The 288358-nt window shown below is 44.5% G+C and overlaps 1 pseudogene; it reads right to left on the reverse strand.

The window, feature by feature from the left end:
* Positions 1-91560: 91560 nt before the first annotated feature.
* On the reverse strand, positions 91561-91669 carry LOC138266808 (5S ribosomal RNA; annotated as a pseudogene).
* Between the last annotated feature and the right edge of the window lie 196689 nt (positions 91670-288358).

Here is a 288358-nt window from a genome sequence, read left to right on the forward strand (position 1 = left end):
AGCACCACACATCCCACAGGCACTCACACAAGCATCACACACATGCAGACACATCAACATCTACTGCCTCCACTCTGTGTCCCTCCTCCTCGTCTCCCTCCTCCCTCCCAGTCTCGTCTCCACTCACACCTGCATGCACTACCACTACAGCCACTACGTCCCGCACCAGCACACCCACCACCACACCCCGCTCACGTGCAGTCACCACCCCCACTACCATTCACACGTCCCCTGTGTCCTCTCCCAGTGTGTCTGTGACGCCCCCTCCCAAGATACACAAACGCAGGCACACACCCACCCAGCATACATCCACCTCACAACAGCCTCCAGCGCATGCACCTGCACCCAAAGCCACAAAAGTTACACCTCCTACAACCACCACCTCTTCCTCCACTCCCAATCCCCCTCCAGCTACCCACCCCAGTGTCTCCAAAGAACTTTTACTGTCCACCCTTAACCTATTTCCCACCACCCCCCGTCCAACTCATAGGTCCCGTACTAGCACCTCAGCCACAAAATCTCTGGGACCAGTGGTGCCTGTTGTCACAGGTATGTGGAGGGCACCAGCCACCAGGCCAGCCAGTGTATCACGGAGCCAGTGCACAGCCAGTCCCCCCCCTGTGAAGCACCAGAAGTTGGCCAGTGCCCGGCGGGAGAGGGGGAAGACTCCAGCCACCCAAGCCGCTCCCAGGGGTCCCGGGGAGAGTGTGGACTCAGCTGTGACTCCTCCCAAGGTGGGGAAGGGGCAGAAGAAACCCGCAAAGTCTGGGAGGAGCAGCACGGCGTAGAAGACCACCATCATCCCCGCTGGCCAGGAGGCCACCGTCAGCCCCATCGTTGCTGCCCAGGATGCCACCGCCAGCCCCATCGTCGCTGTCCAGGAGGACCCCGCCAGCCACAGCCCAGCTGCCCAGGAGGGCCCCGCCAGCCACAGCCCAGCTGCCCAGGAGGACCCCGCCAGCCACAGCCCAGCTGCCCAGGAGGGCCCCACTAGCCACAGCCCATCTGACCAATGAAGGACCGCCAGCTCCAGCCCAGCTGGGCAATGAAGGACCGCCAAGTCAAGCACCGCTGAACAGGTCAAGCACCGCTGAACAGGGCAAGGAACGCCAAGTCAAGCACCGCTGAACAGGGCAAGGACCGCCAAGTCAAGCACCGCTGAACAGGGCAAGGACTGCCAAGTCAAGCACCGCTGAACAGGGCAAGGACCGCCAAGTCAAGCACCACCGAACAGGGCAAGGACCGCTAACTCAAGCACCGCTAGCCCATGAGCGGCAGGGGCAGTGACGCAACTGGGACCGTCACGGGGTGAGTGATGCACTCTGGGCACCAGTCCCCCTCCAGAACCAGTGGAGACATGCATCCACTCTGTCTGTCCTGCACAGGATGAAGCACTCCGTCTGTCCTGCACAGGATGAAGCACTCTGGGCACAAGTCCCCCTCCAGAACCAGTGGAGACATGCATCCACTACCTCTGTCCTGCACAGGATGAAGCACTCTGGGCACCAGTCCCCCTCCAGAACCAGTAGAGACTGTTATCCACTTGAGAGACTGTGGCTTTTCACTCCCCAGGATGGTACAGTGGGCAAACCACCCACTGGAAAGACTTGAGAGACTGTGGCTTTGCACTCTCCAGGATAAAGCAGTGGGCAAACCACCCACTGGAGAGACTTGAGAGACTGTGGCTTTGCACTCCCCAGGATAAAGCAGTGGGCAAACCACCCACTGGAGAGACTTGAGAGACTGTGGCTTTGCACTCCCCAGGATAAAGCAGTGTGCAAACCACCCACTGGAGAGACTTGAGAGACTATGGCTTTGCATTCCCCAGGATGGTACAGTGGGCAAACCACCCACTGGAGAGACTTGAGAGACAGTGGCTTTGCACTCCCCAGGATACATCAATGGGCATGGAGCCCCCTCGTGGATCTGGTGTCGTGCACTCATCCCCCTGAGGTGCCTGTTGTATTTCTATCTGATGCCCCAGCAGGGTTCTCTCCGTCATGTTCGGGTATCTTGTGTGGGCCTCGCCCATGCATTTTGGGCCCAGTGGTCCATGGACTATGAATGGTGCAATACCTGGACTACTAATCGTGGTGTATATTTTGTTAATAGTGTATATATGTATATATTTGCTTACTGAATTTTTATATATTACAATGGTTACCCTCATTTCCTTTTGTCTTTGCATTCTTCCGGGGGGTTGGGAGGAGCTTACTGTTATGTTTGGATATGCATTGGTGTGTGTGTTGTAGTGGGTGAGGGTGGGGGTTGGGGTGTTGCGTGTGTGTGTCCCTGTTTTTTGCTTCCCCCCTCCCCTATGTCGTAGGTGCAGTACTCACCGTGGTCTTCGCCGCCGGCGTTGGTGCTCCTGGTACAGGAGCAGGAAGACTAGCGTAGGTAGAATATTGAGTTCCGGCTCCATGGTGTCGTTGTTCCTCGTGGAGTGTGTAGAGGTGAGCATTTTTCCTTCGAAATGCCTGTTTCCGCCGTGTTTTTATTCGTGGTGAATCCGCCCCAGAAAAGGTGGTGGATTGGCCTTTCATAATAGTGTGGGCGGTATGTTGGCTCCCGCCTGTCTGTTAAAGTGGATGTCTTTGTTGGCGGTTTCCGCCACGGTCGTAATTCCCAAAAAAATTCCGCCGGCCTGTTGCCGGTCTTACCGCCGCTTTAACACTGTCCGCCAGGGTTGTAATGACCACCTAAGTGTGAAGGTAAACTTTTAACCGAGGCCTCCCGCGGCCTGTAGCCGAGCAGGGCTACATCGCGGTCAGCCTTAAACTTTGACTTTTCCCCGGTCGAGGTGCAACCAGATTCCCCGATTGGCGCTTTTTGTTTCTAGGCGCCAAAAAACAATAATTCTTAAAAAATTCATATCTCCGGTTCCCCTTATCCGATTTTATTAGTTTTTGTGTCATTTTAAAGATAAAAATATAATCTATTTTTATAAATTGGTGCTGGATTTTTAAACTGTTTCCTGTGTTTTATTTAATTACTGTTTTGTGATATTTGAATGCTTTACACTCTGTCTCCTAAGTTAAGCCTTAACGCTCGTTGCCAAGCTACCAAGGGTTGAGCTGGGTTTAATTTACTGAGACCTAACTGGACCTTAGTGGAGGTTAGTGGCCTATTGCTAAGTGTAGGTACCTACCTGCCCTTACCAATAACCCATTTTCCAACAAAGCATACTTGAATTAAAAGTATATTCTTGTTCATTTTAGTTGGTGGGAGTGAAGGCCACAATTTTTTTTATCTGTTCTAATCTTTAACATGGAAGTTTGTTTTTCCAAAGCTTCACAAGGAGCTTGCTGTGCATGAGAGATAAGAGGGTCAGAGAGAAACACTACCAGGCGAAAGGAGTATCTTTGCACTGGCAGCTACAGCTTTTGAGATCCCTGAATGTGAGGGTGTATCAAGGTCAAGGGTTGAAGGCTTCGGAAGACTAAAGTGTTAATAATAATTGATTTGCAGCTTTGTTTTTCAAATTAGGGTTTTTGTCATGACGTCATCACACTTTGAAAAGATTTAAGTGGGATTTGTAGGAGAGAGATTCAGACTCTTTCTGCCCCTTATTCAGAGCGGACCTTTTGAGGTACAAACCTTATATTTTCTTTGTGCTTTTATGCCACTGCAACTCTCTTAGACAGAATGTTCAACTGAAGTTCTGTTTGCTAACTTTTCCCAGATATTCCTTTAGGATTAGAATAGTTTAGAAGCTCGATTCAGTGGTTAGTCAAGATCATTTATTTATAGAATCCAGATACCACATACTTTTCCTGATTTTCTGCATTGTTGCTATTGAAATCTTGGTATTTTATATATTGCTTCCATTTAATGTTGTGCAATGTCTTAATTCTCCGTTGGTGATTTTGAATATCTATGGGTTTGAGACTCACCTATTTAACTTTGTCTTCAAGTCTGTAATAAAGCCCTTTGACCCTTTAATTTGGGCTCTGAGGTTTAATGTATGACTATTGAGTTGCACTGTACAATAATAACCACATACTTGTGAATTGAGCACAACCAGAGTTCCATGCGAACCAAGTTTGGGGTTCTAAATCTCAACATGACATAGCACATATCTACCCATGGTGAGACGTACAATGCTGTGTGAATGAGACAGTTAGATCTGCTTAGTCAGCCAGGAATCGAGACTAAAATGTGGACACAGTTCTACCGGGTTAAATCCCCTTTCTATTCAGAATAATGACTCCTTTTCTGTTCTCATTTACCACCTGCTTCTTGCAGGTGGTAAGTGTGAGCAGAAGGATCAATATGGACAGGCAGGGAGAGTGACCGGGCCAGAGAAGAAACCTTCTATGTGTTTCCCATGTTGTAGTATGGAATCAGCTGGAGCTCAGGTTCCATTTGTGCCCTAAGCCCCTGTTCAACCAGCACTAAGTTTTACTGGCTGGCATTTCTGACTAGTAAAATTAGACCAGGTGTTTCTGCACCCTGTAAATCCGGGTGCTGGAATACCAGACATCATCTAATCGGGTGGGTTTTTGTCCCACCTTGGGACAACGCTCCACTAACTCATAAATGGACCATTAGTGTTTACCAAACAAAAACTTTTACAAGTTAGAAAAGTCAAATGAATTAGAATCTCTAATATTTGGTTAGATAATCAATAGATTTTCGCCTGCTTCTCAGCTTCATGCCCTATTTGTAAATCTGCTCCTGAGACAGTGAATCACATCATCAATGTTTGTTTAGGCTCTCGGGAAATAAGGCGTTGTTGGCTTCAGCTTATTTGCCTATCTTTAGGGGGTAGGGATTACCAAGTGGCAATACGCTTATTCAGAACAAATACAGCTGAGCACATTGTGTGTTCAGTGATCCGCTTTCTTCTTAGTGCCTGGTACAAGCCAGGCAAGTTTTTAGCCTTTGAATCCTTGTAAATAATTATATTCCAGGTATGTACCAGACCTTAAAGGGAGGAATATGTGTTGGGAATCTGTCTGGTGAGTAGAGTCCCTATGGAGTGGGGACACTCTCAGCTCCAATTGACTCACCAGGAATTTCTGGTTTTTATTTGATTTTACTGTTAATTTATTGGTTATACTGACTAGTTAATCCAGCTGGGCCAGAATATGGGCACATGGGTGCCTTAGGAGGTAGCAGGGTTCACTTAATTAGGTATCAAAAGCCCTGCTAATGTTGTTCTAGCCAAACAGGTGAGATTAAACCGAAGACTAAAGCAAGAAATTTATATTTTTCTAGGGAAGCAAGTGGGTGTCTATTTATTTTAGTGTAATATGTTTATCCCATGTTTAACTTATATCAATATTAGCTTTGGGTGATAAAAATGTTATCTGCACATTTGTTTTTATTGAATTTTAATGTTTTGAAATACTATATGTACAGGTTTTTAGGGTTTTTTCTTAGAAGTCCAGATTGATTGTACTTTTGCATGCTTTCATGTAATTGCTTTTTATGTGCTTTAATGGTCATATGTGCTGAAATAAAGATCAAATTCAAATAGATTTTGTCTTTCCTCTTTTTGAAGATTCTTGTGGTCTCGGTGTCATCAAAATTAAGTGACTCATTTGTCACAAAAGTAATTGAGACAGAGTAGATGGTTTGGAGTCTACTCCCAATATTCTCATTCTGATTGGTGGACTGGCTGACTACAATTACATACCAAAATACGAATAACACCTTTTTACAATGTTTAGACACCTTTAGTTAAGACATAGAAGACATCCAGAAAACAGTGCTTAGGAAGCTGAGTTTTAGGTACCAAAAATATAAAACACATTAGACTAAACTAATCTAACATGGGTTAGGAAACTGGAGGCACCCTCTTCAAAACTTACTAATTAAGATGATGCCTGGGCAAACAACATATATTATGTTGCCACAATCGGCATTACCATAATTACACAAATAGGAGCACAGGGGTATACACCTAACACAACATGGCATATAACAATTAGCCTAAATGTATTTCTGCAAACTGAGTTTGTGCGAGCTCTGATGGTTGGTAGTGAACAGGCTTGGTTCACACAGTCTCCCATAGTATGTAGCTGCCACTTGTTTGGAAAGTCACTGAGGTATTTTGAGACAGCAAATATGGCCAGGGGCAGCCTGGAGGGAGCTTTGCTTGATAAATCTTTCCTCTTATGTATCTGCCTGGCAAAGGCTTCATCAACGCTCTGTTCAAAGGGTATTTGCCTCTCTGCCAGCAATGGCACATCGTTAAGGACAGAAGGGCCACGCTCCATATCTTTTGGACATAAAGAGTGTATGTCAAGCTGAGCAAAGATCACCCTGACAGACGATCTTTTGTTTCAGGTTAGGCAGCAAGAAGCTAGACATGTGCTAAATGTGCAGGCTCCTGGCTGCCTGAGCTAAACTTTGCTGGGCTGAGGATGTCACAGCTCCTTTGGGCATGACCTTTGTAGCTTGGCAAAGGTCCTCAAGGCCCTCCTCCTCATGACAAGGAGGAGCATCAGTTGTAGTCTTGTAACTGGGGACTTTTGTTTCAAGCCCTGAAGTGCCCATGGCCGAGTGTCTATCACTGACACCTCACCATAGAGTGGGTTGGGTCAGCAGTCTTTAAGACCCCATCCTAATCTGTGACAAGGTAGGGACTGCTGCCACCTCTCATTGGTTGACGTAAGGTCAGATAATGAGGGGAGGCAGCAGTCCCAATGCTCCTGACACCTCCGAGGCTTCCTTCCATAGGGTTGCACCAGATGAGTGTTGTGTTCTTATTGCCTGTGTGCCTGTGTGTATGTATGAAGATATGTGTGTTTGCAAGTGGGTATGTGTGTGTGTCTGAATGTGAATGCATAAGTGAGTGTGCACATGTGTGAGTGTGAGTCCCCGCCCTCCCCCCCAGAGTTGTATTTACCTGTCACTGCTACTCTCTGCCACTGACGTACAGGTTGCAAAAGCCCGAGGCCGAGGCCCGTTGTTAGTGACTCTGGGCATTATTAAGAGCAGATCTTTTAGTCACCATGTTGTATTTAAAAAGGATGATGGTCTACTTATTAATGGGATAAATGTTTGTAGTGAGTCTGTATTATAAAAATGTGAACTCTCAGCAGCTACATGTTTCCCAAGACTAGAGCTTTGAGCTTTGAGTAAGTGTGCAATGAACAAGAAAATAACATAGGCCCAGCTTTACCAAACTTTCACACAATGCAAGACACCTTGCTGCACTGCACTGTGTGAATGGGAGAAGGCAGGAATGAATCATTTTTAACATTATGTGACGCATTCCTTTTCTCTGCTTAGACTGGTGCACAGTGGGCAGCCTTGCTCCAACACAGGCACCCTTGTGCCATGGTACAAGGGTGCCTAAGTTGTAGGTAGGATTGTTTTTCTGCACAAAAACAATCCTCTAGGGTTTTTCCGCTTTCTACGTGTGCTGCATTTGCAGCACCTATGGAAAAAGGAAAACATTAGGCCACCCCTGGTAAGGAGTAGCATTTTGATGCCTTCCCAGGTCTACCACTCATGGTAAATCTGGGAATATGCCAAAATCCATTGGTGAGTGCATGGGAACATCCATACTTCACCCATGGAGCCACTCTCTGGCACAGAGTAACACAAGGAAGTGACTTACGCTGCCTTGCGTCACTCCAGATTCCTAGAACCGCAGGGTCATGCAAGGGGCCCTTGCCTTGTATGGTAAATCTGACTTTAGTATTGTGTTGCCCTTGTGTTACCTTGTGTGACAGAAGCACAACATAACCTTATGATAAATATGCCCCTTATTGACTTGGGCCCATATTTATACTTTTTGGTGCAAAACTGCAAATTTATGAAATGCCGCAAGCTTGAGCTAGTGTAAAAAAAAAAATGACACTAACTGGGTGAGGGTGGCGGTAGGGGCGAAGGGGGTTTTTCTTAAAAAAATGTTCAGAGGCACAATAAATGCCACGAACTAGCCTTGCGTCATTTCCAGACACACAACCATCCAAAATCATGACTTCTGTTTTAGCAAAGACAGGAGTCATGCCCACCACCCCAATGGCCAGCACAGGGGACCATTGCCCCCTGGGCATGGCCATTGCACCCAATGCCTTGCAGGGGGGCCCCAAGTTAGGGCCCCCAATTGCACTTTTAAAAACATTTCTATAATACTTACCCTACTTACCTAGGATGGGGGCCCAATCCTCTGGTGTCCCTCTGGTATGAGTGGGGGGTGTTCATGGGGCTTGGGGTGGGCACCTGTGGGCCCATTCCATGGTGTTTGGCCATGGAAATAGGACCATAGGTCCCCTAATGCCTGGTCTGACCCAGGTGTTAAATAATGGGGAAAGCCTCATTTTTTGGATGGGAACGCCTACCTTGCATCTCATTGACGCAAGGTGGGTTCACGCATTAAAAAAATTATGCAAACTCCAATATTTTGACGCTAGACTGGTCTAGCGTCAAAATATAAATATGGAGTTAAGCTTGGGGCGTTTTTGCGTAAAAAAAATGACACACAAATGGTGCAAACAGGGTATAAATATGCACCTTGGTTTTATCTAGACCAGTGTTCTGGATAGTGTTATTATGAGTAATAATAACAAGTAACCTGTGAATTGTTCTTGATGTTATCAATCGTCTACCTTGTGGAAGCTCTAGGTGTTATCAAGAGCAGCACTTTTAATTCATCAGCGTATTTTAAAGAATAATGCTGTGAGGAAATGAGTCCCACAGGTATCAGCTCTACGTGAATATTGGTTATAATAAAGGCTTTCTTTTGCCATTTTTACTGATATTTTGCAAATTAACACAGTTAGAAAAACATGCATTATCCCGTCTATATTAATTCTTAAATAAGGATAAAAATAGAAACTATGAGCCTGATTTAGATTTTGGCAGACGGGTTACGCTGTCACAACTGTGACCGATATCCTGTCTGCTGAAATATAAATACCATTATTTCCTACTGGATTTATATTTTGACAAACGGGATATCCATCACCGTTGTGACGAAGTAACCCATCCACCGAAATCTAAACCAGGCCCTGAGTGATTCTTGAATGATGTCAATCATGACTGCCACGCTAAAAGCTGTGCCCATTGACAGATATGGAGATTAAAAAAGAAACATTTCAGAAATGAGGTTTTAAACAGTACATATGAACAAGGTCGGTATTAAAATGTGCCTGCTATGGTCTGTGGGTGTTCAGATTATTGAAACTTTTCAGGCATTCTAGTAACAGTGTGGGTTAAATAAATTTGGAAATGCACTGGCTTTAGAGTCATTTTTTCGCCAAAAAAAAAAGAATATGTCGATAAATACAGATAAGATTATCAAAAAGTAAATGTGGCTGAATCCACCTGTAAATGTCAAAAAAATAAACACCATAAAACCGAGAGCCCTAGTTAGAATTGTGAATAAACTCTACGTCTGGATTTTGTAAAGCTAGTCTGTGTTGTATCACAAGCAGAGGTCTGAGTGACTCTGAGTATTATCCAAAAGAGAGTTCTGAGAGACTGGTGGTATTATTTTGTATATAGCTTGGAGGGATTTAGGGCTTTTAGAGCAAGTATGGACAATATCAAGAACAGAGCAATCAGTAACTCTGTTATGTATCCTAGGCTTACAATGCACAGACTAACCATTTTCATCTGAGCTTACATAGCTAATGGAAATACTGAATCTATATAAAAGCCGCCTTTAACATCTTTTCAGAATATTACAGCCTTAATAATTACTTTGATCGTTTTCAGATAGTAAGAATACTCTGTTATACACTGCAAACAATATCATAAATAAATGTGTCTTTATTTCTGTAGATAATTATGATAAGGAAGTAATTATACCACACTATTTTATGAAACCAAACTCGGTGCCTTTGTAATCAAGGGCAAGATCGCTTTCAATATTCTGAGGAGCATTGTTCCCTGCCACGGTACTTTGAGGGACATATCAAAATGCAATCTACGACTTTAGAGCAATATACGTACTTGGAGGGCATTATTGGCAAAGGAATTATTTCATACATGGTTAAAAGGCACAGCATTCATCTCCCAAATTTGTAGGAGGGATTGGTGCTGTTTATTTACCTGCTAAAAAATATCCCGGGGTATGTTGTTTATCGTTAAATATCACCTATTGCGAGATTTTGAGGAATAGCATGCACATTTTGGTGCTTATCGCACTAAATATACACTGTATGGTAAATACTGTACACTTTTTCATTGCTAAATTTCTAGTTTGGCCTGCTGAAATATAACGAAGGGTGAGGTAGTTAACTTACCCTGTAATTACTGGGTGCATTAAGGAGTATATTTAAGAAAAGTGGAGCTGCACATAGTGCAGCGCCACTTTGCTTGCACCCCTTAACACCCCCTCTACCGCCACCATGTATGCGTCGTCTCTAAGATACAGCGCACCATGGGGCAGGGTAAGGGGTAATATTGTCATTTTTATTGACGCTATTAAGGTACTCCGCACGAGTAGTGCCAAAATATTGTCAGTACTCCTGCAGAGTACATAGGAGCCCATTATAAATAATGGAAACCCCCTTTTAAGGCCTGCTCTGAGCAGGCGTTACAAGTGCTGTTAACACTGACATAAGGAAATCTGTTAGATTTCCTTGCACCAGTTTTTCAGCACCACCTATGGTGGCAAAGGGTTAAAAAGTGGTGCAATGCATGCATTGTAAATATGGAGTGAGGATTTTGGCCTCGTTGAGCCACATTAGTGGGAAAAAATGACACTAAGGTGTCACTAGGGGTGTATAAATATGCCCCTAAATATCACCCTACTCGGAATTCTGACCCCTATGCAAACATGTTTGGACAGGGGTTGGAGAATTTTGAACAGCTCGGGATCAGAGCCATTGTATTTTTAAACTTTTACATCTTAAAGCTCATGATCATTATTTCTAATAGTGTAATTTCAGCTGTGGCGTGATATTTCAGATGGACAGTTTGACTGCCATAAGAACACATTTTTGTAGTGCATTCATAGTTCTAACTGGGCAAAAAAATGCAATTGATTGTCAAAAAATGTTTCTTAGGTGAAAACCTCTGCTACATCTGAAACTATTCAAAATTGTATTGAGTGGTAAAGTATGAATTCTATGTCAGGACCGGAGGCTCCGATTATGCTTTCTCTTTCTTTACTGACTTAAACAGCAGCCAATGAAATACAAGTAACAGAAAAAACTACAGTACCCAGGACACCCAATATCCTATCACATGGTCCAATCACCATCGATGTCCTTAGCTATAAGTCCTTTGACCTATGAAGTCACTTCCTCATTCTTTGCTGCTTCGCAGCAGATAAGTACATGTTTATTTTTTCTCCGACATATCGATGTGATTTGAATGTTATTTTATGTGTATTGCGTGAGTTAAGCGTCACGATTCAGCGCGCTTTTATTGTTATTTTTGTTAGCGCCCTCGCGTTTTGCCAATCTTTATAGCCCGTTTTTGCTTGTGGAGCGGGAGCTGGACTGCCCTCGGGCAGTCTTTTCTCTATTTTTAGCGCGCACACGCGCGCGCACGCATTCGAGACGATTCCTTTCATTTTAGAATTCGATCGGCTCGAGTGTGCTGTGTGCTCGTCTGGGCCTCCCTTCTTACAGTGACAAATTGCTCCCTGACGCCCAGCAGACTGAAAACTGACTGGGTGGTAAAATATATAACAGGTTATTGCCTAGAGTGCCCTTCAGGTTGCTCCCTTCACACTTTAATTCAAGGGCTCCTTTGATTGTTTCCTGACCTGAACTTGGGGTTTTTGCACTCCCCCACTTGGTATCTTCAGATAAACAGATTAAACATACTTTTCCTCATAAGATATTACTGCTATCTTGCATCATGTCTCAATGGGAAGAACAAGAGACTGAATACTACCCAGAAGAGCTGGGCAATCAACTTGAAGTTGATCTGGTGGAAGCCCTTGATACCAGGGTCCAACAGTCAGTCAATGATGCTCTAGTGAGAGCTCTAGGCCCATTCTCTGGGCAAATTTTTGATATCGCTCGATCACAAGTTTGGTCTCAGGGACAGCAGGAGCCCAAAAAGGTAAAAGACAAAGCAAAAAACCTGGAACCCGGTGCAGAGGTCAGCGCTATCCACGCAGATGCCTTTGAGAAACTGCGGAAAAAACGCAGTGGTGAACATAATTATAGTTCGAAAAAAGGAACTCCCATTTCTACCTCCTCCTCTGATAAAACCTCTTCCTCAGATGACTCAGATGACTCTGATGTTCCGGTTCCGAGTAAGAAAAGTAAGAAAATGCCCCCTCCGTCCCAAGTCCTGGACTTTGATCCTACGGAAATTATTCACCCCAGATCTTCTAATTGGCTCCCTCCTCCCGAAGTAGCACAGTATGTCCAATCCAACTTGCGTAAGAGTTTTGATAAAGAGGTTAGATCACGGCTAAAAGCGGAATGCCCCAGACGTGACCTGGAGGGTAAAGTTTCTGAGACCCCAGAGATAGACCCCACCATGGTCACTTTTATGAAGAAGTCCGCTAAAGATCCTAAAAAAGGTTTGGACCGTTCATGGTGTAGCTGCCAAGACAAACTACTAGACCTTTCCGGTCCCTTGACTAAGATCCTCGAACTGGCATATGTAGCCAAAGAATCTGATACCCCAGTGGACACTGATGTCCTTATCGGGTGGGCACAAAGGGCTGTGTGTCTATTAGGAAATTCTAACTGTGCCATTTCAGCAGAAAGAAGGAAATCAGTGCTTATGCGCATTGACCCCAAATTATCAGATCTTGCGTCCTCAGAGGCGGGACCTTCGGCTGAAGGACTACTCTTTGGCTCCTCATTCATCAAGGACTTAGCCAAGTTCTGCTCCACCTTCTCTTCCCTTGACAAAGCGCAAATGTCACTCAAGAAGGTTTTCAAACGAGGCCTTTTAGGCAGGGCCGGTCGTTTCGGAGGACGTGTGCCCGGCCGTAGCTCCTTTAACAGTCCCCAAAACTACTACCCTAGAGGCAGAGGTGGTTGGTACGGAGATCAGGACTCCACCTTCTACCCCACAAGACACAGAGGGGGTCGTCCCGCTTCCGCAGAGGTCACCGCAGGGGACAACAAGGAGCCATCCAAGACTCAAGTTTCTCAGGTGAGCATTATTCATTTTTCTTAGGTCAAACTTGGGGGCAGAATTGCATCTTGTTTAATCAATTGGAAACGGATATCCAGAGATCCGTGGATTCTTCAAACAGTAGAAGGATTTCGTCTAGAGTTTGTCAGTACCCCCAAACAACTCTCTCCCCCCTTACAAATGTGTTTTTCCCAAACAAATCAAGATTTTATAGACAAAGAAGTACAAGCTCTCTTAGACAAAGTAGCCGTACAATTTGCTTCCCCTCATCCTTTCGGTTTCCTCAGCCCTATTATTGTAGTAGACAAAAAGGGAGGAGGTCACCGTCTAGTCTTGAACCTAAAGGATTTCAACCAGTGGATCCTGTACAGGCATTTCAAGATGGAGGGTATTCACATGTTAAGAGACATCCTATTAGAAGGGGATTGGATGGTGCGTCTGGATCTAAAAGATGCCCATCTATCAATTCCAATATTTCCTCCACACCGGAGGTTTCCACAATTTCTATGGAAAGATCAATGTCTAGAATTCCTAGCACTCCCATTCGGCCTATCGTCAGCCCCTTAGTGCTTCACGAAGTTGCTGAGACCTGTGATGGAATGTCTCAGAACCAAATGAGTCAGATTGATTATATATCTGGACGATGTTCTGCTGATGGCTCAGTCACCTCAAGTCCTAATCTCACACTTGGATTGGACCATCAGTCTCCTACAAGATTTAGGTTTCCTGATCAATGTACAGAAGTCATTGTTGAAACCTTCTCAGATAGTAGAGTTTCTGGGCTTCCAGATAAATTCCACTTTATGCCAACTTCTTCTTCCCTCTCAGAAGATACGCAACATCAAGAGGGAATTGAGGTCAGTACTGACATACCAGACCGTATCACTGAGGACCATAGCCAGGATAGTGGGCTTATTAGCTTCATCTATTCAGGCGATTTTTCCTGCACCCCTACATTATCGCGCACTTCAAAGGCTCAAGATCAGACACTTACAACAGGGTCTGAGTTACTCAGAACTAATCCCACTGACTTCCGAAGTAAGATCGGAAATTCAATGGTGGCTTCACCACATGGAGGCATGGAATGGCAGAGTGATTTTCGGCTCTCGCCCGGAAGTAGTGATAGAATCCGATGCCAGCAGATGGGGTTGGGGAGCTCGCTGCAACTCCCTAGTGACGGGGGGCAGATGGTCAGAATGGGAACAATCCCTTCACATCAATTGTTTGGAGCTTCTAGCGGGCTCATTTGCTATAAAGAGCCTTTCCCCGCAGAAAACAGATTGTTGCATACTATTACGGATGGACAATATATCGGCAGTAAGGTATGTCAACAAGTTAGGGGGCACGAAGTCCAGGATTCTGGCGGGGATTGCCAAGGATTTCTGGCATTTTTGCCTAACGCAGCGTTTAGTGGTCATAGCGGAATATCTGCCTGGAGACCAGAATGTCATAGCAGACTGGAACTCCAGATACCTATCAGACTCCAGCGACTGGAAGTTGGATCCTCTGATTTTTGCCCAGATAGTGCAGGAATGGGGCAATTGCGAAGTGGACCTTTTTGCCTCTCGTCTCAATTGCCAGATTCAAAAATTTTACAGTTGGCGTCCAGACCCTTATGCTCTAAAGACAGATGCCTTTCTTCAGGACTGGTCCCAGTTTCGGGGTTATGCCTTCCCTCCTTCTCTGATGATTGCCAGAGTCCTGGCTCATGTGCGGAGACAGAAAACAGAGATTGTTTTGGTGACTCCGTTCTGGAGAGCACATCCTTGGTTCCCCAGTGCTCTACATTTAGCTTGTGCCTCTCCTCTTCTGATTCCGCCACGTCCGAATCTTCTCTTGAGTCCAGAGGGCCTTCAACATCCTCTAATCTTGTCAGGGAAGCTAACACTTCTAGCCTGGTTAATTTCAGGTTGAGATGGAATGCCCCAGATGTTTCGCAACAAGCTGCGGAATTCATTAATTAGGCCTGGGCCAGTAGTACCCATAGTAGATATGATTCAGCCTGGCACAGATGGTCTAGTTGGTGTGATGGAAGGGGTGCCAATCCAGTGGAAGCACATATTGGTTTGATTGTTAATTTTTTAGCAGAATTAGCCAGCTCCAGTTTAGCTTACCGGACAGTCAATAATTTTAGGTCTGCCATTTCAGCAGGACATTCGCAGGTAGAAGACAAGCCCATTGGTGAACATCCATTAATTTGCAAGCTTTTGAGGGGTATACGTCTTTATAAACCACCTCAGGCAAAATATACTGTTTTATGGGATGTTAATATCATATTAAAATTCCTTGATTCATGGCCTGCCAATAGATATTTGTCTCGCAAACAGCTTTCAGCTAAGCTAACCATGCTTTTATGCCTTGTCTCTTGTAAAAGAGTATCGGACGTCAGGGCTTTAGATTTAGCAGGCAGAACTTTTTCACCAGAAGGAGTCTCCTTTTCGGTGACAAGAAGAACCAAAACGAATTGCAGGTCAGTATCTTATCCGGTTTATAAGGAAAATTCAAAATTATGTGTGGTTCAATGTTTGAAGGATTATGAAATTGTCACAGAGGAATTTCGACAGAATTCTAAGGGTCAATTGTTAATTGCTTTGCAAAAACCTTTTAAACCAGTATCATCAGCTACTTTAGGTAGATGGATGAGATGGTTGATGAATGAAGCAGTTATTGATACCTCTGTATTTGGTGCCCATTCTGCTAGAGGGGTTACGGTTTCAAAATCATTTGCCTTAGGTTCTAAGTTAGAAGACATAATGAAAGCTGCAGATTGGTCTTCAGAAAATACTTTACGTAAGTTTTATCATAAATCTGTATTGGATGTAGCCAGTGTTGTGATGGAACAGATTTAAACTAGCATAATCGGAGCCTCCGGTCCTGACATAGAATAAAAGATTTTCTAGCTCTTGTGTCAAGAATTTTCAATTCTATTAAGGACACGGAGGCGAGGAATATCCCTCCCTGGTTATATTTATACAATATTTATACAATATTATCATTTAGTATTTATATCTGATGTGATATTGTCATTTAACCCTCCCATTATTTGTAATCATAAAGTTTGAGACACATATATTTTATGAATATTACCTACCTGTTTATTGTTACAGCTTCTGATCAGAAGAACGCCTGAAGAACGTAAATTCAAGGGAAGTTTGAGATATATGTTTTACCGGTTGTTTCTCCGGCATGGAGTCTCCAAGTTTCAGTTCTTCAGTATGGAGAAGAGGTTATGACTCCGGATTCAGGATGGCGTAAGAAGTTTGCGTTTTCAAGTTGACATTATCTGTTTGAACAAAGAAAGAGGAAGTGACTTCATAGGTCAAAGGACTTATAGCTAAGGACATGGATGGTGATTGGACCATGTGACAGGATATTGGGTGTCCTGGGTATTGTAGTTTTTTCTGTTACTTGTATTTCATTGGCTGCTGTTTAAGTCAGTAAAGAAAGAGAAAGCATAATCCTCGCCTCCGTGTCCTTAATAGAATTGAAAATTCTTGACGCGATAGCTAGAAAAAAGGTTATTTACAGGGTCACAATCAGAACAACATCTTAAGCTGTGGAGAACAATTAAGATATGGCTCTTTCTCAGTGACTTCTTGTGATGTCTTAGCATCTAAATATCATTCAAATGGGAAATGTGCTCTCACCTGAGTGGGTATATGGCCAATGAGGGGAATTGTGTAATTGCGTTTGGAAGGAGCTTCTCCGAACCCACCAAAATACAGTTATTTATCTGCACCTTCAGTGCCCCGAGGTGGAAGCAGGTTACCCCTAACTAGTCGTATACTCGAATGCGCAATTAATGAGTCTCACATTCCCACTGTGAAGATCGTGCTGCAGGTCATTAAGCCAGGAGCGCGATTAACTAAAGTGCTCTATGTAGAGCAAGGCACAAGGGCTAGCAAGCATCTAAGGGCATTCCAGAGGTTGGGGTAGAGAGGGATGTTTAGCATGGCACAGAATGGATAGGCCCCTTTAGCAATTCATTTACAGAGGCAATGTTTTAACCATTCCTTCCCCAAAAGATAAAGTGGTTGATGTCTTCATGCACTATTGCTGAGAACAACTATGAGCTACAAATCATAGTGAGCGTGCCCACAAGCTTTGATCACATCAGTTAGGGAGGAACACTAGGGGCCAGATGTAGCAAACTTTTGCGAGTCGCAAATGGCCCGAATCGCTATTTGCGACTCTGCAAAATCGGAAATGGGATGTAAAAATTCCATTTCCGACTCGCAAAAAGCGATGCGAGCAGTTACCGACTCGCAAAATTTGCGACCCCATTTTGCGACCCTCAAAATAGGAAGTCGCAATTTGCGAGTCGCAAACCATATGCAATAGCAACTCGCAAATTGCAACTAGTCGCAAAAAGCCCAGTTTGCATGTCCAATTTACCACTAACTCAGAGCAGGTGGTAACCATTACCAAAGTATAAAAGGAGACCCAGAAGGCTTCTGGGTTACTCAAGATGGCGGAGATATACCTGATAGGAGTGAGGAGGAGAGCCCACGCAGCCCAGCAGAGGAGGAGGAGGAGCCAGAGACAGGAGAAGATTTACAGAACAAGGCAGACACTCTTCCAGCAAACTGAGGAGGAAATCTATGATAAATACAGACTTAGCAGCGCAGCTATACTAGATTTAATAGATTTACTCAAACCACAGCTAGAACGCCAGACTGTGCGCGGCTGCGCCATCCCTACGCATGTGCCAGTGATATGCTCACTGCACCTCTTGGCCTCAGGGAGCTATCAGGGGGTCATTGCTGTGGCATGTGGGGTATCCCAAAGTGCACTATCAAGGTTCCTCAGGGCATTCCTAGATGCCTTACTCACACACATGTCCCGATACATATACCTACCCAGGAATGAGGCAGAAATCAACAGCACAAAGTTGGACTTTTACCGGATTGCCAACTTTCCCCATGTCATAGGGTGTGTAGATGGGACACATATTCATATATGCCCCCCTGCAAACCTGGAATATCTGTTCCGCAATAGAAAGTGTACCCACTCACTCAATATTCAGGTTGTTTGTGACGCCCATTATGTCATCACTGACATTGTAGCTAAATTTCCAGGAGGTACTCATGACTCCTACATTTGTAGGTACAGTGGGATACACCAACGCCTGGAACGTGGGGAGTTTGGAGACGGATACCTCCTAGGTAGAGCTGCATACACCTTGTAGACATGCACACACATCAATGTGCACACCAACCAGGACTTTCTAACAGTGTACTTTTTGTGCCCAACAGGTGACAGTGCATATGCACTTCGGCCATGGATACTGACTCCGTACTTAACACCCAGCAATGAATGTGAGAGGCGATACAACAGTGCACATAAGAGGACCAGGAACCTGATTGAAAGAACCTTTGGATTGCTGAAAGCACGGTTCAGATGCTTCACCGAAGTGGAGGTGCCCTCCAGTATACCCCCATAACGGCATTCAAAATAGTTGTTGCATGCGCTATCCTGCACAACATTGCCACCCAACGTGGGCTACCTCTCACCCCTGCAGACCCAGATTCTGAAGATGAAGAGCAAGAGCAACCACATCGCCATCATGGGGATAGGAGCATCGCAAATCAAGGCAGACTGAGACGGGAACACATTGCAACCCAATACTTTGGAAGGTACGTGCCAACTTCTACCATACTCACCAATTGAACAAACACTCCATTTGTCAAGTGGAACAAAAAAATTATTTAATATGTGCAAAAACCAAACTATATACAATGAAAAACTGTTCAGGGACTTCAAAAAGTCCACCTGGCATGGGACACATTGCCATCATGTGCCCCAACATCAGGGACAGTGGTTAGTTCACAGCCTACGGCGGCCTCTGCCAGCCTGGCTGGTACCAGGTTGCTCAGCAGTGCTCTGCCTCCTACTCCCACTCCGTAGCACCCTGGTGTCACCAGCAGAGACACTGCTGACAGTGGAGCCCTCCTCACTGTCTTGTGAGGTGTCCCCTGTACCCCTGGACACCTGCCGTGCCTCCATGAGGTCTATCGCATGGGTGATCCGGCCCAGGCCCCTTGCCACATCACCCGCAAAGTGGCCCATTTCAACCTGGAGGCCGACTGTTCTCCTTGACAGCCCAGTTGTGTTCACTGCCAGTCTGCAAATAGAGGAGGCCATCCTGTCCAGCCTTTGGAGCAGCTGGCGGTCCCTGCGCCGCGCACCCTCACTCTGCGTAAGCAGTCCAGCCACCAGTTCACGCATTGACAGGGCTAGGTCACCAGTGTTGTTGGCAATTACCTCCAGTTGTGCATGAACCTGCTGCATGCTGTTTGCATGGTTCCTTTCGAAGCACTGCAGAACCCCACTAATCCGCCCTAACTGTTGATTCTGCAGGCGCTGACCCCGTAGCAGTTGTGCCTCCGTCGGTGTGGTGGATGGAAGCCCTGACTCTGCCTGCAGCCCTGCTCTCCTCATCCTGCGTCGCCTGCGCAGCGGTGGAGGCCCTATGATGTGTGATGTGGCACTCCAGGTTGTTGCTGGTGCAGGCTCCGAGACCACTGTTGCAGCGGGTGTCGCCATAGAAGGGATGGTGTTGGTGGTGCAGGTGGGAGTGGTGGCTGCTCCTGTTGTCTCCTCATGGGGCTGGCTGACCATTGGCACCTGGCTGCTGTGGCTGGTGGTGGTGTCTTGTGGGAGACCTGTGGGACATGGGGAAAACACTGTCAGTGTCTACTATCTGTTGCACACTTCCTAATAAACATTTGCCTATTAACTGCCTACTTGACTACATTGCCCATAATGCATCATGCTGGTATATGCTACTCTGAAATGGCGCTATCTTGGTTGTGCATGCCCCTGTGTACATGGTGGGTGGGGGTATGGCATTGATGGGGGTACAGGCATATCACATGGTACTCACCGGTTGATGTTCTGGGCTCAGAGGTGTCCAGTTCTCCAAATCCAGTTACTGACTCCGGCTCCAGGGTCTCCTCCACCCTTTCCTCCAGGGGTGTGGGTGGTGGTATGGAAGATGGTCCCCCTCCTGTGCCCCTCATCTCCCGGAGCCTTTCTGCCACCCTCTCCTTGGTCCGGAGCGGAGGTCGTACCACCTCTTCTTTAGTTCATCCACACTCCTGTGGCTGACCCCCAGGGAGTTTACCTTCTCCTGAATTTCCTGCCAAATTCGAGTCTGGCACATTGAGGGCTGCCTTCCCAAAAAGCTCATCATGGTGCTGACAGCACTCCTCTGTGAGCACCTCCAGCTCCTTCTCTGCAAACGTCAGCTTTCTCTTCCTGGGAGTGTCAGGCATGGTTGCTGTTGCTCTGTTAGCTGTGCTGCAGTTAAAAAGAGTGTGGTCCTCCCTCCTCCCAGGCGTATTTGTAAACTTCCTGGCTGTGATGTCATCATCATGTGCCAGGAAGTGTTTTCCAGAGTGTTCTGGAGTGGTTTCTGGAGTGTTCTGCAGCACCTGCATTCAATTTTCAGCACAGTCGCATTTGCGACACCCACTCGCAAATTGCGAGTCCGTTTTTTGTGCGGTCGCAAAAAGCGACCTAGCAAACGGCGGACTCGCTATCTGCGGTGCGACTCCAGGTGCGAGTCGCAATTTGTCCCCACAAGTTATACCTGCATTCCAGTTAGTGACACGCAAATTGCGAGTCGCACATGCTCGCAAATTGCGAGTCGCTAATTTTTTTGTACCTACATCTGGCCCTAATAGCGGTACAAGGTCCTTTGCTCCTAACCCAGACCTGGAAAACTGTATAGTCTGAAAAGATCTTCATCCAGTAAAGATCCCCACCACGACTGACCACTAAAGTGATTTATGGTGAGATGTCAGAGAGCCAAAGTAGATGAGAGAAATAGCTCAAGTAGCAGAAGCAGGCAAAGAGTGTTAAATATATCGAGAAAATGGCATTGCAGTACTTCTTACCACATGAAACACATTTAGATTTGGACAACATGGATGTCACCCACTATTTTCCGCAAACCGTTTTTAAGGCAATGAAATCCAAGGTCAGCATGATCAGAGTTATTTTCAAATCAAACTTCAGAAATCTGAAGGGGGACATTTTCCCCCTGGCATCACATGGGATTGATCTTCAGAACACAGTGGATGAATGGTCCAAATAGCAGCACAAAGCACAGTTGATAATCTGAACATTACAGAAATAAAATGAGAAACTGCAACTCAAACTAGTAGACATGGAGAACAGATCAAGTACAAATAACATTTGCAGAAGGTGCCTGCCATGTGAAGCTGAGGATCAGGACAAACAAACAATAACCAGGGAACTTTTCCACTCTGTTAGTAACTGACGAAAGAATCCTCCTTTGAAACTACGGTATAAACATTTGGTTGGGTCTGGCAAACCTGGTAACAATGCCGCTCCAGAAAACCTTATACGAGCTGACTTCTTCAAGAAAGAAGAAATAATGCCACTAGATCAAGTCGAACTTAAATCATCATCCCAAGGCCACAAATTTCAACTTTTTCAAGGCGTGTTGGCCTCGAAGTCACACAGAAGGTAGGAATTCTTGTCCATTGCGGAGCTCTTCCACACTCTAAAGTTCCAGAGAGGACAGTTTCTCAGTCCCAGTTTTAAACTTGCAAGATGGTAAATATGATTGTTGACCCTCTTTGCAATACTGCTGAAGATTTCATCACTCTTGGGGTTATGGGGTGAGGGGGAGACAAGGGGCCATAACGTTGGTAGGAATGACTTTCAAAATGTAAGAAACCCTGTGAAGATGCTTCTAGTAGGACACTTGCAGATTTATTTATTTTTCTTGTTATATTTTAACTGTGATTATTGTTCAGGAACTAATCCATCAGCTTGGGATCCTTGTTTAGCTAATTTGAATGGCAACGTTGAGGTTACTCCGCAGGTTATTACTTTTTAGAAAAAAAGAGTATGGAGCCTTCTCACAAGCATGTTAAAATTGATTTGTTTCAATGCCAAGGGCCTCAGTGCACTAGCAAAATGCATATCAGCATTAATTATGTTCTGTGCATCCATATGTGTAATCACATTTACCTAATATAAACAACTCACTTAGTAAAGACAGATTCTGACTATGTCATAATCTTAGCCAGCTTTCTTCCTGTGGCCACAACAAACAGAGGGGCGGAGGTAGTATTATTTTGCTGTGAAGGACTTCCTATGAAATCCTGTTCACACCTAGAGAAGAAGAAGGATTGTCACTACCGTTGAAGGCTGGGTGGGGTACCACTACATGCAGAGTGACAAACATGTATACACCCAGTACTAGTTTACTTTACAGAAAACTGCTGCAGTGACCATGAACAAAGCCGAAGGAAAATAATAATTGGTGATAGATAGGTACAACCCAAAGCAGCTCTGCAATCATCACAATCAATCTCAACTTTAAAGGAAGTGACTGCATTCAAAGAAAGAGATTGATTGATGTTTGGCACACACACCAGCCACAATCCATAGACTTTTCTTTTCAGCCGGTCATAAGATGTACGCCTGGTTCAACTATTTCCCGGTAGTTTCTAAATTACTGCCAAAAAATAAATTATACTGACATATGACCCAGAGCACGCTCAACTGAATGATTATCTGTGCACCTGTTAGCACCCCTGCTGAAAGAAAATGCAGATTAAAACAGTGGATGATTGAGGAACAGCATATCAGGAAGAAGAATGAAAATTGCATGCAAAGATACATGATGGACAACTAAGAGAAATCAGCACAGTATCTGATCTGTTGAACTCAGTTACCTGAGGTGGGCTGATGGTGGCTTTCCCCAATCTCACTAAGTGTACAGCTAAAACTCACAATGACCTAGATTCTCAACATAGAGAACTAGAGAGAATTCCCAAAAAGGTGAACTCTGCAAAAATATGGAGGAAGGTTGCCACACTAAGAGCACAAAGTGAGAGCACTGGACATTGACAACGAGGAATACAGTTTCAATTAAACAGAACCATTATAGTGTGGGAAAAAAGAAGGATATCTATTGGCATTCAAATCACAGGTGAAGGGGTGAGAGTTAGCATTTGCAAGGTGTAGGACACCGGCAAAACCTTTTGCTCATTGTACTGTGATTAATAGGTAGCACAACATATCTCCCCAACTCATGTTTCAATATTTATAACTGCGAACTCTCACAGCAGCCTAAGGAATGCATCATGGTCAACTGTTCCTAATAGAAGAATGACTATATAGCTCTATGCCTGGCAGATTTGCAATCTAAAGCTAGAAAATTTACTGCATGGCCTTTGTACCCATTCTGGCAAGACAGCTTACAATTTATCTGGTTTGCTGATACAGGAGTGATCATTCATTCCTTCCATGAAGTAAGCCATGGTCTTAGTTATACCCAAGCCGGGTAAAGACCACATAATATGTGGTTCTTACAGCTCAAATATCTTTATTAACTATCAATCCAACAGTGAATCTCTGTTGTTTTAGCAACAAGAGTGAGCCACTTTTTTACCAGAATTTAAAGACATTGATCAATGTAGACATAACCCAGGAAGAAACTGCAGGAATAACACTAAAAGTATTTTACACATTACTGATTATATGCGAAGATCCCAGAAACAAACATTTCTACTGTCACTTGATGCAACAAAGGCATTTGATTAGGTAAACCTACAGTTTCTTACTCAGACCTTTGTGAGACTTTATTTTAGCTCCATGATTAGACAATGGGCATTCTTCCACTTTGTTTGATGTACAGAAGGGAACCAGGAAAGTCTATCTAGTGTGTCCCTATTATTTCCTCTCACAGGAATCCTTAACTAAATAATTTAGCCAGAACAGTAAAATTGCTCTGTGTGCACTAGCAACAACATGTTCAAAAAGACAGTCTATTATTGAGACTCAGGGTTCGATTAGGAGTTTGGCGAATGGTATACTCCATCACAAACCTGATAGATAGTGTGTGTCCCTTATTACAAGTGTATAGATCCTGTGGCACTTGTAATAAGGCAGACGGAATATTAGCCACATTTGTGATTGACTATCCCATTTGCCAAAGTCTAAATCAGGCCCTTAGGTCCTGATTTATGTCTTGGCAGTGTGGAATCTCCAATGCAATGGCAACTGAGTCTCTATATGACCAACGCTGTGGTCTGCCAACCCGATTCAAGTGCGGTGGACCTTTCAATTAATCACGGTGGAGAGTACTCTGTCTCCACCATGATTAAGCGCTTCCGAGGGCCTGTAGGTGTAAGGCCTGATTTATATCTTGGCGATATGGATACTCCATCACGGATGAGTATCCATGCAGCCATGACTTTGTCCTGCTGCCAGATTTAAATGAGGTGAATCTTAGGTTTAATCACTGACAAATCTACTCTGTCTCCGCTGTGATTAAACCTAACCGATGGTCCGATGAAGTAACCTCTAATTCCTCCCACCTAATTTCAATGGTGAAATTAAAGGCTAGTTTCCACTCCCCGTCACTGCCAGGGAGATCCTGGAGGTAAGGGACAGTGAAAACTACAAAATACCCCCCTCGCGGGAAAGTAGCCCCATAGCGAGGGGAGCATTGTATTTTTTATTTTCAGACAAAAGATCTCACTGCAAAAAGCATTGACAGGAACTGTTGTGATGAATCATAAGGATTTGCAAACCTCGCACATGGTGAGGCTCTCATTGAGTGGGTGATTAGCCACAGTGAAAATAACAGTTGTGCTGACTATACTCATTCTGGTTTAAGTGCTGCGATTACCAATTCCCCCTATTGCTGCTTTTGAGACTTTGGAGACAAGTCAATAGCTTTGTCTGGATGGAGATGTCAGAGGATACTCATATGTCTCTTCATTTAGGCACCAAGAGACTGAAGATTGGGACTATCCAACATATTAAATACCAAGCAGCCAATTTGAGGTACATTTTATCACAGAAAAGATCTCAGTCTGAAAAGCCATGCTGATTTACTGATCAGTTCATCACTGGGACTCACACATAAAAGGTGCTGTGGATGGACTAGCAGTATACACTATGTGGAGTTTATATTCTTTCTTTATGAGGAGGGCCATTCTGGCAATATGGGACAAATGGATCTAGGCCTTACCACGTTCCATTCTCCATTTATACCTATCATTATTAAACCAAATATATCTCCAGCAACAGATGAAGAATCTATTAATGAACCACGAATCTGGAGGTGGGCTAAAATATACAAATAACGAAACATGTATTAAGCCATTTTACGAACTGGAAGAAAAATATGATCACACAGAGACGAAAGCTCTAGGTACTTCCAAATCACACAATGGGTTCCTTATCTATTAAATCCCAGTGCAGGAGATGTGAGACAAAGTTTGAGAAATGGTGACTCACAAAGGTGTGGAAAAACGTGTTTCAGATATATACTAAAAGCTGGTAAGTGCACACAAAGTCAGGAAATTCCTAGGACAAGCTAGATGGGAAGTGCAAACTTCTTGTCTACTAGACTGCAATTTAAAGATACATTGATGAGATGTTTAATATAAGCACCCTTTGATACTCTGCCTACACTTTAGGTCTTTCAAACATACAGGCGTTGGCATTACACTTGCTCAGGGTTAAACAAGAGTCCCCTGCCTTGTATGCCTTTAAACACGTCATAACTACCCTTCAGTGTACTGTAAAGTTAAGACCCCCGACTCAAGAGACTGGTATTACTGGTAGTGAGAGATTCATGAGATGGAAAAACTGGGAAATGCCCTGGCCCAAAAAATGGAGAATTATAAAACTAATTGACACCCTTTTGTGTTCTAAATTTAGACAACTTGACAAAAATATGTGAGTCCCACAAATTATACCTCCTGAACTGTCTCAAATGCCCTGTGTTACATGACTCCTCGACGAAGGAGAAACACCCCGGATGCAGATTCTTTAGAGTTATTTTTTGATAATATGCTAAATTTTCTTGTTCAATGCACATGAGAAATAGCCATTCTGGGGTTTGGGGTGTGATGGTTTAAGTAAACCATAATATTAAGACACCTCTTTTCGATGTCAGTTTATTGTAATATAGTTTTCCTAGCCAGCCATGTGAATAAGGTTCTGACAAATGTAATTGTCAATGAAAACTGATTGATAAATTGCCAGAAACATTTAGTTAAATATGAATCAATTTACAGTGTTTGTACAAAAATGTTATTAGAATGTCAACACACTGTTGGGTGGGAGGGGTTTCGTTCATACACTGTGTCAGCTTTTTTAAAGGCTTAGGGATATTTCAAAAATCAGATTTTATTGAGATGATGTCAAGGTCAGCACCTTCACTCTAAATGTTGTTCCAGGACCACTGCAAGTAACTCTTATATTATGCATACGCCTCCTCATATATTTAATTGCGTCCTTCCTATAGTGGACTTAGCAAAGCAAGACACTTGGGGCCAGATGTAGGAAAAAAGCAATTTGCGACTTGCAAATTGCGAGTCCCTGCGACTCGCAATTTGCAAGTCGCAAATTGCTATGCAGTACAGTGTCTCAGGCACCGACTGCAACTCGCAATGGGGTCGCAATGACCCACCTCATGAATATTCATGAGGTGGGTCGCAAATTGCGGCCCCATTGCGAGTATAGGCACTCGCTAACATGGAGGCCTGCTGACATCAGCAGACCTCCATGTTAGCGACCTGCTTTTAAATAAAGCAGTTTTTTTTTTTTTAAGTGTAGCCCGTTTTCCCTAAGGGAAAACGAGCTGCACTTAAAAAAAAAACGAAACCTTTAGTTTCGTTTTTTTTTCAGGGCAAAAATATTTTGGGCTCCAGTCACAAACTGGAAGGGGTCCCATGGGGACCCCTTCCAATTTGCGATTGGGTTACCATCCACTTGAAGTGGATGGTAACTGCGATGCCATTTGCGACCGCATATGCGGTCGCAAATGGTATTGCATCCCAATGCGACTCGCAAATAGGAAGGGAACACCCCTTCCTATTTGCGAGTGTGAAATGCATTTTGCGAGTCGGTAACAACTCGCAAAATGCATTTCTGCATTGGGATACGCGTTTTGCGACTCGCAAACGGCAAATTTTGCCGTTTGCGAGTCGCAAAACGTTTGCTACATCTGGCCCTTGGGCTTTATTTAGAGGGCATGGCTGTAGACTCGTATGAGAAACATACTTACTCAGCTTTAACACTAAAAAAGTCTTGGATATCAGTCTACAATTGGGTGATTTACTAGGACATAATTTGGAGTTTGTTGAACAGACATAACCTGGGATTGTTTAAAATGGTCTGGATCATTGTTTTGTTTACACAGTAATAAAAGGGAATCGCAGATTAAAGGCAGGGCGACAGGCATCCAAATTAGACATCTGCATTGCGTCTCAAATTCCATCTAAGTATTCCCATGTGTACTTAGGGCCAGATGTAGGAAGATTCCAAATTGTGACTTGCAATTTGCGAGTCCCTGCGACTCGCAAATTGAAAGTCGCAATTTGGAATGCAGAAAGGTGTCTCAGACACCTTCTGCAACTCGCAATGGGGTCGCAAAGACACACCTCATTAATATTAATGAGGTGGGTCGCAATTTGCGACCCCCTTGCGAGTAGGGGGCACTCACGGCAATGGTGGCCTGCTGGAGACAGTAGACCACCATGTCCGTGACTGCTTTTTAATAAAGCAGTTTTTTTTTCAAAGTGCAACCCGTTTTCCTTAAAGGAAAACGAGATGCACTTTAAAAAAAAAAACGAAACCTTTAGTTTCGGTATTTTTCAGGGCAGGTAGTGGTCCACTGCCTGCTCTGAAAAATTATTTTTTTGTCCAGTCACAAAGGGGAAGGGGTCCCATGGGGACCCCTTCCCATTTGCGACTGGGTTACCATCCACTTCAAGTGGATGGTAACTGCGATTTCATTTGCGACCGCTTTCGCGGTCTCAAATGGAATTGCATCGCATTGCGAGTCGCAAATAGGAAGGGAACACCCCTTCCTATTTGCGAGTCGGAAATGCATTTTGCGAGTCGGATCCGACTCGCAAAATGCATTTCTACATAGCAAAGAGGCATTTGCAACTCACAAACGGCGATTTTCGCTGTTTGCGAGTCGCAAACTCTTTGCTACATCTGGCCCTAAATCCCTTATTTCAGAAAAAAAACAGAGCTTCATGTAGCAGTCGCAAACACAATGATTCACAAAATCATAGGGTTTGCAATTGCAAAAAGGACATTTACTAATTACTAAACCACATCAGCATTTATAAAAGCCTTTCTGAAATGCAAAATATCTTGGAGTCTCATTCTGGATCATCAATAGAAAGGTGTGTTTGAGGCTTTGCCTATTGTTGGCAATTTGCAATGAAATGTAGCAATGATTGGTTAACACACTGGTAGTTGCAAACCATTAAAAGTTACCTATGCTGCAAAAGAGATGGCAAGTCATTTACAAAGCGAAAGCAGCCCAAAATGAACTGATTACCCCTGGGAGGAGTATCCAGTGGGCCACAGGGACCACACCCTGCTTTCACAATGTCTTCCCAAATAGGAAACATTTTTTAAAGCAGTGCCTGAACCTTTCATAAATATGAGCAGATTAAAAAAATGCTTCCTCCTTGCTAATGCAGGCCCCCATTCCTCTGTTCGATACCAATCACAGGATTGAGAGGCATTCATTAGTACATTGTTACCTCACAAAATAAAAGGCAAATTGCAAGAAGGAAAGAAGACAGTGTGCAATTTAGTGACCTGCCTTTTCTTAAATAAGTCTGTAAGTACATTTGTGATGTACCCACCTTTGTAGCAAAGGCCTTAACATCATAAAGGTGCTTATCAGTTCTGAAATATTACAACTCAATAAACATCCTTCTTGGCATGGTGCATGGTTAATTTTCTTATTAATACAATGTTGTTAATTGCCTTAGTTACCTAAAGGGTTGACGTTTATGACACTGTCCAGCTGTACCATATATTAACTTTTCCACTTTGGCCTCAATGTACCCAAGCTGATGTCAATTCTGCCAACAGTTTGAGAGGTCCCTAAAGGTTATGGACCACCTAAACCTCTCAGACCCATCAATGCTTGTTAGGAGTTTCTTTAGTGTGAGCCCCAAAAAGGGAGACAGCATTGCTCTCTCATACTGATTGATGAGCTGAAGCTCCTATTAACATTTTCAGGTTAAACATAAACTGCTGGCAAGTGCCGTATCATTTTGTGGGTGTTTAGGTGCATGGGCACTTGAGTGTAGGACTACCTGTAACAGTTTGATAGCATTTATCATAATGTAAGAATAGCTATCATGAGATGATGCATCATTCACTTCCTCCTGCTCTTTCATTGTTTTTCCTTTCTGGAGGGAACACACAAGTTGGACACCTAAGGAGCCTTCTGTAGTTCACCTGAGCCCCTGTGCTTTAGCAGCAACCCCACCTATCCAAGATTCATATCTAAGAAGGCAAACATTGACTCATTTTGATCTTTCAATCCCTCAAACCATAAGGATACACTGGATAGTACGAGGTAGAGGACATCAGTTCAATTACCAGGCTTTGGAAATAAAAACTGGAGCTGCCCTCCTGCTCACTAAACATCATAGACACATTTGACCTGTGTGGGCCTGTTTGCAGCAAATGCAGTGCAGAGAGAGTGAAGCCAGCATGCTGCCATTCTCTCGTAGCTATGGCTAAGCCTGTGGACCTGTTGTTGCTTTGCCCGCCTGTCCTTCTGCTGCCACTGATCGTGCAAATCTTGTAAGCCTCCAGTTAAGGATTCCTGTAATGCCTAAAAGAGCTTGTGCTCACTCTACCACTCACCATGAAACAGAGGGGAGGTGTGGAAGATTAGACCTCAGTGATGCCGTATATTCATGAGCATCTGATGAGCCTTTCAAACCCTCCAAAAGATACGGATGCAGGTGAAACTGTGGTGAGACACACACATACACACACACTCACACACTTGCTTCGTGTACAGTCATGCCTCCTTCGCAGTTTGCCTGACTGCTTGTAGCTAGTATCGCTGTGTATGATTTTGGTCTTAGCCTCAAAATAATTAAGTGTGTGTGCTAATGCCTAAGCCTGACCCTTGACAAGAATGAGGTACTTGATCTGTCTTGTGACGTAGAGTGGCACACCCAGATTGCCTTCATTTTACAGACTGCTGTCCCTGTCATGTTTTACTAGCTAGAGTGGTGGTGGCAGCGCACTACGAATCCATAGTTATGTCCAGACCTGTTTATTTGTGTCACTGAAGTGGATGCCTACTGACACAATTGTGTAAAGTCCTGCTTCTATGCACTAACCCAGATCCTGGCACTAACAACCCATGTGCATGTCGTGAGTGTTTGTGAATTTGACATGCCTGGCCTGTATGAGTAACCCAGACAGATATAGGTTTTGTGTTAAATGGGCACCCATTAAATAGTTAGATGCCCATGGAGGGTTGGGCCCCCCACGCTTTAGGGGTCTGCGAAACCCCTCTACACTTAATGGTTTAATAGTCTGGGTACAGAGATTTAGGTAGCATTTCAACTTCATAGTTGGGTCTCAGTGGCTCAGATCACACTGCAACTTCACATGGCTGGCTCAGCAGCTACTGTCATTCCACAGCTTCATAATTCTCACAAGAAATCACACTAAAGAGTGTAGGACCGCCTAAAATTAGAGCACAAACCCCTCTCTACAGTCTCCACTTCTACGGACCTACAGAATCGGGGATCCCACTACACCTTCCCCCTTTTGGAAAGTCACTCCTCCAGCAGAGTTGGCAGGCTCTTTCCATCTCTACGGAGGCAGCTTAGCTTTTATGCACTTCAGGGAAGGTAATCAGCAGTTGCAGAAAGTGGTGGCCTCATGTAATGACACCTTACGTCTTGGAAACTGCCTATCAAGCAAACAACATCTCTGCTTCCACAACAGACCTCTGAGAACTTGGTAGAGTACTACTTTTCTTAGTCATGCACCCACACCAACTGTGGTACACAATGTGTCTGCTTTCTAAACCTGACTGTCAGCAGTAAAACTGAGGAGTCATCAGGGGAAAGAGAAAATGCCGGCATTCCTGGGAGATGGTGTAGTGCCATGCTACTGTCCAGAACAATGCTTAGTTTTCTCAAGGCTTTCAGGCATTACCCCTTGGTGGAAAGATATAGGAATTATGTTGGGCACCTGCAGTGGTGTACAATACTTAATGCCCTCCTCCAGATAAAAAGTTACATAGCCACCCTCTAGTTCATCTATACCTCTAAACCTCTGCTCCTGTTTACCAGAAAGGAGGTTCCCATAAGCCCCAGGTTTATGAATGACTCCAGAGGCGAGTGGGGAAATGTGGTAAAAGAGGGCAGGAAGTTGACCACCACAGGTTTGGATGACGGAAACCTGAAAGGCAGGTCAGTTAAAGATAGTTGCAGAACCATTGGGACAAGCCCAACTGCAGAACTTCAGGAGGACATCAAGTACACCCGCCACATTATGTCTTCAGAATAGAGAAGAGAAGTGGTGTGCTTCCTATAGTAATCGATGGAGCTGGGAAAATGACAAAAGTCACAGACACCAATCGAAAATGATACCCGCAATCTAAGGGAGATGACCATTGAGACAGAATCCAATCTGGAATATGAGCAGTTGTAGGAGAGATCTCAAGAGTTAACTCCTGTAAAGCTTTCAATAATTGGGGCTCTCTACAAGAAGCTGTTTGGTGGGAAGATGAAGCCCTGTTTCTCTCCTTTTGTTCTATTCAGGAAAGTATTTCCAATATGTATGGGTGTTTCTGGGGTTGGTGTGTGACCTTGTAGAGTGGGAATAGAGACAGGCTGGTTTGTGGGATGCAGGATAACTGGTTCCCTCCTATTTTACTCCCAAGACGTTTATTCCATATTTGGTTTCTAAGGAGAGACTGCACAGATCTGCCCCGCCCCCAGATAGAGGAAAGACCTTATCATCTTTACTGATAGATGCAATGGGATAACAGTATCCATGTGGGTGTAAAGTAATGGCTAGCCTGTATCTGTTACATTTTAGCAGATAGGTATGATTTAATACATGGCCTGGTTTTAGGACATTTGAAAATATTGGTATGACATATTATCTACACCTGATTTGGGACATTGAAGTGGTATATGTAAAACAAGTAAACCAATATCCTGATGTTGTAACACACCCCAAAATGAATCGGAAAAATGTGAAGAGCACAGCACTAATTTAAATGTCATGCCCCACCATAGTGGTGGAGGTGTTAATGGTGAAGGAGTCAGTGTTCCCTGATGGGTTGGCAAACGTTTTCGTTCCCTACATGTAATTTGTGTGCTTGTCTTAAATCTTCTGCTTGTTTGCGTATATTCCTGCTGGTTGCCTTCTTGATGCATCACAATTTTGATTTCCCATATACATGTATGGTTTACTTTCATGTAAGTGCCAAACAAGGGGGCCGATTCACAAAGGTAAACTTTGACCAAAAGTCTAAGGGCCCGATTCACAAAGTTAACTTAGACCAAAAGTCTATGTTTAGAACAAAAGTGTAAGTTTAGACCTAAAGTCTAACTTTACTCATAGTAAAGTTAGACTTTTGGGTTAAGTTCACACTTTTGGTCTAAACTTAGACTTTTAGTCTCAGTTTACCTTTGTGAATCGGGCCCCATGTTTAGACCTAAAGTCTAACTTTGCTCATAGTAAAGTTAGACTTTTGGTCTAAGTTTACAACTTTGGTCAAAGTTTAGACTACAAGTCTAAACTTAGACCAAAAGTCTAACTTTACAGTGAGTAAAGTTAGACCTTTAGCCCAAGTTTAAACTTGTGGTCTAAACTTAGACCAAAAGTTGTCACGTAGGCTCTCATTATTCTAATGAGACTACTGGATTTGACTAATGCATTATTCTAATGGGACTGCGTGCAGTATTGAAGTCACATGAGCCGCAAACAGTCCTGTACTGTTCTTGTACCCCTGGAGTAAACTACAGATTTTTTTCTGCGAGCCTAGTGCGCTGAAACTTGTTAAGTCTCTACTCTCAGGCGCTATATTTTGGTAGAAGAAACCATTGGAAATGTCCAGTGTTGTTTTGTATTTTTTGGGCACTATGCTGTTCATGAGTGCTGTGCTATGTGAGATTTGAATAGCATATGTACGTGTATGACTGTTCAAATGTCTGTAGTCTAAGACTATTCTTTATGAATGATCCGGTTTAGCTATTGGGAATAATGGATTATTCATTGGTGAGACACAGGGTTCCATTACGCCCTGGTACTCCAATTGTGTGAGGATTTCCCTCATTAGTGCCTTTGCATCATGTTTTATTGGATACTGGAGTTGTGGCTGGAGTTGATTTTTAATAGGATTTACGCGGTAGGGGAATCTTTATCCCACTCTACATCATTCCAATATAACGCAGGTGCCTGCGCCAATGCCCAATCAATGGAGTAGGATTCTGCGAGCTCCTCAGGAACAAGGGGCGAGAAAGAAGGTTTTATAACATCCTCCCCATATGGGCAAGTACGAACAAATTCAGGTGGCCAATCCTGTTCAGCCAGGAAAATATCATATATGTTGATGACGCGGTCCCAAACGGTTGCAACTATTGTGCGTTCAATGTCTCCTTCTAACTGTAATGTTACTTTGTACACCCTGTCAGGCGTGAAGACACGCATGTCCGCAGTTTCTACTTGTAGGAAGTCATCAGTTGCTTTCAACTCCAGATGCTCTAGAAGATTCCGGCAAACTATTGTGACCTCTGCCGTGCTGTCTAATAACATTAGTGCCCACTTCTTGTTCTTCAAGAAAGCCCTCTTCTTAGTGGCATGTCAAACTGCAGCCGCTGTTGGGGATTTTGTTGGGGAAGATTCTATTCTTTTTTAACAGAAACTTCGGTTGAGCGTTGTGATTCCTGTCTCGGTTTCACGTACTCAGGTCTTCGCTCTGACCACCCACCTCTCTCACTGAGCATTTCCGATGAGTCCTGAAAGGAATGAGATTGGAGTGTATCAGTATATTGATATCTGTCAGGCATTTTTATATTAGCTCTATTTCTGAAATTATATCTATTCTGTGGGGTCTCCGTGTGCGGAGATTCTTCCCTTTCTTTTTTAGGAGCCTGCTGTTTTTTATCCCAGCATTTCTTATTACTCTCAGGAACTTGCTTGGTAGAATATTTGTTAGATTTACATTGAAACTGTGGTTTTGTTGGTCTGGCCCCTAGACCATCTCGACCAATACTAGAGTAGGCCTCTGTGATAATCTTTGGCAGCTCACGTTCTTGATCCTGTGGAGGAGCGTCCCGGAGCCGCATGCGCACCTCTAGTGCGACTGCTTCCCCTTTAAGGTTACTTAATATAATTGATTATACCATGGCAAAATTGCCCATTAGTTGCATCCCCAAGTCCAGGGCCGGGGCAGCCGCATACTCATCTTGAAGTTGTTTCAACATTTCAGGTAAATTGGCAAGTATCAGTGTACCGTGTGCAGTAGTATAGAGCGTGGCAAATACTGTGCCCCATGTATTACAGTTATCTACTGTGGGGATCATCCCAAATGGCAAGCACATAGTTAGTATTCTCTGTTTATCCTGAGGTCTCGTATGGGGACATACTGCTTCCAGCGCATTTATTTTTTGAGCTAACCAGAACAGAATTTCTTCTCGTTTGGCGGGTACTTTACCTATGATCGTATGTACATTTGCAGGGTTAATGCCTGGCGTTACTGCATGTGGTTGCGCCGGAGCAGAACATGCTGGGTTTGTGTTCAATGTTTGCATTACAAACAGTAGTAACCATCTGTATATTGCCGTCGGCTCAGCATATAAGCAACGGACTTCAGCTGCTGTTAGGTTTGCTGCAGTAGGGTGAAGTGTATATGTGGCCAATAAAGGCCAGGTAGGACCATCATTACTTAGAGGACCTAACCTAATGTGAAAAATTGTGTGGGGTAGGGCACCATCAAGCCAATTATTATGTTCTTGATAAGAGAGAGGTATTTCTAAATATGCATATGGTCCGTATTGTGCAGGTACGTTTGCAGGTGTATAGTGATGAAATGTATTTGTGTTCCCATCAACTGCTGGAAATGTGACCCAAGAATAAAAAAGTTCTGTTCTATAAGTTGTGTGTGCGTCAACAACAAATGTGACTGGACCCCCTGGGCCGTTAGGCCATGTGCCAATAAATGTGCGGTAAGGGGTGGTCTCATATTGCCTGTAATTTCTACCTGTTGTGGATTCGCCATAATAAATGGTCAATTTGTTCAGAGATAAGCACACCAAATGGGGATTATCCTTTTAGAGTTCAAGCTTGAACAATCTCCAACGTCAGATAGGTGTTCCCTACTTAGCTGAGGAGAAAATCCTCAATACCACGGACGTCTCCGTATAGAGTACTGAGGTGTCTTTACATGTAGTGAGGCAGAGATACTCAGGACGACCTGAAAATTAGAGCCTGACCAAACGTTGGGGGATGCCATGTCGCGTAGGCTCTCATTATTCTAATGAGACTATTGAATTTGAGCGGCAGAATCCCCTGGGGTGTGGGAGACTGAGTCTTAACCCACTACAGGTGACACCTGTCGCCCCAATTCGGGTTTTGCTCCGGCTAACTAGCAGTGCCTCATCTCTGCCCAAGATCAGGGCTGATTGGGCAGCCGAGCGCATGACCCAATAGATTCCTCAGGGAAATTGTGGTCACTCAGATCTCATCCGTTTCTCTCAGTTAAATTAGTCTCACACATACAATGACAAGCAGAGGCAGTAAATGTTTCAATAAGGTTTTAATGAAGCAACTGCATCTTAGATAATAAAGCATGTACTTACGATAAAGCATGACAGGATTAAAATTGTGACAAGGAGAGTGAAGCATAAAAATAACGCTACCATATTGTCACTAGAGTCAAAAGACTAATCCGTACATAGACTATATTAGAGCACAGCGTGTTAAGCTCTATTTCTGCCCTTCAGGTTCCCCTGGGAAGACATCATCCCCCATACCTGAGCAAAGGCCTGAACTCTGCATAAGCAGCAGTAGCAAAGCATTCAGCAACCAGCATACAGTTGTGGTCATATGGATGGAATCTCCCTCTCACATGTATGGGACAGGGAAGTGTTTTTATAATAAAACAGTTGATGTTCTGAGAAAATTTCCCTACGTAAGGATATGTATATTTCTGTGAATGCCAGAGACAAAGCGTTACCACGTTTTACCTGCAACCTATTTTACTGTAGCCTTAAAAGAAGCACAGAGTGAAAGAATGTTTTGTTTAAGAACATAGGTGGTCAATATGAAAACGGCGGTAAACACCGTTGACCGCCATTGGCGGTAAACAGAAACCCACCATATAAAGATGCAAAAATCAGAATCCACCCAAAAAAAAACAGCCACCTTGTCAACGGAAATGCAGGACCTCCTACCCCAGCACCGCCAAGCACACAAACTCCCCGCCCTCCAAATAATGATGCACAAATCACTGTGGAGGTCAGTGGAAGCCGAACGACCTTTGGCGGTATACACCGCCACGGCCAGCAATGGGACCCAACAGTAAGAACTGCACACATTGGCAAGTCTGAAACCCACACACCTGACACACATCCACAACACTATAAAACACTCACAGACACACCACACAATCCTTTGCAATGACATTCGGACAACTGATACAGAAGCAGACACGGAATGCCACAATACATGATATATACACCCAACCACGCAAGAGCACCCCCACCTAGATCCACACAACACACCACTCACATCACACACCGTGGCACCCACCAAACACCCATGTTTGACAGAAAGGGAGCTAAGGACCATGGTAGATGAGATACTGAAGGTCGAGCCACAAATATTCGGGCACAGGTCCAGCATACACCCATCGCCAGGAAGATGGAGCTATGGCAGACAATAGTAAACAAAGTTAATGCAGTGGGACACCATCCATGCACAATGGAGGACATCTGCAAGAGATGGAACCACCTGCTTAGGAAGGTAAGGTCCATGGCATCCCAGCACAACATTGCAGTCCAGAAGACTAGGGGAGGACCTCCACCAACAGCACCCGACTACACTGACTGGGAGGAAAAGGTACTGGCCATCCTGCACCCTGAGGGCCTCACTGGACTCACGGGAGGAATGGACTCAGGTAAGTCGTCTACAATTACCCCATATCCAACACACCTGTAATGTATGCACCACCCCAGCCTTCCAACATCCACCAGGACCACTATCCCCCCAGCCCAAATTCACAACATCCAGTCACCCTGCATGCCCACAAACTCACTAACAGGCCCACATCCCTCCCCCTGTGCACAGCCACCTACCCCTGCAAGGACTCACAAAGGCACTACATCACCCACAATGCAGCTCCACATCCTAAGCAAAATGCAATGCAAACCTCACAAAGGCACCCTGCATGGACCCAAAGTGTAAAACCTGCACAAAACAGCCCAGCCCTGTGCACCCCATCTGAGCATGCAATTGTAACAGACATGTCCATTTCCCCCAACAGGCACCACCAACCATGCCACCCTGACGGACAGAACAAGGAGTGGCAGTGCCCCACATGAAGACAGAGGCACCACCCAGGACACTGGAGAGGGAACCCTGGACAGTGACGAATACCTTGGCCCCTCACACAGTCCTGGATTGTCACCATCCAGCAGCCCCACCCAGGACACCACTGACACCCCTACCACCCAGGCAACAACATCAGCCTTTTATAATTTTTGCTCTAATAGAGGACTTGAAATTAACCCAACAAAATCGAAGTTCATGGCTTTTAACCCACATAAACTATTTAGGGGGAAAATGACGATAGCAGGCCAGTGGAGAGAGTCAGTCAATTTGATTATTTGGGGATTAGGTTAAGCGACGACCAACGTTGGTCGGCACAGATCGGGAAGAGTCTGACAGCACTTAGGCAGAGGTCAACAGTGATAGGGAGGAAAATAGCCAATACTTTGGAAGGGGAGATAACACCTGCCATCACTGTTTACAAAGCAGTGGCAGTAGCAGCCTCAATGTATGGTGCTGAGCTTTGGGGAAATACTAATTCTAGGTGTCTGACCACGGTAGAAAACCGCTTTATACGAAACTTCCTGAAGCTGCCGATGAGCACCCCTCTCACCCCCCTCAGATTTGACTTAGCTCTAAATGAGATACATAACGAAATTGCACTAAGATCACTAATGTATTGGATTCGTCTTTGGACTTCAGAGTATCGGTCCACCCTCCATATAGCATTAGATGAATTTCTCGTAAGTGATAGCGTACTAAAGATCCCTTGGTTCAGACACATTAGAGATACATGCAAATTCCTCAAGATGGAGGAGGTGTGGAGTGCTCCTCATAATTTGACCAGGGAAACAAAGGAGTGTGTAAAAAGGTGCTATTGGGAGAACATTTTGGCCCAAATTTGGTTAAAAAATCATGGCAGTCTGACTCTACAGTTTCTAGACCATGAATGCAGCCCCAAATTTGAGGCCTACATGGATAATGTAAATCCTCCCTATACTAAAACACTATTCATCAAGTTCAGACTAGGGATCCTCCCGCTCAAGACATTTACAGCGCAATGGAGGTCGGAGGACTGTAATTTAATATACTGCCATCATTGCCAAAAGACAAAAGAGTCACTCACGCACTTTATGTTTTTCTGCCCTAGATATCTGGCACCTAGGAAAAAGTGGATTGCTCCGTTATGTAGGTCAGTTGGGATAAGGGAATGGAATACAGCATTACGACTTTTAACAACTGACACAAATGATAAAATAGTTTTCTCAGTTGCGAGATATTTGCGAAGTGCATGGGCCATAAGAACAAGAGAATTATTATAATTGTGCGTTTTTAACACATTGGTTTTATATTATACCTATTTAATATAACAGGTCTTAACTGGCTGAAGTTAAAGATACAATGGTCTAATTCTTTTTAGTATTTTCTTTTTTCTCTGGATCTTTAGATTTTTAGAAAAATGATGGTTTGCTTTGTTTCCCACAACTTTGTGACCCTATTATTTTTCTAGGGCTCTTAAAGTAAACAATGGAATTCCTTCCTTTTATACTCAACAACTGAGATAAATGACAAAACTGTTTCCTCAGCGGTGAGGTACTTGTAGAATATATGGCAGACAAGAACTAGAGAATTGTTATAATCATGTGTTTTTAATATATCAGTCTTAGATTATATTTATTCAGTTTAATAAGTTTTAATTGATTGGAGTCAAAATACAATGACCTAATACTTTTATACTTTCTGGGACGTTAAGATTTTAAAAATAATGCTAGCCTTGCTCCATTTTTCACAACCGTGTATCATTCAGTACTCCCAAAGTAAACTGTGTCATCTATTTGTCATTTTTCTCTTTCTTTTAACTGACATGTTGCACAATCTTGTTATGTTTTTGTATTGTCTACTTTTATGGCTTCCAGCCGAAATAAAGTTATTATTGATTGATTGGAACAACATCAGCCCAGGGAAACCGTCCCCACACCTGTGTGTCCAGGCCACAGACTGGTGGGACACATGGACAGAGGCCACAGTCCCCCACTACCAACAGGCAGGAAGACGATGGCCCCAGTACAAGTGGTACTGCCAGACCTGTGCAGGGGACACAGGCACAGGGGGCTAGGTCTAGTGGGAGGGCATCAGTGGCCCAGGGTGGAGGCCACAGGATGGATGCTGCAGCCCAGGATGTGATATCCGAGGTCTGGGGAGCATACCACCATACCCACGACAGATTGGCCCAGATAGGTTCCACCCTGGAGCAGAGTCAAAGGATGCAGGCAGCACACCACCAAGAGGCCATAGAGCAGTGGAAACTGCACAATGCCACCATGACCACCACAGCAGATGCACTGCTGCGCCTTGTCCCAACCCAGCCTGAGGCCCCCACAGACCACAGGTCAAGATATAGACCAGCCAACAACATCAGCAGCAGCAACTGGACTTGTGCCACCATCTCAAGATACACAGGAGACCTGCATCTCAACCCGTACAGGCCAACGCCATGCACCCAAAAGGTCCCTCAAACCCAGATGTGGCACAGGAACACCTGCCAAGAACAAGGCCCCCTCAAAGAAGCGACTCTGGCAAGAACTGTCCTCGAAAGTGTGCCACTGAACCAACGTCCACACCGTGTAAAAACAACCCCAAAAACTGAAAATGATAGATGGACCTACCACCACTGCCAACAAACGCTGCGACCATGTAGCCATATTGGACATCCACCAGTAGCCCACTCCCATCACTGTAAACTGCACGATGTAATCCCTGCACCAAATAAAACACCTGTTCACAAATGTCAATGTCCCCTGTCGTTATGTTGAAACAAATGGAAGTGTGGATGCAATAGTCTTAGAAATCATAAATTTGTATCTGAGTAGCAGGAATTGCATCCCCTGCATAACATGTAGTTGGGCCAACAGAATTGTCAAACAATTTGACCATAATGTTACATGTCCATGCGAACCTGGTCACAGTGACAATGTCTATAGACCCAACACCCCATAGAGAAAAAGGCACACTGACAGTATGCTGCACAGACAGCAACATCATTGAATAGTCCCACATAGTTACTGGAAGTAAAGTTGTACCAGTTGGTTCCTGGAATGTACATCTTCCCCCTCCTCATTATCACCATCACTCTCATCCCCTCCCTGAGGAAGCTGGTCTGGATATACAGCACCCACCTCCTCCAAGAGGGGGATAGAATTCCTCACAGCCATGCTGTGCAGCATGCAGCAGGCCACCACTATTCTACATACCTTTTCAGGCTCGTAGGCCAGGGATCCGCCAGAGATATGGAGGCAACGGAATCTAGCCTTCAGGAGACCTACTGTGTGCTCTATCACCCTCCTAGCCCGTCCAAAGGCCTCATTGTAATTCCTCACTGCATCTGTCCAAGATTCCTCACTGGTGTCAGGAGCCAATGCATGTTGGGGTAGCCAGAATCACCTAAAAAAGGGTGCAAAACAGGACTGCCACTGACACGACTCAGTGGCAGACAGCCTGGCTATTTGCTATGTGCCAAAAAGTGTCAGATACACTTACCTATGATCCATCCTCTGTCCCCTTGTAGTTGTTCCATCTTGTGTGGCACACTACTGTTCCTCAGCACAAAGGAATCATGGACTGATCAAGGGAACATGGCATTCACATGTGAGATGTTCTGGTATGCAGTACACACAATTGAATGTTCATGGAGTGAAAGTTATTCCTGTTTCTGTAAACCTGTTCACTGACTCTTGGGGGGATGAGAGCAATGTGGGTTCCATCAATGGCACCTAACACATGGGGAATGTTGCCAATGGCATAGAAGTCTGACTTGATAGCAGGGAGGTCAGCACTTTGTGGAAACCTCACATAGGACTGCAGGTGTCGTACAAATGCATTCAGGAATCTGGACAGTATGATGCTAAACATGGGCTGTGAAAATCCTGCACCCATGCCCACTGTCACTTGAAATGAGCCCGTGGCCAGGAAATGAAGTGCAAAGGCACCTGCACTTCAGTAGGGATGGCATGCTGATTCCGATTAGCCAGTCTCAGTGCTGGATCCAGTAATGCACAAAGTTCATGAATAGTAACACGAGTGAGTCTGTAATTGATAATGATGTGACGCACCACCATGGTCCTCAACTCAACAAGTAGTCTGTACACCGATGGGGCCCTCCCTCGCCACAAGGATCTGTACATAGGAGGAGTATAGAACACATGTGAGGAACTCACATACATCTGCCCACAATGTTTCCTATTCAGCACAGCTGGCATACAAGTCGACGAAACACATGGATAGTAGGTGTGAAACTGGAGTAACATGTCCTCAATGATACATCAGGACTGCTGTGGTGAGTAAATGAATATCTGTTCATGCCTATGGGGGCTTGGGGACAATAGGACCTGCATGGGGCAGATGAGGATTTAACAATTGCGTAGTAAAGGCCAAAATGTCTGCACCCTGTAATCCAGAAATTCTGCAGTAGAAGTGACCTCATACCGCTAGCAGTTGATGTAATAGCGTAAGGCGGTGTTCACTGCCGTGAAACCATTCATTGGTTAACATGGTTGTCAATGGGGATTCTTAGCATATCATAATCGCCACCAGAGGTGACGGTGCAAACCGCCTCGGTGCGTACGCTAACTCGTCACCCCAACTTCACTTGACTCCCGGATCTCGTGCATGCAGGTACTCCACTGAGTGTGCTGCTGTGTCCTGCCTCTAGTCATGGAAATGTGCACATGTGGCTGGAGATAGGGCCTTGGCCTTCACCAGTGAGGAACTGGAGGACCTCGTGGAGAGGGTCCTGCCCCTGTACAACAAGCTCTACGGTTGACCAGAGGTACAGGTGAGTAGGAGGTTTGGGGGGCATGGATGTGTGTAATGGTGGTAGATGGCTGTAAACGTGTGCATGTTTGACACTGTATAGTCCTGGGTTCCTCACATGCTGTGTGTTTGTGTGCTGTTATGCTATTGTAAATATCCATCCCATAGTGGACATATAGGCCCTCATTCTGACCTTGGCGGTCTTTTCGCGAGACCGCCGAGTTACCGCCGCGGTGAAGACGGCCGACCGCGGCGGTATGCCGCTGTGCGCATTCCGACCGCTGGGAGCGTTCCGCCGGGAAACCGCCAGCAGCCACACTGGCGGTCGGCGGAAAAGTGGAGACTGGTCAACCTCCAGCGCCACGCCAGCAGAACACCGCCCACAGAATTACGACCCACATATCTGTGTGGCGGTCTTCTGTTGGCGGTGTTCTGTTGGCGGTCACCTCCCCATGGCTCCCGTCGCCTCCCGGAGGACCAACGCACAAGGTAAGTGAGGGGAGGGGGAGGGGGGGTGTTGTGTGATGTGGGCGTGCATGGGGGTGTGCGTGTGAGTGTGTAGAGGGGGTGTGTGAGTGCGTGTATGCGGGCGGGGGGTGCTGCTGTGTCTATGGGTAATGTGTGCTGTTTGGCAGGTGCGCATGTCTGCATGTATGTGTGCGGGTATGTGTCCCCGTTGTGTATGTGTGTGTAGGGGGTGTGTATATGTGCATGTTGGGGGTGTGTGCATGTCGGGGTGCATGTATGTGCATGTCGGGGTGGGGGTGGGGAGGGGGTTCGTACCACCTCTGGGGGGTGGCAGGGGGGTGGAGGGTGTGGGGGGAGGACTCGGGTGGGTAGTGGGGGGTGGGGGAGACCCCTATCAGTGCCAGGGAAGGAATTCCCTGGCCCGATAGTGCTTACCGCCATGGTTCGCATGGCGGTTCCCGACTGCCAGAAACCGCGGCGGTAGGCAGGGTCATGATACCGTTGGCGGTCTTGGGACGACCGCCGGGCCGGAGTGCGCAAACTCCAGCCCGGCGGTCATGACCGCCGTGGCGGTCGGAGTGGGGAAGTGGCGGTCGATCGCGGCGGTGACCGCCGCGGTCAGAATGCCATTTTTCCGACCGCCGGTCTGTTCGCGGTCCGACCGCCGCCTCTCCGCTGACCACCAAGGTCAGAATGAGGGCCATAGCCAGCTGTATGTAATGGCCATTGTCTGACCTCTGTGTTCCTTTTTATGTGTGCCCCGTATAGGTCAGCGCCCATCAGAACAAGGGACTATGGCAGGCCATCGCCAGGGAGGTGCGGACCCTGGGTGTCTACAACCGGCAGAGCACCCATTGCAGGAAGCGGTGGGAGGACCTGCGGGGCTGGGCGAGGAAGATCTGTGAGGCCCAGCTGGGAAAGTCCTCCCAACGAGGAAGGGGTGCCCGTCGGGCACTGACCTCTCTTATGAAAAGCATTCTGGCGGTGGCGTACCTGGACCTGGATGGGCGCCTGAAGGCTGCACAGCAGTCACAAGGGGATGAGAATAGAAACCACAGTATGGCTCCTTGATGGATGTGTGAGTGCAGAGTAGTATGTATGCTGTCTAGTGGCAGGGACTCTGACTTATGTCCTTCTACATAATGGCCCCCGTGGGGAGTAGGGTTGTAAGGGTAAGGTCTGCAGTACTTCAGGTTCTTCAGTGCTGTGGGGAATGACTGTAGGGCAGGGTTGTGGCCACTAGTCAGGGGCATAGCCATGTGTATAGCAGTAGGTGCTGCGTGGTATACAATTTGCAGCATGGGTGTATGTGTGAACCACTTATGTACCTCCATTCAGCTATTTACAATTGTCTCCCCTGTCTTGTCTCCCCATCCCTGTTCTCTTGAGTTGTTTGTGTCCTACTGCATCATCTGGCGAGGGAGTTGAGGCACCGGCGAGTGGGGATGCAGCAGCCCACGGTTCCGTGGAGGCAGAGTTGTCCGATGCCAAGGGGACCAGTGGGTTGGAGGGCGAAGGGCGTACCACGAGGGAGGCAGCTACCACTGGAGATAGTGACTCTGAAACCTCCTTCAATGGGAGCTCTGTGGAGGTGGCGGACTCTAGTGGGCCCACCCATTCTGTGTCATCTTCCGCCACCCCCATACCATCACCGCCCTCCCATTTGCTCCCCACCGAGTTGCCCGTGCTTGCTCATCCACAAAGGTGGGCGTCACCTTCGCCCCAGCACCTCCTCCCCTGCCCCAGTCAGCCCTACTACCCTCACGGAGGAGGCTATTGACCTCCTGAGAACCATCTCTGTAGGGCAGACATCTAGGGGCTAGTATCAGAGGTGCAGCAGACCAATGCCTACCTGGATGGCATTCACGGTGCTGTGTTTGGCCTACAGTGATCTTTTCAGGCTCTGGCCTCCTCTTTGATGGCAGCCAGTGTCCCTGGCCATTCCTTCCCTCCTCCAACCACCTCTACCCTTCCAGCACCCCACTCCCCTCAACCCTCCAAAGCATACATTCTGACACACAGGCACACACCGCAACACACAAGAAGCACACTTCAAAACACAAGCACCACACTTCCCACCACAGGCATACACACAGCCAACATACACAGACACACACACACCAACATCCACTTCCCCCAGTGTGTCCGCATCTTCAGCCTCCCTGTGTGTCCCCTCTTCATGCACACCCACAGGCACTGCACCCTCATTCAATGTTGCTGACCCTATTCTTGCAGTCACCACAAAATCAGACATCCATTCATGCACCCCAGACACCACACCTGCACTCACCACAGCGACTTTAGTTGACACGTGCAGCACACTCTCCAAACTTGCAGACACACAGACAACATACATTTACACTGCCAGCCTGTCTTGTCCTATTGTGTCCACCCCCTTCCCCAAGACACTCAAACGCACCAAAACAACCACCTCTCACACATCCACAGCACCTCAGCATACTGTCCAGTCACCTGCAGCCATGTCACGCACACCTACACCTTTCACAACCACTCCCTCTACCTCCACTCCCATGCCTTCCTCCAGGTCCGCCCCAATTGCCCCTAAAAAACATTTCATATCCTGTGTTGACCTATTTGAACCTACTGGCCCACCCTGTCTCATCCCTAAACGTGCCCACCTCCTTGCCCTGTCCACTCCTCCCACATCACACCACCCCCCTGCCCGCCCTGCCCATTCATGTGTTACCTACCTTGTGAGCAAGAGACCCCGTGCTAGTCCTGGAACATCTGCCGCATCCCAGGCCAAGTCCACTCCACCCGCTTCAAGGTCCATATCCAAGCCCCCTCCACCGCTGAAAAGTGAGGACAAGCCCACCCCTCCCAGTCGTAAGTCCCCACACCCACCACCCCCTGCCCCTGAGGTGCCTGGATGCTCCATTGTTGCCCCTATGAGGTGGAGTACCTTTGCACTTGTGGGAGTCAAGTTGAAGCCAATATGGCCCATCGGACTATGAACTATGGACTGGTCATTGATCTTATGTTGCACTTATGTTGCTCATTGAGCTGAATTAAAAACCGTGTGGCCCGTGTTGTTTATGGCACACTCTGGATCCGTGGTTCATCGTTTCTTTGGTTGGGGGTGTTGGGCACATGTGTGTACTTTGGGGAGGTTGGATTTGCCTTGTGTCGGGTAAGTACCTCTTGCTGTGGGGTGCATGGCTTGTGCTGTTGTGAAGGGTTGTGGGTGCACTGCGGGGTGGGTGGAGTGGGTGGGTATGTAACTGTGCCCTTTCTTCCCTTGTTTAGTAGGTTGCAGTACTTACCGTCGTCGTCTTTGTCAGCGGTCTCGGTCGTGGAGGTATATGGCAAGGGGCAGGGCTGGCATGATCTGCAACTCTATCCATTTCTGCTTTGGCGTGTTGTGTGTGCCTCCGGTGAGCGTTTCCTTTTATTTGATTCATTTCCGCCTGGCTGTGTGTGGCGGTGGGTCCCACCCCAGAACTGATGGTCATCTAGTGCTTGATTATTTGATGGACGGGTAGGGCCTTTCCGTCGGCGTGTGGGCAGGCTCTGTTGTCGTTGTCAGCACTCCTCTGCTGGCAGTGAGTGTTTTTCAGGCTGCTTGTTTTTAAGGTGGTTCATAATTTTGCGGTCCAGACCGCCCGACTGTTAGTGGTTGTTACCGCCACCGCTGCCGGAGCGGTGTTTAACGCTGTGTTCATAATGAGGGCCATAGTGTTGGCCTAAGGAAAGAACAGCTAGATAGAGAGAAATTGAACAAGACCACAAAAGGTGGCTATTGTTAAAATAATAAGCAAAGCTGAATAAAATATATCTAGGTTAAAGTGCACAGCGGCAGGCCTAGTGTGTTAAAGTAACTTGCATGGAGCTATAACTCAAATGGCTACACAACAAAGTGTAAAGTCTAACTTTACCTTTGTGAATCGGGCCCATTATGTTTTTTCGGTTTGACAGCTGCTATTCTTTAATTTTTTGTAGTGCTTGTAGTTGTTATTCGGCAGAATGTAGCCATGATTAGGCAAAATGCCTATAATGATAGTCAGTCATTGGGCATCTCCGATCTTAATATGTTCTAAGAGGTGAATGTGAAGGATTGTGCTTCTTCTGTCATTTCTAATCCTTTGGTGCGCTCCTTCTCTTTTTGTGTTAGTACTCTGTATGACCTCCTTGCCTATTTTGTTTGACTGATTGGCCTAAAACATCTTTAAAATGTTCTGCTTTTTGACACTGGCTATTGGCTTGATTCCATGCTCAGTTGAATTGTGATCACTTTCTTTGTCGACCAGAGCCGAAAAACTCTACAAATTTGACTTTAACAAAAAAAATGTCGGTGGTCTTTAAAACTCCATCAATCTAATGAAAGTTGTGTTAGGAAGACAAATCCTACTTCTTAGGGAATCAAAGGAATTAAATAGACCAGTTTTCCGCATTCTCTTCTGTTTCACCGATATTAGATAGAATAATCATGTAGATGATTTAGATTGATATCTGGATCAGAATACGCTCATAGTCATAACTATAGTCGTTACGATCAGGATACTTTTATCTTTATTTCTAAAACATTACAAACGTCTGTTGTGCTGTCCTGTGTTGAACTTCTATTTAACAAATTGGCTTGTAGATTTGTTTTGTTTTTAGATAATGCTCACTTTTCCTCTTCGGTATTGTGCCAGTCTTTAAAATGATATGCGTAGGACCATAGCAAGGATAAGGGTTCATTCAATCCAGTCCTTAGTGTGCAAAACAGAATGGCACTGACCAAAATCGTAGGCGATCAAGTCCACTATCCACAACGCATGCGTATTAGACACCATCCAAAGGCTTGGTGCTCTTGCTACACTTCGGAGAGTTACAGATAAATTGCATGATTGTTGCCTTGCGTCACTTCAGGGCACTAACCCTAAGCGAAGATGCTGAGCAGATGGAAGTTAGGACTGAGTAGCAGAATGGTCCCTGATACTCAGTACTCAGACCTTGAGCTGATGGGATGTTGCTCCAGACATGTCAGCTAGAGGACTGAGACGGTCTCTTCAACTTTCTGCAAATGGCAGTTGTGCCTACAAAAGGCTAAACTTGTAGCACTGGATGCTTTGTAGAAAGTGTGCTAATTCATATTTTCAACAAGCAGAAAAGAGCTAGGTCTCACCTCTTCTAACCAACAACAACTCCCTTATTTCTCTGAACTTCACCCCATGCAGTGGAGCTTAGTTGACAAAGGCCATCCTTTCCAGAAGAGTAAAAGGTCGCAGAGAAGGCACTATGTCTGTGCTCAGTATTTGTTATTGGAAACCTGCCAAACACAAGGTACCCACAAGGTACCATTATTCCGAATACTGTTTAGCTCTACATGTCTTGAGGCAAAAGAGGGTAGGCTGTCTCTCTGTGTCCTCTGAATGCAAATCCATGAGGTTAGATTTACCGACAGTCCTAATTGAGACCTTGTGGTAATTGCTGAAGCCCTATGGAAGTTGCACCCATCTAGCATGTGCTATGGTCTTTATGTGACTGTTAGGCTCTCCACACATTATGCAAGAGTGGTCACCTTGCAGGGAAGCCCCAACACATTAGATACAGCACAATGAACAGGAAGGTTGAGTCCTCTTTAAAGAAACAGTGGTCTGAACGAAAAGGGGTGGATGAGTGAATATATAATTGGGACAGTTCTAGACAGCACGCTCGTGTACTTATTTGTCTTGCATATTTACATGAAGAATTTGTACATTAAACAGTTTCAGTTTGAAGCATAGAAGTTAAACTAATTTATTGGTGCAGTTCGCTGCCAAGCATCACTTATAAATCAGAAATGATACAGTGCAACGAATATTGAAATTGTTTGCAATAAAATAGCAATTATACTTAGATTTAGTCAATCAAACCTAATTGGTCCTTGCTGCCTCAGCTGCCAAAAATGGAAATTGTTTAGAAGCGTGTTTACTCCCTCGATTAAGTTCAATATAAAATCTGCCCATTTAGTAGAAGTTGTTTCTCTTGGTGTTTCATTTATCTTTCAATGGACTCTGGAACTTGTCCGTGAATGATGGTCCTAAGCATGATTGATGTTTGACAGACAATAAATGTCGGGGTCTGACTGAAAAGAAGGAAAAAGAAACAGTTGTGCGAGGAGCCTGCGCCCCACACACGAACATGAATATGGGGGCAAAGCAAGCCTGCAGGTCTCCTGAAATTATCCCTGTGCGAAGGAGCGGAAAGGTGGACAAGCCCGAGGTAGATTCTTTGCTCTCGCTCAGCTCGAGGTCGTTTTGGCCTCTTGGGCCAAAAAAGCCGAACATTCATCAGGCATCTGCCCTCCCTCCTTCACACAAAATTCCCCAAGACACCTCCAGCGTGCAGCACAGGAGGGATTCAATTAGCAAAGAGCCTTAGTGGTTGCCAGTCCCTCCTCTGATGAACCCAGGAAGCCACCGAGCGTCACTGGTATTTTCATTGCTGAGTATTAGCATGTGAAAAAACACTGGCAAAGCTAATAGCTCTTACCTATGCGAGAGCTAGTTGCTTTGCTATTGTCTTTTTGCCATGTTGTTCTGCTGTGCTGCATGGCTAAATGTTTGCTAAAAAAGTGCTTGGCTGCTTCATAGCACTTTTTTTTCTTATTTTGGGAGGGCAACACAGGCAACAGGTGGAAGGAAAGAAGTAACAAAGACAAGAGAAGGGTGGGAGGAAAGAAGCAACACTGACAAGGAGGGTTGGAAGGAAGAAGCAACACTGACAAGAATGGGGAGGGAAGTAGCAATACCAACAAGGGGGTGGTGGGGTGGGAGGTAAGAAGCAACAAGTACATTTAGAGGCAACATGAAAAGCAGCAATGGAAACTGGAGAATGGAAGCATTAAGCATGCAAATGAAACTGTTGTAGTAGGTGAATGCCCAACAAGGCAGAGTCGGTTAACTAGACTGCGCTCAATGGGGAAGACGGTCACTGATTGGGGCGTCCTTCAGGATGTGAACAGGAGATTCTTCACCACCAACAGAGATTACGATCACCAGTTCACCGAGGATATGAAATGACCTGAACTTTTCAAAGCTGTCAACAACAACATTACTGTTTCAACCGGATTTGTTTGTTTATATCAATGTGCTAGCGAAAAATGCTGCATTTCTGGTGCAACTACCAAGCCCCCGGGGCAATTATTCCAGATTCTGCTTAGATTAATAACTTTTCCCATTCAGTCGTTTCTTTGTTTTTCTTTTTCGTTGAAGCGCCCTTCATAGCTGTAAGAGTGTACTTCTCCCAATTTAAACATTAAGATGAATGTATTAATAAACACGGTGAGTCAAAATGGAAGACTTACTGAATAACACTGAAAAACGTAGGCCACACCTGAGAACAGAGATCTCAAGTGGTCTCATGTCAGCAGTGGCAGTTTCTTTCTCGAGGGCGGGGGAGAGTTACCCCCTACCCGCTTTAGGATGCGCAGGAAAAAATAAAATGGCAATGAAAAGATTTCTTTGCCATTGTATTTTTTACCGATGTGCGCACAACAGCAGCTAGTCTACCCTGAACCCAGAGACATGTGGCTGATTGGCAGCGTGGAGGACTGAAGCAGAAGCTGGAAAGACACTTCAAAGTGCGCGTGTCGCTTTGGCCGGCTATCTTGTGCCGGCCAAAGTGACATGGACACTTTGATGCTTCCCTTTCCAAGCTGTCTTAGACATCTGAGTGGAGAAAAGCACAGGCCTTTAGGGCTTGTAGGAGCTATCATAGCTGGACTTTTGCTCTAGACAAGACTGCTGGTTTAGCGATGGCACCACTTTTGTTTGTAGGTGACTACTCCAATCCTACAAGTCGCAACTGTCGACCCAACCCTCCTGGCTCAGAAGCAGTACCTCACCAAAACTGCAAACATTAAAAGGTGATTTCTGGCAGCCTTTACCTATGGGCCCAAGAGTGTGACATCTCAGAGGATTCATGGTTAAACGAAGATGACTCTTTTCTCACACGAACAATACGTTTTCTTCACTCACAGGCAATGAAGGAGATGCAGTTAATTTTTCAATAGGTTTTATTAACAAGATTGCAATCTACTGTAAAATGCGTGAGCTGCAGTGATTAGGATAATTAAAAATGCAAGAAAAAAGAATTGTAAAAAAGAGATTCATGAATAAAAGACCCCCACCATCTTGCAATAAACATGAGATGTAAAATAGGCCCTAATACACTAGCATGGAGAACCTAATTTGTAACCTAACAAGAGCTAGGTGTGTTAAACCTAATCTGTCAGTACTGTGTCCATGAGAAGAGCCCCCCAACCCTTGTTACCTTGGAATGAGGTCTCTAGATCAGACTCTGTGGGGACACGAAGGCTGGTCTGTTTCAAGGCAACGTGTAGCATAGATAGTGATAACGCGTCCGTCTATGTCAATTTATACACATCAGGACTCGTTTTAGGTCGATGAACCTTTTGACCCTGTGGTGAGTCTCCGTAGGACGAGATTACTAAACATCAATTATGTTTCACAATAACCATTAATGAACCTTTGGCGCATTAATTAATTCTCAGACTCAAATAACCACACCTTGAAGGAAGATTTTGTGAATTTATTCCCTATTGATTACAATCTAATATTAAACGTTTTAGTCTCAAACCCAAAAGGCATTAAAGCATAATCACGGAGTGGCAATTATAATAAACTTTCAAGAATGCGATAATCAAGATCATAGGATAGATATAACAGTAGAGATTAAACCATGGTGCATGATAAACATCAGAATATTAGTTCAGCATAGCTTCATGTCAGTCACGTCAGTTTCGTCAGTCAATTGAATACCTCTCCTAACCTCAAATTAGCATTAGCATGTTGGGCTTCATGCAAGACAATTTAGAACATCAATTTGGAAAACATCTAACTAAAATAATTAATTAAATATACAGCAGTTGGTACCTAGAAAGAAAAGGCATAGCAATTCTGTTAGCAATAATATTTACCCTCCTCAAGTTTTGTCAGCATACAGGATCAGTCTTCGTCTTCAGGACATCAGTTGGTTCACCGTCAATCTAACTAAAGAGAATCATGGATCACTTTCCTCATATGGAGGACAGTGTAATAGGGCAGTCTATGGATTGTAATATTTTGTCTAAGTCTCAGATCACCAAATAGAGTGACAGAGTTTCTGGATGCAATCAATGTCATCCCTTCCTAACTGAACTTCGTCCTCCGTGTCATGAGTTTTTATCCCCTTTTCTTAACCCATTCCCCCAAAATTCTATTGGTTAATAACTACACCCCATCATTGGTAACCAATCAAATTATTCATTAAGTAATGCATTTGTCATTTTAAGATATTTTCTCATCTTCCAATTGGTCTTTATAATCAGCATTTTCGTAGGTGGTACGTCCGGGGTTACTTCACCATCTTGGCACACGTCTCGGGTCAGGAGTTCTTCTCTCCTCGTCTCATTGTCCTTGAAAGTGTCCATTACTGTTTCGAAGCACATATCTCTATACTAAAAAGCTAGTAGAATGCGGATGGGAAGTTTTGTTAATGTTGCATTTCAATACAGAAGAGAACAATAGCTGGGTCATAGTTCTTTTGCGAGTCCGCATGGAGAAAAGCAGGAAAAATAGATTTTAAATGAGAGTTACACAGCTAGTTCGCGACTCATGCTAACTTAAGGCACACGATTCTAATGAATGCAGTTCAGCTTATAATACCACATATAACTGAAGATAATTATTATTTTAGCATTTAACATTCATACATGAGCAAAAACTATACCTTTATTTAATATATTCTAAGAATGTTTTAGTCAAAATGTAAGCATTTCACGTCTATAATATATAATATTAAAACTACGCTCTCTCAATAGCGTTGATGGCATCTAGTAGGAATCCCTCTGATAACCTTGTCTGTGTGAGAAGTATTTATACAGATCTTGTAGGACCCCTTACGTAGGTATGTTCCCAAACAATAGATATAAAGGCATGCTTCCTGTCACACGTAAGTGGGAAAGGGACATGATGTGAATACCTACGTATATCACTTGTCTTTGATGCTGATAGTGACGCCTTCACAGAGTGGCACTGATAACGTGAAATCAAAACATCTTCCTAACTATAAACTTTGCAGCTATCCTGGAAGAAATTATTAAATAAATATGCTAAAACAGAGCAGGCTAAGTAGGTTAAAAGTCACTAGGTGACGGGGGCACAGGCCTCCAAGCCAGAAGGCTAAGCAAACTCCTGATTTCCAATAAAACTAAATAGGATCCACTACAGGGCATCCAGCCAACCTGCTCCATCCAATCCAGCCGCTTCTCTTATGCTGGTTCATAGCATGAGAGCAGCATTTGGATTGGTTAGGGGAGTTCGACTTCCACATTAGACTGCAGATTCAGAAGCTGAACAACAAGGAAGACATGCAGCTGTGAGTAAGTACAATTTATTTGATTTATTTAGAATGTTAGTGTAGTATTTTTGGGGCGGTTTGGGAGAGAGGGTCGTTTTATTTTGGGATTTTGGAGGGAGTGGGTATTTTATTTGGGCTTTTGGAGGGAGGGGTGTGTTACTTTGGGCTTTTAGCAGGAGAGGATATTTTCTGGTTTTTTTTGGGGAAGTGGTGGGGCACTTCACTCACCCCATCACTTTCAAAGGGTACCAGCTGCCCTTGCCTGTCCGGTGTGGATTAGCTTCCCCGAGGGCTGTTTCCTTGTGCATTCTGGTTCATATAGTTTTGTACTTACCATCTGGAAATGCACATATTCAACTGTACGTTCTGTCATTTCCCGGCAAATATGTAGTTAACCTTCCAGGAGAAAGTATAACTAAGAAAAAAACGACTGCATGTGCTACTCACACTTGCAACTTGCATCTTTGAGTGCTGACTCACAACTGGTACACACTTACTAATTAAAGTAGCGGTGCATGTGTGCGAGAGTCACTCGCTACAGAGAACATTTCCTTGCACAGGTAGAAACAGCAGCTTCAATTTTCATCAATAAAAAAAAAAAAACATTTATTTCAGAGGGACAAGTGGTGTAACATCACGCAAAAGGATGGCTTATCTTAACCAAAAGATCTAGGTTTGTTACTTGAGCCACAATCATAACAACAACAGGAGTGTTCAAATCAAAAGCAACCCACACCCCTCAACCTTAACAGACAAGAACCTGATTGTAATGAAACATACCTACAATGCCAGTTGCACTAACAAAAACTCACTTTGTAACAACTGTTGACAAGAAGAAAACAGAGTGCACCTCAGGGAAATGAGCTAGAACAGTGTTACTGTTGCCTGTGCCTGATGATTCAAGCATGTGGTTGATTACAGCATGTGATCTAAACTTGAAAGCCTTATCCTTCACAGAAAAGTTACCGGTTTCCAAGGCAGAATAAAAACAGCAATAAGCAGGCATATAAAGCAGGCAAAAGTATTCTCATTTATGCCCATTTTTCCTAGGTATGGTTCAGAGGCCTGGCTATACACACATGGGGACACTTGGATGGTTTCAGGTATTTGAATGCGAGATCCACCAACACACACCAGCCAGCAGCTGTAAGGGCATCAGCAACTTTTTTGAAGGAATGGGGCAACAAGAGAGTGTCTTGGAAAGCTCATTCATGCCCAATAAAGACAACATATTTTTAATGTATTCATAACATCCTACAGAGCAATGGCACAGTGGGTAAGTTCAGGAGTAGACCATATCCTTCTCCAGTACAATAAACAATGCAATCTTGGCTGGTTAACTACTGCCTTCCTACCCATATCAAACAACAAGGGATATAACAGGGTAGTAGGTGGAAGGTAAGTCAGGCTCATTAGGAACTTGTTCTCCAATCTTGATAAGCTGATACAATTGGAAAACCCCCATCGTTCTGAACTATATAGGACAGAGCGATCAGCTTTCGCTTCTTATATCTGAGCAGCGGGAGCTATCAGTTCACTAAAAGACACACAATGCTCTTTACAAATAACACCTGTAATCTGCCTATGCCTTTGTTAATATTGGAAAAGGCAATATTGATGTACACAATGATACGCTCATATATAAAAATAAAATCGCATCACTATTATCAAATTCACCCATCATGAACTCTCCATCAATCCAGACTCAGAAATATGTGGTGAGGCAGGCTCCGAGACCTAGACCTGCAGTTACTGACTGACAGGTTACACGTGGGGTGGCACATAACCGGCAGACAAACGTGCAGAAATGGAACTCATATCAATCTCACATAATGGAACAGCGACACCACAATGGTCCCAGGAGATTGGCCCCAAAAAAGCACACATGGCTGGAGGTGTGCGTGCATTGCCAAAACACCATAAGGCCAGATGCCATATGAAGTTAGGAACTTACGCAGCAATAACGTGCCTCTCATGCAGGTCATCTGGATATGTTACCCACTGGCACTCATTGTGTTCAACCAAAGTCAAGGCCCACCTGCATTTGTTATCAGGAACCTTATTTACGATTCCAAGAGAATGGACCTAAAAAGGAATGCTGTCATTGTTTCATGGCGCCCAGAGAGATGTATACCCCTCAGCTCGATTGTACTTTTAGACAGTCCTCAGACCCCGTTTCTGTAATTGTTACTCTGGGCGTAGTGTTTAATTTCACCAACTGTTCCTGTTTTGCAAAATGTCTCTTGTCTTTTTGTTTTTTCAAGGTAAATTCAAATTTGACAACACTTTAGAGACATTTTTTCGACATGAAATGTCCAAGACATGGTCGAGGATAAATTAATGTGCAAATAATTTAATGAGTCCACCCTCTCAAGTGTCGTGCCCCTTAATGAAAATCTCCCTTTGAATGTTTTCTGTTGATTGAAGGACATAAACTTGTTCTTTGTTGCATTAATCTCCAAACCGCGAGCAATGCAAAAGTCTCAAAACAGAGCAGCAGATGTTGTAGCTGGCTTGGAGTTTTGGAGAATAACATGGTGTCGTCAGCAAATAGCAATGTTGGTGTTTTCAGTATGGTTAAACTTAGGGCAGCAGTAGAATATTTGGAGAGGAAGTGGACTATATCATTAAGGTATAGAGAAAATATTGTGGGAGCCAGGTCACAGTCCTGACAGGCTCCTTGGTTAATAGGAAACTGATCAGTAAGCTGGCCCTGCCTGCCCAATCAAATTCTGGCAAACTACCCTCATGCAGGCAAACAACCAGAAGTAGAAGATCAAGGGGCATGCCCATATCATGAGGAACCTGCCATAGCTTTGGGCAAGGGCTAGTTGAATGATAATTTGAGATCGACAAAGGCAACATACAAGCTGCCACTGCCAAACACCGGTCTTTTAATATAGGAGCAGATGTTGAAAAACCAGATCAATGATGTTGGTTTTCTTATGAAAACCAGCTTGAAAAGGTGACTGCATATCATTATCGATGATTCAGTCTTAGATTTTATTCAGAAATTGACAGCATAAAATCTTTTGAATGCAGTCTATCTGGCTGATTGGGCTGTAGTTAACAGGTAAACATCTGTCACTCTTTTTAAAGATGGGTATAACTTCAGCTCCCTTCCATGAGTCTGGGATAAGGGGTCCCTTTGCAATGGCATTACCTAGGGCAAGAATGTATTTAGATCAGTTGCTTCTGTCATGAATAGATATACGCACTAATATACCATTTGGTCCAGGGGCTCTGCCATTAGACCTGACATCATTTTCCTGGTCTCCCCAACATTTTTGCCTCCACTTCCCAGGTCGCTTCTGTGTGCTGGACTCTGTTTTTGCTGTTTTGTTTGGTCTGGACACTTCACCACTGCGGACCAGTGCTAAAGTGTAAGTGTTCCCCGTATAAATCATATGTGTACATTGGCTTATCCATGATTGGCATATTTGATTTACTAGTAAGTCCCTAGTAAAGTACACTAGAGGTGCCTAGGGCCTGTAAATCAAATGCCACTAGTGGGCCTGTAGCACTCGTTGTGTACCCACATTAGTAGCCCTGAAACCATACTCAGACCTGCAACTGCAGTGTCTGTGAGTGCAGTTTTAAACTGTCAATTTGACTTGGCAAGTGTACCCACTTGCCAGGCCTAAACCTTCACGTTTTATACATGTAAGGCATCCCTATGGTAGGCCTGAGGTAGCCCCATGGGCAGGGTACAGGGTATGTTAAAGGTGGGCCATATACTTATGTGTTTCACATGTCCTGACAGTGAAATACTGCCAAATTCAGTTGTCACTGTTGCAAGTCCTATCTCTCTCATGGGTTGACATGGGGGCTGCTTTTAATTATTATTTAAGCGCAGATTCCCTTTGGGAGCAGATGGACATGTGGAGTTTGAGGTCTATGAACTCACAATTTCAAAATACATCTTTTAGTGAAGTTGGTTTTTAGATTGTGTGTTTGAAAATGCCACTTTTAGAAAGTAGGCATTTTCTTGGTTAAACCATTCTGTGAAACTGCTTGTTTCAGTACTCCCTGTCTGAGCCAGTTTGACAGTTTTTCTTTTGCACCTCTCCTCTAGACAGTGACACAAAGAGAGCTGGGGTGTAGCCTGCATATCCTGATGGGACATCTGGGCTGAGGGGAGGGGAAGAATGGTCACTTACTCCTGAAAGGGCTGTGCCTACCCTTACACAATGCAGTCTCCAACCCCCTGGTGTGTGTCTAGGGACTGGCCTGGGCAAGGCAGGATCCTGAAAACAACATAGACTTCTCTTTGAAGTGGGCCTACTTCAAAGGCATAAGGGGTATAAGAAGAGCACCCCAACCCCCTGAAAATCAGATTACTTTCTGGAACTAAAAGGAACCTCTGCCAAGGGGAAGAGCTGGAAGCTGGAGGAGGAGTACTCCCCCTTTGCCTGTGACTGTGTTTTGCTGGGTTGGCCTGCAGTAGCTGCTTCGACCTGAGAGAGGACAAAGACTGACTTTTGTGTGACTTTCCACCGGTGAAGAATCTCCAGGGGCTTGAACTGAGCTTGCCTCCTGTTGTTGAAGTCTCAGGAAAAACAAAGACTTCTCTCCGCCAGCTCTTGGGCTTTCTGCTGAGAGTACTGCCTGCCAAGGGGTGCCTTAACTTGTCTCTGGGCCCTTGAGAGGTGCAGCTAGTGGAAAAGTACAAAAATCCATGCAAAGGCTGCTGTGCTGGGAAACTTTTGACACACCACCCGCCTCACGCCTGATAAACTACGCTCACCCTGCATCGCGTCTGGGAGATCAACGCACTGCAGCTGGAGAAACGACGCGCAGCACCTGCAGTGGCTGCTGTTAATGACGCAAGCCCCCATGCAGCGTGGTTTCTTGACACCATGCGGCCGGATTTCAACGCAACATCGCTGGTTGTGGAAAATCAACGCAAAGCCTGCCCGGACCCGAGGTGCCCATCTCGGATCGACGCATTGCTCTCTTGCGGGAGAGAAGAAACGACACACGCCGACCTAACCTAAGGAGGAACTACGCAAATTCTTGCTTGCAGGTGAGAAATCTACCCATCGCTGGCCTTTTCTGACGCACACTCGCCGTGCGGCTTTGTTTTAACACTATCCAGGTACTTTTGTGCTCTAATCGTGTAGCGTTCTCACTGTTTTCTAAGGTTTAACTTTCTCATTCTTTTTAAAATTCATAACTTGACTGGTGTATGTTGGATTTTTGTCGGTTTGGTCTTGTTTTGTTTAGATAAATATTGCCTATTTTTCTAAAACTGTGTTGTGCCATTTTGTAGTGGTTTCACTGAGTTACTGTGTGTGTTGGTACAAATACTTTACACTTTGCTTCTGAAGTTAAGCCTGCCTGCTCTTGCCAAGCTACCAAGGGGGTGAGCGGGGGTTAACTGAGGGTGATTCTTCTTTACCATGACTAGAGTGAGGGTCCTTGCTTGGACAGGGGGTAACCTGACTGCCAACCAAAGACCCTATTTGTAACAGAGTGAAATAGAGATATCACCTGGCTCGAACAATGGGACTACTAAGCTGAGACCTACTAAGACAAAAGGCTCTCCCTCTGTAAAGTCAGGAATTCCCTGACTACAATAAAAAAAAAATATTCAGACCAATCTGATGGGGATATGTAATTTATAGGTTGGGAAGCAGATCCATTTCAACGCCAGGTGATCAAACACCAGAATGTAATAGAATCATGTGCAAGACAAGCTGCTTTTAAATCTTGACCCCTCAAGTCACCCATTCCCTTTTTGCTCTGGCCTGGGTTAGCTTGTAAACCTTTCTCAAAAGAAGAGATTTGGCCAGTGTCCTTCACTTTTATGTCCACAGTCAATAAGCTTCGCAATTGTCTGCATTACTTATTAAGCCAGGTATTTGAACTATTGGCACGCTTTTGAGTAAAGGCCACCGGAGCAAAAAAAATGACAAAATATGCCTAAAAACTATTATGTAGATCAGTGAAAGTTCTAAAGTCATCATCCAAATTAAGACTATTGCTTAACGTAGGTAGAAATATTTGTAAATCCTGACTAATGGCAGATAGAGTGTCAGGCCGATCAGCTAAGTGGTACCATTTAAGGTGGCGCACATCATTGGTAGGCAGTATCATCCTACTAATGGAAGGTGGATTGGGATCATTTGAGAGCCTGGTGCAAAAAGTTGTCATAGCAAGGCACAGATGATTATGGTCGCTTTCTGTTCTTGCTTTTATGGCCTTATCATTAACATATGTTCAAAGTCTCAGATCGACTAGTATATTGCCAATAGAGCTTGTATGAATTGGTTTGTTAAATGTATAAGCCCCCTTTGTGTCAGATTTAGTCCATCCATTGGTGGCCCTAACCCCTCATTCTAAAAATAGAGCCTTTAACAGCAAGGTGGCTTCAGTCCACCTTTTATATGGGAGGTAAATTGAGATGTGGAAGAGCCCATTTCTCCTCCTCCTCGAGGTGTAGTCTGACATTATCTATATCCAGGGCCTCAAACTTGGTGTCAAAGTCCCCTGCAAGAATGAGATGGGATTGACAGTGGTTCCTTTCCATATAATCTTCTAGACATTGAACAGCAAGGTGGCTTCAGTCCACCTTTTATATGGGTGGTAAATTGAAATGTGGAAGAGCCCATTTCTCCTCTTCCTCGAGGGGTAGTCTGACATCATCTATATCCAGGGGCTCAAAGTTGGTGTTAAAGTCCCCCGCAAGAATGAGATGGGATTGACAGTGGTTCCTTTCCATATAATCTTCTAGACATTGAACCGTCTTTGACACCAGGCCGCCCTTAGCCCCTCTAGCACCGATGTTATAAATGTCAATACTAGGAGACTCATCAATCACTAACTGAATGATTAGAATATCTATCTGGACATTCAATGTCAAGTTTATGAATTTTGAATTCTAAAGTTGGTCTAAAACAAATTGCTAGCCCTCCAGATGGTCTCCCAGTCGAGCTGGATTTTGCTGGGATAGGGAAATTTAAGTAACCTGGTTAGAAAATTGGCTCAATACAGCAGGTTCTTTGGAACAGGCATATACCTTATAGTTCAATAAAAGTATTTTGATCTAGTAGGACAAGCATTGGCCTAAGGCAAGCCATGTTCCATCACATAAGTGCTACCAAATATTTATTAGATATTGGGGTAATAGTAGTGGAGGGACTTATATGAGCCAAGGAGTTGTGATTAGGTGTACATAAAGTAGAGCCTAGTAAATGTAGAAGCACATTGTAAGATTAATCACTTATTGAGGTAACAAGCTCACAGGGAGGAGACTCATTAGGACAGACTCATGGAAACTGAAGGCTTAGAAGGGCCATTGATGGGCTGCTCTCATGTATGGTCAGAGGTGATTAAAAATAGATGGATTAATGCAAACAAAAGGTAGTCTGTAAACTTCCTGTAAGGGGACCGTCCACTTGCTAAACATGAAGGATTAAGCAAATCACTCAGGTGGCTCTCTTCAGCCTGCTGGTATTTAAACCCTATATTTGTGCTGTAGAAGAGAGCTGTACTGCTGTCAAAGGCTACAGAATTATCATCCAAATGCCCCTCTCAGAGGACTAATTCAATGCTATCTAAATTTGAATTTTTTGACAAATGCCTAATTGTGGTCATAATGGTACAGAGAATATCCTTGCAAATGACTGAGCAATAACCTCTCGTCTGGTGAATCCAATGAATAGCTTTGTTTTTAACATGTCCTCCCCTTCATATTTTATGTGCAATGGGAGTATGGGGACTTTAACCATAAAAATAGAGCTAGCACATCAAGAGGACCTTTTGCAAAGAGAAGGTGGAGGCAGGCGGCTAGCACTCTGTGCCTGCCAATTGATACACAGATTACCTCGAGGTTCATAGCCAATACAGTTAATTAATTGTTTAGAGTGCAGAGAGGGGTCTATAGGTCTAAGACCTTAGGTTTCTATGGAGTTCTGGCCCCCCGAGTCGCCCAGGAAGATTTTTGTCATAACTCGAACAAACAGCTCCTGGTGGTTTTAGGGAAAAACATTTTAAAGTGGGCCTCGGTACTCTGACAGAGCTCTGGGGATCCTGTGTACATATGACTTGCTATTTCTTAGTGTTGGGGAGAGGCTATTTCCACTACTATTTGGTTCAGCATGCTAGAAAGATGTACAATCAATAGTATAAGACCCCCCACCTCATCCCTTAAGTCTTTTATTAGCAATGTGAGGTGAGCCAAATTGTCAGAAGAGGGTGATGCAAGATTGAGTCACTTTTGGGCCCACTAAGAATCTCCAGGATTATTTGACCTCCAGCCAATTCTGCCAAAGGGAAAAAGTGATTGCTGCAGGGTATGGAGTATACAGGGAAAGATTGGCCTGACGGCTCACTAGTCCAGATTGGGTCTGGGACAGCCGGAACAGAAGGTGCTTTGGGAGAGAATTTCCTAGTTGAATGCCCTTCAAATTAACTAGAAAGGGTTTGGGCTCCTTTCTTTTTTTTCAAATGGCCCCAGGATCACCTTGAGGCATGGAGTCTGCACCTATAATGAACTCATCCTCTTCTATTAAGAGGTAGATTTCTTTGAGGGTGCAGTTATCTGCATTTGTAGAGCTCTTAGGATATCTAGCAGTTCCATGAACTAGGGCAGGGGCGTTATATTTCCCCATTTTAAATGTAAAGCTCAAAAGAGGGTAGTACCAGAAAGCCACATGACTGCTTAGAGAAGGCAATCACAAATAAAGGTTAAGTGAACACAGTCAATAGTAAAATACCAATGATTGAAGTTCGATCAAATTAACCCATGAAGAAATTTATAAATAAAACTACTGCACTTAAGGTCACCAGAAATAGAGGGCAAGACAAAAAAGGCAACAGTCACAGATAATAATATGTAGGGAGACACAGTGCCTTCAATATCCATTAAAGAATAAAAACAAGGTAGTGGCCCAGCCCAGTCCCTTCTGGGCTCTGACAGGTGAGGACGGGTCTGCCCCTGGCACGGTTTTTGCCTTGGGGCAGCCGGCATGCGTCCCACACAACAAGGCAGTGGCGCGCTTTTGAAGCACAGGTCATCAATTGCTGAGGCGAAGGATTATGGGGTTATTGGTTCCCCAGTGGCAGCAGCGATGCACGCAGGTCCCCCAGCAGCTCGTCACACAGAATGCCTCCAGGGTAGGGGGGGGGGCTGCGGCATGCTTTTGAAGCGCAGGTCTTCAGTTATGGCGGCAATGGATGATAGGATTAGTAGTTCCCCAGAGGCAGCAGCAATGCATGTGGTTCTTCCAGCACCTTGTGAGGTTGATTTTACACACGGAATGCAGAATCTAAGTTAGTCTAAATACCCTAAACTAAGCTATAGGGAATCCTAATTAAGTCTCTAGAAATATAGGAAAGTATCAACATAGCAGAAACCTCAGTAGAAGTTCTAATAGGGAGGTGATGCATAACATAAAGCCACATAAAAAAATAAAGAGTAGAGAGGTCTGTACCCCTGTAAGGGGCATATTTACAAACCTCCTGTGCTGCCTTAACACTGCCACATCATCAGTTTTTTTACACCATGCTGACGCTAAGGTGGCCTCTCCCCCGTGCCAGAATGCATGCATAGTGCCACTTTGCAACCCTTTGCTCCACATAATGTATGCAAGGGGGGAGTTCCAACACAGGGACACCCAAATAAATGGCACAGTGAAATTTACTAGATTTCACTGCACCATTTTTTCCATCATTTTTAACGCCTGCTCAAGGCAGGTGTTAAAATGACGCACTCATTAAAATCAATGGGCCTCCCTGTGCTTTGCTGCAGTTGTGCCAACATTTTTGATTCTAGTGCAACAAAGTGCCACAACAGCATAACAAATTCTGACACTGTTGTGGTATTGACTGCCATGGTGTGCCGTATTGTAAATACTGTGCAAACATGGTGTCAATAGGTGGGGCAAGCGCTACGCAAGAGAAGTGGCACATTGGGACTGATGAACCACTTTTACATATTATGCCCTTAAGTTTCAAGGATCTCTCGACTAATAAGATGAATACCAATTAAACCTACAGAACCTTTGAGAAGCCTACATCATCAGCACCAGTAGTTTTCCATCTTCAGTGCACATGTGGAAATTGACAACTCCTATCGCACCCCACATCCCATGAATTGGCCAACAGGACGGCCTTGAATGTCTCTTCGTGTCTGGTACACAAACAGGAGTCTTTTATTCTCAGTTTGTCAGCGCTCCTCTGTCCTTGCCAAAGTATACTCCCATATGTTACTATCTTCAATAACACACATGCCTTTGAAAAAATGTAGACTCACACAACGCACCTGCAAAGGAAGTATATTGCAACACCAGCAAAACTCCACGTTGAAGGTTAAACACAAGAAGTCAGATTTTTCAGGCGTTTGGTCATTCTAACTTACTAAGACTCTTGATGCACATTCAAAATACATGGTTATAAGTGCAGTTATAAATGGAAACAAGAATTACAAATGAAATGTAACTACACCATTTTCACCATAATACCATAAACAGATTACATGAACATAAATGTGCATGTGTAGTACATTTCAACATGTTGAAATTAAACATTAGAACACACACATATAGATTAACTTCTACTCTGAATCCAATTTCAGTAACATGATTTAGATGCTCCACTTTAAATTATTAATGTTAAGACACATGATATATGTATTTTCGATTATATTTTTATATCACTTCTGTAGCACATGATGGTGCAATCAAAATTAGTCATTTCCAGTTTGCACAATGAGATGATCAGTCCTACATCTTGATCAAGGTCCGCCTGTAGCTAGCCTACCATATGACAGACTAGCGAATTGTAGGAGAGAAAGTAATACTCCTGGGTTCAAGTGCGATCAAGAACAGAATTTTTACTTTGACCCTTTAAAGTGGAATTCTCCTTGTATATGATTGACGCCCTTCGGCCTCACAATTTATGGACTCCTCAGAACACAACAAAGGAGTGTGTAACTACTTAATAAAAGAATAATAAGTATACGTTGGTCAACTCTGTGGTGAATCTAAAGGACACGTGGTGCAGTAGTGTCTAAAATTAATAATATTGTGGCGTCAGTCCATGTGATAGGCAAATGTTGTACACACAGTGGGCCTATTATGCTGTGCTTGGACTCAAAGTGACCAGCCGGCCAAGCAAGAATATGCTGGTGAAAATCATGTGATATACATCTATGTATCAAACAAACAAAAGTCTCTGTGACATGCTAGAGTGAACAAATGTCTAGTGAGATCAAAATATCTCACCCTTGTAGCCAACATATTTAAGAAAGTACTCTCCATGCCATGCTAGAGTAATAAATAGTCTGGCAAGATCAAAACACCCATTCCTTGCAGCCAACATGGTAACCATGAGAGGTGTCTAATAACAAAAAAGAAAATGCTCCTCATCCACTGTGACTTTGCCATAAACAACTGTTCAATCCTTGTGTACAGACGTTTTACATGGAAATTGGAACTCAAGTAGCCTTGCCCAGGTGAGGCATAAGCATGGGCTTATCACCACGGCATTATCTAGGGTTCCAGAAGAAGTGCCTAAAACGACATTTGGGGTTCACCCGATCCTGGCTAGCTATGCACAGTACAGAGCCTAGTTGGCCTCAGCACTAGCCGTGTCCTACCAACTTAGTCTTGCTGCCTGAGGTTCCTGTGTGAGACCTCTGTCCTCCTTTGATCCAACCATAATTGATCACGATAATAGTTCAAGCGATACAACTGTTGAAAGTTTTTGATACCTGCACCTGCTCTTTGTACTAGGACGGCTTGTGCTTGGACCACCAAACTTGGAATTTTTTAACTGGTAGGACCCAAAGTATTGGTCAGGGGTGAAACAGAAATACAGTAAACTTTATCAGGTTTTATTAGATTTAACCCAGCTATTCCACCTTTGTGCTTCTTTCACAAGAGTTTATAAGTAGATGGTGAGCATTTAAAGTTTTGGAAGGAGGTTTGGCAGTGATCCTTCAGGGGCACTTCATATAGCAGTGGTTTGTTCACTTCCAAGTACCCAAGAGCAGCTCTGTAGAATCTTTCTTTAACTTCTCTCAGCACTCTGTGCAACATTGGAGCTATCAGTGGTGCTGAAACCTCATATTATCACACAGTCATTTTTTCATATGAGTGGGAGCATGCAGTGTGTTTACTGGTACACCACAGTGACTTTCAACATTACATTGAATGCAAATCTCCATTGGTCTGAGACCTGAGGATTTGTATTCTGATTAAACTACCTGACTTCATAACATGTACCAATTTATGCTTCAAAAATAAAAATTATTTAGTTTTTTTTATATTGTTTAACAATTTTCGGTTATTAAAGTGTTATTCATTTTCAAAATAATAAGGGGCATATTTATACTCTGTTTGTGCCGAATGTGCATCAAAAATGTTGACGCACATTCGGCGCAAACCGTGCACCATATTTAAACTTTGACGCCCGAGCCTGCAAGCGCCAAAATTCAGCCGTGTGCATCAATTTCTGGATGCGGGAAACCACCTTGCGTTAATGGCATGCAAGGTAGGCGTTCCCATCCAAAAAATTACTTAAACACCCGTGTGCCTCATTTATCCAATCGCACAAAAATCCTGCACGGCCGGGAGGCGGAGGCAGAAAATTACACACAGCCCGATTTGCATCAAACATTAACGCCTGGGTCAGGGCAGCAGTTAAAATGGGGCAAACACACCTGTACTTAATGAAAACACACAGAAGCAACAGCTGAACTCCAAAAGGAAGACATGGAGGTGTTTTTCATCCAGCATGCACGCAGACGCAGAGCACAGGACCAACAACAGAAGCTTCTACAACACCAGTAGAGACCCCAAAGGCAACGTAGAAGGCAGGAGAGGATATTCCGCACCAGGACAACCCTTCTGGGACTCGGCCAACAAGACATCATCCAGAGGTACATGCTCAACTGACAAGAAATTCAGCAGCTGCTGCGCAACATTGAGCCACAGTTGGCAGCCAGCTTTCAGACACCCCGCACCAATCCACCAGAAACCAAGCTGCTAGCTGTACTCCACATGTTGGTAAGTGGCTCCTTTCAAACCACTGGTGCCCTGGTTGACGGGATCTCAAAGTCCTCATTCTCTGCCTTCCTACTTAAGGTACTCTATGCCATCATCTCCCTCACACCCTGCCACATCAGCTTCCCAAACACACAGCAGAAGCAGCAGGAGACCAAACAGGGCTTCTACCACATCAACGGCTTCCCACACGTGCTTGGTGCCATTGACTGCACAAATGTATGCCTTGTGCCACCTGCTACAACCGAACATCAATACCGCAACAGGAAGCACACACACTCCATCAATGTGCAGGCCATTGTCGATCACAGGGGACTGATCACCAACATCGTGGCAAAGTATCCTGGGAGGGTACATGATTCATTCATCTTCAGCCACTGCACTATCAATCAACACTTCCAGGATGGACGATATGGAAATGGCCTACTTGTTGGTAAGTACAGAAACCTACTTATATATACACTGCACAACAACCCTGAAGGACAAACAACACATTTACCACTACATTGACACGTGGCAGGGAGGCAATGAGGTTGTGACCCTGCTAGGCATGTGTGATATCCTGACCCATTTGGATATACACCTCTGGACAAATGACAGAACCAAATAACAACAGATGCCACTCTACAGACAAAAGGGAACAATTTAAACCAACACAATGACAATGACATGGCCTCAACTGGCAGTACAACGTGGAAGATTAATCTTTCAATATCACATAAATAACACTCAATCAAACACCCTTCCAACCGTACTGTGTAAGAGGTGTGTAATGTGTTTTGCTGCAGGTCAAACATCATGGCACACATAGCATGATGATGACTACAATGAAGGTCACATGGAATCATTGAGGCTCTACCAATATTTCACATCACTCCTGCTCTCACATTGCCCACTACCAATAAGCAAGTGGACTGTGTGAAGAATACATATTGATGGGACAATATTGAAAGTGCACATTCTTACACATATGGATTGAGACAATTTCACACAAACACAACAGATGTACAGTCATGCGGACCTTCTGACACTCCAAATGACAACCTCACAACCTAGTTAGCCATCTGAACTAGAACATGTTCAGTAGTATAGGTACACGTTAGAACCGGAGTCGACTTGGCAAGCGCAGTGAAATAGGTCTGCAGAGAATTTGTCACACATGTCAAATTTGTACATAGTCAATTGTCAACACGTCAGTGTTGAAAACGTACGGAGATGTGTTGTGCATTGTCACCTAGCCAAATCTAAGGGTCTCACTGATGTTTAACTAATTCTATTGCATATGTGAAATTGGATGGGATGTCCAGGGTATATAGATGCAACCGTGTTACCACCACTGTGGAATTGATTCTGTGTATGGACGTATCATGTCACCCCCAGTTAAGACAAAGGGACACCTCTTTCACATGACATAATGGCAGGGAGTACACAATGTAGTGCAACTCAACAAAAATACTGCTGACATCCGGTCAATCGGCCAAACACCCGTTCAGATAAGGAAACAACCCAATGCTGATGGTACATCCTAGAAGCCTAGGATTCCACACAATAACACAAACACCGATGAGTCACAGACAACACAAGAGAACAACTGCTATGCAAAGTGATAATCATGGTGCAAGCTACATCAAAATGTTTTCACTCATTTTCTCTTTCAGCTGATCAGGGTGTGGGATCCAACCATGGATCATGACCCCATTTGCAAATCCAAGCACTGCAGCAGAGCATGCCTATAATGAGGCACATTGGAGGGGACACACCATAGTTGAGAGGACCTCTGGCATCCTGAAGTCAAGATTCAGGTGCCTCAACATCACCGGAAGCAGCCTCCTGTACTCACCGGAAATGGTGTGCGAAATCATTTTGACCTGTGCCATCCTGCACAACATTTGTGTAAGAAGGAACATTCCCCTATATGAACCTGACCCACAAATGCCTGAAGAGGAGGAAGAGGAGGATGCTGTCCATCAACATGAGGGGGACCATCCAAACACAGTTGCAGGATTGCATCGGAGACAACATAGAGTCCAAAATTTCTTTTAACTCTACTCATCCATCACCACTGTCTTACCATATGTCAATAAACACCTATATTATTCACTATATCATGGTCTGGGTAATCATTTTTGCATAACATTATCCCTAACAATCAGAATCAGAGTGTATCCTCGTGGAGCATTGCAGAAATACAGATTAGGATACAAAAAATTCCACATAATATTTGATGGGTATGATTGTACAGCCAACTTCACACACACTGTAAATGACATATATCCTGTCCATTTCACATTTGAAGGGCACTATCAGAGGACCACAGCTATTTCACACATACATGTTGGCAACATGGTTCATTTCAGCATATGGCACACCCTCAGTCAATAAGGTAACAAAATGCCTCATACATGAGGCAGTGGATGTGCTATTGCATTGGTGACAGGAAGGTATGACCAGACCCTTGACAGCAGTAAGTGTGACATCAGCTATCTTTGCAAGGAGTCTGTGTGACAAGAACCATATAAGCAGCAAATGGATAGCACGAGTGCCCCAGGAATGACTGGCATTGCTCACAAGACATCCCCTGCACATGCCAGCCCCGGTCTTAAGTCCTGCCACTGCCATGTTCCCTGTCTCACCCCACCCTTCTTCAGAGGGCCCTGGAAAGGGAATATATTACCCAGATAATCCCTCATCTACACACACCCAGACTCACATTCTGAATCCAGTGTGCTTCCCTTTTTAGTATGGTATGCCATAGTCATTGTTCTTCTGTCTGCATGGACTTCTGGTTGAATAATGCACTGCCTTCTAGTCTGTAGGACCTGTAATCACCTGTCTATTGCTTCCCATGTGAAAGGTACTGTTGGCCCTTTGAACTTGATTCTCTCCTACAGGACTTGTGAGAGACTGAAGCTGCACACACCTGTGAGCACATCCATGCAGACCAGCCATTTGAACATGCACTCCCCTTGCAGATGCCTGGAACAGCATAGAAGCTGCCATTTTATGTATTACACTGTTATGCATTGCCGTATAACTCACTTGTGTAACACAGGCCTTGGGTTATTGGGTTATGTTCCAACGCACAGGACAAACACAGTTTTCATTTTCCACAGTGTTTTTCCAGCTTTGACCAGTCTCAGTCTGCTCACTGTGTATTTGCCTAAATGTTCCCTGTGGCTACATTTGTCTCATGGTTGCTTTCCATGCCCTCACTTTCCTCCTGGGGTAGTGTGTCAGGTGGGTCTATAATGAATACTCAAATACATTGTATAGCATAATCAGTTTACTTATCGTACCATGGAGTGGAACTTGTCTCCAAATAGCCTAATCATGGCCCATCCCTTGTCTGGGTTTCATGTATGCATGAGTGACAAATAGTGACAGTGTACCCTGGCTGTATGCATTGATTGGGTATGGTGCCTCCTGCACAACAAACAACGTCAGATAATGTGCATAAAATGTCAGCACGTGTTAGGACCCTGACAGTCCACACGCTGATTCACATTGCTCCCAACATAGTGATGGGGCTTGCATGGTGAATAGCTGTGAGATTAATCAGCACAGAGGCACTGATGTTCCCGGATGCAGTGGGAAACCTGTGTACAAATGTTGTGAGTAAACCTGGTGGTTTAAAATTCCTGATCCATTAACTTTGTCAGCACACCAAGGTTGCCCTGTTGTCAGTCTCATAATACGTCTGCAGTGGCATAGCTGGACTATCCCTATGTGTGTTCTCAATTCCTCTTCGGCTTTCCTTCAATTCAGCTGTGAAGGATACTTTGTAAATGCAGGAAATGGCTCCACAGACTCATGACTAGACCTGCATGTAACTGTGATAACACAGACCCCAATAATGACTCAGGCTACACATCGCCCCACACACTTGAACTGGACACCTTTGTGCAATTTACCACAGGAAGTATGTGAACACGTGCTGCTTGGTCTGCTGTTCCTCCACTGCCACAGAAGAAACATGGCTCATTTACATGACTCTAACTGTGGCGTGACATGACATTTGTGTATTGTATTTGGGACTCAGTGTCACAAACACCATACCCACATAGCAGTATCCAATGCCTGACTCATGGGTAGTATACAAACAAGTGCCTAGGAAGTAGTATCCAACATTCAATGACATGTGATGGCTTAGTCTTGGAACATTGCCATGATCAACTGTCTTCCATCTATCCTGTGCATGGTTTGTCATTGGTGGTGCTTATGTCCCAAAAAACCTAGGAAGTTCACACAGCATTTGTTGCTATGTGTATGACAAACACATTTCCTTTCTCATTTCCACACTGAATAGCATCTGAGGGTTGGACACATTGACTCCACATGCAGACAAGCAGATTTGAGAAAACGTGTCTATTGATGTTCACACATAGGGACAACTACAATAGTAAGAGGCAATTCACACACATTGACACATAGGCATTGAGTTGCGTAACCTTGCTATCCTCTCTTGACGCAAAACATGCCCAAACTGGGTAATACCTATACACGTTTGGCCATCTATAGTGTCAGTGATGAGTGCAAATTCGGTACAACAACTAGAGGATCATGGTCTGCAGTAGTATGATCTGTCACATGTGCCCATACACCGGAATGCACAATGTTGGTGCAATCAGCCTATCTCTGTATTGTCACACCTGTCATGTACTATTAAAAATTAGAAATGACCCAAACCCAGTCAAAGACAGAAATTTTGACACATACACGTCAAAAAAGATGCACATGCATCAATAAATAATGCATATGCGTCGAAAAATGGCGCTAATTGCCATGATACATCCATTGGCCCTGAGCGGTAATTTCCACACTGTACCCCATGAAGTTGGTAAAGTATGAAACATAATTGAAAAAATGGATGTAGAGTTATTTCTAATCATGTGAGTAAAAAGAAAATGACGCACAGACTGTAATCGTCATAATATTTTGATGCATAAGAATAAAAATGCCCCGCATTTGAGGCAGGAAGTGATGTAATAGGATATCCTGTTTACAGAATTGGTACAGTGGGTGTACTTTCACTTTGCAGTCCGTGATATTTCCTGACTGTGTGGTTGTGTTTTGACTTGTCCCTCTGTGCATTTTGTGATTTTGTCTCCTGTGTGGTCTTTAAATTGTCTTTTTGTGTATCCTAAGTGTCTGTGGTATCCTGTGTAAGTGTATTTTTTGTCATTTCTGCTGTATACATTTGTCTTTGTACTGTTGGGAGTCTGTTGTGGGTAGCGTTAGTTTGGGGATAGTTGGGCTGCTTTCTGGTAAACTTTTTTCATTTCCCTCTCCTACTTTCCCTTCATTCTCCTCTGTACCACTTTATTGCCTTTTTTTATGCAAGACCTCGTCTTGGCAGGATGGGAGAGGAGGAGCTGTGTGGATTTATTTGGCTGGTGTGCCACTTCCTACCCTTAATGATCGAGGCAGGTGGGCGTGTGATACAGGGGTATCACACAGAGGCAAGGAGGCTCTGGTGGGCAAATGTCCTGTACCATCTCAAGCGAATCTACAACACACCACGCAACTACCACCAGCTGAAACACCGTTAGGGCTGACCTGGTTGCCCGGGAGCAAGACCTGCTGGACCACCTGGGGACTGTGATTGGTGGCCCCATTGGTGAGTACAAATCAGAGTAATGTGCACATTTAAATGCTCTGTAGTGACAGTAGCATATTTGTTCATATGTTGCAGGCAATGTTTTTGGACATGTGGAATGCAAGTTAAACATACAGTTGCCTGTGAGTTATACAATAATTCCTACACATTACCATCATTTGTTGACGCAACAGCTGCACTAACTTACAAAACACAATAGGAGCCTGTAAATTAGTGCTGCCTTCATGTCAATAGATGATGCAAATGTGGCTCTAACATATGTTTTATGCATGGTCTGTGAGTGTACCAGGAAAGACCTATTTTCAAGAAATAATGTGTCCCTCAATTTTTTTGGATACATGTCTGAACAGGATTCTGACACATACGTAACAAGTCATAGCTGACCTCAGGTAACATCTTAGACTGATATTTGGACTTTGTTGTTTCACAATTAAATTAGGGATGGATGCCAAAAGTAATGCACACAGGTTCATATCTCAATGTTTGGTGCAACTTACCATAGTTGTGGCACATAAAATGAAGCAAATGATACAAATTGAGGGGTAACAACTGTCCCTGGCCCTCTGTACATTGTAACAGTGTGTTTTACATTGGTCTTAGTCACAATAGCTGGGTGACTGGTATTGCAGTCCTCCAGGAAAGTGGCTTTGCATGTCTCTCATGGATACACATGATGAGAGGAATACACTCCATAAATGAGTCTACAAACAAATGATGGAGCATGTTTGCCACCACATGATGGTTAGGGCCACTGCATGTGTGCAGATATGTGTGTATCACTCACTGGAGTGCCCGGGTCAGTACATGTTTGCAGTGGTATGTTGGATGCAGTATCATCATGTCTGAGAGGCTTGTCTTTCTGATTTAATATTACACATGGGGGTGAATCTCACCCTGGAGGGCGGCGGAGGCCGCCCGCCAGAGTTCCCCCCACCAAAATACCGCTCCGCGGTCGAAAGACCGCTGAGGGTATTTTGGGTTTTGCACTGGGCTGGCGGGCGACCGCCAAAAGGCCGCCCGCCAGCCCAGTGTAAAACGGCCTTCCCACGAGGACGCCGGCTCAGAATTGAGCCGGTGGAGTGGGAAGGTGCGACGGGTGCAGTGGCACCCGTCGCGTATTTCAGTGTCTGCAAAGCAGACACTGAAATACAAAGTGGGGTCCTCTTACGGGGGCCCCTGCAGTGCCCATGCCATTGGCATGGGCACTGCAGGGGCCCCCAGGGGCCCCACGACACCCAGAGCCGCCAGGAACAGGATGGCGGTATGGGGTGTCAGAATCCCCATGGCGGCGCAGCGAGCTGCGCCGCCATGGAGGATTCTACATGGCAGCGGAAAACCGGCGGGAGACCGCCGGTTTTCCCTTTCTGGCCGCGGCTGAACCGCCGCGGTCAGAATACCCTGTGGAGCACCGCCAGCCTGTTGGCGGTGCTCCCTCCAACCCTGGCCCCGGCGGTCCATGACCGCCGGGGTCAGAATGACCCCCATAGTATTTATATTTGGAAGTGTTGTACAGTGCACAGACATTGAGCACATTTCTCCCTTCCATGCTTTACAGGTGGACCTGCCCCCTACACTATCGGAGAGGTGGCTCGATTTGCGGACCCAGACATCTCCAGCAAGTGTTGATATTTCTGTTCTGTGTTGTGTTTGCTGCTGTTGTGTGATTGACTCCTGTGTGTTGGACACAAAGCAAGGTGTGATTCGCTGGTCAATGATCGGATATGTTCCTTGAGTGGAGTATCATTTTTTGGCCATCTTTGATTTGGGCAATCATTAGTGTATAGCCATAATTTGGGATTATATGGCAGTCCTGTAGGCACGGCCGTAGAAATAGGGATGACTTTTGTGGATAATACTTAAATTCAGAAAATGTAGCAGAGGACCATAATTGTGATTTAGTTAGCAAGTCAGACCCTGATTCTCACAGAATAGGGATGCCAAAGTCTTACCCACAGACTTCAGCTTCCCTATTCACTACTGAACATGTTTGACTGTATGTTTGACTTCCTAGCAGCATGTAGCTCCACATGTTGTGCTACTAGTATGAGGCACTTGAGTACAATGGCCTAGGTGTGCATGCAGCTCATGGCCAGATGTGTGCTTGCATCTATCTGCTTGTTGTAAGTCATGAGTTACTGGTAGGTAATGATGTTGTCAATTGTCTGCATTTCCAAACATAAGTGTGGATGCGATTGCCCAAGGTTTGGGTGTATCCTAGTTGGACATCCTCCTTACCTGTGGTGGGGTCCCCAAACCCATGTTCAGCTGTCCAAAGCTTCCTGGGTGTCCTTGATGTTTGAAAGTATTTGTTGCTTGTCCACCCCCCCTCAGGCACAGGAGTAGGGTTGTGAAAAGTGTACCTAGGACTGATGATCCAAATTTAGTACACACACATGTAAATCTGTAAGTCACTTGTCCAAACCTAGGATCCCCACTCATGATTAGCAACTGCATTCTAACCTGGCAATTCAATTTACAACTAGCAGATCTTGTGGCCCTTGATTGTCATCAAGAAGATAGTCATTAGTTGGCCTGTCACTGGTGGAGGACTTACAGCATTTTTTTTATGTGACAAATGGCTGAACAATGATGCATAGGTCATTCAAGTTGTTACCCATCTTTTAGAGTATTGCTGTGCAGTTTGATAGTACATGTATAGGCTGCATTGGCATGTACTTCCTCAGGGACAATCAGTGATCTGTATGATGATGTGGGCTATTTCTGGTACATTAGATGTAGAGTCTGATTAACTTCTGGAGCCATATCACACAATGAAGTACCTAATGTTTGGTTTTCTCTTTGTTTTAACAGCTGCCAATTTGATTGATTGATTTGCCAATCCAGAATCAGGAGTTTCAGAGCAGGGGGATGCGTTACCGCCACATTCTGGATGTCGTCGGGGTTCCGCCCATGGCAAGGCGTTATCGCCATGAAAGAGCCCCCTGAGTGTGGAGGGCATTTTCACAAGGAGGCGAACTTGTAGACAATATACCCTCAGCCATGATTCCCTCCTACCCTCCTCTTTCCTTGTTCTTTTAGTTAGTGGGTTTAGGGGGCTTAGTGTTAGGTTAGTATAGGCTGTTAGTTTAGTTAGTAGTAGTGGGTGGGGGTATGATACTTTTAATATCTGTTTTTTATTATGTGTGTAGGAGGGGGATGATGTTGGGGTTTTGGTGTTTAAAATAAATAAATATATATATATATATATATATATATATATATATATATATATATATATATATATATATATAAAATATAAAAATACAAAAACATATATATTTGTTTAGTATAAGATAGTATGGGGGTCATTCTGACCCCGGCGGTCTAAGACCGCCGGGGCCAGGGTCGGCGGGAGCACCGCCGACAGGCCGGCGGTGCCCCGCAGGGCATTCTGACCGCGGCGGTTCGGCGGCGGTCAGAAGAGGCAAACCGGCGGTCTCCCGCCGGTTTACCGCTGCCCTTAGAATCCCCCATGGCGGCGCAGCTTGCTGCGCCGCCATGGGGGATTCTGACACCCCCTACCGCCATCCTGTTCCTGGCGGTTCGCCCGCCAGGAACAGGATGGCGGTAGGGGGTGCCGCAGGGCCCCTGGGGGCCCCTGCCGTGCCCATGCCAATGGCATGGGCACGGCAGGGGCCCCCGTAAGAGGGCCCCGAAAAGTATTTCAATGTCTGCTAAGCAGACACTGAAATACGCGACGGGTGCAACTGCACCCGTCGCACCCCTGCAACTACGCCGGCTCAATTCTGAGCCGGCGTCCTCGTTGCAGGGGCATTTCCTCTGGGCCGGCGGGCGCTCTTTTGGAGAGCGCCTGCCGGCCCAGAGGAAATGTCTGAATGGCGCCGCGGTCTTTTGACCGCGGTGCGGTCATTCAGCGGCGGTACCCTGGCGGACGGCCTCCGCCGTCCGCCAGGGTCAGAATGAGGCCCTATGTGTTTACGTTAGTATATGTTGTCCTCCATGTGTCCCGTCTTATAAGGGGGGTGGGGGGTTGATGTTTAGATTGTTTCGTTAAATGTGATAAGTAAATTTAGCTTAGGTTAGTTAGGGACAGTTGTGGGTAATGTGTAGTTAGGATAGGTTAGGTTAGGTAAGGTGTTTCCTCTGCTTTTAGCTTCTGTTTTTACTGTTTAATAAATATTTAGGTAACCCTTTAAGTATCTGTCACATGCTTGGGGATCAGGGCCTTGGCATGAGTGAATAGTGTCTATTTTGTATTAGCTTTTGTGTCCCATGCTGCAACCAAATCCCAACTGAGCTGTTACATTGGCAGCTACACCAAAGCTACTTTGCTAAGATTCTGCCATCCATTGCACCCACCACTCACTGTTACTATGGATCCCAAAGTGTTGTTAATTTTTGATGTATGTTTTCAATGTCACATACTTTGCTACCAGAATTGGTATTGAGGACACTGTGTTAAGTCTGCCTGCAGCCTAATGTCCATACGAATTCTTATAACGTGAGTGGTAGTATGCTCTCATGTAGCATGGTATACATCACTCACACCTATCATTTGTTACAATGTTCAGCCCGCTTACATATTTGTATGTAAACTCATACACATCCATTCATGCAGTATGGTGTGTGTTAGGTAAAATTTGGGTCAAATGTCACATACGTAAGTTTTGGCTTGAAGAAAAAATTAAAGGCAATAATTTTTGTCTTAGACATCCCTTGAGGAAGCGTTATTCTGTCCAACACAGCATTATGGTTAACAGTTTCTATTTTCCTCAGAAATAACCCTCAAGAAGGGCAGATGATGGTACAATCCAGACCACTGTGCACAGTTAGCCAACATTCTTTCAGGTCAGGTATATTGACAATCTATAATCATTGACCTGAGGTAAACATCACTGATCTACTTCACGGTTGATGTGTCACAGTACACAGAGACAAAGTTGTTGTGTAAGTGTTATTCATTTGAAAGTGCTGTAGTGCTATATGTACATTGTCCATTATTGTGAGCCCATTAGTGTGACATCTTCCATTGTTGTGATCCTACACAAGTGCAAAAGGACATGTCATTGGACATGCTGGGGTGAGGTGTCAGACAGTGCAGAGGCACAGGATTTGCCAATGAGTTAGTGACAAGATAAACAGTGGGCTGAAGAACATTGCTTAAGTACAGTTGTTGTAAGACTGGCATGTTACAAAGCACAAGACCTTGGCAATAGGTGGCCATGTGGCAGGGACTGGTGCTACCGGGTACTCTTTGGGTGAAGGTGATCTTTTCCACGTCTTCATCTTCTGATGTGGTGGTTGTGAAGGGGCAACACACACCTCAGTGTTTGAAGACGTGGAGTCAAACATCCTGGTAGCTGCCAACTGTGGGGCTATTAAGGGCAGTACTGCAGCAAGGAGGAGCTGCTAGTTCTTAAGAATAACAGCCACATCACTGTGGTTGGCATCAAGGTCGACCCAGAGGGGTTCAATATTGCATTTGTGCACGCGTTGACAGGATTGTTGTTGTAGGTGTTGTGTCAACTCTATTACAGCTGTGCTGATTTCCTTCAACCTTTTTTCAAGCTCCTGCAAGATTTCTGTTCGCCCTTGCATGGCTGCTGCCTGTTCTGCAGTTGACATCATGCACAAACGCAACCCCTCTAGGCTGGCTGCCATATTTTCCATCCCCACCCGCACATCCTTGGCCAGCTCCTGCTGTACTACAACTACAGTTCTCTCATAGCTGGTGCCAGTGTCGTCAGAGTCCTCAGTAAGGTTGGAGCTAGCAGGTCGTACAGTTGGGTTGGTGGGTGGGTCCTCTGTGATGGCTGCTAGTTCTGTGCTCTTCCTTGTGACTAAAGGTGGGCTCTAGAGGGTTCCAAGGACATCTTGGAGGGTCTGCTGGCTGATGTTTGTCTGCTAGTCATCCATGTCATCAGGGTAGTCCTGGACAGGCATATCTGCAGGAGAGCCATCGTACACTGCAATGAGATATGGTACAATTAGTGTGTCTGTGCCGTGGGATTTGTAATGTGACGTGCCTGCCTTCCTATAATTTTCACATTGTCATCTTGGTTCCTGTTCATTGTTCCTGTCTTTCATATTAGCATTCTCCCTGGCCTATGCCCCCCCTGCATGTCACATGTATTGTGGTCAGTTTGTGTACTTGTCAGCATCACATCCTCTAGGTGTTGGTTCTGGCCAAATTGTGATTTGCCACCTTCTTGTCCTACTCAACCCTCTGTCTACTTCCATTCTCATGGTGAGGCCTTTCACTGGCTGCGGGTGTTCTGATGGCACCGGGACCACAATTAACATTCTGGAACTGCCCCAGTCTCTGATATTTCACATCCACCTATATACTGCTCAGATCTAGCACATACTATGTATTGCATTGGTATGGCACGATACGGATGTCAGCATTGGTAGTGTGTACTGCTGATGTTGGGAAATGTGTGCTACATCGGATTGCACTGATGGTCCTAGCAGTGTTCCATTTCCTCCTCTGACTGTGCAGGTGTATTTCTGTAACCAGTTACATATGTCCTCCCCCTCAATGCTGTTGTCTGAGCAGTATGACATTTGGGATGTTGCATGGTGTCATTGGAGCTATTGTGAGCCAGGCATAGGGTGGACCCTGACATATGCAGCATGGGTATGAAATTAGTGCTGTGTACCTCATAATGTTTATGACAATGGCTGATGTTTGTTGTATCTATGGACAATCACATTTGACAGGATTGGAACATTTGCATTGATTTCAGGGGACTGATAACGTTGTCATCCTGAACCCTCTACTTTCGGTGTGTTAGAGCCATGGGAACGTTACTGCTATTAGCTACTTGACCTACACACACAGCAGAGGTGGTAATGGCAACTGTTGTCAATGTTAAATTCCTCTTGCGGATGTGGCCTGAGGTTATTAAATGGGCCCTAGTTCATGTAGGGGGAATACTGGCTGACGTGTGACAGCATGCCAGATTTACATTGTACCCTACCCTCCTGGCCTGGCTTTACCTTTCCAACATCCTTGGCATGGCAGCATAATCCCATGCAAAGGTTGTTGGTGTAGTGTAGTACTGTGCCCCAGGTTTCCTCTGAATGGGCCATGCCCCTGTACCCTGCCCCTTTAACCATGCCACTCCCTGAATATCATGACTTACATGCATTGTGTAGTAGGTATGCCCACCCCCCCCCCGGTTGCAGTTAACAATTAGGCATTTTAGTTCCCCATGCGACTTACCCTGCATGTGTGTTGTCTCCTGGTAGTCTGCGCTGTCCTGTCCTTGAATCCCTGTGACAATCTACTCTGGGATGACGGCTGCCACCATCTCCTCCATTTGGTCCAGGGCCTCCTGCAGTGCTGGACTCCCACCTCCAGTCTGCAATGCTGCTGTCCGAATCCTGGCCATCTTTTCTTTGGTCCTGCGCTTGCAGTCATGCCAGCATTTCTTGCACTCGATGACTGTTCTCCATACTTCTGCTACACTGTTAATCTTGTCAACAATTTGTTGCCATATTGCCTCTCTCCTACAAATTGGCAACTTTGAGGTGTCAAACAGTTGGTGCTGGTGTTCTGTCACCTCTTTCACCAGAATTTCCTGCTCCTCTGCATTGAAGCAACACTTTCTTTTCTTCTTTTCCCTGTCCTGTATCTTGTGTGGGTCCTCCTGGCTGGTTCCTGGTCTGTTGTCGTCTTCCTGGGGTCTGTGCAAGCATCTGGGATCCATTTTGACTCTTCTTAGCACATTTTGCTGTGTTTGCGCTGCTTTTTGATGCAGTTGCATAAAAAAACGGCCCGTTTCCGGTTTGCGACATCGTAAACAGGCTCACAGTCATTTTCGCCGCGTTAACGTTGTTTTTCTTTATGACGTGACACATTGGTTGGAGTAAAAAAAAATGACTCACACCAGTGGTTTGCGCCGCCGTGCATCAAAGTATACATTTGACGCCTGCACAGCGCAAAGAAATGGTGTTAGCCGGTAGTAACATTTGTGACGCAAACCAGCATCAGCGCAGTTTTGAGTCAAAATGTATAAATATGACCCTAAATCTTGAAGGACTTTCCATCATGATTATGACTGTAAACAGCGAGCCAGGTTTCGACTCCTCTACCAAGCTACAGCCACAATGTCAAAAGAACTTTGGAGACCCATCTTACCTTGGCAGGCAAAGTACACTGCACAAGAAGCACATTGAGTCTCACCTTTGGTATTGCTAGGCGGTCTTTTCAATGTAAAGGACCTCATAAAAATAGTCTACTAACATCTTGCAGAGGCGAATATTGTTCTGTTGCAAATTGATCCTATCACCAAGAGACCTCAAGTTAGTAAACATAGTGCTAAAATAAAATTTAATATAACATTTGCCTCAGTTTTTGCACTCAAAGCTACATCAGAAAGCAAACATATTTATCACCAATTACATATTATACAATGCAGATAGATTTTTCTTTTTTCTTAAGAGAAGAAAAACATCATGGTTGCCCTTGAATAAGCTTTAACCCCTTCGCTGCCAGGCCTTTTCCCCCTCCTGTGCCAGGCCTTTTTTTGCCTATTTGGGGCAGTTCACGCTTAGGCCCTCATAACTTTTTGTCCGCATAAGCTAACCAAGCCAAATTTGCGTCCTTTTCTTCCAACATCCTAGGGATTCTAGAGGTACCCAGTTTTTGTGGGTTCCCCTGAAGGAGGCCAAGAAATTGGCCAAAATACAGGGAAAATTTCGTTTTTTTCAAAACAATTGGAAAAAGTGGCTGCAGAAGAAGGCTTGTGGTTTTTCCCCTGAAAATGGCATCAACAAAGGGTTTGTGGTGCTAAACTCAGCAGCTTCCCAGCTTTCAGGAACAGGCAGACTTGAATCAGAAAACCCAATTTTTCAACACAATTTTGGCATTTTACTGGGACATACCCCATTTTTGCAATTTTTTGTGCTTTCAGCCTCCTTCCAGTCAGTGACAGAAATGGACATGAAACCAATGCTGAATCCCAGAAACCTAAACATTTCTGAAAAGTAGACAAAATTCTGAATTCAGCAAGGGGTCATTTGTGTAGATCCTACAAGGGTTTCGTACAGAAAATAACAACTGAAAAATAAAAATATTGAAATTGAGGGGAAAAAAACATAAATGTTTCTCTACGTTTTACTCTGTAACTTTTCCCTGCAATGTCAGATTATCGAAAGCAATATACCGTTACATCTGCTGGACTACTCTGGTTGCGCGGATATATAGGGCTTGTAGGTTCATCAAGAACCCTAGGTACCCAGAGCCAATAAATGAGCTGCACCCTGCAGTGCGTTTTCATTCTATACCGGGTATACAGCAATTCATTTGCTGAAATATAAAGAGTAAAAAATTGCTATCAAGAAAACCTTTGTATTTCCAAAAAGGGCACAAGATAAGGTGTTGAGGAGCAGTGGTTATTTGCACATCTCTGAATTCCGGGGTGACCATACTAGCATGTGAATTACAGGGCATTTCTCAAATAGATGTCTTTTTTACACACTCTCCTATATTTGGAAGGAACAAATGTAGAGAAAGACAAGGGGCAATAACACTTGTTTTGCTAATCTATGTTCCCCCAAGTCTCCCGATAAAAATGATACCTCACTTGTGTGGGTAGGCCTAGCGCCCGCGACAGGAAACGCCCCAAAGCGCAACGTGGACACATCCAAATATTTGAAAGAAAACAGAGGTGTTTTTTGCGAAGTGCCTACCTGTAGATTTTGGCCTCTAGCTCAGCCGGCACCTAGGGAAACCTACCAAAGCTGTGCATTTCTAAAAACTAGAGACCTAGGGGAGTCAAAGGAGGGGTGACTTGCGGGGCTCGGACCAGGTTCTGTTACCCAGAATCCTTTGCAAACCTCAAAATTTGGCTAAAAAAACACATGTTCCTCACATTTCTGTGGCAGAAAGTTTTGGAATCTGAGAGGAGCCACAAATTTCCTTCCTCCCAGCGTTCCCCCAAGTCTCCCGATAAAAATGATACCTCACTTGTGTGGGTAGGCCTAGCGCCCGCAACAGGAAACGCCCCAAAGCGCAACGTGGACACATCCAATTTTTTTTAACAAAACAGAGGTGTTTTTTGCGAAGTGCCTACCTGTAGATTTTGGCCTCTAGCTCAGCCGCCACCTAGGGAAACCTACCAAACCTGTGCATTTCTGAAAACTAGAGACCTAGGGGAATCTAAGGAGGGGTAACTTGCGGGGCTCGGACCAGGTTCTGTTACCCAGAATCCTTTGCAAACCTCAAAATTTGGCTAAAATAACACATGTTCCTCACATTTCTGTGGCAGAAAGTTCTGGAATCTGAAAGGAGCCACAAATTTCCTTCCACCCAGCGTTCCCCCAAGTCTCCCGATAAAAATGATACCTCACTTGTGTGGGTAGGCCTAGCGCCCGCAACAGGAAACGCCCCAAAGCGCAACGTGGACACATCCAAATTTTTGGAAGAAAACAGAGGTGTTTTTTGCGAAGTGCCTACCTGTAGGTTTTGGCCTCTAGCTCAGCCGGCACCTGGGGAAACTTACCAAACCTGTGCATTTCTGAAAACTAGAGACCTAGGGGAATCTAAGGAGGGGTGACTTGCGGGGCTCGGACCAGGTTCTGTTACCCAGAATCCTTTGCAAACCTCAAAATTTGGCTAAAACAACACATGTTCCTCACATTTCTGTGGCAGAAAGTTCTGGAATCTGAGAGGAGCCACAAATTTCCTTCCACCCAGCGTTCCCCCAAGTCTCCCGATAAAAATGATACCTCACTTGTGTGGGTAGGCCTAGCGCCCGCGACAGGAAACGCCCCAAAGCGCAACGTGGACACATCCAAATTTTGGGAAGAAAACAGAGGTGTTTTTTGCGAAGTGCCTACCTGTAGATTTTGGCCTCTAGCTCAGCCTGCACCTAGGGAAACCTACCAAACATGTGCATTTCTGAAAACTAGAGACCTAGGGGAATCTAAGGAGGGGTGACTTGCGGGGCTCGAACCAGGTTCTGTTACCCAGAACCCTTTGCAAACCTCAAAATTTGGCTAAAAAAACACATGTTCCTCACATTTCTGTGGCAGAAAGTTCTGGAATCTGAGAGGAGCCACAAATTTACTTCCACCCAGCGTTCCCCCAAGTCTCCCGATAAAAATGATACCTCACTTGTGTGGGTAGGCCTAGCGCCCGCGACAGGAAACGGCCCCAAAACACAACGTGGACACATCACATTTTTTCATAGAAAACAGTGCCTACCTGTGGATTTTGGCCTCTAGCTCAGCTGGCACCTAGGGAAACCTACCAAACCTGTGCATTTCTGAAAACTAGAGACCTAGGGGAATCCAAGATGGGGTGACTTGTGGGGCTCTGACCAGGTTCTGTTACCCAGAATCCTTTGCAAACCTCAAAATGTGGCTAAAGAAACACGTTTTCCTCACATTTCGGTGACAGAAAGTTCTGGAATCTGAGAGGAGCCACAAATTTCCTTCCACCCAGCATTCCCCTAAGTCTCCCGGTAAAAATGATACCTTACTTGTGTGGGTGGGCCAGGTGCCTGCAACAGAATAAGGCCCAGAACTTGTAGAGATAGAGGGGATAGCACAGGGAGTTTATAAGGACATATTCTTTTATACATCTTTAGACTGACTCTGCTTTGGGGACCCACATAAGTGAGGTGTCATTTTACTTGGGAGACTGAGGGGAACACTGGGGAGTAGGAATTTTGTGCTGGAGCGGTGATCGTACAAACAAAACTCAGGAAAATATGCTTTTTTATGCAAATTTTGCAGGTTGCAGAGGCGTCTGGGTAAGAAAATGTTGGGGGATCCACGCAAGCCACATCTCCCTGCAATGGAGATGTCTGGGTTTGGTAGGTTTCCCTAGATGAAGGCCGCACCCAGGACCAAAAACACAGGTGGCCCCTCCCCCCCCAAACACAGGTAGTTTTGTAATATATCATTTTGATGTGTCCACATACGTCTGTGATGTGCCAAGCACTAAAATTGTGAAAAGAAACGCACTTAGGTTATGTGAAAAAGACCCCTCTCCCACCAACCAAGTTGGTGGCATGGTTCATCATCGGGGTCCCACCTGAGACACCTAGCGTGTCTCAAGTGTGCTGCGACGCCTGATTACAGCGGAGCAGGTTTTGTCATTTGTACCACACATACTGGTTGGATTTGGCACGAGGGTGAGTGATGGTTCAGTAGATCAAATTTTATTAACAAGAGATTTCACAAAAGTGAAATGCACTGGTAATAACTGAAAGGTAAAAAAACTGAACCAATGACTCACAGCTCGTGAACTGTAAAGCCACGACAAGGCACCAACCGCTTTACAGTCCATTCACACACCTTTCATACATGACATGCACTAAACCATTCACGCCGCCAGCCACGGGCCCAGCACATTACAAGACTCGCATCCACAGACAGCGCCAGTCAAGAGCCCATCACTTTCATACGCCCACATGCCTGATACAGCAATCACACCAGCTGATGAGTGTGTGGACTGGCGTTTAGCTGGCACTGCCAGCCAAGCGCCACCCCACCCACACCACCAGCCAAGCGCCACCCCACCCACACCGCCAGCCCAGCGCCACCCCACCCACACCGCCAGCCAAGCGCCACCCCACCCACACCGCCAGCCAAGCGCCACCCCACGCACACCGCCAGCCAAGCGCCACCCTACACATGCCGTCCCCTTTTTTTTTTTTTTAAACAACAAAGAAACCACTAATCATAAATTAGTACAAAACTACAAACACAAAAGCTCTAACTGAATACATGACTAATGCCAACCGTGAAACCGAACATATAAAAATATAAAACACCAGTTTACGCTCACAGAATTTCCCAATAATTCTTCTGTGTGTGGTAGCTCCTGAAACAGCCACCCACACACAGCCCAGGCTTTGAAGGACAATCAGGGCAGTACATCCTTGTCTCCTTCCTGATACCTCTTCGAGCACAGACTCTACATCTCTTAGCAGGAAAGTTTTTTTTGGCCGTGGGAGGAATGTGCTCAGCAAAGTGACGATCTTTCAATCTAACCACATCCTCCACCACTGCTTCTCTAGGAACTCTTGCCTGTTCCAGCACAACAAGGCTAGCTATGATAGATTATACCCCCCTATCTTTATCCCCTTCATGTACCTCTTAACTTTGGCACTACTCTTGATTTATTTTGAAATAAAGTATTTCTCCGTTCATTTGTAACTTTCTGAATGTGCTACCTTCATTGCTCACTCCACCTTGCACATGACATTGAGGATGTCCATGAGTATTTCTGCATAAATTGATGACTTACACATCTTTTTACTTCTTTGATGTATTTGTTCAGATTTGGAGTGAGATATATATATGTATATTATTTTTTGTATTTCACTTTCACTGTCAGTCCCGCATTTCCAAACTATGGTCATTTTACCTTGGTCTTTTATGATAATTATGTAACTACAATATGGTGCCCCCTTCTTTGGCATGTGTTCTCTTACCATCAGATTTTCTGTATACCGGGCGATGGGCCAGCGATATCCCATGGAGCCTATTGTCTAATGGATATGGTAAGCCACCCTATATTTTACCAGCATGGCGTGCCTACAACCACCTGATCACTGAGTGTTGCACAAGTTTGTCACCCCCTTTTTTTCTACATTTAATCATACTCATCATTCCTGAATACTGGTGAAGTGATGATATACTGAGCTAATTTTAGCCCCCCTCTTTTTCCCATATTTAGGGTGACTGATAGGAAAGGAAAACCAGTCCGGTTTAGTCCTAGCAAGCGACTGATGACACCCAGACTGTGAGTGTTAGTCAACAGGAGTGTAGGTATTTTGTTTTTCTTTTTGAGAAAACTCATGATTTAGTAGGTCCTGAAGAAGCGTCACGGGATCCTGTTGGACCAACAACGACGCGAAACATGTCGACCGCATACTAAGGAGCGTTGGATCACTTCCATCCTCCCTAATTATTCTGATTGTTCTTGTGTGAGTGTCTGGGCATTGTCTCCAGTTTCACTCCCTTGATTTCTTTTTAATCTTGACCATTTCCCAACAGCGAATAATAAACTATTAAGTGAGGGATCTGAGCCAATTTTACTATTCTTTCTCTGTACATTTTTTCCTCTCTCGGACCCATATTTGGCTCCGCGGCATCATCGAGTATATTCAAAAAGATCTCCGGCAAAGAGCCCCCCCTCGGGGGGTGCCCGTCAGACATTGCAGCGCCAGTCTGACGAGGAGCTGTCCGATGATGAAGCATGACACCAAATATGGTGTGTGAGGACTATTGCTCCTGATTATCAGGACCCTTTCTCTTTCCTTCTCTTTCGATTTCGGAACAGTGTACCACATCATATTAGTACGTTGTTGGGAGGGTGTACACTGGACCGCCCAATCCTCCTCTCTTACCCCCCTCTTTTTTCGAAGTAGCTATGATAGACTCCTGAAATTTCACAAATGTCATCCTTGACTCTGGAGAACTATCCTTAAACACAACAAAAGCATTAAAAGTTGCCAAGTGGAACAAGTGAACCGCTAATTTCTTATACCACACATAAGACTTACGAGTAGCAGTGTAAGGTTCTAACCTCTGATCTACTCTATCAACACCACCCATGTGCTTATTATAGTCTAAGATGCACACAGGTTTCCACACTTCGGCAACCTGACCCCAAACAGCCACAGGTGAAGTACTCTCATCATGGATGGTGCTTAGCATGTATACATCCCTCTTGTCTACAAATTTCAGAGCTAGCAGCTCATCATTCCGCAAGGCACTGCACTGTCCCTTCTCAAGTTTTTTACAGACAAGCTCTTTTGGATAGCCTTTCCGATTAGAGCGGATTGTGCCACAAGCAAGTGTCCACTCTGAACAACTCCTTGAACAACCGAACTCCAGTGTAGAAGTTATCTGCATATAAATGGTGACCTTTGTTAAACAGTCGTCTACCAAGTTCCCACACAATTTTCTCACTAACTCCAAAAGTGGGAGGACAACCAGGGGGGTCAATATTGGAATCCCTACCAGTGTAGACCCGGAAATTATAAACATATCCTGTACTACTTTCTGACAGCATATACAATTTAATTCCATACCGTGCCCTCTTGCTAGGAATGTACTGCCTAAAAACCAAACGACCCTTAAACAGGACCAAAGACTCATCTACAGATATTTCTTTCCCTGGAACATAGATCTCTGAAAACCGATCTACCAAATGATCAAGGACAGGTCTAATCTTAAAAAGACGGTCAGAATCAGGATGATCTTGTGGCAAGGCTAAAGCATTATCTACAAAATGCAACATCCGAAGAAGAAGCTCATACCGGTTACGACTCATAATTGCAGGAAATATAGCAGTTGCCATCAAGGGACTAGTAGACCAATATGAAGACAGCGATGGCTTCCTCATCAGCCCCATCAAAAAAGTTAAACCCAAGAACTTTTTCAACTCTTCCAGATTTGTGGGAATCCACCGGCTAGCTCTAGAGTGTGGCCTAAGTCTGGCAGCGTTGTCCCTCAAAAACTGCTCTGCATACAAATTAGTCTGCTCAACAGTCTCTTCCAAAAATATATCGTCCATAAACAACTCAAAAAAGTTGACGGGCAAAAAGTTTTCCGTATTAACTCGACACCCTGGGAAACCAGTAAACGCAGGCAACTGTGGCTGCTCCATGTTTGGTGCAACCCATGTGTCAGGTCTTCCAATAGGAAGCCTTTCAACCGCTGGCTCCTGCACCATTGGCACATCACTGTCCTCCTCTAAAACAGGCCCTTTATCAGCACTGAGAGTGGCTTCATCATCAGATGATTCATCTCTGACAGAAAATTCACTTCCAGAATCCTGCACTTCCTCCTCTGCCTCAGATGCAGAGTCAGTCTCATATTCATGGTCAGAAGATGACTCAAAAAGCACACTAACAACCTGCTGAGCGGTCATCCTACGGCTAGCCATGATCCTTCCTACAAAAATTAACTGGACAAATACACCACCAACAACCAGCACTGTGTAAGATAAGTAACAAAGTATAGGTTTATCACTAAGAGTTATAAACTCAAAAACTATACTGCTCACTTGCCTGAAAAAGCTTGACTCAACAGCAACTACTCTGCACAGCCACAGCAATCACCAACGATATCCCACTAAAAAGAGGAAAAAAAAAGCAAATTAGACATAAGACAACACAATAATCATTGTGCATAAATCTAAGGACAATTTCACACACAATCCTGCATTCAGTAAACCACCTACAAACATGTCATTCATGCATTGCAACAATACTCACTTGGAGTAAATCTATTTACTTACCTAAAACATGCAACTACGCAAACCGCAGGACAACTACTGCCAAAACTGCAACAAGCCACAGCAAAGTCAGCAAAAGCTTTGAACTAGAACAAAAAGGAGAAAAACTGTTATTATCATAAAAGCAAATACTTCGCCAGTTGACAAACACTCCGCCACTAACCATTTTTTAATTTTCCCTTGTGTCTAGTGTTCTCTGCTTGGGGGAAGATGGGCCTAAAAAAAAATAGGCCAATCTACCCCCAAGGGGAGGGGGCAGAAATCGCCCAGATTACATTGCACCCTTTGGAGGGGGGGGGCGACCCTTGCCCAAGGGGCCACACCTCCACACAAAGCACACACACATATAGTATCCCTGGCGCTATGGGGATTCTGCCCCCCTTGGGGACAGAAAGGCCTAAAAAATAGGCATATCTGCCCCCAAGGGGGGCAGAACTGCCCAATAATACATATGGGCCCCTGGGGCCGACCCTTGCCCAAGGGGCCGCCCCCCAACACAAATAAAAAAAACAACAACAATAAAATCCCTGGTGTCTACTGGCTTTCTGCCCCCCTTGGGGACAGATTGGCCTAAAAATAAGGCCAATCTGCCCCCAAGGGGGGCAGAAAAGACGATAAATACATTGCCCCCCCAGGGGGAGCGACCCTTGCCCAAGGGGCCAACCCCCAACACAAAGCACACATACAAAACATAATATTTCTGGCACTATTGGGATTCTGCCCCCCTTGGGAGCAGAAAGGCCTAAAAAAATTAGGCCTATCTGTCCCCAAGGGGGGCAGAACTGCCCAAAAATACATGTGGGCCCCTGGGGGCGACCCTTGCCCAAGGGGCCGCCCCCCAACACAAAAAATAAAAACCAACAATACAATCCCTGGTGTCTAGTGGCTTTCTGCCCCCCTTGGGGGCAGATCGGCCTAAAAATAGGGCCAATCTGCCCCCAGGGGGGGCAGAAACCAAGGGGAGCGACCCTTGCCCAAGGGGTCGCTCCCCCACACTAATATAACACACACACACATACTGAAATCCCTGGTGTCTAGTGGGCATTCCTGCTGCCCGATCGCATTGCGATCGGGCAGCAGGAATGCTCAAAGAGACATCGAGGGAAAGGAAAACCCTTTCCTTTCCCTCGATGCCTCTTTCAGAGCACCCCCCCCGCACGAAGGTGAAAAACTCACCTTCTCCCTTAGACGCGCTGGAAGCAAATGGCTTCCAGCGCGTCTTTCCCCCTTTCCATAAAATCAGCGCGCGATCGCGCGCTGACGTCATGGGGGGGGTGAAAGGGGAAGGGATTCCCCTTTGAGCCCTGGCCTGGGGGGGATGGGGGGTGGCCCTCGGGGGAAGCGCTTGCGCTTCCCCCGACTGCCAGTCCCAGGATGTAATGGTTACGTCCATGGCGCCACAAGGGCGCTGCCATGGACGTAACCATTACGTCCGTGGCGGGGAAGGGGTTAATGCTATCTTGGATGAGATGTAACATGGATGCAAAAACTGAAACCTATTGTCTATAAAATGTCTTAAAACTGGCTTTTATTCTGCCTTCACTTCTTATTTGTTAATGTGCTTGTCACTTTACGTTTCCTTCATTTTTAGGTTTAGCGTTAGCGTTCGGCCTGCTGTATACTAAAGTATACAATAGAGTGAGTTCCAGCATTTTGATTTGTTAGTTGCAGTGCCCTTCAAAAGTCTTTGCTTGCTAGTGGTCAGTTCTGCCTCTTTGTCCTGCCTTTTTTTTCACTTTGGGAGCAGCACAAAGTACTGTGTAATTACACTATGTCCTGTTTATCTCTTCTGTAAGGGACTTTTTTTGTCATTTGGCTGTTTCACCTCAACAGTGTGGGTGCTTGTTCAGTCACTCCTCCCCACCAGCTCCGTCTGTAAACATAAACCAACATCAGAGGGGGGCTTTTCCAGGGCCAGCTGGCCCTCGCTCTCTTTATTTTCAGTCTGTGTGGCAAGAAAAGTCTACTCAGTAATTTACAACGCTAGGAGCTCTAACTCGAGCAAACACAAGAGCATTGCATTCCCCCACCCCACCCCCAGCTGTGTAAACTCCTAACCGGACTTTGCTTGCCACACAAATGAAAAAAAAACACAGCGCAATCGTGCTAATTTTTTTTTCTTTTCATTTGTGTGGCAAGAAAAGTCAGGTTAGGAGTTTACAATTGTAATAGCTCTTACTCGAGCAAATGCAAGACCCGTTGTATTGAAAACGGTCATTATATGCTCTGGGTTACGTCCGATTCTCTCATCTTCACAGGCTGCAGCAGCCCCTCCCCTACCTAGCACGACTATTAGTCGGCCCCTCTCACACACTCAATTACAATGGACAAGCCTGACCTGACACAGCATGTGATGCGCCTCCTTGGACCCCTCCTTAGGGCATGACAAGCAGGAGTCACCAGGAGAGACGCTGCTTCTGAACAGCAGCGTTCATTCTCCCCTCCCAAGGACGATTAGTTGCTGCTATGCAGGAGTTCTCTCTTCGTTATCCCACTGAGTGGCGACACCTCCATTCACTCTGGCCGGGAGAAATATCTCTTCTACACTACCTTAACAAATCCAGAAATAAATGGGACGGCAAGCCCTCTTCTTGCACTTTTTTCACTTAATGGAGAGGCTCTGTCACTCTGTAAGTGCCATCTGCAACATATTCGCCATGCCTTACAGGCAGAGGGTGGCCAGTCTTTTCTTTACTTTTGTCAAACCAGGGTCCCACAGAAAGTATTTAGGAGTTGTTGAAAAAAATCAGATCTTTCATCATGGAATCCTTTGTCAAACAACATGCAAAATAATGCCCCTTCTTACAATACAAGTGAAACTGAAAGAGACAGAGGTCTGTAGTTTAATGCCTAGGACGCAACAGTGAATAATGTGCCCTCTGCTGGGATGTTTTCCTATGTTGAACAGGTTTTATTCTGCACATGCCCTGCTTACCCATTCTTTCTGTGGTCGATAAATGAATCGTTGTTAATGACACCTCTTACAGTGCCATGAAATGCCGGAAAATGCTTTGGAATGCTTTTACAGCAACTCAAATTGTATGCACCTTTCCTCTTTTTATTCCCTGTTTCTGGAATGCTCTACTTTTGGACTCTGTTACACTAGTGTCTGCAACTCATTTCATTCTTCCACACCAAATACATCATCGTCTTTTTATCACATTTCCAACACGATGTGCTGATTTATTCCATTTGGTTGCCAATAGTGGGTTCAAGCACTATTTCTTGGGGGCTAAGGCTTATTTATGGCACAAGTCTTAAAGAAAATAAGTGGGGGGACTGACCAAGTTAAGCACTATGCAAGTGACATCACAGCACATGACACCACGGCGTGTGAAATCGCACCTGGAATTACAGGTAGTGGCATCACATCCCATGACCTGACTGGAAATGACATCACAAGAAGTGAGATCTGGTCTTAAGACCTCACGCATATGCTTACCGCAAGAAAGCAAAGCCTTAGCTAGGGATCCCTTTGCCCATCGTGGAGCAAATGTTTTCTTCAGCTTGGGCCGAGTGTAAAGTGCAGAATAATTGCAAGTTTTCCTTTGGAAAGTGTATATTTTAGTGTTATTGCTGTTCTTTTTTATTTCTTTCATTAAGATAGGAAAAAAAAGAGTGCAGGAAATAAAAAGTTGAAAATGAAATTAGCAAGGAAGCTGCGTAATTGAGCTAAGACGTGCAGCACCTAGTGTCTGTGAGAGGCAAAATGCCTACAGCACCTGGTATTCCCAGGCGGTCTCCCATCCAAGTACTAACAAGGCCCGACACTGCTTGGTTTCCGAGATCAGGCGCATTCAGGGTGGTATGACCGTAGGCAGGAAAAGCTTCAGTTTCAGCTCTCTTCTGCTCACCAAGCCCACCACCCGGAGCCTGATGCTCTTAATCACACCTGCACAGGCTCCCCTTGGGAAGTCGGACGTGCGTTCACTGCCAGAGGCCCAATGCCCCAACCCACATGGAACACCATTTTTAGGGTCAAGCCTGCTTCGCATGCGCTTGCGCATGCGTTTTGCTTGAGGGACACATTAGTAGTTAGAAAAGGGCTCGGAGCCCCGCCCATGTCACGTCAGTGTCTTTCATTGGTTTGTGGGCTTGCCTTTCAAAATCTGCTTGCTTTCATTAGTGGAAGGCATGCATATGTCATGCCTTTTCCGGTGTTTAGCCCTCCTCGAGCGCAGCGACCAAGTACTGAAAACATGCGAGGCTCGCTCTTTTCCGTCCGGTTTCTGGACTACTTTTTATCTTTTTTCACAGCGCGATCTCGCTTGGCAGAAGTTGAGCACTTTCCATGACATTGACCCTGTTACAAAGTTAATTGCACCTTTGCCGATAGGTTTAATGTGGCAAAAAAAGTCTGGTTGGGAGTTTACAACTGCTAATAACTCTAACTTGGAGAAATGCGAGACCTGTTGCATTGCACATGCTTGTTATTGGTTGTAGCATTGCATTTCCGGTGTGATTCTCCTATCAGTATCCTGTGGCCCAATTACTCTTCCTCCTCTGCCGCGTGCTTGGATCTGACTCCTTTTGTCTTATATTTGTGTACTTTTGCCAATACATTTGAAGAATTATTTTTGAGCTAGCACGCACAGCTACATTTCTCTCTTTCTCCAACACTTTAATTTTTTCATTTTGCCATTATGGCTGCACGCATTTGCTCACGTGCTGGTTTGCCTGGGTTGCTTCGTCGCCCACCCACCCACTACCTCTCAGTGTTAGTGCCAAACCCCCAACGTCCTGCTACTCCTTCTGACATCCTTTCTTTTTTTTAATGCACTTCGACCGTTGGTTGTAGTGATCTGGATTGACAGACATCCTTTTGTGAAGATTGCGGGAGGAAAGCAGTCTCTGTACCTATTTTGCTTGTCTGTGGCAAGTTTGTTTCAGGGTGTTATTCGCTACTCAAATTTGTTATCGTCTGCTCTTTTATTGACATCAGCATTCTTAGTGACATCAATATAAAATGGGCTGCTTTCCCTCTATGAAGTCCTACCGCATATCTGTGAATATCCTGGTTTAGCTATGTGGGATATAGTTGTAGCTTTTTGGGAGCACCGTTCAATTGTCAACCAACTTTAAAGTTGTTTCCACCCAATGTGAAGTTGTTTCCACCCAATGTGAATAAAACGTTCACAGGAGTGGCCATGTTCAAAACATGCTCGAAAAACAGAGCACTTTTTGATAGAATTAACTTCGCAAATCTATTTCTCCTATAAATGCGCTGGTCTCATGAGAGACAAACATAATCATGAATAGTTGAAACTGTTGATTCAGATAGCCATTTCTGTCTAAGTAGATTTCCTCAAATTTACATTGTGGCATTCAGCTGTGTAGTGTGGTTAGTTTTACGTATATTTTGCGCATTAGCTTCAGGCTTTAGGCCTCTGTGCACTTTGCCCTAAATATATTTTATTCATTTGCTAACAGCTTAGAGCCTCTGTGCCCTTTATTCTAAATGCTTTCTATTAGGCTTCGTACTGTTATTTTACAGAATAGCCAGTTCTACGGTGTTGTTTTTTATTCATATCACACTGTTTTGCCTACTTCAGCACTGGAGCTCTTCATAACATATTCACTCTGTGCTTCAGTCAAGGATACAGTCTGGTACATTGCCGATAGACGTGGTAGGAGTTTAGACTTGGCATTCCTGCGTAGGGACATTTTGTGATCACGAGGACATGTTAGTTATAAAATCACTTCCTTGTCCCAATACATGCAAGAGGGAGATTCCGACCAGGGAACCACAACTAGACGCTGACTGCCTCGTTGCAGATGCTGAACCAGATCACAGGCCTTTGCTCAGTTATGAGGGTGTCTGTCTCCCTAGTGACTCAGAAAGGCAAGCTGTAAGCTTAACATGCTGTGCTCTAAATAGAACAAGCAGAGGGAGCGTAGAAACGGTTAGGAATTATGATAGCTTTATTCTTATGTTTTACTCTCCCGGTGACTATATCAATCCTACTATGTTGTATTGTTCTGGTTATTGCGGCTCACGCCTTAATATCTAAAATACAGTCGTTTTATTAAAACATTATCTAAAACTTATACTGTCTTTGTCATTTGTATATGAGACCATATTGTGAATGAGAGAGTTGGTTTGGATCTGAGTGACCACGACTTCCCTGAGGAGTTCCAAAGATGTCATGCGTTCAGCTGCCCAATCATCTCTTCCCTGTGGGAGAATTGAGGCCCTGCTAGTTAGCCGGAGCAACAACCGGATTTAGGGTGACAGAGTTCCTTACACGTGGGTCAGACTCAGTCCCCCACATCGTTATCGATCCTGCTACCTAGAAATCCAGTAGTCTCATTTAGGATAATGAGAGCCCACGCGACATGGCGCCGCCAACGATTGGTCTGGCTCTAATGTTTAGGTCCGACTGACTCTCTCGGTCTCGTATATATTTTGACTCCTCGGTTCCGTATGCGGAGACGTCCGTGGGGCTGAGGGTTTCCGCCACCACGGGTTAGGTACATCCTATTGCTTAGTGGTTGGTTGTTCAAGCTTGAACTTTGAAAGGAAAAACCCCGATATTAGTGTGCCTTCTCTGTCCTAGAGATATTTTTCATTATACAAATGGCGAATCCCGTTGTAGTAAATATACCGCTTAATATGCGATTTCGCGCTCACGGGTCATCTGATAGCACATGGACTGACAGTCCAGGGGGGTCCGGTCACTTTTGTGGTGGACGCCCATGCAGCCTATAGAACAGAACTTTTTTATTCATGGGTTGTATTTCCAGCAGCTGATGGGGGTACAAATACTTTTCACGAATATACTGTTGCGAATGTCCCTGGACAATACAGGGCTTATGCATACTTAGAAATACCTTTATCTTATCAAGAACACCATAATTGGCTTGATGGCGCCCTCCCACACTCAGTAACACCAGTAAGGTTAGGTCTGTTGAGTAATGATGGTCCGACCTGGCCTTTATTGGCTACATATACACCATATCCTGCAGTGGCAAATGTGGCAGTGGCTGAAGTGCGTCGTTTATATATGGAATTAACTGCAACGTACAGACGACTAGTTCAGTTTGTGATGCAGACATTAAATACTAATGCAGCGCGTGCTGCTCCAGCGCACCCACAAGCGGTGGTACCGGGAATCAATCCGGCCACTGTACACTCAGTTATGGGTAAGGTACCGGCTAAACGTGAGGAGACTCCATTTTGGCTGGCGCAAAAAATTAATACGCTGGAAGCAGTATTTCCCCATACGGGACCTCAGGATAAGCATAGAATTTTGACGATGTGTTTGCCGTATGGGATGGCTCCTACGGTGGACCTTTGTAATACTTGGGGCACGGTGTTTGCCGCACTCTACACTACAGCACACGGTACACCGACTTTGGCTAATTTGCCGGAGGTGCTTAAACAAATTCAGGATGAATATGGGGCTGCCCCTGCCTTGGATTTAGGCATGCAATTGATGGGTAATTTTGATGCGGTTTCTTCTATTATTTTGAGTAATCTCAAGGGGGAGGCTGTAGCACTAGCAGTGCAAATGCGTCTTCGGGAGGTTCCACAGAATAATCAGGAGCGGGAACTTCCAAGAATAATAGCTGAAACTTATTCTAGTATTGGTCGTGATAGCTTAGGGGCTCAACCACAGAAACCACAATTGCAGGGTAAAAATAATAAGGATAATGCTAAGCAACAGCAACCTGAGGGTGCAAAAAAGCGTTGGGAAAAGAAACAGCAAACAGATAAAAAAGATGGGGGACAGTCTACGCAGCCGGAGACCCCGCAGAATAGGTATAATCTCAGAAATAGAGATAATTTGAAAACGTCTGATCGATATCAATATACTGATACACGCCAATCTCGTTCCTTTCAGGACTCCTCTGAGAAGAGAAGTGAGAGAGGTGGGCGGCCAGAGCGGAGGACGGAGTACGTGAAACCAAGACAGGTTTCGCAACGCTTAGCAGAGGTTTCTATTAAACAAGAAGAGAAACCGCTGCAACAAAAACAACAATTTAAAAAGAAGAAAGTGGCAGCGGTCTCTGTTAGACATGCCGCTCAAGAAGAGAGTTCTCTTAATGAACAAGACATGGGCGTTAGCACTGTTAGACAGCGCGGCAGAGGTCACAATAGTTCGCCGGAGTCTTCTAGAGCTTCTGGAGGTGAAAGTAACTGATGACTTCATACAAGTCGAGACGGCGGATATGCGGGTCTCTGATCCTGATCGAGTATATCTAGTAACTCTACGATTAGAAGGAGACATTGACAGCATTGTACACGCCATCTTTTGGGACCATGTGGTAAAATCATATGATGTCCTGTTGGCCGAACAAGATTGGCCACCTGACTTTGTTCGCGACTGTCCGGTTGGGGAGGAAGTTATTGCGCCTTCCTTTTCACCACTTGTTCCAAGAGAACTAGCGGAGTCCTATAGTAAATCATGGGCTCTAGCACAGGCCCCCGCCCTATATAGAAATAATGTGGGGTGGGATAGACAATCACCTTATCATGTAATTCCAATAAAAGGCGAACCTCAGCCACAGCCACAATATCCTATTAAATTTGAGGCTAGGGCATCGGTTAGGAAAATTCTTACACAATTGGAGTACCAAGGTGTGATTGAGCCTTGTGTCTCGCCGATGAATAATCCCTTATTTCCGGTTGCTAAACCGGACCATTCCATAGGATAGTGGTGGATTACAGACATTTGAATAGTCATACACGCACATATGCAATACAGAATTCACATAGCGCTGCGCTTATGAATAATATAGTGCGTAAAAAATACAAAACAACATTGGATATCTCGAATTGATTTTTCTGCCAGAATATAGCGCCCGAAAGTCTGGACTATACCAGTTTCAGCGCGTTTGGCTCTCAGAAATTTTTTTGTCGTTTACCTCAGGGGTATAAGAATAGCCCAGGACTGTTTTCGGCTCGTGTGACTGAACTTCTACACGAGTTGGACCCTGAGGCGTTATCATATGTTGATGACATATATTTGACGGACGATGAGATTCTACAACATCTCAGACGCGTATCGCGCATTGTTGTGGGATTTGCTGATATTGGCTATAAGTTTAATTTTAAGAAATCAAAGATTGCCTTCCTCAGTGTTATTTCCTGGGATATGAGTTATCGAGTGAGGGCAAGAGCCTGGCACCAAATTTTTTGGAGAAATGTGCTTTATTGCAGCCTCCTAATACGGTTCGGAAGCTTCAGTCATTATTGGGGTTTCTGAATTTTGGCAGAACTTACATTCCTGATTATGCTACACGTATAAAACCTTTATATGAACTGATACGCCCGAATTTTTCAAGTAGATTTTGGACGATTGAGCATACACACATACTGCGAGAGTTGCAGAATGATCTCTTGGCGGTTAAACACTTACACACACGGGACAATAAAACACATTTGGTCATCAGGGTGATTCCTGGGGCTCTTGGATTTACGTATGTCACCTTTAATGAAGGGGAGACAGTCCCGATAGCATACAAGTCCCACTTGTATTCTGCTGCAGAACAACGTTTTGCACAGACTGAGAAAATTCTCACTGCAGTCCAGATGGCTGTGATCAAAGAAAGACCGCTTGCCCAGGGCCAACGCATCATTGTCGTTTCCCCGATTTCGGCCTTAGAGGCTGTTACAAAAGCGAGTGTTCCTAATTCGAAAGCTTTACACCTGCAGTGGATACAATGGGCTACGTCTTTGACAGCCACTGATGTAGATTACGTATTTGACCCTAAGCTGCAGACTCAAGAATTTCTTCAATATGAAATAGAATACCCAGTTCCTGCTGGCACATTGCCTATTGACCAATATCAAGTGGTCATGTATACCGATGGCTCTGCGCAACCAGCGGTTGGGACTAAACAACAGTATTCTGCTGCATGTGCGGTGGTGAGCGGCACTATGGAGGGGGAAGTCTTCTGCCCCCGACATACTTATACTAAAACCTTGGGAGATTGCACGGCACAGCTGGCTGAGCTCAAAGCTCTTTTGTTAGTGTTGGAGCATGCAGAGACGTCGATATTGACCTTGCTGGTCTGTGACTCCTACTACTGTGTGCAATCTTTCAATGAATATCTGCACTATTGGAAAATGAATGGGTTCAGAGATTCTGAAGGCAACATAATTAAACATAAATTGTTGTGGGGTAAGGTTGCGGGTCTGAAAGAAACGTTTCCTAAGGTCCATGTTGTACATACACTTGGACACCAGCGCGTTGGAATACACGTTGCTGGGAATACTTTGGCTGATGAGGCTGCAAAGTCGGCAGTGGCTATCGCCACTGTAGCCGCAGTGACTCGTTCGAGTTCAAAACCAGACATAGAGATTTCGGCTGCCATAAAAGCTACGGCTGATGGCACGCCATTTCCTAAAGGCTTCCCTTCTAAATATAGTTACTGCTTGAGTGGTGCACTAAATGCTGTTGTTAATATTCCAGGCATTGGTGTACGTGAATTACCAAATAAGATTGAGAGACCTCGATTAATTTCTGCAGCACATGAAGGGGTGGCATCTGCGCATGCTGGTGTGGCTGCCACGATTTCACTTTTACAGGCCAGTTACTGGTGGCCTGGTCTCTATAAGGAGACAAAGCAGTATGTCCTTTGTTGTGACGTCTGTCAACAAATTAAAGCATCGTCGGCTAGACGCCCGCAGCAGACGCCCCTTCTGATTTCAAACAGACCATTACAGTGTGTGTACTTGGACCATTGTGGTCCGCTGACACCAGATAGTGCATACAAATACATATTGGTTGCTGTAGATTCGTGCTCCGGATTTGTGTGGGTCTGGCCACAGCGCTCGGCTGACGCTCGGACTGTTATTAAAGATTTGCGTGTCTTTGTCGATACATTTGCAGTTGCGGCTTTTCATTCGGACCAGGGCCCTGCTTTTGCCTCTTAGGCATTCAGGGACACCATGGCTTCATTGGGGGTCCAGCTCCAATTCTCGTCTCCATTTCATCCCGAGGGAAATTCTGTCGTGGAGCGTTTAAATCGTGATTTAAAGCAATCCTTAACGGCCAGGGTTATAGGTACGGGTCGTAGTTGGCTAGCCCACCTGTATGGAGTACAGAGAGCACTTAATAACTTGCCTAGAAGGTCACTGGGGGGTCGTACTTCATATGAGTGCCTGTTTGGAACACGAATGTATGTTCCTGATCTAGATGGTCCTGGTGTGGAGGCGGCAGATACGCCCTTTGACATAAATGATTGTGTCACTGTTTTGCAGGATTTACAACAATTCCGTGAAGATAACTCTTCTGCAAGTGCTGCCACCTCCGGAATTAAGGATGAGCCAGTAACACCTACTGGTTGGATACCCAGGATTGGGGATCTAGTGCGTGAAAAGGTCGCAGTAAAGAAAGAATTTGGTCCTTCTTATCGAGCACCTGTCCCGGTGTTAGGGGTGAGCGGCACGAGAACTGTGATTTTACCGCCGCTGCAAGGGGCCAAAGGAAATCGTTTTGTTTCCATTGATAATGTCAAGTTACAACATGTGGCCGATTCTGCACAGCAGACCAAGAGGGACACCCAGTAGTTCCGGCATCCCTCTCACTACTGGGGTAGAAGTCCCGCTGCAGGTGATTTGCACCGACACTGTTTCCCCTCCGAGCTTGGGGAGGGTGGAAGATGATCTTGCTATTGTTCCACAGTCAACGATTAATATTGATTCTTTTGATCAAGTTGCTGTACGTTCTACTGATGTTTCTGAACATGTGATTTATAGTGTACCTAGGAGAGAGCCTCCATCTGCTTCTTTGTTCACTGTTGCACCTTTTGCGAGAACTGCCTCTGGCTGCTTCAACAACGCGGATGCAGCTGTATCCATCTCTTCGTCTTCGCTGTCTTCAGTCCGAGGTCCACGTAAGCTACTAAGTTGGCTTAAAAGTACATATTTTGTTATTCCTTCGAACTATTTGTGGCTTTTTATGGCTATAATGACTCTTTTTTTATGGTTCGGATTTGTGGTTACTTTTTTTCTGGTAATACATGGTCATTTTCTTCCTGATCGATCTGACATTGAGCACGTGGAGACTGTGTTGAGACCACATTTTTCGTCTCATATGGTTCGAAGAGACTTATCCAATGTGAACATTTCTGCAATACCAATTCCGGATGGGATTGTGTGGGATAAAGTAATGTTTGATATATATGGTCCCACTGAATTGATTCAAATACCGTATGTCCTCAAGTTATCAATGGATGATATTGTTATACCAGGCATTGTTTCTAATGATTGGGATGTGAAGACGGTAGATTATATGCTAAAAGATTTGCAATATTATACTGTCTATGACGATGAGGATGCTTACCAATTTAGAGATAATCATGGTGACATGTTTTGCTACAACTATTATGGACACCACTTTATTCACAAAGCGAGTAGCCCTAAGTCCATATTTAATTATGTACAATGGGAACATTGCTCGACTCCTCCACAAGGTAGTTCGAAAACGTATAATGATAAATTTGCATATTCTTCTGGGCATGATCAGCGAAATGCTAAGTCTTACTATTTTAAAGTGGCACCGTATTCCCATAAGCAAATTTTGTTGACCGATACTAAATTACTATATTCAAATTCGTTTGTATCTAAACTTTCGGTCGAAGGATATGAATACTGGTTGAAGACTGTTGACTTGAAAAGTGTTTGGGGTACAAAAAATTGGCAGATGCAAGGCAGGGATACGTTATTTAGAGCATGCATTATCCCTGTGCAAATGATTTTCCTCAATGACACAGTACAACAGACTAGTTGTTTGGGCTTGGTGTCGATTAGGGAGTTGACTTTGCCTAGTATACCTGTCCCTTCTAAACTGAATAACTGGCAGCACTATGTGAATGCTACTTTTAGTGAATTTACACATTGGGTCCAGAATGGTACGCTTAACGCTTCATCGCTACATCCGGGCGGGTGGTTATTGTGGCCTGTAGACACTAATCAGTGTCATCAACGTTTTGTTACCTCTTCAGGGGGGTTCAGGACTAGTAGGGCAGACCCTCGTTACATTTCACCAGAACATGCTGATATAATAACTACATACAGCGTGGGGAAACTTTGTCAACAATGGTTGAGGTACTCCACGCTGGATGCAGTTAAGTCACACCTCAAGTTACTGTCTAATGGTACTGATTTACAAGATTTCTTATCAGGTCCCAAGGTGCCCCGGAGAAAAAGGTTCTTATACGAAGTGTATAATGAGTTTTGGAAACTTTCCCAGCAGGAGGCTGCAGCCCGGTTATGACAGATTGATCAAGAAAATCTGCTGCAGACTTTGTCTGTTGTTGATAATGGCATGCATACCCTTTCTGACCGTGTTTACACGATTGACAACATTGTCTCTTCTGCTATTGACATTATAAAATCAGATATGTCTTCTTTATATCATGGGCAGAGTCAGACACGATCTATCATGCAGCTGGGTTGGACTCTTCAGACCTTGAAGGCGGGTCGCGTTTCATGGCAGCACATTCGTGCCAAAGAGATCTTTATCTCCTTTAATTTAACTCGTCAACAACAATTGATGGCTAAGAAGGAAGCGACGTATGTTATGTTAAATATTGAAAAATTGGAGAAACTGCCTTTCACAGTGGCTGAGATTCCGTCAGCTGAGTGGTTGATTCATGGGGTTATTAATTTGCCTATCTCCACTCTGCAATTTACTTCTTGTTTGAAGCACATTCCGGTGGGTAGATATGAACTATTGGGTGACAGTTACATACACGAGGTGTGGGAGCTTCCTTTTCAGTACAGATGTGTTAATGGTTTGAGGGAGGTTATTCTTAGCGGTAGCGAATGCAAAGCTTCCGTTAGCCATTCCATGGTTTGTAAACAGCTGTCCTTGCACGGAGCGTGTAACGCTTCGATTGCTAACTTAGCTTGTTATCTGAAGGGAGTTCCAGTCCCGGTTATTAAAAACACTTTCCAGGTGCTTTCTAACGGCAGTTACATTGTTCTTAACAGCGAACGCTGCTGTGGCATGCGTGCCGGAATAGTTTACGTCGTTGTCGTCAACAAGGCCGTTACGTGCTGCGGGAATGTGTTGTTTCCCCCTACTGAATTTAGGGAGGTAGCGGACATCTGGCCTCATATTGCTACTTCCAAGGTTGATTTCGACAAGTTGAGTCGGCTGAAAGCTTTATTGTTTCAAAAGCATGTGGCCCTTACATCTGCTAGCGAGACCTACGCACTTCAAGTGGCAAGGTCATCGGCGGAGATACAGTCCCTTTTGAATACTAACTTTCCGAGTCACTTCGGTGAACTTGTGGGACGTATATTTAATGCATCCAGCACTGCTGGTATTGCTCATTTTTTCAAAGCCGTTGGTGTTGGTTTCGTTCACACCTTCTCTTCCATATTCGGTTTGATACCTTCGGCTATACACTCTATTTTCGGAAGCATTTTTGGGGGTTTCCCAATTACTTTGGCTTTATTGGCTGGAGTTTTGCTATTGTTACTATTTTTTCGCAATGGCTGTCCCGCCGCGACGAGATCCTATATTGCTGCTCCCGTCAGCGCAGCTGTGTCGTGAACGCATGATGCAGCATTTTGGAGCTACACTCCTGGCTCATTTGGAGTGTGACTGGTCTTTGTCATTCAGACCGGTTTTGGATTGTGTGCAACCCGTGTTTCAATGCCTTTGGTGCTCGTTTGAACATGCACTGGCTTTCTGTCTCTCACTGCAGCGCTCTCCAGTGGTCGATCCTGATCTGTTGATGTTCCCGATTAGGGCTCATTCCCAGACTTGTGCACTACGGTTGCGTTTGCTTCGTGAAGCGGATTATGAGATTCCCTTCCTGGAGGAAGATGGTTTTGTCTCTTTCCTTGGCACTACACGGGGTGCCGCCCTGAATGATTTTGGGGCTTTGGAACACACCTGCTCCATGGTACTTTGTGGCGTGGATCTTCCGATATTGACATATCTCGAAGTGGAGGAGCTTCTACGTTCTATTGCTTCTGTCTGACAATTGGATTTTTTTTTTTCCCAACTAAATTGACACTATATTGCAATTCGCTCTATCGTCACATGTTTCCTAAATTTATGACTTTGTTGTCTTCCCATCCTGTCGAAATGTTGTGTTTAAATTTAGGTCATGTTTTTTATGTTATTCGAACCACTTGCTACCGACAAGGGGAGGGTGTAGTGTGGTTAGTTTTACGTATATTTTGCGCATTAGCTTCAGGCTTTAGGCCTCTGTGCACTTTGCCCTAAATATATTTTATTCATTTGCTAACAGCTTAGAGCCTCTGTGCCCTTTATTCTAAATGCTTTCTATTAGGCTTCGTACTGTTATTTTACAGAATAGCCAGTTCTACGGTGTTGTTTTTTATTCATATCACACTGTTTTGCCTACTTCAGCACTGGAGCTCTTCATAACATATTCACTCTGTGCTTCAGTCAAGGATACAGTCTGGTACATTGCCGATAGACGTGGTAGGAGTTTAGACTTGGCATTCCTGCGTAGGGACATTTTGTGATCACGATGACATGTTAGTTATAAAATCACTTCCTTGTCCCAATACATGCAAGAGGGAGATTCCGACCAGGGAACCACAACTAGACGCTGACTGCCTCGTTGCAGATGCTGAACCAGATCACAGGCCTTTGCTCAGGTATGAGGGTGTCTGTCTCCCTTGTGACACAGAAAGGCAAGCTGTAAGCTTAACATGCTGTGCTCTAAATAGAACAAGCAGAGGGAGAGTAGAAACGGTTAGGAATTATGATAGCTTTATTCTTATGTTTTACTCTCCTGGTGACTATATCAATCCTACTATGTTGTATTGTTCTGGTTATTGCGGCTCACGCCTTAATATCTAAAATACAGTCGTTTTATTAAAACATTATATAAAACTTACACTGTCTTTGTCATTTGTATATGAGACCATATTGTGAATGAGAGGGTTGGTTTGGATCTGAGTGACCACGACTTCCCTGAGGATTTCCAAAGATGTCATGCGCTCGGCTGCCCAATCATCTCTTCCCTGTGGGAGAAATGAGGCACTGCTAGTTAGCCGGAGCAACAACCGGATTTAGGGTGACAGAGTTCCTTACACGTCGGTCAGACTCAGTCCCCCACATCGTTATCGATCCTGCTACCTAGAAATCCAGTAGTCTCATTTAGGATAATGAGAGCCCACGCGACAGCTGGAGATTACTATCATAAAGGTAGTGAACTGCATGAAATGCGAAACAGCATTCCCCTACATACAAAGTTGTGTAGGCCCAGTTTAAAGTGTATGCTTCTTTGGTGTTTAAATTCACTTCGGAGGATGTTCTTGTCAAATGTTGAGCTCTACCTATGTTCCACAGTTTTCTATGCTCGTTACAGAGTGTTTGTTCATGTTTGTTGCTGAACTTGCCCTGGGGAGCAGCTTTTGCTTAGGGGCGCTCTTAAGCTGGAAAAAAGCAATGGGTGAAGGTGAATGATAAATATTCGAATATATCATGTCACAAACTAATTTGTCTACCAGAGCTTTATTCTCCCACAACCCACAGGTGTGTGATGTGTACACAATGTGCCTATCCAAACCTTGGCATCCTATAACACCATTAGAAGTATGTAAATACTGTGCCGCTACTGTTGGGGAATCTGCGAGTGCATGTGCGTATGTGTAATGTGGCTGCGTCTTTGTGTAGTGTATAGCTGTCTGGCTGTTTATACATGTATGCATAGTTTGTGCTGTCTTCCTAGTTTTTCTTGAATGTGAGGAATCTTTTTGCAAAATGTGTCCGAATGTGTGCATTTGTAAAGTGTCAGATAAGCAAGACATTAGAAAAATGATAAAATTGTGGAATTTAATTTCCATTGATGGGTTACAAAATGTCATTTTATTTTCCGTACAATTAAAAAGATGCATGTGATGGATGCATGTTTTTTTGGCTTCTTGTACATAGGGTTTTGTCAATGTTTTTTTTAACAAGTTGCGCAGTTGCTTTAGCTTCTGTACAACACAGTGTAAAGTTTAAACAAAAAGAGCACTATGACCTGGTCAATGCTGGTCATGTCATAGTGTCCTGCATATCCTGATGGGTTTTCCTGGGCTAGAGTGGTGGGAGGAGCTGACACCTGCACCTGAATAGGGATGTGTCTGCCCTCAAACAAATACAGTCTTCAACCCCTAGAGTGTGTCTGGGACCAGGACAGGGAGAGGCAGGGTCTGGTGCACTACAAAGACTTTCCTTTGAAGTTTGCCTACTTCAAAAGCAGACATGAGTATAAGTATTGGATTTCTGACCCTGCAACTTTAGAACACTTCTGGATCAAGAGGAACCTCTACCAAGGAGAAGAGCTGAAGAGCTGTGAGGAGGAGTACTGCCCCTTTGCTGTTTGTGCTTTGCTGGGTTGGACTGCAGTTGCTGCTTCTGCTTTGGAGAGGGCAAAGACTGGACTTTGCTATGTATCCTGCTTGTGAAGTTTCTCCAATGGCTTGAATTGAGCTTGCTTCCTGTTAAGAAGACTCAGAGACAGCAAAGACTTCACCTGCCAGGCTCTGGGTTCTTCTGCTGAGGACCCTAACTTGCAAAGTGGTGCCCACTCCAGTTCCTGAGCCCTTGGGAGTGAAAGCTGGCCCAAAAATAAGAAGAACCAGGCACACCGACTCCAGTCAACTCCAGAACCGGTGCCACCATCCAATTCCACATCGCTGCCTGCACCCGAAGTTGTGGTCCCCACTTCAGTGCAATGAGGGCGACTGATGCCGCTGCAGCACCACTAAAGCCCCACAACATTGTGAGTCCTGAGTGCTGTGTCACCGATGTCCCTGACTGACGACTCCGCCGCGACACCTGCGGCTCTGTGATGTGACAGCAACTCCGAGATCACCCCATAGCGTCTTGGCCCACCGGATTCATCGACCTCGCCGGATCATAAGGAACTGACGCCTCTCCTCCCAGTGACCGTAAGGAACTGACACTGCGGGGAATCAAGCGACGCCTCACCTCCTGACTCAGCGCAGTAGCTTGTTCCCTCATTTACCATAGGTATTGTACCTGGGGGGCTGTGAGACTCCGGGGCCGGCGCTGCACTCCCTCGCGAGTGGCATCAGACTGTTGGGTACAACTCCATCAACAAAGTTGTGATAACCCCAGTTGGAGCTATTGGGTTTCTCAACACTATACTGAAGTTTACTCTTTAAAAATGTGTATTTTGTTTTTTGTCGTTTTGGTCTTGTTTTACTCAGATCAATTTTGTCTATTTCTTTAAACTGGTGTCAATCAATCAATCAATCATAACATTTGTAAAGCGCACTATGTACCCGTCAGGGTTTCGAGGCGCTGGTGGGTGGGGGGTGGGGGGGGGGGGGTGGGTGAGCTGTTAGCGGTCGAAGAGCCAGGTCTTGAGGAGTCTCCTGAAGGCGAGGAGGTCCTGGGTCTGGCGCAGTGAGGTGGGGAGAGAGTTCCAGGTCTTGGCGGCGAGGAAGGAGAAGGATCTGCCGCCGGCGGTCTTGCGCTGGATCCTGGGGACGATGGCGAGGGCGAGATTGGCAGAGTGGAGTTGACGAGTGGGGGCGTAAAAGTTGAGTCTGGAGTTGAGGTAGGTAGGTCCGGTGTTGTGTAGAGCCTTGTGAGCGTGGGTGAGGAGTTTAAAGGTGATCCTCTTGTCCAAGGGGAGCCAGTGGAGGTCCTTCAGGTGAGGGGAGATGTGACATCGGCGGGGTATGTCAAGGATCAGGCGGGCGGATGCATTTTGGATACGCTGGAGTCGTTTGATGTCTTTTGTTGGGATGCCTGTGTAGAGTGCGTTGCCGTAGTCAAGTCTGCTACTGACGAGGGCTTGGGTCACCGTCTTTCTGGTTCCTGTTGGGATCCACTTGAAAATTCTGCGGAGCATTCGGAGGGTGTTGAAGCAGGAAGAGGAGACGGCGCTGACCTGTTTGGACATGGTGAGGGCTGAGTCCAGGATGAAGCCGAGGTTTCTTGCGTGGCTGGCTGGGGTGGGTGGGGGTCCGAAATCGGTGGGCCACCAGGAGTCGTTCCAGGCCGAAGGGGTGCGCCCGAGGATGAGGACTTCCGTCTTGTCGGAGTTGAGCTTCAGGCGGCTGTCGTTCATCCACTCGGCGATGGCTTTTAGTACTTCGTGGAGGTTGGTTTTGGCGGTGAGTGGGTCTTTGGTCAGGGAGAGGACGAGCTGGGTGTCGTCGGCGTAGGAGATGATGCTGAGGTGATGTTGGCAGGCCAGTTTGGCGAGGGGGGCCATGTAGACGTTGAACAACGTAGGGCTGAGGGAGGATCCTTGGGGGACGCCGCAGATGAGGTTGGTGGCTTTGGAGCGGAAAGGGAAGAGTCGGACTCTCTGGGTTCTGTCGGAGAGGAAGGATGAGATCCAGTTGAGGGCTTTATCCTGGATACCGGCTCCATGGAGGCGGGTCAGTAGGGTGCGGTGGCAGACTGTGTCAAAAGCGGCTGATAGGTCGAGGAGGACGAGGGCCGAGGTTTCGCCGTTGTCCATTTGGGTTCTGATGTCATCTGTGGCGGCGAGGAGAGCAGTCTCGGTGCTGTGGTTTCGTCTGAAACCGGATTGAGAGGGGTCTAGGATGGAGTTGTCTTCGAGGAAGTGGGCGAGCTGTGTGTTGACGATCTTCTCGATGACTTTTGCTCGAAAAGGGAGGAGAGAGATCGGTCGGAAGTTTTTGAGGTCGTTGGGGTCAGCCTTGGGTTTCTTGAGGAGGGGTTGGATTTCTGCGTGTTTCCAGCTGTCTGGGAAGGTGGCGGAGTCGAAGGAGAGGTTGATGATCTCGCGGAGTTTGGGGGCGATGATGGCGTTGGCTTTGTTGAACACGTGATGAGGGCATGGGTCCGTGGGGGAGCCTGAGTGGATGGTGTTCATGGTTGTTATTGTTTCGGTGTCGTCCACGTGGGTCCAGGCGGTGAGGCGGCAGGCGTCTGTGGAGATGTCAGGGGTGGGTCTGGCGGCGGAGTGGCGTTGAAGCTGTCGTGGATGGTTGTGATTTTCTGGTGGAAGAAGGTGGAGAGGTCGTCGCAGAGTTTCTGGGAGGGCGGGATGTCGTTGGAGTTGGCGTTGGGGTTTGAGAGTTCCTTCACGATGCCGAAGAGTTCTTTGCAGTCGTGGGCGTTGTTGTTGATGCGTTCAGTGAAGTGGGCGCGCTTGGTGACTCGGATCCGTTGGTGGTGTTCACGGTTGGCGTTTTTGAGGGAGGCGAGGTTGTCGGGTGTGCGCTCTAAGATCCACTTCTTCTTGAGCTTCTGGCAGAGGCTTTTGGAGGCGGTCAGTTCGTCTGTGAACCAGGCTGTTTTTTTCTTTCCTTGGTTGGCGGTGGGTTTCTTGAGTGGGGCTAAGGTGTTGGCACAGTCGAGGATCCATTGATGGAGGTTGATGGCGGCAGTGCTTGGGTCGGTTGAGCCGGGTGGAGGGTCTTTGACGAGGGTGCTGGTTAGTTGGTCTTGGGTGATTTTTCCCCAGCGGCGGTGGGGAGGTCGAGGGATGCGGTGGTGTTCGGTGATTTTTGTATAATAGAAGTGGACGCAGTGATGGTCGGTCCAGTGGAGTTCGGAGGTGTGGCTGAAAGAGATGTGGTTGCTTGAGGTGAAGAGGGGGTCAAGAGTGTGTCCGGCGATGTGGGTGGGAGTGTTGACCAGTTGACGGAGTCCGAGGTTGAGGAGGTTGGAGGTCAGAGATGCGGTGTTGACGTCGTTGTTATTTTCCAGGTGGTAGTTTAGATCTCCCAGGAGGATGTAGTCTGGGGACGCGAGGGCGTGGGTGCTCGCGAGGTCGGCGACGGTGTCGCTGAAGGGGGCTCTTGGTCCTGGAGGGCGGTATATGAGGGTTCCTCTGAGGGTCATGTTGGGGTCCGTGTGGATCTGGAAGTGGAGGTGTTCGGCTGTCTTGAGGGTGTCGTCCGTGTGGGTGTGGATTTTGAGGGTAGATTTGTGGGCGATGGCTATTCCGCCGCCGATTCTGTTGGTTCCATCTCTTCTGGTGATTTTGTATCCCTCCGGTATGGCGATTGCGATGTCCGGGGCCGAGGAGTCGTTCCACCAGGTTTCGGTCAGGAAGGCCACGTCAGGGGCGGTGGTGTCGAGTAAGTCCCAGAGTTCGATGGCGTGTTTTCGTGCGGAGCGTGTGTTGATGAGGATGCAGTTCAGGTGGTTGGTGTTGGAAGTTCTTGTTGTTGGCTTCGCCGTTCTGTCGCAGGAGAAGTTGCAGGTGCGGCAGGAGAAAGGTCCTTTTGTGTGCTTCGGGGTTGCAAGGAAGCACTCTGCGGAGGGGCCGGGGTTGAGTGCGCGGAGTTCGTTGGTTGAGTAGCGGACGCGGGTGTTGCGGGGGGCGTGAGGAGCAGGGGGGGTGGTGTTGTGTTCTTTTGTGGTGTTTTCACTGTGAGTGAACAAATACTTTACACAGTGCCTCTGAGATAAGCCTGTCTGCTTGTGCCATGCTACCCAGGGGGTGGGCAGGGGTTATTTTAGCTGTGTTACTCCCTAACACTGACTAGAGTAGGGTCCCTACTTGGACAGGGTGCAAATCCCTGCCAACTAGAGACCCCATTTCTAACTGTACTGCATTGACTAGAGTATCTTTTGAAGCTGTTTGACCTCCCACAAACAGGAATGAATGAAAACCTAAAATGGAGCTGAGAAGCTTATGTAACCCCTATTCTTTCAGAATGGACACTTTTGCAGGGGGCAGGTGGCCCATGGTGAGGGAGATTACTGGGACAGCACTGTCCCAAGAAAATTACAACTCCTGAAAGTGCCACCTAAAATGTATGTGAAGATAAGAGATCTAAAGCTTACTTTAGGGTTCACAACTCTCAAACCGGGCAGGCTGACTTTAGAATCAACTGAAACACTCTCAGCAATGCAATCAGTTTCATACCACCCACAAACCCAGTCACACAAACAGCCTCTAAACACACAGGAAAATACAAACGTATCCTGCACTATCAACCAGGATCCAAACAGGCAGATTGGCACAGCTGGCACAGGTTAGGTGAATGTTAAATGGCCCACAACACCACTAAGACACACTTCACAGAGACAGTCTTAAAACACGTTACCGCCAAATGGGTTTGTAGGGCAGGTCGTACAGATCCACCCTCATTCGAAACACAAACACAGTTACAATTGAACATCCAACTTAATATCACTCACAGAGAATGTTGGATGACCCTTTGTAGGCAAACCATAAATGGAGACATGTAGGCATGCCAATACAGACAACAAAGACCAATTCATTGGCAAACACGCTACATAAAATGCACTTTATATTACGTTCAGGGTTGGGCTGGCCTATAGGGCAATCAGACAGTGCCTGATGAGTTGGTCTGACAAGTCAGTGTGTGGACAGTTCACTCTGGCTGTTTGTGGGCGTGTTTTATTGTGTGCTGGGTCGGTTTTTACTGTTGATTTCCCTGACATTAAAACAAACCTTGCCTGCAGCAGGCTTAAATCCATGCACTCCTTCTTACCTTGCAAAACACTAGTACAGCGTGTCTTTCTACATTAAAAAATGGCCCAGTTTGCAAACATTGAACACTTTTTTAGCTTACAAATTCACTATTAGAGGCCTCTTTTATTTTGAGGCCCAGGCCTATTTTCTGTCCTAGTCCGACCTAGATTGCATTACATATCTGGCAAATCTATTGTTATAATACGTAAACGTTCTGCTACTGTACTTCTCTATTTGACTTACAAACTGCTATAAATTGAGATAACTTTTACTGTTGAATAGCCCCACCATTTAAACAATCCCAAAAAGAAAGCAACAGCTCAAGTTCCCCTGAGCCAGCGCTTTCCTACTGCGTCATGGTGGGCTTATTTCCGGGACCCTTCAGGCCAGTGTGCAGTGAGTTTTTAAGCACCTTCGACGGGAAGCCTGCAGCCTCTCTCGGTTACCGTAATGCTTGATAGCTCACATTATGTGCCATAAAAGACAAGCGACTCAGTAGGACAGTTTCAAAGGTGAGATACAATTGCTCACTTACTGAGTATTATTAATGAGACGGAGATTTACTGCCCAGAACATTTCATGACAGCAATTGTCACGGGGAAAGGAGGTGTCGCATTCGCATTTTTTATCGGAGTCCAAGTCCAGAATCCAACTGAGCTCTCACACTTGGTTCAATATGTACAGACTAGCATGCTGCCCGTAAATCGGGATTGCTTTAGCACCTCAGTGCTGTAAATGGTCCGGTACTGTCCGGTTCTGAGTACTGGCACTTTTTTATTTGGAGAGGGAGAGTACCTGCACTGTTCAAGAAAAACTAATACTTTTAATTGGAGAGTACCGGCACTTCTCAGAAACAAGCAGATACTCTAGGTACAGAGTACCTACAATTTTATGTTTCCATTGCAAGCACTGGTGTTATGAAACGCGATATATAAATGCCGTTGCACTATTATGATTATTTTGGCATCAAACAGGAGTAGATGGATTTTGAGTTTTACTTCTTCAGTTCAGACTTTGACTCTGATTACAATACTGTTAGGTTGAGATGCCTTTCCAACCCCCTTTGTGCGCAGGAATCGGTATGCAGTTACTGCCGTAGAACTGCAGCTCCCGGAGCCCTGCAGTTCCTCTCTGGTGGATGCCATCGAGTCAAAACTGAGGGGTGAAAATAGAGTAAATTCTAGAAAGAACTAAACCCACATATAATTCCTAATTTTCCAGTGGAAAACGTGGAATTTGAGGTATTTACCGAACACAGTAAATATTTCACTCGTATAGGTATGTACCAGATGCAGTATATATCTCACTTCATACCTTACTGTAGTCTCCATTTACAAACATAGGTTTCATATATTACTCCCTTTAGGTCCATCAGTATTCAAATAACTTCCCTTCCCAACCAGGCATAACCTGTGGCTGTCAATAGCGAGTGTTAAGTGCAGAAGCATGCAAGATTAAAAATAATTTTTGCAACATTTGTGAAATTCTATGGGAAGCTTTCCATCTTTTCAAAGGTTGCTCAATGTTTTGCTTTCCCAGTTGCATATTAAAATGATGACATTTCAGACAAATTGTATTGTGCATCAAAGGAATGAATAGCCGATGTCTGTTCTCCAAGTGAGAAGTTTATCAACACCATTTTGCATTACATCCTTTAATGCTTTTGGAGTGTGTCTTTTAAAAGCAATATTAACATGAAAAGCTTGCAATATATTGTGTGATGAAGCTGCATAGAAAATGTGTTAACATAGATAATAATGCACACGTTTGAAATGTGCCCACGGGGAGTGGCTACCAATGTATACGAAGACTAAAGAAAAGCTTGTTAATTCTGAATTATTATGCAATAATGTTTTGAGTTTGTATTAGTATATCATAATAATTAGAGTTATGTGTTAAGGGTTTGCTTTATTAAATTAGAGGGCCTTAGCTTAGCGAGGGTCTGGGCCTAGCTGCCTGGCCTCATATTAAACTGTATTTTCTAACGTGTAATGTGCTGTTCTTCTGAAGGACACAAAGCTGTACTTTTCCAGAAGTTATGTGTGTGTAGCCTTAGTAAATTCTTTCTCATGAGAACCAACTTGCTCAAGGCAACGTTCTTGCTGAATGCAACAGTGTAATTCATAACAGATGCAAGGTTAACTGTATTAGGAGAAGACAATGAAGACACTGACTGGAGCGCAAAGTGTAACTTTTCCTACCTGACATTCCAACCGATGAAGACGTCAATAACATGGACCAATCCGTGACATGAGAACTGTGGTTTGTGGAAAATTCTGTCAAGATGCTTGGAAAATTATTGGACAGAGATAGCGATGCACCAATTATTATCCATTGGGGGGTTAAGGGCTAATTAGACAGTTTTGAATTAACGGCGTGACCCAAGAAGAAATAGGACACACTTTTTCACTCACTCTCGCTCACTTTCCAGTGGGCTTGCCACTATTCCTCTAGCGTTTTGTCCTGATACTCTAAACCATCCTCTACCCATTCTTGCCTGATACTTATTTCTCCTCCAAATGAGGGAAGGTCCTATCCCTTAGCTATGCTATATTGAGAATTTGCCCTGTTCTATCTCTGCTGATGATGAATCGAATAATGTCCAGAGGACGAAAACTGACGCTGTTTGCTGATCTGTTGGATTGGTAACTATCTGATGCAAAATTTTAATTGTCTGTTTGCCTTTTCTTTCTAGGTACCAACTGCTATTTTTATAGAGGCCATAGTTTAGATGTTTTCTAAATTCATGATTGCTAAAATGTTTTGCATGAAGCCCAGCATGCTAATGCTAATTTGAGGTTAGTTAAGGTGTTCACAAAATCTTATGCAAATAGACAAATGACTGAGGGCCAGATGTAAGTAGAACACAACTTGCAATTTGCGAGTCAAAGCGACTCGCGAATTGCAACTCGCAATTCGCGATGCAGAAAGGTGTCTCAGACACCTTCTGCGACTCGCTATGGGGTCGCAAAGACCCACCTCATAAATATTTATGAGGTGGGTCGCAGTTTGCGACCCCATAGCGAGTCTAGGCACTCACGGTGATGGTGGCCTGCTGGAGACAGCAGACCACCATGTCCGTGACTGCTTTTAAATAAAGCAGTTTTTTAAAATCTCTTTGCAGCCCGTTTTCCCTAAAGGAAAACGAGCTGCAAATAGAAAAAAATACCAAAACCTTTTGTTTCGTTTTTTTTCAGAGTAGGCAGTGGTCCATAGGACCACAGCCTGCTCTGAAAAAATAATTTTGTGAGCATTCACAAAGGGGAAGGAGTCACATGGGGACCCCTTCCCGTTTGCAAATGTGTTACCATCCACTTCAAGTGGATGGTAACTGCGAGTTGATTTGCGACCGCTTTCGCGGTCACAAATCAACTTACATCGCGGTGCGAGTCGCAAATAGGAAGGGAACACCCCTTCCTATTTGCGAGTCGGAAACACATTTTGCGAGTTGGTTCCGACTCGCAAAATGTGTTTCTACATCGCGTGAGGGCTTTTGCGCCTCGCAAACGGCGTTTTTCACCGTTTGCGAGGCGCAAAAGCCTACCTACATCTGGCCCTGAGTTCTTGCTTTGTTGAATCATGTACTACTGAGACTTTGCTAAGTTGCTTCATATTAATGATGTGCCTAAATACTGAATGAATATTCTCAATGCATTGATTAATTGCGTTCTAATTGCTAATTAGAAGAATTTCTAATGAGATTTATTTCTAATGCGATTAAAAGACATGATATTAGATTGTAATCAATAGGGAAATAAACATCATAACACTTAACTAAATTGGTGTGGTTATTCATGACTGAAAGGTCATGGCATGTTCAACTTATTGATTCTTATTAAATGTTATTGATTAGTTTGTTGATTAGCTATTGCAATTATTGATTGGTTTATTGGTCTATTGATTTGTGATGCCAAGTAGACATTTCGTACTTGGAAGTCCACGAACGGGGTCAAAAGGTTTGTCGACCTAAACGCATCTCCTTGTAAGTTTACTTATTAAGGTTCTTACGCGCTAACAATGCCACCCCTGCAGTGCCTTCAAAGAATCTTACAACAATAAAATAAATCTAGAACTACAACCATGTAGTCCATAAATATCCCCTTCACTGAACATTCCTCCTCTTTTAATAGCTGCACCTGGAGAGATAATGCCTTTATGTTATATGCAACTGTTTTTTGTTTATGGTCTTTATTACGGTTTGTATGTGGAGAAGTACAGAAGTATGATTGCATGTACTGGATTAACTTTAATAACCTACGCGTCTAATTTATGGAAGAAAATTGGAAAATATGTTAACACTTTTACTGCCTTGGATTAGGGCCTAGGGTAGTATGAGGAAGGTGTTTGGAAGTGGTGTTTTTGGCAGGGCCAGTAGGGGGGGACCCACTACTGGCCAATGTTACAAAGGTCCCTGTACGATAACCAATATGGCAACCAATATAGAGGAAGAGGATTCCAGTCTCCCTCAGGTTTGTACCCTAGCAGAGGACGAATGGCCAGATAAGGTAGAGGGAGGTTCTCACATGGACGAAGCCAGTCTCAAACCAGAGGTCAAGGTGAGTACGGAGATTATTTTTGGTCCTACCCTAGGAAAGGTAGAAGTACATTTGAGACATTTCAAAAGAGGACGGGAAAAGATAACACAGGATTCATGGGTGTTAGAAATAAAACGAGGTTATGCAACAGAGTTTGTAGATTTTCCTCATCTGGAGAGAGAGAGCGCAAAGGGAGATAAAGGTCTCAGAGAAACAGGGGCTGATAGTGGACTCAGAGATGTGGTCTTTGATTCAGAAAGGTGTGATACAACACATAGAAAATACAGAAAGGTGCTTTATAAACTGTTAGACTTTTCATCCTTGGCATGGTCTCCCTTAACCTTTTGCCTCTGTTCCCCAGGTTGTTGATGTGTGCTGGACTCTGATTTTGCTGTTTTTGTTACTCTGGGCACTTTACCACGGCTAACCAGTGCTAAAGTGCAAGTGCTCCTTTACAAAACGTGTATGGAATTGGCTTATCCATGATTGGCATATTTGATTTACTAGTAAGTCCCTAGTAAAGTGCACTGGAGGTGCCAAGGCCTTTAAATCAAATGCCGCTAGTGGGCCTGCAGCACTGGTTGTGCTACCCACATAAGTAGCTCTGTAATCATGCCTCAGACTTGCCACTGCAGTGTCTGTGTGTGCAGTTTTAACTGTAAATTCGACTTGGCAAGTATACCCACATGCCAGGCCTAAACCTTCCCTTTTCTTACATGTAACACACCCCTAAGGTAGGCCCTAGGTATCCCCAAGGGCAGGGTGCAGTGTATAGTTAACCTGTTAAGTGTAGGCGTCGGCCACTGGCCGACACCCACACTACCTCCTTGGTGCGGGTCACGGCCAGTGGCCGACACCAGGGAGGGGGTTAGAAAATCCTCGGGTGTGTCGTTTCCCAAACCCTACAACTACCAAAAAAAATACAGATCTATATATATATATATATATATATAAAACACTCCACTTGTGGCGTTCCCTTTCGGCACCTGAACGTCAACGGTGCTATTCCTCATACGCACGCCATCGCGTATTATATTGCACACTTCTCTTCCGTGGATATAGGAAAAAGGCAGCACTCCACAGCCATAACGAATTCAATCTTGTTTATTCACCTACAGGGACGCGTTTCGGCGTTGCCGCCTTCATCTACCTGTGAGCCGCCATTTTATCTAGGTTTTTATACTCCAATTACAATGAACTCAATTACCATATATCATGCGAAAAACTGTTTTAGTCACAAATTTTCACCATACATTTCAATTAAACAGCAATTAAATACAATTAGAAAATATACAATGTAAAAATGCATTAGCTTGTCGAGTGTCAATTTTTCAGTGTTTATAAAATGTGTTAAACTAACCCTCGCCTATAATCCATGAATACAACTATCTCTATTCAGTCAATGATCCTTTTCCAAATTCATTACCATTATGATTCAATAATAATATGCGTGCTGAATAATGATCTACATGAAATTCATTCCTTTATATACACTTGTTTTCTTAGTGTATATATGTATACATATATAGTGACAAAATATTCTCATCAATCCTTGTGAGTATGGATCTCTCTAAAATTACTTTATTAATATAAGTGAAAGTGCATCTCCTCACTACTATTCAATCCATTTGGCTCTTTAGTATCAAATGCCAATATGTATTTGGATTCTAATTTCCTTAAATGTTTTTCTCTGTCTCCTCCCCGAACATCTTTTTTCACTCCATCTATCACGCTATACATTATTTCCTCTACTTTACCTCCGTGTACTTCATGTATGTGTCTAGCTACCGGGTAAGTCTCATCTCGATTTAAAATTGCCCTCAAATGTTGCAAAATTCTTAGGTGTACCTGCAATTTTGTGCTGCCTACATACATTTTGGGACAGCTGCATTTTAGTATATACACCACATGGTCGCTTTTGCAATTGTATTTGCCTCTGATAGAGTGTATGATTTTACCTCCTACTTTAATAAAACTGATATTCTCTCCATTTTTGCAGGCTTTGCATTTAAAGCATTTATAGAAGCCATCTTGGGGTTTGAGCCAGTTAGTATTAGACATTACCTTTCTCACATCACTCTTGACTAAAATATCTTTCATGGATGTTCCTTTTCTGTATGTTATAACAGGTTTATTGCTTATTTGTTCCCCAATCACAGGATCACTCTTAAGCATGTGCCAATGCTTTTGTAGCAACTTTCTCATCTCCAAGTGTGCCATGTTGAACGTGGTTATAAACCTCGTTGTATTCTCTAACTTGTTCAATCTCTGTCCTGTTCTGTTACATGTCCTAGATACTCCTCCGTCTTGTCTAGAAAATAGAAGCAAATCCCTGGTACGTGATTTTACTTTTCTCACTGCCCTTTCTAATATGGGTTGAGAATATCCCCTATCATGTAATCTGTAAACCATTTCTCCTTGTACCTCTTCAAAATTTTGCTCTGTGCTGCAAATTCTTTTGGCCCTTAGCAACTCACCGAATGGGATATTATCAATCAATGATTGTGGATGATAACTAGTGGCATGCAGAATACTATTGCCGGCTGTTGGCTTTCTATATAATGTTGTTTCTATTTTGTTATTGACAATCATTATTTTCACATCTAAAAATTCAATCTCATAATTATGGACTTTCCCAGTGAATCTTAGATTGCAATCATTTATGTTGATCTCTTCCAAAAACTGTGTAGCAGTACTCATATCACCTTTCCAAATTATAAAAATATCGTCTATATACCTTAACCACAAAATTATGTTGTCATTCCATTTATCCATGGGGGAATTGTTAAGGACCAATTCTTCCCACCACCCTATGTAGAGGTTGGCGTAACTTGGGGCAAAACATGTGCCCATCGCGGTACCCCGTTGCTGTTCAAAAATCTCTTGATTGAAAAAAAACATATTATGTTCAAGGCACCATTGTATCATTTCAATTAACATTTTACTATGCTGGTAAAAATGGATTGGTCTTGCACGTAAAAAGTGTTCAATAGCCTTTACCCCTAGATTGTGTGGTATGCTTGTGTATAATGATGCAACATCTAGACTTATCAGCAAAAATTCACTCTCCCATGTAATGTCGAAAATCCTCCTCAAAAAATCCGTACTGTCCTTCAAATATGAAGCTAAATTCATTACTAGAGGTTGTAGAAAGGAATCTATATATTGGGACACATACTCAAAAAGACTCCCTCTGATAGATACTATCGGTCTACCTGGCGGCTTTAAGGCATCCTTGTGGATTTTTGGTATCAGGTAGAATACCGGGAGTTTAGGAAAATCAACCTTCAAAAATCTGTGTTCATGATCATTAATTAACCCCTCTTTTCTCCATTGCTCCAGTTTGTTGTCAAAATTGACCTTAACTTCATCAACATGTTTCATATCAATCCTTCTGTAACATATTACATCATTTAATTGCTTGTATGCTTCTTCCATATAATCCTCTATAGACCATATCACAACATTCCCCCCTTTGTCAGAACTTCTAATTATGATCCGTGGATTATTTGATAACTTATTCAAGGTCTTATAATAATTATTCTTATTTCTACTGGTTTTGCTCATCATCTTCAACCTGAGAGCTTTCAGTTCTTTAATTACGGTATCCGAAAATGTATCAATCATGTCTCCACTTGGGGCTGGAACAGTTCTAGATTTTGATTTAAAACCTGATGCACCTTCTTTGTCTAATCTTATTCCCTCAGATTCCAGTCTTGCAACTAGTTGTTCCTCACCAATCTCCTCATTTAAGTTATCTTCCAATGACCATAACTGTCTCATTAAGTGTATATCTTCAATTAGTAGGTTACCCTTCCATTTGTCAATTTCATCCTGTTCAAATTCTGGTCTCTCACTAGGTCTCTTTGTCTTTCTTTTACTGATAGCATGCATCTTTGATAATTTTAATTTACGTGTAAACAGAAACAAGTCAATACGGCTTTGCTCATAATTAAACCCATCTGGTTGGCAGAAAGAAAGACCTAAGGATAAGTTCTTAACATCTTCTTCTTCTAAGATAACATCTGTTAAATTAATTATTGTTTTATCATCGGTCAATACCGTCTGTTGCTGCAAGTCTTTTTCTCGCCCTCTTCTACATTTGCTTCTCTTCCCCCCTCGTCTTTTCTTCCTCTGCCTCTTCCTCTTGCTCTGTTTGATCCTCGCCATGATCTGTGATTGGTCCTCCGATCTTTCCTTAAAAAATCAAATTCGTCCTGTAAAGAAGTATGAGTTTGGAGACGACCTATATCTTCAAGATCAGTATCAGAACTTTCACTGATGTCTGTGGATTTCATACTTTCTATATCTAATCCTCTAGAGCTTTTTTCATTTCTTTTTAGTCTTCTCCAGTAATCAAATTTCTTTGCAAATGTGTAGATCTGCCCTGTTTGGTAATCAATCGTGTCTCTGTTGAATTTACGTGCTTTTTTCTGTATGATTTCTTCCTCAATTTTTGCCAATCTCTCTTCCATAGCTGTTTTTAATGAGTCTACGAATTTTTTGTCAGTGAATCCATCGATTGTCTTTTCTAAATTTTCAATTTTCTCAATTGCTTTGTCTCTTTCGATTTGGGCGTATTTAACTAATATTCTCATCATTCCTGCAGAGCTCAATGCATTATGGGCTGCCCATTCTTTTAACAAATCCGGATGCGGATCTTCATATGTGGGCATGATGAAAATGCGTAATCCTCTTGGAATAATCTCTGCTTCTAAATACCTGTTTAAGGAATGCGAATCCTGCAGGAATGATGAGAATATTAGTTAAATACGCCCAAATCGAAAGAGACAAAGCAATTGAGAAAATTGAAAATTTAGAAAAGACAATCGATGGATTCACTGACAAAAAATTAGTAGACTCATTAAAAACAGCTATGGAAGAGAGATTGGCAAAAATTGAGGAAGAAATCATACAGAAAAAAGCACGTAAATTCAACAGAGACACGATTGATTACCAAACAGGGCAGATCTACACATTTGCAAAGAAATTTGATTACTGGAGAAGACTAAAAAGAAATGAAAAAAGCTCTAGAGGATTAGATATAGAAAGTATGAAATCCACAGACATCAGTGAAAGTTCTGATACTGATCTTGAAGATATAGGTCGTCTCCAAACTCATACTTCTTTACAGGACGAATTTGATTTTTTAAGGAAAGATCGCAGGACCAATCACAGACCATGGCGAGGATCAAACAGAGCAAGAGGAAGAGGCAGAGGAAGAAAAGACGAGGGGGGAAGAGAAGCAAATGTAGAAGAGGGCGAGAAAAAGACTCGCAGCAACAGACGGTATTGACCGATGATAAAACAATAATTAATTTAACAGATGTTATCTTAGAAGAAGAAGATGTTAAGAACTTATCCTTAGGTCTTTCTTTCTGCCAACCAGATGATTTAATTATGAGCAAAGCCGTATTGACTTGTTTCTGTTTACACGTAAATTAAAATTATCAAAGATGCATGCTATCAGTAAAAGAAAGACAAAGAGACCTAGTGAGAGACCAGAATTTGAACAGGATGAAATTGACAAATGGAAGGGTAACCTACTAATTGAAGATATACACTTAATGAGACAGTTATGGTCATTGGAAGATAACTTAAATGAGGCGATTGGTGAGGAACAACTAGTTGCAAGACTGGAATCTGAGGGAATAAGATTAGACAAAGAAGGTGCATCAGGTTTTAAATCAAAATCTAGAACTGTTCCAGCCCCAAGTGGAGACATGATTGATCAATTTTCGGATACCGTAATTAAAGAACTGAAAGCTCTCAGGTTGAAGATGATGAGCAAAACCAGTAGAAATAAGAATAATTATTATAAGACCTTGAATAAGTTATCAAATAATCCACGGATCATAATTAGAAGTTCTGACAAAGGGGGGAATGTTGTGATATGGTCTATAGAGGATTATATGGAAGAAGCATACAAGCAATTAAATGATGTAATATGTTACAGAAGGATTGATATGAAACATGTTGATGAAGTTAAGGTCAATTTTGACAACAAACTGGAGCAATGGAGAAAAGAGGGGTTAATTAATGATCATGAACACAGATTTTTGAAGGTTGATTTTCCTAAACTCCCGGTATTCTACCTGATACCAAAAATCCACAAGGATGCCTTAAAGCCGCCAGGTAGACCGATAGTATCTATCAGAGGGAGTCTTTTTGAGTATGTGTCCCAATATATAGATTCCTTTCTACAACCTCTAGTAATGAATTTAGCTTCATATTTGAAGGACAGTACGGATTTTTTGAGGAGGATTTTCGACATTACATGGGAGAGTGAATTTTTGCTGATAAGTCTAGATGTTGCATCATTATACACAAGCATACCACACAATCTAGGGGTAAAGGCTATTGAACACTTTTTACGTGCAAGACCAATCCATTTTTACCAGCATAGTAAAATGTTAATTGAAATGATACAATGGTGCCTTGAACATAATATGTTTTTTTTCAATCAAGAGATTTTTGAACAGCAACGGGGTACCGCGATGGGCACATGTTTTGCCCCAAGTTACGCCAACCTCTACATGGGGTGGTGGGAAGAATTGGTCCTTAACAATTCCCCCATGGATAAATGGAATGACAACATAATTTTGTGGTTAAGGTATATAGACGATATTTTTATAATTTGGAAAGGTGATATGAGTACTGCTACACAGTTTTTGGAAGAGATCAACATAAATGATTGCAATCTAAGATTCACTGGGAAAGTCCATAATTATGAGATTGAATTTTTAGATGTGAAAATAATGATTGTCAATAACAAAATAGAAACAACATTATATAGAAAGCCAACAGCCGGCAATAGTATTCTGCATGCCACTAGTTATCATCCACAATCATTGATTGATAATATCCCATTCGGTGAGTTGCTAAGGGCCAAAAGAATTTGCAGCACAGAGCAAAATTTTGAAGAGGTACAAGGAGAAATGGTTTACAGATTACATGATAGGGGATATTCTCAACCCATATTAGAAAGGGCAGTGAGAAAAGTAAAATCACGTACCAGGGATTTGCTTCTATTTTCTAGACAAGACGGAGGAGTATCTAGGACATGTAACAGAACAGGACAGAGATTGAACAAGTTAGAGAATACAACGAGGTTTATAACCACGTTCAACATGGCACACTTGGAGATGAGAAAGTTGCTACAAAAGCATTGGCACATGCTTAAGAGTGATCCTGTGATTGGGGAACAAATAAGCAATAAACCTGTTATAACATACAGAAAAGGAACATCCATGAAAGATATTTTAGTCAAGAGTGATGTGAGAAAGGTAATGTCTAATACTAACTGGCTCAAACCCCAAGATGGCTTCTATAAATGCTTTAAATGCAAAGCCTGCAAAAATGGAGAGAATATCAGTTTTATTAAAGTAGGAGGTAAAATCATACACTCTATCAGAGGCAAATACAATTGCAAAAGCGACCATGTGGTGTATATACTAAAATGCAGCTGTCCCAAAATGTATGTAGGCAGCACAAAATTGCAGGTACACCTAAGAATTTTGCAACATTTGAGGGCAATTTTAAATTGAGATGAGACTTACCCGGTAGCTAGACACATACATGAAGTACACGGAGGTAAAGTAGAGGAAATAATGTATAGCGTGATAGATGGAGTGAAAAAAGATGTTCGGGGAGGAGACAGAGAAAAACATTTAAGGAAATTAGAATCCAAATACATATTGGCATTTGATACTAAAGAGCCAAATGGATTGAATAGTAGTGAGGAGATGCACTTTCACTTATATTAATAAAGTAATTTTAGAGAGATCCATACTCACAAGGATTGATGAGAATATTTTGTCACTATATATGTATACATATATACACTAAGAAAACAAGTGTATATAAAGGAATGAATTTCATGTAGATCATTATTCAGCACGCATATTATTATTGAATCATAATGGTAATGAATTTGGAAAAGGATCATTGACTGAATAGAGATAGTTGTATTCATGGATTATAGGCGAGGGTTAGTTTAACACATTTTATAAACACTGAAGAATTGACACTCGACAAGCTAATGCATTTTTACATTGTATATTTTCTAATTGTATTTAATTGCTGTTTAATTGAAATGTATGGTGAAAATTTGTGACTAAAACAGTTTTTCGCATGATATATGGTAATTGAGTTCATTGTAATTGGAGTATAAAAACCGAGCTAAAATGGCAGCTCACAGGTCGATGAAGGCGGCAACGCCGAAACGCGTCCCTGTAGGTGAATAAACAAGATTGAATTCGTTATGGCTGTGGAGTGCTGCCTTTTTCCTATATCCACGGAAGAGAAGTGTGCAATATATATATATATATACAGATTTATATATAGATATACCCATGTAGATAGATATATCTATATAGAGATCTATATATATATATATATATATATATATATATATATATATATATATGTGATCGGCCCCCAGGAAAACCAGACCCACATATAAAAGTGATCTATATATATAAAATATCATAGATATATATTTATATGTGCCACCCGTTGTCTTGCAGTTGCAGCTTGCGTCTTCAAAGCAATGCACATACTTCAACTGACACATTTCAACTGTAGCTTTTAGACAGCAATAAAAAAGTCAAGTAAGTCTTGTGATTATGTTTCTGCTACAAAAGGATTAGACTTTTGTCTCGTGGCAGTTTTAGTGCCATAAAGAAGCGCAGAAGGTTTATATGCCTACTGTAAAGAGCAAATCTGTATTTTATGTAAATAGCTGAGTGCATTAGTAAAGTCAGCCACTACCTGCGCTATAATACAAATGAAATGTATGTGCGGGGTGGGGGGTGGCTATGGAGAGATGAAGAGCACGTCTGCTGGGTGGTAATGAGGGAATCCGAGGAGGAGGACATAGGAGCACCAATAATGATTGTTGGACTGGGCGCAGGAGGTGCTAAAGACTGTGACGAATGGTATGTGACAAGGTCACAAACAGTTAGGAGCGCACCTGCCTGACATCCCAGCAATTAATCTGCCCCATTGCATCATGGTAGATGTAGTATCTTCAAAAAACGAACTCCATTAATTTTTAAATATTTCACCTTTAAGTAGGTACAGCCTTTACTGTGCATCTCTGGACACATGTGTTTCTGGGTTAGTCCCTTCTTCAGCAGAGAACATATTTGCGGGGTGCTGGGAATGCTGCCATAAATCACCCGGTTTCAGTACCTCTTCCCTGGCCTGCTGGTGCCTGCTCCAGAGCTCGTCAGCCCAATGGCTCAAGGGAGCCTTTAAAGTCACAAACAATTAGGAGCGCACCTGCCTGACATCCCAGCAATTAATCTGCCCCATTGCATCATGGTAGATGTAGTATCTTCAAAAAACGAACTCCATTAATTTTTAAATATTTCACCTTTAAGTAGGTACAGCCTTTACTGTGCATCTCTGGACACATGTGTTTCTGGGTTAGTCCCTTCTTCAGCAGAGAACATATTTGCGGGGTGCTGGGAATGCTGCCATAAATCACCCAGTTTCAGTACCTCTTCCCTGGCCTGCTGGTGCCTGCTCCAGAGCTCGTCAGCCCAATGGCTCAAGGGAGCCTTTAAAGTCACAAACAGTTAGGAGCGCACCTGCCTGACATCCCAGCAATTAATCTGCCCCATTGCATCATGGTAGATGTAGTATCTTCAAAAAACGAACTCCATTAATTTTTAAATATTTCACCTTTAAGTAGGTACAGCCTTTACTGTGCATCTCTGGACACATGTGTTTCTGGGTTAGTCCCTTCTTCAGCAGAGAACATATTTGCGGGGTGCTGGGAATGCTGCCATAAATCACCCGGTTTCAGTACCTCTTCCCTGGCCTGCTGGTGCCTGCTCCAGAGCTCGTCAGCCCAATGGCTCAAGGGAGCCTTTAAAGTCACAAACAGTTAGGAGCGCACCTGCCTGACATCCCAGCAATTAATCTGCCCCATTGCATCATGGTAGATGTAGTATCTTCAAAAAACGAACTCCATTAATTTTTAAATATTTCACCTTTAAGTAGGTACAGCCTTTACTGTGCATCTCTGGACACATGTGTTTCTGGGTTAGTCCCTTCTTCAGCAGAGAACATATTTGCGGGGTGCTGGGAATGCTGCCATAAATCACCCGGTTTCAGTACCTCTTCCCTGGCCTGCTGGTGCCTGCTCCAGAGCTCGTCAGCCCAATGGCTCAAGGGAGCCTTTAAAGTCACAAACAGTTAGGAGCGCACCTGCCTGACATCCCAGCAATTAATCTGCCCCATTGCATCATGGTAGATGTAGTATCTTCAAAAAACGAACTCCATTAATTTTTAAATATTTCACCTTTAAGTAGGTACAGCCTTTACTGTGCATCTCTGGACACATGTGTTTCTGGGTTAGTCCCTTCTTCAGCAGAGAACATATTTGCGGGGTGCTGGGAATGCTGCCATAAATCACCCGGTTTCAGTACCTCTTCCCTGGCCTGCTGGTGCCTGCTCCAGAGCTCGTCAGCCCAATGGCTCAAGGGAGCCTTTAAAGTCACAAACAGTTAGGAGCGCACCTGCCTGACATCCCAGCAATTAATCTGCCCCATTGCATCATGGTAGATGTAGTATCTTCAAAAAACGAACTCCATTAATTTTTAAATATTTCACCTTTAAGTAGGTACAGCCTTTACTGTGCATCTCTGGACACATGTGTTTCTGGGTTAGTCCCTTCTTCAGCAGAGAACATATTTGCGGGGTGCTGGGAATGCTGCCATAAATCACCCGGTTTCAGTACCTCTTCCCTGGCCTGCTGGTGCCTGCTCCAGAGCTCGTCAGCCCAATGGCTCAAGGGAGCCTTTAAAGTCACAAACAGTTAGGAGCGCACCTGCCTGACATCCCAGCAATTAATCTGCCCCATTGCATCATGGTAGATGTAGTATCTTCAAAAAACGAACTCCATTAATTTTTAAATATTTCACCTTTAAGTAGGTACAGCCTTTACTGTGCATCTCTGGACACATGTGTTTCTGGGTTAGTCCCTTCTTCAGCAGAGAACATATTTGCGGGGTGCTGGGAATGCTGCCATAAATCACCCGGTTTCAGTACCTCTTCCCTGGCCTGCTGGTACCTGCTCCAGAGCTCGTCAGCCCAATGGCTCAAGGGAGCCTTTAAAGTCACAAACAGTTAGGAGCGCACCTGCCTGACATCCCAGCAATTAATCTGCCCCATTGCATCATGGTAGATGTAGTATCTTCAAAAAACGAACTCCATTAATTTTTAAATATTTCACCTTTAAGTAGGTACAGCCTTTACTGTGCATCTCTGGACACGTGTTTCTGGGTTAGTCCCTTCTTCAGCAGAGAACATATTTGCGGGGTGCTGGGAATGCTGCCATAAATCACCCGGTATGTGACAAGGTGTTTGAGTGTTTTGAAAGAATGTGCTGATTGAGGGAAGAAGCGCAGGTAAGGTGGCCTCTACTGTTGCACGTATCACACACACAAACCAGCAATTTTGTGACTGTCTATGTAGGCTAGTGTTTTAGAGCAACAGTATAGCCAATAGCAGAGATGGCATGTTGATGGATGACAGCTGCTGACGTCGTCACTCGGGTTATAGAGGACAGCTCTGCCATAGGATCAGAGACTGAGACAGCAGATACTGAGACAGAATCTGAGGGATAGGACAATGGTACAGACTCTCAGAGTGATTTTTCAGTTGGAGGAGTCCCACTGGATAACTCCTTCCAGTAAATTGTGACGGAGGTGATGAGAGCAGTCCTGTTGACCCTTCGCAAGCACAGTCTGTGCAATGGGGCAATACTGGGTTAGCCCAACCCAGAGAGCAGGTGAATGCGGGGGCAAGCACAGAGAAGGTGCTCTCTTGGGAGCTCCCCAATTTAGTTCAGCCCCAAATTCCACTGCCCAAATTGTATTGTGGAGACATCAAAATTATCTATCACAAAACAAACTGGTTTTGTAAGGCAGGCAACTGTGTTTTTGGTCCTGGGTTCGGCGGCCATATAGGGAAAAATACTAAACCCAAACATTTCTGGACACTAGACATCCTGGGGAGGTATGTCTTGTGTGGATTCCCCAAAGTTTTCTTATCCAGAATACCCTGCAAAGCTGAAATGTTGAATAAAAACTCTATTTTTCTTGCATTTCTGTCACACAAATTACAGGAATATGCTGCGATCCACAAAAATTCCTACAACCCAGTGATTCCTCACCTGTCCTGATGAAAACACTATCCTACTTGAGTGCCTATACCTAGTGCCTGCGTAAGGAATGGATCACCCCAGGGTCAACAGTTGCCTCATGTAAGAACCAACATTGACCGTTGTGTGATCTATTCCTGTCGCTGGCACTAGGCCTACCCACACAAGTGCAGTACCATTCTTATCGGGAAACTTGGGGGAATGCTGGGTGGAAGGAAATTTTTGGCTCCTCTCAGATTCCAGAACTTTCTATCACCGAAATGTGAGGAAAAAGTTTTTTTTTTTCAAATATTGAGGTTAGCAAAGGATTCTGGGTAACAGAACCTGATCAGAGCCTCACAAGTCACCCCATCCTGGATTCCCCTAGGTGTCTAGTTTTTAAAAATGCGCAGGTTTGGTAGGTTTCCCTAGGTGCCAACTGAGCTGGAGGCCAAAATCCACAGCTAGGCACTTTGTAAAAAACAGCTATGTTTTCTTTGTGAAAATATGATATGTCCACATTGTGTTTTGGGCCATTTCCTGTCGCGGGCACTAGGCCTACCCAAACAAGTGAGGTATAATTTTTATCGGGAGACTTGGGGGAACGCTGGGTGGAAGGAAATTTGTGGCTCCTCCCAGATTCCAGAACTTTCTGTCACCGAAATGTAAGGAAAAAGTGTTTTTTTGGCCACATATTGAGGTTTTCAAAGGATTCTGGGTAACAGAACCTGATCAGAGCCCCACAAGTCCCCCCATCTTATATTCCCCTAAGTGTCTAGTTTTCAAAACTGTGCAGGTTTGCTAGGTTTCCCTAGGTGCCAGCTGAGCTAGAGGCCAAAATCCACAGCTAGGCACTTTGCAAAAAACAGCTCTGTTTTCTTTGTGAAAATGTGATATGTCCACGTTGTGTTTTGGGGCATTTCGTGTTGCGGGCACTAGGCCTACCCCAACAAGTGAGGTATAATTTTTATCAGGAGACTTGGGGGACTGCTGGGTGGAAGGACATTTGTGGCTCCTCTCAGATTCCAGAACTTTCTGTCACCGAAATGTGAGGAAAAAATGTTTTTTTTGGCCACATTTTGAGATTTGCAAAGGATTCTGGGCAACAGAACCTGATCAGAGCCCCACAAGTCAACCCCCCTCTTGGATTCCCCTAGGTGTCTAGTTTTCAAAACTGTGCAGATTTGCTATGTTTCCCTAGGTGCCGACTGAGCTAGAGGCCAAAATCCACAGCTAGGCACTTTGCAAAAAACAGCTCTGTTTCCTTTGTGAAAATGTGATGTGTCCACGTTGTGTTTTGGGGCATTTCCTGTCGCGGGCACTAGGCCTACCCACATAAGTGAGGTATCATTTTTATCGGGAGGCTTGGGGGAACGCTGGGTGGAAGGACATTTGTGGCTCCTCCCAGATTCCAGAACTTTCTGTCACCGAAATGTGAGGAAAAGGTGTTTTTTTGGCCACATTTTGAGGTTTGCAAAGGATTCTGGGTAACAGAACCTGATCAGAGCCCCACAAGTCAGCCCATCCTGGATTCCCCTGGAAGTCTAGTTTTCAAAAATGTACAGGGTTGGTAGGTTTCCCTAGGTGCCGGCTGAGCTAGAAGCCGAAATCTACAGCTAGGCACTTTGCAAACAACACGTCAGATTTCAATGTAAAAATGTGATGTGTCCATGTTGCCTTTCCTGTCGCGAGCATTAGGCCTACCCACGCAAGTGAGGTACCATTTGTATTGGGAAACTTGGGGGAACACATAATAGCACAACAAGTGTTACTGCCCCTTGTCTTTCTCTACATTTTTTTCCTTCCAAATGTAAGACAGTGTGTAATAAAGACGTCTATTTGAGAAATGGCCTGTAATTCACATGCTAGTATGGGCACCCCGGAATTCAGAGATGGGCAAATAACCACTGCTGCTCACTACCTTATCTTATGCCCATTTTGGAAATAGAAAGGTTTTCTTGATACCTATTTTTCACTCTTTATATTTCAGTAAATGAATTGCTGTATGCCCGGTATAGAATGAAAACCCATTGTACGGTGCAGCTCATTTATTTGGCTCTGGGTACCTAGGGATCTTGATGAAACTACAAGCCCTATATATCCCTGCAACCAGAAGAGTCCAGCACACGTAATGATATATTGCTTTAAAAAAATCTGACATTGCAGGAAAAAGTTACAAAGTAAAACGTTGAGAAAATGGCTGTTTTTTTAGCTCAATTTCAATATTTTTTATTTCAGCTGTTATTTTCTGTAGGAAACCCTTGTAGGATCTACACAAATGACCCCTTGCTAAATTCAGAATTTTGTCTACTGTTTAGAAATACTTAGCTTTCCGGGATTGAGTGCTGGTTTCACACCCATTCCTGCCACTAACTGGAAGGAGGATGAAAGCACCAAAAATAGTAAAAATGAAGTATGTCCCAGTAAAATGCCAAAACTGTGTTGAAAAATGTGGTTTTCTGATTCAACTCTGCCTGTTCCTGAAAGCTGTAAAGATGGTGATTTTAGCACCGCAAGCCCTTTGTTGGTGCCATTTTCAGGGAAAAAAACACAAGCCTTCTTCTGCAGCCCTTTTTTCCCATTTTTTAGAAAAAAAACTAAATTTAGGTGTTTTTGGCTAATTTCTTGGTCCCCTCCAGGGGAACCCAGAAACTCTGGGTACCTTTAGAATCCCTGGGATGTTGGAAAAAAAAGACGCAAATTTGGCGTGGATAGATTATGTGGACAAAAAGTTATGAAGGCCTAATCGCAAACTACCCCAAATAGCCAAAAAAGGGCTCAGCACTTGGGGGGGGAGGCCCAGCAGCTAAGAGGTTAAGGTAGGACATATAGTAACACAGTGAAATATTGCTAAATTCATTTTTCACTGTTGCAAGGCCTGTCCCTCTCATAGGTTAACATGGGGGCTACCTTTAATCTGATTAAAGTGTAGATTCCCTTTGGGAGCTGATGGACATTTGGAGTTTGGGGTCTCTGAGCTCACAATTTAAAAATACATCTTTTAGTAAAGTTGATTTTAAGATTGTATGTTTGAAAATGCCACTTTTAGAAATTGGGCATTTTCTTGCTTATACCATTTCTGTGACTCTGCCTGTTTGTGGATTCCCCGTCTGGGTCAGTTTGACAGTTGGGTTGGTTGCACCTCACACTAGACAGTGACACAAAGGGAGCTGGGGTGTAGCCTGTATATCCTGATGAACCATTTCTGCTAGGAGGGAGGGGAGGAGTGGTCACTTACACCTGAAAGGGCTGTGCCTGTTCTCACACAATACAGTATCCAACCCCCTTGTAAGTGTGTGGGGCCTAGCCTGGACAAGGCAGGATTTCACATTCAAAAGAGACTTTACTTTGAAGTAGGCCTACTTCAAAGGATAAATTGGGTATAAGAAGGGCACCCAAAACCACAGACTTTAGACATCAAGAGGAACCTCTGCCTGGAGAAGAGCTGAAGAGCTGAGGAGAAGTGCTGCCCTGCCTGTGACTGTGCTTTGTGGAGCTATCCTGCAGTTGCTGCTTCTGCCTGTGCAAGGGGACAAAGACTGGACTTTGTGGTATATTCCTGCTCGAGAAGGACTCTCCAAGGGCTTGGACTGAGCTTGCCCCCAGTTCTGAAGTCTCAGGGCCATCATAGACTTCCCTTACCAGCACCTGGACTCTTTGCTGAGTCTCCTGCCCTGACAAGTGGTGCCCTATCCAGTCCCTGGGCCCTTGAAAGGAAAAGCTGGTGAAAATTAAAGTAAATCGGCGGCTCTGGACCGACACGTTGCTAAATCCGGTGACGCCGCCTGCAAACGACTCTGTGATCTTCGCTGAGACGCGCTGACCTTCGCAGGCCGGCACCGCTGCAGCCCACCGAAGTCTGCGATTCCGTGGAAGTCACTGCACCACGTCATGACTGATGCTGCTCGAAGTGCGCCGGATTCAACATTTGGCACAGACACCGCGATTCCCGACTTCGCGCTTCGGCTTGTTTTCATTCTTCACCAAGGTACTGTACCTGGGGGTCTGCATGACTCTGCGGCGTCGGATTGTTGGGAATGACTCCGTCACAACGCCGTGTTAACACCTCATCAAAGCATTTTGTGTTTCTCAGCGCTATTTTTGAATTTAATCTTTAAAAAATCATAACTTGACTTGAGTATTGTGGATTTTTGCCGTTTTGGTCTTGTTTTGTTTAGATAAATATTTCTTATTTGTCTAACCTATTTTGTAGTGTTTTCATTAAGTTACTGTGTGTGTTGGTGCAAATACTTTACACCTAGCACTCTGAAGTTAAGCCTACTGCTCTGCCAAGCTACCAAGGGTGTAAGCAGGGGTTAGCTGAGGGTGATTCTCTTTTACCCAGACTAGAGTGAGGGTCCTTGCTTGAACAGGGGGTAACCTGACTGTCAACCAAAGACCCAATTTCTAACATTGGTGGCATCGGTGGCATTTGGATGTGTATTTGTACTTGACATAGAGTAAATAAGTGTACACTACTGTTTTGAGTGCAGACCAATACGTGACCACATACTACTTGTTTGGTGATCTTTGATTTTTCTCTTTTGCTTGGAGTTTTTCCTACATCCATTTTTGTGGTAATCTTTGATTGACCTCCGAACTTCATTTGGGAACTTTTCTGCTTTTTGGAACTTTGCACTTTTTTTGACTTTTCATCATGTCCCAATCTGGAGATGCATCAGTTAGAGCTACTTTTGACCTGGAGAAATTGGATAGCTATACCAAGGCTCAGTTAAAAGAGCTCTGCAAAAGCTTTGACTGTCCCGTTAAGAGCTCATCCAAGAAGGAGGAGCTGCAAAAGGTGCTGAGGGCCTGGGTGACAGCCAAGAGTACTGAAGGGTACACAGAGGGTGAGGAAGATGAGGAGGAAGAAGTGCAGTCCATACACAATGGTATTGTGGGTGGGCCTGTTATGTCCAGGGAGAGGGTCTCCAGGGCAAGTAGCATTGTCTCGTCTAAGGGTCTGACTCCTGAGGAATTGCAGGACAGACAGGCAGGGAGGGAGCACCAGAGGGAGTTGGAGAAAAAGTTGTTGTTGGCTCATGAGCTCAGCTTGAGGGAACTAGATCAGAGGAGCCAGTCTAGTAGGGATGGCGGCAGCCACATCAAAGTGCAGCCTGAAAGGAGGGTGCACATTCATAAAGATCTTGTGAAGGATTATAAAAGGGAGGACAACATATACTTGTGGTTTAAGGGATATGAGTCTGCTCTCCATATGAATCTGATCCCTGAAGCTCATTGGGTGGCGGGTCTGTGGAAGCACTTTGAGGTAGAGGGGAGGGATATACTGACAGCCTTAGGGGATCCTCATAATCTCACCTACTCTAGCATGAAGGATGCCTTGCTTACAAGGTATGGTCTTACCCCTGAGCAGTACAAGGATAAGTTTAGATCCTACAAGAAGAAGGAATCCCAAACATGGTTGGAATGTGTTGATTCTTATTGCAGGTCACTGGATGGTTGGGTGAAGGGCAGTAAGACAACTACATATGAGGGGCTTTACAATCTGATTGCTTGGGAGCACTTGTACAGTTTATGTTTTCTAGAGCTGCGCCAGCAACTGATTGATAGCAAGCTGACTGACCCCAGGAAGCTTGCGCAGGAAGCTGACCGCTGGGAGAGCACCAGGGTCCAAAAGAGGTATTTGGGGAGTGGTTCAATGGTGGGCAGGGTCCCTCTCAGTAGAAAAGGGGGGTAAGGGTAAACAGGGGGAGTTCTCCAAAGGGCCCCAAACTGATTCCCAGGGCAAGGATTCCCAACCCCCCCAGTAAAAAGAAGCCATGATTCTCCAAAGGGAAGCCAGTGGCAGGTGGTCCCTCACGTAAGTGCTATGCATGTGACCAGGTGGGTCATGTTAGGGGGACCCCAAATGCCCCAAAAGTACACCGGCACCCCAGGTGCCCTGTCCCAGGGTTTGGCCAGTCTAGCGCTTGGGGAGGACTTGGTTTCTGGTGGGTGGGAACCAGCTGAGATGACCCTTGTCTCACTAGGGGACAGTGAGATGGTCCAGAGAACCCTAGTGCCTGAAAACACTAAGAAGTACAGGCAGTGGGTGGAGGCTCTGAGAGAGTCAGGAGCCAGCGTGACTTCAGTGTGGAGTCAGCTGGTGTCTGAAGAGCAGATTGATCCCGTGTACTTCACCAAGTAGTTGCAGTGGACAACTCAGAGCGCCTGTGCATAGTGGTGCAGGTTCCCTTTGAATGGGGGGGGGTCTCAGGTTCCTTGAAGGTAGCTATGAGTCCAACCATCCCTGTTGATTGTATGATATGCACTGACCTGGAGGATTCCCCTTGGAAGGAGGTGGAACACAGGTCTCACTTGGAGATGTTGGGTCTGCCTGGGTGGGTACGCGTATCCACCTGGTCAATGGCAGTCCGTCAGGGTAATCAAGAGCCCCTGGAGCCTGAAACAGTGGCCCAGGGGACCACCGAGCAGAGGAAGGGCAGGGGGTGCGGGAAACTGGCCACAGAAGTTCCCACGGTCCGGGAGGAGGCGGAGCTTGAGGGTGACGTCCCAGAGCCTACAGGGGAACAGGTGGCTGAACTGGAGGAGGTCCCTAAGCTGTCGCAGTGGCAGCAGGAAGGGGGGCCCACCAGGAAAGCATTCTGTGCAGCACAGAAGACATGCCCTACTTTGGGGGTTTGTGGCAGCAGGCTGCAGACCAGGCGGCTGGCAAGGATCCAGGATCACACCTGATCTATTGGGAGGATGACTTCCTGTATAGCGAGCCTAAGGTTCCTGAACCTGGGTCAGCCTGTTTGCTGGTGGTACCCCAGTGCTTCAGGGCCTTCCTACTGGGGTTGGCTCATGATTTGCCTTTATCTGGACATTTGGGGCAGGACAAGACCTTTGAGAGGCTTGACACCCACTTTTACTGGCACCTAATGTGCAGGCACTCAGATGCACATTGCAAGTCTTGTCAGGCTTGTCAGGGAAGTGGCAAGAGTGGGAGGAAATGTAAGACTCCCCTCCAGCCTTTGCCTGTTGTCAGTACTTCCTTTGAGAGGATAGCCATTGACATTGTGGGGCCTCTGGATCCCAAGACAGCCATGGGCAACAGATTTATCCTGGTCTTGGTGGACCATGCCACCCGGTAACCAGAAGCCATTCCTTTGGGATCAATCACTTCCCCTAGTGTGGGTTGTGCATTGATGGGGGTTTTTACCCGCATTGGGTTCCCCAAGGAAGTGGTATCTGCTAGGGGTACCAACTTCATATCTACGTATATGAAGTCTCTGTGGAAGGAGTGTGGGGTAACCTACAAGTTCACTACCCCTTACCACCCCCAAAGTAATGGTCTGGTTGAGAGATTCAAATGCACCTTAAAAGGCATGATCATGCGACTGTCAGACCCCTTGAGGTGGAAGTGGGGCGTCCTCTTGCCATGCCTTTTGCTCTCCTACAGGGAGGTGCCTCAAAAGGGGCCTGGGTTTAGTCCCTCTGAGCTGGTTTATGGCCACCCTGTGAGGGGACCTTTGATTCTGGTTAAGGAAGTTTGGAGAGACGAAGGACAAAGGATGGGGGCCAGTTATAAATCTAACAGAGTGGAACAGATATTTGACCTGCAGACATTTCAAAATTGAGGGAATTCACTGCCTGAGGTATATATTGATGGAGATAAATTGGCTAGTGAAATTAGATCAAAAGGATGCTTATTTCACAGTTCCAATGGAAAAAGAGAGTCAAAAATATTTAGAATTCAGGTGGAAAAAGAGTCTATCAATTTCAGTGCCTTCTGTTTGGCCTATCTTCGGCACCTTGGTGTTTTATGAAGGTATTGAGAGTAGTTGTGGCATATTTTCATGAGAGGGGAATAAGGATTTAAGTTTACTTGGATGACATTCTTATAATGTCACAGGATATGGATGAACTGAGAAAGGAATTGACAGAGGTGTTGGGAATATTGAGGAGTTTAGGTTTTTTGGTGAATGAAGAGAAATCAGTTTTCGTACCTTCACAGATGATGTGGTTTTTAGGTTTATAGGTGGATACAGTAAACAGTATGTTACGGCTACCAGACAGGAAGATAAGGATGTTAGAGAAGCTAATCCTTCAGATTCTGAATAGAGAATAATTAACACTGAGAGAACTGTACTGGATAGTAGGTTTGCAGTCATCTTCAATACAAGCCATATTTCCAGGGACCTTTCATTATCGGGAAATGCAGAGGTTAAAATGGGAGGCACTGAGGAAAGGGTTATTATTAGAAATGGGGTCTCTATTTGGCAGTCAGTTTGCACTCTGTCCAAGCAGGGACCCTCACTCTAGTCAGGGTAAGGGTAAGGGTAAGGGTGATACACACCTAGGATAACCCCTGCTCACCCCCTTGATAGCTTGGCAGAAGCAGTTTGACTTATCTCAGAGGCAATGCGTAAAGTATTTGTACCAAACACACAGTAACACAGAAAAAACACCACAAAATCACTCAACACTAGTTTAGAAAAATAGCCAATATTTATCTGAGAAAAACAAGACAAAAAAGTCAAACATCCAACATACACAAGCAAAGTTATGAATTTTCAAATATTAAACTTCAATATAGCGCTTAGAAACACAAATGCTTCAATTTGGTGTTATCACAGCATCATGGCGGAGTCATTACCAACAATCTGACACCAATGGTAACGATCACTGAGTCATACGGACCCCTAGGTACAGTCCCTTTGTTAACAAAGAAGCAAGCCGGGGGCATGGAGTCGGGGAGGTGAGGCGTCGCGGGATCCAGTTCGGTGTTGGTTCCTTATTGTAGAGCAGGGGAGGTGACATGGCGTTGGTGTGAAGCATCTATTCCTTACGCTCTGGCGGTGTCAATGTGTGGTGGTTCAAGACTTGGTGGGTCGACCTCACGGGGTCACGGTCACGCGATGGGGCTGTAGGTGCTGCAACGGAGTCAGGTGTCACGGATGTTGGTGACACGGTACTCAGGACTCCCAAATCACGGGATGTCAGAGGGGCTGCGTAACCGTCAGGCCTGCGATGTATGTTGGGACCGTTGAACTCCACAGGGACCACAGCTTCAGTTGCAGACGGTGTCACGAAGGCAGGCAGCGGCGTCAGTCCTGGTGTCGTCCAGAGTCAGTGCAACTGGTTTCTCTTGTTTTTCAACCAGCTTTCAGTCCCAGGGGCTAAGAGCCTGGAATAGGCCCCACCTGGCAAGTTAGGGTCCACAGCAAGTGAACCCAGAGTCTGGTAGGTGAATTCTTTGCTGTCCTTGATACTTCTTAACAGGAGGCAAGCTCAGTTCAAGCCCTTGGAGACACTTCACAAGAAGGATTTCAGAAAGCAAAGTCCAGTCCTTTCGCTCTAGGCAGAAGCAGCTGGCTAGCACAGCAGAGCAACAGGCAGAGTGGCATGACCTCCTCAAGCATCAAGCTCCTCGCCTTGATAGAGGTTCCCCTTGATCCAGAAGTAATCTATAAATCTGGGGTTTTGGGTCCACTATTGATACTCATTTCTATCTTTGAAGTAGGCAAACTTAAGAGGAAAGTCACTGCTGTCTATAAGATCTTGCCTTGCCCATGCCTGGCCCAAGACACACACCAGTGGGTTGGAGACTGCACTGTGTGCAGACAGGCACATCCCTTTCAGGTGCAAGCGTCAGCTCCTTCCTCCCTACTCTAGCCCAGTAGACTCATCAGGATATGCATGACACTTCCCAGGTCCCTTTGTGTCACTGTCTAGGGGGAATTCACAAACAGCCCAACTGTCAGTCTGACGCAGATGTGGATTCCACAAGCAGGCAGAGGCACAGAATGGTTAAGCGAGAAAATGTCCACTTTCTAAAAGTGGCACTTTCAAACTGACAATCAAAAAAACAACTTTACCAAATGATGAATTTTAAAATTGTGAGTTCGGAGACTTCAAACTCCACATCTCTATCTGCTCCCAATGGGAAGCAGCATTTAAAAGATATTTAAAGGCAATCCCCATGTTAACCTATTAGAGAGATAGGCCTTGCAATAGTGGAAACTGAATTTGGTTGTATGTCATTATCAGGCCATGTAAAACACACCAGTACATGTCCTACCTTATAAAAAAAACTGCACCCTTCCCATAGGGCTATTTAGGGCATACCTTAGGGGTGACATACATGGAATCAAAGGGAAGGCTTGGGTCCGGTAAGTGGGTACACTTACCAGGTCAAATTGGCAAGTGCAAGACTGTGCACACACAAACACTGCAGTGGTAGGTCTGAGACATGTTTACAGTGCTACTCATGTGGGTGGCACAATCAGTGTTGGAGGCCCACTAGTGCCATTTGATTTACAGGCCCTGGCCACCTCTACTGCACTTTACTAGGGACTTGCAAGTAAATTAGATATGCCAGATAGAGATAACCAATCACCAATACATTTTAGACAGAGAGCACTTGCACTTTAGCACTGGTTAGCAGTGGTAAAGTGCCCAGAGTATTAAAACCAGCAAAAGCTAATAATGGCACAGGGTCCAAAAATAGGTCAGAAGCAAAAAGTACAGAGAAACCATGCCAAAAGCTGCCAGGTCTCACAGTTATGGTATGGAGACAGAATTCTTTTGAGTGCAGGTGTGAAGGAAATGTTAGATTGGTGGATGAACAATAATGAGATACGAAATGGTTGCGCATTTTTTGGATGACAGTTTTTGTTCTGGAGACATGCAAGTCTAACCAGTTGGGGAGCACGTTTAGGAGAACAGCATACAGGTGAAGTTTGGACATAGGAAGAGAAAAGATAAGACACATAAATTGCTTAGAGTTGACAGCTGGGTTGTATGTGCTGAAAAGTTTCAGGGGGAGTTTAAAATGGCAGTCTGTGTGGATGAAGATGGATAATGTTGCAGCTGTTGGCTATTCCAGCAGATTAGGGGTACCAAGTCCCGTGGATTGGCAGAATTAGCAAAGGAGTTTTGGGAGTTTTAGAACAGAGGATAGCAGTAAAGGCAGAATACCTACTGAGGTTTTGAATTTGACAGCAGATTGGAATTCGAGACATTTGAGGGATTACAGCGACTTGGAGTTAGTTTGGAGTTGTTTTTGCTAGATAGATGAAATTTGAGGTCCATTGTAGGTGGATCTGTTTGTGAGTTGACTAACTTACCGGATAGAGAATTTTTTCAACTGGATGCGGGATCCAAAGCATCAGTAGTAGATGCATTTCAGTTCATATGGAATCGGAAGAGAGCCTATGCATTCCCCCAGTTCGCAATGATTCAGAGAGTGCTCTTGAAGCTGAGTCAAGAGATGTGTCAGATAGTGTTGGTGACACTGTATTGGGTTTCTCATGTTTGGTTCCTAATGGAGATGGAGGTAACATGTTTCGTACCTTTTTTGATTCCAACAAGGGAAGGTTTATTCATGAATGGAGAAGGAGAAGATCATCCTTTTCCATTCAGAGCAAGGTGATGAACCTTCTTGTTTGGAAAGTGTTAGGGGATCTAGATGTTTCAAGGGACTTTCAAGAAAGGCTGCAGAGTTGCTTGAGGAGTCCTGGGCTCCAGGAACTAGGAGAAAATATAAGGGGATAAGGAGTGTTTGGGCATGGTGGTGCATGGAAAGGAGTCTGGATCCCATGGGGGCTCCTATAATGGAAGTGCTACATTTATTAGATCAGAATTTTGAGAAAGGTTTGAGATATAGGACTATAAATTGTTATGGGGAAGTGATTTCAGCAGGACATGCACATGTGGATGAAAGGTCGGTAGGTAGAAATATTATGGTGTGCAGAATTCTTAAAAGTATGAGGTTAAGAAGACCACAGAGGGCACCTTACAGTGTGTTTTTGACATGGCCTGCGAACAAATACTTCAACTCGAAGAGACTTTCAGGAAAATTAGCAACTTTACTATGTTTAATTTCATGCAGAAGAGTTTTGGATGTAAAAGCATTAGAGGTAGGTAACAAGGTTATCAGTCCATTCTGAGTGTTTTTTGAGATCTGGAAAAGAACAAAAACTATTTCAGAGTCAATTTGTTATCTGAGATTTCCAGATGAAAAGCAGCTGTGTGTGGTGGGTTGTAAGATTGAATATGAGATCTGAGTATTGGAATTTAGGAAACATGGATAAAGTAAATTATTGATATATTATGTGAAACCCTATGGTGCAATAAGCAAAGCAACAATTGCAAGATAGGTGAAAGATATCATGAAAGACGGAAGTATGGATGTGAGCATGTTTAAGTCACATTCAGTGCGAGGGGCTACGGCGAGCAAGTTGTATTTGTCTGGTGGTTGTTTGGAGGAAATTCCTAAGGCGGCTGACTGGACAATTGTTGAAACTTTTGCAAAGCATTACTTTAGACTAAGAAAACTTCTCAAATGTAGTGTTGAAGGGCATTCAATGTGCAGATGGTAGCCTCAGGTCTTGAAATGAAATGGAGATTCTCCTAATATAATGAACAGAGAATCAAGAGTTCATTAAAGACACAGAGGCTAACATTATCAAGCCCTCCCCAACCCTCAGGAGAAAAAAAGGGAAAAGAGAATGAGGGGGAGAGCAAGGTTTTTAATTTGAAGAACTAGCATTATGAACTTAATGATATTGATAGATGCTAAATTTGTAGATTTACTTAAATGTTGATTATAGTTATTATAAGAAGGCAGAAAGGAAAAGTATATTGACTGGTAAAAGGTATAAAGTAGGAAGTATAATGTGGATGACGGGTTTGGTATTTTTTCCCATAGAGTAACTAGGAAGGAGGAGGATTGTGACAAAGAAATGGCAGATAGAAGGAAGAAGAAGTTGCATAGGAAGAAAGATGGTTCATTGCATTAAAGAGGAGGAATGTTTATTGAAGGGGATAGTTACGGACTACACGGTTTCAGTTTTAGATTTATTTTATTTTTGTAATGTTCTTTGAAAGGACTGCAGGAGTTTCGTTAAAGGATGTAATGCATAATGTTAGCCTGCATGTCTTTAATTAAGTCTTGATTCTCTGTATATATTACATTAGGAGAAGTGCCATTCTACTTACATTTTGGATCTCAGGTAAAATAACTATTTAGGGGTGGGGGTGATTTCTCTGCTCACACATTTAGAAAAGTCACAGTTTCCATACTTGTTACTCATTGTGCCCTAATACAGATTGGGAACAAAAACTTATCGAAGGCAATCCAACTCTACCCAGTATATAACAGCATGATTCAAAATAATATGCCATGCTCCATCTGCATGTAATAATTAGCAAACCTGGCTCTTTATATGTTCTATTGCAGTGAAACAATACCTCTCTAACTGGCTGCCAAGTTGTAGAAGGTGGCATGGATTTTGGTAAAAGTGGCAAGAAAGTGGCACACACAGATGCAATTCATGGACCAGTACAAAAAAAGTACTTTGTTATGAACTACAGTCAAGTATCATCCCATGGGAAATATAACGTGCGTAGATATTAACTTGTTAGTTCAATTTATAGGTGGTTAGGTAGACAGGTTCTTGTGGTATATATTTGAAAGTGAATTTAATTTTCGATAACACTGAAGATGAACTGGACAGTAGGAAGATGATAATTTGGGTCCACCTAGAAGTGATTTATACGGTTCTGTAGAAACAATCCTTATTTGGTTGATTCTTTTATTCTCTATCTAATAAATGCATTGGATATATCTGCTGAATGTATGGGGTGGTTCCTTTAGGCAAATATTAATTATAGTTTTTGAGATTGGTTACATTTTAACATTTTGTTTTGTAAAATAAAACCTCTTACTGGTCAGTCAGATTCGGTCACAAATAAAGCAGTGACGTAACACAAACAATGTACCCCCATCAGAATGTGAATGAGGTTCCCAAGACTCCCACATTTCCATCTCACCAATACCCATTTATTTTAGAATGAATACCACCCACCCCCGTTCCCCCGGGTGGGTATGGGACATATTGTGCCACATGGCCTGCATGAGCCCGATTTATACCCCAGAAAAAGTACAGTATAAATACTTCACACAGTTGAATATCCGAACTCTGTTTAAAATAGTTTGAGCTATGGCCTCCAAAAAGGTACTGTGGATTGATGGCAGCTGTATCCGTATTGATTTAAAATGGTAATTCCTTTACAAAGTGAACACTACAGGTCCCGCAAACCTCCAGATAATTGTAGTTTGACTAATTCAAAGCCATAATTTGTGCCGATTGAGTTGAACACTCAGGCACAGATATCAAACATGGTTTTGGCAGGCTGTCGCTTGAAGCAATTTTGCAGGTGTTTGAAGTGACAGGTCAGATTTGAAAGCAAATGGTTTAAACCTGCTTTACAGAGGGTCATCTGGCAGCTATGCTTGCTCTGAAATCCAAAAAAGAATAACTTGAGCTTGCAAGCACAACCGCTTGAATGAAGGTGAACCCAGTCTCAGTCAAAAAAGTTTAAAAAACTATATAGTTGTGCATTGCGTATGTAAACGATTGAGCATAAATGCTAATAGTATGGACCGAATAGCTACATTAATGCACATAACATACACTTACGTTATGCTATGCCACCTTCCTTCGCGGCTGGCTTTTTCAGGGAGCATCAATTGGATTTTGAAAATTGTAGTTTCGCTGGTCTCTGTAGAGTGCCCAGTTATGTTTTCTATCAAACTGGATGAGGGTATCATACAAACCTGAATATGTTCTATACTGCCAGTTTAGTTCTATTAGTTACTACTGCACTTGCACTGTTGCTTTTCCCGTTAAAAATCTGAATTGAAAGTCCTAGAGTGCAATACAAATAACAGAATTAGACTGGTTTATCACCCCTGGCATTTTTAGAATCCTGTAATCTCCACCGGAACAACTAAATCGTGCAGTGAAAAAGACCAATACATTTTTGCAAATCACGGGACATTCTAGTAAATTAAAAGATTTACCCAGCTGAACATTGGGTGCAAAATGTAGCTGCGCTTCCTATAAGAAGAACGAACGACCATTGATAAGATGGCAGTGCCCATTCGCACAGCACAAATGTGCACTGACTTGCCCACTGAAACAGAAAACAGATTCTCACTCGCACTGAAGGTGGGAGGCAAGGAGAAGAGGGGCCTGAGGGGGCATCCCTACAAACGCACTTAACACAAATGAAGTCAGATAGCATGTTTTATTTCCTGACTGCCAGTCCCTTGACATACCTGACCAACTCAGTAAGCCTTAACAGCTTCGAACCCATAGAATACAAGCATTTGCAATGCAATAGGTCTTGCATTTGTTTGAGTTAGAGCTATTGGCGTTGTACATTGATAACTGACATTTTCTTGTCACATAAATTGGTCAGCCATACCTCCCAATTTGGTCTTTTCCTGCCACATAATTCCGGTGGCCCTGAATATACGTGTGTTGAGCCCTGCAGCTGGGCGCTCACTACTCGACTCTCCAACGCTTTAAAGCACGCTCTCACAACTCAGACACAGTGTATTGAGACAAAGTAGAAGTTCTGCACACCTAACCCTTCCTCTTCCTGTCTAGCACCCACACTTTCCACTATCGATGAATCCAGGGTCAGTAAATGAAGAGCAGCGAGGCCTAAGGTGATCCAGTTAAAAATAAACTAGAGGAAAAGCTTGTATTGGTCCGTCTGTACAGCATATAAAAGCATAACTTACTTGCTTCTAGGCAGTCTACAGAGAGGTGAGTGTTTTGCAATGAGCTCTTTATCGCAAACTCCATGTTAGTTGCATGATCAGGGAGGAGGACAGACACGTATAATCAACCTTGTAACTTTTGAGTGCTGTGTATTACTCGACACGTAGGGGGCACTGACTAAGGAAACATAGACTGGGATGTCTGCTCATTGACTGGGCACAAAAGTGTCTTTTCCATCTGCTCCGCCCACTGACGCAGCCACACAGCAACATGCAGCGCTTTACCAAAGCACCAAGAAATAAATAAATTATGCTGAACATTTGACAAGGTCTCGATATAATCACTTTCTCTTCTGTATGGTGTATCTGAATATTTTATGGGCACCACAGTCTCCGTGCTTACCCTTGTGCCTGGAGGCCATCAGTAGGCCTGCAGGGACAGAGCAGATACAAGGTCATGTCCTGGGGCTAGGAGTAAGGTGGTAGCTGTATTCCTCGCAGTGACAGTCAATGAACTTTCAGACCGCTGCCCAATGGATCTGGTTGTTCATTATGTACAACAGCAGAAAGCCTCCCACTGATTTCCTGTGTTTGATTAAAGTAAGCTCTTGTCTTTCAAGCAACAATTTCAACCTTGGCATGTGTGAACTTTGCAGGAGTTGATTTCGTATGTAATGAAAACTGCAATGGATTCTACTGACAAAGCTATGATCTAAGAACAGGAATGGCTCACAAATTCTCAGACCACACTACCTGAGTGCAGTGTTGTCTGAAGGGAAGCGGGCGCAGCAGCCTCCCGCGGTGGTAGTGGAAAGTGGGTCTGCACCGCTGCTGCTTACTCGTCTTCAGCCTGCAGGTCCTTAAGACGGTGAGGTCTCTTGTCAGGCTTCAGGATTGCTGGGGGAAGGGTTGCTCGTCGTGGGCAGCTGGGCTTAAAGCCAAGACTTCCCTCGGCATGTCTCTGGGGGAGAAAATGTTAATTAAAAAATACACTGCAGTGGGTCTCGCGTTTGCTCGAGTTAGAGCTATTAACTTTGTAAATTCCTAACTGGACGTTTTTTGCCACACAAACTGAACATAATAAGTAAAATAGTTGACAGAAGCCAGCTGATTCAAAGCGCCCCCACTGCCTGAGCATGAGCGCAAAGGATAGACACAAAAGGAAAAAGAAGTTTGCTTGCACTCAAAGTTATTAGCAAAAGTGCAATTAGCCATGTAATAGGGTCAGTCCACAACGCAGTAGCCAAACCGCCCCAAGGAGGGACAAATGTAAAGCATTTACCAATGATAACAAAGGATTTTTGAAAGGCGAGCCCATCAACCAGTGATAGTGATGGGCGTGGTTAAAAGCCCAGATACATACAACCACGTCGGAAAAGCAGCGCTTGCACTTCTGTGCTCATCCTAAAAACACGCATTGGGAAAGCCGATAATTGTGGCGTCTCCAGCCAACCTTTGGCAATTCTTGTTTTGTTTGGTCGTGGCTTTTGCAAAACCTTATTCTTTGGGACGACGTTGGGCGTTTGTCACTCTAAAAAACATTGACCAAAGGCAAAAATGTTTTCATTTGAAAGAAAAAAGGAGAGAAAGAAGGAAAGAAAGAAGAGAAAAGAGGAAATAAGGAAAGAAACAAAGGCAAAATGAAAGGAAGAAAGAAGAAAGAAAGAAGCAATACAAAAAGTGTTACAAGTGCTGCAAACTAAGGCGTTCCGGGAGCACATTCCCCCAGTGCAGGATAAATCATAGAATGAGCTGGGAGAACAAATAACAGAAAAGGAGTGGGATGCAGTGCATGCAGCAGTGCACAAAAAGCACAGCTAATGAGAAGTTAAAATTGATCCAGTATAATGTGATTTACCATATATATCTGACCACAACCATATTGCATAGAATATACTTGGAAAGGTCGTCTGCTTGTCCTTGATGCTCAGTGGAGCAGGCAGAGATTCTTCATATGATACGGGGATGCCCGCCTTGGGTATGTGCTAACAGACCGTGAAAAACAATTAAATTCAGCCATGGGTTGGGTGGTCCCACACGATCATGAGCAATGCCTTTTGGGTTTACTTCTGGTCCATAAAAAGAGGGCATCAATAGGAAATCCCTGGTACTGGGGTTAGTCCTGGTGAAACAAAGGGTAGCTATTCATTGGCTTTCCCTGTCCCCCCCTGAGGTGTGAGAGTGAGTAAAGGATATGACTGAGTGGGCTGTGGCTGAGGAAGGGTGTTTGCTCAAATGTAGGAGGGATAGCAATTTTTAAGATGCTTTACAGGCATGGACTGCAATGCTAGCTGACTTACTTGACACACCAGATACTAGAGCACCCTAGATTATTGATATGTGTGGGCAACCACTGCAAAGTTATAATGTGCTGGACAATTGGATATTATGATACCTGCATTCAGTTGGTACGTATGGAGCCCAGCACCCTAGGATGTATACAGCAGGCCCAAGTGTCTAGATTAAGTTATATATACTCAAATTTACAGTGGTCTCCCAGTGACTTGCTGTTTCTCACCAAAGAATCATATTGCACACCAATGGGTAGAGCGAGGGTGGGGTGGATTATACACATTGTTATTATCATGCCTGTTACTCCTGGATGTTGAATGTTGCTATACCAATAAAGATTAATGAAAAGGTGCTGCAAACTAAACATGTTAAAGACTGTCTTACTAGGCAAAGTTTACTGAGGAACCATTGGTGAACTATAGACTACAATAAACGTGTTCTGAAGAATTGTCTGTTTATGAATTCAAATGTATAATACTGAAGCTTTTGATAATTTATTACAGAACAATTTGAAATGGACTCAGTTTGGTAAGTTGTGAAATTCCTTTTGGAGTTTCCTTTATTTATCCGAAAAAGTCAGATGAATAAAGGTTTAAACAAAAATTAAACAAAACAGCAACATCAAAGTAATACATTTAAAAAAAGCCTTGGCCCAGAAGGGAACTTGCTTGTGTGAATGTGCTCCTTGTGAAATAGCAAAATGCAGTCACTCAGATTGAAGTTATCCAGTGGCTGAAGAGGGCTGACCCCCAGCTGTAATGGGTGGAAGCAAAATGTGAATGACATTTCAACAGACAAATGGATGAAGAAAGGTGACTGAAAGCCCCTTTAAAAAAGTATAATGTACATACATTTTTATGGAAAAAATCAAAAGGTCTTGGTTAACGGCAGACGCAATGAACGCTTTCCAAGTAACGGAACATGGCAACCTATGCATCTAGGGAAAAGCTTGCTAGCTGTCACAAATTGACCAATTCGCAGAATTGGGCCGTTTGCGACAGCTAAAAATATTTTTGGCATGCACCAATGCAAAACTGTGATTGGGTAACCTGTTACCTAATTGCAGTTTGGCTTTGCGATTCGGTATTAGAAAGGGCATGATTAGTGCGTCCCTTCCTAATAAACCAATCGCAGTGGTATGTTTGAATGTTTTGCAACTGAAATGCGGTTGCAAAACATCCACAGGCTACCACCAATTTCAAATTGGTGGTAACCCATTCACAAATGGGAAGGGGTCCCCAAAGGACCCCTTCCTCTCTAAGAATGTTTGGAAAAGCATTTTTAAGAGCAGGCAGTGGTCCCCCAAACAACTGCCTACCCTTAAACACTGAAAATAAAACTTTCAATTTTTCTTTTTTAACCCCTTCACTGACAGGATTCTCCCCCTCTTGTGCCAAGCCCTTTTTTGGTTATTTGGGCTAGTCCGCACTTAGGGCCCCATAACCTTTTGTCCACTTAAGCTATCCCTGCCAAATTTGCATCCTTTTTCCCAATAATCTGGGGATTCTAAAAGTACCCAGATTTCCCCTGGAGGAGACCAAGAAATTAGCCAAAATGCAGCAAACATTTGGTTTTTGGGGGAAAAATGGGAAAAAAGTGAACAGACAAAAGCATCTGTTTCCCCCCCTGCAAATGGCATAAACAAAGGGTTTGTGGTGCTAAAATCACCATCGTCCCAGCTTTCAGGTACATGTAGACTTGAATTAGAAAACCAAATTTTTCAGCACAGTTTTGGCATTAGACATACCCATTTTTACTATTTTTTGTGCTTTCAACCTCCTTCCAGTTAGTGACAGAAATGGGTGTGAATCCAATGGTGGATAGATGGACAGCTAAACATTTCTGAAAAGAAAACAACATTTTGAATTCAGCAAGGGATCATTTGTGTAGATCCTTCAGGGTTTTCCTATAGAAAGTAACAGTTGAAATAAAATAATATTGAAATTGAGTTGAAAACAACTGCCATTTCTCTCTGCGCTTTCTTCTGTAACTTTTTCCAACTATGGCAATTTTTTAAAAGTAATATACTGTTACGTCTGCTGGACCTTTTTGGTTGCAGAGATATATAGGACATGTAGGTTCATCATGAACCCAAGGTACCCAGAGCCAATAGATGGCCTGCAGTGGGTTTTCATTGTATTCCTGGTACAAAGTATTCATTTGTTAAAATATAAAGAGTGAAACATAGGTATCAAGGAAACCTATGTATTTCCGAAATGGGCACAAGAAATGGAGTTTACAAGCAGTAGTTATATGCACATCTCTGAATTCAGGGGTCCCCTACTAGTATGTGAATTATAGGGCATTTCTCAAAATGACTTCTTCTATTCTGTGTTTCACCAAGTCTCCTGATAAAAAATGGTAACTCATTTGTGTGGGTAGGCCTAATGCCCGCACCAGGAAACGTCCCAAAACGCGAAATGGACACATCACATTTTTCCATTGAAAACTGAGGTGTTGTTTGCACAGTGCCTAGCTGTGGATTTTGGACTGTAGCTCAGCCGGCACTTAGGGAAACCTACCAAACCTGTGCATTTGTGAAAACTAGATACCAAGGGGAATCCAGGATGGGTTTACTTGTGTAGCTCTCACTGGGATCTGTCATCCAGAATTCTTTGCAAACCTCAAAATGTGGCTAAAAACACCTTTTCCTCACATTTTGGTGCTACAAAGTTCTGGGTTCTGAGGGGAGCCACAAACTTCCTTACACCCAGCATTCTCCCGTGTCTCCCGATAAAAATAGTACCTCACTTGTGTGGGTAGGCCTAGTGCCCGCATCAGGAAATGCTGCAAAACACAACGTGGACACAACACATTTTTCCAATGAAAATGGACGTGTTTTTTGCAAAGTGCCTATCTATGGATTTTAGCCTCTAGCTCAGCCAGCACCTAGGGAAACCTACCAAACCTGTACATTCTTAAACACTCGACACCTAGGGAAATACAGGATGGGGTGACCCGTGTGGCTGTCACTGGGTTCTGTCACCCAGAATCCTTTGCAAACCTCACAATGTGGCAAAAACCCCACAGTTTCCTCATATTTTGGTGATGGAAAGTTCTGGAATCTGAAGGGAGCCACAAACTTCCATCCACCCAGCATTCCCCCAAGTCTCCTGATAGATAGGTATCTCACTTGTGTGGATAGACCTAGTGCCCGCGACAGTAATCACCCTAAAATGCAATATGGACACATCACATTTTCACACTGAAAACTTGCACGTTTTTTGCAAAGTGCCTAGCTGTGGATTTTGGCATCTAGCTCAGCCGCCATTTAGGGAAGCCTACCAAACCCACTAAATTTTTAAAACTAGACACCTAGAAAAATGCAGGGTGGGGTGACTTGTGGGGCTCTCACCAGATTCAGGGAAATCCAGCAAATCTATACATTTTTTAAAACTAGACACCAAGGGGAGTCCAGGATGGGGTGACATGTGGGGCTCACAGGGGGTTCCGTCACCCAGAATCCTTTGCACACCTTACAATTTGTCTAAAAAACACTTTTCCCACACATTTTGGTGATGAAAAGTTCTGGAATATGAAGGGAGCCACAACCTTCCTTCCATCCAGCATCCCCCTATGTCTCACAATAAAATGGTACCTCATTTGGGTGGGGAGGCCTACTTGCCGAAACGTGGACACATCACATTTTTCCAGTGAAAATGAATGTGTGTTTTGGAAAGTGTCTAGCTGTGGATTTTTGGCCTCTAACTCAGCCAGCACCTAGGGAAACCTACCAAACCTATACATTTTGGAAAACTAGACACATAGGAAAATCCAGGATGGGATGACTTGTAGGCCTCTCGCTGGGTTCTGTCACCCAGAATCCTTTGCAAACCTCAAAAGTTGGCTTAAAAAACATGTTTTCCTAATATTTCGGTGATGGAAACTTCTGAAATCTGAGGGAAGCCGCAAACGTATTCCCCGAAGTCTCCCGATAAACATGATACCTCACTTGTGTAGGTAGGACTATTGCCCTCAACAGGAAATGGCCCAAAACACAAAGTGGACACATCACAGTTTTCCAGTGAAAACAAATTTTTTTTGAAAAGTGCGTAGCTGTGGATTTGTGCCAGCACAGGGATCCTACACAGAAATGTGAAGAAAATGTGCCTTTTTAGCTAAATTTGAGGTTTGCAGTGGTGTCTGGGTAAGAAAATGTTGGGGGATCCATGCAAGCCACACCTCCCTGGACTTCCTCAGAGGTCTAGTGTTTAAAAATGTCTGGGTGTGGTACATTTCCCTAGGTACCAAAAACTTAGGTGCCCTCCATTGTAAAAACAGGTAGCTTTGAAATAGGCAATTTGGATGTGTCCACGATCTGTTTTGGCACCTTCCCTGCTGTGGACACTTGGCCCACCCACACAAGTGAAGTAGCATCTTTATCAGAGGACCAGGGGGGAATGGTGGGTGGTAGGAAGTTTCTGGTTTATTTCTGCTTCTGGAAGAATATGGCACAGGAATGCACAAAAAATGTGTGATTTTAGTCACATCGTGAAATTTACAGGGCATTGTGGCTAAGAAATTTGTTGGCGCACCATCCTGTACTCCACCGGGTGTCTAGTTTTGGAACTCTGCCAAGACTTTTACTTCTGTTATGTTCTGAACACTCAAATTGTGAAAAGAAACACACTTAGGTTTTGTTAAAAAGACCCCTCACCTATCAACCTAGTTGGTGGCATACTTCATCACTAGGGTCCCACCCGAGACACCTAGCTTTCACAGGTTTGCTTCGACACCTGATTACAGCAGAGCGTTATTTTTTAGTTTTTTATTTTACCACACACATACTGGTTAAATTTGGCATGAGGGTGAGTGATGTTTCAATAGATCACATTTTATTAACAAGAGAATTCACAAAAAGGAAATGCACTGTTAATAACCTGAACTAGTGATGCACACCTCATGAGCTGTAAAACTACAAGAAGGAACTGACCGCTTTACAGGCCATTCACACTCCTTTCATACATGACACACACAAGATCATTCACAGCACTAGCTGAGGGCCCAGCACATTACAACATTCATGACAAGAGGCAATGTACACCCTGACAGAGAAATACAGAAATTACAATTATTACTTCATAACCATATATTCATCAAGTGCACACACATACTGGTTGGATTTGACACGAGAATAAGTGAATGTTCAATAGATCAAATTTTATTAACAAGAGATTTCACAAAAATGAAATGCACTGTCAATAACTGAAAGGCCAAAAAACTGAACCAAATAATACAGATTGTGAACTGTAAAGCCACGTCAAGGCACCAACTGCTTTACAGTCTATTCACATACCTTTCATACGTGACACACACAAGACCATTCATGCCGCCAGCTCCGGGCCCAGCACATTATGATACTTACATCAACAGAAAATGCCATTCAAGGGCCCATCACTTTTATATGCCTACATGCCTGACGCAGCAATCATTCATGCTGATGGAGTCTGTGGAATGGAGTTTGGCTAGCAGTGTATTGCAGTGACCAACAGCACGTCACTATTTACACCGCTAGCCAAGTGCACCTCCATGCACACTGCCAGCCAAGCGCCACTACATGCACACCGTCAGCCAAGCGCCACTCCATGCACATGGCCAGCCAAGCACAACTCCATGCACACTGCCATCACTTTTTTTTAACAAAAAAGAAAACACTAACTAATTATAAGTAAGTACAAAACTACAAACACAAAAGCTCTAACTAAATACATGACAGTAATGCCAACCGTGAAACTGAACAAAAAATACAAAAGAATGCAGAACAGGCAGTCCACCTTTACGCTCACGGTGTTCCCACTAATGCTTCTGGGTGTGGTAACATCTGAAACAGCCAGCCACACACATCCCAGGCTTGGAACAACAGTACATATGAATCCCCCTCCGGATACCTCTTCGGGCACAGACTCTACATTGCTTAGTGGGAAATCTTTTTTGGGCTGGGAGGAATGTGATCAGCAAAGTGGCGATTTTTCAATCTAGCCACATCCTCCACCACTGCTTCTCTAGGCACTGTTGCCTGTTCATCTACAACAAGGCTCTCTATCACAGGCTCCTCAAATTTAACAAATGTCATCTTTGACTCAGAAGAACAATCCTTGAACACAACAAAAGCATTTAAAGTTGCTAAATGGAAGAGATGTATAGCCAACTTCTTATACCAAATGTAAAGCTTACAAACATCAGTGTAAGGTTCCAACCTCTTATCTACTCTATCTACACCACCCATGTGCTTATTATAGTCTAAAATGCACACAGGATTGCACACTTCAGCAACCTGACACTAAACAGTCACAGGTGAAGTACGTTCATCATGGATGGTAGTCAGCATGTAGACATCCCTCCCGCCTGCAAATTTCACAGCTAGCGGCTCATCATTACGCAAGGCACTGCACTGTCCCCTCTCAAGTTTTTTTCACACAAGCTTCCTTGGATAGCCTTTACGGTTAGAGCGGACTGTGCCACAAGCAACAATGTCCATTTTGAACAGTTCCCTGAACAATTGCATGCCAGTGTAAAAGTTATCTAGGTACAAATGGTGACCTTTCTTAAATAGTCGTCTACCAAGTTCCCACATAATTTTCTCACTAACTCCAAAAGTAGACGGACAGTCAAGGGGGTCAATATTGGAATCCCTACAAGTGAAGACCTGGAAATTATAGACATATCCTGTACTACTCCCAGTCAGCATATACATCTTAATTCCATAATGTGCCCTATTGCCAGGAATGTACTGCCTAAAAACAAAACGGCCCTTGAACAGGACCAAAGACTTGTCCACGGCTATTTCTTTCCCTGGAACATAGATCTCTGAAAACAAAGTGATCAAGGACAGGCTGAATCTTAAAAAGACGGTCACAATCAGGGTGATCTTGTGACAACGCTAAAGTATTAACAACAAAATGCAGCATACAAAGAAAAAAGCAAATACTGATTATCACTCATGGTTGCAGAAAATATAGCTGTTTCCATCAAGGGACTAGTAGACCAATAAGAAGACAGTGGCGACTTCCTTATCAGCCCCTTCAAAAAAGTTAAACCCAAGAACTTCTTCAATTCTTCCAGATTTGTGGGAATCCACCGCATAGCTCTAGTGTGGGACCTATGTATGGCACCGTTTCCCCCAAACACTGCTCAGCATACAAATTAGTCTGCTCAGCAATCTCACCCACAAATATATTGTCCATAAACAACTCAAAGAAATTGATAGGCAAAAAGTTTTCCATATTCACTCTACACCTTGGTTGAGCAGTAAAGGCAGGCAATGCCGGCTGCTCCATGTTTGGGTCAACCTAAAGGTCAGGTCTTCCAATGGGAGGCCTTTCAGCCCCAGGATTCTACACTAATGGCACATCAGTGTCCTCCCCTGAAACAGACACTTCATCCAGACTGAGTGGCTTCATCATCAGATGATTCCTCTGGTACAGAAAACTTGCTGCCAGAATCTTGCATTTCCTCCTCAGATGCTGAGTCAGTCTGATAATCATGGTCAGAAGAAGACCAAAGACCTGCTGAGCATTCACCCTGCAGCTAGCTATGATCCTTCCTAATAGAAGTAACTTGACAAATATGTCATCAACAACCAGCACTGTGTAAAATAAGTAATAAACAAAGTGTGGCTTTATCACAAAGACCTATGTATTCAAAAACGATACCACTCACTTGACTGAGACAGCTAGACTCACCAGCACATACTCTGCACAGACACAGCAAGCACGAATAATATCCCACTAAAAAGGAAAAACTAAATAAAATTTAAGACAACACAAATATCATCATGCACAAATCTAAGGGCAATTTCACACAATGAAACATAAGCTAAATATCCTGCATTTACTAGTCCCTTTACAAAAAAATCATTCATGCATGGCAACAATACTCATTTGGAGTAAGTAGTCCAAAAAAGCTTTTTCTTACCAAACACACAAACCTAAGCAAACTGCAGGGCTGCAACTGCCAACACTGAAAGGATTGACAGCTAAGGAGTCAAAAGCTTTGAACTAGAACAAAAAGGAGAAATTAAACATTATGATCACAAATACATCGCCAGTTGACAAACACCCCACCACCAAACATTTATAAGTTTTCCCTGGTGTCTAGTGGTTTCTGCCCCCCTTGGGGGCAGATGGGCCTAACATAAGGAGGCCGATCTGCCCCCAAGGAGGCAGAAAGGATCAAAATGAATTCCCCCCCAAAGGGGAGCAACTCTTGCCCATGGAGCCAACCCCCTCAAACAAGAAACATGCACACCAACAATACTCCCTGGTGCCTAGTGGTTTCTGCCTCCCTTAGGGGACAGATGGGCCTAATATATAAATATGCCACTCTGCCCCCAATGGGGACAGGAATGGCCAAAATGAATGCCCCCCTAAGGGAAGCCACCCTTGCCCAGGGGGCAAATGCCGGTACTCAGTACTGGACAGTACCGGCCCATTTAAAGCACTGGTCACACTTCAGAATGGTTGATGTTCATGCTAAGTGTAACTTTAAAGCACTTGCAGCTAGAAGCCTGTAGTTGTAATTAGTTTGTTAGTGTTCAATTCTTATAATGTGTCAGAAGCGCATTAAAAATAAGAAAAGAGTGACTCATCATAAGTTCCAAACTGAACATCAGAACAGTACAAGACAGCTTAATGTGCAAGCAAGCTAATGATATTTTGCACCAAATTCTGTGCGCCCAGGTTGTCACTGCCAATACCGTTTTGCACGAACACTGCGGACATGTAATAAAACCCCAAACAGGCACGTTTACAAGTCTTTGTGTATAGCTCGAAAGAGCTGGAAACCTCAGAACACCTGGTTGGAAATCTGTTTAAGTGATTTTTAGCTGTGTCCTTGGACACACACTGTGTGATCCTGGGTAAACTGATTCACCCTTCTTAGTCATTTCCTTTGTCTGATAAACTGAACAACTTGAGAATGCTTGAAACGGGCCTAACACCACTATTAAGTGATATACATATTGACATCTGCATTTTAAAATAGCATCTCCAGCTCCCAGGGAGGCCCTTGACGGCTGTGCGTTTAGTTATTTGATGGCATAAAATAAGAATTGCCTTTTTGTTTGAGGGGTAGGCCCGCTTCCATTTTAAAAGATGAGCTGCTGAATAAGCTGTCAGAAAGTGCTTAAGATAAAGCAGGCAGTATGTGCCTTTTAATTTTATGTCACCGGTACAACACTATGCTCATCCTGACTGGTGGTTGAAGGAGTGGGAAGAGACCGATTTGCCCTGACCCAGTGGGAATATATACAGGTTCATAAGTGGCACACAGCTACTATGAATCACTGTTTCATGTAGTGCTTAATCACAAGCGTATACAAGCACCGCGATAATTTCATAATATTTATTTCAACAACAATAGCTGAGGTGCCCCCTTCGACTAGGTTATCCACATCTTTGCAGCCGGCACACTATCCCATCTCATCAGTAATGCCAGGCAGCGGTTCCTAAACTGTGTGCTTGATGCGTGGTGTAGGAAAGTACCATCTTGCCTGGCATGTTACCCCCATATTTCACTGTATATATGTTGTTTTAGTGTATGTGTCACTGGGACCCTGCCAGCCAGGGCCCCAGTGCTCATAAGTGTGCCCTGTATGTGTTCCCTGTGTGATGACTAACTGTCTCACTGAGGCTCTGCTAACCAGAACCTCAGTGGTTATGCTCTCTCTGCTTTCCAAATTGTCACTAACAGGCTAGTGACCAATTTCACCAATTCACATTGGCATACTGGAACACCCTTATAATTCCCTTGTATATGGTACTGAGGTACCCAGGGTATTGGGGTTCCAGGAGATCCCTATGGGCTGCAGCATTTCTTTTGCCACCCATAGGGAGCTCTGACAATTCTTACACAGGCCTGCCACTGCAGCCTGAGTGAAATAACGTCCATGTTATTTCACAGCCATTTACCACTGCACTTAAGTCACTTATAAGTCACCTATATGTCTAACCTTTACCTGGTAAAGGTTGGGTACTAAGTTACTTAGTGTGTGGGCACCCTGGCACTAGCCAAGGTGCCCCCACATTGTTCAGGGCAAATTCCCCGGACTTTGTGAGTGCGGGGACACCATTACACGCGTGCACTGTACATAGGTCACTACCTATGTACAGCGTCACAATGGTAACTCCGAACATGGCCATGTAACATGTCTAAGATCATGGAATTGTCATCCCAATGCCATTCTGGCATTGGGGAGACAATTCCATGATCCCCCGAGTCTCTAGCACAGACCCGGGTACTGCCAAACTGCCTTTCCCGGGGTTTCAATGCAGCTGCTGCTGCTGCCAACCCCTCAGACAGGTTTCTGCCCTCCTCGGGTCCAGCCAGGCCTGGCCCAGGAAAGCAGACCAAAGGACTTCCTCAGAGAGAGGGTGTTACACCCTCTCCCTTTGGAAAAAGGTGTCAGGGCTGGGGAGGAGTAGCCTCCCCCAGCCTCTGGAAATGCTTTGATGGGCACAGATGGTGCCCATCTCTTCATAAGCCAGTCTACACCAGTTCAGGGATCCCCCAGCCCTGCTCTGGCGCGAAACTGGACAAAGGAAAGGGGAGTGACTACTCCCCTGACCTGCACCTCCCAGGGGAGGTGCCCAGAGCTCCTCCAGTGTGCTCCAGACCTCTGCCATCTTGGAAACAGAGGTGCTGCTGGCACACTGGACTGCTCTGAGTGGCCAGTGCCAGCAGGTGACGTCAGAGACTCCTTCTGATAGGCTCTTACCTGTGTTGCTAGCCTATCCTCCTTCCTAGGTAGCCAAACCTCCTTTTCTGGCTATTTAGGGTCTCTGCTTTGGGGAATTCCTGAGATAACGAATGCAAGAGCTCATCAGAGTTCCCCTGCATCTCTCTCTTCACCTTCTGCCAAAGGATCGACCGCTGGCCGCTCAGGATGCCTGCAAAACCGCAACAAAGTAGCAAAGACGACTACTGCAACCTTGTATCGCTGATCCTGCTGCCTTCTCGACTGTTTTCCTGGTGGTGCATGCTCTGGGGGTAGCATGCCTCCTCTCTGCACTAGGAGCTCTGAAGAAATCTCCTGTGGGACGACGGAATCCTCCCCCTGCAACCGCAGGCAACAAAAGACTGCATCGCCGGTCCTCTGGGTCCCCTCTCAGCACAACGAGCGTGGTCCCTGGAACTCAGCAACTCTGTCCAAGTGACTCCCACAGTCCAGTGACTCTTCAGTCCAGGTTTGGTGGAGGTAAGTCCTTGCCTCCCCACGCTAGACTGCATTGCTGGGTACCGCGTGATTTGCAGCTGCTCCGACTCCTGTGCACTCTTCCAGGATTTCCTTCGTGCACAGCCAAGCCTGGGTCCCCGACACTCTAACCTGCAGTGCACAACCTCCTGAGTTGTCCTCCGGTGTCGTGGGACTCCCTTTTGTGTCTTCGGATGAGCTCCGGTTCACTCCTCTTTGTAGTGCCTGTTCTGGCACTTCTGCGGGTGCTACCTGCTTCTGTGAGGGCTCCCTGACTTGCTGGGCGCCCCCTCTGTCTCCTCATCCAAGTGGCGACATCCTGGTCCCTCCCGGGCCACAGCAGCATCCAAAAACCCTATCCGCAACCCTTGCAGCTAGCAAGGCTTGTTTGCGGTCTTTCTGCGTGGGAACACCTCTGAAAGCTTCTTCACGACGTGGGACATCCATCCTCCAAAGAGGAAGTTTCTAGCCCTCTTCGTTCTTGCAGAATCCACAGCTTCTACCACCCGGTGGCAGCTTCTTTGCACCCTCAGCTGGCATTTCCTGGGCATCTGCCCACTCTCGACTTTGTCGCGACTCTTGGACTTGGTCCCCTTGTTCCACAGGTACTCTTGTTCGGAAATCCACTTTGGTTGCATTGCTGGTGTTGGTCTTCCTTGCAGAATTCCCCTATCACGACTTCTGTGCTCTCTGGGGAATATAGGTGTACTTTACACCTACTTTTCAGGATCTTGGGGTGGGCTATTTTTCTAACCCTCACTGTTTTCTTACAGCCCCAGCGACCCTCTACAACCTCACATAGGTTTGGGGTCCATTCGTGGTTCGCATTCCACTTTTGGAGTATATGGTTTGTGTTGCCCCTATACCTATGTGCTCCTATTGCAATCTACTGTGACTATACATTGCTTGCATTACTTCCTTTTGCTATTACTGCATATTTTTGGTATTGTGTACATATATCTTGTGTATATTTGGCATCCTCATACTGAGGGTACTCACTGAGATACTTTTGGCATATTGTCATAAAAATAAAGTACCTTTATTTTTAGTATATCTGTGTATTGTGTTTTCTTATGATATTGTGCATATGACACCAGTGGTATAGTAGGAGCTTTGCATGTCTCCTAGTTCAGCCTAAGCTGCTCTGCTATAGCTCCCTTCTATCAGCCTAAGCTGCTAGAAACACCTCTTCTACACTAATAAGGGATAACTGGACCTGGTACAGAGTGTAAGTACCCCTTGGTACCCACTACAAGCCAGGCCAGCCTCCTACACGTGGTGCCCCTGGTTTACTTTAACAGCGCACTGGGGTGCCGCGTGCACAGATTGGGAACCACTGCCTTAGGGGGGAGTTAATCTTAATATAAATAGGTTGATCAGCCCCCAAAGGGGGCAGAAATGGCCAAAGTTAATTCCCCCCAGAGGGGAGCGACCCTTGCCCAGGTGACCACCCCCCAAACGAAAGGAAAACACACAAAACTTATCCCCTGGTGCCTAGTGGTTTCAACCCCCCCTCTTTAGGGACAGATGGGCCTAACAAAAAAGGCCAATCCTCCCCCAAGGGGACCAGAAATGACCAAAAGTAATGTACCCCATGGGGGAGCCACCCTTGCCCAAGGGGTTGCACTCCCAAAGCAAAAAACATGCACACACAATAATCCCTGGTGCCTAGTGGTTTCTGGCCACTTTGGGGGCAGATAGGCCTAATATATAAATAGGCCAATCTTCCCCCAAAGGGGACAGAAATGGCCAAAATGAATGCCCCACTAAGGGGGGTGACCTTTGCCCAGGGGGCCACCCCAAACAAAAAAGCACACACAGAACATATTCCCTGGTGCTTAGTAGTTTCTGTACCCCTCCCCTTGGGGCAGATGGGCCTCACAAATACAGGCCAAAATGCTCCCAAGAGGGGCAGAATCAGCCAAAAGTAATATGCCCCCATGAGGGAGCGACCCTTGCCCAAGGGGCTGTCCCTGCTAGCGCAGGTGTAAATTATTAATGAGTGTTTATATATTCTGAAGAATAAGTTTGTGTAGAAAATAAACTAAAGTAAAAAAATTAATGCACACATTTGAAAATGTGATTATGAAGAATGGCCACCAATGTTAACAAAATGTACTGATCAATGATTTAATACTTATGAAATGTTGAATATATGTTAGACTAATGTAGTAATATGTCATATCAAGGGTTATGCAGTAAGCTTTAACTTTATTAATTGTAGGACTTAACTTAGCGAGTGTCTTTTTCTACTTGCCAGGCCTCATATAAAAGCTGTCATTCTTAACGTTTAATAAAATGGCTGTCCTAGAGAGTTAAACTGTGATTTCTATTGTATTGTTTAAATGTGCTCATAACGGGTGCTTTCTCATGAGAACCGACTGCTAGAAGATGATGTTCCTGCTTTTATGTGTAATGTGTATGAGACTGACTTTCCCAGGACAAGAACAATTAAGATACTGACTAGAGTAGAAGATGCAACAATATTGTTACCTGACAAGCCGGATGATTAGGACATTGCCAGACAAACCAATCAACAACAAGTGAACGGAGTAATATTAGAATTCATAGATTTGGGATTTTAGTTTTATTGGACGAAGTGTGAACATACGATTAACTAACCAATAGGGACTTAGGGGGTAGTTTTAGCAGTTTTGACTTAACAGGTTAACACAGGGAAGAGAGGACGCATTTTTCACCAGACATTCTGCCCTACATTTTGCCCATATTGCGTCTTGACAAGAGACCTGCTTAACTTTAATGCTTAGAGACTTTGGGCCAGATGTATCAAACATTTTTGCGATTGCAAACAGCCCAACAGGGCGTTTGTGATCACAAACATGCATTTTGGTATGTAACAAGTCCAATTTGCGTTTCGGTAACTTGTTACTGAATCGCAAATTGGATTTGCGACTACATACCAATTCGGTATGTCGATTCAGCATGTCAAGGGTGTCCGTTCCTAATACTGGATCGCAGAGGTATTTATTTATTTTTTTGAAATCTCTTTATTGATTTTATGCATATTACTTATAACATTAAACGTCCACTTATCATGAGAGTTGTTTAGTGGGTCGCAGATTATACAGGATTTCACAGCTGAGAGGGTGGTGGGAGGGGGACACTAGCAATATACATTCAAATGTATTCAGTAGCTATGTAACATTTAATATATAACATTGTGAACTGAGGGTACTGCCTTAGGAGTTAGTAGAAAATAGGCATCCAGGTTCATATCCTAAGCATAGTACAAAAAGAGTAAATCACAACAACCTAAGGTCCATAATTTACACCTCACAACTACACATTTTTAAATTTATCTTGTTTCCGTGGCTCCCATTTGTGTGAGGGTACCTGCATGCGGTTTGTAGAAGGCTATTTATTGATGTGTTCAATGCGAATCGATCTTCGGAGGGGAGAGTTGCTGCTCTTTCGGGGTGGCAGCACTGGGAGCTCCAAACTACAAGTATACTCGCCTGTGTGTTTTAGCTATTTACTATTAACTTGACACAGTTATTAATGTGGTGCTGTTCGACGATTACTGCATTTACAGAAATGGATCAGGGTGGATATGTGTCATCTTTGGTCTCTAGTAGTGACATAATGTAATTCCCAAAGCCTAGTCCCTTAACTCCCAATCCTTTGTCTCATAAGGATTGAAGGGTATGTGCTTCTGCTTTCGTCCACAGTAATAGGTCACTCTGCCACCTGCTTATAATTAGTGCCCGAGGTGCTTTCCAGTGCATGGCTATGAGACGTTTATGGAGAACGAACGCTAGATCTATGCACCTGTGTTTCTGTTTGTCTGGCTTTGATCTTGGATGTATTCCCAACAAGCAAGACTTTGGTTTACGATGTAGTGTGTGGTCAACCAGATCGCTCATCAGGGATGTTATATCATGCCAGGTTCTCTGTATGGGTGGGCACAACCACACCATGTGATAGAAGTTGGCATCAGGTTTCCCACAGCATGGACAGTCATAGGTAGTATGAGGGAACATACAGTGAAGGCGATGTGGAGATAAGTAAGTTTGGTGTAAATAATTAAATTGAGTGAAGCGAAATGTAAAGGTTCGTGACACTTCCTTTATCATTTGAATTGCTGTGGACCATGCAGTTTTTGTTAAAGATGCTTGGAGGACCCTGTCCCAGCGTACCCGAGCTCCCTCCTGCAGTGAGTCTATACTCCCCAGCAGAGAGCCATATTGTCGGGACACAGTGTGTTTGGGATCTGTGTTAGACAGTATAGTGTGGAGTATATCCGACGTCGGGGTTCAGTAGCTCTGCACTTCCAGATATTCTGTATGTGCTGTTTCAGCGCACTATAGGTCAAGAAACGCCCTGGGCCCATGTAATAAGTTTCAGTTAGCTCTGAGTATGTCAGAAGGCGACTGTGACAGGGTCAGTAATAATGGAGGCTTTCAGGTGTATCAGTAGGGTCTATTTATGCTTTTATTTAGAAATATATTCTTTCTACACGGTTGTCTTTCTTTTTTGTGTTTTATTTTTCTTTCTTTTACTATATCTTTTATGTAACTCTTCCGGGAATTACTCTGGTTCTTGACTCTGTTTCTTCTTTCTTGGCTTTCAGATGGACACTTCACAGATTAGCCGTGGAGGTTCATAGGAGGAAAGAAGAGAAGAAAAGGGCTTCAGTAGGTAAGTTTTGTTTAATTTTCTCTTTCCCTTTACTTTTTCTGACCTCTGTTTTTCTCTCTGCTGTCTCTTTTAGTTTTCCCCTTTTTCTTCTTTCTGACCTGTTTTACAACAATTCTCTTTCTTGTTTTTCTTCTCTTTCCCTCTGGTTTCCTTTCTTTATTTCCTTTTTTACCCTGGGTTGTCCGGTAGCCCCTTATCTCTCTCTCTATCTCTCTCTCTCCTCGTGATATCTTGGTTGCCTTTACTTGCCTTTTTTCTAATAATAATAACTGTTTTTGTTCTTTTCTTTTTCCCTTTAATTTCTGTATTGTACTGGTATTTTAAACCCTGCGGGTTCTCTTTCCTTCTAATATATTTGGTGCTCAGTGATTAAACACAAAAAAAAAACCATATGATTTGTGCCTTCCTGTGTGTTTTTCCACCGTCCCCACTCCCACTTTCTTTTCTCTCAAATATACTGCCTCCCCGTATCCCGTTCAGGCTGTAGCCCGTACCTGGATGGGCCACGTTCTTCCCAGAACCTGGCCGGCCTTTCCACATCTCCTCTCTCCAAGGCGTCCTCCCCGATCGCTGTTTCTGTAGCAGCTGGCACCTCCATTCCTCGCAGTTGTCCTTTTTTCCTCGCCTCTGTCACTTCTCTGTCCGTCCCGTTCGCCGTCCTCCATTGACCTCCCTCTCCGGCCGAACGCTCCTTGTTTCCTTCCTATAAGGGGTTTAAAACCACTACTGTTTCCGGGCCATCCTGGCCGTCACACCCCCAATGAGCTCCCGCCTCCTCCGAGATAGTGTCTGCACACTCCGGAGTGCCCCCGAGGTACTCCTCCTCCGGCGCCGGTCTCAGCGCATTGCCACAGCGACCCTCACTGAATAGGTCGCCTATGGTACGTATTCCCAGCGCCAACCACCGTTCCAGTGTATGGTGTGCATGCAATTTCTTAATACCTGGTATATCAAGCAGTGGGATCATGGGCGAGTATGGAAGAGTTTGAGCTTTCCTGTGGACATAGTTATTCCAGCAAGTACGTGCCACAGTCATTAGTCTATTTCCATGTATAGGAGGAGTTGTGTGGTCTAATAGCCATGCAAGGATATTAGTTCTGCCCAGCGTAGATCGTACCGTCTGTGATTCCGCGCACAAGGGATTTATAAGCCATTGGAGAGGCCACTAAACTGTGCCACCGCATTGTATAGTTTGTAATTGGGCATACCGAGGCCTCCCTTCATTAGGGGTTGATATGTCACTGTCAGTGCCACCCGGCGGCGGCCATTGTCCCATATCAGAGTAAGCATCAGCCCATTTAGAGTGCAAAAGGAACAGCGAGGCATGGTCAGTAGTAATGCAGTAAAGAAATATAGCAATTGTGGAAGTATTATCATTTTAGCAATGGCCACACGACCTAAAGGAGACAGTGGCAACGACCCCCAGAAAGGCAACGATCCCCTAGTTGCACGAAACGCCCAGCCTAACTTGCCTTCTAATAAGTCATCTTTGGTATGATAGGTTTGAATGCCAAGGTATTTAAAAGTGGAGGGGCTCCAGTGAAGCCCGCCAGGCGGGAGGTCAGGTTGCGAGTGCTCCGGAGGTGGAGCAAGGGGGAATATGCAGGATTTAGACCAATTAACATGTAGTCCGAATAGATTTACAAAATGTTCTAATAAATTTAGTAGCTCCGGTACAGCTGATACCCCGTCACATAGATATATCAATGCGTCATCAGCGTAGAGAGAGACTACATGCTGTTTGTCACCCTTGGGTATCCCCCACAGTAATGCCTGCTAGTGGCTCCATAGCTAGCGCAAATAAAAGGGGGGATAATGGACATCCCTGTCTAATGCCATGACCAATAGGGAAACTTCGAGAGATAGTTTGACCTGTTTTATTATGGGCTATGGGGTTAGAGTATAATATGTTGATCCATTTGAGGAATTCTTGCCCAAAGCCCACCTTGTGCAGCGCTTCTTTTAGGAAGGGCCAACCTAGTGTATCAAAGGCTTTTTCAATATCCAGTGATAATGCAAGTCTATCATAGTCGCCCCCATGGGTATCATCATCAGTCTGAAAAGTCTTCTCAAATTTAAAAATGTATTCCTTCCTGGTATAAAACCAGATTGATCTTCATGAACCAGGTGTGTCATTAGCGGGAGCAATCTATTTGTAAGGACCTTACCTAATATTTTGCAATCTAGGTTTAGCAGTGAAAGAGTCGGTAAGATCTTGCGTCTAGGGCATCTCGGCTTGGCTTAGGCAAAACTACAATCAAGGCCCTGCGCTGTGATTCTGTAAGACGTCCCTGTTGCTGTGCTTCACGTAGCACCTCCAGGTATGGTGGTAGCAGTTGCTTTGCAAACACTGCAAAATATTCTACTGGTAGTCCGTCCATACCTGGGGTCTTGTTGCGTGCTAACTGTTGTAGGACTGTGTTGATCTGTTCAGTTGTTATAGGTGTATCTAGTTCTGCACACTGTGTTGGCATGAGGCGTACAAGAGTGATCGACCCAAAAAAGTCCGCTAGTTGCCTCTTTGGGATACAGATACAGCTAGCAGTTGGATCCCGAAAAAGTGCGGGTGTGATTAAGCGCAGAAAATCCCCTTGTTTTGAGTTAGGAGCGTATATTCTGACTATAGACAGTGAGTAGCCATCCAGCAAGCCTTCCAGCAGTACACATCTACCATCTTTATCTATTGCTGCATGGTCTACCACAAAGGGGACCTCTGGACCACCCAAATCAGCACCCCTCTTGCAAAAGCTCATGTGGATGTACCATAAACCTTACCGTGCCATTTGGTTTTAATGTTAAGGAAGTCTTTGACAGTGAAATGCGTTTCTTGCAGGATCGCTATGTGAGTATTGTGACGTTTTCAGTACACATGCACCCTGTTGCGCTTGCCAGGATTAGCCATACCACTCACGTTCCATGTAACTAGGTTATAGCTATGTGTCTGCATGAGTACGTGAGATCTTTAAATGCTCCTGGGGCACAAACGCAGTTGGTCCATTGTTGCATTGCCCCTCCCAACCAACTACTCAAAATTCCTACAGAACATGAGATACAACTAGTAACTTAATGCCCAACAGGGCTACGGCCAACAGGGCCAAATATGTCCAACACCCATTGGGCACAACAGTTGTTGTCTTGGGCAACGTTTTTCATATGTTCCATCCAGAAATCCACTCAAGGGTTGGGGGCAGTGGCTGGGGTCAAGCATCTTGTTCTTGTCGGCCCCCATCAATGTAAATAGATTCTGCATCCACTCTTCCCCGTTGTTGTCTGCAGGTGGGATTTATATTTAGTTTGCCAAGTGCTGCATGTAAGTCTCGGCTGAATAGACGGGCATGACTGTTAATGGGAGAAGCAATGTCACCATCAATTGTACATCTGGCACAAATGCAGGGAGCTAGTTATCAAGTCCGTTTATGATTTGTATTTTCTGTGACTATAGTATTGGGTAGTCTGCCAATGAGCACAATTAGTGCTAGAGGTCAACTGCTGATCGCGGTGTCACCACCAGGCCTGGTGGGAAGAGTGTCATGGAGCCACTAGCACGACCCATTGAGGAGTCAGAGTCAGTACCTCTGTCATCTTGGAGAGCAGCATAAGAGTTGGAGGAAAGTTGGGTCACTTCAAGCAATGCCTGTGCTTGGCCCGTGACCGACCGTGCTCTGGAGGGGCGTAATTTGCTGCTGGTTCTCCTCTTTCAACGGGGTTGGGGAGTCAGCCATGCGTCGTCCAGAGGATCTTCGCCATGCGGCACAGCCAGGGCCCTAGCATCTGCCCATGTCCAGGCATCCTCTGGAGTTGGGAAAATGTGTGCCTTCCCCTCGTCCCCTACACGGAGGCGCGCCGGGTAAAGCAAGGAGTTTACAATGCTGCGGTCACAAAGAAGTTGCTTGATTTTAATATGAAAAGTCGTTTTACGTTGCATCTCCATAGTTTAGTCAGGGTATGCTGAGATAGCAGAGCTTTCAAACTTCCAAAGGCCATGTGTACGGAAATGTTGAAGTATGAGGTCGCAGTCTCGGAAGTTGAGGAGGCGAGCTATCAGAGGGCATGGTGGAGCTCTGGGCTTGGGTGGTTTCCCTGGATTTCTATGTGAGCGTTCTATTGAGAAGAAAGTGGTACATCACTGCTCAGAACCGTGCTCCTCAGCCATTGTTCTCTGAATAGTTCAGCTTTGGCTGATTCCGCCCTCTCTGGAAATCCCATAAAGCGAATGTTGTTCCTGCGAGAGCGTCCCTCCTCGTCTTCAGCCCAGCGCTGCAAGAGCAAAACCTCCACCTGGAGTTACGACACTTGGCTATGAGTGTTTATAACTCCTGACCGTACCTCAGCTAGTGATGCCTCATTAGCAGACACTCCTTCGGCCAACTTACGGTGTTGCACATGAAGCAGATTGACATCTTGTGTTACAGTGTCTATTTTCCCTTCCAGTGCCATTTTGGTGTCTAGTACGGCTTGGAGCAGCTTATCGAATTGAGCAGAGTGTGTCTGCAAGGTCTCATGCATGTCCTGGAGGGTCACCACAGCGTCCCCAGAGGTGGTAGTGATAAAGGCATATCACTCTCAGCCTGCAATGAATGCCGTATATTCTTCGGTATCACCATGTGTGCGGTCATTCTTAACGTTTAATAAAATGGCTGTCCTAGAGAGTTAAACTGTGATTTCTATTGTATTGTGTAAATGTGCTCATAACGGAAGCTTTCTCATGAGAACCGACTGCTAGAAGATGATGTTCCTGCTAATGCACCATTTTATGTGTAATGTGTGTGAGACTGACTTTCCAGGACAAGAACAGGTTTTAGCAGTTCTGACTTAAAGGTTTTACACTGGGAAGAGACGACGCATTTTTCTCCAGACATTCTGCTCTTACATTTTGCCCATATTGCGTCTTGACAAGAGACATGCTTAACTTTAATGCTTAGAGACTTTGCGTTTTCTGAACTTTGAATCTGAATCCTGATGCCTTGCTGAACGACTGATGTCCTGAGGACGAAGACTGACTCTGCTTGCTGATCCACACTGAGGATAGGTATAATGTAACAGACTGTAGATTGCTATGCATATTTGTTTTTTCTTTCTAGTCACCAACTGCATTGTTTTGATAGATGGATGTTTTTCCAGATTTGTGTTACTAAATTATTTTGCATGAAGCCCAACATGCTGATGCTAATCTGATGTTAGTTAAGGATCCTCACTAATGAAATCATGATAACAAGGATTACTGTTTGATTAATTTCTCTGCTAAACTTCTTGTATATAATCACATTGACGCAGTTGACTTTGTTACTGATTTGCACCATAACCCTAGAATGTGTTGTAATTCAAGCTTTGGTTAGATTATGCTTCCTCCACCGCTTTGGACAGCCAGTGTTGTTTCTGTGTGTGTTTCATTTGATCTTGAGATTAATCTACATGACTTAGTATTGTTGATATAGGAAAAAAAAATTCTAACTTTTTCTAAAAGGTGTGGTTATTCATGACTTAAAGGTCATGGTGCGTGATAATTACTGACTCAATTGATTATTGATGTTATTGCTTACTAATGATTATTGATTATTGCGTATTGATTATGGATTATGTACTGGAGCTACGGTAAGAACATCTTAGTTGCGAGTCAAAAGGGTAATTGACCTATTTACGTCCCCTTGTAAATTTACTTATTAAGGTCAGACGTGCTAACATTCCCAAACAAAAAACATGCGCCCACACAATAATCCCTGGGGCCTAGTGGTTTCTGCCCCCCTTGGGGGCAGATGGGCCTCACAAAAATAGGATGATCAGCCCCCAAAGGGGGGGATACGGCCAAAATTAATGCCCCCAAAAAGGAATGACCCTTGTCCAAGGGGCCGCCACCTCAAACCCAAAAAAAACACAACAAATAATCCCTGGTGTCTCTGTGATTTCTGCCCCCATTGGGGGCAGATGGGCGTAAAAAAAATAGACCGATCTTCCACAAGGGGGCAGAAATGGGCAACAGTAATGTGCCCCCATGGGGAGCGACCCTTGCCTAAGGGGCGGCTCCCCATAAGTAATTTTTTTTTTTTTTTAAATCCCTGGTTTCTAGTGGGCATTCCTGCTGCAAGATCGCGGGGCGGTTGTGCACCAGGAATGCTCAAAGAGACATCGGAGGAAAGGAAAAGCCTTTGCTTTCCCCGATGCCTCTTTTAGAAAAAAAAAACATCCACAGGAGAAACTCACCTCTTTCTCCTTAGATGTGCTAGAAGCAAATGACTTCTAGCGTGTCCGGCCGCCTCTAATGACTTCTGTGCGTTATGCGCGCTGATGTCATTAGATGCCAGGGGGGTTGTGGGGGACAGCATAAGTGCTTTTGCTGCCATCCCTGCTGGGGGTGGATGTCCCACGGGGGTCAGTCTCTAGACATAACATTTAAGTCCTTGGCACAGCTGTGCTGTGCCCGAGAACATAACCGTTACTCACACAGCACACAAGGAGTTGAACGCATCCCATTTTCCTTCATGCAAAACGGGTTGCATTTAAAAAAAAAAAAAAAAAGATTGCTTTTTTAAAAAGCAATCACAGACATGGTGGTCTGCTGACCCCAGGAGGCCACCATCCCTGTTATTTTTGCGATTCCCAGTGGGTCACAAAACAAGACATACCTCATGAATAATAATGAGGTAGGTCTATTTGTTGCCCACTGGGTTTTTCAAATGAAACTCAATAGAGTTTTCTAGATTTGAAAATTGTGATTTCCTAATTGTGATGCACATGGAATCGCAATTAGGAACTCGCAATTAGGAACTCGCAATTTCTAACGTAAGCACATAAGGCCCCTAATCTCTGATGAAACAGGCACTCAGAAGGGTCAAAGAGTGCTGGCGGAAAATGTACGCACCTAAAGAACTTTCAAACAGTCTTAACTTGGCTAAACAATAACACCAACCAGTAAAGGAAATAATAATTAAATGAGTAAGTCATTCTAGAGAGCTTTTCAAAATAGTAGATGAAAGCTACCACTTGCTGTCCATCTCAGTCACTGTGCGAAAAGTTATCATAATTCTTCGGTAAAAGAATTATAAAAATCAAGGATGAAATTGCCTTTGAGAACATTTAACAGCTAACTTACTGGAGTCTTCGCTCAATTGCACCACTCTAACAATTTCTGTCACTTTAGATAATTTCTTTATTCCTGTAACAGCTGACTGAATTAATCTCATCCAATCATCCCACCCTTAACGCTGCCCTGGATACATTTGCCAAATAATATACTTTCAAAAACTCTTTTCAAACATACCTCCTGAAATAAATATTTTTACACTTTCAGTGACACAGGAAATAGTGCCATCCATTTGAAAAGAAGCAATCATAAAACCTCCATTAAAAGAAATCATTAGACCCTTCTAAACTAAGTGATTTTCACCTGATCTCTTTGTTGCTTTCTCTCTAAAGTTCTTTAAAGACTGGTCTTCACTCGGTTATAAGAGTATGCTAAATGGCTATCAAGCAGGCTTTCGACCAGGTTGGAGGACTGAGTTAGTTGTAGTCCCAGCATTGGATAGCCTGCCTTTGACAGTGGATGCCAGGGTCCAGGAGGTTTGATGCTGCATGACCTCTTGGCGGCTTTCGACACCATTGATCACGACACAGCGATACTTCAGAAGCTATCTGACATTGGTGCCTGTCTTAAATTCTTTCTGTATAACAGACAACAATGAACACTTTTATCTTCTTGTTTTTCTATCCCTAAATATGTCAAATACCGTGTTCCACAGGTCTGACTACTTTTATCACTTTTTTACAATCTTTACATGCTACCACTGGCTCACTTGCTTCGATCCTTTGAAACCACCTTTTATAAATATGCAGATGACACACAGCACATCTTTCACATCTCTCTAAATGCTGGTCCTCAGAAGCATCTTCACTGTTTAAGAGCTTATAAGTGACTGCATGGTGGATGTCAAAAAACCTTTAAAGCTAAATCCAGGAGGGTGCATGGCCTGGAAGGCCAACATGGTGGGCTCAAGTTAGTGACCTCTCGCCTGACCTCACCTAGACTGCCAATTTCAAGGTTCTGGCATGCCCCTATTGGAGGGGGAGACTAACGTGTCCCTGCTGGATGGTGGCCTGGCCCTCAACATTGATCTGTGGGGGCTTTGAGGGCCCAGACAAGTGGGGATTCGAAGGCTGCCTGAGACATGCAGAATCTAAGATGGTGGGCTGGGGCTGACTACGCTATCCCCAGCCCACGCTTTCCTGCTGGTTGCGGACACCGCTCAGATCCGCTGGAGTCACAGCAGGCGGGCGACAGCGAAAATTGGTGCTGGGCAGCGGGGGCGTTGCTGCCCCCCTGAAGCCTCTATGGGGTGGTGAGGCTGGGCTACCTGTCCTGGATCCTTCTGGAAGTGGCTTGCAGGGCTGTAAGGCGAGCTGAGCTTCGGGAGCTGAATCAGGGTCCAGAGTGACCCGAGTGGTGGGCCCTGTATCTGGTGCAACTGAAGCTGTGATGTGCGGGTGGGGCCGATGGTCCGAATTGTTGGGAGTCTGGCTGAGAGAGTGAGGTCAGCCTGCCGTGGCAGCTCAGATGGTGAGATTGGCTGACCATTGTCTGAGGGCCTGAGGTTAGGCCCGATTGTCGGGGGCTGGATGGTGCCCCAGTGCTGTATGGCCGGGTGAGGGGCACCACTCGAAGGCCCTATGTTGACTGTGCCCCTGCAGGTCTTTGCTTCTGGGACCTGTGTGGAGGAGAAATTCGGGGAACTGTTGGACCTGCCTCTACAAGCCTTCCCTTGAGGTGTTGCCTGCCCGCTGGGACCCCAAATGCTAAGATGATCCCAGGGTGCTGAATATCACTGATCCGGTCTGACCAGACCTCCCAACTTCTTGTAGTGAGGGCCCTTTGTCTGGTGGCATGAGTCCAACTAGGAGCCCCTGTATCTGTGATGCTTGCCCATGTTCTAATTGCCCTTGCTGCTGTGGTGTGACTCCTGATTGATGCCAACTGCTCATGTTGCCCAGGCCTGACTCCTGGCACAAGTGGGTTGGTATCTGACTTTAGTGACCTCATTTGAGGGCGAGTGTGGGCCTTCCTGGTGCCACCCGAGCTGTGACTTACCTGTCGTCACAGCACCCACCTTCTGGATTGTCATTTGTGAGGCACCCTGGGTTATGACAAAAGAAAAACGAATCAGACTAAAATGGACAGGTACATTGTCCCTATCAGGGGTGCATATGAGGTACTGGGGGAGACCAGATGGGTCTACATCTAGCGATGACATGCCCATCTTCCTCCAAGCCATTCATGGCTCTAAGATGGTACTAGAAAGGAAAATAATTGGTGAGGTAGGTGTGGACATCACCAAGTTGCGCCAGGACTTGCGCCAGACTGTTGAAAGAGTTATGGAGCAGAAATGAGGATCTCTACCCTTGAGGAAACGGTTAAACATATCTCCTCCGAGGTGAACCCCCTCTCCCACATCGCAAAGCTCCTGCAGGACCACATGGAGGACACTGACAACAGAGCTAGGTGCAATTATGCTTTGTAGGCTTTCCTGAAGGCGCAGAGGGCCAATCCCCTGAACACTTCCTGGAGCAATGGCTCCAAACCTGACTTGAGACCAACGGCCAAAAGGGTGCATTGCTGTTTGGCCGAAAGACTTCCCTCCGCTGTGCCCCTGGCCACTTATAGCTTGCTTTCTTACCCACAAGGACCAGAATGTGGTTCTCTGTGGTGCACATCTAGCTAAAGAATTTGGTTGCATATTAATATATCCTGACTATACTCGCTGGGTATGGACCCTGCGTAAATCTCTTGACCAAGTCAAGGCGAAACTCTACTCCATGAATATCTTTTGCATGCTGGTGTACCCTGTCAAATTAAGGCTCATCCACCAGTCCAAGACCGTCTTCTTTGACTCCCCGAGAGAACTATTGACATGGCTGACTGAGCAGCACCTCCGGCAGTTAATCCCCCACACCGTGGGGTTCCTCAGACCTGCCTCGGGTGAATGAGTGCGATCCAAAATGACCACGGAGTAAAAGGCAGTGAAAGAGGTCTCACCGGTGGCCCACAGTGCCCAGAGGGGCAAACACAGCCTCTGACTTAGATAGAGGGGAAGGCAGATGCGACAAGGAAGAGCTGCCAGCGGCCCTGATGGACGTGGACCACCCAGCCACCAAATTGTCCAGATGATTGTTTATAAAGTGTCTAAATCCTACGTCACTTTCCTATATGTAAGTTTGCAGGAGGAGGTCTGTGTGACACGTCTGAATACTAACTCTTCCTCACGTTCATATTAAGTTCTATGGTTTTGTTGGGGGTGGACAACAGATGCTTTTTCAGGAGGTAAGTGTAGGGAGGGGGGACTTGGGCAGTGGGTTTTTTGTTTTTTGATTGGTTTTCGGTCTGCCATTAATGGGGATGCGTTATTGCATGCAACAGCAAAGGATGATGGACAGAGTTATAAAACTTTTCAAACACTCACTCCCAGTCACAGATCTATGTTCAATCCATTGTTCTTTTGCTCACGATGCCACCTCAGTTTGGACCCAGCCATTTGCAAATCAGTCTTGACCCTGTTCCCCATGGGAATGGTCCAGCCTGAACTGCCAGGCCAGGTCCTCCCTGGACTGGAAACAAACATCATGGGACCGGTTTCGGGGTATCATCCCTCATCAGTCAGGCTAGTTTGAACCCAGTGGCACAGCGAGCAAGAAACACATGTCTGGGCATACCCTGGCCAACTTACAGAAACTTTAGAAGCACAAAAGGATGATGGAAGGAGTGTTGAAACTTTTCAAACACTCACCCGCAGCCACAGATCTGGATTTAATCCATTTGTCAGTACATGCCAGATGCACAGTCCAGGTTCCTGTGCCGCTTCCTCTACCCAACACTAGGTGGCCAGTCTCGGCCAGGGTTCAATATGTTCCCTCACGGTACAGCCCCCACATTGATCATTCTGATCCCAACATGCCGAACGATTTTACAGTAATGATACAAAACATAAATGGCTTCCTAGAGTGCATTAAGAGGTGGGCTGTATTCCAGTTCATGTAAGAAACACACCTGCAGGGTCACAATAATCAATTTTTGACCCCCAAAGGCTATGCCCAGGTGTTCAACGAGGGTCACCCAGGAGACCCAGAGGTTTGGCTCTCCACATACACAAGCCCCTAACTTTGGCTGTCATGAAGGTGGTTAGTGACACTCTGAGGAGGTATATTATAGAGGAAGGAACATTGGAAGGCTTTGTGTATGTATATGTTCCATCTGCCCTACAGCAATCCACATTGGTGGTTACTAGGGAAACAATTGCGGCGCTTCTGCCCAGGCGGACCATCATTGATAGGAACTTCACTGATATTATGAAAAGCAGAGACTGGTTTAGACTGAAAGGGCAAGCCCAGAGATGCAGTCATGGCCTGGTGGATTGGGCACACATGCTAGGCCTCACAGAAGACACTTGGCACATATGGCATCTCGACGTCCAGGAATACACACTCATGCCTCCAAGGCTCATAGGTCCCCATCTCGTATTGACTTCTTGTTCTTACCAGGGAAGGACCTCTTCCGATGCTGGCGGCCCATATTTTGCCTCATAGATTATCGAAACGTGCTCCCATCCTAGTCACTTTGGCCTGCCTCTCCAGGGCGAACGCCCGATCTGGGGCCTAAATGTGTGGTTCCTTCATCTAATTTCTCAGTAGTAAACTCACCATTTTTCTTGGCCTGAATGAGGATTCAGTGGAGTCCGTGGGATTTTGTGGGAAACCGTAAAGGCTTAACTGAGGGGGATGGATGGCTCCTATGTTCGGGGTGTAGGACATTATTACTTTTCTCAGATTACTGGCCTAGAAGCCTCTATCCTGGCTCTCCAACACAAGGATACCCATGCACTTACCAAAGCCGATAGGTGCCAACTGGAGCTCGATAGACAGTCACTCTGTCACCCAAGTCTGGATGAAGCCCACAGGTGCTGAATAGCTTAATCATGAAGCGTGTATGAATGAGGGGATGAGTCAAGCAAATTGCTCCATTGGTTCGTCACGCACCAGATGACATCCCGCATCCCCCGCCTAATTCAAGGGGGCTCCGGGCAATGGGCTTTGAACTCTCTGGAGTTTGCAGCTGTATTTGCTGAATACTACATAAATTTGTATGCATCCCAACCTCGCCCGGCTCAGGATCTGGAGTCTCCTTTGGTATCTGAGCTGCCCTTGAATCACTTTTTGGCCTCACAGAGAGTGGAGTTAGAGAACACCATCACAGCAGAGGAAATAGGTGCGGCTCGTCGTGTCCTGGCAATACACCAGGACCCGACAAGCACCTGCTGTGGTTCTACCACAAGCTCAGCATGGATATTGCTCCACTCTCTCTCAGTTTTTTGATGTGCCGATCACCAAGAGCCGTCTTCCCTCCACAGTTGATTATGCCAGAATAGTAGTCCTCCCGAAGCCTGGCCAATCACCAAGTAAGGTCAAGATTTATGCCAAAATCTTGGCCAACAAACTTTTGGTTGTTATCCCCTGCCTCATCCACCCAGACCAATGCTGGTTTATCCTATGCTGAGGGACCAGACGCTGTATCCGCCTACTGCAGGTGGCCCTGTCCCGAATCAGGCCTTTGGTAGGCCCAGCGGCTCTCCTAATTGACTTTGAGAAGCCCTTTGACACAGTTGACTGGTTCTTCCTGGAGAAAACATTGAGTCACATGAGCTTCGGATCACAGATTCTATCCTATGTGAAAGTCCTGTATACTGGACCAAGAGCTAGGGTGCTCGTCTATGGATGATTTCAGGTCGGGTGGGGCACCTGTCAGGGATGCCCATTATCCCCAATTTTGTTTGCCTTGATTTTAAAACCCTTGGCGACAAGGGTGAGATGCGACACACAGGTCTGGGGTTTCGACCATGGCCTCACACAGGACGACCGCATTGCCCTCTGTGTGGATGACATTCTAATGTTTATATCCTGCCTGGCCAACATGGGGTCTAGGGTCCTCCAGATACTAAAGCTCTTCCGAGACACGCCAGGGTTGCATGTTAATTGGAGTAAGTACTACTGGTCCCCCTGCATGGAGACTGACAGGCTGAGGAGTGGAGACATCAGATCCCAATCAGGCATATCAACTTTCCTTATTTGGGGATATACATTTCCTGGGAACCAGCTTAACCTGGAGTCTGAATGTGGGCCCTGTAACGAGCAACATTCAAAAAGATATAAGATGTCGGGCAGTTCTACCTCTGAATGTTATGACCAGAGTGGCACTTTCTAAGATGATGAACCCTCTGAAGCTACTTTATGTCTTGCAGAATTACCCAGCACTTATCCCGCAGGCATGGTTTGACATCATAGAGGGAATGGAGCTAAGGCTAATCTGGACGGGCAGTCCTCAAAGGGTGGCTACCGGAAAGTGCACACATGCAACATACAAGGGAGAACTGGCCATGCTGATGTGAGGCTTTATAACTGAGCGACTCAGCTTCTCCCTATTAATGACCAGCTACATGGGGGATGGGATGACCCTACCTACAGGGGAGAACTTTCCCTGCAGGGGCTCAAGAAAGTGATGGGCATCCTGTACAGAGCTCCTATCCCCACTGCACTCTCAGAGGTTACCCAGGTGGTCTTCCATACATGGCGAGCTGCACTACGCTGGACTGGGTGGCACGCCATGCATACCCAGGAAACCCCACTGTAGGAGGGCACGTGGTTGACTTAGGTGGTGTCACTGGAGAGCTTCCGCAATGGGACAGTATAGGGATTTCAAAGCTTGGGGGCGTTTGTAGAGGAGACCACATGAGGCCATTTGAGGGCCTTGGAGCACACTTCATCATGCTTTCCTCCCAGTTCTTTTGATACTTGCAGCTCCAACACGCCCTCTCCACCTACCATCATACAATACGTCATGCGTTGGAATATAGCCCCTTAGAATGCAAGCTCCTAATGTGTCACCTGAGCAAGCGTGGGGTACATTTTAAGTTCCTCCACTTGGCACACTTAAAACTCATGTACTTGGGGAGGTTGGGCCTTCATGCTCCCCTGAATGCCACAGGTGTTGTGCTCCAATTGGTGATTGTTCCCATGTGGTGTGGAGCTATCCCATGATACAAACTTATTGGGTAGCCTTTCCGGGGACCCTCTCAGCAGTTACTGGGATTCCCACTGTTTGCAGCCCAGAATTTCTCTCCTGGGCATTAAGGATGACATAGGCGGATGCTGTGCAGATAGATAGCTGGATGGTTTGGGCACCCTGCTCAGCAAATTAAACATAATCCGCCACTGGACATCCACTGCAGCACCTGCCTTGGAGGCATGGAAGAGGGTATGGTATGGAGGGTATGGTGTGGAAAACTTAAGAAACTGATTTACAAAGCAAGACGATGGCCGAAGAAATTCTGAAGGGTGTCGTGAAAATGGTAGGACTATCATGGACTGATGGGCTAGTTATCCCTCAGGGGGAATTTTGTGAGATAATACGTAATGTAAACCGTGGTTGGTGTTGGTACTGTATTGCAAGGTTGGAGCTAATCGATTCTGTATTTAAGAGGAACACAGTGCTCATGGCTGTTGTTTGGCATTCCAAAACAATAACGTTTTTCTATAAGAAAAAAAGCTAAATCCAGAACAGAAGGCGCTGCTTTTGAATAATGCTAATACTAAATACATTGAACAATCCGGGCCCTCTTGGATGGATCCTCAGCTCAGATGTCGATCATAAATGCCTTCCTTCAATACAAATTGGATTATGGAAACACCACTCTCTTGACCCCTCCTAAATAAATAATGAATCAGTTAGTATGAGTCTGTAGGAGGCTGGCCTAGTTTGTAGTGGGTACCTTGGGTACTTACACCTTATACCAGGTCCAGTTATCCCTTATTAGTGAGGTAGTGGTGTTCTAGCAGCTTAGGCTGATGGAGGTAGCTATAGCAGAGCAGCTTAGGCTAAACTAGGAAACATGAAAAGCTCATGCTATACCACTTAGTTACACATTACTTATAGACAAGTATAGACAATTCTCAGTGTTACCAAAAATAAAGGTATTTATTTGGGTGACACAGTACCAAAAATATCTTAGAGACAATACTCCTTCTGGAGGTAAGTATTAAACACAAAATATACACTAGACACCAAAATTAGACAAGTAGGTAGTCATAGAACAATGCAAACAATAGGAAATGCTATGGAATGCAATAGAAGAAAATAGGTCCAGGGGCAACACAAATCATATACTAGGAAAGTGGAATGCGAATCACGAATTCTCCCCTAGACAAGTGTAGTGTGTGCAGAATTGCTGGGAGAGTAAGAATACAGTAAATGCAAGTAAGTTTTGCCACCCCAGATCCCAGAAAACCAGGAGTAAAGTACTGCAGGTTTCCTTAGGACACACTACACCTCGTGATTGGGATTTTACACTAACCAACCAAGTCTGCAAACAACAACTGCTGGATTCCTGGACCTGAAGACCTGCAAAAGAAGGGGACCAAGTTCAGAATTCAAAAGAAGTTCCAGGAAGGGTAGGAGCCCCTGCCAACCCAGAAGAGGGTGCAAAAGAAGAGTCCCCGATTAGTCGAAGACTGCAGGAATGCACCCTAGGAAGATGCCAGCGGGTTCCTGCATGATGCAAAGGATGTCCCACGACGTGAGGATGGATGCAGGTGTGATTTCATGTTGGAAGTTGCCAACAAGCATTGGTTACGACAAAAGTGTGTTTTGCATTAAAATGGCGCTGGCTGGACCCAGGAGGGACCTGGGGGCCTTAACTCTGTGTGAGGAAGAAGAGGGGCTTCTCAGCACTTTAGAGAGCCCTCAGGATGCCAGGCAGCACCCACAGGAGTCCCAGGACAGAGGGACAAAGGAGGTGCAAAACACGGTTGGTGCAGCACAACAAAGGAAGATCCCACGCCGCTGGAGAACAACTCAGTGAGTTGAGTGTTGCAGGATGGAGTGCTGGGGACCTGGGCCAGGCTGTGAATGAAGGAATTTTGCAAATAGTGCACAGAGACCTCAGGAGGTGAAGAAGATGCAGTACACAGGGGTACCATCTATCTCAGGGAAGGCAAGGTCTTACCTCCTCCACATTGCGTCAGCAGGACCTCACAACAGTCTATGTTAATTGGGTCCACACTCTCTGTCCTTAGGAGCATGCTCGTCGCTGTGAGAGGAGTCCAAGGGTACCGGTCGTCGTCTTGGAAGGTGCCTGCGTGAGCAGGGGAGTGACTCCGTCACCCCACAGGAGATTTCTTCGGTTCTTCTGGTGCAGGGTGAAGACAGGGAGTCCTCAGAGCATGCACACTGTGGAAACTGATGCAGTTGCTGACTGATGCAGTTGCTGGCTGGAGCTGAAGTTGCAGAGGAAAAGTATCCCTTGTGGATACTTCGTTGCTGTTACAGCAGTTCCTGGAGCAGGCTGTGGTTGACCCGAGGTCAGAGGATGAAGTAGTATTTGCAGAGGATTTCTGAAGGAAACTTGCAAGCAGAATCCGAAGAGAACCCACAGGAGAGACCCTAAATAGCCCTGAGAGGGGGGTTGGCTACCTTTTCAGGGAAGGGCCTATCGGGCGGGGGTCTCTGATGTCACCTGCTGGCACTGGCCACTCAGAGCCCTCCAGAGTGCCCCCACACCTTGCAAAGCAAGATGGCTGAAGTCTGGGACACACTGGAGGAGCTCTGGGCACCACCCCTGGGTGGTGATGGACAGGGGGGTGGACACTCCCCTTTCCTTTGTCCAGTTTCGCACAAGAGCAGGGGACAAGGGGTCCCTGAACCAGTGTAGACTGGCTTATGCAAGGAAGGAACCATAGGTGCCCTTCAAAGCATTTCCAGAGACTGGGAGAGGCTGCCCCTCCCCAGCCTGTGACACCTATTTCCAAAGGGAGAGGGTGTAACACCTGGTTTTAGAAGAAATGCTTTGTTCTGCCTTCCTGGGACTGAGCTTCTCAGACCGCAGGAGTGCAGAACACTGTCTGTGAGGTTGCAGCAGCTGTAGCTGCAGTGCAAGCCTCAGAGAGCTAGTTTGGCAGCACTGGGGGTCCATGGTGCAGCCCCCAGGATGCATGAAATTGGCTCCCCAATATCAGATTTGGGATGGGGGAACAATTCCATGATCTTAGACACCTTACATGGACATATTCGGCGTTACCATTGTGAAGCTACATATAGGTATTGACCTATGTGTAGTGCACGCGTGTAATGGCGTCCCCGCACTCACAAGGTCCCGGGAAATGGCCAGACCTATGTGGGGGCACCTTTGCTAGTGCAAGGGTGCCCTCACACTTAGTAATTTTGCACCTAACCTTCAGCAAGTGAAGGTTAGACATATAGGTGACTTATAAGTTACTTAAGTGCAGTGAAAATGGCTGTGAAATAGTGTGTGCACTATTTCACGCAGGCTGCAATGGCAGGCCTGTGGAAGGGTTTGTCTGAGCTCTTTATGGGTGGCAAAAGAAATGCTGCAGCCCATAAGGATCTCCTGGAACCCCAATGCCCTGGGTACCTAGGTACCATATGCTAGGGACTTGTAAGGGGGGTCCAGTGGCCCAACTGAAATTGGTAATTGAAGTCACTAGCCTATAGTGACAAATTTAAAAGCAGAGAGAGCATAAGCACTGAGGCTCTGATTAGCAGAGCCTCAGTGACACAGTCAAGCACTATACAGACACACACATTAGGCCATAAAGTATGAGCACTGGGGTCCTGACCCGCAGGATCCCAGTGAGACAGGCAAAAGCACACACTCACAAACAGGCCAAAAGTGGGGGTAACCATGCTAGAAAGAGGCTACTTTCTCACAGAGTCCAAAATACAGCAATTGGATTTATATGACCAAGAAAAAATTTAGTTGGTTTCTGATGCCAGAAGCAAACTACACTGGCTTCCAATTCATCTAGAGTAATTTTTGAAGCCACCATGACTGCTGGACATAAAAGTGAGTAATCAAAATCACCTGGTTTTTATGGTCAAGAGATTTGTTTGGCACAAATGTCAAAGAATATTCAAATTTCACAATCAATCCCTTTTAATGACCCTTAGTCCCAAATAGTTATCATAAAACTTTAGTCAATTCACAGGAACCATAAAGGTCAACATCAAGAAAAGTAATACATACAATCAGTAATGTCAAATACTTATTGCAGCCATCAAAATAAATTAAAAGAAACAGTAATGTAGCATCATCACTAATGTTACCAACTCGAATGTAGATTAAAACAAAAATGAACACAGCATAAACAGTAGCTGCGCAGCAAAGGTCACTCAAATAAGAAAATATCTAATGCATGAGGCAAGAAGGACTAGGTGTAAAAATCTTTTCCTCAGTATGGCATACAAGCTACAATAAAGAAGAAAGTGCATTGTGTTCTGGTGTGTAAAGCCATCAGAGGGACATGGAGGGCGCATGTGGAACCATGTGCCCTGAACAAAGAATACTACCAAATTAGGATGGTGATCAAGCGAAGCATAGTCAAAAAGAATCTTGGGCTCTCAGAGAAAACAATCTGAAGATACAGGGCAGGAGATATGGGAAACTTCTGTGAATCTATAGTGGGCTCTGAATCAACCCCCCTCCAAGCTTGGAAACTGGATGTGGTGCCAAAATAACTCCTTGGTTCTCACTATTGCAACTGCTGGCAGGGATTCAGGGGTGGAAATACTTTGCAACGCCTAAACTGGCAAATATTTTTCTAATAGAGCTTAAACAAAGTATGTCCATGGCTTGGTCAAGTGCAAGGCAGTATGCTAACACTGCGCTACATAAATGGGCTTCCAAATTCCTCCAATCTTTAATCAAGAGCAGCAGAGGCTGCACTCTCACATAATCAGTTATAGAACTCAGGCCAACTTCAGCATGACAAAAAGATGATTAAGTGACTGACAGACAAGGAAGCAGCCATTTAAAAAATGTATTCTTCACTTTCTGAAGACTTTGACTATTGGTGTAGCCCCATACACCACCCAAAAGAAGCAGAGGATAGACATTTACTTTTAAGAACCATAAGCATTTCTTTCACTGGCTTGGGCCCTAATTTTTTGGAGAATCTATAAACAGCATCTATAGATCTTTGGAATTGTAAAGTGTGAATGCTCATTTAAAAAATCCAATTAAAATCTACATCTAAAGGCACACGAAGATAAGTAAAATCAGGGACTTTTAAAATCTCTAAATTCTCAAGGACACAGTACCTAGTTTTGGTAAGCCTTGGCCTGCATTTCACAACAAAGGACTTGGATCTATTAGTCCTAAAGCCAAGACTACTCAAGAAAGCATTAAAAGCATCCAATGAAGATTAAAGACCTTTGGCTGTCCTTGAGATGAGAACAGCATCATCTGCATAAAGTAGCACAGGGACCTGCCGTGAGTTGATAATTGGCAAATCTTTCTCTGCGCCATGCAGATAATCGTCCACGCCATTTATATAGAGAAGAAAACGGAAGGGAGGTAAGACACATTCTTTCCTTATCCCCTTCACAGATGGAAACTCCTCTGTTAAATCCCCTCCTGGTTATGTCAAACTTTGGCATAGCTTTATCCATAAAGTCTGCTAAGAAGAGTTGTAATACCAGTGACAAACCCCAGTTGTGCCATTTCTGCCCACAGTTTTGATCTATTAACGTTATCAAAGGCACAGGTTAGGTCCATAAAGGCGAGATGTACGCAGCTATTTTTTCCCTTAGTGTATTTTTGTACAATTAGTGTTAGATTTAAGGTCTATTTTACTGTGCCTAACCCTGGGCGGAATCCAAATTGAACTTCAGAGAAACAGTGAGTTTCTGCCACCCAGCCCTCTAGTTAAGCTAATAAAACTCAGCCTTTGATCTTCACTGAACTACCAAGAAGAGACATTGGACAAAGGCAATGTGGTTGGGCCATGTCTACCTTTTTAAAAATGAGATAGATTATAGCTTCCTTTCAGGTCTTAACCAGGGAGCCAATCACAGCAGATTTTACTATGTTAGTGACTATTGGTGCCCAAAAATCAGGGAGGGCTTTTAATAAGTTGGAGGGAGTTCTATCTGGGCCAGGGGCCGTATCTGATGGGCAACATTTTATCACCTGTGTAACATCTTAAAATTCAGTTGTCTTACTAAAAGCAATTGCTGCAAGCATATCATGGCTGAAAAGGAATGTCTCAACCTCTGAGTCCGTAAGGGCTTGATCCTTGTTACTAAAGATTTCTGAAAAGTATTCTACCCATACCAGAGAAGGTATGACAGTGCCTATGGTAGAAGGGTCTTCTCCAGACAGGGTGTGAAATTCACCACCTGCCAGAAGGCTTTCATGTCTTTGAGACTACTTGCTTCAGTAGGCTCCTGCCATGTCTTCTACCTCAGTTCATTCTTTCTTGCTGCTAGTTTCTTTATAAAACATTCTCACTTCTCTGCTGTTGGGCTGATCACGAGGGTGGGCATTAAGTGCCTTTTTAAGTGCTCTGTGTGCTAAAGTGCACAAATGATTAAACCAATGGGGCTTTTTATCTGGCCCTACAATTTCTCTCGTAAATTTCTCAGTCATGTCACCTGTAATACTAGATAAGGCCTGCATGACATTGTCAGGGTTTGCATTTTCCTCAAGGGCAGTCACAATCTGTTCCTTATTATTTACAATTAATTCTCTGAGGAAATTAACCTCATCAACATTTCCCCACATAATATTCGGACCCCAAACAGTCAGATTTAGTGGTAGTGCCCTTACTGTTGCAGCTGCAAAATATTGGAACACCCTACCCATAGACCTCCACAGACAGCCTTCCATCAAGCACTTCAGAAAGGCCTTAACAACCTCCCTATTCAACTAAGGTTTCTCGAATGATTGTTTACACCACCTAGACACCATTTATGGTAAATGTATGTGTTTGCAAATCCTCCAATCTAAAGCAAACATGGAATTGGCCGAAGAGTTCAATGAACCTTGAATCACATGGAAATTTGGTGATTTGAATTTGATGAGGCTCGGTTTGCCGTGCAGGTAAGTACCACCAGGCCTTTTTTTGATGTCAGGCTGTACTTCACCACGTAGTTAAGTATTTCTTTAAATTACTTTTTCTTTAAATGACATAATTATTATGTCATTAAAAAATAGGGGATTCAAGCATTATGGGATGGGTAAGGGTTCAGAGTGTTAAGACTTTAAAAGGGCTTTTCAGCATTCAGAGTTGAGTAGACATTCGGAGTAGTAAGAGTTTTGAAGGGGGCTTTAAGGGTTCAGTGATGTGTAAGGAGAAGTAGCGGTTTTAGGGCTCAGCAATGGCTCTAAGGATACAGGTAGTAAGGGGGTTTTAAGGGGGTTTCATGGTTCATTGAAGGGTAAGGGATACTAAGGGTTTTACAAGGCTTTTTAGGGTTCAGGGATGGGTAATGGTATTGATTAATAATGGCTTATTAGGGTTCTAGGATGGGTAAGGGTGTGGGGTAATAATAGTTTTTAAGGGTTTTTGAGGGTTCTGGGGTGGATAAAGGTACAGGAAAGTATGGGGCTTTTAAGGTTCGTGAAAGGTAAGGCTACATAATAGTACAGGGGTTTTTAGGATCCAGAGGTTGGTAGGGGTATGCATTATTAAGAGTTTTACAGGATTCGGGGATGTTTAAAGGTATAGATTAGTATTTGAAAGTAAGGGTGTTAATGTTTTTTTAGGGTTTTGGGATCTGTAAGGGTGCTGGGCAGAAAAGTATTTTTAGTGTTCAGGGATGGGTAGGGATACAGGGTAGTAAGGAATTTTTAAGATTTGGAGATGGATAATCTTAAGGGGTAATAAGAGGTAAATGCAGAAGGGTAGCAGAGAGAAAAAATATATATATTTAAAATATATATTTTTTATCAGTCAAAACAATGTCGTACATGGTATTAAAATGAATTGTAATGGCAATGAAAACACTATGTTGGTCATTTAAAAAAGTCCCAAAATACACTTTTACAAGTGATGGTGTCCCACCGGAGGGGTTAGAGCAGTGGATCCCAACCTTTTGATTTCTGTGGACCCCCACTTTAACATTAATGGAACCCAGGGACCCCCACTGAATCATCATGGGAATCCGGGGACCACAGTCTGAGTCATTACTGGAAGCTGGGGACCTAATTTGTCAATATTTGTTAATACTTTTTAATTTTCTAGGCTTTCGTGGACCCCCTGAGATGGCTTCGCGGACCCCCAGGGGTCCCCGGACCACAGGTTGGGAACCACTGGGTTAGAGGAATTTGCACGCACATGAACATTGCAGAGGGAATACCAGGCAGGGCCATGTTTCAGAGGATGCAGCAGCACCTTAGCGCTATAAAGCGCATTCTGCCTTCTCATAGCACAGGATCACCTAGAGGACAGCTTGAGAGACTGAAAGGTACAGCTTGCATTTTGGGCCCCAGAGGCGGCCCTTCACAGGCAGAAGCAGGCAGAAGCAGCAGCACCAAAATACTATATAGCACAGTCTGCCTTTCCATGGTGCTGGATCACCACAAGGACACCTTGAGGGACTCCCAGCTTGCATTGGGGGTCCCAGGAGGCGGCCCTTCACCAGTAGCAGCAGTAGCACCTGAGCGCTACATAGCACATTCTGCCTTCCTGCAGCACAAGATCACCACAAGGACAGCTTGAGGGACTGCAACTCCCAGCTTTCACTGGGGGTGCCAGGGGGTGGCCCTTTACTGGGAGCAACAGCACCTGAGTGCTATATAGCACATTCTGCCTTCCCACGGTGTGGGATCACCACGAGGACAGCTTGAGGGACTGCATGTCCCAACTTGCATTGGAAGTCCGAGGAGGCAGCCCTTCGCCAGCAGCAGCAGCAGCAGCACCCAAGCGCTATATAGCACATTCTGCCTTCCCGCTGTGTGGGATCAACACCACGAAAGCTTGAGGGACTGCAAGTCCCAGATTGCACTGAGGGTCCCAGGAGGGGACCCTTCACCTGCAGCAGCAGCAGCACCTTAATGCTATGTAATGCATTCTGCCCTCCCATGGCACAGGATCACCATGAGGGCAGATGGAGGGACTGCAAGTCCCAGCTTGCAATGGGGGTCCCAGAAGGCGGCCCTTCACCGGTAGCAGTACCATCTGAGTGCTCTATAGTACATTCTACCTTCCCACCGTGTGCGATGTGCGTGGGCCGTGCCCGGCGGAAACTCCGGCCAAGGGTGGGCCTGTCCTGCATCCGTCAACTGCAGGAAGAGGCAGGGCAGGGCCAACCCCTTTGGCTCTGGCTTCTTGGAACCCTCTGAAACATTGGCACTACTGGATTATCATCATAACTCTGCATAGAGGCAGCTGGAAATTGGTGGCCTGCTTTTAACAGAGGACATCTCAACATAGAATCCTCCAGTATGGGTAAGTGCAAAGTGGTGGATCAGTTCCATGGGAAACGGAAGAAAAGCTCAAAAACTGCCCCTTTTGGGGGTGTTTTGAAGCCTATATGTAGAGTAATGCTGGAGGACATTGACACTCTTATTGAAGAAGTTGAGACTCTGTTGGGGGGGGTGTCTAAGCGCTGGGAAGGTGGAAATCATTGCAAGATGGATTGGAAGTTAGCCCTGATCTTTGTACAAAAGTGGGCATCTAAGTGGGTGACGTAAGTCCCCAGCGTTCTTCCCCAAATCGTGTCAGGGCTAATACCGTACAGTCAAGTCTACCAGTGGTAACTCTGGGAGGCTCCACAAATGGCATTTCCTTCACAATCATGTTCCTTTAGAGCCGGTCATTGTGTGCTCTAACAGATTTGCAGCTCTGACTGATTTGCAACAGAGTTCTGTAGAAGAAGAATGGAAAGCTAAGAGAGATGATAGGGAGGGGTGCGCAGCTGATGAGGTTTGTGGCGATTCTATGGTGCCAGGTTCAGAGGCAGGCCCTAATGAGGGAGTAGACCTGTTTCGAATTACATCTCTGGTTAAGCAGCTACGGATGAGGTAATGGAGCTAAAGGCTCAATTGGCATCCGTGGTGGGGAAGGTTGAGATCTTGAAATGGACTAAAGCGGTTGCAAGTGGACAGCAGGTCCCCCAGCTTTGCATATTCAAGATTGATAGCTGACCAAAATAAAAGGAGTGACTATCCTGTAGCAACTAGTCCCCCACCCTGATGCCCTATATGATGCAAACTGACTTGAATTCACACTTCCCTTGACTCTCCACTAGTCAGCCCCCTGCTGGTCCTAATAGGACTTATGTTCAATCTGATGGTAGCAAGACTGATGGTAAAAATGAAAGGGAGCGGTATAGTGATGGGCATCAGCCTTCACACGGAGGCCAGTGGAAGTCGTGTGTGGGTGGTATGGATAAGGACAGAAGAAGTTTGAATAGCATTTTAGGAACTGTTATTCCATAATCAGGGCAGTCATTACATATGCCAAAAGATTCTATGACCCATCCCGCTCAGGGGGCCAAACGGAGTGTACTGAGTTTGGTTTGAAATGTCCCAAGCTCTCGGAATGGCTTGTGGTTGGCACTGCAGAAAATCCCCCCAAAAAGTACATTTATGCAGTTAAGTTTAAAGTCAACACAATACAAGTACCCCTACAACTATACGATTCTCTTGCAATACAGGTTAAAAATCATTCTGGGTTGTCGCAGTTTTATTGACTCAGGGCTAGTAACCATTTCCCAAGAGTTGTAAGGCCCTCCCTCAAGATGAAGGCACCAGGCAACATATCTGTGGTAGTGGTTCCAACCTATGTGATACCCCAATTTATGTACACAGAGAGCGATGGCAAAAGATCCCCAGGTCGGGACTCTAGGTAATATCATTCATTTATTCTGGAACATAGCAGAGATGAGCTCTAAAATGGTTGGCGAAGAGTGGGAATCTTTTGTGGACCAATTTGATATTTGTTTGTTGCAAGAGACATGGAGAATGGATCCCATTTCTTAGACCTAGCAATGCTAGCTTTTTCATCAACTGCTTTGGGAAAGGTGTGCCCCTCGGGTGATTTGGTGGTATAGATTTGTATTTCCCTTAACACATTATCGAGTTCTATACATGTTTCATCTCCAGACATTCAGGCCCATGTTTATACTTTTTGGCGCAAAACAGCGCAAACGCAGTTTCATGTCAAAAAGTATAGCGCTGGCTTGCGTCATTCCAGAGCACCAGCCGGGCACCAAATTTAAGGAATCCCACAAGCTGGCACAAAGGGTGGGCTAGCGTCTTGGAAAATTACGTTAGCGGGATGTGGGTGGCGGTATAGGGAAAGTGGTTTTGCACCAAAAAATGACGCTAGGCTGGTGAGAGGCAAACAAAATGCCTTTAACCAGCCTAGCGTCATTTCCTGATGCAAAACCATCCATACCACAGGACTCTTGTCTTATAAAAGACAGGTGTTGTAGGAAAGTACCATCTTGCCTGGCATGTTACCCCCATTTTTCACTGTATATATGTTGTTTTAGTTGTATGTATCACTGGGACCCTGGTATCCCAGGGCCCCAGTGCTCATAAGTGTGCCTGAATGTGTTACCTGTGTAGTGACTAACTGTCTCACTGAGGCTCTGCTAATCAGAACCTCAGTGGTTATGCTCTCTCATTTCTTTCAAATGGTTGCTAACAGGCTAGTGACCAATTTTTACCAATTCACATTGGCTTACTGGAACACCCTTATAATTCCCTAGTATATGGTACTGAGGTACCCAGGGTATTGGGGTTCCAGGAGATCCTTATGGGCTGCAGCATTTCTTTTGCCACCCATAGGGAGCTCTGACAATTCTTACACAGGCCTGCCACTGCAGCCTGAGTGAAATAACGTCCATGTTATTTCACAGCCATTTTACACTGCACTTAAGTAACTTATAAGTCACCTATATGTCTAACCTTTACCTGGTAAAGGTTAGGTGCAAAGTTACTTAGTGTGAGGGCACCCTGGCACTAGCCAAGGTGCCCCCACATGGTTCAGGGCCAATTCCCCGGACTTTGTGAGTGCGGGGACACCATTACACGCGTGCACTACATATAGGTCACTACCTATATGTAGCTTCACAATGGTAATTCCGAATATGGCCATGTAACATGTCTATGATCAGGGAATTGCCCCCTCTATGCCATCCTGGCATAGTTGGCACAATCCCATGATCCCAGTGATCTGTAGCACAGACCCTGGTACTGCCAAACTGCCCTTCCTGGGGTTTCACTGCAGCTGCTGCTGCTGCCAACCCCTCAGACAGGCATCTGCCCTCCTGGGGTCCAGCCAGGCCTGGCCCAGGATGGCAGAACAAAGGACTTCCTCTGAGAGAGGGTGTTACACCCTCTCCCTTTGGAAAATGGTGTGAAGGCAGGGGAGGAGTAGCCTCCCCCAGCCTCTGGAAATGCTTTCTTGGGGACAGATGTGCCCAATTCTGCATAAGCCAGTCTACACCGGTTCAGGGGACCCCTTAGCCCTGCTCTGGCGCGAAACTGGACAAAGGAAAGGGGAGTGACCACTCCCTTGACCTGCACCTCCCCTGGGAGGTGTCCAGAGCTCCTCCAGTGTGCTCCAGACCTCTGCCATCTTGGAAACAGAGGTGCTGCTGGCACACTGGACTGCTCTGAGTGGCCAGTGCCACCAGGTGACGTCAGATACTCCTTCTGATAGGCTCCTTCAGGTGTTGCTAGCCTATCCTTTCTCCTAGGTAGCCAAACCCTCTTTTCTGGCTATTTAGGGTCTCTGTCTCTGGGGAAACTTTAGATAACGAATGCAAGAGCTCATCCGAGTTCCTCTGCATCTCTCTCTTCACCTTCTGCCAAGGAATCGACTGCTGACCGCGCTGGAAGCCTGCAAAACTGCAACATAGTAGCTAAGACGACTACTGCAACTCTGTAACGCTGATCCTGCCGCCTTCTCGACTGTTTTCCTGGTGGTGCATGCTGTGGGGGTAGTCTGCCTCCTCTCTGCACTAGAAGCTCCGAAGAAATCTCCTGTGGGTCGACAGAATCTTCCCCCTGCAACCGCAGGCACCAAAAAGCTGCATTACCGGTCCCTTGGGTCTCCTCTCAGCACAACGAGCGAGGTCCCTCGAATCCAGCAACTCTGTCCAAGTGACCTCCACAGTCCAGTGACTCTTCAGTCCAAGTTTGGTGGAGGTAAGTCCTTGCCTCACCTCGCTAGACTGCATTGCTGGGAACCGTGACTTTTGCAGCTACTCCGGCCCCTGTGCACTTCCGGTGGAAATCCTTTGTGCACAGCCAAGCCTGGGTCCACGGCACTCTAACCTGCATTGCACGACTTTCTAAGTTGGTCTCTGGCGACGTGAGACTCCTTTGTGTAACTTCAGGTGAGCACCATTTCACGCATCCTCGTAGTGCCTGTTTCTGGTACTTCTCCGGGTGCTACCTGCTGCTGAGAGGGCTCCTTGTCTTGCTCGACGTCCCCTCTACCTCCTGGTGCAATTTGCGACATCCTGGTCCTTCCTGGGCCACAGCAGCGTCCAAAAACGCTAACCGCACGATTTGCAGCTAGCAAGGCTTGTTGGCGTTCTTTCGGCAGGAACTCTCCACAGCGAGAGGGATCCATCCACCACAGGGGAAGTCTCTAGCCCTTTTCGTTCCTGCAGAAACCTCAGCTTCTTCTGTCCAGTAGAAGCTTCTTTGCACCCATAGCTGGCATTTCCTGGGCATATGCCCATCTCCGACTTGCTTGTGACTTTTGGACTTGGTCCCCTTGTTCCACAGGTACCCTAGATTGGAAATCCATCGTTGTTGCATTGTTGGTTTGTGTCTTTCCTGCATTATTCCTCTAACACGACTTCTTTGTCCTTAGGGGAACTTTAGTGCACTTTGCACTCACTTTTCAGGGTCTTGGGGTGGGCTATTTTTCTAACCCTTACTATTTTCTAATAGTCCCAGTGACCCTCTACAAGGTCACATAGGTTTGGGGTCCATTCGTGGTTCGCATTCTACTTTTGGAGTATATGGTTTGTGTTGCCCCCATCCCTATGTGTCCCCATTGCATCCTATTGTAACTATACGTTGTTTGCACTGTTTTCTAAGACTATACTGCATATTTTTGGTATTGTGTACATATATCTTGTGTATATTTCCTATCCTCTCACTGAGGGTACACTCTAAAATACTTTGGCATATTGTCATAAAAATAAAGTACCTTTATTTTTAGTATAACTGTGTATTGTGTTTTCTTATGATATTGTGGATATGACACTAAGTGGTACTGTAGGAGCTTCACTCGTCTCCTAGTTCAGCCAAAGCTGCTCTGCTAAGCTACCATTATCTATCAGCCTATGCTGCTAGACACCCTATACACTAATAAGGGATAACTGGGCCTGGTGCAAGGTGCAAGTACCCCTTGGTACTCACTACAAGCCAGTCCAGCCTCCTACATTGGTGTGCAGCGGTGGGATAAGTGCTTTGAGACTACTTACCACTCTTGTCATTGTACTTTTCATAAGAGAAAAATATACAAAACAAGTTCAGTGTATATACACATAACCAACAAGTTTTGCATTTCCTCTTTTCACTCTTTTCTAAGTGCTGAAAAGTACTTCTAAACTTTCTAAAAAGTTCTAAAAAGTTTAAAAAGTTTTTTTCTGTCTTTCTAAAAAGTTCTGAAAACTTTTTTCTCTTTTTCTATCACTTTAACTCTCTCTAAAAATGTCTGGCACAGGCCAAAATGTTGATCTGTCCAAACTTGCATATGACCACCTTAGCTGGAAAGGAGCAAGGAGTCTCTGTGTAGAGAGAGGTTTGAGTGTAGGGAAGAATCCTTCCTTGGAACTGTTACTTAACATGCTTAGAGAACAAGATAAGGCTAAAAGTGCCCCATCTGTTGAAAAAGTAGCTAATGGTTCCCAATCTGATCTAGGGACTCCCCCAGGAAAAAGTTCAGGAAAGAAACTTCCTAGCCTGCCCATTACTAGACAGTATAGCATAGTTGGTAATGATGAAGAGCCACACCATACAAATAGTGTTGTCTCACATCATAGCAAAAGCATTTATTCTCACCACAGTGGTACTGATGTTTCTGTTAGCCAAGCTGTTAGGGTGCCCTCTGTAAGGGACAGGTCTCCTTCTGTTCATTCCCATCATACCTCTGTATCTAGGAATGTCCCTCCCACCAACCCTGATGACAGATTGTTAGAGAGGGAACTCAATAAGTTGAGGGTGGAACAAACCAGACTGAAGCTTAAAAAGCAACAGCTGGATTTGGATAGACAGTCTTTAGAATTAGAGAAGGAAAGACAGAAGTTGGGTTTAGAAACCCATGGTGGCAGCAGCAGTATTCCCCATAGTCATCCTGCAAAAGAGCATGATTCCAGGAATCTGCATAAGATTGTTCCCCCTTATAAGGAGGGGGATGACATTAACAAGTGGTTTGCTGCACTTGAGAGGGCCTGTGTTGTACAGGATGTCCCTCAAAGGCAGTGGGATGCTATCCTATGGCTATCATTTAGTGGAAAAGGTAGGGATAGGCTCCTTACTGTGAAAGAAAGTGATGGCAATAATTTTACAGTTCTTAAGAATGCACTCCTGGATGGTTATGGCTTAACCACTGAACAGTACAGGATAAAGTTCAGAGATACCAAAAAGGAGTCTTCACAAGACTGGGTTGATTTCATTGACCATTCAGTGAAGGCCTTGGAGGGGTGGTTACATGGCAGTAAAGTTACTGATTATGACAGCCTGTATAGCTTGATCCTGAGAGAGCATATTCTTAATAATTGTGTGTCTGATTTGTTGCACCAGTACTTGGTGGACTCTGATCTGACCTCTCCCCAATAATTGGGAAAGAAGGCAGACAAATGGGTCAGAACAAGGGTGAACAGAAAAGTTCATACAGGGGGTGACAAAGATGGCAACAAAAAGAAGGATGGTAAGTCTTCTGACAAGGGTGGTGACAAATCTAAAAATGAGTCTTCATCAGGCCCACAAAAACACTCTGGTGGGGGTGGTGGGTCCAAATCCTCCTTTAATCAAAACAAAGAAAAGAAACCATGGTGCTATTTATGTAAAGTAAAAGGCCATTGGACAACAGATCCCAGTTGTCCAAAGAAAAGCACCAAGCCTCCTACCACTACAACCCCTACTGCTATCCCTAGTGTCCCTCCTAATAGCAGTGGTGGTGGGAGCAAACCTACTAATAGCCAATCCAAGGGAGTAGCTGGGCTCACTATTGGTAACTTAGTTGGGGTTGGTCTGGTTAGGGAGACCACAGAGGCTATACTAGTCTCTGAGGGGGCTATTGATTTAGCCACCTTAGTTGCTTGTCCCCTTAATATGGATAAGTACAAGCAGCTACCCCTAATAAATGGTGTTGAGGTTCAGGCCTACAGGGACACTGGTGCCAGTGTGACTATGGTCATAGAGAAACTGGTCCACCCTGAACAACACCTACTTGGTCACCAGTACCAAGTAACCGATGCTCACAACAACACACTTAGCCACCCCATGGCTGTTGTAAATCTCAACTGGGGGGGGGTGGTTACTGGTCCAAAGAAAGTTGTGGTAGCCACAGATTTACCTGTAGACTGTCTACTAGGAAATGATTTGGAGACATCAGCTTGGTCAGATGTGGAGTTGGAGGCCCATGCAGCAATGCTGGGCATACCAGGGCATATTTTTGCTTTAACCAGGGCTCAGGCCAAAAAGCAAAAAGGACAGGGAAGCTTGGATCCTGGAACAATGGACTAAGTGCTCCCTAAAGCTAGGGCTAGTAGAAGCAAACCACTTCGTACTATCCCTCCCTCTACAGTGGATTCAACTTCTGAGGAAGAAGAATTCCCTCCCTGTGCAGAACCTACACCAGAGGAGCTTGAAGCAGACACTGCTGAGCTTTTGGGTGAAGGGGGGCCTGCCAGAGAGGAGCTGAGTGTGGCACAGCAAACCTGTCCCACATTAGAGGGTCTAAGACAGCAAGCTGTCAAACAGGCTAATGGGGATGTCAGTGACTCTCACAGAGTTTACTGGGAGGACAACCTCTTGTACACTGAGGCAAGGGATCCTAAACCTGGAGCTGCCAGGAGATTAGTGATTCCTCAGGAGTACAGAAAGTTCCTCCTAACTCTTGCCCACGACATTCCCCTAGCTGGGCATCTGGGTCAAATGAAAACTTGGGACAGGCTTGTTCCCTTGTTTCATTGGCCTAGGATGTCTGAGGACACAAAAGAGTTTTGTAAGTCCTGTGAAACCTGTCAAGCCAGTGGCAAGACAGGTGGCACCCCAAAGGCACCCCTTATTCCACTGCCTGTGGTTGGGGTTCCCTTTGAGAGGGTAGTGGTTGACATAGTTGGCCCCCTTGACCCTCCTACTGCTTCAGGCAATAGGTTTATCTTGGTGGTAGTGGACCATGCCACAAGATATCCTGAAGCAATTCCTTTAAGGACCACTACAGCACCTGCAGTGGCAAAAGCCCTCCTGGGAATATTTTCTAGGGTGGGCTTCCCAAAGGAAGTAGTATCAGACAGAGGAAGCAATTTCATGTCTGCATACTTAAAGGCCATGTTGAAGGAGTGTGGTGTGACTTATAAGTTCACTACACCCTATCATCCACAAACAAATGGACTGGTGGAGAGATTTAATAAAACTCTCAAAGGCATGATTATGGGTCTCCCTGAAAAACTCCGCAGGAGATGGGATATCCTTCTACCATGCCTCCTTTTTGCCTACAGGGAGGTTCCCCTAAAAGGAGTGGGCTTCAGCCCCTTTGACCTTCTTTTTGGACACCCTGTTAGGGGTCCACTCACACTTGTCAAGGAGGGTTGGGAACAACCTTTAAAAGCTCCAAAACAAGATATTGTGGACTATGTACTTGGCCTCAGATCAAGGATGGCTGAGTATATGAAAAAGGCCAGTAAAAACCTTGAGGCCAGCCAAGAGCTCCAGAAGCAATGGCATGATCAGAAGGCTATTTTGGTTCAGTACCAACCAGGGCAGAAAGTGTGGGTCTTGGAGCCTGTGGCCCCAAGAGCACTCCAAGATAAATGGAGTGGACCCCACACAATTGTTGAGAAAAAGGGTGAAGTCACCTATTTAGTTGACTTAGGCACTGCCAGGAGTCCTCTTAGGGTGCTCCATGTCAACCGCCTGAAACCCTACTATGACAGGGCTGATCTCACCCTGCTCATGGCAACTGATGAGGGACAGGAAGAAGACAGTGATCCTCTACCTGATCTCTTCTCTTCCACAGAACAAGATGCTCTTGTAGAAGGTGTAGTTTTGGCAGATTGTCTTACTGCTGAGCAGAAATACCATTGCATACATCTCCTAGATCAATTCTCTGAACTCTTCTCTACTGTGCCAGGTACCACTTCTTGGTGTGAGCACACTATAGATACTGGAGACAGTTTACCTGTCAAAAGTAAGATCTATAGGCAGCCTGACCATGTCAGGGACTGCATAAAGCAAGAGGTGCAGAAAATGTTAGAACTAGGAGTGGTTGAGCACTCTGAAAGTCCATGGGCTTCTCCTGTGGTACTTGTACCAAAACCCCATTCCAAAGATGGAAAGAAGGAAATGCGGTTTTGTGTAGACTATAGAGATCTCAACCTGGTAACCAAAACTGATGCTCACCCTATACCCAGGGCAGATGAGCTCATAGATACACTGGCATCTGCCAAGTATCTAAGCACTTTTGATTTGACTGCAGGGTATTGGCAGATCAAATTGTCAGAAGATGCTAAACCTAAAACTACATTTTCAACCATTGGAGGCCATTACCAATTTACAGTAATGCCTTTTGGTTTGAAAAATGCACCTGCCACTTTTCAAAGGTTGGTGAACACAGTCCTGCAAGGGCTGGAGGCTTTCAGTGCAGCATATTTGGACGATATAGCTGTCTTTAGCTCCAGCTGGGATGATCACCTGGTCCACCTATGGAATGTTTTGGAGGCCCTGCAAAAGGCAGGCCTCACTATCAAGGCTTCAAAGTGCCAGATAGGGCAGGGTAAGGTGGTTTATCTGGGACACCTTGTTGGTGGGGAACAGATTGCACCACTTCAGGGGAAAATCCAAACAATTATTGATTGGGTTCCCCCTACCACTCAGACTCAGGTGAGAGCCTTCCTAGGCCTCACTGGGTATTACAGGAGGTTCATTAAGAACTATGGCTCCATTGCAGCCCCTCTTAATGACCTCACATCCAAGAAAATGCCTAAAAAGGTATTATGGACAGCAAACTGTCAGAAAGCTTTTGAGGAGCTGAAGCAGGCCATGTGCTCTGCACCTGTCCTGAAAAGCCCTTGTTACCCTAAACAATTCTATGTCCAAACTGATGCATCTGAATTAGGAGTAGGTGCAGTCCTATCACAACTTAATTCTGAGGGCCAGGATCAACCTGTTGCTTTTATTAGTAGGAGGTTGACCCCTAGAGAAAAGTGTTGGTCTGCCATAGAGAAGGAGGCCTTTGCTGTGGTGTGGGCTCTGAAGAAGTTGAGGCCAAACCTGTTTGGCACTCACTTCATTGTTCAGACAGACCACAAACCTCTACTTTGGCTAAAACAAATGAAAGGTGAAAATCCTAAATTATTGAGGTGGTCCATATCCCTACAGGGAATGGACTATACAGTGGAACATAGACCTGGGAGTAGCCACTCCAATGCAGATGGACTCTCCAGATATTTCCACTTAGACAATGAAGACTCAGCAGGTCATGGCTAGTCTTATTGTCCTTCGTTTGGGGGGGGGTTGTGTAGGAAAGTACCATCTTGCCTGGCATGTTACCCCCATTTTTCACTGTATATATGTTGTTTTAGTTGTATGTGTCACTGGGACCCTGGTATCCCAGGGCCCCAGTGCTCATAAGTGTGCCTGAATGTGTTACCTGTGTAGTGACTAACTGTCTCACTGAGGCTCTGCTAATCAGAACCTCAGTGGTTATGCTCTCTCATTTCTTTCAAATTGTCACTAACAGGCTAGTGACCAATTTTTACCAATTCACATTGGCTTACTGGAACACCCTTATAATTCCCTAGTATATGGTACTGAGGTACCCAGGGTATTGGGGTTCCAGGAGATCCCTATGGGCTGCAGCATTTCTTTTGCCACCCATAGGGAGCTCTGACAATTCTTACACAGGCCTGCCACTGCAGCCTGAGTGAAATAACGTCCACGTTATTTCACAGCCATTTTACACTGCACTTAAGTAACTTATAAGTCACCTATATGTCTAACCTTTACCTGGTAAAGGTTAGGTGCAAAGTTACTTAGTGTGAGGGCACCCTGGCACTAGCCAAGGTGCCCCCACATGGTTCAGGGCCAATGCCCCGGACTTTGTGAGTGTGGGGACACCATTACACGCGTGCACTACATATAGGTCACTACCTATATGTAGCTTCACAATGGTAACTCCGAATATGGCCATGTAACATGTCTATGATCAGTGAATTGCCCCCTCTATGCCATCCTGGCATAGTTGGCACAATCCCATGATCCCAGTGGTCTGTAGCACAGACCCTGGTACTGCCAAACTGCCCTTCCTGGGGTTTCACTGCAGCTGCTGCTGCTGCCAACCCCTCAGACAGGCATCTGCCCTCCTGGGGTCCAGCCAGGCCTGGCCCAGGATGGCAGAACAAAGGACTTCCTCTGAGAGAGGGTGTTACACCCTCTCCCTTTGGAAAATGGTGTGAAGGCAGGGGAGGAGTAGCCTCCCCCAGCCTCTGGAAATGCTTTCTTGGGCACAGATGTGCCCAATTCTGCATAAGCCAGTCTACACCACACAGGGGACCCCTTAGCCCTGCTCTGGCGCGAAACTGGACAAAGGAAAGGGGAGTGACCACTCCCCTGACCTGCACCTCCCCTGGGAGGTGTCCAGAGCTCCTCCAGTGTGCTCCAGACCTCTGCCATCTTGGAAACAGAGGTGCTGCTGGCACACTGGACTGCTCCGAGTGGCCAGTGCCACCAGGTGACGTCAGAAACTCCTTCTGATAGGCTCCTTCAGGTGTTGCTAGCCTATCCTCTCTCCTAGATAGCCAAACCCTCTTTTCTGGCTATTTAGGGTCTCTGTCTCTGGGGAAACTTTAGATAACGAATGCAAGAGCTCATCCAAGTTCCTCTGCATCTCTCTCTTCACCTTCTGCCAAGGAATCGACTGCTGACCGCGCTGGAAGCCTACAAAACTGCAACATAGTAGCTAAGACGACTACTGCAACTCTGTAACGCTGATCCTGCCGCCTTCTCGACTGTTTTCCTGGTGGTGCATGCTGTGGGGGTAGTCTGCCTCCTCTCTGCACTAGAAGCTCCGAAGAAATCTCCCGTGGGTCGACGGAATCTTCCCCCTGCAACCGCAGGCACCAAAAAGCCTCATTACCGGTCCCTTGGGTCTCCTCTCAGCACGACGAGCGAGGTCCCTCGAATCCAGCAACTCTGTCCAAGTGACCCCCACAGTCCAGTGACTCTTCAGTCCAAGTTTGGTGGAGGTAAGTCCTTGCCTCACCTCGCTAGACTGCATTACTGGGAACCGCGACTTTTGCAGCTACTCCGGCCCCTGTGCACTTCCGGCGGAAATCCTTTGTGCACAGCCAAGCCTGGGTCCACGGCACTCTAACCTGCATTGCACGACTTTCTAAGTTGGTCTCCAGTGACGTGGGACTCCTTTGTGTAACTTTGGGTGAGCACCGTTTCACGCATCCTTGTAGTGCCTGTTTCTGGCACTTCTCCGGGTGCTACCTGCTGCTGAGAGGGCTCCTTGTCTTGCATGACGTCCCCTCTACCTCCTGGCGCAATTTGCAATATCCTGGTCCTTCCTGGGCCACAGCAGCGTCCAAAAATGCTAACCGCATGATTTGCAGCTTACAAGGCTTGTTGGCGTTCTTTTGGCGGGAAAACACTTCTGCACGACTCTCCACGGCGAGAGGGATCCGTCCACCAAAGGGGAAGTCTCTAGCCCTTTTCGTTCCTGCAGAAACCTCAGCTTCTTCTGTCCAGTAGAAGCTTCTTTGCACCCACAGCTGGCATTTCCTGGGCATATGCCCATCTCCGACTTGCTTGTGACTTTTGGACTTGGTCCCCTTGTTCCACAGGTACCCTAGATTGGAAATCCATTGTTGTTGCATTGTTGGTTTGTGTCTTTCCTGCATTATTCCTCTAACACGACTTCTTTGTCCTTAGGGGAACTTTAGTGCACTTTGCACTCACTTTTCAGGGTCTTGGGGTGGGCTATTTTTCTAACCCTTACTATTTTCTAATAGTCCCAGCGACCCTCTACAAGGTCACATAGGTTTGGGGTCCATTCGTGGTTCGCATTCCACTTTTGGAGTATATGGTTTGTGTTGCCCCTATCCCTATGTGTCCCCATTGCATCCTATTGTAACTATTCATTGTTTGCACTGTTTTCTAAGACTATACTTCATATTTTTGGTATTGTGTACATATATCTTGTGTATATTTCCTATCCTCTCACTGAGGGTACACTCTAAGATACTTTGGCATATTGTCATAAAAATAAAGTACCTTTATTTTTAGTATAACTGTGTATTGTGTTTTCTTATGATATTGTGCATATGACACTAAGTGGTACTGTAGGAGCTTCACTCGTCTCCTAGTTCAGCCTAAGCTGCTCTGCTAAGCTACCATTATCTATCAGCCTATGCTGCTAGACACCCTATACACTAATAAGGGATAACTGGGCCTGGTGCAAGGTGCAAGTACCCCTTGGTACTCACTACAAGCCAGTCCAGCCTCCTACAGGTGTCATTCCCACCATCCCAATTTCAGGCCCCCAATGGCACTTTAAAAAAAATGTTTATACTTACCTCTACTTACTCAATTTACCTGGGACATCCTCTGGTGTCCCTCTGGTGTTGGTGGGGGTGTTCCTGGGGCTTGGGGTGGGCACCTGTGGACTCTTTCCATGATGTTTTACCATGTAATTGGGTCCACAGGTCCCCTAACACCTGCTCTGACCCAGGCGTTAAATAATGGTTCCATACAGGTTTAGCGCCATTATTGAGGCCCGTCTCCCCCTGTGCACCTTTATTTTGCACAAGAGGATTTGAGTCACTATTTGGACGGGAACGCCTACCCTGCATCTCACTGACACAAGGTGGTTTCATGCATTCAAAAAATGACTTTAACTCCAATATTTTGATGGTAGATGGATCTAGCGTCAAAATATAAATTTGGAATTAAGATTGCGCTGAATTTGCGTCACAAAAAGTGACTCTAATTCAGCACAAACAGAGTATAAATATGCCTCTCAGTGTATAAAACTAACTGGGGCAAACAGCACTGACGTCTTACTGTGCAATGTTTATAATAGTGGGGTCATAAGTGGTAGAGAATCCATTACCCTCAAGCAATTGAGGGTGCATAGAGAGCAGTGTGCCTCTTATGATAATGTGATTATCGCAGGAGACTTTAATACCACCTTTAAACTCATGAACACTGATGGTCATGAACTTACTGACGAGGAGGACAAGGAATGAGGAGTTCCCTCTCTTGACCTTCCACTGGTGAAAAGGTGGACAGAGGCTGCGTATCAACTGCTCTCCTTTACATTAGCAAATGGGTTGAGAGCTTGTAATGGGCGTACCAGGTCTGATTTGCATGTATCTCACACGTATAACCATCTGAATTGCTCCAGTTGAATCAATATTTTGCTTATTCTAACATTATGGAAATATTTTCGATGACAGTGTGATTATGATCAGGATCACTAGCGATCACAGTGCTGTTGAATGTAAACTGACAAACCTCTTGGTGGCATCAGGATCAGATTTTATTATCTCCCTCTGTTAACTTGAATCCACCCAATGACAGGCGAAGGCTTAGAGTGGATAATATCTCATCCAGGCCTAAGGTCCGGTGGTGATTGATAGGGCTGTTAGAAGGGCGATTGAGATCTGGGAAACATATTCTCCTGGGCAGGCCCAATCGCAGGGTGTTGTAGCGATTCATGAGAATGTTTTTTGTTTTTTGGGGGAGTGTTTCATAGAGAGACACCCCCAACACAAGCCATGGGGGAATGCCTCAGTTACTGCCCGGTGGTTTACTAAGGATTGCCTGATTGCCAAATGGAATCTAAGACTAACTGTGAGGGACTGGGGATCCTTTGCTTATCAGGCTGCAGAGGAAAGCATCCAAACTGATTCAGGCAAAAGCCCATTTAATTGGGAAAGCCAGATATGGGAGGAGCTTTACGAAAGTGGGGTATCTAGAGACTCCAAATTGTTTTGGAATCTAATAGCTAATAAAGTCAAATGTGCCAGTCGTTCTCTTTGTAGTTCCATCCAGCCAGAAGCTTGGTTTAAGTATTTCTCAGACCGGTTCAAGCTCACTCCAGTTTCTCCCACAAAAGGCTGTGCACCAGACGATTTGGGTTTTCAGGTATAATCTTCATCATTAAGATTCAAGAGAGACGAAACGTTATCTGTTATTAGTTGTGTTGCCTTGGGTAAAGTGGCAGGGCTGAACAGGGTCCCAGGGGATCTTTTTCTACAAGATACCAAGACCTGGGCAACTTATATAAACTTGCTATCTAGTGCTTCTTAGAAGGGCATGAGATCCCAGATAGTTAGAAGGCAGCTGAGATAGTTCCAGTCCACAAAAAAGGTTGTAGGGACACACCTCTAATCCACAGACCCATTAGCTTGACTGATGACATTCAGAAAGTGTTTGTAGGCAGGTTCTGGATAGGCTTGAGGGTTGAATAGATGAAGCTGGTGTCCTATCAAGGTTGCAAGCTGGTTTTTGAACAGACATCAGTATTATTGACCAGTTCATTAGATGTTTGACCATCTACTGGAAGATCGTAATCTTGCAAAGATCACATTTATAGTAGATCTTTGTTGACCTAAAGTTTGCATTCGACCTTGTCCCGCGCTCCAGCTTGTGGGGCTGTCCTAAAGAATAATGGGGTACTTGAGGACATATTAAGTATCCCGATGAGACTACATGTGGATACCTATGTGCAGCTCCAGTAGGGTCTCTCAGGGGATTTACCAGGATGCATAGCAGCTCCCAAATGGTTGGGACAGATGTTGTGTCCTTGCCCCTACCTTGTTCTCCCTATATCTAAATGAGTTGGTAACTTCCCTTCAAAATTGTAACAGTGATGCCTCAAAAATTTCAGTTGAATAAATTCCTCTGATTCTCTTTGAGGACGACGCCCTACTGGTGTCCAACTTTTGTAAACTTGCTATCTATTGCTTTTTAGAAGGGCCTGAGATCCCAGATAGTTAGAATGCAGCTGAGATAGTTCCAGTTCACAAAAAGGGACACACCTCTAAACTACAGAACCATTAACTTGATTGATGACATTTAGAAAGTGTTTGTAGGCAGGTTCTGGATAGGCCTATGGGTTGAATAGATGAAGCAGGTGTTCTATCAAGGTTGCAAGCTGTTTTTTGGACAGACATCAGCACTATTGACTAGGTCTTTAGATGTTTGACCATCTATTGGAAGATCGTAATCTTGCAAAGATCACATTTATAGTTGATTTTTGTTGACCTAATGTCTGCGTTCGACCTGGTCCCTCGCTCCAAATTGTGGGCTGTCCTAAAGAATAATGGGGTACCTGAGGACATATTAAGTATCCTGATGAGACTGCATGTGGATACCTATGTGCAGCTGCAGTAGGGTCTCTCAGGGGATTTACCAGGATGCATAGCAACTCCCAAACAGTTGGGACAGATGTTGTGTCCTTGCCCTACCTTGTTCTCCCTATATCTAAATGATGTGGTGACTTCCCTTCAAAATTGTGACAGTGATGCCTCGAACATTTTAGGTGAAAAAATTCTCCTGTTTCTATTTGAGGACGACACCCTACTGGTGTCCAAAACCCCCATGGGTCTGCAGAAATTGGTTAACTGGTTTGAGGGCTTTTGCAGGGAGAGAGGATTGACAATAAACCACTCCAAAACCAAGTTTATGGCCCCCAATCTGCATAAGTCCTTTAGAGGAACAGAAAAACTTGAGGGAAAGGCACTCGAAAGACTGTCAGAATTTGATTATTTAGGCATTAGGTTATCAAGTAGTATGCAGTGGTCATCTCAGATAAAGAAAAGCAGTCTGCATTTATCCCACCATGAATTAGGGATACAGAGGATGTTCAAAGTTTTAAAAAACAAGCAGATATCTCCTGGACAAGTTTATAATGCTCAAGCTGAAGGTGGTGCCCTATATGGAGCGGAACTATGGTGCTCTGCATAATTATTTTCCCTGGGGAAAGCTAAAAACACCTTTCTGAGGTCCTTGGTAGGCCTTCCTAAAAGTATACTGTTGCTGCGCTGGGATTTGGGAGTTAAATCTGTCAACCGTATGGCCCAATTAAGACTGCTGATGTAGTGGAGGTATGCAAAAACAACAGATGATGGACGGAAAGCAGAACAAATCAAACATTCACCTTTCAGTTACAGATCTCGGTTTAATCCATCGTTTTTTTTGCTTGCTGTGCCATTCCACTTTGGACGCAGCCATATGCAAACCAGTCTTGCCCTGTTCCCCATGGAAACAGTCCAGCCCGAACTGCCAGGCTAAGTCCTTCCTGAACAAGAAACAAGCATACTGGGACCGGTTTCAGGGTATCACCCTTCATCAGCCAGGCTAGTTTGAACGCAATTATGCAACCATGCTTTATCCATATTGGGGCAATATATTTGTTTCTTGCATTCTCCATCCCAGGACTAAAAACAGAAGACATGAGCTAAGGCCCAAATTTAAGAAGGGCCTAGCACCACCTAGAGCCACATTAGCGTCTATTTTTTTTAACGGTAATGTGGCATTAGGTTGGCAAAAAATGCAGCAGCAAATTTACAAAGTGGTGCAATGCACGCACGGCGCCACTTTGTAAACCATTGCGCCACATTATGCCTGAACCAGGCAGAATGTATGTAAGGGGGCGTTCTTCCATTAGGAGGCCCAGAAAAATGGTGCAGTGGGATCTCTGAGATTCCACTGTTCTGTTTTTCTCGTTGTTTTTAACACCTGCTCAGTGCAGGTGTTAAATTGGGGCACACCATTGTTTATAATGAGCCACTATGTACTTTGCAGGATTAGCAACAACATTTTTGTCACTAATCCTGCAAAGTACCACAATAGCGTCAGAAATTATGATGCTAGTAATCCTAATCTGTGCCATGGTGCGCCATATCATATACGGTGCAGACATTATAGTGTTAGGGGGGTGCAAAGGGGCACAACAAAAGTGGCGTTTCATGTAATGAAGCGCCACTTTTTAAAAATTTGGGCCTAAATCCTATATTGTGGCATTGCAGAATTGACAACTGATCAGTATAGGGAAAGGTGTGGAAGACATTGTGACGCGAATTGTTAATTAGCTTGAACAGTGTAGATGAGCGTGATGCCTGCTGAAGCCAGAGCAACGTGGAAAAAAGTTACGATGTTCGCTTTCAAGCTTGTTTTTTTCTTTTGACATTCCGTAGATAAACTTATTCGCAGCTGCATGTGTGAGAAACAGGTTGTGAAGGAAATTCAGTCTCAACCTTGAGAAAGAGACCACAGTAAAAGATGGAATGAAAACAATGGCCAGGGAATGGCAAGGCAGCCAAGAGACAATGCTGATTACATAGCTAGAAAATACTGGAAGGGGGTAGAATCCAAGCTTCAGGTTACTTAAACACTGAAAGGCGGGTGAGGGAATTGAAGCTCGCAGATGGAGTTGTAAAACTGTCATCTTCAGACCCAGAGCTGCCTCCCTGTTGTGCTGTTCAGAGACCGTAACGCTCGAGGGGGAGAGAGGTCCAAGTGGGCGGTAGAGGGCTTCCCAGCATTTCGTGGACTAAGTTAAGTTCCACCCAGGGTTGAAAGGCCTTTGTTTTTCTGCTCTATTATTATGGTAGATTATTATGCTTGCACTGTGTTTATAATCTGAAGTATTCAGCTCGTTTACATTTTGCTTTCTAAACATCGTAGTGTGAGCCTGCTACAGTAATTGAAACATACATTTTGGTATACAGTTAAGCAAAGCTAATCTGAAGAATTCAGCTAGTTTATATTTTGCTTACTGAACATCGTAGTGTGAGCCTGCTGCAGTAATTGAAACATGCATTTTGGTGTGCAGTAAATCAAAGCTTATCTGAAGTATTCAACTTGTTTATATTTTACTTCCTGAACATCGTAGTGTAACACATTTTGGTATACAGTTATTCCAAGCTTATATCTGTCAATGAACTCTTTGATCATATGTATACATAGATACTCTTTGTAGTGTACTTGTATATAAATAGATGCTTTTCATTGCTATTCTTATTCTGTCAATGAACTCTTTGCTCATCGTATACATAGATGCTCTTTGTAGTGTACTTATATATAAATAGGTGCTTTTCATTGCTATTCTTATTCCACTATTGTTAATGTGCTAAACGCCCACATTTACCTGAAATTCTAGTAAACCTAAATTGTATTCATAATTGGCGTGTGGTCCTTCATTGAGCGTCCTTATTGACTTATACCGAACAGGTGTCAACCGGTCACCTGGATAAGACAACAACTTTGAGTGCCTTGTACACCACCCACTTTTGTGCAACAATTAGCACCGAATGGTAGCAAACCAAATATAAACTTTGTATAAATACTCCGGGCCTGGGGTTCTAAATTTCATATTAAATTAAATTGCATTGCACCATGTGTTGCAAATAGAAAATTAATTTGTAATCTTGATACACCAATAATGCAGTAGGTAAAATTGATAAACTTTTAAGATTCATCAATTTTTTGGTCTCAATAACAAAAGGTTGAACGAAGTGATTTTATATTGCAATGGTCAACACGCTGTAATGCCCATGTGGTAAAGGCATGCATGGTAAAGGCATGTGAGGTATTGATTGATATTTGTGCCTGATTACTACACATGATTTACTCCACATTGCGGAACATAACTACTTGCTCAGCAATCATCTAGCTACAGGGCCTTGTGTTCCTCCCTGTTCTAGAAGAATTGCATTAGGTCACTAGACCACCTGAGGTTGCTGGCTGATCCAAAGAATGCAGCTGCCGCGCACCCCCACACCCTTCTTTCCCTGCACAGCCTCTGCTAATGCTTATTAATTCCTGGATTTACCATGAAGCGAGGGGCTTTCGTACAGTTGAAGTCTTTCAAATAAACTTTCCTGCAGGTGAGTATGCTTTGTTTTCGGTAGATTATGATGAGGGCAATTATGGAGGGCATGAGTGCATCTCCAGTGTAGAGAGCAGGATGCTCAGCACCTTTCAGGTCAGCCTCAGCTGGTGAACGGAATGTAGACTCTAAAGATGTGAGCTGCAGAACTAGCCTCTCTGGTCTACTCGGACCCAGGGGTATGACAACAGTTTGGTCCTCAGGGAGTGGTGCAGTCATACATGTCGCAAATAAGGCATCCCACTAGGATAATACGGTCACCTCGTATGAGGTTATCTTTACACAAGAAGGAGGGTTACAGTGGTAATGCAAAGACTACTTATTAATCATCTCAATTGCTGAAAGTTCTGTTCTTCTTGTCTCTTTTTTGCTTCCCTTTCCCCTCTTCTTGACGAGGTGCGGATTAAATATTGCAGGTACGGCTTTCAGACCGGACAAAGAAGGTTCTGTGGAAAGGTTGCCTGTATATACTTGGTCATAAGCACTTAGACTTGAAAAAAAGGGAGGCAAGATTTTTCAGGACTTTTTCTAGTTATTTAATCAAGGATTCAATGGGGTGACTATCTTTCAGTGGCTAACCCTCAAAGACAAACACCCCAACTAAAAAGTCCTGGACTCGGTGTAACAAAGCAGCTAGTTATTTATCAGAGCTTCACATATCGCCTCTGGGATTTTCTTACCATCTACTCCTAACATCTTTCACTCTCTCTGGGCCCTTCATCTTCCAAATGCTGCCGAAATGATCGCACAAAATTCACCACTCGCCTACCACCTTCGTGCAGGCTTTTTCTCATGCTAGTTACTTATTAAGATACTGGGTAAAATACAAGTGTAATCCACTCATGCTACACATGAAGGGGGTTAAATGCATCACATTTTATGATCTATTAATGATAGTTTCAAGAGGTACATTTTAGGAGAAGGATGTTGTTTCTCATAGCCTACTACTCAGTTGCAATGTAATGCCTATATGTAGTTATTTTTAATATTGTCCGATAATCACGTTTGTGGTACTCCCAGCTATTGGTATGTGTGTGATAATATTGTGGTTTAATAATATGTGTGTAAGGGATGCAGTGATGAACATCACTCCTGTTTACAGGTGAGATTAGTGAGAAATCATTGTTCATTCACAATTTCCCTAATCCTACAGTGTATATTAGTAGAAGTAAAAATACCGCACCATAGAGAGTCATTGGCTTTTATCTAGTTTAACAAGCAGATGTAAATACATGGTTAATGTTTTGATCAAGTCCCGTTTCAGTAATCAAAACTATAATTAATTATGGCTACTGTCATGTAATCAATCTCTTAAAACGCCTCCTCGATACAGAGAATGCTATTCACAAAATGAAATGCTGGCTAAGCGAACACGTTAGAGCCACAAAGACTGATAATCAGGAGAATCCCGCATCAAGACACAAGATACCTAACTACTTAGAATGTGCAGACATTCCGACTATCAAATATTTAAAATTGGTTCCAACGTTCAGACTATCAAATAGTTAAAATTAGTCCCAACCGGGTTCTGTTGTCCTACAGATTTGTTACATTGTATGAACACTCCGATTTTTTGTAAATGTTGTAGTTCTATCTTTGCTTTAAGCTTAGAAAAGCCATGTGGATAGAAACCATATTGCATGTTGCATGTTTAGGAGTATTTTCAAAGCATCGTTTTAAAACAATTCCATGCAAGTTCTGTCACCCAAGGCCTCTCTTGGCAAGGATTCCTGTAGTACAATTGGACGCTTTAGTATGTGGTGTCATGTTTTGCTTTAGGTATGGTACCTGATTGTAGTCTGACTGTTCAACAAAAAAGTCCAGCCATTTGGAATTTATAAAAGAAAACCTACACCTAACAGTACAATATTTTTGCAAAAGATATTTAGATGGCGAATATTTATAGAAACAATATTTCTCGCAGTTTTCTGACATACAACTTTTGCCATAATCATATCCTACACATTGTGTAACAATCGGTTAAGTGACTTAAAATCCAGTCACAATGATGTTCCCCTGTTTTGCTCTATTCAGACAAGGTTTTTTGAAAAATGATGCACAAGAGCAAATCAGGATGTGAGTAAGCTAAGGTTAAAACACACATTTTATGCTAAAAATATTACAAGCTCTCAGCCAAGGACATGGAACTCCAGTCTGCAGCCTACCTGTACCACTACATATCCCACTCCTTTTTAGGTTGAAGCCTATCAGGCAGAGCAGCTGTCTAGTTTGCTAACAAGTTCTTGTGGGTATTCTGAAATCTTCCCTGGGAATGCATTTCTCCTATTGCTTAACATTGGCTTTGTGGTATGTAACTTACGGTTGCTTGGATTCTATTTGTCGGCTTTATTTGTTTTAAGCTGTCCACCTTGAATTAGGCCTTCCTGTTTACTGTATCCTTCCGAGTACTCGCTTTCTGTAAACAGGCCCATAAATCTTGCTCTTATCTTGTCACATTTGCTATGTGTCAACATCAGGACAGTGCCCGCTCTACGGGCGACAAAAATGCAAAAACCCAGCCTTTATGCAAAAGCATAATTCATGCATTGTGTTTAGATGCAGTTTGTTAACCTTTTGCATTGCAGACTTTAACCTTGAAAAACACTATTAATGATGTTTGCAATAACTGTTCATTTGCAAGGTATTGCTGCAGACCTACTGAGTGTGTTAGGGTGTGGTCCCTTCTAGGACCTTCTAGAAGTTTTCTCTGCAGCATGACTGGGTGTGGTTTGTGGGCTGGGCCAGACTCTATATAAGGGAGCCAGCCCAGCTCCATGTGCTCACTATTCAGAGGTCCCGGTGCAGAGCAGCAGCAATTTCCCGAGCTCCTGTTCCGGAGGCCTACCTTTAAGTTCCAGGCCTGCGACACATTATCTTGGTGATCCTTGAGCAGGGTGGTAAGGCAGAGGTCGGGCTGGGCCCCTGACCCCGTTCTAAAAAGACTCTTGAGTTTTTGGGCCTACCCATGAAACTTTCAGAGTACCCGAATCATTGCTCTGATGCAAACCTTGGTGTTCAGATCGGCAAAGGCTTGCAGGATCATTTCATGGCATTTTCATATTCTTGTTAGAATCAGCAGTGTGCGCAATTGATTTACTTCATGTAACTCTTAGTGTTCAGATCGGCAAAGGCTTGCGTGATCATTTCTTGGCATTTGCATATTCTTGTTAGAATCTGCAGTGTGCGCGAATCATTTACTACATGTAAATCTTGATGTTCATATTGGCAGAAGCTTGCGTAATCATTTCATGGCATTTACATATTCTTGTTAGAATCAGCAGAGTGCGCGATTCATTTCCCGCATGTAAATCTTGGTGTTTAGATCGGCAAAGGCTTGGGCGATAATTTCATGGCATTTACATATTCTTGCTAGAATCAGCAGAGTGCGCGATTCATTTTCCGCATGTAAAACTTGATGTTCAGATCGGCAGAAGCTTGCGCGATCATTTCATGGCATTTGCATATTCTTGTTAGAATCGGCATAGTGCGCAATTCATTTCCCGTATGTAAATTTTGGTGTTCGGATCGTCAATGGCTTGCCCGATCATTTCATTGCATTTACATATTCTTGGTAGAATCGGCAGAGTGCACTATTCATTTCCCGCATGTAAAACTTGATGTTCAGATCAGCAAAGGCTTGCCCGATCATTTCATGGCATTTACATATTCTTGCTAGAATCAGCTGTGTGCGTGATTCATTTCCCGCATGTTAAACTTGGTGTTCGAATCGGCAAAGGTGTGCACAATCATTTCATGGCAACTAAAACTTTGATATGTAATGTTTGTTGAAGTGCACACATTTATTCTGAGTCCATGGTTTTCCTGTGAAGACGCTAAATTCAAAATGTGATGGAATTGTACCGGGGACTAAATATGCACACAGAACAATTGTTTTTTCAGGAACCTTTTTTCAGATTGACTTCGGTCCTCATGATGCAAAAGCAGTGTTTATTTTGAAAACTGTATTCCAGAAGGTCCATGTATTTCTAGGGATTATGTGACATTTTATGAAAGCTCATATGAAACATTCTATTAATCATTCTTGATTTGTTCCAGGTATCCAGAGTTCTCGAGGCCTAATTTTAAGTCACTTCTTAGTTTTTCCATGGTTACAGTAAGACAATGCTTAGAACCATACTCTAGTGAAAGTCAATGTGATTATAGTCTGAAATTGTGTTGTTTAACCTTTTGCTTCCTACAGGTCTCTTTCCCAGCTGTTCCCTACCTAATCCCATTTTCTCCACTTGGACTCTCTTAGGCTCTGTGATATTCTAATCAGAGTATTGGAGCTGTCTTGTGGTGGACATGTTGGGAACGTGCGCAGACCCCGAGGATCTGGTGACTCTGACACTATGCAAAAAAAGACACAGGTCAAATGTCAGGCTCTGTTTTCCGAGGAGGGTTTGGTGTTTACGTTTCTTTCTCTAACTTCAGAGTAAGAGAATTTATGTGACAATCCCTCTGGGCACCTATGTAAGAGAGGCAACAGAATGTTATTTTGTCTATCACATAACAAAAAGGAACTGTGCTGATATTTCAGAATATATTGGAATTAGGAAAGTACAACTGAAGCAAATTTTTTGTAATTCTGGGTGTAGTGGAAACAAATATGTGAATACAATCAAAACACATCAGTACACTAGGTGATGACATTTCCACATATTATCGTTTGTGATCAGTAAAACTATACATCTGTGTAAATATAATGGTTATTTCAATTGCAAATGTGTTGTCTGTAATCGCAGTGCATCACTCCAATCCATTCTACTCCACTTCAATCTACCAAACTACACTCATCCACCCCACTCCACTTCAGTCTACCCGAATCTATGTTACTCCACTCCAGTCTACACTATTCCAATCTATCTAACAATATATATCCAACATTCCACATGAGTGCCATCTTGAACTTCTTCAATACAGACTGATGGTAGGTATAATAACACCAAAGTTACCAAAGTTCAATGGTTCAATGTATTATTTATATATATATATATATATATTTACCTATTGGCACTTGCCAGTAGGTAGTTATAGTTGTGACCTAGTTTCCATAGAAAAAGTGTTTTTGACTTGCCTATATCTTTGGCACCATTTGACGAATCATCCAATCAATCAATCTATCAGTTTTTATAAACCGCAACTACTCACGCATGAGGGTCTTGAGACGTTGGGGGAGGGACTGGGCCTTAACCCAAGAGCCAAGTCTTGAGGTTCTTCCTGAAGATAGTGAGTGATGGGATTTGTCTGAGCTGCATGGGCAGGTTGTTCCAGCTCTTAGCTGCGAGGTAGGTGAAAGACCTTCCTCTGGCGGTGGTTTTCTGTAAGTGTCCGATGGTGGCTAGTGACTGCTGGAGGGGTCTGGCGGGGTTATGGAAGGAGTTGAGATGGTTCAGGTAGGCTGGTCTGATGTTGTGAATGGTCTTGTAGGTGTGGGTGAGTAGTTTGAAGATGATTTCTTTCTCCACCGGGAGCCAATAGAGGGTCCACAGGTGCTTTGAGAAATGTTCCTGGCCGGTAGGTGCAGGACGAGTCTGGTGGCGACGTTTCAGATAAGTTGCAGTTTCCTGATGTTTTTTGTTGTGGTGCCAGCATAGAGTGCATTGCTGTAGTCAAGCTTGCTTGAGGCTAATGCGTGGGAGACTGTCTTGGTCTGAGATCCATTTGAAGATTTTTCGGAGATGGCGGAGGGTGTGCCAGCAGGAGGAGGTGAACATCTTTACCTGTCGCGTCATTGATAGGGAAGAGTTGAGGATAATTCCTAGGTTACAGGTGTGGTCGGAGAAGGCGGGGCTCTGAGCGATGTGATCCACCAGGAGTCATCCCAGGCTGAAGTGGAGTTTCCGAAGTGGAGTTTCCGAAGATGATGAGCTCGGTCTGGTTTGAGATGAGCTTGAGGCAACTCTTTCTCATCCAGGTGGCAATGGCTTTGATTCCTGTGTGAAAGTTCCTCTTGGTCTCGTCCGGGTCTTCAGTGAGGGAAATGATGAGTTGCGTGTCATTAGCGTATGACATGATGTTCATTCCGTGGCCTCTGATGATGGCTGCAAGCGGTGCCATGTAGAGATTGAAGAGAGCTGGGCTCAGGGAGGATCCCTGGAGAACTCCACAGCTGACATTTGTTGGTTTGGATGTGTAGGATTGGAGCCTGACTCTCTGTGTTCTTCCGGAGAGGAAGGAGTGGATCCATTGCAAGGCATTTCTATGGATTACTGCATCATGGAGTCCGGTGCATAAGGTGCTGTTTTTCAAAGGCTGCTGAGAGGTCGAGGATTATGAGTGCTGCGGTGTGGCCACGGTGGAGGAGTGTGCGGATGTCATCGGTGGCTGCAAGGAGGGCTGTCTCCATGCTGCGGATGCCAGACCGAATTCGTTGATCACTGTGAAGAGTTCTTTCGTGTTGTGTGTGGAGGAGTTGATGCATTTACGGAGTGTTTTTGTTCCCATTCTTGATGCGTCTGTGGTGGATAGCAGTGGCAGCTCTTAAGGAGGTGAGGTCTTAGATGGTTTTGCTGTTTCTCCTTTTATTTTCAGGGCACCTGCAGGTGCACTTGGTTTCTGGGCAAAATCTTCACAAAATTTTCCCAAAAAAAGTGTGCCCATGGATCTTGTTGTACATGGGAAGTTTTGGGGTGATCCGTCAATTCCCATTGGAGTTACAAAAAAGAAAAGGGTGCAGGATATGTTTACTGTAGCCCCCTAGCCTTCGTCCATGGTTATCCAATGAGCCCTCCCCCCACAAGGCTAAAAAGCTTTTTTTTTTTTTTAAGCGTGAAATCAGAGGATGGATTTTCTGATTTCTCCATGATTTAAAAAAAAAGAATGTCTCCTGTGTTACTAAATGCTTCGGCCCGAGAGGGTCCAGGTCCAGGGTGCATTGTAGGCTCATAAAAGGAGGGGGACGCATGGGGCCCCCCTCCTAGGGCTTTTAGTAGCCCCAGGTTAAACCACTTCCCCGTGGCTATGATTAAAATATATGCCCCCCGTGCCCTGGGACCACCACCTCCCTGGGGCAACATGGTAATATAATAATAATAGGGGGGGGGGCCTGCGGACTCTCTGGGCCCCTTTTCATAATACGGGGTGTCCATGCCGCCTCTCCATGCCCCGGTGACCACCACATCCCAGGAACAAAATACTATTACAGTAATAGGGGAGTCATGTGGACTGGTTTGGGAACTGCCACCTCCCTGGGCCTCAGATAACATTAAAACAGAGGGTCCGATGTGGACCTCCGGCCCGTGGTACCACCACTGCCCCAGGGCCAAATTGAAAGAAGGAGGAGAGCCCTCCCTCCTGGAGCCTTCTGTGGCCCTGTGGACTGTCACCTTCCCAGGGCCAGCTCCTGCTACCTCCTGAACTGCCCACCCTCTGCAGGTAGCTGTTTGCTTTTGTTTAGTGGGACCTGAGAGCTTCCGCCAAGCAAAAGTAAACACTCCACTTTCAGCAAGAGGGAGATGTAAAACTGCTAACGCTTGCTGAAAGTTGAGTTTTCCTCTCTTTCCCTGCCCTCAGACATGGAGACAGGGAAGGAGATGAAAACATGGTTTGTGAATGCAGGGAGCTGATGTTTGTAGGAGCTTCCTGTGTACAGGAGCAATGCCGGCTCCTGCAGGAGAAGGGAGTTGGTGGGACAGCGGGGTCCTTGAGGCTTCCCCCACTGTCCCTATAACTTCACACTGGGTGCCCGTGGCGCCCAGTAACATGTGGTCAGGCCTGAGAATGGGGTCCCTGGAGCCAAACTCTGACTTATTTTGGGATAGAAAAACAGGATTTGTGAATATACGAGTGTCTTTGGTATGTAGATTATACTATTTTATTCACATTAATTTTAGGTCTGTGGATATTTTTTTGATTTTTTTGATTTCACCATTGGTTTTTATTAACTATTTTAAGTTAGGCAGAATTACACAGAATTAAGACAGAAATGTGTGGATAATATGGACATGAGTGTTTCATATAATGGAATATGAGGTATATTATGAGTTTCAGTATTCCAGTTAAGTGTATTTGAGATTTATGGACAACCGGTTGAATTAAGAATTGAGAAACTGATTATTAAATTGATGGCATTGAATGTGATTTTGCCCACAGTGGCATTATGATTTTTACTTTTAATTTATAAAAACATGAAATGTCAGTAAATATAAGAAAGGGAACCACAGGGGGACATATATATATTTATAGTTTAACTGGTATACATAATAGAAAGATATACATTAATAATACTAACAAATTAAGATATATAACAATATGTTAGTATATAAAATTAAGAAAATGGGTATACAGAATGAGATATATAATATTGATGTAAATAAATATAGATGTAGAATAACATATTGTTATATACCAAAGATAAAGGAAATACATAGAAAAACCAGAAAGGGTTCACCCTGCTCACACTCCAGCATACAGTCAGCCCCAGTGCACCATGGTAAATGCAGTACAAGTTCATTTTTTATCCATAAATTAAAGTAAAGTTTTTCACTGTAGTAGGTGCAGCAAGTGCTGTAAATCTCTGGACACGTGTTTCTGGGTAAGCCCTTCATCAGCAGAGAGCAGATTTGTCTATGACGTTGCTGGAAATGCTGCCAAAAGTCCTCCCAGGTTTCTGTACCATTCACTTGCACGGAGGTGCTTCAACCTGAACTCATCAGCTCATTGGCTCAAGGGAGCCTTCTTAAACAGAAAATCCAGAAAGGGAGCACCCTGCTCACACTCCAGCATACAGTCAGCCCCAGTGCATCATGGTAAATGCAGTACAAGTTTGTTTTTTTATCCAGTGTGTGCCATATACTGGCATATATGTCAGTGTATATATGCAACATTGTTTGGCTGGGTGTTTCAGTGTATGCACCAGTTTGTCTGGGTGTGTCAACTTATGCATCATTATGTGCCTCAGTGTGCCAGCTTATGTGTCCGTGTATGCATGGGTGTGTTAGTGTATGCATCAGTGTGTGTCTCTGTGCATCAGCGTATGCATCAGTGTGTGCCAGGGTGTGTCAGCGTATGCGTCAGTGGGTGCTTGGGTGTACCATGGGCATATTTATACTCTGTTTGCGCCGGTTGTGCGTCAATAATTTGGACGCACATTCGGCACAAACCGTGCACCATATTTAAACTTTGACGCCAGAGAATGCCAAAATTCCGCCATGTGTGTCATTTTCTGGATGCGGGAAACCTCCTTGCGTTAATGACATGCAAGGTAGGCGTTCCCGTCCAAAAAATGACTTAAACACCCGTGCGCCTTATTTATCCAATCGCACAAAAATCCTGCACAGCCAGGAGGCAGAGTCGGAAAACGACGCACAGCCCGATTTGGTAAAAACAATAACGCCTGGGTTAGGCCAGGCGTTAAAATGGGGCAAAAACACCAGTACTTAATGAAAACACATAGAAGCAACAGCAGAGCTCCAAAAGGAAGACATGGAGGTGCTTTTCATCCAGCATGCATGCAGACGAACACAGGACCAACAACAGCAGCTTCTACAACACCAGCAGGGACCCCAAAGGCAACGCAGAAGGCAGTAGAGGATAATCCGCACCAGGACAACCCTTCTGGGATTCCGCCAACAAGACATCATCCAGAGGTGCAGGCTCAACTGGCAAGCCATTCAACAGCTGCTGCGCAACATTGAGCTACAGCTGGCACCCAGCTTGCAGACACCCCGCACCATTCCACCAGAATCCAAGCTGTACTCCACATGTTGGCAAGTGGCTCCTTCCAAACCACTGGTGCCCTGGTTGCCAGGATCTCACAGCCCTCATTCTCCGCCTTCCTACCCAGGGTATTGGATGCCATCATCTCCCTCACACCCCGCTACATCAGATTCCCCAACACACAGCAGAAGCAGCAGGAGACCAAACAAGGCTTCTACCAAATCAACGGCTTCCCACACATGCTTGGTGCCGTTGACTGCACACATGTACGCCTTGTGCCACCTGCTGCAACCGAGCATCTAAACCACAACAGGAAGCACACACTCTCCATCAATCTGCAGGCAATTGTCGATCACCGGGGTTTGATCACCAACATCGTGGCAAAGTAAACTGGGAGTGTACATGATTCATCCATCTTCCGTCACTGCACCATCAATCAACACTTCCAGGATGAACGATATGGAAATGGACTACTTGTTGGTAAGTACAGAAACCTAATTATATAGACACAGCACAGCAACCCTGATGGACACACAACACATACACCACGACATCGACACGTGGCCAGGAAGAGAATGAGGTTGTGACACTGCGAGGCATGTGTGATATCCTGACCTATTTGGATATACACCTATGGACAAATGACAGTACCAAATAACAACAGATGCCACGCCACAGACACAAGGGACCAATTTGAAACAACACAATGACATGGCCTTAACTGGCAGTACAACTTGGAAGATTCATCTTTCAATATCACATCAATTACACTCAATCAAACACCCTTCAAACCAATACGTACTGTGTAAAGGGTGTGTGATGTGTTATGCTGCAGGTCAAACACCATGACTACAATGAAGTTGACATGGAATCATTGAGGCTGTACTAATATCTCACATCACTCCTGCTCTCACATTGCCCACGATCAGTAAGCAAGCGGACTGTGTGAAGAAAACATAATGATGTGACAATATTGAAAGTGCACATTCCTACACATGCGGATTGAGGCAATTTCACACACACACAACAGATGTACAGGCATAATCAATCAATCAATCAGTAAATTTATAAAGCGCACTATGTACCCGTTAGGGTTTCAAGGCGCTGAGGGGGGAGAGGGGGTAGCTGCTATCGGTCGAATAGCCATGTCTTGAGGAGTCTCCTGAAGGTGAGGAGGTCCTGGGTCTGGCGCAGGGAGGTGGGGAGTGAGTTCCAGGTCTTGGCGGCGAGGTAGGAGAAGGATCTGCCACCGGCGGTCTTGCGCTGGATTCAGGGAACGATGGCGAGGGAATGGTTGGCAGAGCGGAGTTGGCGTGAGGGGACGTAGAAGTTGAGTCTGTTGTTCAGGTAGGCGGGTCCGGCGTTGTGTAGAGCTTTGTGCGCGTGGGTGAGAAGTTTAAAGGTGATCCTCTTGTCCTACGGGGAGCCAGTGGAGGTCCTTCAGGTGGTGGGAGATGTGGCATCGGCGGGGTATGTCGAGGATCAAGCAGGCAGATGCGTTCTGGATGCGTTGGAGTCGTTAGATGTCTTTCGTTGGGATGCCTGTGTAGAGTGCGTTGCAGTAGTCAAGTCTGCTACTGATGAGGGCTTGGGTCACCATTTTTCTGGTTTCCGTTGGGATCTACTTGTAGATTCTGCGGAGCATGCGGAGGGTGTTGAAGCAGGAGGAGGAGACTGCGTTGACCTGTTTGGACATGGTGAGCGCGGAGTCGAGGATGAAGCCGAGGTTTCGTGCGTGGTTGGCTGGAGTAGGAGGGGGGCCTAGTGCGGTGGGCCACCAGGAGTCGTTCCAGGCCGAGGGGGAGCGACCGAGGATGAGGACTTCCGTCTTGTCAGAGTTTAGTTTCAGGTGGCTGTTTCTCATCCATTCGCCGATGGATTTCAGTCCCTCGTGGAGGTTGGCTTTGGCAGTGTGTGGATCTTTAGTAAGGGAGAGGATGAGCTGTGTGTCGTCGGCGTAGGAGAGGATGCTGAGGTTATGCTGACGGGCCAGTTGTGCGAGGGGTGCCATGTATACGTTGAACAGCGTTGGGCTTAGCGAGGAGCCTTGGGGGACGCCGCAGATGAGGTTGGTGGCTTCGGAGCGGAAGGGTGAGAGTCGGACTCTCTGGGTTCTATCGGAGAGAAAAGAGGAGATCCAGTTGAGGACTTTGTCCTGAATTCCGGCTTCGTGGAGGCGAGTAGGAAGGGTGCGGTGGCAGACCGTATCGAAGGCGGCGGATAGATCTAAAAGGATGAGGGCTGAGGTTTCGCCGTTGTCCATTTGTTGTCTGATGTCGTCTGTGGTAGCGAGGAGTGCAGTCTCAGTGCTGTGGCTGCGTCTGAAACCAGACTGGGGTCTAGGATGGAGTTGTCTTCAAGGTAGTGGGTGAGCTGTTCGTTGACGATCTTCTCGATGACCTTCGCTGGGAAGGGGAGGAGGGAGATCGGTCTGAAGTTTTTCGTTGGGGTCAGCCTTGGGTTTCTTGAGGAGGGGTTGGATATCGGCATGCTTCCAGCTGTCCGGGAAGGTTGCGGTGTCGAAGGATAGGTTGATGATCTTGCGGAGTTGGGGGGCGATGGTGGAGTCGGCTTTGTTGAAGACGTGGTGTGGGCAGGGGTCAGAGGGAGATCCAGAGTGGATGGAGTTCATGGTCTTTAGGGTTTCGGCGGCGTCTACGTGGTTCCAGGTGGTAAGGCGGTCGGCGTGGGAGGATTTGTTGGGGGTGGGGTCTGGCGGAGGTGTGGTGATGAAGCTGTCGTGGATGGCGGCGATTTTCTGGTAGAAAAAAGTGGAGAGTGTGTCGCAGAGTTTCTGGGATGGTGGGACGTCGTTGACGTTGGCGTTGGGGTTGGAGAGCTCCTTCACGATGCAGAAGAGTTCCTTGCTGTCGTGTGCGTTGTTGTTTAGGCGTTCTGTGAAGTGGGAGCGTTTGGCGAGACGGATAAGTTGGTGGTGCTTGCGGTTGGCTTCCTTGTGGGTTGCTAGGCTGTCGGGTGTGCGCTTGAGAATCCATTTTTTCTTGAGTTTCTGGCAGGTGCGTTTGGAGGTGATCAGTTCGTCTGTGAACCAGGCTGCTTTTTTCTTTTTCTTGTTTGACGGTGGGCCTCTTGAATGGTGCGAGGGTGTTGGCGCAGTTGAGGATCCACTGTTGGAGGTTGATGGCGGCGGAGTCCGGGTCGGTGGGGTCGGTTGGTGGGTTCTTGGCGAGGGTGCTGGTTAGTTGGTCTTCGGTGACTTTTCCCCAGCGGCGGTGTGGCGGTAGAGGGGTGCGGTGGTGTTCGGTGTTTTTCTTCAATGTGAAATGGACGCAGTGGTGGTCGGTCCAGTGGAGTTCGGTGGTGTGGCTGAATACGATGTGGTTGCTTGCAGAGAAGGCATACGGACCTTCTGACACTTAAAATGACAACCTCACAACCAAGTTAGCCAGCTGAACTAGAACATGTTCAGATGTATAGGTACACGTTACAACCTGAGTCGACTTGGCAAGGGCAGAGAAATAGGCCTGCAGAAACCTTGTCACACATGTGATATTTGTGCACAGTCTAATGTAAAAACGTCAGTGCTGACAACGTACGGAGATGTGTTGTACATTGTCACCTCGCCAAATCTAAGGGTCTCACTGATGTTTAAATAATTCTATTGCATATGTGAAATTGGATGGGATGGCCAGGGAATATAGATGCAACCTTGTTATCACCACTGTGGAATTGATTCTGTGTATGGAAGTATCATGTCACCCCCAGTTAAGATACATGGACACCTCTTTCACATGACATAATGCAAGGGAGTACACAATGTACTGCAACTCTACACAAAAACTGCTGACATCCGGTCAATCAGCTAAACACCCATTCAGATAAGGAAACAACCCAATGCTGATGTACATCCTAGAAGCCTAGGATTCCACACAATAACACAAACACTGATGAGTCACAGACAACACAAGCGAACAACTGCCATGCAAAGTGATAATCATGGTGCAAGCTACATCAACATGTTCTCACTCATTTTCTCTTTCAGCTGATCAGGGGTATGGGATCCAGGCATGGATCATGACCCCAATGGCAAACCCAAGCACTGCAGCAGAGCGTGCCTATATTGAGGCACATTTTAGGACACGCACCATAGTCGAGAGGACCTTTGACAACCTGAAGTCAAGATTCAGATGCCGCGACATCACCGGAGGCAGCCTCCTATACTCACCAGAAATGGTGTGCAAAATCATTTTGACCTGTGCCATCCTGCACAACATATGTGTAAGAAGGAACATTCCCCTATATGAACCCGACCCACAAATGCCTGAAGAGGAGAAAGAGGAGGATGCTGTCCATCAACATGAGGGGCACCATTCAAACACAGCTGCAGGATTGCGTCGGAGACAATATATTTTCCCAAATTTCTTTTAACTCTACTCATCCATCACCACTGTCTTACCATACATCAATAAACACCTATTCTAATCACTATATCATGGTCTGGATAACCATTTTTGCATAACATTATCCCTAACTATCAGAGTGTAGCCTCATGGAGCATTGCAGAAATATAGATTAGGATACAGAAAAACCCACATCAAATTTGATGCGTGTGAATGTACAGCCAAATTCACACACACTGTAAATGACATATATCCTGTACATTTCACATTTGAAGTGCAATAGCAGAGGACAACAGCTATTTCACACATACATGTTGACAACATGGTTCATCGCAGCATATGGCACACAACTAAGATACCATCAGTCAATAAGTGAAAAAAATGCCTCACACTTGAGGCAGTGGATGTGCTATTGCATTGGTGACAAGAAGGTATGACCAGTCCCTTGACAGCAGTAAGTGTTACATCAGTTATTTTTGCAAGGACTATGTGTGACAAGAATTCCATATAAGCAGCAAATGGATAGCACAAGTGCCCCAGGTATGACTAGCATTGCTCACAAGACATCCCCTGCACATGGCAGCCCAGGTATTAAGTCCTGCCACACCCATGTTCCCTGTCTCACCCCAATCTTCTTCAGAGGTCCCTGGAAAGGGAATATGTGTACCCAGAAAATCCCTCCTCTACACACACCCAGACTCACATTGTGAATCCAGTGTGCTTTCCTCTTTAGTATGGTATGCCATAGTCATTGTACTTCTGTCTGCATGGACTTCTGGTTAAATAATGCACTGCCTTGTAGTCTATATGACCTGTAATCACCTGTACATTGCTTCCCATGTGAAAGGTACTGTTGGCCCTTTGATCTTGATTCTCACCTACATGACTTGTGAGAGACTAAAGCTGCAGACACCTGTGAGCACCTCCATGCAGACCAGCCATTTAAACATTCACTGCCCTTGCAGCTGCCTGGAACAGCATAGAAGCTGCCATTTTATGTATAATACTGTTATGCATTGCCGTATAAATCACTTGTGTTACACAGCCCTTAGCTTATTGTGTTACGTTCCAACACACAGGACAAACACAGTTTTCATTTTCCACAGTGTTGTTCCACCTTTGACCAGTCACAGTCTGCTCACTGTGTATTTGCCTTGTTCATTTTTGTTCCTGATTGACCCTGCATCCTGTTAGCCTGACTGGTTCCTGTCTTTGCATCACCATGAAGGTTCCCTGTGGCTACATTTGTCTCATAGTTGCTTTCCATGCCCTCACTCTCCTCCTGGGGTATTGTGTCATGTAGGTCTACAATGAATACTCAAATACATTGTATAGGGTAATCAGTTTACTTATTGTATCATGGGGTAGAACTTGTCTTCAAATGCTTGAGTGACAAGTAGTGACAGTGTACCATGGCTGTATGCATGGATTGGGTATGGTGCCTTCAGCACAACAAACAACGTCAGATAATGTGCATGAAATGTCAACACATGTTAGGACCCTGACAGTCCACACGCTGATTCACAATGCCCCCCACATATTGATGGGGCTTGCGTGGTGAATAGCTGTGAGATTAATCATCACAGAGGCACTGATATTCCCGGATGCAGTGGGAATTTTAGAGGCAAACCTGTGTACAAATGTTGTGAGGAAACCTGCCGGTTTAAAATTCCTGATCCATTAACTTTGTCAGCACAACAAGGTTGCCCTGTTGTCAGTCTCATAACACCTCTGCAGTGCGATAGCTGGACTATCCCCATCTGTGTTCTCAGTTCCTCATTGGCTTTCCTTCAATTCAGCTGTGAAGAATAGTTTGTAGATGCAGGAAATGGCTCCACAGACTCATGACTAGACCTGCACGTAACTGTGACAACATGGCCCCCAATAATGATACAGGCTAAACATTGGCCCACACACTTGAACCGGACACCTTTGTGCATTTTACCAATGGAAATATGTGAACATGTGCTGCTTGGTCCGCTGGTCCTCCACTGCCACAGGAGAGACATGGCTCATTTATGACTTCAACTGTGGCGTGTCATGACATTTGGTGGATTGTATTTGGGACTCGGTGTCACGAACACCGTAGCCACATAGCATTATCTCATGCCTGACTCATGAGTAGTAAACAAACAAGTGCCTAGGAAGTTATCATCCAACATTCCAGGGCATGTGATGGCTTAGTTTTGGAACATTGCCACGATCAACCGTCTGCTATCTATTGTCAGGAATAAGGCCATGCGCGGTCCAGGTCCCACCCGAAACTCTGCTGCGCGGCTCTGCGGCGCTTTCTGCGCACCACTTGTCATCCCTTCTTGCTCCAAAGGTGGCCATCACCGTCGTCTGCCCTGTGGCAAAGCTCATATAACTGCAGGTTCAGGACATTGGTGGACAAGATGCACTTATCAGTGCAATTCCATGAAGGGACTACAATTCCCATGTTTTTAGAGGCAGCAGCCATCTTGGGGTGTGCCAGGCCTATAAAGCCAAGCACGTTGCTCACTATTTTGAAGACTTCGATGCAGTCAGACCTCGTGGGGGATTCTCTGAAGAAGAGCAGAGTTCCTGCATGGCAGAGTGGCATCCAATCGAAGTATCCTTGTTTCCATGGTGAATTCAAAAACGAGTAGGTCGTACTCGTATCGGTAAGGCCTTGGTGACTTAAATTCTAGAGGAAGTCATTACTTCCAGAAGTAAAGCACCCCTCAACACAATGAGAAAAGCATTTTCAGTTTCCAGAGTACAGCGGCCTTGGCGTGACGATCAAAGGCGTTTCAGAGCACAGGTGTAAAGTGCTCTTTGCATGACAATTTAAGTGCTTCAGTTCACAGATGTAAAGCGCTCTAGGCACGGCAATTCAAGCGCTTCAGTCCACAGGTGTAAAGCGCTCTTGGCACAGCAATTCAAGCGCTTCAGTCCACAGGTGCAAAACACTCTTGGCACAACAATTCAAGCGCTTCAGTCCACAGGTGTAAAGCGCTCTTGGCACAGCAATTCAAGCGCTTCAGTCCACAGGTGTAAAGCGCTCTTGGCACGGCAATCGAAGCGCTTCAATCCACAGGAGTAAAAGGATCTTGGCACAACAATCAAAGTGATTCAGGCTACATGTGTAAAGTGCCCCCTTAGCATAACGTGCGTACCGCTTCAGGCAAGACAAGTAAAAGCGCTTTCTGGTATTATAAGTAAAGCGCTTCAAGTTCAATGAGTAAAAACTTTTTGGCCTTTATAGTTGTGAATGTGAAAGTATTTTTGGAGATAAGCAAATCATAGTTTTCATAGTTTTTTAGAAAGCATAATCTGTGAAAAGCATATTTAATTCTTAGAGATTTTATAGGTCATGATTAAAGGTTTATGTTATGAATGCATAGATGTTACAGGATTGATATTCTGAGTATAATCATAGTCCAAAGCTCTTGCCATCTCTTGGTTCTGAGATCGTAGTTTATTCTTGTTCCATGATGATCATAGTCCAAAGCTCTGGCCATCTCTTGATTCTGAGGTCGTAGTTTATTCTTGTTCCATGATTCAAAGAAGGAGCTTTGCCCTCATTTCAAAACGGGTCTCCATCTGATATCGGAGACGCAATTAGTCAAGAGTCTATTGATGAGTTATATTTCTATGAATGAGTAAATGCATATTTGTTCTAACCTTTTCTTTTCAGATCTCTCTCCCTGCTGTTCCCTACCCTAATTCCTTTCCCCCGACTGGCTTCATCATAACTCTGTGCTATAATAACTTTCTGAGTTGGTGATGCTAGAAGGTGGGCTTTTGTTCAGCAACGTGCAGATCCAGAGGAAAGGACACTGTGACATCTATCCTGTGCATGCTTTGTCATTGGTGGTGCTTATGTTACAAAAAACCTAGGAAGTGCACACAGCATTTGTTGCTACATGTATGACAAACACATTTCCTCTCTCATTAACACACTGAATAGCATCTGATGGTTGGACACATTGACTCCACATGCATACAAGCAGATTTGCAAAAAAGCGTCTTGTGATGTTCACACAGTGGGACAACTACAATAGTAAGAGCCAAATCACACACATTGACACATAGGCATTGAGTTACTGTATTGAGTTGCGTCACCTTTCTATCCTCTTTTGACGCAAAACATGTCCTAACTGGGTAATACCTAATTGTATTCCACACGTTTGGCCATCTATTGCGTCAGTGAAGAGTGCAATTCCGGTACAACAAGTAGAGGATCATGGTCCACAGTAGTATGATCTTTCACATGTGCTCATACACTGGAATGCACAATGTTGGTGCAATCAGCCTATCTCTGTATTGTCACACCTGTCATGTACTATTACAAATGAGAAATTACCCGAACCCAGTCAAAGACAGAAGTTTTGACGCATACGCGTCAAAAAAGACACACATGCGTCAAAAAATGACGCATATGTGTCGAAATATGACGCTCATTGCCATGAAACATCCATTGGCCCTGAGCGGTAATTCCCACACTGTACCCCGAGAAATTGGTTAAGTATGAAACCTATTTCAAAATATGGATGCAGGGTTATTTCTAAGCATGTGCGTCAAAAAAACAAATGACGCACAGACTGTAAGCGTTATAATATTTTGACAAATAAGATTAAAAACGCACTGCATTTGGGGCAGGAAGTGATGTAATAGGATATCCTGTTTACTGAATTGGTACAGTAGGTGTACTTTCACTTTCACTTTGCAGTCTGTGATATTTCCTGACTGTGTGGCTGTGTTTTGACTTGTCTCTCTGTGTGCATTTTGTGAATTTGTCTCCAGTGTGCTCTTTAAATTGTCTTTTTGTGTTTCCTAAGTGTCTGTGGTATCTTGTGTTAATGTTTTTTTGGTCATTTCTGGTGTCTAAATTTGTCTTTGTACTGTTTGGAGTCTGTTGTGGGTAGTGTTAGTTTGGGATAGTTGGGCTGTGTTCTGTTATTTTTTTTCCATTGCCCTGTCCTACTTTCCCTCCATTCTCCTCTGTGGCCCTGTTGGTGAGTACAAATCAGAGTAATGTGCCCAATTAAATGCTCTGTAGTGACTGTAGCTGATTTGATCATATGCTGCATATGCTGGAATGCAAGTTAAACATACAGGCCCATATTTATACTTTATTAGCACCGCATTTGCATACTTTTTTGAAGCAAAAGCAGCGCAAACTTACAAAATACAATTGTATTTAGTAAGTTAGCGCCACTTTTGCATCAAAAAGCAGCGCAAATGCTGCGCTAAAAAATTATAAATATGGGCCACAGTTGCCTGTGAGATATACAATAATTCCTACACATCACCGTCATTTGTTGACGCAACAGCTAGACTAACTTACAAAACACAACAGGAGCCTGTAAGTTAGTGCTGTCTTCATGTCAATAGATGATGCAAATGTGGAACTAACATGTTTCATGCATGGTCTGTGAGTGTACCAGGAAACACATGTTTTAAATCCAGATTTTTACAAGAAATATTGTGTTCCTCAATTTATCAGATACATGTCTGAACTGGATTCTGACACATACGTAACAAGTTATAGCTGACCTCAGGTAACATCTTAGACTGATATTTGGACTTTGTAGTGCCACAATTAAATTAGGGATGGATGCCAAAAGTTATGCACACGCGTTCATATCTCTATGGTTGGTGCAACTTACCATAGCTGTGGCACATAAAATGAAGAAAATGATACAAATTGAGGGCTAACAACTGTCCCTGGTCCTCTGTACATTGTACCTGTGTGTTTTAAATTTGTCTTAGTCACAATAGCTGGGTGACTGGTATTGCAGTCATCCAGGAAAGTGGCTTTGCATGTCTCTCGTGGATGCACATGATGAGAGGAATACACTCCATGAATTAGTCTGCTAACTAATGATTGAGCATGTTTGCCACCTCATGATAGTTAGGGCCACTGCATGTGTGCAGATATGTGTGTATCACTCACCGGAGTGCCCGGGTCTGTACATGTTTGCAGTGGTATGTCGGATGCAGTATCATCATATCTGAGAGGCTAGACTTTCTGATTTAATATTACTCATAGTATTTGTATTTGGAAGTGTTGTACAGTGCACAGACATTGAGCATATTTCTCCCTTCCATACCTTACAGGTGGACCAGCCCCCTACACTATCGGAGAGGTGGCTCGATTTGCCGACGCAGACATCTCCAGTAAGTGTTGATATTTCTGTTCTGTGTTGTGTTTGCTGATGTTGTGTGATTGACTCCTGTGTCTTGGACACATAGGAAGGTGTGATGCGCTGGTCAATGATCGGATATGTTCCTTGAGTGGAGCATCATTTTTTTCCCATCTTTGAGTTGGCCAGTCATTAGCGTATTGTCATAATTTGGGATTGTAGGTCAGTCCTGTAGGCACGGCCATGTGAATAGGGATGAGTTTTGTGGATAAAACTTAAAATTAGAAAATGTAGCAGAGAAGCATATTTGTGATTTACTCAGCAAGTCAGACCCTGATTCTCACAGAATAGGGATTCCAAAGTCTTACCCACAGACTTTAGCTTCCCTATTCATTAATGAACATGTTTGACTGTATGTTTGACTTCCTAGCAGCATGTAGCTCCACATGTTGTGCTACGAGTATGAGGCACTTGAGTACAATGGCCTAGGTGTGCATGCAGCTCATGGGCAGATGTGTGCTTGCATCTATCTGCTTGTTCTAAGTCATGTGTTACTGGTAGGAAATGATGTTGACAATTGTCTGCATTTCCAAACATAAGTGTGGATGTGATTGTCCAAGGTTTCGCTGTATCCTAGTTGGACTTCCTCCTTACCTGTGGTGGGCTGCCCAAACCCATGTACAGCTGTCCAAAGCTTCCTGGGTGCCCTTGTTGTTTGAAAGTATTTGTTGCCTGCCCCCACCACCTCAGGCACAGGCGTTGGGTTGTGAAAAGTGTACCTAGGACTGATGGTCCAAGTTTAGTACACAGCCATGTAAATCTGTAAGTGACTTGTCCAAACCTAGGATCCCCACTCATGATTAGCAACTGCATTCTATCCTGGCAATTCCATTTACAACTCGCAGATCTTGTGGCACTTGATTGTCATCAAGAACATAGTCATTAGTAGGCCTGCCAGTGGTGGAGGACTTGCAGCTTTTTTTTAACTGACAAATGGCTGAACAATGATGCATAAGTCATTCAAGTTGTTACCCATCTTTTAGAGTATTGCTGTGCTGTTTGATAGGGCATTTGTAGACTGCATTGGCATGTACTTCCTCAGGGACAATCAGTGATCTATAAGATGATATGGCCTGTTTCTGGTACATTAGATATATTGTCTGATTTATTTCTGGAGCAATATCACACCATGAAGTACCTAATGTTAGGTTTTCTATTTGTTTTAACAGCTGCCAATATGAATCCCATCCAGATTCGGGAGTTTCAGCGCAGGGCGATGCGTTACCCCCACATTCTGTATCTGGAGGTGGGGTCCTGCAACATGGCAAGGCGTTATTGCCATGAAAGAGCCTCCGGAGTGTGGAGGGCATTTGCCCAAGGGGACCCTTCCGTGTCCACCACAGCCACCACCACCAGCACCAGCACCACCACTGCCACCCAGGTGGCACCAACCTTAGCAGGCACCTTTGCTGGACCGTCAACCTCCACTGCTCCAGGACCTGTCACAGCACCACCTGACCTCCTCCTACAGACATCGCACCAACAAGGGCACATACTTCCTCAACTGGCACCCAGACCACCCTTGCTGCAGTCATAAACCCAACAGCTTTTCAACAGATGCAACGGAACTTGGACCTTATGTTGCGGAAAATGACCAGGCTGCAGCAGGAGATGGCACAAGTAAATCAGAAGGTGTGTGCCATAAAAAAGACCCTGCGGTAGGCAAACCTGTAGACAATATACCCTCAGCCATGATTCCCTCCCCTCCCTCCTCTTTCCTGGTTCATTTAATTAGTGTGTTTAGGGGGCTTAGTGTTAGGTTAGTATAGGCTGTTAGTTTAGTTAGTAGTAGTGGGTGGGGGTATGATACTTTTAATATCTGTTTTTTATTATGTGTGTGGTTGGGTGATGATGTTGGGGTTTTGGTATTTAAAAAAAAAAATGTATATACATATATTTGTTTAGTATAAGATAGTATGTGTTTAGGTTAGTATATGTTGTCCTCCATGTGTCCCGTCTTATAAGGGGGGTGGGGGGTTGATGTTTCGATCGTTTCGTTAAATGTGATAAGTAAGTTTAGCTTAGGTTAGTTAGGGCCAGTTGTGGGTAATGTGTAGTTAGGATAGATTAGGTTAGGTTAGGTCTTTCCCCTGGTTTCAGCTTCTGATTTTAATGTTTAATAAATATTTAGGTAACCCTTTACAGTATTTGTCACATGCTTGGAGATCAGGGCCTTGGCATGAGTAATCAGTATCTCTTTTGTGTTAGCTTTTGTGTCCCATGCTGCAACCAAATCCCAACTGAGATGTTACATTGGCAGCTGCACCAAAGCTACTTTGCTAAGATTCTGCCATCCATTGCACCCACCACTCACGGTTACTATGGATCCCAAAGTGTGGTTAATTTTTTATGTATGTTTTCAGTGTCACATACTTTGCTACCAGAATTGGTTTTGAGGACACTGTGTAAGGGCTGCCTGCAGCGAATCCTTATAAGGTGAGTGGTAGTATGCTCTCATGTAGTATGGTATACATAACTCACACCTATCATTTGTTACAATGTTCAGCCCGGTGACATCTTTGTATGTAAACTCATACACATCTATTCATGCAGTATGGTGTGTGTTAGGAAAAATTTGGGTCAAATGTCACATACGTAAGTTTTGGCTTGAAGAGAAATTTGATGTCAATATTTTTCGGCTTAAACATCCCTTGAGGAAGCGTTATTCTGTCCAACACAGCATTATGGGGTATATAGTTTCTATTTTCCTCAGAATTAAGCCTCCGGAAGGGCAGATGATAGTACAATCCAGACCACTGTGCACAGTTATCAGCCAACATTCTTTCAAGTCAGGTGTATTGACAATCTATAATCATTGACCTGAGGTAAACATCACTGATCTACCTCATGGTTGATGTGCCACATTACACAGAGACCAAATTGATGTGTAAGTGCTATTTATTTTAAAGTGCTGTAGTGCTATATGTACATTGTCCATGATTGAGAGTCCATTAGTGTGACACCTTCCACTGTGATCCTACACAAGTGCAAAAGGACATGTCATTGGACATGCTGGGGTGAAGTGTCAGACAGTGCAGAGGGACAGGATTTGCCAATGAGGTAGTGAGAGACAATCACAGAGCAGGGTGACAAAATAAACAGTGGGCTGAAGAACAGTGCTTGAGTACAGTTGTTGCAAGACTGGCATGTTACAAAGCACAAGACCTTGGTAATAGGTTGCCATGTGGCAGGACTAGTGCTACCGGGTACTCTTACGGGTGAAGGTGATCTGTTCCACGTCTTCATCTTCTGATGTGTGTGTTGTCTCCTCGGGTTGTGGTGGTTGTGAAGGGGCAACACACACCTCAGTGTTTGAAGACGTGGAGTCAGACATCCCGGTAGCTGCCAACTGTGGGGTCATTAAGGGCAGTACTGCAGCAAGGAGGAGCTGCTGGTTCTTAAGAATAGCAGCCACATCACTGTGGTAGGCAGCCAGGTCGGCCCTGAGGGGTTCAATTTTGCATTCCTGCATGCATTGACAGGATTGTTGTTGTAGGTGTTGGGTCAACCATCTTACAGCTGTGCTAATTTCCTTCAACCTTTTTTCAAGTTCCTGCAAGATTGTTGTTCGCCCTTGCATGGCTGCTGCCAGTTCTTTAGTTGACATCATGCACAAACGCACCCCCTCTAGGCTGGCTGCCATATTTTGCATCCCCATCCCCACCTCTTTGGCCAGCTCCTGCTGTACTCCAACTACAGTTCTCTCAAAGCTGGTGCCAGTGTCGTCAGAGTCCTCAGCTGTGTTGGAGCTGGGAGGTCGTACAATTGGGGTGGTGGGTGGGTCCTCTGTGATGGCTGCTAGTTCTGTGCTCCTCCTTGTGACTGAAGGTGGGGTCTGGAGGGTTCCAAGGACATCTTGGAGGGTCTGCTGGCTGATGTTTGTCAGCTCATCATCCATGTCATAAGGGTAGTCCTGGACAGGCATATCCGCAGGAGAGCCATTGTCCTCTGCAATGAGATATGGTACAATTAGTGTGTCTTTGTTGTGGGATTTGTAATGTGACGTGCCCGCCTTCCTATTATTTTCACTTTGTGATCTTGGTTCCTGTTCATTGTTCCTGTCTTTCATATTAGCATTCTCCCAGGCCTATGCCCCACCTGCATGTCACATGTATTGTGGTCAGTTTGTGGACTTGTCAGTATCACATCCTCTAGGTGTTGGTTCTGGCCAAATTGTGAATTGCCACCTTCTTGTCCAACTCAATCCTCCGTCTACTTCCATTCTCATGGTGAGGCCTTTCACTGGCTGTGGGTGTTCTGATGGCACTTACACCACACTTAACATTCTGGAACTGCCCCAGTCTCTGACATTTCACATCCACCTATATGTTTCTGAGATCTAGCATATACTATGTATAGCACTGGTATGGCACAATACTGATGTCAGCATTGGTAATGTGTACTGTTGAGGTTGGGAAATGTGTGCTACATTGGATTGCACTGATGGTCCTAGCAGTGTTCCATTTCCTCCTCTGACTGTGCAGGTGTATTTCTGTAACCAGTTACATATGTCCTCCCCCTCAATGCTGTTGTCTGAGCAGTATGACATTTGGGATGTTGCATTGTGACCTAGGCACAAGGCGGACCTGACATATGCAGCATGGGTATGACATTAGTGCTGTGTATTGTACCTCATAATGTTGATGACAATGGCTGATGTTTGTAGCAACTATGCACAATCACATTTGACAGGATTGGAACATTTGTATTGATTTCAGGGGATTGATAACGTTGTCATCCTGAACCCTCTAATTTGGGTGTGTTTGATCCATCAGGATGTTACTGCCATTAGTTACTTGACCTGCACACACAGCAGAGGTGGTAATGGCAATTGTTGTCAATGTTAAATTCCACTTGCAGATATGGCCAGAGGTTGTTAATTGGGCCCTAGTTCATGTAGGGAGAATACTGGCTGACGTGTGACAGCATGCCAGTTTTACGTTGTACCCTACCCTCCTGGCCTGGCTTTACCTTCCCAACATCCTTGGCATGGCAGCATACCCCCATGCAAAGGTTCTTGGTGTAGTGTAGTACTGTGCCCCAGGTTTCCTCTGAATGGGCCATGCCCCCGTACCGTGCTCCTTTAACCATGCCACTCCCTGAATATCATGACTTCCATGCACTGTGTAGTGGGTATGTCCACCCCGGTTGCAGTTAACAATTAGGCATTTTAGTTCCCCATGTGACTTACCCTGCATCTGTGTTGTCTCCTGGTGGTCTGCGCTGTCCTGTTCTTGAATCCCTGTGATTATCTCCTCAGGGATGACGGCTGCCACCATCTCCTCCAGGTGGTCCAGGGCATCCTGCTGTGCTGGACTCCCACCTCCAGTCTGCAGTGCTGCCTTCCTGTTCCTGGCCATCTTTTCCTTGGTCCTGCATGTGCAGTCATGCCAGCGTTTCTTGCACTTGATGACTGTTCTCTGTACTTCTGCCACACTGTTGATCTTGTCAACGATTTGTTGCCATATTGCCTCTCTCCTACTAATTGGCAACTTTGAGGTGACAAACAGTTGGTGCTGGTGTTCTGTCACCTCTTTCACCAGAATTTCCTGCTCCTCTGCACTGAAGCGACACTTTATTTTCTTCTTCTCATTGTCCTGGGTCTTGTGTAGGTCCTCCTGGCTGGTTCCTGGTCTGTTTTCATCTTCCTGGGGTCTGTGCAAGCATCTGGGATCCATTTTGGCTCTCCTTAGCACATTGCATAAAAAAACAGCACGTTTCCGGTTTGCGACTTTGTATACCAGTTTACAGTCATTTTCGCTGTGTTAACGTCTTTTTTCTTTACGACGTGACTCATTGGTTTGAGTCCAAAAAATTATTCACACCTGTGGTTTGTGCCGCCGTGCCTCAAAGTATAAATTTGATGCCCGCACGGCGCAAAGAAATGGCGTTAGCCGGCGGTAACATTTTTGACGCAAAACTGCATCTGCACAGTTTTGCGTAAAAAAAGTATAGATATGGCCCCATGTGTGCATAGGTGGCTTTCTGAGTCTGTTGGTGTATGCATCAGTGTGTGCCTGGATTTGTTAGTGTATGTATGAGTGTGTGCCTGGGTGTGTCAGTGTATACATTTGTGTTTGTTTCTCGGTGTGTCAGTGTAAGCATCAGTGTGTGCTTGGGTGTGTTAGTGTATGGATCACTGTGTGCCTGAGTGTGTCAGAATATGCATCAGTATGTGCCTGGGTGTGTCAGTGTATGCATCAGTTTGTGTATTGGTGTATCAGCGTATGCATCAGTGTGTACCTCGGTGTTCCGGTATATGCGGCAGTGTGTCACTGTATACATAAATGTGTGCCTGGGTGTGTCAGTGTATGCATAAGTGTGCACCTTGGTGCATTACTGTATGCATCAGTGTGTGCCTAAGTGTGTCAACGTACGAGTCAGAGTGTGCCTGGCTGTGTCAGTGTATGCAACAGTGTGTGTCTGGGTGTGTAAGTATATGCTTCAATGTGTACTTTGGTGTGTCAGTACATAGATCAGTGTGTGTCTGGCTGAGTCAGTGTATGCATCAGTGTATTCCCGGGTGTATCAGAATATGCATTGGTGTGTGCCTCATGTGTCAGCATATGCTTCACTGTGTGCCTGGGTGTGTCAGTGTGTGCATAAATGTGCCTGGGTGTGTTAGTGCATGCATGTGTGCGTGCCTGGGTGTGTCAGTGTATGCATAAGTATGAACCGGTGTGGGGTACAGTATGCATCATTATTTGCCTGGGTGCATCAGCGTATGCGCCAGTGTGTGCCTTGGTGTGTCAGTGTATGCATCAGTGTGTACCTGGGTGTATCCCTGTATGAATAAGTGTGTGACTGGTGTGTTAGTGTATGCAAGAGTTGTGCCTAGGTGTGTCAGTGTATGTACTAGTGTGTTCCTGGGTGTGTCAGTGTATGCATCAGTGTGTGTCTGGGTATATGCATCAGTGTGTACCTGGGTGTGTCACTATATTGATCAGTTTGTGCCTGGGTGAGTCAGTGTATGCATGAGTGTATGCATGCCTGTGTGTATTAGCATATGCATCTTTGTGTGCCTCACTGAGTCAGCGTTTACGTCAGTGTGTGCCTGGGCATGTCATTGTATGCATAAGTGTTGCCTAGGTGTTTTAGTGTATGCATGAGGGTGTGCCTCGGGTGTCACTGTATGTGTCTAGGTGTGTCAGTGTATGTGTAAGTGTGTGACTGGTTGTATCAGCGTATGCATCAGTGTGTGCAAGTGTATGCATAAGTATGTTCCCCAGGGGTGTGGAGATCCTATAGCCCGACACCCAGGACATATTGTTTGAGGTCAGGGACAAAAAGATTTCATGTTTACTTTGTCCTTGGGACAATTAGGCCTAACCCCTGCCAGTTTACATTATGGAGCAGTGAAGGGAATTGTCTGCAGTTGAGGAAATATTTGTGATCTTGTATTAATGCTGTTCTATCTTGTTTTAATGGTTCCTTAATGCAAAGCCTTTATTAGGATGCGAACTGTAAATAAATGTTGTAAGCTTGGACTGCACTATAGACTTTAGTTCCAGTAAAAAAAAAGAAAAAAGTGTACACACGTTTGCAAAGTTTAACAAATAAGTGGCTATATATAAAACCCCCAGCATGCTCTCTAACTACATGCAAATATTTGCAGAAGCTCGAAAGCAAGATTGATGATTCTTTGTTTTCAAAATAAAATGTTCACAAAAAATGCAACTAGGAAAAGTTGTTTTGCCTAACTTCTACGAAATTGCAGGTACCATTTCTTTGAAGCATCATTTAGTAAAATGTATTGATGAATTCTGGTATTTCCCAAAAATATTCAAAATGGAAAATCAGTGTACCACGTTTCAACAAGACTATGGGAAACATGAAAGTAAACAAGCACTGACAAAGCCTATAGGTGGTCAGTTTGTTGGTTTTGTCAATGCGTGTTTTGTTTTCACATGGCTTTTGTAAAACTTTATTGTTGTGGGAGCTGTCGAGCCCTCACCACTGTAACAAACACTGGCAAAAATATTTTTTGGTCTGAACACACATAAACATAAACAAATTAGTTCCTGGCACTGAACAAAATTACTTTGTGTGCCGATAGGCTCCTTATGAATTAGCAGATTGCTATCCCTCAAAGTGAAACCAGCCGACAGATGGATAGAGATAGAGGGATAGAATTTCAATAAAAACAAAAGATCTTGGTTAAGACTGGACCTAATTAGGGGCCCATTTCTTAAAGAAAGTCACAAAAGTGCACCCATGGTATATATCTTTGAATTTGTGCAGATTAACAGTATTTCATGAATTTACAGGAATTTACAGAGGTAGACCAGAAAATTGTACTACTAAAAAGTATTTGTGGACTGTATTTTACTACAAGCAAACATGCATGTGTAGATTTATTCCTCAGAAAATCTATTAAACGTTTACAAGTTCACTTTCCCTCCAACCACTTTTTCCTCAACCATGGAAGAAGCTTTACTTCTGCCCTTGTGAAGAGTGTATTTCTAACCATGCAAGTTAGTAGGTTTTCCAGCAAACCCAGATGAATTTTCTTAGTTCTCTACTCTCTACTGATGAAGGGCTAAACCCAGAAACACGTGTCTAGAGATATAAAGCAATGTCTGCACCAACTTTGGTGAAAAACTACAGAGAACTTTCAAGTAAGCACTAACTGTGAACTGCATTTACCAGGATGCAAAGGGGCGAACTGTGCTGGGATGTGAGGCAGTGTGTTCTCAACCTCCCTTCCTGTGTAAAAGGCTCCCTTGAGGCAGTGAGCTGACAAGCTTTGGAGATGTACCTGTGTGCCTGTGAGTGGTACTTGACCTGAGAGGATTTTGGCAGGATTTCCAGCAACCCCAGATGAATTTTCTTCGTTCTCCACTCTCTACTGATGAAGGGCTAAACCCAGAAACACGTGTCTAGAGATTTACAGCAATGTCTGAAACCAACTTTGGTGAAAAACTACAGATAACTTTCAAGTAAGCGCTAACTGTGAACTGCATTTTCCAGGATGCAAAAGGGCGAACTGTGCTGGGATGTGAGGTAGTGTGTTCCCAACCCCCTTCCTGTTTAAAAGGCTCTCTCGAGCCAGTGAGCTGACTAGCTTTGGAGATGCACCTGTGTGCCTGTGAGTGGTACTTGACCTGAGGGGATTTTGGCTGCATTCCCAGCAACCCCAGATGAATTTTCTTTGTTCTCTACTCTCTACTGATGAAGGGCTAAACCCAGAAACACGTGTCTAGAGATATACAGCAATGTCTGCAACAACATTGAGTGAAAAACTACAGATAACTTTCAAGTAAACGCTAACTGTGAACTGCATTTACCAGGATGCAAAGGGGCGAACTGTGCTGGGATGTGAGGCAGTGTGCTCCCAACCCCCCTTCCTGTTTAAAAGGCTCTCTTGAGCCAGTGACCTGATGAGCTTTGGAGATGCACCTGTGTGTCTGTGAGTGGTACTTGACCTGAGATGATTTTGGCAGCATTTCCAGCAACCTCAGATGAATTTTCTTTGTTCTCTACTCTCTACTGATGAAGGGCTAAACCCCGAAAAACACGTGTTTAGAGATATACAACAATGTCTGCACCAACTTTGGTGAATAACTACAGATAACTTTCAAGTAAGCATTAACTGTGAACTGCATTTACCAGGATGCTAAGGGGCGAACTATGCTGGGATATGAGACAGTGTGCTCCCAACTCCCCTTCCTGTTTAAAAGGCTCCCTTGAGCCAGTGAGCTGACAAGCTGTGGAGATGCACCAATGTGCCTGTGAGTGGTACTTGACCTGAGAGGATTTTGGCAGCATTCCCAGCAACCCTAGATGAAGTTTCTTTGTTCTCTACTCTCTACTGATGAAGGACTAAGCCCAGAAACACGTGTCTAGAGATATACAGCAACATCTGCACCAACTTTGGTGAAAAACTACAGATAACTTTAAATTAAGCGCTAACTGTGAACTGCATTTACCAGGATGCAAAGGGGCGAACTGAGCTGGGATGTGAGGCAGTGTGCTCCCAACCCCTCTTCCTGTTTAAAAGGCTCTCTTGAGCCAGTGACCTGATGAGCTTTGGAGATGCACCTGTGTGTCTGTGAGTGGTACTTGACCTGAGATGATTTTGGCAGCATTTCCAGCAACCTCAGATGAATTTTCTTTGTTCTCTACTCTCTACTGATGAAGGGCTAAACCCCGAAAAACACGTGTTTAGAGATATACAACAATGTCTGCACCAACTTTGGTGAATAACTACAGATAACTTTCAAGTAAGCATTAACTGTGAACTGCATTTACCAGGATGCTAAGGGGCGAACTATGCTGGGATGTGAGACAGTGTGCTCCCAACTCCCCTTCCTGTTTAAAAGGCTCCCTTGAGCCAGTGAGCTGACAAGCTTTGGAGATGCACCAATGTGCCTGTGAGTGGTACTTGACCTGAGAGGATTTTGGCAGCATTCCCAGCAACCCTAGATGAAGTTTCTTTGTTCTCTACTCTCTACTGATGAAGGACTAAGCCCAGAAACACGTGTCTAGAGATATACAGCAACATCTGCACCAACTTTGGTGAAAAACTACAGATAACTTTAAAGTAAGCGCTAACTGTGAACTGCATTTACCAGGATGCAAAGGGGCGAACTGAGCTGGGATGTGAGGCAGTGTGCTCCCAACCCCTCTTCCTGTTTAAAAGGCTCCCTTGAGCCAGTGAGCTGACGAGCTTTGGAGATGCACCTGTGTGCCTGTGAGTGGTACTTGACCTGAAAGGATTTTGGCAGCATTTCCGGCAACCCCAGATACATTTTCTTTGTTCTCTACTCTCTACTGATGAAGGGCTAAACCGAGAAACACATGTCTAGAGATATACAGCAATGTCTGCACCAACTTTGGTGAAAAACTACAGATAACTTTCAAGTAAGGGCTAACTGTGAACTGCATTTACCAGGATTCAAAGGGGCGAACTGTGCTAGGATGTGAGGCAGTGTGCTCCCAACCCCTCTTCCTGTTTAAAAGGCTCCCTTGAGCCAGTGAGCTGACAAGCTTTGGAGATGCACCAATGTGCCTGTGAGTGGTACTTGACCTGAGAGGATTTTGGCAGCATTCCCAGCAACCCTAGATGAAGTTTCTTTGTTCTCTACTCTCTACTGATGAAGGACTAAGCCCAGAAACACATGTCTAGAGATATACAGCAACATCTGCACAAACTTTGGTGAAAAACTACAGATAACTTTAAAGTAAGCACTAACTGTGAACTGCATTTACCAGGATGCAAAGGGGTGAACTGTGCTGGGATGTGAGGCAGTGTGCTCCCAACCCCTCTTCCTGATTAAAAGGCTCCCTTGAGCCAGTGAGCTGACGAACTTTGGAGATGCACTTGTGTGCCTGCGAGTGGTACTTGACCTGAGAGGATTTTGGCAGCATTTCCAGCAACCCCAGATACATTTTCTTTGTTCTCTACTCTCTACTGATGAAGGGCTAAACCCAGAAACACGTGTCTAGAGATATACAGCAATGTCTGCATCAACTTTGGTGTAAAATTACAGATAACTTTCAAATAAGCACTAACTGTGAACTGCATTTACCAGGATGCAAAGGGACGAACTGTGCTGGGATGTGAGGCAGTGTGCTCTCAACCACCCTTCAAGTTAGTATGTTTGCATAGACTAAAAAAGGCATTACAAACTTTGAACTACTGCCCACTACCTCCAGGCCCAGTATATAGAACTGCGGAAAGGTGGCAAATTAAGGAAATTCTAGCATTAAAGCCCTACTATACTATTTGCCCAGGCATAATCTGAGATGCTATTGTCAGAGCACTTATATAATGAGATTGCTGCCATAATTTGTCACCGCGCTACATGGCACCAGAAGAACAAATAGATTTTTTAACAGGGCAAGATTTATGAAGCAACTTATCCCACGGACAAGAAGATATTTTATTAAATTCCACACCCCTGGATCCTGGGTGTGTTAGATTATGCTTCGGTGTTTGCTTGGATGTGTTAGTGTAAGCATGAATGTCTGCCTGGGTGTGTCAGTGTATGCATCAGTGTGTGTCTGGGTGTTTCAGTTTATGCATCAGTGTGTGCTTTGGTGTGTTAGTGTATGGATTTGTTTGTGCCTGAGTGTGTCAGCATTTGCATCAGTTTGAGTGTGGGCGTCACTGTATGCATCAATGTGTGCCTGGGTGTATCATAATATGCATCAGTGTGTGCCTGGGTGTGTCAGCGTATGCTTCACTGTGTCTGCCTTGGTCTGTCAGTGTATGCATCAGTGTGTGTCTGGGTGTATCAATGTATGCATAAGTGTGTGTCAGGTGTGTTAGTGTATGCATGAGTGTGTTTTGTGGGTGTGTCTGTGTAGGTGTTATTGTGTGTCTGGGTATGTCAGTGTATGCATAAGTGTGTGTCTGGGTTTGTTCCTGTATGTATCAGGGTGTGCTGGGTGTATCAGCATGTGCAACATTCGGTGACTGAGTGTCTCAGTGTATGCATAAGTGTGTTCCTGGGTGTGTTAGTGTATGCATCAGAGTGTGCCTGGATGTTAGTGTATGCATGATTGTGTGCCTGGGTGTGTCAGTGTATGCATCAGTGGGTGTCTGGGTGTGTCAGTGGATGCATCAATGTGTGCTTGGGTGTGTCAATATATATATATCAGTGTGTGTGTAGTTGTGTCCAAGTATGCATCAGTTTCTGCCTGAGTGTGTCAGTGCATGTATCAGTGTGTGCCTGGGTATGTCAGTGTATGTATAAGTGTGTGCCTGGGTTTGTTACTGTATGCATAGGTGTGTGCCTGGGTGTGTCAGCGTATGTGTCAGTGTGTGCCTGAGTGTGTCAGTGTATGTATAAGTATGTTCCTGGATATATAGTTTATGCATCAGTGTGTGCCTGGGTGTACCAGCATATGCATCAGTATGTGCCTGGGTGTGTCAGTATATGCATCAGTGTGCATTTGGGTGAGTCAGTGTATGCATCAGTGTGTCTTGGTGTATCAGCGTATGCATCAGTGTGTGCCTGGGTGTGTCACTGTATGCATAAGTGTGTGTCTGGGTGTGTCAGTGTATGCATCAGTGTATGTCTGGGTGTGTAGGTATATGCATCAGTGTGTACCTGGATGTGAAAGTATATAGATCAGTATGTGCCTAGGTGAGTCAGTGTATGCATTAGTGTGTGCATGGGTGTATCAGCATATGATTTAGTGTATGCCTCAGTGTGTCAGCATATGCATCAGTGAGCCTGGGTGTGTCAGTGTATGCATCAGTGTGTATCTGGTTGTGTAGGTATATGCATCAGTGTATACCTGGGTGTGTCAGCATATAGATCACTGTGTGCCTGAGTGCATTAGTGTATACATGAATGTGTGTCTGGGTGTGTCAGTGTATGTGTCAGTGTGTGCCTGGGTGTGTCAGTGTTTGCACAAGTGGGTGCCTGGTTGTGTCAGCCTGTGCACCAGTATGTGCCTGGGTGTGTCAGTGTATGCATAGGTATGTTCCTGGATTTGTTAGTGTATACATCAGTGTATGCATAAATGTGTGCCTGGATGTGTCAGTGCATGCATCGGAGTTTGTCTGGGTGTGTCAGTGTATACATCAGTGTGTGCTTGGATGTGTTAGTGTATGGATCAGTTTGTGTCTGGGTGCGTTAGTGTATGCATCAGTGTGTGCCCGGGTGTATTAGCGTAAGCATCAGTGTGTGCCTCGGTGTGTCAGCATATGAATCAGTGTGTGCCTGGGAGTATCAGTGTATACATAAGTGTGTGCCTGGGTTCACTACTGCATGCATCAGTGAGTGCCTTGTGTGTCAGCCTCTGTGTCAGTACGTGCCTGGGTTTGTCAGTGGATGCATAGGTGTGTGTCTGGGTGTGTCAGTGTACGCATCAGTGTATGCTTGGGTGTGTTAGTGTATGGATTAGTTTTGTGTGGGTGTATCTGCGTATGCATTAGTTTGTGCCTGGGTGTGTCAGTGTTTGCATCAGTGTGTGCCTGGGTGTATTGCGATATGCATCAGTATGTGTTTGGATGTGTCAGCATATGTATCAGTATGTGGCTCGGAGTGTCAGCTTATGCATCAGTGTGTGTCTCAGTGTGTCAGCGTATGTGTCAGTGAGCCTGGATGTATCAGTGTATGCATAAGTGTGTGTCTGTCAGTGTATGCAAAAGTATGTTCCTGGATGTGTTGGTGTATGCATCAGTGTGTGCCTGGGTGTATCATATATTGCATCAGTGTGTGCCTGGGTGTGTCAGTGTATGCATCCATGTGTGCCTGGGTGAGTGAATGTCTGCATCAGTGTGTGTCTGGGGATGTCAATGCTATATCTCTGTTTGTCTCAGTGCATTGAGATGTGTAAAAAGAAAATACGTTATTATTATGCTTCATTAAATAGTAGAATAAAGTTTTACTTTCTGCAATGCCAAACTTGCACATCATTAATTAAACAGTACACATTTTGCATGCTGTAATGGAAACTTATATTACATGTAAACATTTCATTTTCCCTTTTTTACTGTTCTCAGGTTCTATACTTATACACCATAAATGATGTACTGCATAAAGAATCATTTTGAACAGTTGGGAAAAAAAACAATTATACAGACTGTAAAAAAAATACAGGGCTTCCCACTATGTCACTGTAAATAAGTGACACTATACATTACATTTACTAAAATTATATATGCAATAATTTTACCTATACTTACTCAACTAATCTAAAGAAATCAATACTAGAAGTAACTTCTTTTTTATTAACAGTGTTACAATACCACTAATATATATATAAAGGTGACTACGATGTAGAGAGCCTTATAAAGATATCATCCCTGGTAGGGTGTATGATGTCTTGAAAACTGATAATACATGAAGGAGAACTAAACTGTTTCAATTTTGCAATTTTAATCCTCCTTAGAAGTTGGTAGGTTATGATAGAATGTTTGTTTGGTTGTGATGTGGTTCTCATTACATTGTGCCCATCCAGTTTTAGTTTTTAAATAGAGATTGTAATATCCAGATGTAATATTAACTCCTTTATGAAAGATGAAAGTCTTAGTAGTGTTTTTTTATTCGGAAATAGTTTTTTCTCCTGGCTTATAGTTTGTAATGTCTATTTCAAAATTACTGTCATCTGCTTTGTATTGTTGTAGGATTAATTGCACTTGACCTTGTTGAAAACCTTATGGAGACCTCACATCTTGTTGGCCATATGATGTCATTAATAATCATAATGCAAATACCACAAATATACTATTTCACTTTTTCAGTTATAATCTTTCCCAGAACTTAGGTAAAAAAACAGAAGATAAGAATTGTGTAGCTTTTAGGGCAATCTTCGCTTGAATGTGAGCTCACTGTCATTACCCTCTGTCCAACCAGTTTTATTTCTTAAATAGATGGTATAGCGCCCAAATGTGACAGTAACTCTTCCATGAAATATATTAGCCATAGTGGTATATGTTTTTTCCTGAAATACATATTTGTCCTGCTTTAAAATTTTGTAATTTCTGTTTCCAATTTAGTCCATCTGCTCTGCATCGCTGTAGCATTAAAATAAGATACATGACACTTCATATATGTAAACTTGACATAATATCTGATTGACAATTTCTGCAGGTATTGTTTTGTGTAGCTTCTTTAAGCCATCTCTCAAAATTGACAATTTTGCAATCTGGTAGTGTTAAGTAAATAAATTGATCTGAATCTATTTCTGTTTGTGATGTAAAAGAACAATCTTTACACTAATGGCTCCATGAGTAAATAATTACAGAGCCAGTGAATACATCTACAAGGCCTCGAATGTATGCTACACAATGTGTTTTACTTCTATCACTGGAGACGTGTTGTAACAAAGCAAACAGTATGGAGCACAATCTCTTTTCTTTTCTATGTTCATTTTCATGAACAAAATGAGGTAATGTAAATAGTGCATTGAGAACCCATTTGGCATAGCAGTTGACACCAGAGGGGATGACAAGTGGTAACCAACAATATCTCCGGCATTGTCAGGTTTTTTTTCTTATTAAGTTCCTTGTTATCTTTCTTGCACTTCTTAACAACAACATTGCTGCAATCCTATGAAAGTTTGTGCTTTGGCCAAATGAGAGATTTTTAATAAACCAGATACCTCGCCGCGACAACATCTCAGCCCACCTCAGAGACCTTCACTGGCTTTCTGCCACCAAGAGGATCACCTTCAAACTCCTCATACACGCCCACAAAGCCCTTCACAACACTGGCCCGGCCTACCTTAACGAGCGTCTCACCTTCCAAACTCCTACCCGCCAACTCCGCTCAGCCAACCTTGCCCTCGCCGCCGTCCCTCGCATCCATCGAACTACAGCCGGTGGCAGATCCTTTTCCCACCTCACCGTCAAGACCTGGAACACCCTCCCCACCCAACTACGACAGACCCAGGACCCCCTGACCTTCAGGAAATGCCTCAAGACCTGGTTATTCGAGCAGTCCTTCCCTCCTCTCCCTCTCGCAGCCCCTTGAGACCCTAGTGGGTGAGTAGCGCACTTTACAAATGTTTGATTGATTGATTGATTGAACTGAGGAACACAAACACTTCTTAATCAGTTGTACTGTTTGATCTTTGACACAACTTGCATCAGCATTTACTGTTGTTAACGTGTCCCTTTATGATAAATTATTACACATTGGGACTCGTTTTAGGCCAATGAATCTTTTGACCCTGTTGAGAGACACCATAGTACAAGATAGCTAATCAACATGTCAATTAATACGTTAATAATGTCATCAATATTTATTATAATAATGCATTTCACTTTAGTCAAAGACATTAATCAAACTCAAGACACCACCATGACCTTGCAGTCATGAATAACCACACCAGTTTAGTATGAATTTAGTGATTTTTATTCCCTATCGGTTACAATACTACTAGCGAATGTATTAGTCTCAAAACCAAGAAACATAATTGAATAGTCACAATATGGCAACTCTGATAAGATTTCATCAAGGCAAGAGTCACAAACATTAGAATATAGCACGGTGTGAACATAAACTATCATTAGCAGAGTATATCAGCGCATGGTTCAACAAAGCATAGATTCAGTCATTTGTCCGTTTGCGTCAGTTTTAGTGAAACCCTCACCTAACCTCTAATTAGCATTGGCATGTTGGGCTTCATGCAAAACAATTTCGGAACACCAATTTGGAAAACATCTAACTATGGCTCCTGTCAAAAGAAAAGCAGTTGGTACCTAGAAAGGAAAGCAAACAGACAATTACAATTTCATTGTCATATAGTTACCCTCCAAGTTTGGGTCAGCACTCAGGTTCTGTCTTCGTCTTCAGGACATCAGTTAATTCGCCATCAGTCAGGAACTCAGCTCTCAGGAAAGGGGCACTTCCCTCATAAGGAGGTAAAGTGTAAACGGGTAATCTAAGGGCAAGGATGGTTCTAAGTAAAATCAGCAATGTCACTAAGCAAAGTGACAAAGACTCTGGATCATATCAAATCGCATCAGTATCTCCCTAACTAACTAACTCATTTCCGTGTGTCAAGGGGTTTTATCCCTTTTCTTTGTACATTCCCCTAAAATCCAATTGGACAAAAGGTTGCACCCCCCCTATCTATAACCAATTAAAATCACAAGAAGTCATTGATTTTGTCACCCACAACATTTCCCACGTATTTTATTGGTGCTTTTGATTGACGTCTTTAGCGGGTGGTGTGTCCGGTATGATTTCATCGTCTTGTGGTCCTTTGCACATCTTCGGTCAGTTGCTCCATTGTCCGTATCGGTTTAGGCGACCTTGTTAATCTACACTGTTGCATTTAGCTAAAAAAAATACTATAGGCAGGGTGAATTTCATGAGAACGGATCTACCACAGTTACATTCAGCTTCTAACTTTTGAAAAAAAACAAGAGTTCATGTCCTTTAGCAAGTCAGCACACTGCACGTTAGAAAAATACATTTTATATGAGAGGCAGACAGCTAGGCCTCGACTCATGCTAACTAATGCCTACTGCTTTATTAGCAAAATCTAATACATTTAGCCTTTCAACATTAATGTAAAATCACAATTTTAATAAACATTTTACCATTATTAGTCAGTTTCATTAGTCCCCGTATACATTAGCGGCCACTCCCCGTGGTCACATTTCAAGTGCAATTTTTAGCAAAACATGTTAATACAGTTTCTATGCGGCATTATTTTACATTAGTTCACAAACATTTCATGTTAATTAATGATTATATAAGCTACGCTCTCTCAGTCCCTCCTCTGATGACTCTAGTCATCACACAAACCTTTCCCTCTTGAACTTTCACTTTCAATTTTTCACTTTGCGCATAATGCGCATTTCACCATCTTGTCCTTTGTGTGAACTTTCCCAAATTTCATAAAACATTTTCTCCCTTTCATTCTCTTCATTTCTTTTGCTTCGTTTTGTCAAATTTCTTTTGATTCTTTCATTCATTTTGCATGCTCCCCATAAACCCAATAAACAAATCAGGACAATTAATAGACCTCCTAATATTTTTGCAAGTACCCCATTCCAAATGTTACTAAACCAACTTCCTACTCTGGCAATTCCTTTCCCAACTTTTTCCCAAATTCCAGGTTCCTTCAAATCCTTTAAATCTGCACTATCTCTAGTTAGGTTAGTAAGCATACCTCTAATCTTTTTACTATTATCAGGAATGAACGAGCAGCAATGACGCTAGTTAAGCATTTTACAGACTCTGCCGCTCTTTGCTAAAAGAATGTCTAAAGCAAGCCGATTTTGAAGAGTCACAGCTCTTTCCGCAGCAAGTTCAGTATCCATCAGGAGTATAGCCCCTGTGAAATTTGTCAGCATGTTATCCACAATAGTAGACAACTTTCGAATCTTTATGGAGTTTAAGATAACCCCTCCTGAAGGAATTATGGCTCCAAATATGTCTCCAACGACAGCAGCCGCTGTCTCTCTCTTTTGTCTAGCATGTTGTAATTCAGACATTTTAGGTATTTGTTTTAAGTCATCAATCTGGTAAATCTTTAGGAAAACTATTCCCAAATAACACGTCCCATACCATCCCTTAGGGAGACGGTAGTAAGCATTACGCCCACATATATAATAGATCCCAGGGATTGCTGGATCTTGTCCTTTTAACATGAATGTCCATTTACTCTGAAACAAAAACACATGCCTGCATTCACTCGTTCACACAAATAAAGTGTCATGATCAGATTTCGGCCTATATCTACAAAGCCTTCCTACATGTAAGGCTTCTATAGTTAATTTACCCTGCGTTTTTATTGCGGTGTAAGCATAGTCATTTGCATATGTGCGTTTTTCTAACCCCTTTTCTAGTCTTTCCTTCAGTCCTTTGCGTCTATCATCAGTGTGATCTAAGAAGCTTTTCTCCACAGGTGTTAGTAGACAGGTCAAATTATTGCGATGTGCATAAGCTGTGCCAAAGGTTAGTGTCGGCTCAAAGAAACCTCTAACTAATTTTATGCTATGTTCTTTAGCTAACTTGTTCAGAAACTCAATCACAGGCACAAAAGAAAACACTACATCTAGATTTGAATAAAAATATTGCACATGTTCCTGGTCATAGAATCTTGTTAGTAGCAAACTACAGCTTATCCCGTAGGTTAGGGGCAAACTATGATAAGTGACCCCTTCTTGTACTGATGAAGGAATCTTTGTGCACACGTAACAGTTTCTCGCATCCATTGTATCAACATACTCATTTAGCAAGCGATAGAAAACATTAGTGGAAAGTTCCCCTTTTGAATTAGTTCCCTCATTCAAGTGTTTTGTATCCTGCTCAAACTTTTCCCACGGTGTTAGTGTAGCAGTCTCAGGTTTTGAAGCAGTGTTAGTCACCCTTTTATCCAACCAAGGCATTCACACAATCACACCTATAATTATTATTGCACACACAATACCTAATATAATACTCAACCAACCACACACTTTACCCTTCTTGCTACTACCTCCTGTGTAAGCCATGATCTGTAACGAATCAGATAGCAGAAGATATAAGACAAACAATCAACTTGAGGATGATTTTGAAGCTCTTTTTTTTTTCTCAAAGTCTCTCTTTCTTTCTGTGAGTATTTACAGCGTTCCACTCACCCCAGGACCCTTTTGTCAAATCAGGTTAGCAGCTTGTCATAATCGGGTTTAATCAGTGTCACATCCAGTAATTTTTCTGTCTCTTTTCTCAGCTTTTCAGCATTCAATTTCAATTTTAACACTGTCTCTTTCTCTGATTGATTTCAGGTGCCGTAATATTGGGCTGGTATGTCTTGATCAAAACAGAATGCTAAGAATTCTTGTTGCCATTCAGATGTCGTCGCATATGCCCATTCAGGACCTGTGTACCTTCTATTTGCGACTCTTTTTCTTTTCAGTCTGCGTTCGCTCTGTAACTCTCCTTCACTAAGATGCTCCCTTCTGGTTGTATCAATTTCTTCCTCTATTGTATCACCTGGGATGACCTTTTCTCTTGCAACTTGTTTCTTTGGCCAGTTATCACTTTTATGCATTTTTCGTCTGCTTGGCTTTTCAGCACGCTGAACAGCACCCTCTTCTTGTGCTATGGTGTTTTCTCTTGACGGACCTGCAAGTTGCTCAAGAGGAGTTGATGTTCTTTGACCTCCCTCTGCTCCTTCCCCCTTGTCTTAAGGGTCTGTAACGGGCTCAAGTTCTAACCCGTATCTGTCTACTTCTGGGAGAATCTCTCCTTGACTTAGTTCTCCTGCTGCCTCTACTGAGATAGGCTCATTGTCACCTCTCTCAAACTCGTTTACTGTTTGAGGGACTAAGCCGTCCTCAGTGGGTTCTCCTTCAGTCTCAGTTTCCCTTTGAATATTCTCCGGCCCTGAGACTTCCTTCTCTGGAATTGCTGAGTCGGAAACTTCAAGTTCCTCATCAGTCGGACATGTTACCTTCTTTGTGTGACTGGCATGTATCCAGTTTGGAACGCCAGCACATTTCACAGCTGTGGTTGTTGTCAGTATTACTTGATATGGCCCCTTTCAACGCGGCTCCAAACACGACTTCCTCACGTGTTTCTTGACAACCACCCAGTCACCGGCTTGCAGGGTGTGACCTGGATCACTGATCGGTGGCAATGTGTTAGCCTCCACCTGGTGGGAAAAAGAGCGGACCACATCAGCCAGACCCTTGCAGTAGTCCAACACCATATCATCCGTGATATTCACAAGAGCATTTGCAGGTACTGCGGGCAACCTCATAGCTCTGCCCATCAATATTTCATGGGGGGATAGTCCTGTCTTCTTATCAGGTATGTTTCTCATTGACATCAGCACTAAGGGCAATGCATCTGGCCACTTCATAGTGGTAGCTGCGCACATTTCTGCCATTCTCGACTTCAAGGTACCATTCATCTGTTCCACTAATCCTGATGCTTCAGGGCGGTAGCTACAATGCAGCTTCTGCTCAATGTCCAAAGCAGCATACAAGAGCTTAATCACCTCATTGTCGAAGTGTCTGCCCCTATGTGATTCTGAAGAGACCGGAAATCCGAACTGTGGTATTAATTCCCTAAGCAACAACTTTGCTACTGTGAGACTGTCATTCCTACGTGTAGGGTATGCTTCAGTCCAGTGACTGAAAACGCACACAATCACCAACACGTACCTCAAGCCTCCACACACAGGCATTTCAATATAATCCATCTGCATCTTGCTAAACGGACCTCCAGCTCGCCCTATGTGGCTCAAAGTCACCACAGTCCCTTTTCCTGCATTCATCTGTTGACAGATGATGCACCTGTGACAGGTAACTTCTGCAGCTTGTCTGAATTTTAGATTGAACCAATCAATTTTGAACAATCTGATCATTGCATCTCTTCCAAGGTGAGCCTTACCATGGTAAAGCCTTAAGAGCGCGGCGTAGTGCAGGGAGCTTCTGTGTCTGTCGTGTCTGCCAACGGTAGTGGTAATGCATGCACTCAACATGGCTGTCTTCTGTATTCCCCCCCCTTTTTGTGGTCTCCCTGTTCTTGTGTGCATTAGCATCATCAGGCGGAGGAGCAGTGGCACCGGAGCACGAGGGAGCTGCATCCCACATGGCCCTGGAGGGCGACACTACGGAATCTGAATTCACCAGTGGGACGGAGGGCGAGGGGAGCTCCACGGCGGGGACAGGAGCTGACACCAGCGACACGGACTCATCCTCTGATGGGATCTCCCTTGTGGCAACATCTGTGCCCCCCGCATCTACAGGTACAGCCGCCACCCCCCCTGCCAGCACCGCCCTCCCAGCAGCCCCTCAGCCTTTGCCCTGTGCCCGCTCACCCAGGAGGGTGGGCATCACCTTCGCCCCAGGCACCTGAGGCCCTGCCCCAGTCTCCCCTGCTGCCCTCAGTGAGGAGGCCATTGACCTCCTCAGGTTCCCTCACTGTTGGGCAGTCTACCATTTTGAATGCCATCCAGGGTGTAGAGAGGCAGTTGCAACAAACCAATGCATTCCTGGAGGGCATTCATTCTGGTTAGGCGGACCTTCACCGAGCTTTTCAGACTCTGCCCTCAGCACTGATGGCAGCCATTGTCCCTGTCTCTATCCTCCCCCCTCCAACTTCCTCCACCCAGACCCAATCCCCTATACCTCAGCCTATCCCAAGCACACCTACAGACCAACATGCACACACCTCAACACCCAAGGGAAGCTCAGGCAAACATAAGCACCATACATCCCACAGGCACTCACGCAAGCATCACACACATGCAGACACACCAACATCCACTGCCTCCGCTGTGTCCCCCTCCTCCTCGTCTCCCTCCTCCCTCCCATTCTCGTCTACACTCACACCTGCATGCACTACCTCTACAGCCACTACGTCACTCTCCAGCACACCAACCACCACACCCCGCTCACGTGCAGTCACCACCCCCACTACCATTCACACGTCCCCTGTGTCCTCTCCCAGTGTGTCTGTGACGCCCCCTCCCAAGATACACAAACGCTGGCACACACCCACCCAACAGTCATCCACCTCACGACAGCCTCCAGCGCATGCACCTTCACCCAAAGTCACCAAACGTACACCTACAACTCCAGCTACCCGTCCCAGTGTGTCCCAAAAACATTTCCTGTCCAACCTTGACCTCTTTCCCACACCTCCCCCACCCCGTCCGTCTCATAGGTCCCGAACTAGCAACTCAGCCACAACATCTCCGGGACCAGTGGTGCCTGTAGTCACCGGAATCTGGAGTGCACCGGCCACTAGGGCAGCCAGTGTGGCACGGAGCCACAGCACAGACAGTCCCCCACCTGTCAAGCATCAGAAGTTGGCCAGTGCCCGGCGGGAGAGGGGGAAGACTCCAGCCACCAAAGCTGCTCCCAGGGGTCCCGTTGGGAGTGTGGAGTCAGCTGTGACACCTTCCAAGGTGGGGAAGGGCCACAAGAAACCCGGCAAGTCTGGGAAGAGCAGCACGGCAGAGAAGACCGCCATCATCCACGATGCCCAGGAGGCCACCGCCAGCATCAGCCCAGCTGCCCAGGAGGCCACCGCCAGCATCCGCCCAGCTGCCCAGGAGACCACCGCCAGCATCAGCCCATCTGCCCAGGAGGCCACCGCCAGCATCAGCCCACCTGCCCAGGAGGCAACTGCCAGCACCAGCCCACCTGCCCAGGAGGCCACCGCCAGCATCAGCCCAGCTGCCCAGGAGGCCACCGCCAGCACCAGCCCACCTGGCCAGGAGGCCACCACCAGTACCAGCCCCGCTGGGCCATGAAGGACCGCCAGCAAAAGCCCTGCTGGGCCATGAAGGAGCGCCAGCAGCTGAGACCCTGCAATGGAGACTGCCGTCTCAAGCAGCGCTGAACAGGGCACCGCCGTCTCAAGCACCGCTGAACAGGTCACAGCTGAACGGGGCACCGCCGTCTCAAGCACCGCTGAACAGGGCACCACCGTCCCAAGCACCGCTAAACAGGGCACCGCCATCTCAGCACCGCTGAACAGAGCACCGCCGTCTCAAGCACCGCTGGACCGGGCACCGCCGTCTCAAGCACCGCTGCACAGGGCACCGCCATCTCAAGCACCGCTGAACAGGGCACCGCTGAACAGGGCACCGCCGTCTCAAGCACCGCTGAACAGGGCACCGCTGAACAGGGCACCGCCGTCTCAAGCACCGCTGCACAGGGCACCACCATCTCAAGCACCGCTGAACAGGGCACTGCCGTCTCAAGCACCGCTAGCCCATGAGCAGCAGGGGCACTGACGCAACCGAGTCCGTCACAGGGTGAGTGATGCACTCTGGGTACCATGCCCCCTCCAGAACCAGTGGAGACTGTCATCCACTACCTCTGTCCTTAGCAGGATGAAGCACTCTGGGCACCATGTCCCCTCCAGAACCCGTGGAGACTGTCATCCACTACCTCTGTCCTTAGCAGGATGAAGCACTCTGGGCACCATGCCCCCTCCAGAACCAGTGGAGAGATCCATCCACTACCTCTGTCCTTAGCAGGATGAAGCACTCTGGGCACCATGCCCCCTCCAGAACCCGTGGAGACTGTCATCCACTACCTCTGTCCTTAGCAGGATGAAGCACTCTGGGCACCATGCCCCCTCCAGAACCAGTGGAGAGATCCATCCACTACCTCTGTCCTTAGCAGGATGAAGCACACTGGGCACCATGCCCCCTCCAGAACCAGTGGAGACTGTCATCCACTACCTCTGTCCTTAGCAGGATGAAGCACTCTGGGCACCATGCCCCCCAGAACCAGTGGAGACTGTCATCCACTACCTCTGTCCTTAGCAGGTTGAAGCACTCTGGGCACCATGCCCCCTCCAGAACCAGTGGAGAGATCCATCCACTATCTCTGTCCTTAGCAGGATGAAGCACTCTGGGCACCATGCCCCCTCCAGAACCAGTGGAGAGATCCATCCACTATCTCTGTCCTTAGCAGGATAAAGCACTCTGGGCACCATGCCCCCTCCAGAACCAGTGGAGACTGTCATCCACTTGTGAGACTGTGGCTTTGAACTCCCCAGGATTGAACAGTGGGCAACCCACCCACTGTAGAGACTTGTGAGACTGTGGCTTTGCACTCCCCAGGATTGAACAGTGGGCAAGCCACCCAATGTAAAGACTTGAGAGACTGTGGCTTTGCACTCCCCAGGATGTAACAGTGGGCATGTGGCCCCCTCGTGGATTTGGCGTCGTGCACTCAAGCGGCTGAGGTGCCCCCCCTTTCCCTCCCCCTGTGGTGCCCGTTTAGTTGCTCTCTGATGCCCCTGCGGTGTTCTCTCCGTCATGTTCGGGGATCTTGTGTGGGCCTCGCCCATATCGTGTGGTCCCAGTGTTCCACAGACTTTCTTAGTGCACTGCATGGACTACTATGCTTGGTATATATTTTGTATATGGTGTATATATATATATATTTCTGCCTACTTGCTTTTAATATATTACAATGGTTACACTCATTTTCTATTGTCTTTGCATTCTTCCAGGGGCTTGGGGGGGTGTAACTGTAATGTATTGATATGCATTAGTATGTGTGTTGTAGTGGGTGAGGGTGGGGGTGGAGGTGTTGCGTGTGTGTGTCCCTGTTTTTTGCCTCCCTCCTCCCCTGTGTCGTAGGTGCAGTACTCACGGTGGTCTTCTCCGCCGGCGTTGGTGCTCCTAGTAGAGGAGCAGGAAGACTATTGCAGGTAGAATTTGAAGTTCTGGGTCCATGGCGTCCTCGTTCCTCGTGGGGTGTGTAGAGGTGAGCGTTTTCCCTTTGGGATTCCTGTTTCCACCGTGTCATCATCACTGTATGTCTGCACCTTAATCCCTTCATTAGAACAGGTAATCGAACATTTTTTTTGCACAGTAAGTCTCTTCCCAGTAGGGACACAGGACTAGAATCGCAGACTACAAACTTATGCAGTCCCTGAAAGTTTCCAATCTCAACTTGAACTGGGTCTGTGATCGGGTTTGTCAAATACTGATCAGCTACTCCTACCAATCTTATGGTACGCCCTGAAAGTGGCAATTTGGGAACCTCTGCACTTCTGACTGTAGAGCGTGAAGCTCCTGTATCAACTAGGAATGAAACCTTGTGACCAATCACCTTTCCTTCGACATAGGGTCCCCTCTGATCTACTTCTAGGGACGCTGCAAGCCTGCACTCCTCACTGTCAGAACTGTCATCCGACCATTCATCATTTATTTCATCCTCACCACGCAATGGGAATTGTTGCACTGTGTTATTTTGACTCATCATTTGGCCTGGGACCTGCTGAGGAAGCATCACCTGTTGCTGTCCCATTGGAGCTAATGGTAGCTGCATTTGCTGTCTAGGTACCATTGGAACCTGCTGTTGTACCTGCTGCATTTGTGCTGGTTGAACACGCAGCATTTGTATTTTCTGCATGGGCTGTAACCCCTGCATCTGAACCATGTTATTCTGGAAGTTCTGATTTTACCTCTCGATTTTGGACCCCTCATATTTTGAAATGTACCAACATCAGTGCTTTGTTGAACGACACCATCATGTACCACATTTGGGCATTCCCGCTTCCAATGCCCCACGCCCCCGCACGCGTGACATGGTGACAACTTTTTCATCCCCATGGCATCATTTTGAACCACCACGGTATTCAAATCTGGACTGCGATTCACAAAACCCCGACCTCGGCCTCTCGGCTGTGCCTAAAACATGCTATTCCCTTGCGGTTGTTGCTGTACCATTTGCTGGATTCCATTTCCCTGAAGACCTGCCTGCGCTGCCTTAATCTGCATCACCATCACTTTCTCCTTCAACTTTCTCTGCTTCAATTCAATCTCGTCACTGCAGTATTTTGCATACTGCAACACCTCATCAATCGGCTTTGCCTGCCAACAGATCAAATGATTCTTAATCATCTGGCTAACCTCTGGTCTCAGTCCTTCAACAAATCTAAACACAAGATGGTTCATGTCTTTCGGCTCAATAGTCTCAGTGCCACTGTAATGCTTGAACGCTTTCAATAATCTCTCATAACAAGCATGAATTGACTGTTTGACCTCCTGTGAGGTTCGGTCGATTTTCTGGCAATCAGTCACTTTCGGCGACACTTTCTGCTTTGCGTTGGCCAGTCCACACCCCTTTTGCACTCAAGCCATAGGTCAGGTGGAACAACAATTTCAAACAGAGTATTCAAGTCCTCCCAGAGACACTTCGCAAGCTTCACAAACCTGTCTGTCTGCTGATACCACTCTATCGGTTTCTCCCTCAACCTGGGATAATCATTTGTAAATGACAAAATGTCTCCCATAGACCCCGGTACATGGACTAGAACCCCTCCAGCTGTTTCTCTCATAGATACATTTTTTACTGATCCCATATCTGGTGAAGCTTTAGCTTGATTTGATTCCGGACTACCACCTTTCTCCTTATCTCTTTTCTTTGCCCATTCTTTGCCGTGTCTAGTTATCCAATCATTTTCGATTCCTCTAGTAACTACGAAGGAGATTTCTTCCTGGATGTCAGGGGTAGGATCTCAGGATAAGCGTTTATAATGATGTGCATTACCTAGCAGGCACCTGCATCATCTTTGTACATAGCCACTGGTAGAATTACCGTTGCCCCACCTTTGTCGGCTGGTTTCATGATTATGGAGGGTTCTGAAGTAAGACGTTTCAAAGCTGTCAGTTCATCTGAGCTGATGTTCTGGAAGGTGTCATTCACTGAACCTACGAGCCCGTTGATTTTACGGGACACCGATTTCTCGAAGGCTAATACTTCGGGAGGCATTTGTCCAGTCGTTGGACAAAAGGTGGATTTAGGGCGTAGGCCTGTGTTGCGGTCTGATTCGGCAAAATCTCTTTCAAGGAAAAAGGTTTTAAGGCTGACTTTGCGAAAAAGTTCGTCAATTTCTGTTCTGGTCTTGAAAAGATCTATTTTAGGGGTAGGGACAAAGTTGAAGGCTTTGTTTAGTGCCTTAGACTCAAGGGAGTCAATAGTTCTATTGCTTAAGTTCACAATATTGTCTCTTCCCTTGGTTATCTCAGAGATTGCTATGTTTTGCTTGTTCCCGGATTGTTCTCCCGAAGAGACTCCGGTGGTTCGTCTCTTGGTTTCCAGTGTACCCCTTTCCTTTTCCCCTTTCCCCTCCCTTGGCCTCTGTCTAAAAAAGGGGGAGGCTGATCAGGGAATGACCATTGTCCTGAGTTTTGAAAAAAGGTGGGAGGGGTTGAAAGTTAGTGGGGGTCCATACTGAGCTGGCCAGCCCCATTGTTGACTTATGGGAGGGGGGTACGAGGGCATCATGGGTGGGTAATTCCATCTCCCCTGGTATTGGCCGCGGCGCCCTCGGCGCTGTCGTGTCTGAATTGACGAGTCACTGTCAGTGTCCGAGCTGGTATTCCTGTTAGAGGAATTGTCAGACATGTTACCTTTCGATACATATTCGGGATTCGTGTATGGATACACTTTCTCTTGCGAGAATCGTTTCAGGTCTTTCTGGAATTTAGAGATCTTTTACTGGGTGAGGTATTTTTACTCCTTCAGGCCTCCGCAAGGTAGTTCCTTGCCACAGGTAGGCCCTCTCATTTGTTCTAATTATTTCTTCCCCCCCTGTATTAGGGGTGGTTTATCTATCTGCACTTTGCATGATGTTTAGGGATCCTATGCCCTGAAGAATGCCCCCAGACCTTCCATGGCTCATAGCAGAGGGCAGAAACATGTCAGTGTTTTTTTAGATAGGTGACCCAGTGAGTCCTTATTCTCACTGAGGTGTCCCGTCCTTTTTTTTAATACACCAGCAGACACCACTATTAAAAGTGTAGATCACACACAGGTAACTGCCTAGGTGTTTTTATATTCCCTTAGCTTAGCTGGATCCCATTATCTCCAGATAAAAATATATTTACGTACTCCCTCCCGTTCTTTTAAGGTTGAGGTCGAGTCCGCCCAGGTGGCACTGTTCTACCTGGGTGGGGCTAGGTGGTCAAATGATGAAGCATGACACTATATAGTGTGAGAGACCACCTAGTCCGTAAAGGAAATACCCCCTTCCCTCATTCACCCTACACAGCACCCACACCACCCGTTTTCTACACCCAGGGAGGTCTATGAGCCCACGGATAATTTCTCATGACTGTAGCTCCATATCATTGGTGAACCCCATACTTTTCTGTGTTGACTGGTTTTAGATGTAGGGAGCTAGTATGGGCTGATTCCCACCAAATACACGTTTCTTATCTCCCTTAAACTCTCCGGTTGTGTTACAAGAATCATACTTAGTGCCTACAATCCATGTGATCCTGTCTCTCAAATCCAGTAGCCTCATTAGCATACTGAGAACCTATGAGACATTATCACTAGGTATTCAACCTCATTCCTATTAGACAGTTAATGAAATCAATTACTTTATCCATAGCACCATTAACTAATCCTTCCTCAACTTTGAAGTTTCACTGCCAAATTACTCCACAGTTCTTGCAAACATGTAAATAGTTTTCTAATCCTGTTAGATTGTTCCCATGAATTAAATCTTGCTTGTAGTTTTCCAATTAGGAGTACTGTCGTACCCTGCTGTTCCATTTTGTTTATTGCTGCAACTTGCAAAATGTCTTCAATTTTAGCAATTCTTTGTTAAACACAGGGACACTCCTGAAGTGCAGCATTAGGCAGACAATGGATTTTCCTTGTTAAATGAAACTGAACGTCAGCTCTGCTGCTGTCATGTTTGCAGGAAATAGTTTCTTAATAAGTCAACTTTTTAAGCTACATTTTTACCTCTTTTGTAAGAACTTCTACTCTAAAACACTTGAGAATATTTCATTAGTCAACGTCAGATGTTTCACACATGTTCCCAAGTAGTTCTTTGTATCGGAATTTCAACCAAATGTTTATATTTCCAATACTTCCCAAAGAATTTCAAGTTTCATCATGGAGAAGTGTCTTAACACAAGCTGCTACTGGAAGGGAGTAAGATGCAGTAAATCGCCGGACCCAATTAAGTGGTTTCTTCCAAATAGCACATCACAGTCTGTCTTTAGAATCTGTTGTAGTCTCAAGTGTACAAATGCAAGCATTAGATTTGAGACCATGGTAACTTCATCAATGATTAAAAGTTTCAATTTCTTCAGTACTCTTGAGACTCCATGACAAGCTTCACCGCATAACTTTTGGTATTCCAGTTTGTTGTCATGCTGTACAGACAGCATAATTAAACAATGTGAAGTAATTCCTTAAATGTTGTGTCCAGCTAAATCAGGGGGTGCTGTTACTATATGCGACAAATTAGAGTCTGTAGTCCTCTCTAGGAAAGTAGTGAGAACTTCAATTAAAAAGCTTCTCTTGGTGCCAGCTTGACGACTGACATATAATAGTAATGGCTTAAATGATGTGCATGTACACTATTTCATCTCATGAAGGAGTCCATGTTCAACTTTGCCTTTTAACTCTGTATATATTTCTTTTTGCTCTTCATTTAGTTGTACAACTGTTCCAAATCAACACTTTCCTGTCTTGCTTGTTGCACTACAGTCACCACCTCATTCATGGCTATGGCTGCTTCATTTTCATTAATTGGTTGTCCAAGAGGATCTTGACTCAGAGGTAGTGAAGTTTGGCTGCTTTGTGACCTCTTCTTACCTATCTCAAAAGCAATTCTTTCTTCTTGTTCAGTCTCATCTTTTAACATTGTCAAATAGTTAGGAAACACTGAATACTGAATGCTGTCTTCTGCAGCGTTGAACGGATCTTCGTAGCAGTTAAGGTCTCCGAGTAATTCTGATTCAGTACGCCAAGGCTTGAACAGTTGTAGAAGTGCCAAATTGAAAAACTCTCTTTTATCAGAAGTTGGCAACTACGTTTTATGTGGTTAACTAGAGGGCCTTTTGTGTGTCAAACCAGACAACCGTCTCAACCAACTACTGCATATTTCCCTTCATCTACATTTTCTTTCACATTGTTTCTATATCTGTAGTGTTGAAGTATTTCATAAAGACACATGTTTTCTAGATGGGATCAACATATTTGTTTTCATAATGTCTTAACTTTCCAGGTCGAACTCTGCTAGGTACTGAATTTCAGGAAGAAAACGTTAACACTATTATTATTATTGTAAAACCATCAAAGCAGAAAACAATACTCCATGTAATTACAAGTTACAAGTGAAATGTAAAAGAAAAATAAATAATGGAACAATTAAAACACCATTCATTGCTAACAATAAAAAACAATAAAAATCCTAAGGGCTATAGCAATTTGTCTAAAGCCCAACTTCTGGCATGCTGGACGAATCCACTTGCGTCGAGGAGAAGCATACGCTGGACAGAAGAACATAAAATGTTGAACTGATTCCAGGACAGCATTGCAGCCTGGACATAGGTTGGACACCGACGGTGTCTCCCAGCTGCCAGTAAAAGACAGTAGCGGTAAACATCCGTAACAAAAGCGGACATACAGACTCTTTCACAAAGAGTCGGGAATAAGATCTAAATAAGGCTCACACTGGGGGTACCATTTGAAATCAAGAAATGCATTGGTCAGTCGTCCATGTGATGTACCAAGGAGATAGTTGTTCCTGACATAGGACCAATAAGTTATTTTCAGGGACAATTTATGGGCCTTCCCTAGATCCTGTGGATTCTCCCAGTAATTCCAAAGTCCCAGGGTAAGACACCAGTTAGACACATGCCTAAACCATGGAATAGAGGCTGCATTAGGTCTTTTTAAAAGTTCAAGAAGAGAGTCCCTGTAAATAATGAGCTGAGGAGTTGTCTAGGATCTTACCTAAAAGAGTAATGGTCTTAAAGCTATCATATCAGAAATATGGTTAAAATCAAGGTCCAAAAAGATGGGAATCAAGGGAGTACTGCCTGGGCACGCAAGTAGTGCTCTAGCAAAACTATTTTTACACACAGACAGTTTAGTGGTTTTACAAAAGCCCCACACCTCAGGGCCGTAAGTAGCAGCATTTTGTGCTTTGGCCAAGTAAATCTTTATAGCCGGAGCTAAAAGCGCAAAATGGCCCCAGATCTATGGTGGAGAAGAGACACACTCTTGTTGATCTGTTCTTCCCAGTGCAATTTGTTGGAGATCCTCACACCCAGATAGCCTATCGAACTTACTTTTCCCAAAGGAGCTCCAGCTAAGATGATAGTACATCTCCTGGCTAACCCTTGGCTAAACCCCATTAATTTGGTTTTACTAACATTCAGTTCCAGCCTATGCTTGGTACAGAAAGTTATACACTTATCGAGAGTCTGGAGACCCATTGGGGTCTTAGAAATGAGGAGAGTCATCCGCAAAGTGCAGTATAGGATTTTTTTGCTCATTTAGGAAGAGGGCATCATTTTGGCAGAGAGATACAGCTTGTACCACCTTAATTATATATAAAGTGAATAAAGTTGGTGCCAAAACACATCCTTGACGAGCCCCTTGGATGGCAATATGGTCTGTTAGTTTTCCCTGATTGCCCCACCTCACCTGGACATATGTGCCATCATGTAACTGCAGTAAAAGATGGATTATATTCGTTGGAGTACCTATTTTATATAGAACACCCCATAATTTTTCTCTGGGAACCATATCAAACGCAGACGAAGGTCCACCAAAGCAACATATAAATTTTGTTTGGCAAGCATTACATATTTCCAGTATAGAAGCGCCAGCCTAAAAACCTGGTCCACGATGCTAGTTTTAGGGCGAAAACCTGCATGAAGTGGAGACATCACATAATCTAAAAGCCTATCCAAAAGCTGTTTAGCAAAACCTTTTTGGAGGTTTTCAATAAGGCTAATGGGTCTATAATTGGCAGCAGAGAGCTCATTGCTCCCTTTTTGTAAATGGGAACTATTTCAGCCCCTTTCCAAGTACTGGGTATTGAACCCCCAGCTGCTATTGCATTGGATATCATATTTATGTGACTGGACCAGATTACTGGCTCAGATTTATATAATTCCCCCGGTATCTTATCTGGGCCTGGGGCTTTAGAAGGTTTAAGGGAATTAATTGCAGCAATTGTTTCCTCCAGGGTAAAGATAATGTAATCATCCTGACTGCGCACATCCGTTCCTAGGTTGCCAGATAGTGGGCACGCTCCAGCCAACTGCTGGGAGAAAGAATCGTGGGTGGAAAAATTGCAGGGCAGTGCATAAAGATTAGAAAAATTATCAATTATTCAGGTTGAATATGGGTGCGAATTATGCTCTTACCCTCTCTGTGTCTCTCAGACAATACTTTCCAGAAGAACATGTTGTTTTTATATCCAGCAGCATCCAAAAGATTCTGCCAAATTGAATCATCCCAGCATTTCTTTGCCTGTGCTATGGCTTTATAATAGGCTAATCTGGCTGTTCTAATCGCCCCCTGTGAACGGGACACAATGGCTAGCTTTAATGCACATTTAGTCTTAGAACAATTCTTATTAAACCATTCCCTGATTTTATGTGTGTGATCAAGTTGCTTAGTGGAAATTTTCTTGTAAAAGATATTCTGTAACTTGTGTGTCATTGTCTCGTGGATAGTAAGAATTGGGATGTTGTCAACCTCATATTCCTCATAATTAGCCATTACATCAATAAACAATTTATAAATCTCCCTAATCATGTATGGATTAGACAACACTTTTGGCAGGCTAACACGAGTATGGTTGTTATCCAAGAATGGCTCCGGGACAACAGTATAATAGGTATTCTGGGACCTTCTAAATTTGGCACTGTGTGAAGTAAGAAGCAGGGAGTTATGGTCGCTATCATGGCAAACGTCCACCTTCATATCTAACAACATTGGCCATACCCTGACATCCAATAAAAAGTAATCAATAATACTAGACGACTGGCCTCATTTAATAGTGGATAAAACACTTGGATCAGAGTACATGCAGCCGTTGCTGGCCCTAAGTCCAACTTAAGACACAGCGATGTCAGCTGTAGGGCAGCACAGGAGCACCTACAAAATTGCTTGTTTGTCAAATGTGGAATACCCCAATATTCATCCTCTTCGACCGTTAGGTCATTGCTTAAATATGAGGGTTCAAATGAGCAATTCATGTCCGCTGCAATCACTGAGTTGGTGTTGGGGGACAAGGTGTCTAGGTATTCAAACAACTGAGTCATGGTCTGGGACTCCAGTCCCTGTGGCTCTGACCTTGCATATATATTTATTATAATTACTGTGAAACCTATATTAAATACAAGCTGCACACCTAATAAATCAGAGGAGTCAATTTTTAATACAAGGTGGATGCACTGCAATTTCTTATTTAGCAGTATCAGTAAACCTCCCTTGGGGCGACCAGTAGCCCCGTCTGCAGGTTGGGTCATCACATAACATGATAAGGAACCATCCAGGAAGACAGGGTCCACAGCCCAGGTCTCCTGGAATAAACATATATCCTGTTTATTGATATAGTCTACCCATTCAGGATCCAGCAGTTTCCTGTCCAGCCCAGCCAGATTCCAGGACATAATGGAGAGTTCAGCACTAGTTCCCAAGTCTCTAGGCCACAGTTAACAAGCTCATCAGACACCTCAAGCCTACCCACAGAACCCGGAATAGAGATTGTTAGGTTGGAGTCAGTGGATAGTCAGTCATTATCTGATAATAGATGGGAATTATTTAATGCCAAGGCCGAAGTGCACCGTAACACTATATTTTGTGTGCTTGCAAGGCTTAGACTACCCCAAACAATTCCTCTTGACTATGAGTACAAACTGGCTGAGCTCAGCCAATCCCAGCATTGATAGGAATCAATTGCCTTAAGTGAAAGCATCTTCAAACTGAAGCTGTACAATTTCTTGGTTAGAGACATTTCAGCCGAAATCTCCTCCCACATCTCCTTATTCTCTGATTTTGTTATGTAGGAAGTCACATAACAAGCAACAGCTACGGAGTTGTCTGCCACAAATTAAATATCCATATTTGCATTCCACATTTTGAGACTCACAGTATTATAGTCATTAATACATTTGGAGGCCTCTGTTATTCTGAGATTGTATGTGTTTTTCAGTGATTTTCGAGTGAGTGTATTTCTCACTGCATATAAAAAAAATGTTCATTCTTCCTTTGGAAATCAAAGGTCTTGGAGATCCAAAATACACTTTGCATATATATATATATTTTTTCCCTGTATTTTCATCAACTGTCCTTCCCACATCTATATGTTTGAAAGTGAAGAACCTGTTAGTTCTGGCCTTTTCCATCACTGTCTGTTGGGGTGACCCATGACACATATCTTTCTGTAAAATAGAGCACATAGTCATCACTTTCTATTCCAAATTTCAATGCACCTTTTATCCATAACAGCATGTGAATATGACAAGCACCTCTTGCTTGGTACTCCTTATGCCAAAAAAATCAGTAACTTCTCCAAGAGGATAATTTGTCTTGTTGCAGATGAAAGACAGAATGGTTTGATACCTGTGGTTAAAATATCCATAAACATTAGCAGGAGCCATAGAGCAAATATCTCCTGGTGTCTTCAAATTGATGGCCTCAATGATTGAGTTTGCTTCTCTCAAAAAGTCAAGTACGTCATCCCACACATACTCTGCACAGCTGAGTGTCACAAACCAAGTAGGTGTATCTTACTTTCATAAAACATACATCTCAGTTCACCATGGTCATGATACCAATACTCGTTGGTCCCACGTTGGCATGCCATCACATTGATCAAATTGTATTCCAACTTTTCATCTTACCATGAACTTTGTCAACACAATATTTTGCAGAGAGATTCTGTAGATTAACTCCCATCTTCAGTATCTGGTTTACATGATATGATAGTCCAGATAAGTCACTTTCCAATAAGAGATGGAATATGTATGGAATACACTGGCAGAATCTAGGGTCCTCTTAATATAATCTGGTTGACTGTACTCAGCTGGTGGTATTTGTACGAGGCGGCCATCAAACCAGCCACCTACTCCAGTTGGAAATAGTTGTGGAAAACAGCAAGCCTCTAAACCTTTCTCCCACACATTCATTGGAGCTCCTTTTGCTTGTTTCATTTGAAAGAGACCAATAGCATCACCAATAATTTCCTTGGAATGGAGTGGATGGATATTATAGTGTTCATATATTTCTTCTGACTTGGTTTGATCCATTTTTTCAATCTTTCTACTTGATGGTAAAATTCCATCCTCCATACAACTTCAATCTCGAACAACAGCAAAATGTTTATAATAGATAGTATTTTGTTTCAGGTATAATGTAGCGTTTTTAACTTTATTAACATCCACTAGCTCTTGCCAGATTTTTTTGTTTTTGGTAGGCTCACCATTTACTAGAATGAAAAGTGGTTTGTCAGTATGTCTCTCAACACCCACAGTTTTAAAATGTCATTTAAAATCTAGAGGTAAATGGACAACTCTTCCTTTAAGGCCTTTCTGTATCTCAGTCGGTGGTAGTGTCCCAGTCTTTGTTTCTATACATACTATTGCTTAAAAAGGTGTACAGATTGTTTGAAAATGTATTCATAAATATTTCATTCTCTAAGTTCTCCTGGAATTTATACCAATTCTAACTTGTTATGTATTTTTCTGAGTGGCATTTTGTTATCCTCTAACTTATCATAGCAAAACGTACATATGATTTGCCATGTTGACAAATCAAAGCTTTCCTTACCAAATAAACATACAGCAAATTCTTGTCACTTATCTCTGTAGTCTTGCTAAGTTTTTTTAGAACAAAACAACATTGCAAGTTTAGCTTTGATAGTGAATGCATCAACAACAACTACAAAGACAGTTTGGTTTCTCTGAAGAAACTGTGTTAAACTTTGCATTCTCTTGTGTAAAGTTATCAATACTAATACCGGTGTCATGTTCTTCTACACCTTCACATACCAGCTCATCATTTTCCCTACACTAAAGTTCAGGAACAAAAAAGTTAAACTGAATATCTTCACAAACTATTTCCACCTCTGCTAGTGTACTATACATTAGACTTCTATTCATTTCTCGTAAACATAAGGCAGGAGTTTTCACAAAGTATAGGCTCCTTACTAAATTTCACATTTTAGAGTGATGAACAGCCAACTTTCTGGAGTGATGAAATGTACTTGTGAACACTTTCTTGGATAGACACAACAATGAATGCCCTTGTAAATTAGTCTACTTCCTTATTTGGCAAGGATACTTGCACAACTTCCAGTTTTCTGTTTCAGACTTCTGCATGGAATTTCACATAGGAGAGTTCTCAGTATATCAATTGATTCCTGGTGAATACTGCAAATACTTACTTCTACAGTTCATTTTTGTATACCGGGAACTGTCAAAGTCTTCCTTGTACCTCTTCAACCATCACTTCCTCTACATTCCTTGGAACCATCTCCTCCTGAATCATCTTTCAATTCATAGCATCGACCAGTTGTTTCAACAGTATGCACCAATGTGTTCTCTGGGAAATAACTTTCTTCATTAAAGAAAGGCTCAGTACTGGGTGTATGTTTCCATTCTCCTCTTAAAATTGTACAAAAAAAATGTCTATTCCCATGTCTTTATTGGCTTGTCTTCTTAGGCAGCACTGGTTTATCCAGTGTTCTCATTCTGTTGAGTATCAAAATAAAGAGTTTCTGCTTCCGGGCAAATGCTTTATTAACTACAGTCTCGATATGTTGTTTTTGTTTGACTACTTCTCTTCTCTTTTTATACTTCCTCATTGTTCTTTTATGCTGCCTCATAGTTTGTCCCCATTTCTGTATCACCCTACTATAAAGCATTCTGAATCTTATTTCATTTAAATTGCTTCTGTCTTCTTTTTAAACTACCTGTTTTCTTCTAAGATTTATTAGTTTTAATTTCACTTACTCCATATCCTTTCTCAGCTGATTTTAAACCTCATTTTCATTTGCATTGTTTCGCATACTTTGCATTTTTTCACATACTATTTTAGGAAACTTCTTAGTTTTCTTACCAGTAGCTATTTTCTCTTCAAACACATTCTCCACATTTTGGGCCAGATGTAGGAAGATTCCAAATTGCGAGATGCAATTTGCGAGTCCCAGCGACTCGCAAATTGCAACACTCAATTTGGAATGCAGAAAGGTGTCTCAGACACCTTCTGCGACTTGCTATGGGGTCGCAAAGACCCACCTCATTAATATTAATGAGGTGGGTCGCAATTTGCGACCCCATAGAGAGTCAGGGCACTCACGGGGATGGTGGCCTGCTGGAGACAGCAGACCACCATGTCCGTGACTGCTTTTAAATAAAGCAGTTTTTTTTTTTTCAAAGTGCAACCCGTTTTCCTTAAAGGAAAACGAGCTGCACTTTGAAAAAAAAAACGAAACCTTTCGTTTCTGTATTTTTCAGGGCAGGTAGTGGTCCATTGGACCACTGCCGGCCCTGAAAAATTATTATTTTTTCCAGACACAAAGGGGAAGGGGTCCCATGGGGACCCCTTCCCGTTTGCGCCTGGGTTACGATCCACTTCAGGTGGATGGTAACTGCGCTTTCATTTGCGACCGCAATCGCAACCATTGGGCCTTGTCGTAAGGCAAAATGACGTTAACGCAGGAAAAATGACTCTAATCCGTTTTACGACATGTAAACACGTCGCAAAACGGATATGCACCATTTTTCCCAGCAACAGTGTCAAAAAGTGATGCAAACAGCAAACAGTGCAAAGGAGCCCCAAAATGGATCCCAGAAGCCAGGAGAGACCACAGGGAGGCCCCAGACAACCAGGAACTAGCCAGGAGGACACAGACAAGACCCAGGGGAGAGACAAGAAGAAGAGGAAGTGTCGATTCAGTGCAGAGGAGCATGAAATACTGGTGAGATAGGTGACGGAGCACCAGCATCAACTCTTCATCACCTCTAAATTGCCAATTGGAAGAAGAGAGGCAATTTGGCAACAGGTTGTGGACAAGATTAACAGTGTGGCAGAGGTCAGGAGAACTGTCACTGAGTGCAAGAAATGCTGGCATGACTGCAAGTGGAGGACAAAGGAAAAAATGGCAAGGAACAAGAAGGCAGCACTGCAGACCGGAGGTGGGAATCCAGCACCGCAAGAGGACTTGGACAAGATGGAGGAAATGTTTCCAGCCGTCATCCGGGAGGAAATCGTCACTGGTATCACAGGACAGGACAGCGCAGACTACCAGGAAACAACACATATGCGGGGTAAGTTGTGTGGGGGACCAAAATGCCAAAATGTCAAGTGCAAGAAAGGGGGAGGCACATACCTACTACACAATGCATGTCAGCCCTGCAAATCAGGCAGTGGAAAGGGCAAAGAGGCACAGCACGGGACTCCCTGCACTGCCCATGCCAGGTGCATGGGCTGCGCAGGGGCATTCAGGGGCAGAGCACAACACAACACCAACAACCTTTGCATGGGGATGCACCGCCATGCCAAGGCTGCGGGAAATGCTGAAGCAGACCAGGAGGGTAGGGTAAAACGTAAAACGGGTCTGGTGTCACAGGACAGCTGGTATTGTCAGAATGTAAACAAGAGGACAGTGCCCAATCTCAGGCCATTGGCTCAAGCGCCATTCCCCACTGACAACATTTGCTACAACTACCTTTGCTGTGTGCGCTGGTCATTTGGAAATTACAGTTAGGTGCCCATGGAACAAACACACTCGAAATGAGGGTTCAGTATGACTACCTGATCAATCCCCATCAATACCTATCCAAGTGCAACTCCTGTCAACTGGTCATGTCCATAGACTCAATAACCATCAGGCACTGTCACATACATAATGATGTACACAGCAGTAATCTCATACCGATGATTCCCATCCCTGGGTTTACCCCTGTGCATGTGTCACAATAGCTGCAATGCCACATGCAACACCTCAGGTATCATAGTGCTAAGACAACTAAATTGAGGTGGAGGACATATGTGTGTAGGAAGGCAAACACACTCGCACAATCACAAGGGGAAATGGAACTCTGCCAGGTCCCTCAGTGCAATGCAATGTAGCACATAATACGCAAACATCAACATGAGAAACTACCAATGGTAACACATGCATTGTCCCATGGAAATGCCATGCATGTTGTGGTGCTAAGTCTCAGCACTGCATAGGTGTATGTGAAAAATAATAGACTGGGACAGGGCCATATTGTTACGTGTGGTGCTGTGGCATCAGCACACCAACAATCATTACAAGGCCTCACCATGCAAATAGAAGCAGAGGGAGGGCTGATGAGGACAAGAAGGTGGCAAGCCAGAATTTGGACATAACCCACACCTAGAAGATGTGACGCAGACATTTGCCCAAATTGCCCACACTACATGTGACATGCAGGTGGGCCACAGGGCTGAGAGACTGCAAACATTAATGACAACAACAATGCATGGGAACCAACATGACAATGTACTATCAATAGGAAGTCAGTGATATCACATAACTGGCACAACACAGCCACACTAATTGTACAATATCTCATTGCAGAGGATGGTGGTTCTCCTGTGGATCTGCCTGTACCCAGATGACCTGAATTACCATCTGACAACCATCAGCCATGAAACCCTGTAAGATGTCCTGGGAACCCTCCAGATACCACCTCCATTCACAAGGAGGAGCATTTATCTATCAGCCATCGCAGAGGGCCCACCCACCACCCCAATGGTACGACCTTTCAACTCAAACACAGATGAGGATTCTGATGACACAGGGACCACCTTTGAGAGGACAGTAGTGGGAGTATAGCGGGAGCTGGCCAAGGAGGTGCCGGTGGGGACAAACTATGGCAGCCAGCCTTGAGATGGTGTGCATGTGCATGATGGCATATGCAGAACAGACAGCAGCCAAACAAGTCACGCAATCCCTACTGCATGGAGTCCAACAGTGTGTGAGGGACCTAACCACTGCCATGAGGGAGTTGCCACAACACCTGCCTTCCCAATCTTGCTGCTGCATGCATGACAACAAGCAGGACTTCATGCACCGGGAACTGGCCTCCCTCAGGGCAGACATGGATGCCTACCACAGGGATGTTGCTGCCATACTCAATAATCAGCAGCTCCTCCTTGCTGCAGTGATGCCATATGTAGATTCACAGATAGCAGCTGCCGGGTATTTGGTGTCCACTTCTCCAACCACTGAAGTGTATGTGGCCCCCTCAAACCCACCACCATCAAGGGCAGAGGAGACGACAAACACATCAGAGGATGAAGATGTGGAACAGATCATCTTCACCCGTAGGAGTACGCTGTAGCACCAGCCCATGCCACATGGGCACTGATTTCCCTTTGTCCTGTGCTTGACAACATGCCAGTGTTGCTACCATTGGTGACATGCTCTCTTCACAGACACACTGTTAACCTTTCCACTATGGACTGCAATTGTCTCTCACTACTCAATTGGCATTTCATGTTCCCCTGCAGTGAACGACACTTCACCTCAGCATGTCCAATGACATGTCCCTCAATCTTGCACTTGTGTTGCGTCACAATAGAATGCTTTACAGTAATGGGGTCACAGACCTGGACTGTGTAAATATTGCACTACAGCACTTTAAAATAAACAGCACTTACACACCCACTTTGTCTCTGTGTAATGTGACACACGTATTTTGCTTGAGATTTGTGATGTGTGTAACATGTCTATGGTCACAGAGTGTCAATACCAGAGTGCAGAAATAATGTGGGCAGATGTCTGTGCACAAGGTTTCTACAAGATGAACGTCAATGCTGGTCACATCCCCTACAAGCAAGTCACTGTGTATGTGACATTTGCTTTAAAACATGCATGCCCGGCCAATAACGTCAGCTGGGAGTATAAGTATAACACATTGGTGTGAAATGTGTATACTTGACCTCATCTGAAATTGGCAAAACTTTAGCAGTGTTGACATGAACTTCAGGCTGCAGGCAGACGTCCTACAGTGCCCCACTTCACGACACAGGATCAAAACAATTGCAGCTTAAAAAGCACACCTACCTGTCCAATACATGTGAGCCATAGTCACGTTGAGTGGTGGTACAATGGATGGCAGATGCGTTGAGATTTAGATTTGTTGTAGCTGCCAATGTGAAAGCTTAGTTGGAAGTGGGAATTAACATGTCAAAAGAGGGATGTGGATGCAAGACGAAATTCACAGGCCAGCAGGCAATTGGCACTGTACACTCATGAAAAGACCCTGAGCCCCAAGCATATGACACATGCAGTAAGGGAGTACCTAAATGTGTATTAACTATGTATGGAACAGAACTTAAAACTATGTAACACACCTATACTAACCTAATTCATACTAACTATACATTACCCACAACTGGCCCTAGCTACCCTATGCTAAGCTTACTTACCACATTTAACCATACCCTCTAAACATTTGCCCCCCACCCCACTGATATGACGAGACACATGCAGGACAACATATACTAACCTAAACATATACTACCTAATACTAAACAAATATATATATATATATATATATATATATATATATATATATATATATAATTTTAATATTTTTTTTAACTACACAAAAGCCCCAACATTAACCCTCAACCACCCATCCACAAACTAACATGTAATAATATGATAAACCACCCCAAACCTACTTATCCTATCTAAACAACTACCCTACTCTAACCTATCATTAAACCCCATAAACCCACTACAAAACAGGATGAGGAATGAGGATGGAGGAGGATGGGGGCTGAACTAAGGGTGTGGGGAGACAAGGGTTCACAGGTTGACCCTCTTCAGTATCTTTATGATTGCCTTCAGTCTCTTTGTGTTTTTGTCTACATTCTTCTGCATGCTGTCCAGCTTTTTTAGGACCTTCTTCATGTCCATCTGGAGCTCCCCTATTGCGGACATGTCCATTTCAGCAGGTGTGGCGGTCTGTGGTGCAGAGGTTGATGGTGCAGCAGGTGTGGTGGTCTGTGGTGCACAGGTTGATGGTGCAGCAGGTGGGGCAAATGTGACGGTGGCAGCTGATGTACTCTGCATCATGCCATCTTTTAGTACCCAGACTAAACATCTAAGACGTGTCGGTATCACACTGCCCCCTTCTGGAAAGCCCTGATTTCTGCAACATCCATGTTGGCAGCTGTAAAAATGAGACAGGCAACCATCAGTGTCATCAATGTGTGATGCATGTACAGATGATAATCTAACACTCTGCCTCGATTTGCACATGCAGTCCAAATAACAGTCCAGATAATACAATGTCCCTCATGAATGTAATGGTAAAGCTGCTCAATTTTCAGTCTGCAATTATCATGCATTCAGTGGTCCATGACAGATTTGGCACCGGTGTATGTAGGTAACAAATTCCACGTTGGCAGTGTCCCCTAACCCGTGCATGCCCCCTTTGCCAACATATTGTCAGGGCTCAAGTGTGTGCAATGATGACAATGTAGCTCTAAACATGGATTGCCCACTTTGCTGTCCTGATACAGTGAAACGTGGTATGATCACAGTGTCTTACCTGATCATCATTGACAGAATGCATGGGCACAGGTGTTGCCATTCCACATGAAATGTGTGACTAAGGGCCCCATGTACAAAGACCAGGTTTTGAGACTTGGCAACTCGCAATTTGCGAGTAGGATAATCTGATGTACAACACTGTCAATGACACTGTTTTGCAAATCACAAATGGGGTGGCAAATGACCTACCTCATGAATATTAATGATATAGGTCTCATTTTTCAAACCCCTTGGGAATGGTGGCACTTACAAGGATGCTGGCCTGCTCTGCCCAGCAGACCACCATGTCGGTGACTGCTTTCAAATGAAGATGTATTTTCTTTTTTTAAATGCAGCCTTATTTCATTAAGGGTAAACAGAAAGCATGTCCAAAAAAATTATAATAATTTTTTTTTTTAAAGCAGACAGTGGTCCGTGGGACCACTGCCTGCTCTGAAACAATTTTTTGGCATGCATTCTCAAAGGGTAAGGCATCCCATGGTGACCCCTTCCTTTGTCCGAATGGGTTAGCACCAACTTGAAACTGGTGGTAACTGCAATTGTTTTGTGACTGCATTTGCAGTCACCAAACAATCAATCAGCGGACTGCGACTCGCAGATAGGAAGGGAACGCCCCTTCCTAAATGCCACTAGCAAACCCTATTTTGTGATTCGGCAATGTGATTGCAGAACGGCAAAATTGGGTATGTGCATTGGAATAAACATTTTGTCTTAACGTAAACACACAAATTCTGAAAGCTAGGCTGTTTGTGACAATTAAAAATAGCTTCATGCATGTGACCCTAAGTGATAGTCGTACATGACTCAACAAACCTCAGACCTACATTGTTAACATGTATAGACATGTGGACTCCATCTCAGTACGGGACACTAACACTTTGTTCTGCTTGCATGCAACAGGGACACAAACATTGCATGCAGCACGTCAAGACATCTGCTACTGTAACTCAGGAGCATTCTACTGTACACATTTGTCAATGTGATACTCACCAACAGTACCACCGATCACCACACCTAGGTGGTCCAGCAGATCCTGCTCTCTGGCCACCAGGTCAGCCCAGCAATGCTATAGCTGGTGCTCATTCCTGCTCGTATGGCAGACTCTTTTGAGGTGGTAGAGCACCTTGCCCCACCCGAGCCGCCTCGCCTCTGTGTGATACCACTGTATCACCCGCCCACCCATCTCCAGCATCAAGGGAAGGAAGTGGCACACCAGCCACACAAAGCCCCAAAGCTCCTCCTCCCCCATGCAGGTCAGCCTCGCCCTTCCAGACATATCCCTGAACAACAAATCAAAACTGAGAATGTGTAAAAAAAAAGGAAAATAAAGGAAACTTACAACCCAAACCTAAGAACCCCAACTAGCCCAACTAATCTAACCCCCAGACAGACACCGAACAGTACAAATACAATTTAAAAGAACTAAAGTACACAAAATCACATACACAGGTACAAGAAACAAACAGAATTCACAAAAGACACAAGAGAGACACCACAAGATACAATAAACGCAATTGAGACACCAGCAACACTGAGACATAGTCAAGAAATAGCACAGACTGTAAAGTGAAAGTGAAAGTACACCCACTGTACCATGCCTGTAAACAGGATTTCCTATTACATCACTTTCTGTCCCCTTTGCGGCCCGTTTTCAGTCATGCGTGTATTTTTTTTTTACATGTACAATGTTTGCGTGAATATTTTTGACACATGACCTACATGTGCGGTAAAATACCAGGCATTATTTGTAGACTTCAATTTCAATGGATATCCGCATGCGTGTGGTGCGCAGGTGGAATTCATGCTTAGGGCGAATGTATGGTTAGTTTGCGTTTGAGTGGTTTTTCAACGCATTTGCATCAACATTTTTGACTCAGTCTGTGATTGCGTGATTTTCTAATATCAACATGAAGATGGGATGGTATGGCCTGCAGTGTGTGGTATAGTGGTCGGCCACATGCGGTAGAGCATGCAACTGTGTGTTTTTGTTGTGAATGGTCTGTAACAACATGTGTGTTTCTGAAGGAACGGCATGCAATTCATTGGACGTCATGAAAATGTATGAATGTGTTCCAAATGGGTATCTACATCTGATGGCAATCAGTGATCTACTGTAAAAATCAATAAGTGCTCATCGGGCTCTGCTCCACACCAGACTGGCACTGCAATGTCTGGCGAGGTCCGACGTGGGACCATCAAGCGATTGAGGGTCTCTCAGTACAAAAATCATTTCTTGAAAGTTACTGGGAGGACTGCTGGAGAGAATAAAGAAAATTAAAATTGGCTCAGGTACCTCCTCAGTGTAAAAATTATTTAAGAAAAAGCAAGGACACGGTCAAAAGCACAGTAAAAGTGACAGGGAAATAAATGATCCCACACTTTTTACAATTGCCAGGTCGAGCACAATGACTTCAACCTTAGCTCAGAGTCAACATGTTTCTCGCCTAAAACTTGTCCTATGGGATTTATCGGCGCTTCATCAGGACTAGAATGAAAATCCTTCTCCAGATCATCACATGTATTAATACAATATTGTTCATAAAAAAGGGAAGAGCAATTTTTACTCACTGCAGTTATGTGTATACAAGCACAAAACTTGTAAAAACCTGTAAAACAAAAAACAACAACGCAAAACACATGTATGTGCCAAGGAAATTCTAAATCACTTGGAAAACAATGAAAATGATGGAAAAATTATTGGAAGTGCAATACTACAGCAACGCCCAAGAGATTATGAATGGCACGAATAATTGTTCGCTTACCCACCATAGTCAGGAGAAGAAGTACCTCCACTAGGGCTTATGGTGAAAATCAATCAGGATAGCTATAATGATGTATTGAAAAAAGAAGAGAAAGTAGCCAAAGAAATCATGCATGAAACCAAACTAATAGAAAAAATCAAACATATATGTCCTACAGATGTCTAATGGTACAAACTCATGTCAAGGGCAGCCAACTCAAAAGCACAGTGCAGAAATTGTACAGGCTACAATCACATTAAAATGGTAAACATGTATGGCCATCTTAAAGGTTAAAAATTGATGATCAGAATCCTAATCAGGGCTCACTAAACTCATAGCCTAGAGCTGGCGAAGCGCTGTCATCGCATTAAAAGATCTTGTCTACAGTTATAGAAAAACGGGACGAGTAACTTACTCATGTGCTGGCATCGTAAACAGCTACATCGCGAATCCCGGGAAAATAAAGGGAAGGTTGCACAGAACGGCAACCAATCAGAGAGGCCTGCCAGTACTTCCTGGTTCAGCCCTCAGTTCTGTATAGTGAAAACAGAAAAAGGACACGTAACTCTGTGGTTAAGCCCTCTGATCTGTGTAATGGGAACAGAAAAAGGACACGTAACTCTGTGTCTGAAGTTCCTACTACATTCAGAGTGCTAGACCAGGTCGGTCTAGCGACGGGTGTAAAAAACCTAGTGTTTCTTAGGTAGGCGGGATAAGGAAAGAAGGTAGGGAAAAAAACAGGAGGGGGGGAAACCAGGACTGCTTCTACGTCTGGACAAAGTTTAATTAGAAAAAATGAATACCAAAATTATTTAAGGACAAATATGTTGGGAGTGGAGATACCAAAAACAAGGTAAAATAGAAATAAAAATAAAAATGGACGATAAAGATTGAGGTCAAAATTTAAAATTAAAATGAAAAAAATGAAAAACAGGGGAGGAAAAAAGGGGACAAAGGAAAAAAGAAAAAAAAAGGAAAAGAAAAAGAAAAGAAAAACTGAACTATAGATGGACTCTTTATTAGTTCCTCAAAAGGAATCGTCTTACACAAAGAATATCAGTAATAGACGCAAAAAAATTATGTTAGAACATCAAAAATAAATGCACCAAAAATAGTCTTAAAGTGAGTTAGTTCCTCAAATCAGAAACTTAAAAAGGACTTCGTAGAAAGTCACTCTGCTGTCAAAGGAAATTTAATCCAAAATGAAAAACAAGTACCAAAGAGTAACGTTAATGGGCTAAAATATTCATACAGGGTATGTTGTCATTCAATCCCTTGATGTGAGTGCCCAATTTAAAGACCCAACACTGTTTTACTTCAAACAGCAACATGGTTGGTGATTTAACAGTCTGTAAAACAATCCACCACATATCGTCGGGGTGTGATGTGCTTCTTGATACTGGATGCTCAATTTGGTGGTGGTACGTCCACATCTAATGTTGCTCCTGTGTTCGTTGATTCTTATCCTGACTGCTCTTGATGTCATTCCTATATAACGTATGCCACACGGGCAACAAATCATATATATACAGTTACAAGAGTTACAATTCGTGTGGCTCAATAGGTGCCATGGACCAATGGGGTCAAGAGAAATAGTACTCAAGCATCTCGTCAGAGGACATACGTTACAGTTGCCACATGAAAAGTGACCCTTACCCGGTGTCAAGTCCCATAGAGTCTTCTGCTCTGTAATGTTTGTAGGCTTCAATGGTCTAGTGTTGACAATAATATCTTTAATATTGGAAGATCTTTTGAAAGCAAATAGAGGTTTGGGAATTACTACGCCTCCACTTGTCAGAATAAGCTATTGTTTATTAACAATTTTCTTGAGAATATTGGAAACAGGAGTGAAAGTAGTGACACAAGTTAGTCGAGGTGAGCATTCTTTTGATCCGGTATTCAGTAGAGATTCCCGATTATTGTTCCTGGCTCGTTTACGAACAGAGTTGGTTATCTTTAAGGGGTAATGTCTATCATGAAGTTTGTTGGTTAAGTCGTCAGCTTGAATTTCAAAAGAAGAGACATCACTACAATTACGGCATAATTGTAAAAATTGACCGTATTTTAAATTGTCTCAAAGTGCTTTTGGATGATGGCTCTCATATAGTAAGGGACTATTTTGATCAGTTGTTTTCTGGTCTGTGCAAGTGTGAAGTTTACCCCGATCAATGGTGATCTCAAGGTCCAAAAAGGTGACGCTAGTTGTGGAAACAGTAGAGGCAAACTTCAAGAATGGATCAAGAGTATTGGTCCAACTGGTGAATGAGTCAACCGATTGAACTGCTCCCTGCCAAACGACAAGTATGTCATCAATATATCATTGCCAAAGTTTGATGTTTTCAAAAAAAGGATTGGTCATATTCAAAATGAAACTTTGCTCAAAATGATATACATACAAACAGGCCAGACTTGGAGCAAAAGTACTTCCCATTGAGGTCCCTCGGATCTGATGATATAACTGATCTTCAAATTGAAAAAAACATTTCTGTTAAAGCCAAGGAGGCACATTGCATGATGAAGTGTACAGGAGTACCCGTGCATGGAGGTTTTTCGAGTAGAGCTGTCTCGATCACCCTGAAAGTAGCTTCTTGAGGAATATTAGTATAAAGTGATTCAACATCAAGGGTAATCAAAGCTTGCACTGTCTCGGTATTGTTAATTGACTCAACTAGATTAAGGACTACGTTTGTGTCTTGTAAAAAGGTGGAAGATTCCTTAACAATAGGTTGCAAAAAGTAATCACAGAAGGTGGAGAGAGGCTCCAAAACTGATCCTATACCCGAAACTATAGGTCGTCCTGGTGGCGGTGTAATGCCCTTATGGATTTTAGGGAGGCAGTAAAAATAAGGAATGCGTGGATTCGTGGTATCCAAAAACTCTGCTTCTTTTTGTGATATCCAAGTGTTGGATACTACCTCATGAATTAGTGTGCGGATCTGTGCTTATAGTCTGTTAGTAGGGGCATCTCTAAGGGCCGGTAGTACGTAGAATCATTAAGGGGGCAGAGACATTCGGCTGTGTATGTTTCAAAATCTAGAATTACAATGGCCCCTCCAGCTTTCAGCTGGTTTAATAACAATGCTCTGGTCTTGTCGCAATGAGTGTAGGGCTATTCTTTCCTTTGTAGTCATGTTGGAGAAGACTTGTCTAGGACGTAGGTCTTGAACATCTGTCATAACTGCTTTCTCGAATGCAAGTACTTCACTTGGCATTGATGAAGAAGGAGGTGTAAAAGATGATGGGTTTCTCAATCCTGTATCATTCTGTTGTAACTCGTTTGGTTTATCTTTAAAGAAAAAGTGCAATCGAATCTTTCTCAAGAAGCGGGACAGTTCACAATTCACCTGAAAATAATCGTCTCTTGGAGTAGGAACAAAACCCAAGCCTTTGTTCCGAACCGTATTCTCATCTGGAGAAAGTTGTCTGGATGAAAAATTGATGACTAGGTTCTCGCTGGGAGATTCTTGCCTTGGCTCCGAGTGACCATTTTATGTTTTTGCTGTTCCCAATGCACATGTCTTCCTCTTCCTCTCTGCCTGCCTCTTTCTTTGCCCCGGCCTCTGCCTAAAAAAAGGGCATAAGGTACCATAGGACGTGGCTGGAAGAATGGATAAGGGGGTTGCCATGTCAGTGGTTGTTGTATCGGAAATTGTGGAAGATTGTAATATGGATAAGACATCCCCTCATCTGAGCTCCAGCCATCGAGGAGGAGCTGCTGCTTTATTTACGGTTCTTTTTAACAGATGACACAGATTCACCTGAGGATCTGGATATGTTATCAGCCTCAAAATCTTCTCTGATATATGGATACACTTTTTCTTTGCTAAACTTTGTAATGTCCTTCTACAGTTTAGAAATGTTCTGTGTTGTCAAATACTCCTTGGACTCATTGAGATCGTTATTGATTTCGGCTAAGCGACTTTTGAAAGAAGCCAACGACAAGGTGGTTTTCAGTGTAGACTCGGCTAAATTGATCTGAACCGTAATTGACTCAGCTATTTTTCTGAGTGGCATTTTGTTGTCCTCTAACTTATCATAGCAAAACGTACATATGATTTGCCATGTTGACAAATCAAAGCTTTCCTTACCAAATAAACATACAGCAAATTCTTGTCACTTATCTCTGTAGTCTTGCTAAGTTTTTTTAGAACAAAACAACATTGCAAGTTTAGCTTTGATAGTGAATGCATCAACAACAACTACAAAGACAGTTTGGTTTCTCTGAAGAAACTGTGTTAAACTTTGCATTCTCTTGTGTAAAGTTATCAATACTAATACCGGTGTCATGTTCTTCTACACCTTCACATACCAGCTCATCATTTTCCCTACACTAAAGTTCAGGAACAAAAAAGTTAAACTGAATATCTTCACAAACTATTTCCACCTCTGCTAGTGTACTATACATTAGACTTCTATTCATTTCTCGTAAACATAAGGCAGGAGTTTTCACAAAGTATAGGCTCCTTACTAAATTTCACATTTTAGAGTGATGAACAGCCAACTTTCTGGAGTGATGAAATGTACTTGTGAACACTTTCTTGGATAGACACAACAATGAATGCCCTTGTAAATTAGTCTACTTCCTTATTTGGCAAGGATACTTGCACAACTTCCAGTTTTCTGTTTCAGACTTCTGCATGGAATTTCACATAGGAGAGTTCTCAGTATATCAATTGATTCCTGGTGAATACTGCAAATATTTACTTCTACAGTTCATTTTTGTATACCGCGAACTGTCAAAGTCTTCCTTGTACCTCTTCAACCATCACTTCCTCTACATTCCTTGGAACCATCTCCTCCTGAATCATCTTTCAATTCATAGCATCGACCAGTTGTTTCAACAGTATGCACCAATGTGTTCTCTGGGAAATAACTTTCTTCATTAAAGAAAGGCTCAGTACTGGGTGTATGTTTCCATTCTCCTCTTAAAATTGTACAAAACAAATTTCTATTCCCATGTCTTTATTGGCTTGTCTTCTTAGGCAGCACTGGTTTATCCAGTGTTCTCATTCTGTTGAGTATCAAAATAAAGAGTTTCTGCTTCCGGGCAAATGCTTTATTAACTACAGTCTCGATATGTTGTTTTTGTTTGACTACTTCTCTTCTCTTTTTATACTTCCTCATTGTCCTTTTATGCTGCCTCATAGTTTGTCCCCATTTCTGTATCACCCTACTATAAAGCATTCTGAATCTTATTTCATTTAAATTGCTTCTGTCTTCTTTTTAAACTACCTGTTTTCTTCTAAGATTTATTAGTTTTAATTTCACTTACTCCATATCCTTTCTCAGCTGATTTTAAACCTCATTTTCATTTGCATTGTTTCGCATACTTTGCATTTTTTCACATACTATTTTAGGAAACTTCTTAGTTTTCTTACCAGTAGCTATTTTCTCTTCAAACACATTCTCCACATTTTGGGCCAGATGTAGGAAGATTCCAAATTGCGAGATGCAATTTGCGAGTCCCAGCGACTCGCAAATTGCAACTCTCAATTTGGAATGCAGAAAGGTGTCTCAGACACCTTCTGCGACTTGCTATGGGGTCGCAAAGACCCACCTCATTAATATTAATGAGGTGGGTCGCAATTTGCGACCCCATAGAGAGTCAGGGCACTCACGGAGATGGTGGCCTGCTGGAGACAGCAGACCACCATGTCCGTGACTGCTTTTAAATAAAGCAGTTTTTTTTTTTTCAAAGTGCAACCCGTTTTCCTTAAAGGAAAACGAGCTGCACTTTGAAAAAAAAACGAAACCTTTCGTTTCTGTATTTTTCAGGGCAGGTAGTGGTCCATTGGACCACTGCCTGCCCTGAAAAATTATTATTTTTTCCAGACACAAAGGGGAAGGGGTCCCATGGGGACCCCTTCCCGTTTGCGCCTGGGTTACGATCCACTTCAGGTGGATGGTAACTGCGCTTTCATTTGCGACCGCAATCGCGGTCGCAAATGAAAATGCATAGCATTGAGAGTCGCAAATAGGAAGGGAACACCCCTTCCTATTTGCGAGTCGGAAATGCATTTTGCGAGTCGGATCCGACTCGCAAAATGCATTTCTACATAGCAAAGAGGCTCTTGCGACTCGCAAACGGCGATTTTCGCTGTTTGCGACTCGCAAAACCCTTGCTACATCTGGCCCTTTGTCCCTTTTTCTTCTGAGTTGTAAGGAGGTAGTATATGTTCCTATGTTTATTTATTGTTTCTGATTGCCAGCATTATAACTCTCTATTTTTAAGTACAAGTGGATGTCTAGAAAGAAAAAAACAAATCAATACATTTAGATTTTGATTATATACTAATAAATTACATGCTTTGAGCATTTAAGTACCTACATAAACATTTATGTCACCATGTTATAGCCACTCTAAGACCAGATTTACACTTTTTGAGGCAAAACTGCAGTATTGCAGTTTTGCATCAAAAGGTTTAGCGCTGTCTAGCACCATTTCATAACGCCACCCTAGCGTCATATTTATACTTTGACGCTAAGAAGAGGTTACAGTCATTTTTTTCTGACGCTAACCATTGGGCCTTGTCGTAAGGCAAAATGAGGTTAACGCAGGAAAAATGACTCTAATCCGTTTTACGACATGTAAACACGTTGCAAAACGGATATGCGCCATTTTTCCCAGCAACAGTGTCAAAAAGTGATGCAAACAGCAAACAGTGCAAAGGAGCCCCAAAATGGATCCCAGAAGCCAGGAGAGACCACAGGGAGGCCCCAGACAACCAGGAACTAGCCAGGAGGACACAGACAAGACCCAGGGGAGAGACAAGAAGAAGAGGAAGTGTCGATTCAGTGCAGAGGAGCATGAAATACTGGTGAGAGAGGTGACGGAGCACCAGCATCAACTCTTCATCACCTCTAAATTGCCAATTGGAAGAAGAGAGGCAATTTTGCAACAGGTTGTGGACAAGATTAACAGTGTGGCAGAGGTCAGGAGAACTGTCACTGAGTGCAAGAAATGCTGGCATGACTGCAAGTGGAGGACAAAGGAAAAAATGGCAAGGAACAAGAAGGCAGCACTGCAGACCGGAGGTGGGAATCCAGCACCGCAAGAGGACTTGGACAAGATGGAGGAAATGTTTCCAGCCGTCATCCGGGAGGAAATCGTCACTGGTATCACAGGACAGGACAGCGCAGACTACCAGGAAACAACACATATGCGGGGTAAGTTGCGTGGGGGACCAAAATGCCAAAATGTCAAGTGCAAGAAAGGGGGAGGCACATACCTACTACACAATGCATGTCAGCCCTGCAAATCAGGCAGTGGAAAGGGCAAAGAGGCACAGCACGGGACTCCCTGCACTGCCCATGCCAGGTGCATGGGCTGCGCAGGGGCATTCAGGGGCAGAGCACAACACAACACCAACAACCTTTGCATGGGGATGCACCGCCATGCCAAGGCTGCGGGAAATGCTGAAGCAGACCAGGAGGGTAGGGTAAAACGTAAAACGGGTCTGGTGTCACAGGACAGCTGGTATTGTCAGAATGTAAACAAGAGGACAGTGCCCAATCTCAGGCCATTGGCTCAAGCGCCATTCCCCACTGACAACATTTGCTACAACTACCTTTGCTGTGTGCGCTGGTCATTTGGAAATTACAGTTAGGTGCCCATGGAACAAACACACTCGAAGTGAGGGTTCAGTATGACTACCTGATCAATCCCCATCAATACCTATCCAAGTGCAACTCCTGTCAACTGGTCATGTCCATAGACTCAATAACCATCAGGCACTGTCACATACATAATGATGTACACAGCAGTAATCTCATACCGATGATTCCCATCCCTGGGTTTACCCCTGTGCATGTGTCACAATAGCTGCAATGCCACATGCAACACCTCAGGTATCATAGTGCTAAGACAACTAAATTGAGGTGGAGGACATATGTGTGTAGGAAGGCAAACACACTCGCACAATCACAAGGGGAAATGGAACTCTGCCAGGTCCCTCAGTGCAATGCAATGTAGCACATAATACGCAAACATCAACATGAGAAACTACCAATGGTAACACATGCATTGTCCCATGGAAATGCCATGCATGTTGTGGTGCTAAGTCTCAGCACTGCATAGGTGTATGTGAAAAATAATAGACAGGGACAGGGCCATATTGTTACGTGTGGTGCTGTGGCATCAGCACACCAACAATCATTACAAGGCCTCACCATGCAAATAGAAGCAGAGGGAGGGCTGATGAGGACAAGAAGGTGGCAAGCCAGAATTTGGACACAACCCACACCTAGAAGATGTGACGCAGACATTTGCCCAAATTGCCCACACTACATGTGACATGCAGGTGGGCCACAGGGCTGAGAGACTGCAAACATTAATGACAACAACAATGCATGGGAACCAACATGACAATGTACTATCAATAGGAAGTCAGTGATATCACATAACTGGCACAACACAGCCACACTAATTGTACAATATCTCATTGCAGAGGATGGTGGTTCTCCTGTGGATCTGCCTGTACCCAGATGACCTGAATTACCATCTGAAAACCATCAGCCATAAAACCCTGTAAGATGTCCTGGGAACCCTCCAGATACCACCTCCATTCACAAGGAGGAGCATTTATCTATCAGCCATCCCAGAGGGCCCACCCACCACCCCAATGGTACGACCTTTCAACTCAAACACAGATGAGGATTCTGATGACACAGGGACCACCTTTGAGAGGACAGTAGTGGGAGTATAGCGGGAGCTGGCCAAGGAGGTGCCGGTGGGGACAAACTATGGCAGCCAGCCTTGAGATGGTGTGCATGTGCATGATGACATATGCAGAACAGACAGCAGCCAAACAAGTCACGCAATCCCTACTGCATGGAGTCCAACAGTGTGTGAGGGACCTAACCACTGCCATGAGGGAGTTGCCACAACACCTGCCTTCCCAATCTTGCTGCTGCATGCATGACAACAAGCAGGACTTCATGCACCGGGAACTGGCCTCCCTCAGGGCAGACATGGATGCCTACCACAGGGATGTTGCTGCCATACTCAATAATCAGCAGCTCCTCCTTGCTGCAGTGATGCCATATGTAGATTCACAGATAGCAGCTGCCGGGTATTTGGTGTCCACTTCTCCAACCACTGAAGTGTATGTGGCCCCCTCAAACCCACCACCATCAAGGGCAGAGGAGACGACAAACACATCAGAGGATGAAGATGTGGAACAGATCATCTTCACCCGTAGGAGTACGCTGTAGCACCAGCCCATGCCACATGGGCACTGATTTCCCTTTGTCCTGTGCTTGACAACATGCCAGTGTTGCTACCATTGGTGACATGCTCTCTTCACAGACACACTGTTAACCTTTCCACTATGGACTGCAATTGTCTCTCACTACTCAATTGGCATTTCATGTTCCCCTGCAGTGAACGACACTTCACCTCAGCATGTCCAATGACATGTCCCTCAATCTTGCACTTGTGTTGCGTCACAATAGAATGCTTTACAGTAATGGGGTCACAGACCTGGACTGTGTAAATATTGCACTACAGCACTTTAAAATAAACAGCACCTACACACCCACTTTGTCTCTGTGCAATGTGACACATGTATTTTGCTTGAGATTTGTGATGTGTGTAACATGTCTATGGTCACAGAGTGTCAATACCAGAGTGCAGAAATAATGTGGGCAGATGTCTGTGCACAAGGTTTCTACAAGATGAACGTCAATGCTGGTCACATCCCCTACAAGCAAGTCACTGTGTATGTGACATTTGCTTTAAAACATGCATGCCCGGCCAATAACGTCAGCTGGGAGTATAAGTATAACACATTGGTGTGAAATGTGTATACTTGACCTCATCTGAAATTGGCAAAACTTTAGCAGTGTTGACATGAACTTCAGGCTGCAGGCAGACGTCCTACAGTGCCCCACTTCACGACACAGGATCAAAACAATTGCAGCTTAAAAAGCACACCTACCTGTCCAATACATGTGAGCCATAGTCACATTGAGTGGTGGTACAATGGATGGCAGATGCGTTGAGATTTAGATTTGTTGTAGCTGCAAATGTGAAAGCTTAGTTGGAAGTGGGAATTAACATGTCAAAAGAGGGATGTGGATGCAAGACGGAATTCACAGGCCAGCAGGCAATTGGCACTGTACACTCGTGAAAAGACCCTGAGCCCCAAGCATATGACACATGCAGTAAGGGAGTACCTAAATGTGTATTAACTATGTATGGAACAGAACTTAAAACTATGTAACACACCTATACTAACCTAATTCATACTATCTATACATTACCCACAACTGGCCCTAGCTACCCTATGCTAAGCTTACTTACCACATTTAACCATACCCTCTAAACATTTGCCCCCCACCCCACTGATATGACGAGACACATGCAGGACAACATATACTAACCTAAACATATACTACCTAATACTAAACAAATATATATATATATATATATATATATATAATTGTAATATTTTTTTTAACTACACAAAAGCCCCAACATTAACCCTCAACCACCCATCCACAAACTAACATGTAATAATATGATAAACCACCCCAAACCTACTTATCCTATCTAAACAACTACCCTACTCTAACCTATCATTAAACCCCATAAACCCACTACAAAACAGGATGAGGAATGAGGATGGAGGAGGATGGGGGCTGAACTAAGGGTGTGGGGAGACAAGAGTTCACAGGTTGACCCTCTTCAGTATCTTTATGATTGCCTTCTGTCTCTTTGTGTTTTTGTCTACATTCTTCTGCATGCTGTCCAGCTTTTTTAGGACCTTCTTCATGTCCATCTGGAGCTCCCCTATTGCGGACATGTCCATTTCAGCAGGTGTGGCGGTCTGTGGTGCAGAGGTTGATGGTGCAGCAGGTATGGTGGTCTGTGGTGCACAGGTTGATGGTGCAGCAGGTGGGGCAAATGTGACGGTGGCAGCTGTGGTACTCTGCATCATGCCATCTTTTAGTACCCAGACTAAACATCTAAGACGTGTCGGTATCACACTGCCCCCTTCTGGAAAGCCCTGATTTCTGCAACATCCATGTTGGCAGCTGTAAAAATGAGACAGGCAACCATCAGTGTCATCAATGTGTGATGCATGTACAGATGATAATCTAACACTCTGCCTCGATTTGCACATGCAGTCCAAATAACAGTCCAGATAATACAATGTCCCTCATGAATGTAATGGTAAAGCTGCTCAATTTTCAGTCTGCAATTATCATGCATCCAGTGGTCCATGACAGATTTGGCACCGGTGTATGTAGGTAACAAATTCCACGTTGGCAGTGTCCCCTAACCCGTGCATGCCCCCTTTGCCAACATATTGTCAGGGCTCAAGTGTGTGCAATGATGACAATGTAGCTCTAAACATGGATTGCCCACTTTGCTGTCCTGATACAGTGAAACGTGGTATGATCACAGTATCTTACCTGATCATCATTGACAGAATGCATGGGCACAGGTGTTGCCATTCCACATGAAATGTGTGACTAAGAGCCACATGTACAAAGACCAGGTTTTGAGACTTGGCAACTCGCAATTTGCGAGTAGGATAATCTGATGTACAACACTGTCAATGACACTGTTTTGCAAATCACAAATGGGGTGGCAAATGACCTACCTCATGAATATTAATGATATAGGTCTCATTTTTCAAACCCCTTGGGAATGGCGGCACTTACAAGGATGCTGGCCTGCTCTGCCCAGCAGACCACCATGTCGGTGACTGCTTTCAAATGAAGATGTATTTTCTTTTTTAAAATGCAGCCTTATTTCATTAAGGGTAAACAGAAAGCATGTCCAAAAAAATTATTATAATTTTTTTTTTTTAAAGCAGACAGTGGTCCGTGGGACCACTGCCTGCTCTGAAACAATTTTTTGGCATGCATTCTCAAAGGGTAAGGCATCCCATGGTGACCCCTTCCTTTGTCCGAATGGGTTAGCACCAACTTGAAACTGGTGGTAACTGCAATTGTTTTGTGACTGCATTTGCAGTCACCAAACAATCAATCAGCGGACTGCGACTCGCAGATAGGAAGGGAACGCCCCTTCCTAAATGCCACTAGCAAACCCTATTTTGTGATTCGGCAATGTGATTGCAGAACGGCAAAATTGGGTATGTGCATTGGAATAAACATTTTGTCTTAACGTAAACACACAAATTCTGAAAGCTAGGCTGTTTGTGACAATTAAAAATAGCTTCATGCATGTGACCCTAAGTGATAGTCGTACAAGACTCAACAAACCTCAGACCTACATTGTTAACATGTATAGACATGTGGACTCCATCTCAGTACGGGACACTAACACTTTGTTCTGCTTGCATGCAACAGGGACACAAACATTGCATGCAGCATGTCAAGACATCTGCTACTGTCACTCAGGAGCATTCTACTGTACACATTTGTCAATGTGATACTCACCAACAGTACCACCGATCACCACACCTAGGTGGTCCAGCAGATCCTGCTCTCTGGCCACCAGGTCAGCCCAGCAATGCTATAGCTGGTGCTCATTCCTGCTCGTATGGCAGACTCTTTTGAGGTGGTAGAGCACCTTCCCCACCCGAGCCGCCTCGCCTCTGTGTGATACCACTGTATCACCCGCCCACCCATCTCCAGCATCAAGGGAAGGAAGTGGCATACCAGCCACACAAAGCCCCAAAGCTCCTCCTCCCCCATGCAGGTCAGCCTCGCCCTTCCAGACATATCCCTGAACAACAAATCAAAACTGAGAATGTGTAAAAAAAAAAGGAAAATAAAGGAAACTTACAACCCAAACCTAAGAACCCCAACTAGCCCAACTAATCTAACCCCCAGACAGACACCGGACAGTACAAATACAATCTAAAAGAACTAAAGTACACAAAATCACATACACAGGTACAAGAAACAAACAGAATTCACAAAAGACACAAGAGAGACACCACAAGATACAATAAACGCAATTGAGACACCAGCAACACTGAGACATAGTCAAGAAATAGCACAGACTGTAAAGTGAAAGTGAAAGTACACCCACTGTACCATGCCTGTAAACAGGATTTCCTATTACATCACTTTCTGTCCCCTTTGCGGCCCGTTTTCAGTCATGCGTGTATTTTTTTTTACATGTACAATGTTTGCGTGAATATTTTTGACACATGACCTACATGTGCGGTAAAATACCCGGCATTATCTGTAGACTTCAATTTCAATGGATATCCGCATGCGTGTGGTGCGCAGGTGGAATTCATGCTTAGGGCGAATGTATGGTTAGTTTGCGTTTGAGTGGTTTTTCAACGCATTTGCATCAACATTTTTGACTCAGTCTGTGATTGCGTGATTTTCTAATATCAACATGAAGATGGGATGGTATGGCCTGCAGTGTGTGGTATAGTGGTCGGCCACATGCGGTAGAGCATGCAACTGTGTGTTTTTGTTGTGAATGGTCTGTAACAACATGTGTGTTTCTGAAGGAACGGCATGCAATTCATTGGACGTCATGAAAATGTATGAATGTGTTCCAAATGGGTATCTACATCTGATGGCAATCAGTGATCTACTGTAAATATCAATAAGTGCTCATCGGGCTCTGCTCCACACCAGACTGGCACTGCAATGTCTGGCGAGGTCCGACGTGGGACCATCAAGCGATTGAGGGTCTCTCAGTACAAAAATCATTTCTTGAAAGTTACTGGGAGGACTGCTGGAGAGAATAAAGAAAATTAAAATTGGCTCAGGTACCTCCTCAGTGTAAAAATTATTTAAGAAAAAGCAAGGACACGGTCAAAAACACAGTAAAAGTGACAGGGAAATAAATGATCCCACACTTTTTACATTTGCCAGGTCGAGCAAAATGACTTCAACCTTAGCTCAGAGTCAACATGTTTCTCGCCTAAAACTTGTCCTATGGGATCTATTGGCGCTTCATCAGGACTAGAATGAAAATCCTTCTCCAGATCATCACATGTATTAATACAATATTGTTCATAAAAAAGGGAAGAGCAATTTTTACTCACTGCAGTTATGTGTATACAAGCACAAAACTTGTAAAAACCTGTAAAACAAAAAACAACAATGCAAAACACATGTATGTGCCAAGGAAATTCTAAATCACTTGGAAAACAATGAAAATTATGGAAAAATTATTGGAAGTGCAATACTACAGCAACGCCCAAGAGATTATGAATGGCACGAATAATTGTTCGCTTACCCACCATAGTCAGGAGAAGAAGTACCTCCACTAGGGCTTATGGTGAAAATCAATCAGGATAGCTATAATGATGTATTGAAAAAAGAAGAGAAAGTAGCCAAAGAAATCATGCATGAAACCAAACTAATAGAAAAAATCAAACATATATGTCCTACAGATGTCTAATGGTACAAACTCATGTCAAGGGCAGCCAACTCAAAAGCACAGTGCAGAAATTGTACAGGCTACAATCACATTAAAATGGTAAACATGTATGGCCATCTTAAAGGTTAAAAATTGATGATCAGAATCCTAATCAGGGCTCACTAAACTCATAGCCTAAAGCTGGCGAAGCGCTGTCATAGCATTAAAAGATCTTGTCTACAGTTATAGAAAAACGGGACGAGTAACTTACTCATGTGCTGGCATCGTAAACAGCTACATCGCGAATCCCGGTAGCGTTCTCCAATTCAGAGAAACTAGACGAGTGCGGGAAAATAAAGGGAAGGTTGCACAGAACGGCAACCAATCAGAGAGGCCGGCCAGTACTTCCTGGTTCAGCCCTCAGTTCTGTATAGTGAAAACAGAAAAAGGACACGTAACTCTGTGGTTAAGCCCTCTGATCTGTGTAATGGGAACAGAAAAAGGACACGTAACTCTGTGTCTGAAGTTCCTACTACATTCAGAGTGCTAGACCAGGTCGGTCTAGCGACGGGTGTAAAAAAACTAGTGTTTCTTAGGTAGGCGGGATAAGGAAAGAAGGTAGGGGAAAAAACAGGAGGGGGGGAAACCAGGACTGCTTCTACGTCTGGACAAAGTTTAATTAGAAAAAATGAATACCAAAATTATTTAAGGACAAATATGTTGGGAGTGGAGATACCAAAAACAAGGTAAAATAGAAATAAAAATAAAAATGGACGATAAAGATTGAGGTCAAAATTAAAAATTAAAATGAAAAAAATGAAAAACAGGGGAGGAAAAAAGGGGACAAAGGAAAAAAGGAAAAAAAAAGGAAAAGAAAAAGAAAAGAAAAACTGAACTATAGATGGACTCTTTATTAGTTCCTCAAAAGGAATTGTCTTACACAAAGAATATCAGTAATAGACGCAAAAAAATTATGTTAGAACATCAAAAATAAATGCACCAAAAATAGTCTTAAAGTGAGTTAGTTCCTCAAATCAGAAACTTAAAAAGGACTTCGTAGAAAGTCACTCTGCTGTCAAAGGAAATTTAATCCAAAATGAAAAACAAGTACCAAAGAGTAACGTTAATGGGCTAAAATATTCATACAGGGTATGTTGTCATTCAATCCCTTGATGTGAGTGCCCAATTTAAAGACCCAACGCTGTTTTACTTCAAACAGCAACATGGTTGGTGATTTAACAGTCTGTAAAACAATCCACCACATATCGTCGGGGTGTGATGTGCTTCTTGATACTGGATGCTCAATTTGGTGGTGGTACGTCCACATCTAATGTTGCTCCTGTGTTCGTTGATTCTTATCCTGACTGCTCTTGATGTCATTCCTATATAACGTATGCCACACGGGCAACAAATCATATATATACAGTTACAAGAGTTACAATTCGTGTGGCTCAATAGGTGCCATGGACCAATGGGGTCAAGAGAAATAGTACTCAAGCATCTCGTCAGAGGACATACGTTACAGTTGCCACATGAAAAGTGACCATTACCCGGTGTCAAGCCCCATAGAGTCTTCTGCTCTGTAATGTTTGTAGGCTTCAATGGTCTAGTGTTGACAATAATATCTTTAATATTGGAAGATCTTTTGAAAGCAAATAGAGGTTTGGGAATTACTACGCCTCCACTTGTCAGAATAAGCTATTGTTTATTAACAATTTTCTTGAGAATATTGGAAACAGGAGTGAAAGTAGTGACACAAGTTAGTCGAGGTGAGCATTCTTTTGATCCGGTATTCAGTAGAGATTCCCGATTATTGTTCCTGGCTCGTTTACGAACAGAGTTGGTTATCTTTAAGGGGTAATGTCTATCATGAAGTTTGTTGGTTAAGTCGTCAGCTTGAATTTCAAAAGAAGAGACATCACTACAATTACGGCATAATTGTAAAAATTGACCGTATTTTAAATTGTCTCAAAGTGCTTTTGGATGATGGCTCTCATATAGTAAGGGACTATTTTGATCAGTTGTTTTCTGGTCTGTGCAAGTGTGAAGTTTACCCCGATCAATGGTGATCTCAAGGTCCAAAAAGGTGACGCTAGTTGTGGAAACAGTAGAGGCAAACTTCAAGAATGGATCAAGAGTATTGGTCCAACTGGTGAATGAGTCAACCGATTGAACTGCTCCCTGCCAAACGACAAGTATGTCATCAATATATCATTGCCAAAGTTTGATGTTTTCAAAAAAAGGATTGGTCATATTCAAAATGAAACTTTGCTCAAAATGATATACATACAAACAGGCCAGACTTGGAGCAAAAGTACTTCCCATTGAGGTCCCTCGGATCTGATGATATAACTGATCTTCAAATTGAAAAAAACATTTCTGTAAAAGCCAAGGAGGCACATTGCATGATGAAGTGTACAGGAGTACCCGTGCATGGAGGTTTTTCGAGTAGAGCTGTCTCGATCACCCTGAAAGTAGCTTCTTGAGGAATATTAGTATAAAGTGATTCAACATCAAGGGTAATCAAAGCTTGCACTGTCTCGGTATTGTTAATTGACTCAACTAGATTAAGGACTACGTTTGTGTCTTGTAAAAAGGTGGAAGATTCCTTAACAATAGGTTGCAAAAAGTAATCACAGAAGGTGGAGAGAGGCTCCAAAACTGATCCTATACCCGAAACTATAGGTCGTCCTGGTGGCGGTGTAATGCCCTTATGGATTTTAGGGAGGCAGTAAAAATAAGGAATGCGTGGATTCGTGGTATCCAAAAACTCTGCTTCTTTTTGTGATATCCAAGTGTTGGATACTACCTCATGAATTAGTGTGCGGATCTGTGCTTATAGTCTGTTAGTAGGGGCATCTCTAAGGGCTGGTAGTACGTAGAATCATTAAGGGGGCAGAGACATTCGGCTGTGTATGTTTCAAAATCTAGAATTACAATGGCCCCTCCAGCTTTCAGCTGGTTTAATAACAATGCTCTGGTCTTGTCGCAATGAGTGTAGGGCTATTCTTTCCTTTGTAGTCATGTTGGAGAAGACTTGTCTAGGACGTAGGTCTTGAACATCTGTCATAACTGCTTTCTCGAATGCAAGTACTTCACTTGGCATTGATGAAGAAGGAGGTGTAAAAGATGATGGGTTTCTCAATCCTGTATCATTCTGTTGTAACTCGTTTGGTTTATCTTTAAAGAAAAAGTGCAATCGAATCTTTCTCAAGAAGCGGGACAGTTCACAATTCACCTGAAAATAATCGTCTCTTGGAGTAGGAACAAAACCCAAGCCTTTGTTCCGAACCGTATTCTCATCTGGAGAAAGTTGTCTGGATGAAAAATTGATGACTAGGTTCTCGCTGGGAGATTCTTGCCTTGGCTCCGAGTGACCATTTTATGTTTTTGCTGTTCCCAATGCACATGTCTTCCTCTTCCTCTCTGCCTGCCTCTTTCTTTGCCCCGGCCTCTGCCTAAAAAAAGGGCATAAGGTACCATAGGACGTGGCTGGAAGAATGGATAAGGGGGTTGCCATGTCAGTGGTTGTTGTATCGGAAATTGTGGAAGATTGTAATATGGATAAGACATCCCCTCATCTGAGCTCCAGCCATCGAGGAGGAGCTGCTGCTGTATTTACGGTTCTTTTTAACAGATGACACAGATTCACCTGAGGATCTGGATATGTTATCAGCCTCAAAATCTTCTCTGATATATGGATACACTTTTTCTTTGCTAAACTTTGTAATGTCCTTCTACAGTTTAGAAATGTTCTGTGTTGTCAAATACTCCTTGGACTCATTGAGATCGTTATTGATTTCGGCTAAGTGACTTTTGAAAGAAGCCAACGACAAGGTGGTTTTCAGTGTAGACTCGGCTAAATTGATCTGAACCGTAATTGACTCAGCTAGTCTTTTGGAAGTATTGTTAATCAAAACCAACCAGTCTCTGGTACATTTTCAGGCTATCTGAGCTCAGTCAGTCCTAAAGAGTAGATCTTGTAAGAAAATGCGTGGAACATTAGTCACTATCAAACCATTAGGGGCTATATTTGCAATAAGGTACTCTGTCATAATCGTACCATGAAGTATTGTTTTGATCAAATCCCTTTTGAGTGAAGATAACTTGTCCCAGTCTTCCTTCAGGGTGCCAGAAGAGCCTGATCCATCTGGGCCCAGGATAGAGAGAGTCTGTAGTATTGCTGATACCATGTCGTCATCGAAACATAAACCTTGGAAATTTTCCGTCATTGATAATTGTAGAGAAATTATCTGTGGCAAAGTCCCGCAGCTGAGCCGCTGCTCTAAATCGTAAAGACAAAGAAGGGACTGGGAGATTGACTGGTCCAGTGCACAGTCAT

Source organism: Pleurodeles waltl, chromosome 11 (assembly GCF_031143425.1).
Source record: "Pleurodeles waltl isolate 20211129_DDA chromosome 11, aPleWal1.hap1.20221129, whole genome shotgun sequence".
Taxonomy (NCBI): domain Eukaryota; kingdom Metazoa; phylum Chordata; class Amphibia; order Caudata; family Salamandridae; genus Pleurodeles; species Pleurodeles waltl.